Source organism: Phycodurus eques, chromosome 8 (assembly GCF_024500275.1).
Source record: "Phycodurus eques isolate BA_2022a chromosome 8, UOR_Pequ_1.1, whole genome shotgun sequence".
In the NCBI taxonomy this organism is placed as follows: domain Eukaryota; kingdom Metazoa; phylum Chordata; class Actinopteri; order Syngnathiformes; family Syngnathidae; genus Phycodurus; species Phycodurus eques.
In genome coordinates this window covers 3,533,155-3,811,442 of record NC_084532.1, presented here as the reverse complement: position 1 = coordinate 3,811,442, position 278,288 = coordinate 3,533,155, and the positions used below count along the sequence as shown (strand labels likewise).

The 278,288-nt window shown below is 42.8% G+C and overlaps 3 protein-coding genes across 3 annotated transcripts; 1 reads left to right on the top strand and 2 right to left on the bottom strand.

Annotated features, from left to right (window-relative positions):
* Positions 1-88,137: 88,137 nt before the first annotated feature.
* Positions 88,138-117,423, top strand: igfbp3 (insulin-like growth factor binding protein 3). The gene is made up of 4 exons (XM_061684517.1): positions 88,138-88,709; positions 96,799-97,049; positions 99,923-100,042; positions 114,421-117,423. Exons 1-4 carry the CDS (start codon positions 88,346-88,348, stop codon positions 114,544-114,546), a joined length of 861 nt encoding a protein of 286 aa, XP_061540501.1. The 5' UTR covers positions 88,138-88,345; the 3' UTR covers positions 114,547-117,423.
* A 430-nt stretch (positions 117,424-117,853) lies between these two features.
* LOC133406651 (insulin-like growth factor-binding protein 1) lies at positions 117,854-120,476 on the bottom strand. The gene is made up of 4 exons (XM_061684396.1): positions 119,924-120,476; positions 119,656-119,825; positions 119,319-119,447; positions 117,854-119,027 (listed from the first exon to the last, which is right to left on the bottom strand). The coding sequence occupies exons 1-4, from the start codon at positions 120,471-120,473 to the stop codon at positions 118,917-118,919; spliced, it is 960 nt and encodes a 319-aa protein (XP_061540380.1). The 5' UTR covers positions 120,474-120,476; the 3' UTR covers positions 117,854-118,916.
* Positions 120,477-139,629: 19,153 nt separating this feature from the next.
* On the bottom strand, positions 139,630-240,047 carry adcy1a (adenylate cyclase 1a). The gene is given in 21 exon segments (XM_061683629.1): positions 139,630-143,738; positions 147,405-147,529; positions 158,097-158,211; positions 158,594-158,692; positions 160,238-160,384; positions 168,365-168,481; positions 174,902-175,028; positions 185,869-186,143; positions 186,474-186,563; positions 188,521-188,605; positions 188,722-188,819; positions 192,329-192,400; positions 192,402-192,524; positions 198,003-198,158; positions 200,004-200,145; positions 200,907-201,065; positions 206,217-206,344; positions 214,720-214,831; positions 233,269-233,387; positions 237,395-237,544; positions 239,318-240,047. Coding segments are annotated over 21 exon segments (3,372 nt in total). The 5' UTR covers positions 239,921-240,047; the 3' UTR covers positions 139,630-143,408.
* Between the last annotated feature and the right edge of the window lie 38,241 nt (positions 240,048-278,288).

The following is a 278,288-nucleotide window of genomic DNA, read 5'->3' as shown; positions in this document are numbered from 1 at the left end:
ACGATAGCAATTTTTTGAGAACGATATATTTTCCCAAAAACGTCCACGCAAAACGATAGTTGTGCTGAAGGTTTGTTTTTAATATATAATCCCACTGATGTAATGATTTTAAAACATAATAACGAATTGTACACCTCTTACAAAATCTGCCCTGGTAATCAAATATGTAAGCACAAATGTGCCATGTTCTCACGCTTACTCAATTAAAGTAGGGCTGCATTTCACAATGAGAGCAAGTAAATAAAAAGAGAAAGTTATTCATGCTCAAATAAAGTGCTAAACTTCCTTGTTTGGCATCTTGACACAACAGTGAAGTCTCAAGGTAGCAGGGACTCATGGGCAGCTGTGGCCCAATAGTTAAGATCGTCGCCTGCCACCGTGGGGGATCTAGGTTCAAGACCCCAACTGGACCATCCGCCAAAATCCCCCTGACTCACGGCTGTGGTGTCCTTGAGCAAGACACAGACACCCAGAAATGCTCCCCTGGCGCTTCACCTGCCCCCTGCTCCAGTGTGTTCCACAAACATGTATGTGTTCACTGTGATGGGTTAAATGCAGAGAACAAATTTCGTGTGCATGCATACATGTTCATGACAATAAAAGATGTTTCTTCTTCTTCCACAAACAATTGTATATATTTTAATTCAACAAATCTTAACAACTGAACCATTTTACATGTTATGATTGTTCAAAACCTTTGTTTTGTTTCATAACGGTGTTTCACATATACTGTATGCACTATTAATAAGTGCTCCCAGTGGGAACTTCCCACTGAGAAGTACAACCCCAACTCCAATGAAGTTGGGATGTTGTGTTAAACATAAATAAAAACAAAATACAATGATTTGCAAATCATGTTCAACCTATATTTAATTGAATACACTACAAAGACAAGATATTTAATGTTCAAACTGATAAACTTTATTGTTTTTAAACAAATAATCATTCACTTAGAGGTTTATGGTTGCAACACGATCCAAAAAAAGCTGGGACAGGGTCATGTTGACCATTTTGTTACATCACCTTTTCTTTTAACAACATTCAATAAACGTTTGGGATGCAATGCAGCCCTATAGGGGGCACAAGCCAGTGCAAACTGTAGGCCGGTCCCAAGCCCGGATAAATGCAGAGGGTTGCGTCAGGAAGTGCATCTGGCTTAAAACTTTGGCAAACAAATATGAGCGTTCATCCAAAGAATTCCATACCGGATCGGTCGTGGCCCGGGTTAACAACGTCCGCCACCGGCACCGTCAACCTGCAGGGCGCCTTTGGAAATTCAGCTACTGTGGGTCGAAGTCGAAGAAGAGGTGGAAAGAGGGTTCGTTGGTAGAAAGAAGAGGAAAGCACAGAGCCAGAGAGAAATTCTGGAAGGAACTAGACGAAGTAGTTCTGAGCATCGCAGACAGAGAGAGTCGTTATTGGTGAAGATTGTAATGGACATGTTGGTGAAGGAAGTGATGGGTAAGTACGGCATCCAGGAAAGGAACTTGGAGGAACAGATGGTGGTAGACTTTGCAACAAGGATGCAAATGGCTGTAGTGAACACTTTTTTCCCAGAAGAGGCAAGAACATAGGGTGACCTACAAGAGCGGAGGTAGAAGCACGCAGGTGGATTACATCTTGTGCAGACGATGTAATCTGAAGGAGGTTACCGACTGTAAGGTAGTTGAAAGGGAGAGTGTGGCTAGACAGCATAGGATGGTGGTGTGTAAAATGACTCTGGTGGTGGGGAGGAAGATTAGGAAGACAAAGGCAGAGAAGAGAACCATGTGGTGGAAGCTGAGACAGGACAAGTGTTGTGCAATTTTTCGGGAGGAGGTGAGACAGGCTCTCGGTGGACATGAGGAGCTTCCAGAAGACTGGACCACTACAGCCAAGGGGATCAGAGAGGCAGGCAGGAGAGTATTTGGTGTATCTTCTGGCAGGAAAGGAGAGAAGGAGACTTGGTGGTGGAACCTCACAGTATAGGAAGTCATACAAGGAAAAAGGTTAGCTAAGAAGAAGTGGGACACTGAGAGGACTGAGGAGAGGTGAAAGGAATACATTGAGAGTTGACACAGGGCAACGGTAGAGGTGGCAAAGGCCAAACAAGAGGAATATGATGACATTTATGGCAGGTTTGACACGAAAGAAGGAGAAAAGGATCTATACAAGTTGGCCAGACAGAGGGACAGAGAGGGGTATGATGTTTAGCAGGTTAGGGTGATTAAGTATAGAGATTGAAATATGTTGACTGGTGCCAGTAGTGTGCTGGGCAGTTGGAAAGAATACTTTGAGGAGATGATGAATGAGGAAAATGAGAGAGAAGGAAGAGTAGAAGAGGCGTGTGGTGGACCAGGAAGTAGAAATGATTAACAAGGGGGAAGTTAGAAAGGCATTAAAGAGGATGGAAAAATGGAAAAGCAGTTGGTCCTGATGACATTCCTATGGATGTATGGAAGCATCTAGAAAAGGTGGCTGTGGAGTTTTTGACTAGCTTGTTCAACAGAATTTTAGCGGATGAGAAGATGGCTGAGAAATGGAGGAAAAGTGTGCTGGGTCCCATTTTTAAGAACAATGGTGATGTGCAGAGCTGTGGGAACTATAGAAGAATAAAGTTGGTGAGCCACACAATTAAGTTATGGGAAAGAGAAGTGGAGGATAGACTCAGGACAGAATTGAGTATTTGCAAGCAACAGTATGATTTCATGCCTAGAAAGAGTATCATAGATGCATTATTTTCCTTGAGGATGTTGATGGAAAAGTACAGCGAAGGTCAGAAGAAGCTACATTGTGTCTCTGTAGATCTAGAGAAAGCCTATGACAGAGTCCCCAGAGAGGAACTGTGGTATTGCATGCGGAGGTCTGGAGTGGCAGAGAAGTATGTTAGAATAATACAGGACATGTACGAGGGCAGCAGAACAGTGGTGAGGTGCTTTAGGTGTGACAGACGAATTTAAGGTGGAGGTGGGACTGAATCAGGGATCAGCCCTGAGCCCCTTCCTGTTTGCAGGGGTGATGGATAGGTTGAAAGATGAGGTTAGACTGGAATCCCTGTGGACCATGATGTTTGCTGATGACATTGTGACCTGCATTGAAAGCAGGAAGCAGGTGGAGGAACAGTTAGAAAGATGGAGGCATGCACTGGAAAGCAGAGGAATGAAGATTAGCCGAAGTAAAACAGAATATATATATATATATATATATATATATATATATATATATATACCAGGACAATATGATAGTACAAGAAAGAAAAAGGTCATAAAAATCTATTGTGTAGAAATACTGACCACTACTGTTGCAGGAAAGCATTGTTGGATATGCTTATATTATACGGTATATACTGTATTTTCACGCACTTGAAAGTCTTACATTTTCTCCAAAATGGACGGGCGCCTTATAATGCGACGCGCCTTATGTGTGAGTTCCAACATCTATAAATGTGATGAGCGCTCCGCTTGACTTTTTTTTTTTTTTTTTACCGCTTGACTCACTGGGAGCATTTCCAGGCAAAACAACATCGGTTTGGCTCAGGACCCCTGAAAATGTCACCAACGAAGAGACACGCTTACGAAACACAGTTTAAACTGCAAGCTATCAGTTACACGGAGGAACATGGGAATCGCGCAGCCGCGAGAGAATTCAGGATCAACGAATCCATGGTTCGCAAATAGAGGAAGCAGGAAAACGAGCTTCGCCAAGTCAAGAAGACGAAGCTGAGTTTCCGCGGAAAAAAAAGAAAAACAAAACGCGGAAACAAGGCGAGGTGGCCAGAGTTGGAAGACCAACTCGAGCAATGGATTAATGAGCAAAGAACAGACAGAGGGATAGAGATGCGACACAGGACAACGGTAGAGGCGTCTCTCCAGTCACCATTTGATAGAGTGCAATAACTCGGGGGTTGCCATCATTCCGGGAGGCTTGACGAACCGCTGGACATCCGTGTAAACAGGGCGTTCTAAGTGAAGTGACCAGCGTGGGAGCCATGGATGACAGATGGCGAACACAGCTTTACTAAAACGAGGGGGCAGCGCTGGGCGAGTTACGCCACAATTTGTTAATGGATTGTGGATGCTTGCATTTCTGAGGAGCCACACGGCAACGAGACTGACCTGGCGTGTTTGATTGAGAACTTGCCCAGCTGTTCATTTCGGAAACAGAAGATGAGGACTTTGATGGATTTGTGGATGAGGATTGATAAAAAAATAACGTGAGTACATTGTTAAATACTTCAATAAACTACAACCGAACTCAGTTTTGCTCCCGCTGCCTTTTTAAAAACATTGTTTTAGCGTGCATGCATGCTACCGTATGTTTTAAGCTAGCGTATGTTTTACCATGCCTGCGCCCAATAATATGCCTTATGTATGTGTTAAATATAACAGAAATAGACCCCGTAACTGAGACTATCCATCCATCCATCCATCCATTTTCTACCGCTTATCCGGGTCGGGTCGCGGGGGTAGTAGCTTTAGCAGGGACGCTCAGACTTCCCTCTCCCCAGCCACTTCATCCAGCTCTTCCGGGGGGATCCCGAGGTGTTCCCAGGCCAACCGAAGGACGTAGTTTCTGCAGCGTGTCCTGGGTTGTCCTCGGGGTCTCCTCCCGGTGGGACGTGCCCGGAACACCTCACCAGGGAGGCGTCGGGAGGCCTCCGAATCAGATGCCCCAGCCATCTCATCTGGCTCCTCTCGATGTGGAGGAGCAGCGACTCTACTCTGACCCACAGCTCGTGACCATAGGTGAGGGTTGGAACGAAGATCGACCGGTAAATTGAGAGCTTCGCCTTTCGGCTTAGCTCCTTCTTTACCACAACGGACCGATACAAAGTCTGCATCACTGCAGACGTTGCACCTATCCACCTGTCGATCTCCCATTCCATTCTTCCCTTACTCGTGAACAAGAACCCAAGATACTTGAACTCCTCCACTTGGGGCAGGATCTCATCCCCGACCTGGAGAGGGCACGCCACCCTTTTCCGACTGAGGACCATGGTCTCAGATTTGGAGGTGCTGATTCTCATCCCAGCCGCTTCACACTCGGCTGCGAACTGCTCCAGTGAGAGTTGGAGGTCACGGCTTCATGAAGCCAACAGAACCACTTCATCTGCAAAAAGCAGAGATGCAATACTGAGGCCACCAAACCGGACCCCCACTACGCCTTGGCTGCGCCTAGAAATTCTGTCCATAAAAGTTATGAATAGATTCGGTGACAAAGGGCAGCCTTGGCGGAGTCCAACCCTCACCCGGAACGAGCCCCACTGACTGCCGGGTATACGGACCAAACTCTGACTCCGGTCATACAGGGACCGAACAGCCCGTATCAGGGGGTTCGGTACCCCATACTCCCGAAGCACCGCCCACAGGACCACCCAAGGGACATGGTCGAACGCCTTCTCCAAGTCCACAAAACACATGTAGACTGGTTGGGCGAACTCCCATGCACCCTCGAGGACCCTGCCAAGGGTGTAGAGCTGGTCAACTGTTCCACGGCCAGGATAAAAACCACACTGCTCCTCCTGAATCTGGGATTCAACTTCCCGACGGACCCTCCTCTCCAGCACTCCTGAATAGACCTTGCCAGGGAGGCTGAGAAATGTGATCCCCCTGTAGTTGGAACACACCCTCCGGTCCCCCCCTCCCACCCCAGTCTGCCAATCCAGAGGCACTGTCCCCGATGTCCACGCGATGTTGCAGAGGCGTCTCAACCAGGACAGCCCCACAACATCCAGAGCCTTTAGGAACTCCCGGCGACTTTCATCCAACCCCGGCGCCTTGCCACCGAGGATCTTTTTAACTACCTCGGTGACCTCAAACCCAGAGATAGGAGAGCGCGCTTCAGATAATCCACACTCTGCTTCCTCATGGGAAGGTGTGTCGTTGGAATTGAGGAGGTCTTCGAAGTATTCTCCCCACCGACTCACAACGTCCCGAGTCGAGGTCAGCAGCCCCCCATCCCCACTATACACAGTGTTGGTGGCTTTCCTCTCATGAGACGCCGGATAATGGACCAGTATTTCCTCGAAGCCGTCCGGAAGTCTTTCTCCATGGCCTCCTCCCATACCCGAGTTTTTGCTTCAGCGACCACCAGAGCTGCATTCTGCTTGGCGAGCCGGTACCCATCAGCTGCCTCAGGAGTCCCACAGGCCAAAAAGGCCCAATAGGACTCCTTCTTCAGCTTGACGGCATCCCTCATCGTTGGTGTCCACCAACGGGTTCGGGGATTGCTGCCACGACAGGCACCGACCACCTTACGCCCACAGCTCCGGTCGGCCGCCTCAGCAACAGAGGCGCGGAACATGATCCACTCGGACTCGATGTCCCTCGCCTCCCCCGGAACATGAGCAAAGTTCTGTCGGAGGTGGGAGTTGAAACTCCTTCTGACAGGGGATTCTGCCAGACGTTCCCAGCAGACCCTCACAATACGTTTGGGCCTGTCACGTCGGACCGGCATCTTCCCCCACCATCGGAGCCAACTCACCACCAAATGATAATCAGTTGATAGCTCCGCCCCTCTCTTCACCTGAGTGTCAGAGACACGTGGCCGCAGGTCCGATGACACGACCACAAAGTCCATCATCGAACTGCAACCTAGGATGTCCTGGTGCCAAGTGCACGTGTGGAGACCCTTATGCTTGAACATGGTGTTCGTTATGGACAATGCGTGACGAGCACAGAAGTCCCATAACAGAACACCGCTCGGGTTCTGATTGGAGGGGGCCGTTCCTCCCAATCACGCCCTTCCAGGTCTCACTGTCATTGCCCACGTGATCATAGAAGTCCCCCAGCAGAACATGGAGTCCCCAGCGGGAGCGCTCTCCACCACCCCCTCCAAGGACTCCAAAAAGGGTGGATACTCTGAAAGGCTGTTTGGTGCATAGGCACAAACAACAGTCAGGACCCGTCCCCCCCACCCGAAGGCGGAGGGAGGCTACCCCCTCGTCCACCGGGGTGAACCCCAACGTACAGGCGCCAAGCGAAGTCCATTGTTTGTCGTCATCATTAGGGGTCTTTGAGCCGTGCTTTGTCTGGTCCTTAACCTAGGACCTGTTTGTCATGGGTGACCCTGCCAGGGGCATAAAGCCCCAGACAATTTAGCTCCTAGGATCATTGGGACACACAAACCCCTCCACTACGATAAGGTGATGGCTCAAGGAGGGGGTAACTGAGACTGCGCCTTTTAATACGGTGCGCCCTATGGTTGTGAAAATACGGTATGTGAGTTTGGTAGTAGCAGTATGTTTCCATTGGAGGAAGCTCAATGTAGAGGTCAAAGAAACAGGATCCAATTGCTGCTTTCACAGAATTTCACCTGATTCAGGTAAGCTAATCAACTAGTATTGAGCAAAAAATTATTCACAGCTGGTGAATGAGTATGATGTATCAAGTGGAGCATGACTCCAGAATTCAATTCAGACTACTCACCTCCCACTTTTTTAGGCTTTTTTTGTTTTGTTTTGTTTTGTTTTACAGTAACTCACTGTAAATGTCTAACAGTGGGTCTCGAGCTCCAGCTTTAGATGTCAGACAAGTGGAATAAAAGGGACGCTTGAACGCTACACAAAATGGCTCTAACGCAATGGGAACTTGAACACCTTTTTATGCACACACACACACACACACATCTAGCCTACGTGCTCTGAGGCACATGCTGAGAAAGTAGTGCCTTTATGGCTTGCGTCTTCATTGTATTGTCTCTGGCATAACTGACTCTCTCACACACACACACAAACACACACACACACACACACACACACACGTGCACACACACACACACACACGCGTGCACACACACTCACACACACAAAAGACCTGGGTACTTGGGTATCAGCGTCAGTCTTAATGAATCTGTCTCCAGGGGGCGGGACTGGGGCAATGTCCTACACAAAGAGCTCCCGCTGGCCCACTGAGCCAACCAGAGGCCTGCAGATTAACTTGCATTACATCAGCATCCCCACAATGCACGTAATGAGGGAGGGATTATGTGTGCGTATGCGCGTGGGTGTGTTGGCTGTCATACTATTGCATCACTAATTAAATACTCATTTGTGCTGATTCAGTCAATATTCAGCTGCATGAACATGGATGTGCTTGGTCATCCTTAAAAGCTGCACATATTGACATTTTTATATTTCCAATGTGCCCTATGCAAAGTAGTATGAAAAAATAAACCTTTAGCAATAAAGCATGCTTGTGAATATTTTCATTCAACCAGGTCATTGTATTCTCAGGGCATTGAATCTATGGGAACTGGACTGTTCTGGTTGTTTTGTCTCTAATCTGAGCAGGCTTCATCAGTTCATGCGCAAGAAAAGAAGAAGGCACACCTATAACAACTGAATAATAGTTGGTAAGGAAAAGTTGTACGTGTTTTAGTTGAAGGATGTGTTTGTTCAAAATCATACATTTGGTTAAAGTGGCGCCTGGTGAAGTTTTCACATGTACTGTAGGTAGGTAGATATGACCTGGACCTAACTGAGGCGTTTGACACTGTAGACCACAATATCTTATTGGCTCGGTTACAGCACTTTCTGCGCATAAGATATCACACTTTGTAAATTTTTTTCGGTCCTATGTGGAAGATGTGCATAATCCTTGATAGTTCTGAGTCCCGCTCTGCCCCACTCCTTTGGGGTTCCACAAGGTTACATTTTACGGCCACTTATTTTCTTTTTGTATTTGGTGGCCTTTGGTTCCATCTTGAGAAAGCAGGGAATTTCTTTCTATTGCTATGCTGATGAGAAGAAGAAAAAATGCCTTCTTACAACTGCTCTTATTATAGATCCTTTCCAAAAAAAAATTTATATCATGGAATATTATTTATTTCCATAATTGCATTAAAAAAGTAACACTTTCATAACTTTCAACTATTTATTTGTTTAGTTTTGCATAATTTGGGCTTCCAGCTCATAAAACCCACGAAATCAGGAATTAAAAAAATAGAATACTGTGAAGAAATCATTTGCTTCTCAGTTTTTGAAGAAAAAAAAGAAAGAAATTAAGGTCACATTAAATCAATCAAAATATGGTACTTTCAAAACGATAAATTAATCTTCAACACTTGGTTGGGAATCCCTTTGCTTTAATCACTCAATGTCTTGATTCTTCTCAATGGGGTTTAGATCTGGTGAGTTGACTGGCCAGTCAAACAGTGTGATGGCATGGGCATCAAACCAGTTTTTGGTGCTTCTGGCGGTATTGGTAGAGACCAGGTCGTGCTGGAAGTTGACATCTGCATCTCCATACAGATCCTCAGCAGAAGGAATCGTGAAGTCCTCTACAACATTCTGGTAGACTGTTGCGGTAACCTTGGGTTTAAGAAAGCATTGTTTACCAACACCTGCACTGGACATTGCCTTCCAAATCATGACTGACTGCGGATATTTCACACTGGACCTCAAGCAGCTTGGGTTCTGTTCTTCACCCGTCTTCCTCCAAACCCTAGGACCTTGATTACTGTATGAAAGGCACACTTTACTTTCATTGGAAAAGAGGACCTTGGACCACTGGCCAAAAGTGCAGTTGTCCTTCTCCTTGGCCCAGTTGCGACGGTTCCTAAGTTGGCTCAGGCTCAGAAGTGGCTTGACCCAAGCCGACAGTTGTAGCCCATCTCCTGAATGCGTCTGAATGCGGTGTTTTTTGAAGCTGTGACTCCCGCCTCATTCCAGTCTTTATGGATCACTGCTAGATTCTTGAATCTTCTGTTTGATAATCTGCTGAAACTCACGTTCACCTCTCTTTTGCTTGTGCATCTTCTCCTGCCACATTGTCCATCCACTAGACTTTCCATTGATATGCTTGGACACAGCACTATGTGAACAGCCAGCCTTCTTAGCTATGAATGTTTGTGGCTTACACCTTCTATGGAGGGTATCAATGATGGTCTTCTGGCCAGTTGTTAAGTCTCCAGTCTTCCCCAGACTGAACCCAACTGAGACAATTGAACCAAACTGAAGCAATTTAATGACACCTGGGGAAACCTGTGCAGGTGCTTTGTGTTTAGTAGATGATTAGTGTGTAACAGTCAGTTTAAAACATTTATGGCCTGCAAAATTTGGGCTGATTGCTTCACAGTATTGTAATTTTTTGAATTCCTTATTTTGTGGGTTTTATGAACTGGAAGCCCAAATTATGTAAAAATACACAAATAGATATTTTAAATTGTTTAAGTGGTGGGCCCTGAATCTATAATCTATGAAAGTTTAACTTTTTAAATGGAGTTATGGAAATAAATAAACATTTTATGGAAAGGGTCTGTATGTCTTAGACATCAAAGCTTGGATGGTCTTGAATTTCCATCCATCCATCCATTTTCTTTACCGCTTATCCTCACTAGGCTGCTGGAGCCTATCCGAGCTATCTTGGGGCGGCCGGCCAATCGCAGGGCACATAGAAACAAACAACCATTCGCACTCACATGCACACCTATGGGGAATTTAGAGCCCTCAATCAACGTACCATGCATGTTTTTGGGATGTAGGAGGAAACCGGAGTGCCCGGAGAAAACCCACCCAGGCAAGGGGAGAACATGCAAACTTCACACAGGCGGGGCCGGGATGTAAATCCCGGTCTCCAGGACTGTGAGGCAGATGTGCTAACCAGTCACCCACCGTGCCGGTGGTCTTGAATTTCTTAAACTTAAAAGAGAAAAAGAATCTATGATTCTGTGATGGTGTTTGGCCCCTGTGGCCCTTGTAAATGCCTCCCTATTGACTTTGGACCCTTGGTGCATGTTGTGAAGGTCTCAAACTCAGATTTTATGTTGGACAGTGGTTTTAAATTGAATTGACAAGTTGGTGTGGTAGTTAAGTCCTACTTTTTTCACCTCTGGCATTTGGCAAAGGTGAAGCATTTTGTTACAAAGCAGCATTTTGAAATAGTAATCCATGCCTTCATCCCATCTCGATTGGACTACTGTAATGCACTTTACTTTGGAGTCAACCAGTCTTCCCTCAAATGTCTCTACTCTCCACTTGGTTCAAAATGCTGCTGCTCGCCTCGTAACTGGAACACAAAAGAGGGAGCACATAACTCCTGTCCTAGCCTACCTCCACTCACTGCATGTGCACTTTATAGTCCATTTTAAGATTCTGCTGTCTTCAAATCTCTTAATGGTCTCACCCCGTCTTACCTCGCTAAGCTTCTCCATCCCTACGCCCCTTCCTGGTGCCTAAGGTCAGCCTAAAAGCTACTCCTGGATGTACTAAATTGTTATCAAAAGCTTACACTGGATAGAGCCTTTTCCATTACTGATCCTAAACTGTGGAACTACCTCCCAGTGCCCATTTGAGAAGCACCCTGCCTCAAAACCCATTTATATTCCTTAATTTTAAACACAGCTTCAGACTCTGCCTTTGTCTGAATTTATTTTAGTTTTTTTTATCTTTGTTGTCATTTTATTGTTTGTAACTATAATTTTCTAATGTTCGATTTGTGTTTTTGTAGAGCACTTTGTTTCAGCTGTGGTTGTTCTTAAAATGCTATATAATAAAATGTAGTTCAAATTCAGTTGAATTGAGTTGAGTAGTGAAAATCACCATCCAACTGTGTGGCAACAACACCTCTCTGTTTGACTATTTAAATTTAACTTCAGATTTAAACTGCAACTGGAACAACCTATGTGTAAAAAAATACCAGCTGCTCTGCGTCCATGATACTGGTCTAGCCTTCCTCGCAAAGGCTCACTGACTCAACTGAATGTAAGATGTCATCCTAGTGCAGGGTTGTGTTAGGGGGCGTGTTCGGGGTGGATGGCATGTGGACAGGAGAACAACGATGACTGAACCCTTAACCTTTTTCTGGGGAGCTTCGAGCATGCAGTCACTAGCTGGGCAAACCTTCCATGCAGAAGTGGGGGCAGACACTCACGTGGCGACTGGCTTGCTGTTAGCATTAGCATAGGTTAATGGCCCGGGGTCTTGATCTCCAGGTCAGGAGGTCAGGGAGAGACCCTGAGCCAACACCTCTTTGTAGGAATCTTCACACTGAATACAAAGAACAAATCAATGGCGTTTTTGCACAAAGTACGACAGAAAGAGCATAGGTAACTTCATTCACATACTTCAGCTTATACAACCTCCCATACACAAACATAGAAACTTATGCAAGCACCGATTATCCAATCCAGGTCGGGTTACTGTTAACTTAAACGTCTACACTTAGAAAACAGCACACCCTCTTGGAGATGCTTTTCTTTATCCCGAGTCTTGATACTGTTAATTGTCCTGTGTGACTGAGACACATGGTCCGAAGTTTGACTAATTCATCACCTGGGAACCCTTCTGCTTGCTTCCTCCACCCTTGTCAAACACCCTTTTGGGGGAACAAACCTAGCCTTGTGCAACACCCAACAATGTCAGTGACACTCTACACTGCCTCGCTGCTGCTAATTGTTCACTCACAATGCTTCCTGGTATTGTGTTCAACAATGCCAACTCTGAATAGGGGGTCTAACCTACTTGTATTGTTGCTAATTGGTTTCTTGAGAGGAGTAGAAAATAGGGAGAGAAAGGGAGAGAAGAAATGTTGGCAATGGACTGCAGTTTCATTGGAGTCGCAAGTAAATAGAGTTCACAAAAGGCTTTGTGGGGTCGAGGGCCGAGGGTCGGAGGTGAAAAAGAAGAGGTGCACCTGCACTTTCCACAGGCTGACAATGAGCTCATTCAGCTTCTTTGCCCAGCAAGATGATGGTGAACTGAGGCAGTGCCATGCGATCAGACACCTCTACGTACAGTTTACCTGGGCGTAATATAAAAGACTGTCTTTTACACCATTGATGCAAATTTGTTGAAAATTCTTTATTTACGTGAGATAAACCCCTTGAGATGTAACATCTCGTTTGCGAGGGGTTCCCATACAAAAAAAACCACAACAAATAAGGCAATCCAAAACACCACACTAAACAGAAAACAAAATAAAAATAAAACAAAATAACATGCCAAAAACAACCATTAACAACCTCAATCACAAAACAGAATGAGAAAAAAAGTCTGAACTAATTTCAGAATATTAATTCGAAAAAAGGGTATAATAATTAAAAGAAAAATGTAGTGACAATTCATTACATTATGTTTAGAAACATTGACAATCAGGTTTTAAATAATTAAAGAGGGTATTTTTTAAAGATATGGAGCGAGGAAAACAGATGAATATTAGCAGTTAGTGTGAGAATCCAGTGAGAATCTTTCTTACATATTTCTTTAGAGACAAAAAGGATTGCAAAGAGAGACTAGTCTGTGTAACTGGATTGACAAGGGAGAAAATATAGTTTAAAACAATAGGGGAAATTAAAATTAATACATTTACAAATAAACTGAAACCACTGAAATTGCTGTGTATTAGCTAAAGAAAGCCATGCAAGTGTATCATACAGTATACAACGGTGTGTAAAAAAAGAACTACCTAATATGCATCCATCCATTCATTTTCTGTACCGCTTTATCCTCACTCGGGTCGCGGGCGTGCTGGAGCCTATACCAGCTATCTTCGGGCGAGAGGCGGGGTACACCCTGAACTGGGCGCCAGCCAATCGCAGGGCACACATATAAACAAACAACCATTCGCACACACATTCACACTTAAGGGCAATTTAGAGTCCTCAATCAACCTACCATGCATGTTTTGGGGATGTGGGAGGAAACCAGAGTGTCTGGAGAAAACCCACGCAGGCACAGTTTATGGTGCAGTCTGCAAGAATATCAGCGTAGTCAATAACAGGCAGTTAAGTTTTTTTTGGACACCCAATGTAAAACAATGCCTCGAGTGAAACAAAACACCCAACGTATCTTCTCATGTATAATGCGCACCCATGTATAATACGCAAAATTGACCTTAAAATTCTGCAAAACCCTTCTGCCTATGTATAATGCATTTTTACAATGCATGATTTTGCTTCTACCCATATGATCAAAACGAAGTATTATCTGTATTTTGTTAGTTTCTTCAAAGAATTATTCTGAAGTTAACCACTTTATTTGAACACGTAATACTTTCTTTTTATTTACTTGCTCTTATTTTGAAATTCACAGCCCTAATATTTCTTAGTGAATGAGAAAACACAGTTTTGCTCATATGTTTGATTACCCAGGCAGAATTTGTTTTCTTTAAAGAAAACATAAAGGGCCAGGCGAAACACATTTAATTTAATTTTAATAGAATTCAACTTAAACTGTCAAGCATTTCAGAAAAGATGATGATTAAACAAAACATAACCAAAAGAAATTAATGATGGTTGTTGTTCAATCATCAGTCGTATTAAAAAGACAAAATTTCACAAATTCTGCCAGGGTATGTAAACTTATGAGCACAACTGTACATAAATGCAGTCATACGTACCTCTGTCATATTGGAATGAAAGTGTAGGCTGCACCTTTTTTTCATAACCTCGAGGTGGCGGTGGCATATTGGAATTAAAGTGTACAAGTTTTTCATAACCTCTTGATGGCGGCATTGATAAAATAAGAAAGTTTTTTTCCATTTTCCCCTATACCTAAGTATAATGCGCACTATTGACTTTTGACATTTTTTTTGGGGGGGGGGGGGGGCGGGGGGGGGGGGAATGCGCATTATACATGATAAATTATGGTAAACCTAATTCATATTTGGTAAAAAATATTCAACATGTGGTCTAAATGTGATACTTGACTCAATCCAAATATTTATACTTGTCAACTTCCGGTGGACAAGATAAAGCCCAGTGATTGTAAAAGATGGGCAGCAGTGCTATTGGAATAAATATTGTGTATTGTTGCCACTGGCTACCCGAGACATGGCAAGATTTTATGGCAGCAGTCTGACATTGTGCAATTGTGAAAGAGCAAATTTGTCTTGTTTTCCAGATCCGGTGAAACACTGAGCTCTTTTTTTTCCACTATTAACACCATTCTTAGTCCACCGCATGCTTTCCACCACAGAATGCAGCAATTTCATGGCATTCATCAATAGCAATGTTGAAACCACCCACCAAAGCCTGACCTCTGGCAAACAGCACTACATCCAGTTCAACCTACGCAGCTTTCCTTATAGGGGTGGGAATCAAGAACCGGTTCGGACTTAGCACTGGGTCCAATTGACCAATTCCATTTGAATTGTACACCGCCAACAATGCTGGTTCTCCTGAATGATGCTTTAATTTCTCAGCATAACATCACTTTGCGCGGTGTCGGCCGGCATGTACCTATTGACAGTATAAATTTCTAAGTCACTGAAAAATGTCACCTGTTGAAAATGTCCCAAAAGCGCATTTTCAGACTGTAATACTTTTATCTCTGAATTATCTCTGAACGAGACTGGATGTTATGACGAAGGAAGGAAAAACGCGACATGCGCTTGACAGGAAATGGGTGTTAGCTTCAAGTCGATAGCCAAAGCTAAAGCCGCTAGCTAGACCATAGAATGGCGGCGAAGAACAAGGAACAGCAACAGAAAGTGAAGCTTCATCGCCAGCCAGATGTCAAACAATTCGCGGACAACAACTCTCTGCTAATGAGAGCTTTATTCATCATAAAAGAAAACGCGCACCAACACGTGACACTTTAAGGCACTGTGTCGTTGTCGTTATGTCGTAACACTTGTCCGAATGCGGCATACGGCCGGCGTGTGTAAATAATAGAAATCGTATACCATAACGTGTTTATTTATCTCTATAGTGTAAATAACCAAAAATACATTCACATGAAAACGGTCAGTGCGACTGCTACCATTATATAGAAAATATACAGGGTGATTCAAAAAGAATGTCTGTGTGTGTTATGGTTATTGTCTTCCCCCTGTCTCGTACACACCTGCTCCTGAGAGCATCTTCCCCACCTGTGCCTCGTTTAGCATAATTACCCCATGCATTTATCCTCCTATCTCATTCTTTCTGGTTGCCAGTTCGTTGTACCTTGTTGTCACGTTCCAGCATTCCTTGTTTCCACGTCACCAACTCATAGTAAGACTAGACCCTGTTCTTATTATTGACCTTGCCTCTTTGCCTCAAGACCCTGCGACCCAGTATCGATTACCTGGGTCTCAACGAGATAACTGTGAAAAACCGGTACCCTCTTCCTCTCATCTCCACCGCCTTTGAGTTCCTGGAGGGAGCAAAGGTTTTCACCAAACTGGACTTAAGAAATGCGTATCCTCCAGTCAGGATGAGGGAGGGGGATGAATGGAAAACATCATTCAACACACCAATAGGATATTTGGTAATGCCTTTTAGACTCACTAACACGCCACCTGTTTTCCAAAACCTGGTCAATGATGTCTTGCTTGACATGTTGAATGTGTATGTTTTTGTCTCTTTGGACGATATTTTGATATTCTCCCCAGATGAGGAGACTCACATTATTCATGTCTTCTCTGCGTTGCAGAGGTTACTGCAGAATGAACTTTATGTCAAGGCTGAGAAATGTGAGTTCCACAAGGCGTCCGTTTATATTCTGGGTTTCGTGCTGGCTCAAGGGGAAGTCAAAATGGATCCTTGCAAAGTCGATGCCATGATTAATTGGCCCACTCCCATGTCACGCAAGGATGTACAAAGCTTCTTAGGGTTGGCAAATTTCTACAGAAAATGTATTAGAAATTTCAGTTGTATAGCCTCGTCTTTGCATGATCTTATCTCGCCACACAGACCCTTTGTGTGGAACCCGGTTTGTCAGTCAGCTTTACAGAAACTAAAGTAAAGCTTTACCTCCGCTCCCATCCTCACTTTGCCAGATCCCAAACAACAGTTTGTGGTAGAAGTTGATATGTCTGATGCCCGAATAGGAGCAGTGCTCTCCCATAAATGTCTCAAGGATGGTAAGTTACATCCTTGTGCCTATCTCTCTAAAAAACTGACTCCAGCCGAGAGAAATTATGACATAGGTGACCGTGAACTGCTGGCGGTCAAAGTGGCTTTGGTGGAGTGGAGGCACTGGCTCGAGGGGGCACATACTCCGTTTTTAGTATGGACAGATCACAAGAACCAAGAGTATCTTAAGTCTGTTAAAAGATTAAATGCGAGGCAGACTAGATGGGCTCTGTTCTTCACAAGATTTAATTTTGTGTTATCCTACCGACCTGGTTCTGAAAATGGTAAGCCGGATGCTTTGTCACGTATTTTCTGTGAAGAGAATTCTTTGTCCGAAACTAAGACTATTTTGCCCACGTCATGTTTTATTTCTGCTTTTGTTTGGGACGTTGAAACTGTGTTAAAACAGGCTCTGAATAACACTCTTAGCCCTGAAGATTGCCCTGAAAGCAGGCTTTATGTGGTTCCGACCTTAAGGGCAAGAGTCATCCACTGGGCTCACACTAAACGGACTCTATGTCACCCAGGCATTGCCAAAACGCAATCTGTGGTGGAACTGCGCTTTTGGTGGCCTAATGTTAGGAGGGATGTTATCAATTACGTCAATGCTTGCCACGTATGCGCTGCTAACAAGCCCTCTCGTCAACGCCCTTCTGGGGAGTTGCGTCCCTTGCTAATACCACAACGTCCTTGGTCAGTCATCTCCGTAGACTTTGTGGCGGGATTACTGGCCTCTCAAGGAAATGCCACCATTCTCACAGTTGTTGACAGGTTCTCTAAGATGGCACACTTCATTGCACTTCCGAAACTCCCCTCAGCTAAAGACAGTGCCGAGTTGATGATAAACCAGGTATTCAAGTTGCATGGTTTTCCCAAGAATGTGGTATCTGATAGGGGCCCCCCAATTCATTTCACGATTTTGGAAGGAGTTTTGCAGTCTAATAGGTGCTTCCGTCAGTCTGTCCTCTGGGTTTCATCCTGAAACCAACAGGCAAACCGAGAGGCTGAACCAGGACCTAGAGCCTGGGCTCAGATGTCTCGCTTCACAGGAACCACAATCCTGGTCTCAGAAACCGGTTTGGATCGAGTTCTCTCACAATTTTCTCCCCTCTGGAGCTACTGGCCTATCGCCTTTTCACATTGTGCATGGTTACCAACCATCTCTGATTCCTGCCATAGCCCCAGAATCCACGGTTCCAGCTGCATTGGCCTTGGTCAGATGCTGCAGGAGGACCTGGGAGCTAGCCCGCCAGATGCTGCTACGCCAAGGCCGGTCCTACAAAACCACAGCTGACCGTAGGAGGACACCGATCACGATCTACAAAGTGGGTCAGCGAGTTTGGCTCTCCACCAAGCATATTCCACTGCGGGTGGAGTCCAGGAAGCTCGCTCCCAGGTTCGTTGGGCCCTTCTCCACCACAAAGGTCATCAATCCTGTCACCATGAAGCTTAGGCTCCCAAGGTCGATGCGGGTCCACCCTGCATTTCACGTCAGCCTGCTCAAGCCCGCCTGGGAGTACCCTCTGGTCCCGCCTTCCAGGCCCCCTCCTCCCACCCATTTCGTGGATGGGGGCCCTGTCTTCACGGTGAGGGGGTTGTTGTCGTCTCGTCGAAGGGGGAGGGGGTTTCAATATCTAGTAGACTGGGAGGGCTACGGGCCTGAGGAACGTTCATGGGTGCCGTATGGGTTTATCGTGGATGACTTGCTCATTCGGGACTTCCGCATTCTTGGGCTCCAGGGCCGTCTGGGGACTGGGGGTGGTGGGGTACTGTCATGGGTGTGTGTTATGGTTGTTGTCTTCCCCCTGTCTCGTACACACCTGCCCCTGTGAGCATCAACCCCACCTGTGCCTCGTTTACCCTAATTATCCCTTGCATTTAACCTTGCATCTCATTCTTTCTGGTTGCCAGTTCTTTGTACCTTGTTGTCACGTTCCAGCATTTCTTGTTTCCACGTCACCGACTCATAGTAAGACTAGATCCTGTTCTGATTATTGACCTTGCCTCTTTGCCTCATGTTTTTTGGATACAGTTGCCTTTTCGGATTGCCTGCCTGTGTACCGACCTCTGCTCGTTTATTAAACCTCTCTTTTTTTAAACTGTCCATTTGTATTGGAGTCGTGCATTTTGGGTCCTGTCCTTTGTTCCGTTCATGACAATGAATGCGCCAAAATCAGCATGCAATTGTTCAAAAACGAAAAACAACAGAAAACTCCAGCTTGGACACATATGTTTGACAAAGCTTAAAGTTTTTATTTCATGTTTTACAAGTGCTCAATGTGGCCACCACCGGCAGCACGGACAACATCAAGCCGATATGAGAATTCTTCCCAAACGCGCCTCAGGGTGTTGCGGTCCACCGTGTTGATTGCAGCTGTTATTCGAGCTTTCATGTCATCGATATTTGCTGGAAGATGTGGAACATAAACTTTGTTTTTAACATACCCCCACAAGAAAAAGACTAAAAGCACGCTGCACCGTAACAATGGCATTTGTTTTCGCAAACTCAAGCACACAAAACGCTTTCTGCTGAGGAAGCACCAGTTTGAGTGTAAAAAAAACAAAAACGTAATTTGACAATTGAACGGCATCAGAGGAGTACGTCACCACAGGGGTAACGTTCACACCAAATCAAACTCCCCTATGAAATGACCACTGATTCAGTCCATTACAATGCTTTTAAACTTAATAAATGCGTAATGATTTTGACGTATTCTTTTTTAATCACCTTGTATTTTATATTGGGCATTATTTGTTCATGTATTTCTTGATTTCAATTCCAGCCCCTTGGGATGCATCATCTTATTTTCAAGGGAGTCCTTTCAACACATACATATAATTACTAATATAGAAATTAATAACTAAAGGTAAATCAAAATCATATTACACACACATAAACACACACACACACACACACACACTTGATGCTCCCGAAGCTGAGCTTCCTACCAACCAGCCAATATTTATACCGTACATAATGTAAATAGTAGGCGGCACGGTGACCGACTGGTTAGAGCGTCTGCCTCACAGTTCTGAGGACCGGGGTTCAATCCCCGGCCCCACCTGTGTGGAGTTTGCATGTTCTCCCTGTGCCTGAGTGGGTTTTCTCCGGGCACTCCGGTTTCCTCCCACATCCCAAAAACATGCGTGGTAGGTTAATTGACAACTCTAAATTGCCCGTAGGTGTGAATGTGAGTGCGAATGGTTGTTTGTTTGTATGTGCCCTGAGATTGGTTGGCAACCAGTTCATGGTGTACCCCGCCTCCTGCCCGATGATAGCTGGGATAGGCTCCAGCACACCCGCGACCCTAGTGAGGAGAAGTGGCTCAGAAAATGGATGGATGGCTAATGTATATAGTATACAGTGTACACAACATCAAGGCACAAGATAAAGCATTGTTGGAATGTCAGTGCTAAATAAATATTTTAATAACTGTGTAATTGATTTATTATTTGAAGCGTTTTTAATTTTATTTTAATGCCTTGATTTTAGTGAAGTTAACAGAGTCATAGCCATGAATGCAATTGTATTCATTTCTTTAAGGGTCTCACATAATACAGTATAGACACTAAGTATGAAATAGTCCCTAAAACTTAACATTATTATATAATGTATATATGGGGCCACAGACAGGGCCACCACAACTTGGCTAAGGGCCAATATTCAAAGAGGCTTAACGTCGGAACCTGCGTCATTATTTGCTCGAAAAAGTTTTGTGCAGACATCCATCCATCCATTTTCTGAGCCGCTTCTCCTCACTAGGGTCGCGGGCGTGCTGGAGCCTATCCCAGCTGTCATCGGGCAGGAGGCGGGGTACACCCTGAACTGGTTGCCAGCCAATCGCAGAGCACATAGAAACAAACAACCATTCACACTCACAGTCATGCCTACGGGCAATTTAGAGTCCCCAATTAATGCATGTTTTTGGGATGTGGGAGGAAACCGGAGTGCCCGGAGAAAACCCACGCAGGCACGGGGAGAACATGCAAACTCCACACAGGCGGGGTCCAGGGATTGAACCCGGGTCCTCAGAACTGTGAGGCTGACGCTCTAACCAGTCGGCCACCGTGCCGCCTTGTGCAGACATAATTTTGAAAAAAAATGAAATGTTTGCCTTTGGTGTAGAAGACTGTCTCCAATCCACTGCCCACATCCAAAATCTTTGAAAAAATAATAGCCAACCAAGGACCACAGTCACATTTCCACCAACTATCTGTTTGAAGAACAGCTATCTGGTTTCCACCCACTGCACAACACCAAGACAGTCCTACTTAAAATCACAAAGGACCTGTTGATAGCAACAGATTCTTGTCTCTTAACAATTCTTATCCTCCCCTGACTCAAGTGCAGCATCTTTCGTAGCAGCCTCCTCGACAGACTTGCTTCCATTCATTTTTGAGGCATCCTTCACTCCTGGTTCAAGTCACATCTCTCTGATCAGTCTCACTTTGTTCAACTAAAACCTTTCAGATCGCAGCATCCCCTAGTCATTCCAATGTTCCTCATTCCTCTGTTCGCGGCCCTCTACACCCTCACACTCGGTCAAATCAATGGGAAAGTTGGCGTCAAGTTCAACTGTTGTGTGGATGATACCAAGCTCTACACCTGCTACAAATGCATCCTATCTTTATAAAAATGTATCAGTAGCACATACTGTATCAATAACATCAAATTGTCTTCATACTGTATATCTATTTTGCATTGACTGTCAGCTGGTCATGCTACCAATATCCATTAAAAAAAAAAAAAGATACACTATACTTCCAAAAGTAAGTACAGGTGTTCCAATCACTTCCATGGCCACAGGTGTATTAAATCATGCACCTAGGCATGCAGACTGTTTTTGCAAACATTTGTGAAAGAATGGGTCGCTCTCAGGAGTTCAGTGAATTCCAGTGTGGAACTGTGATAGGATGCCATCTGTGCAACAAGTACAGTCGTGAAATTTCCTCGCTCCTAAATATTCCACAGTCGACTGTTAGTTGTATTATATGAACATGGAAGCATTTGGGAATGACAGCAACTCAGCCATGACGTGGTAGGCCACAGTAGGCCACTGCTAGACGTCAAAATGCTAATATTAAAGGTATCTGCCTGCCAGTGACAGAACACAAAATCAATCTGTATGCTGATGATATTCTTCTTTATTTATAGGAACCACAGGTCATCTCTTCAGGCAGTTTTCAATCTCATTAAAACATTTTCACAAATATCAGGTTATCAACTGGATAGAATCAACAATACTCCTAATAACAGCAAACTCATGGATTCCTGCAGATCAAATACCAGATTACCCTATTCCTATAGGAAACATTAAGTATTTAGATATCAATATTTCCTCAAATGTCACAGAGCTAACCAATCTAAATTACACACCACTTCTGGAAAAAATCTCAGATGAGATCTATCCACTCTTCAGATAAGTAAACAGGAGGGAGGCCTAGATCCTACCAACTTTAAACACTGTTATTTAGCAAACCAATCACAATACCTCATCAAATGGTTGCATCACAGTGAGGAGTGTGATTCTTGGCTAGAATTCTAACAAACAGACTGCAACAACATCAAACTACCAAACCTCCCATTGATTTCTACTAGTCTTAAATGCCATAAATGTTTCAAGAATCCAATTATCGCATCCACCTTAACGGCTTGGTGGCAAAGTTTAGAATCGACAGGATCTCAATTAACTCACAGTATGCTCTCCCCAATCTGTCATAATCCAGATTTCGAAACTATTCATATACCCCTTCATTTTAGGACATGGGAACAACATGGAATTGACCGCCTACAACAACTATTTAATAATAATGTTTTTAGGACACGTGATGAACTGTTCCAAGAATTCCAAATAACAGCCGGAAACTTTCTTCAATACAATAAATTAAAAGCAGCAATAAAAAAAAGAATACCAACACTCCAGAGCACCCTCGAACTGCTGGAGTTTGTCAAGCAAATAATGAAGCTTCTCCCGCAAAGTAAAATAAATCTCTGAAAAGTATATAAATTAATTTCATGTACTAAATCAATGCACTTACCAATCACCAAATGTCCATGTCTGCTGACCGTAGCTACTGGATACAGATTTGTTACAAAACGTTTAGAATGACAAAAAACACAAATCTACAGTTTATACAATATAAAGTGCTCCATAGAACACACTTTACTCAGTAGACTATGCATAAAATGGGCTTCTCTCCATCTAACATATCCATGCAATGCAGCAAAAATACCGCAGACACCTATTTTCATGCTATATGGGAATGTACATTAATTCAATGCTTTTGGTCTTCTGTTATACAAAAACTCGTATATTTTAAACTGCAGGATTCCACTTTCCCCAAGATTGTGCATACAAGAAAAAGTGCAAGAAAGTGCAAGATTGTGCATACTTGGCGACCTAAGCATAATTTACCTCCCTAATAAATATTCCCAAACATTACTTGTCGTGTTAGCTACCACTAAGAAAAAAATTCTATTAAACTGGAAAAACAAACAAGCTATTAACATCAATCAGTGGCTAAATCTCATCATAGAATATATTGCGTTAGAAAAAATATCAGCAGAAAGAAAAAAATAAATGACACATATACGTAGATAGCTGGTCACCTTTCCTCAACATGCTAAATCTAGACTCTTGATTCCTTTGCCTGAGTAGGATGCCATTTGACATTTGACAATAGCAAGACTATTTTCATAAGTGGAAAGTAAACAATGGAATTCTATCTTCTTTGTTGTTGAGGTTGTTGTTGTTTTATTATTCTATTTCTTTCTTTTTATTTTTTTTTATTTTCACACATTTTAGATGGGTTTGCATGGTGAAAAGACACATGCATCCATGTTGTGGGGATCTTGTCCCTGTGTTTGCTGTTCCGGAATCTGTTGTGGCCCACCGGGACAGACGCTCTAACCTCAGGGGGGCGGGGAGGGGGGTGTTCACTGATACACGGGGTAGGGCTAATGACTGCCAGACCTGGTCAGTCATAATAACAGGGGGGGGGGGGGGGGGGGGGGGGTCTCAATTACTTGCACGGTGCTCCTGAGGCCGCCCCCCCCCCCAGGCTGGATGACTGCTTGGTGTTGGGGCTGACCTCTCATGGGCCGAGGCTGCTCCTTGGGTTCCCCACCCTTATCGTTCCCTTGTCGGGTGCCCCTATCCGCCCTCCTTTCCAACAAACAAGGGACCTTCTCCCTCCCTCGGGCTGGGCAGGGACTGGCTGCATTGCGGGCCCTGCGGGTTGGGGGGGGCGTCTGGCTTTCCTGGGGGGGTGGGGTGGCGGGGCGTGTGGGGCGGTGGGTGGGGTGGAGTGTTTGTCTGGGGGGGGTGGCATTGGATCCCTGTGGCCCCCACTGGGTGGCCAGTTGTCGGGGCGTCCCGGTGGGCCCGGCGGACTGCCCTTGGTCCCTCGGTGTGGGACGTGTCCCGTCCACCGGGCTGCTCTCGAGTGGACCTCTGGGCCTGATCCCGCCGCCGCAGTGTGGTCACAGCAATTACAGGACACTTCTGTCAGTCTTTATGCATGTAAAATGGTGTCAATTCACTTCCATGTATCCGGAGGCGCACACCCCTCGGACTCTTTCAGTGGGTGTGGGGTCACGCACTTACTGTGACAAATAACACATGAATATGCAAATCCCTTGTGTCACCCCTCACTTATACTCTCGTCCTGTAGACTTTTATAATTTACATAATTATTGTCACCACACTTCAGTTGTACAGCCGGGTTCACGACCCTTGTCCTGCATGCTTCTTCTCCTGTCCTTGTCCTGTTCTATCTTGTCCTGTTCTTCCCTCACAGGGTGTAGCACTACAGCCCCATGCAACACTCATATTTAATGTTTGTTTTAGATAATGTAATGATTTACTTCTCTCATCCAGTTTACAATAAGTGCTTTGTCTTTTGTCTTTGATTCTCTCTCTCTTCTTGAAACTTTGTTCTGTTCGACTGATCAAGTCTGATTCTCAATAAACCTCAGTTATAATACCACAGCGGAAGCTTAAGAACTCCACTGTAACACAGTAAAACTGTTCCGGCATAAAAGGGATACAGATTTTCCGTTCTGCTTGATCAAACAGCCGAACAGGATGGAAAAAACAAAAAGTAGGCCTCGGGTCAGTGGATGGTGAGGCACAGAGTACGAAGAGACTGCCAGCTTTCTGCCCAAGTCAATCGCTACATACATTCAGATTAGCTCAAGAACAGTGTATAGAGCGTTTCATGGAATGGGTTTCCATGGCCAAGCAGCTGCATTCAAGCCATCACGATGTACAATGTAAAACCCCAATTCCAATGAAGTTGGGACGTTGTGTTCAACATAAATAAAAACAGAATACAGTGATTTCCAAATCATGTTCAACCTACATTTAATTGAATACACTACAAAGACAAGAGAGTTAATGTTCAAACTGATAAACTTGATTGTTTTTCCACAAATAATCATTAACCTCGAATTTTATGGTTGCAACACGTTCCAAAAAAGCTGGGACAGGTTGCAAAAAAGACAGAAAGTTGAGGAATGCTCATCAAACACCTGTTTGGAACATCCCACAGGTGAACAGGCTAATTGGGAACAGGTGGGTGCCATGATTGGGTATAAAAGGAGCTTCCTCTTTGTGAACAAGTGCATGAGAAAATAGTCAAACAATTTAAGGACAATGTTCCTCACCGTACAATTGCGAGGAATTTAGGGATTTCATCATCTACGGTCCATAATATCATCAAAAGGTTCAGAGAATCTGGGGAAATCACTGCATGTGAGCGCCAAGGCCGAAGACTTACAATGAATGCCCGTGACCTTCAATCCCTCAGGCGGCACTGCATCAAAAACCGACATCAATGTGTTAAGGATATCACCACATGGGCTCAGGAACAAACCAATGTCAGTAAATACAGTTCGGCGCTACATCCGTAACTGCAACTTTAAACTCTACTATGCAAAGAAAAAGCCATTTATCAACAACACCCAGAAATGCCGCCGGTTTCTCTGGGCCCGAGTTCATCATATAAGATGGACTGATGCAAAGTGGAAAAGTGTTCTGTGGTCTGACGAGTCCACATTTCAAATTGTTTTTGGAAATTGCGGACGTCGTGTCCTCCGGGCCAAAGAGGTAAAGAACCATCCGGACTGTTACGGACGCAAAGTTCAAAAGCCAGCATCTGTGATGGTATGGGGCTGTGTTAGTGCCAATGGCATGGGTAACTTACACATCTGTGAAGGCACCATTAATGCTGAAAGGTACATACAGGTTTTGGAGAAACATATGCTGCCATCCAAGCAACGTTTTTTTCATGGAGGCTCCTGCTTATTTCAGCAAGACAATGCCAAACCACATTCTGCACGTTACAACAGCGTGGGTTTGTAGTAAAAGAGTGCGGGTACTAGACTGGCCTGCCTGCAGTCCAGACCTGTCTCCCATTGAAAATGTGTGGCGTAATATAAAGCGTAAAATACGGACTGTTGAACAGCTGAAGCTGTACATCAAGTAAGAATGGGAAATAATTCCACCTACAAAGCTTCAACAATTAGTGTCCTCAGTTCCCAAACATTTATTGAATGTTGTTAAAAGAAAAGGTGATGTAACACAGTGGCAAACATGGCCCTGTCCCAGCTTTTTTGGAACGTGTTGCAGCCATAAAATTCTTATTAAGTTAATGAATATATGCTTAAAACAATAATGTTTATCAGCTTCAACACTATATATCTTGTCTTTTTAGTGTATTCAATTAAATATAGGTTGAACATGATTTACAAATCATTGTATTCTGTTTTTATTTATGTTTAACACAACGTCCCAACTTCATTGGAATTGGGGTTGTACATACAGTACAATGAAAAGTGTTGGCTGCAGTGGTGTAAAGCATGCTTGAGATCGACGGCGACGCGTTCTCTGGAGTGATGAATCACGCTTCTCCATCTGGCAATCTGATGGATGAGTTTGGGTTTTGCGTTTGCCAGGAAAACGATACTTCTCTGACTGCATTGTGGCAAGTGTAAAGATTGGTGGAGGCGGGGATTATGGTGTGGGGTTGACTTCAGGAGCTGGGTTTGGCCCCTTAGTTCCAGTGAAAGAGATTTTGGACAATTCCATGCTCACCAATTTCATGTGAAAAGTTTGGAGCTGGCCCTTTCCTCTTCCAACATGACTGTGAACCAGTGAACAAAGCAAGGTCTATAAAGACATGGATGACAGAGTCTGATGTGCATGAGCTTGACTGGCCTGCACAGGGTTCTGACCTCAACCCATTAAAACACTTTTGGGATGAATTAGAGCGGAGACTGAGAGCCAAGGCTTCTTGTCCAACGCTAGTGTGTGACCACACAAATGCGCTTCTGGAAGAATGGTCAAACATTCCCATAAACACACTCCTAAACCTTGTGGACAGCCTTCCTAGAAGAGTTTAAGCTGTTTCAAAGGGTGGACCGATGTCATATTGAACCCTATGGATTAAGAATGGCTGGCACGGTGACCGACTCAGGGGACCGGGGTTCAAATCCCAGCTCTGCCTTTGTGGAGTTTGCATGTTCTCCCCATGCCTGGGTTGATTTTCTCCGGGCACTCCGGTTTCCTCCCACATCCCCAAAACATGCGTGGTAGGTTGATTGAAGACTCTAAATTGCCCATAGGTGTGAATGTGAGTGTGAATGGTTGTTTATTTCTATGTGCCCTTGGCTGGCGGCCGGTGCAGGGTGTACCACGCCTCTCGCCCGAAGATAGCTGGGATAGGCTCCAGCAGCCCGCGACCCAAGTGAGGATAAGCGGTAAAGAAAATGGATGGATGGATGGATTAAGAATGGGATGTCACTTAAAATCATATGTGAGTCAAGGCAGGTGAGGTAATACCTTTGGCAATATGGTGTCGATCGATAGATAGAAACTGTATTCAAGGAATTTCAGTGTTTGATATGAAATAGTGTTCAAGCTATAATCTGCAATTTTTGGTGCCCCATACTGCTGGAATTCAACATTACAACAAAGCTGTACGTCATTTTGATATGAGTCAAACTGTCCGCGTCTCCCCCTGGCCCGGCCCCTTGCTGGTGAATATACACCAAAGTCGTGTATAATAGAGCTGTTGAAACCCATGAAGTAAATAAAATGAGGGAGAGAAACTGTCAGTAGTTAAATACCCAGCGTAATGTAGAGACACGAACATACATTTCCGGGCTCCCCTATACCACAGGTGTCAAACTGGTGGCCCGGGGGCCAGATCCAGCCCGCCACGTCATTTTATGTGTGAGACAGTGTGCATCGACTTTGTGTTTCTTGCTAAAATACCAAAATTGCAAATTGGCTTCACTTTAAAAAAATATTGAGACATTGCAAGCATTTTTTGTTACCAACCCCCCTTTTAAAATACAATTTATTCATACTGTAGTTGAACAAACAATTTTTACTGGCTTCTGATTTCAAAAGTAATTATCCATTCATTTGTATGTGTAATAATATGAGGCCATCATATTGGTTTGCAACCATAACGGCCCTCTGAGTGGAACCATAACTGTGATGTGGTCCGCGACAAAAATGAGTTTGACACCCCTGCCCTAAACCATTCAACTCACGTACATTATAAAGTAAACATATTATTGTGTTTTACAATACTTAACTATATTTATAATGTACCTGTGGATTAAAAAAAAAAAAAAAGCGAAGCCTGTGGCCAAAATGTCCACGGGTGGGATAGGTACGTACGTTTGTGTCTTTCACCGGCTGTTCAACCCGCTTCTGCCAACCATTAATCAAGCTTTTTATTTTTTAATAAATGTGATAAAGTACAACATACTGTTGGTGCAGCATCAAACGTGCGTCCACACATCCAATGGCTCAATGTGTTGCAGGGACGGAGTGGGGGGTTTAGCTTTGCAGACGTGGAAAACGATTTTCCCTTGTCGTCCTGCTCTTCTTCCTCTTTTGCCATCTTGATCAAGCTTTTTGTGTCACCTCTCCAGACCTCAGCTGTGTCACCAGCCATTGATGTCTACAGGGAGATTTAGGAAGTCGCAACAGCCAGCAGGGAGAAACTCTCCACGTCATGACAGGTGGTGAAGCGGCAGCAGCGTGACGACGCTCAAAGGTATAATCAAATAGATAAAAGTTCTCGCAAATCATATCACTGGGTCGCGAGCAAGATAACTTACACAAACTTTTAAAGAAATGAGATAAGGACCAACAAAAGCAATAAAAACAGACCAGTAAGGACGATAGGAGTGCTAGATCATGACCACGTGACTACCCACACAGCTGCTGGCAGGCAACGGCTTCTCGAAAAAGAGGTTTGCATTGATTGATAGTGCCTAACTCGGGTGTGAAAGTGTCCTTTTCAAATCTGCATTAGAAGGTGTTCAAGTCGTCAGCTAGTCCTTTATTGTTCTCCACCTGGGGGAATGATCGCTTGTCGTTGGTTTGCGATTTCAATATTTGCCAGACTGACTAAACTATTTTTGCAGCTTTTCTGCATAATATGTCTTTGCAATGTTAATTTCTTTTGTCAACTGATTTCTAGTGCGGTTGTAAAGGGCTCTGTTTCCACTTCGATAGGCGTCCTCTTTAGCCTGGCGAAGTGGCTGAAGTTGAGCAGTGAACTACAGCTTGTTATTATTTAACGTACGAAATGTCTTTGTTGTTGAATGTTGTTAAAAGAAAAGGTGATGTCATCTTCACAGAAACTAATATAGGAAGTGATACTGAAAATATACTGTCTTCATCCAGACTCCAAGTTGAAGTTTCAAAGACACTCCAACCACTCTGTGCAGTCTAAACAGCCTTGTAGTTCTATCTTTGCTGTATTGGTCCACTTCTTTACTGTTTTCACCATAGGCTTCACACATTTAAGTTTGTTCCTGAATGTTGGTATTAAGTGAATTAAGCAGTGATCGGATGAGCCCAGAGCTGCACGGGGGATAGCATGGTATGCGTCATTTAGCGTGGTATAGCAGTGGTTTGAGGGATGAATCAAGATGCTTTTCAAGTTTGTTTACTTGTTCAGTAGCAGTTAGCAGTGCGGCGTTCGTGTAAGCCTGGGGAGGAATGTGGACAGAATTCACGCGGCGAGTAGAATGGCTTACATTTCAAAAGCAGCGACTCCAAGTCCGAGCTGCAGTGTGTGTTGAGCTCCGAGACATTGGTACACCATTTTTCATTGATATGAAGCATATTCCGCAACTTTTAGTTTCCCCGATAGCTCTCTGATGCGGTCCGCTCTGTTCTGAATTCTCCTCAAACAGATGTGGGAGTTTTGCTTCTTACAAAAAAAAAACAGGCAGTCTTGTGTAAAATGTTCTGTTAGCAAGAATACATTACCTGGAACTAAATATTCTTATTAAAAATCCAATATCGTTGCTGTCAATTGAAATCGTCACATTTCCAAAATCACAACATTTTAAGAAATAAAATGTTTTTTAAAAAAAATGTAAATCTTGTTGGTGGTACCAAACTCCGCATCGTTCAATTATGATATTGGTATTAGCTGTATACTGATATTGCTATCATATACCATTGTACACCAACATCAACACATAATTTCTCTTGCCTGGCAGCTCCATCCGCATCATCCTTCAACCAATATACTCACTATTTCTCCTCTGGACGTGTCCAAAACCATCGAAGGCTGCTCTCTCTAACTTTGTCTGCAAAACATTGAACCTTGGCTGTCCCTCTGATGAGCTCAGTTCTAATTTTATCCAACCCACTCCGAGAGCGAACCTCAACATCTTCATTTCCGCCACCTCCAGCTCTGCTTCCTGTTGTCTCTTCAGTGCCACTGTCTCTAATCCGTACATCATGGCTGACCTCACCACTGTTTTATAAATTTTGCAGCAGAAACTCTTCTGTCACATAACACACCTGACACCTTCCTCCAACCGCTCCAACCTGCTTGGACCCGTTTCTTCACTTCCTGACCACACTTACCATTGCTCTGGACGGTTGACCCCAAGTATTTAAAGTCCTCCATCTTTGCTATCTCTTCACTCTGTAGCCTCACTCTTCCCCCACCGCCCCTCTCATTCATGCACATATATTCTGTTTTACTTTGGCTAAACTTCATTCCTCTGCTTTCCAGTGCATGCCTCCATATTTCTAACTGTTCCTCCACCAGCTCCCTGCTTACATTGCAGATCACAATGTCATCTGCAAACATCATGGCCCACGGGGATTCCAGTCTAACCTCATCTGTCAGCCTATCCATCACCACTGCAAACAGGAAGGGGCTCAGGCCTGATCCCGAATGCAGTCCCACCTCCACCTTAAATTCATCTGTCACACCGACAGCACACCTCACCACTGTTCTGCTGCCCTCGTACATTTCCTGTTTTACTCTAACATACTAACATACTTCTCTGCCACTCCAGACCTCCGCATACAGTACCACAGTTCCTCTCTGGGTACTCTGTCATCGGCTTTCTCTAGATCTACAAAGACACATTGTAGTGCCTTCTGACCTTCTCTGTACTTCTTCTCAAGGCAAATAATGCATCTGTGGTACTCTTTCTACGCATGAAACCATACTGTTGCTCGCAAATACTCACTTCTGTCCTGAGTCTAGCCTCCACTACTCTTTCCCATAACTTCATTGTGTGGCTCATCAACTTTATTCCTCTATAGTTCCCACAGCTCTGCACATCACCCTTGTTCTTAAAAATGGGCACCAGCACACTTTTCCTCCATTCCTTAGGCATTTTCTCACGTGCTAGAATTCTATTGAACAAGCTGGTCAAAAACTCCACAGCCACCTCTCGTAGATGCTTCCATTCCTCCACAGGAATGTCATCAGGACCAACTGCCATTCCATTTTTTATACTCTTTAATGCCTTTCTAACTTCCCCCTTACTAATCATTGCCACTTCCTGGTCCACCACACTTGCCTCTTCTACTCTCCCTTCTCTCTCATTTTCCTCATTTATCAACTCCTGGAAGTATTCTTTCCATCTGTCTAGCACACTACTTGCACCAGTCAACATATTTCCATTTACATCCATAACACCCTCAATTTCAAGTTTCAGCCTCATCACTTGATCTGATACTCTTTTTACCTCCAAGACATTCTTAGCCAACTCTTCTTTTAAAATAACCCCGACTCCATTTCTCTTCCCATCTCCACAATTTTAAAATAATTTAAACCCTGCCCCTAAACTTCTAGCCTTACTGCCTTTCCACCTGGTCTCCTGGACACACAATATAGCAACTTTTCTCCTAATCATCATTTCAACCAACTCCCGAGATTTTCCTGTCATAGTCCCAACAGTCAAAGTCTCCACATTCAGTTCTATGCTCTGTGCTTTCCTCTTCTCTTTCTGCCGAAGAACCCGCTTTACACCACTACTTCGACTTCGACCCACAGTAGCTTGAATTTCCACCGGCGCCCTGCAGGTTGACAGCGCCGATTGGCGGACGTTGTTAACCTGGGCCACGACTGATGTAATATGGAATTCTTTGGATGAACGTTCATATTTGTTTGGCAAAGTTTTAAGCCGGATGCCCTTCCTGACGCAACCCTCTGCATTTATCCGGGCTTGGGACCGGCCTACAGTTTGTACTGGGTTGTGCCCCTATCGGGCTGGATTCAATCACTAATAAAATTTAAAAAAATGCGAATTTATTACGCTATCAGTGATTAAAATGGTACAATATGTCGTTGGCACAAGCCGTCCACATCTATTCCACGCTCACAGAAAGACCCCGACCAGACATATGGCCCTTAAACACAGTAATACTATTCTTATCATATTGATACAGAGCTTTGATGATAATCTCATCCAAGGTAAGGCAACCCGGGCTGGGCATTGTGAAGAACCTCACGATTTGATGCGATTCTATTTCTTTAGGTTGCGATTCGATTCAATATCGATTCTTTTGGGTTGCAGTTCAATTTCCATCCATCCATTTTCAACACCGCTTATCCTGGTTAGGGTCGCGGGACGCTGGAGCCTATCCAAGCTGACTTCGGGCGAAAGGGGGACTACACCCTGAACTGGTCGCCAGTCAGTCGCAGGGCACATATAGACACGGACAACCACTCGCACTCACATTCACACCGTCACTAAGTGGGAACTGAACCCACGCTGCCTGCACCAAAGTCAGGCGAGTGTACCACTACACCATCAGTGACTTAGGCAGTTCAATTTGATTCGATATTGATTTAAATGCTCCGATATCAATTCATTATTGTTGATGCTATGTAAACAGAGTATGTTGAAGGTCACGTCACGTTGCATGTAAGCACATGTAAACTTAAATGTTATTTACTCTTGGAAATTGTAAAGTTTAAACAAACACTAAATAACTTATAATAGATTAAAACATTTCAATAAAAAATACAATATCTTATTTAAATAATTACATAAATAAAAACAAAAACATATAACTTAAAATCAAACAGAGGGCTCTGTACTAACTTTTCCCTTGGTAGCACTGGACCATGCATGATGTAGTCTTGGCATACTGTAGCTTCGTATGAAATAAACATGGAGAATGACTCAAGTTGCATCTGCAAAATATTTCACCGTGAATATGACGTTTGTCTGCAACAAGCAGTGGGTGACTAAACAGGCCATATTTGTTTTATATAATTTTAAAATACAAAGGAAACTTTCAAATAAAAGCAAAGCAAATAACAACAGGTATGCCTGTGTTTATATGTAGGAAAAAATAAGGCGTGCGATTTGAATATAAAACGCTCATTTGTTAACAAATGAGGAGAACTTGACTTTAGTAACGATGTAGCTGGTTTCAAAACATGCAATACATAAAATTACAACTAAATACTTTTGTTGGATTTCAGTCCGACTCGAACCCCATTGACTTAAACTTGCCACTTTTCCTTTCAAAATATTGAGAAATGAACACTGTTGCTGTCTCTCAATAGTTCAACATGCCAATGTTTATATTATTGTGGGATTCTCTAAATCATGCAATCATAAAGATTACGTTGTCAACAATTATCATTCAGGTGGAAATGTCCCACCAAACTAAAGCTTGATGAGAGATTATTTCTTTGAACAGTTATAACCCTGTTGGGCATGTACAAGGAGAGGAATCGACCAGGAGGTCACTCTTTCAGAAACTAAAATGAAACACAGTGCAACATAAATCTACAATAAATGTGGCAGTTACATAAGGTACACATTCCACAAAGTACTGGTATCATACACAAAAACGACATTTATCATAAGAATAAGGATGTTTTTATTGCCTAAAAAAATTTTAAATAAAAATCCACATTGCATTGTAGGAATCGCGCGGCTTGACGTCATGTGTGCTTATTTCCGTTAGCATTAGCAGCTAGGTTTGTGAGTGATCACACAAATAGTTACACGGTGGGCTGGCCGTGCGCTATCTGGGCTTCTTGTTCTTTACAGTCTGGTTTAGTTAGTGTAGTGTTCTCAAGATTTAGTCTTGAATGCAAATTCTCATTAGTGACAAGCTTAATATAACTTCAGAAATAAAGTGAGAAAAAGTAAGTCATCGCATATAATATATATATATATATATATATATATATATATATATATATATATATATATATATATTTATATTTATATTAGCTATACAAGTATATAATAATATTCTGTACTAATTAAATGTATAAATATTATATATATTAAAATATATTAACGGAATTACTTTGTTGTTAAAATGACTTGAAATGACTGGAAACTCCAAGTTTAGGACTTAAGACTTGACCTGGGACTTGACTCGGGACTTGAGGGCAAAGGCTTCAGACTTACTTGTGACTTGCAAAGCAATGACTTCGTCCCACCTCTGCTACCTCCTTCTACTTTTTTCTATCAAACACCAAAAGCATCAGTATGGTGTTCACCTCTGCTATTGTTGATGCAGTCCTTATAAGGATCTGCTTATTAAATGGTCTTGAAAACAAGAGCACATTAAAAGTAATCAAACATTAAGCAGGGCATTGATTCAGAACAGTCACGTTTTGAAAGATAAATAAGTACATCAAGTGTAGATAAATCGTATATCAGACAAGGCCCAATTCTAGGCCTTCCTCCTTGAGGTGGAAGTGAGACCAACTTCAGTGAATAAAGAAGAAACACTCGTGTGATTCACAAATTGAGTGGAGAGAATATGCAGCATCAGGAGGAAGCAGATTGAAAAAGGGAGGAGGGGGGTTGCACAGAGCAATCTATGGGAATGGGTGCAGGGGGATGTTATGTGGTCGTAACAGAGCCAGTACATGAGCTGCAAAAGTGAGGGAGTGGAAAAGTGAGAAAGGGAGGGAGGTGTCAGTGCTTTATAAATAGCCCATTTGGAACACCAAATCCCCCCAGCAGCACAAATCAGCTGACTGACTGTCACTTGCCAAGTAGTAGGTAGGGGTGGCGGAAGGGCAGGTCTCTCCACAAACACAGTCACCAAGCACAGAGAAGAGTGGAAGAGCTTTATCCATGCTAGCCCTTGAAATCTATAGCCAGTCTAAACATAGTCTGGCTGCACTAAGGGAAGGAGACAAGGAAGAGCAGGGTGAAAAAGAAGGGATCATCTTGCCATGCTGTCCCTTAAGTCGAAACTGGCCTTCCCCTGACTCCCTTGTGACTGTGCATTTGAATGATTTTCTACTGCAGTGTAATATAATGTACAGTAGCTGTGTAACTAAATATCAACCCTGTATGCAATATGCACTTGATGCAATGTAATAATTTACTAGTGCTGCAGGTTATGAAAGTATTGACATGTCAATACCAGACATTTATTGAAGCAAAGTGATAATGAACCTGAACATCAAAAGCAGGTTGCCTGGTGGCCGGTCAGGAAAAAAGAAAAAACTGATACAGTATAGTGTATAGTATCAGACTACCGTCTTTTGACTAAGTGCTGGCACATACCTGTACAATGTATTCTTGCTTTGGGGCCCTTTTGCATGGAGCCATTTTATTTTAAATAAGTTATTTTTCATTCATGTTTAATACATGAAAAAATAACCTTCTCTTTCAATCAAGTCACCATAAAAGTTTTTTTTTGTTTGTTTTTTATCTGATGGGTATTTATTTGAGTCCTGAGAGACTTCTATCCCTCATATGCTCCCGCATGACCCCTCCCCCTACTCCCTTCTCAGGTCTCACGTGGGCTGTTCTGCAGACTGCACAGGCACAGGTAGGAAGCAATGTTTGCCCAATTAATTAACCACAATGCTACACAAAAGGATTGCAGCACTGAAAATATTATGTGGCTACTGGACCAATGTTTCCTGAATGCACAAAAGTGCAGTCAGACATCAAGACAAGTTTATTTGTGTAGCCCTTAATCACAAAAGAGTACCAAAGGGGTTCACAATAATAAAAAAACAACAACACAAAAACGGGCAGAATTATTATTACCCTACACTACAGACAGTACATATTTTTGATAATCCTATCGCCTACTCTAGTCACGAAACACTGACGCATGTAGTCATCATGTTAAACCTAACCAACAGCAAATGTGACCAGCTAAATAAATAATTTTATTTAATTTAACGCCCGACTGGTTAGCAACCTCACAGTTCTGAGGACCGGGGTTAAAATCCCGGCCCCGCCTGTGTGGAGTTTGCATGTTCTCCCTGTGCCTGCGAGGGTTTTCTCCTCCCACATCCCAAAAACATACATGGTAGGTTAACTGAAGACTCTAAATTGTCTGTAGGTGTGAATGCACAAACATAAACCTTTTTTATTTGTATGTCAATATATTGTGAGGCGGTGTCTCTCAGCGCTGATCGTCCTCATCAACGCATGCTTCCAATCAGACTGAACATTTTGAGTAAGTTCCTTTTCAAAAGGAAGCTGAATCACATAGGCCTTGCATCTGGGCAGCTAGAGTTTTCACACATTGCCGTGAAGCACATACAATCAGGGCTAGTGTGCAGGCTGTGACAAACGCAGTCGGCATATACAGTAGTTTGGAGTGAGTGCACATTTTAATGTGTTAAGTATGTAAGCTACTGTCCATTTTCCATCTTCTGGGAGAACCAGGTGCAGCCATTTACCAGGAACAAACGACGAGCAACAACCGCAGGTCTCAGCTCATTCAACTGGAGGTGGTTGAGTTTTCAACCACTTGCATGTATCCATAATTAATGATTATCAAAAATACTTGCAGATTAATTTAAGAAAATTGAAAACAGTTGAAAACCAACAGGATGTACATACTTTACGTAATGTTACCACTGACCAGACTTATATTCTCTCTCCAGCAACGCCGTGATAGGCTTTTGCAGACTAGGTTCGCATCGATCAAAAATAATCACACCATTGTCAGCAGCATCAACTAATGCAGCCCTATGGGGGGCACAAGCCAGTGCAAACTGTAGGCCGGTCCCAAGCCCGGATAAATGCAGAGGCATCCGGCTTAAAACTTTGCCAAACAAATATGAGCGTTCATCCAAAGAATTCCATACCGGATCGGTCGTGGCCCGGGTTAACAACGTCCGCCACCGGCACAGTCACCCTCTGCAGGGCGACTTCCTGGTAAATGGCTGCACCTGGTTCTCCCAGAAGATGGAAAATGGACAGTAGCTTACATGCTTAACACATTCAAATGTGCACTCACTCCAAACTACTGTATATGCCGACTGCGTTTGTCACAGCCTGCACACAGAATCAGAATCATCTTTATTTGCCAAGTATGTCCAAAACACACAAGGAATTTGTCTCCGGTAGTTGGAGCCGCTCTAGTACAACAGACAGTCAATTTACAGAACACTTTGGGGACATAAAGACATTGACAAAAAACAATTGTGCAAAAAGATGCAGAGTCCTCTAGCACTTAGAGCAGTTCGAATGACTAATATTGCATTAGTCCGGTGCAATGACCATTGTGCAAAGGGCGCTGAGACTTCAAGGAGTGTATGCGGTTTAAAGTGACGAGTAGTGCGATCATCTGGGACAATGTTGGTTGTGCAAATGTTACAGATACTCCTCAATCAGTGTGCAAATGGAGCAGATGCTACTCTGGCATGAGTGGCCAGTATATGCAAATAGTCCAGCGTGGCGAGACAACTACAGTGAGTGCACGAGTAATACATAATTGGCCCCACAGAAATGTGACAACGAACTCAAGTCAAAAAATTGCCAGCTTGTTGTAATGGAATTATAGGTTAGGTGTTTAAGAAGTTGATCGCAAGAGGGAAGAAGCTGTTGGAATGTCTACTAGTTCTAGTTTGCGTTGATCGGTAGCGCCTACCTGAGGGAAGGAGCTGGAAGAGCTGGTGACCGGGGTGCAGACGGTCCGAGAGGATTTTGCACGCCCTTGTCTTAGTTCTGGGAGCGTGCAAGTCCTCAATGGTGGGTAGGGGGGTACCGACAATCCTTTCAGAAGTTTTGATTGTCCGTTGCAGTCGGAGTTTGTCCTTTTTTGTAGCAGCACCAAACCAGACTGTGATGGAAGAACACAGGACTGATTCGATGACCGCTGTGTAGAACTGTCTCAGCAGCTCCGGTGGCAGGCCGTGCTTTCTCAGAAGCCGCAGGAAGTACATCCTCTGCTGGGCCTTTTTGAGGACGGAGTTGATGTTGTTCGCCCACTTCAGGTCCTGAGAGATTGTAATTCCCAGGAACTTGAAGGTCTCGACGGTTGACACAAGGCAGCTGGACAACGTGAGGGGCAGCTGTGGCGAAGGATGCCTCCTGAAGTCCACGATCATCTCTACCGTCTTGAGCGTGTTCAGCTCCAGGTTGTGTCGGCCGCACCACAGCTCCAGCCGCTCCGCTTCCTGTCGATATGCAGACTTGTCACCGTCCTCGATGAGGCCGATGACAGTGGTGTCATCTGCAAACTTCAGGAGCTTGACAGTCGGGTTTGCTGAGGTGCAGTCGTTCGTGTAGAGAGAGAAGAGCAGCGGAGAGAGGACACAACCTTGGGGCGCCCCAGTGCTGATGCTGCGTGTGGATGAGGTGGCCTCCCCCAGCCTGACCTGCTGTGTCCTGGCCGTCAGAAAGCTGTAAATCCACTGGCAGATGGCAGGTGAGACGCTGAGCTGGAGAAGCTTGGTTGAAAGGAGTTCAGGGATGATGGTGTTGAACGCTGAGCTGAAGTCCACGAACAGGATCCTCGCGTAGGTCCCTGCACTGTCGAGGTGTTCTAGGATGAAGTGCAGTCCCATGTTGACTGCATCATCCGCAGACCTGTTCGCTTGGTAGGCAAACTGCAGGGGGTCCAGCAGGGGACCTGTGACACTCTTGAGGTGGTCCAGCACGAGACGTTCAAAGGACTTCATGACCACAGATGTCAAAGCGACAGGCCTGTAGTCATTCAGACCAGAGATTGCAGGTTTCTTGGGGACTGGAATGATGGTGGAGCGTTTGAAACAGGATGGAACTTCGCACATTTCCAAAGATCTGTTAAAGATCTGAGTGAAGACTGGAGCGAGCTGGTCCGCGCAGACTTTGAGGCAGGATGGGGACACATGGTCCGGTCCTGTCGCTTCGTTAATCTTCTGTTGTTTGAAGATGCGTCTCACATCCTGTTCATGGATGGATAACGCAGAAGTCAGAGGTGTGGTTGTGGTCGCGGGTGCGGCCGGGTGGGTGTGTGGAGTGAAACTGTCCTTTTCAAATCTGCAATAGAAGGTATTCAAGTCGTTGGCTAGTGTGCTATTGTTCTCAGCTTGGGGGGATCGTCGCTTGTAATTAGTCATCGATTGGAATGCACGCCAGACTGATTTTGAGTCATTCGCGCTAAACTGTTTTTCCAACTTTGCTGCATAGATCTTCTTTGCAATGTTAATTTCTTTAGTAAGCTGGTTTCCAGCTCGATTATACAGGGCCCTGTCCCCGCTCTGATATGCATCTTCCTTAGCTTGGCGAAGCTGCTTAAGTTTAGCAGTGAACCACGGCTTGTTGTTGTTGAATGTCCGAAATGATTTTGTTGGTACACAAACCTCTTCACAGAAACTGATATAAGATGTGACAGTGTCCGTCTATTCATCCAGGCCGCCAGCTGAATTTTCAAACACACTCCGGTCTGTGCAGTCTAAACAGCTTTGAAGTTCCATCTTTGCTTCATTGGTCCACTTTTTGACTGTTTTCACTGTAGGCTTCGCACATTTAAGTTCTTGCTTGTACGTCGGTATTAAGTGAATTAAGCAGTGATCAGACGAGCCCAGGGCTGCACGAGGTATAGCACGGTATGCGTTTTTTACCGTGGTGTAGCAGTGGTCTAAAGTATTATTTTCCCTGGTAGGACAGTCGATGTGCTGCTTGTATTTAGGGAGTTCGTGGTTGAGTTTAGCTTTGTTAAAGTCCCCGACAATAATGAGGGGTGAGTCAGGGTGTTTTTTTTCAATTTCGTTGACTTGTTCGGCGAGCGTTAGCAATGCGGCGTTCGTGTTAGCTTGCGGTGTAATATAGACTCCAGCCAGTATAAACGATGCAAACTCACGTGTCGAGTAAAATGGTTTACAGTTCAAAAACAGCGACTCCAAATGCGGGCTGCAGTGTGTGCTGAGCACCGTGACGTCCGTACACCATTTTTCGTTTATATGGAGGCATATCCTGCCGCCCTTCGTTTTCCGCGATGATTCCATGTCACGGACATGGACATGTTGGTGAAGGAATTAGGGGCGATGAAGAAGTGATAGGTAAGTACGGGACCCAAGAAAGGAACTTGGAGGGACAGATGGTGGTAGACTTTGCAACAAGGATGCAAATGGCTGTAGTGAACATTTTCTTCCAGAAGAGGCACGAACATAGGGTGACCTACAGGAGCGGAGGTAGAAGCACGCAGGTGGATTACATTTTGTGCAGACGATGTAATCTGACGGAGGTTACCGACTGTAAGGTTGTTGAAGGGTAGAGTGTGGCTAGACAGCATAGGATGGTGGTGTGTAAGATGACTCTGGTGATGGGGAGGAAGATTAGGAAGACAAAGGCACAGCAGAGAACCATGTGGTGGAAGCTGAGACAGGAAGAGTGTTGTGCAGCTTTTTGGGAAGAGGTGAGACAGGCTCTCAGTGGACGGGAGGAGCTTCCAGAAGACTGCAGCCAAGGTGATCAGAGAGGCAGGCAGGAGAGTGCTTGGTGTATCTCAGGAAAGGAGAGAATGAGACTTGGTGGTGGAACCGCACAGTACAGGAAATCATACAAGGAAAAAGGTTAGCTAAGAAGAAATGGGACAGAGGAGAGGTGAAAAGAATACATTGAGATGCAACACAGGGCAAAGGTAGAGGTGGCAAAAGCAAAACAAGAGGCATATGATGACATGTATGCCAGGTTGGACACTAAAGAAGGAGAAAATGATCTATACAGGTTGGACAGACAAAGGAATAGAGTTGGGAAGGATGTGCAGCAGGTTAGGGTGATTAAGGATTGAGATGGAAATATGTTGACTGGGGCCAGCAGTGTGCTAGCTAGATGGAAAGAATACTTTGAGGAGTTGATGAATGAGGAAAATGAGAGAGAAGGGAGAATAGAAGAAGCAAGTGTGGCGGACCAGGAAGTGGCAATAGGATGGAAGAGGATGGAAAATGGAAAGGCAGTCGGTCCTGATGACATTCCTGTGGAGGTATGGAAGCATCTAGGAGAGGTGGCTGTGGAGTTTTTGACCAGCTTGTTCAATAGAATTCTAACGTGTGAGAAGATGGCTAAGGAATGGAAGAAAAGTGTGCTGGGGCCCATTTTTAAGAACAAGGGTGATGTGCAGGGCTGTGGTAACTATAGAGAAATAAAGTTGATGAGCCACACAATGAAGTTATGGGAAAGAGTAGTGGAGGCTAGACTCAGGACAGAAGTGAGTATTTGCGAGCAACAGTATGGTTTCATGCCTAGAAAGAGTACCACAGATGCATTATTTGCCTTGAGGATGTTGATGGAAAAGTACAGAGAAGGTAAGAAGGAGCTACATTGTGTCTTTGTAGGTCTAGAGAAAGGCTATGACAGAGTACCCAGAGAGGAACTGTGGTACTGTATGTGGAAGTCTGGAGTGGCAGGGAGTAGGTGGAGGAACAGTTAGAAAGATGGAGGCATGCACTGGAAAGAAGAGGAATGAAGATTAGCCGATGTAAGAAAGAATATATGTGCATGAATGAGTGGGGTGGTGGGGGAAGAGTGAGGCTACAGGGAGACGAGATAGCAAGGGTGGAGGACTTTAAATACTTGGGGTCAACCGTCCAGAGCAATGGTGAGTGTGGTCAGGAAGTGAAGAAACGGGTCCAAGCAGGTTGGAGCGGGTGGGGGAAGGTGTCAGGTGTGTTATGTGACAGAAGAGTCTCTGCTAGGATGAAGGGCAAAGTTTATAAAACAGTGGTGAGGCCAGCCATGATGTACGGATTAGAGACAGTGGCACTGAAGAGACAAGAGACCAGGTTGGATAAAATTAGAAATGAGCTCATCAGAGGGACAGCCAAGGTTCGATGTTTTGGAGACAAAGTTAGAGAGAGGAGACTTTTATGGTTTGGACAAGTCCAGGGGAGAAATAGTGAGTATATTGGTAGAAGGATGATGAGGGTGGAGCTGCCAGGCAAGAGAGCTAGAGGAAGACCAAACAGAAGGTTGATGGATGTCGTGAGGGAAGACATGAGGGCAGTTGGTGTTGGAGAGGAGGATGCAGGAGATAGACTTACATGGAAAAGGATGACGCGCTGTGGCGACCCCTAAAGGGACAAGCCGAAAGGAAAATAAGATTGTCAGCAGCATCAACTCTGTTACTTATAACATTGCTAAGTATGTGGCCAACATTCTAGCACCCTTGGTTGGCAATACTACACACCCTGTCCAAAACACACTTTGTTGATAAGGTCTGAGACGTAAAGCTGGATGAAAATGAAACTATGGTTTCATTCGTTGTCACCTCTTTGTTCATGTGCATTCCAACCCAGGATACATTGGAAACTGTGAGGCAACGGCTCCTGTGTCATGGGTGTGTGTTAGGGTTGTTGTCTTCCCCCTGTCTCGTACACACCTGCTCCTGAGAGCATCTTCCCCACCTGTGCCTCGTTTACCGTAATTACCCCATGCATTTAACCTCCTGTCTCATTCCTTCTGGTCACCAGTTTGTTGTACCTTGTTGTCACGTTCCAGCATTCCTTGTTTCCACGTCACAGACTCATAGTAAGACTCGACCCTGTTCTGATTATTGACCTTGCCGCTTTGCCTCACGTTTTTTGGATACTGTTGCCTTTTTCGGATTGCCTGCCTGTGTACCGACCTCTGCTCGTTTATTAAACCTCTTTTTTTTTAACTGACCATTTGTATTGGAGTGGTGCATTTTGGGTCCTGTCCTCTGTTCCGTTCATGACAGAACGAACTGGCCATAACATGGACCCAGCAGACTCAGACCCGGTGTGCAAAGCCTTTCCAGCGCAGGGTCAACGCATCTCGAAGCAGGATGAGCAGCTTGCCGCCCTCCAACTTCATCTAAAGGGACTGTCAGAACATCAGGACACTATGATGAGACAGGTGGCCTCACAGTTTGAAGTTCTAATGAATATGGTTCAGAAGAAGTAACCAGCTGGCACAGCACCCGATGGCGCCACTGTACCATCGTTTCCATGTGAAGCAGTCACCATGCCGCCACCTGCCATATCAGCTGCTGTCTGCCCACAGCTCTCTCGACCGGAGAGGTTCTCCTGAGAGTCTGGGAATATTAAGACGTTCATCACTCAGTGCGAACTTCACTTTGAGCTGCAGGCAGCTGCCTTCCCCACCGAGTGGGCAAAAATCGCTTTTAATAATTCCCACCTGACTGGTCGTGCAGAGGCGTGGCTTACTGCTGGATGGAGCCGCAATTCCGCCGTGTGTCATTCTTGGGCTTCTTTCGTAAAGACTATGGAGCACGTTTTTCAGTATTCCACACCAGATCGTGAGGCAGATCACTCCATTGTCACCATACAACAAGGCAAGCGCAGGGTCTCAGACGATGCAAATGAGTTTCGCATTCTAGCAGCTGAGAGTCAGTGGAAAAACAAGGCACTACTCTATGCATTTTTTCAAGGACTATCCCCTGCCATCAAAGATCGTTTGCTCCCACTGGACCTGCCGACCGACTTGGACACGCTCATCGCTCTCACCATAAAGATCGACAAAAGGCTTTTGGATCGTGAGCTGGACAGAGCTGGGCAGAGGGATGCGTCACTGCGCACCTGGAGGACAAGCCTCGCCGACCAGCCAAACCAAGGCTGATCCCATGTTGCCGGTCTCAGTCCACTGGCTAGCGTCACCACGGATGAACCCATGCAACTGGGCAGGTTCCGTCTCTCCCCTGAGGAACGTCAACGCCGGCTGAGGGAAGGGCAGTGCTTCTACTGCAGTCAGTTGGGTCATTCCGTGAGCAACTGACATGTCAAGGTTGCCAGTGCCGGTAACAAGCGTACGAGAGCGGTGAGTCTAAATTTCATTAAGGAAGACCCTACCCGGGTTCTTCCAAAAGTGACACTCTGCTCTCCAGGTCAAGAGATTCATACATCTGTATTGATTGACTCCGGTTCTGACGCAAATGTACTCGACTCCCTCCTCGTTAGATGTATGCATCTTAGAACCCATCCATCCATCCATTTTCTGAGCCGCTTATCCTCACTAGGGTCGCAGGCGTGCTGGAGCCTATCCCAGCTGTCATCGGGCAGCAGGCGGGGTACACCCTGAACTGGTTGCCAGCCAATCGCAGGGCACATACAAACAGACAACCATTCACACTCAAAGTCACACCTACGGGCAATTTAGAGTCTCCAATTTATGCATGTTTTTGGGATGTGGGAGGAAACCGGAGTGCCCGGAGAAAACCCACGCAGGCACGGGGAGAACATGCAAACTCCACACAGTCAGGGCCGGGGATTGAACCCAGGTCCTCAGAACTGTGAGGCTGACGCTCTAACCAGTCTCCACCGTGCCGCCGCATCTTAGAACCTTTCCAGTAAAACGCCACCGCAACACCTATGCTGCAGATGGCAGTTTTATGAGCAAGATCACTCACCACACCCAAACACTCACATTAACATGTCCTGATTCTCACTCGGAATGCATTAGTTTTCATGTTTTTGATGCTATGAATTATGACCTTATTTTAGGGAACCCTTGGTTGAAATTACATAACCCCCATATTGACTGGTCCTCTCGGTATGTTATGTCATGGGGCAGCAATTGCACCCAGAACTGTTTCAAGCCTCCAGGTAATGTTCAGGGATATGTTTCTAATGAAATTCCGAAGACCCCATCTGGGGATCCTGACTTATCTCAAGTGCCCACCTGTTACCATGATATTAAAGACATTTTTTCCAAGTCCAGAGCCAAATCCATTCCACCCCACAGACCTTATGACTGTGCAGTTGACTTGCTGCCTGGAACCACACCTCCACAGGGGAGGTTGTTCTCTCTTTCAGGGCCGGAACACAAGGCTATGAAGGAGAATGTGGACGAAGCACTGGCAGCCGGGATCATTCGCCCATCTTTATCCCCTGCGGGAGCAGAGTTTTTCTTTGTGGACAAAAAGGACAAGACCCTGCGACCCTGTATCGATTACCGGGGTCTCAACGAGATAACAGTGAAAACCAGCTACCCTCTTTCTCTCATCTCCACCGCCTTTTAGTTCCTGGAGGGAGCCAAGGTTTTCACCAAACTGGCCAAAAGAAATGCGCATCATCTAATCAGGATGTGGCAGGGGGATGCATGGAAAACAGCATTCAACACACCAACGGGACATTATGAGTATTTGGTAATGCCTTTAGGACTCACTAACGCTGCAGCTGTTTTCCAAAACCTTGTCAATGATGTCTTGCGTGACATGTTGAATGTGTATGTTTTTGTCTATTTGGACGATATTTTGATATTCTCCTCGGATGAGGAGACTCACATTATTCATGTCCGCTCTGTGTTGCAGCGGTTACTGCAGAATGAACTTTATGTCAAGGCTGAGTAAAACAGTTTTTTTTCTGGGTTTCATGCTGGCTCAAGGTTAAGTCAAAATGGACCCTTGCAAAGTCGATGCTGTGATTAATTGGCCCACTCCCACGTCACACAAGGATGTACAAAGGTTCTTAGGGTTCGCAAATTTCTCCAGAAAATTCATTAGAAATTTCAGCCTCGCCTTTGCATGATCTTACCTCGCCAAACAGACCCTTTGTGTGGAACCCGGTTGTCAGTCAGCTTTACAGAAACTAAAATCGAGCTTTAGCTCCGCTCCCATCCTCACTTTGCCAGATCCCAAACAGCAGTTTGTGGTAGAAGCTGATGCGTCTGATGCCGGAATAGGAGCAGTGCTCTCCCAGAATCTCTCAAGGATGGTAAGTTACATCCTTGTGCTTATCTCTCTAAAAAAACTGACTCCAGCCGAGAGAAATTATGACATAGGTGACTGCTAACTGCTGCTGATAACTGCTGGCGGTCAAGGTGACTTTGCTGGAATGGAAGCACTGGCCAGAGGGGGCACAGACTCCGTTTTTAGTATGGACAGATCACAAGAACCTTGAGTATCCTAAGTCTGCTCAAAGATTAAATGCGAGGCAGGCTCGGTGGGCTCTGTTCTTCACAAGATTTAATTTTGTGCTATCCTACCGACCTGGTTCTGAAAATGGTAAGCCGGATGCGTTGTCACGTATTTTCTGCAAAGAGAATTCTTTGTCCGACCCTAAGACTATTTTGCCCAAGTCATGTTTTATTTCTGCTTTTGTCTGAGACGTTGAAACTGTGGTAAAACAGGCTCTGAATAACACTCTCAGCCCTGAAGATTGCCCAGAAAACAGGCTTTATGTGGTTCCGACCTAAAGGGGAAGAGTCATCCACTGGTCTCACACTAACCGGCATAGGCTTTTGGTGGCCTAATGTTAGGAGGGATGTTATCAATTACGTCAATGCTGGCCAGGTATGCGATGCTAACAAGTCCTCTCATCAACGCCCTTATGGGGAGTTGCGACCCCTGCCAATACCACAATGTCCTTGGTCAGACATCTCCGTAGACTTTGTGGCGGGATTACCGGCCTCTAAAGGAAATACAGTTGTTGACAGGTTCTCTAAAATGGCACACTTCATTGCACTTCCGAAAATCTCCTCAGCTAAAGACAGTGCCGAGTTGATGATAAACCATGTATTCAATTTGCATGGTTTTCCCAAGAATGTGGTATCTGATAGGGGCCTCCAATTCATTTCACGATTTTGGAAGGAGTTTTGCAGTCTAATAGGTGCTACCATCAGTCTGTCATCTGGTTTTCATCCTGAAACCAACGGACAAACTGAGAGGCTAAACCAGGACCTGGAGACTGGGCTCCGATGTCTAGCTTCACAGGAGTCACAACCTTGGTCTCAGAAACTGGTTTGGGTCGAGTTGTCTCACAATTATCTCCCCTCTGCATCCACTGGTCTATCGCCTTTTCACATTGTGCATGGTTACCAACCATCTCTGTTTCCTGCCATAGCCCCAGAATCCACGGTTCCAGCTGCATTGACCTTGGTGTGACGCTGCAGGAGGACCTGGGAGCGAGCCTGCCAGATGTGCTATGCCAAGGCCGGTCCTACAAAACCGCAGCTGACCGTAGGAGGACACCGGCCCCGAACTACAAAGTGGGTCAGCGAGTTTGGCTGTCCATCAAGCATATTCCACTCTGGGTGGAGTCCGGGTAGCTCGCTCCCAGGTTGGTAAATTGGTCCTTCGAGCCGGATGTCAACACACCCGAGGATTCCAGTTGTGGAGCCGACACCCAGTTAAGAGACCGTGGCCACGGCAATTGAATATGCTTGATCCCCATCACAAAGGTCATCAACCCTGTCACCATGAAGTTTAGGCTAAGCCCGCGCGGGAGTCCCCCTCTGGTCCCGCCGGGATTCCCCCTGTAGTCCCGCCTTCCAGGCCCCCTCCTGGATGAGGAGGGGGCCTGTTCGTGGACTTCAGCTCTGCGTTCAACACCATCATCCCCGAACTCCTCTCCTTCAAGCTTCTCCAGCTCAGCGTCTCGCCTGCCATCTGCCAGTGGATTTACAGCTTCCTGATAGGCAGGACACAGCAGGTGAGGCTGGGGGAGGCCACCTCATCTCCATGCACCACCAGCACCGGGGCGTCCCAAGGTTGTGTGCTCTCTCCGCTGCTCTTCTCTCTCCACACGAACGACTGCACCTCAAAGCACCCGGTTGTCAAACTCCTGAAGTTTGCAAACGACACCACAGTCATCGGCCTAACCAAAGACAGTGACGAATCTGCGTATCGACAGGAAGTGGAGCGGTTGAGCTGTGGAACACGCTCAAGACTGTAGAGATGATCGTGGACTTTTTCGTGGAATTTTTGGGGATGGAAATAACTTTTATCTGTCAAGTTTTGTGCACACTTTGAATCCTTGGTTTAATTTTCCCTTTGTTTTTAAAGCCAGCAAACAAGGTGTGCGCTGTCACACATTGAAATCAACTCACCGTCTGTATGGTTTTTCGTGCTTATTCTCAATTAAAAAAAACTTTTCTGTCGGGGCATTGCTTTTTGCTGGTGGCGTGTTGAAAAGTAATTGCTCTTCTTTCAATTGTCGAAGTTATTGCGTCTTCACTCACTGTCGAGTGGATAAATGTCTTCAAAGTTGTCATGAGTCGCTGCTGCTAGTTCTGAGGGCAATCTGGTAAACAGAATAAATTTGAAAGTGAAAAAAAATAGGTGGGACATTGTAGTGGTGGGGAGTATAATTTTGAGAATTACTATGCTAATGTAGAAAATGGTCTCATAATAGGGCAGCACGGTGGACAACTGGTTATCACATCTGCCTCAAATTTGTGTGGACCCGGGTTCAAATCTGGCCTTGCCTGTATGGAGTTTGCATGTTCTCCCCATGCCTACGTGGGTTTTCTCCGGGTACTCTGGTTTCCTCCCACATCCCAAAAACATGCACGGTAGGTTAATTGAAGACTCTAAATTGCCCGTAGGTGTGAATGTGTGTGCGAATGGTTGTTTGTTTCTACGTACCCTGCGATTGGCTGGCGACCAGTTCAGGGTGTACCCCGCCTCTCACCCAGAGTCAGCTGGGATAGGCTCCAGCACACCCGCAACCCTCGTGAGGATACGTAAGCGGCGCGGAAGAGGAATGAATGAATACAATAATTCACCCTTTGGAGATCCAAATTAATGAAGAACCCAGTCATGAATGTCCAACCAAAAAGTATTTCAAATAAGAAGAAAATGAGTCATAATATTGTAATAATTAATAACAATTATTAATGTGGCTTATTGGAAAGAGTGAGCGGCAGCGTTTTTGTCGCGGTGTGATAGTTGTTGCTGCTTTCGTGGGTTGCTTTGGCGTTTTGAGACCGCTGGGTTTGGTGCGTAACGGCTTGTATATCCTGCCAGTTTGATGCAAACTAGTTGTGGCGATTACCGTTGTTGACTTAATGTTGGTTTGTTCACAATCAGATTGTTGTGAAAGCAAAACAAATGATACAGAAAAAGCCGATAACAACAGTGAGAAGAGAAAGCCACTTCTTACTGAGAAGGCCCTCAAGAATAAAATTCTGTCAATTCAAAAGGAATGTAAAAGTAGAGGGGACAAAACAAATTATATTGTCAATGAAAGATCTCATGAAGGATGATAAAAATGTCTCAATTGTAAAATAACAAATTGATTAAATAATGCAAATGTTTGAAAGTGCATTGCTTGTTGCCTTTAATTCCATGAGATGAGCAAAAAAGGAAAAATTACTGTTTTTTAAAGAGTCATTCAAACATAAAAGAAGGATTCAATCAGAATGTCGAGGCCTGGTTTAAAATGACCAGCCAATGAAAATGACCAGCCAATTAAAATGACCAGCCAAAAGGCTCTGTCAGAGTCAGAGACTCATGTCACTTGAAGGTTCGAGCTGGATAAGGCCTTGCAAGGAGGTGATACGGAAAAGGCTTCAGACTTGGAAATGTGGACGGGGATGGAAGTTGGAAAAGAAGATAAAATTCATGAATATCCAGTCTCAAATCAATTATCTTTCCATGGAAAATCAGGTTCATGATGACCAAAATAAAATGGCACTACCTTATCAACATCTTCAGTTTGACTACCAGGGTACAGTTGCAGCGACTGACAGCATATCAAATCCAAGCAGCAAGTGCTCAAGATTGAAAACTTCCTCTATGGCATCTGCTCATGTCAAAGTCGAGGCTGAAATGGCGGCTTTACTTGCGAGGCAAATGGTGCTCAAAGGAAGGGGGAACAAAGAACAATTTCAGCTAGAGGGTGACATAGCTGTGTCTGTGGCAGGGGTGAATGTATTTAGATCCTCTGGGTCGAGTGTGCACAGTTACGCTTCTCAGAAACATGGCATGGAATCATACTTCGAAAGAGGCTTTAACATTCATGCACAGCCCTTTTTGCCACATGAAGATTATAAGGATGGAACAACACAGCATGGGATGGGAAAAGCATATCCATATTTGGGAGGTGCAAGACCAAGGTCACCTGTCAGAGGCAGTACCAATCATTTATCCCAGGTTCACTCAGTACTCCCAAACCTACAGACAACAGCCCCTACTGTTGCAGCAGCTGCTGTGTCTCAAATCAAAGATAAAGAAACCCGTTTGTCAAGCAACAACATCAGTCAACACAATATTGTGTCCATATTGGAAAAACAAAATGACATTCCATCAATATTAGTCATATTGGAAAAACAAAATGAAATTCCATCAATATTAGTCAATCAACAAGCAATCATCTGCAGTACCATTCTTTTAAGCAAACATTTAAACTTACCATTGAGAACAACACTAATAGCGTTTTGGACTGCCTGCGTGACCTTGAGCAGTATACCCGTGGAGAGCCACAGCAGCTTGTCAGAAGCTGTCAACGTATAATTGATGGCACAGGATATCACGCAACAAAAGCTTTCCTCCCAGAACATTTTGAAAACGAACATCAAATTGCATATATATATATATGCAATTTGTATATTGTCATGGCCACAAATAAAGTCCAAAGATGGAAAAGCTTGACAAGCATGCAGTTTGTACCTGCGTGGATGTTGTACTGCCATAAAGGATGTATACAATCTGTGTGACTTGAACAGATCAGTTAATATGCTAAATGTTATCAAGAAGCAGACTTATTAACAGTGATAATTCTAGAACTGTGGCATGTGACTTTCAAGAACAGTACAGAAAAAGACTAATGTCTGTCTTCTACTTTTATTGAAAGGCAAGTGAAGATTGCCATTGACCCTATATTTGGTGATATACAGGTGGTAGAAACATAAACAGTAACAAAGTGTGCATAAACCAACAACTAAAGGGAGTAGTTTTGCAACAACTGTTGCAACATTGGATCAAAAGTCAAATATAGAGAACAAAAAGTACAAAGATGGAGCTAAGAAGACTTGTCTCTATTGCAAAGGAGGAAGGCACAGGATGGAGTCATGTATCCTATGGGAGGAAAAGGCTCACAGTGAGAAGTTGGAATTCCTGAAAACTAATGGACTTTGCGTTGGTTGTATGTGTACTGGGCACATCAGCAAAGAGTGCAGGAAACGTCTCTCCTGTAAAATATGTGGCCTACGACACCCCAGCATGTTGCACATCCATTGAAAGGAATATAAAGCAGATGTAGAGAAAGACAAGCGTCCATTAGTCAACACGAAGGAAACAGCTCTGGTGAAGGTCAACACCAGGGATTTTACTAAGGCTGGTGACCGAGAGTTCAAACTTGCAATAGTGCCTGTGAAACTCAAATCAATCAAAGGTCAAAAGGTCGTGGAAACGTACGTCTTTTTAGACCCAGGGAGTTCTGAGTCCTTCTGCACAATGGGAGAAACTGGATCTCTCTGGAAGAAAAAAAAAGATTTTTTGTGCAGAATGGGCCAAGAGAAAGTAATTGACAGTGGCATTATATACGACTTGGAAGTTTCTGGACTGGACAGTGAAAAGTTATTCATATAACAAAAAATGCCTGTCAATAAGAGCAACATACCACGAATAAAGGACCTGGAAAAAAGGCCTCAATTAAGAAATATCATCTACCAGAAATTGATGGAGATGTGGAGATATTAATTGGCGTAAACGTGCCCAAAGCCTTGGACCTCCTGGAAGTTGTCAGGAGTGTGCATGATGGACCATATGCCACAAATGATGAGGTTTGGGTGGATTATAAATGGACCACTCTGTGATTGGAGTACTGTATATCAGTGTAGTGTTTTAGTCAACAGAATTTATGCAATTGCACTTGATGAATTATGGAATCAGCAGTTCAAGACAGACTTCCCTGAAAGCAGTAAGGATGAACAACCAGGACTGTCAAAGGAAGACCTTGGGTTTTTAGAAATGGCTGTGAAACTCAGTAATGGCCATTATAGTCTTGCTTTACCTCTAAGGGACCGAAAATTCAGCTTGCCCAACAATCGCAAGATTGCAGAACAACGCACCTGCAGCCTGAAAAGAAGGTTTGTTAAGGATGCACCATTCCACAAAGACTGCACTTCATTTACGAATAACCTAGTAACAAATGGATATGCTGAGAGAGTGCCAGACTCAGACTTGGAGCACAGTGATGGTGAGGTTTGGTGTATCCTTCATCATGGGGTATATCATCCTCAAAAAAGGAAGCTCCGTATTGTTTTTGATTGTGGTGCATCATTGCAAGACTCATCGCTCAATGCAAATCTCCTACGAGGACCTGACCTTACAAGCATGCTGGTTGGTGTCTTGAGCCGGTGCATGAAGGAGCCAATCGTCCTGATGGCTGATATTGAGGTTATGTTCAATCAGGTCCGTGTGCCAGAGGAAGATGCAGATTTTTTACCCTTTCTGTGGTGGCCCAATGGAGATAGCAGTAAGGATTTGGCAGTGTACCCAATGGTAGTCCATTTGTTTGGGGTTACATCCTCTCCAGGTTGCGCCAATTTTGCTCTCCACAGATGTGCTGAAGACAAAAAAGGGCTCTTCAGCCAACAGGTGCTTGAAACTATCATGTACGTTTTTTATGTTGATGACCTCCTCACATCTGTAGCCTCAGAACATGAAGCTGTGTCCCTATGTGGAGACTTAAAGAGCCATCTGTGCAGGGGTGGATTCCATCTAACTAAATGGATCAGCAACAGTCGTGTGCTGATAGCAATACCAGAAGAGGAAAGAGCAAAATAGGTTAAGGACTTGGACTTGGACCAGGATGTCCTACCAGTGGAGAGAGCTTTGGGAGTGCGATGGTGTATACAGCTTGATACATTTAAGTTTAGTGTGACCTTACGGAACAGACATTTCACCCAAAGAGGAATTCTGTCAACTGTCAGCTCTTTCTACAATCCTCTTTACAGCCACAAGAATCATTCAAGACCTGTGTTGGAAAATGGTAGGCTGTGATGACCCATACCATCATCTGTTGTGCAAGAAAGGAATCTGTGAAAGACCTGCAAATATTGGAAGGCTTCTGCATCAGATGATGCTTAAAGCAACCCAATTTTGGTGAAGCAACCGTGGCCCTGTTGCATCATTTTGCTGATGTAAGTGAGGAGGGCTAGTGTACTGTCACCTATCTGCGGTTACAGAATCAGCAAGGCAATACATGTAGTGCCTTCATTATGGGAAAGTCCAGGGTGCCACATCTTATACCTGTGACAATCCCACGTATGGAACTGACAGCTGCAGTGCTTGCAGCTCGAATGGACAAGCTTTGGAGGAGAGACCTGAGACTGCAACTGCAAGACTCAATTTTCTGGTCAGATAGTACTAATGTTCTGAAATATATCATGAATGAAACATAAACATTAAAAGTTTTTGTTGGAAACAGTTTCAGAAATAATGAAGATGTCTTCTTCATCTCAATCGAGGTATGTGTCTACTGCATTCAGTCCAGCTGACCTTGCCTCCAGAGGTTTGAAGGCCGAGCTCTTTTTGAAAAATAAAATTTGGCTATCTGGTCCCCCATTTCTCACACATCCAGAAGAAACTTAGCCTGTCAACCCAGAAAACTTGGGAAAGCTTCCATCTGCGGGCTCAGAGGTCAAGGTGTCTGCTGCCATTATCTCCATGGAGGAACATAATGCTCTGACATGTTGGATAAATGACAGCTCATCATGGACACGTCTCACCAGAATAATGGCTTGGATTATAAAGATGAAGAGTTTACTTCAGTCACTGCTAGTGTAGTGGTGCACTAGCCTGACTTTGGTGCGGGCAGCGTGGGATCAGTTCCCACTCAGTGACAGTGTGAATGTGAGTGCGAATGGTTGTCCGTCTCTATTTGTGCCCTGCGACTGACTGGCGACCAGTTCAGGGTGTAGTCCGCCTTTCGCCCGAAGTCAGCTGGGATAGGCTCCAGCGCCCCGCGACCCTAACCAGGATAAGCGGTGTTGACAATGGATGGATGGATGGATGGATGGAGTTTACTTCAGAGTATCAGAAAGAAAAAGAAAGTTGCTGCACTTCTTCCCAAATCTTCATCCAATTTGATTCAAAGTGATGCTCACAACAAGACGAAACATGACAAGTATTTACATGGTTTTCGATCACTGGATGAGCTCAGACAGGGTGAATTGGAAATGATCAAGTTCTGTCAAAGGAAAACGTTTCCAGAAGAATTATCCTGCCTCCAAAATGGTGAGTATGTGAAAATAAACACATAGTGTATACAAGCTCCATCCCATACCAAAGGAGGGGGTGTTGAGAGTTGGAGGATGTCTTAGTCATGCTGCCATGCCTAAAGAGTATAAACACCCAGCTATAATAGCTAAAGACCTTAACATCTCAGACATCATTATAAGGCATGTGCACCAGAAGGGTTGCCCATGGGGGCAGGAACCATGTGTTGTCAAGACTATGGCAGCGCTATTGGATCCCTGGTGCCAGCGTTGTCATAGGGAAGGTGTTGTTTGTCATCGGGTACATGGAGCAACAGGCAAACAGCAAATGGCAGACTTGCCTCTTGACAAAGTTTCAGGTAATGAACCTCCCTTCAGTTATTACTACTTTGGGCCGTTTGACATCAAACGTGGGAGGAGTCTGGTGAAAATATATGGTGTAATCTTCACGTTTGGCAGTAAGAGCAGGGCACATTGAAGTTGCTTCATCTCTGGACACCGATTCATTTATCAATGCCCTGCAACGCTTCACCGCAAGAAGGGAGAAGATCAAAGAGCTACGTTCGGACAATGGCAGTAACTTTATTGGTGCAGAGCAAGAGATAAACATGCCATTGAGCAATGGAATCTGGAAAAGATCAATGATGCCCTCTCTTTGAAAGGAATAAAATTGACGTTTAACCCTCCAACTGGATCACATCATGGCGAAGTATGGGAGAGATTAATTTGCTCAATCAAAAAAGATTTCCAATTGAACACTGAGAACTCAAAATCTGGATGAGGAAGGGCTCTTTGAAGTGGAATCAATTCTTAACAGCAGACCACTCACTAAAGAATCCAGAGACGCAAATTACCCGGAAGCCTTAACTCCCAATCACCTTCTCCTTCTCAAATCAAAGCCCAGTCTTGCACCCGGTCTGTTTTGCAAAGAGGATAGTTATTCCCGCCGGAGATGGAAACAAGTACGATACATGTCAGATTTCTTTTGGAAAAGGTGCACAAAGGAATATTTGCCACAGCTACAGGAGCGACAGAAGTGGACAAAGACCAAGAGAAACTTTGTCCCTGGGGACATAGTGCACATAGTGGATAAGTCTGCTCTGCGGAATTCCTGGGTCATTGGGAGATTCGTGGAGACATTTCCAGACAGAAAAGGACTTGTACAGCAGGTTCGTGTCAAAACCCGGACTAACACTCTCTGCAGATCTGTACCCAAGGTCTGTCTATTTCAGGAATTTGAGCAGCCTTGAAATCTGTTTTTAACACAAGTGATTTTTTTTTTTTTTTGTGTGCTTGACTTGACATGAACTCTTGCAGACTTTACATACATACGCACACCATGGGGAATGGCCACTTGGAAAAGGTTTTTATAACATTATATTATAAAACATTTTGGGTTACACATTTGTAATTATTACATAATACTATTTAGTAACTGTAATAATTAGGGGCCAGAATGTAGGTACCAGCTCTTTGGCACACACATACAGGACAGTATATATTGCTAGATATTCTATTGCATTGAAAGTATTTTCTTATGACTTGACTGGTGAATGGGAGGTGTGGGGGTGGTACGTCAGCACAGGTAAAATCAGATGTTCACTTGGTGGAAGGGTTTTTTGAACTATCAGAGGGTGAATGGGGAGAGCCTACTTTTTGCTGACCGCATTCTGACCACGATATATCATTTTGATTGGATATTGAACACACTTTGATCACTTTAAATACATTTGGAACGTACTTGGATGCATGGACTCTGTTTGCATAATCTTGTTGCTTTGGACAGCAAGTGGAGACGAAAGCTTTTAGGATGGATGATCATTGTGGACACACGTCTGACAAGGTCAAGACTCCCTGCACTCAGCATCTTGGCAACTAAAATTGTTTTTGGATAGTCGCCTACAGTTACTTTTCCAGAACTCTGGTAGCCTTGCCGCTGCAGCGACAACGGCAGGTTGTGAGAGTTGGGGTGACATGGCCAAGGAAGACACCACTTCATCTGCTGCTCAGAACATGTTCCAAGGGGTCGCCAATGTGGCAGGATAAAGGAATCACGTCATTGAGTTCAAACACATCTTTATTCCTTGACTGCCCATAAAAAATTGAGTCAACAAAACAACATTGCCCCAAAACCATGAGCACCAATAGTCCCCCACATATCCCCACTTGCCTGCCTGATGTCCTAATTTCTGCCACAATATTACTTTTTGCTTTCTTTTTTAAAATTAGGCTTGGTTTTATTTTGAAAATGACTCACAATCTACCGTGATGGGCATGGAGAGCTCCCTATCGATCATGATCGACGTGTTGGTTACCCATGCTTTAAAGCTTGAAGATTATTAATGTGATATGGTCTCTGATGTACCTTGAAATGGAGCAGAAACTGGATGAAACCAATTTTGCTTCTGAAACGAAATTATCTTTCTTCAACGGGACAACATTTTATTACTATTTTATTCGTAAATAGTTTGTGTTTTTGCATATCGAGAAAAGCTGAATATCATGCTGGTCCGACGATGTTGTGAGTCGGTGGGGAGAATACTTCGAAGACCTCTTCAATCATAAAGAAAAGGCTCTGGATGTTGTGGGGCTATCCTGGTTGACACGCCTCTGGAACGTCGCGTGGACATCGGGGACAGTGCCTGTGGATTGGCAGACTGGGGCGGTGGTCCCCCTTTTTAAGAAGGGGGACCGGAGGGTGTGTTCCAACTACAGGGGGAATCATACTCCTCACCCTCCCTGGTAAGGTCTATTAAGTGGTGCTGGAGAGGAGGGTCATGTTTCATGCATGTTTTTGGGATGTGGGAGGTAACTGGAGTGCCCGGAGAAAACCCACGCTGGCACCGGGAGAACATGCAAACTCCACACACTCAACACCCCGGTCCTCATAACTGTGAGGCTGATGCTCTAACCAGTCGGCCACCGTGCCACCTCACTAAACTTGGACAACAAAATAGAAACAGGAAGAGGCAGGTTCATTGAGCTCGCCTTGACGACACATGATGATTGAGTAACGAGTACAATAAAGAAAAAATACTTCGTACCAAAGATGCTTTCAAAATATCACTGGCCAAGTCTGAATGACTTGGCCAGTGAATGAATGGAATGCATGCACACTCATAACCTCACGCACATCCACTCTCCAAAATCAAAGCCAGCATCTGTCACACATACTGTGACTAAGTGGAATGCAATGTGAGGTAAGGACTGTGGTGTCCTGCGGCCCTGTTGTGGAATGTAATAAAATCCAGGTTGATTACATTCTTCTGTGACCTGTCATATCCCACTTTGCATTCTGCTGGCTGAGTGTTTCATCTCCAGCCACTGTTTTTCACAATGCAGGCTAGCTAGCTGTGTTGGTCTGGAGTTGTGGCAGTGACTCATCGGTGATGCTTCCTTTTGATGTCTGCACTCTGGACCTCCCAACATTTTATCTCCCACCTGCCACTTTGCTTCAAGATGAGGGTTTGTGAGAGATTTAAAAAAAAAAAAAAAACTGATGTAAACATGCAACTAATGTGCATCATCTCATGAGGCCAAGTGTCTTTCTGCTGATAAAAGTCAAACAGGGACATGCAAGTGATCCCCATCATTCTCACACAGTAACACCAACAACATAAAGATGAATCTACACCTCTGACGATGTCAGACGTGACTAATTCAAAATGGGAAAATAGTCATCTTTCATATCATTTCCTGCAAGAAGAGGCCTATTCAATAAATAATTAAAACATGCATTTTAACCCATACATATTTTAAATATTTATTGAATAGGCCTCTTCTAGCAGGAAATGATATGAAAGAGGCTAAGAAAATTTTATTATCAGTATTAATAATTAAAACCCTGGAATGAAAAAATAAATGCCTTCTAAATTTTTAAGTACTGTATATAATTTGAGGCTTCAAAAGGATGAAAAATCCATCGTCTCTGCGCTCCAACGCCCTGGGTGTATCCGCTGAACGTGCTGAAACCACAACCCCCTCAACTGTCAATCAAATATTCTCAGGGCATTGAATCAATTACAACTGGACTATTTTGGTTGTCTTACAAGACATCTTGCCTCTTATCCGAGCAGACTTCATCAGTTCATGGAAAAAGGCTAGGTGGGAAAGCACTAGCCTGAAATTTGGTGTGGAAATTTGACTCTTAATGCTTCAAGTTAGATGCAGGCCCCTTGCGTCTTGCAGAGAGGCCACTGTCCATCAACAGGAGTCGTTGGATGGAAACTCCCCCGTTAATATGCCATTCATTTGTAAAATGGGGGTGGAGCTGCCTCAAGGCCCAAACCTTATGTTTTTCTTACTTTGTGGAGGCAGAATTATTGTTTCTTTGGAATGGACGAAAGAACAGCATCGTAAGCGGGAGATGGTGGTGTCGTGACTCGTAAGCTACCTCCTCTTTTAAGGGATGGTCTTTCCAAATCTGACTGATGTCTGCGGGGTCTTTTCCAGAATAAGTCAGACCCCTATGGAGATCAGGCGTTTTTCATCACTGTAATTACAAGGCACAGAAAGTTGGTCAAAGAAATATGGCACAAAAAAGTAGAACTACAAACTTTGGATAAAATGTGAATCTATCAAACCATTGTCTCCAGCTATCTCTGCGAGACAAGCACTTTTCAATATCAAGTCACTGGGTTATAAATCAATGTTGATTAATGACATCATTACAACCTAAGACTTTTTGCTACTAAATGAAACGTGGTTAACAGAAAGTATATGCAACATAATTTTAAATGATGCAACACCAGCAAATTTTAATTTAAAAAAAAATTCAAATTTTTTAAAATTCAATTTTAATTTAAAGTGTCGAATAAGGGCAGTGATATTGCTATTATTTTTAAGTCATTTTCCATCCATCCATTTTCTGAGCCACTTCTCACTAGAGTCCCGGGCGTGCTGGAGCCTATCCCAGCTATCATCGGGCAGGAGGCGGGGTACACCCTGAACTGGTTGCCAGCCAATCGCAGGGCACATACAAACAAACAACCATTTGCACTCACATTCACACCTACGGACAATTTAGAGTCTCCAATTCATGCATGTTTTTGCGATGTGGGAGGAAAGTGGAGTGCCCGGAGAAAACCCACACAGGCACGGGGAGAACATGCAAACTCCACACAAGCGGGACCGGGGATTGAACCCTTGGTCCTCAGAACTGTGAGGCTGACGCTCTAACCAGTCGGCCACCGTGCCGCCTTTAAGTCATTTTTTCAGTGCAAATAAATTATACTGGGTGATTTGAGCTCTTGAATATCTCAGTGTTGTTGTTAAAGGTGACTCTAAGGTTATTGTTTTAATAATTTATAGACCTCCAAGAAAATGTATGGAGGATTTTTCAGAACTGCTATTTGTTATTTGTACTGACTACAACTATTTTGTCATAACGGGAGAATTTAACATTCATGTGGATAATAACATGGAAACAAATCTAAAGAACTCTCTGCTATACTTTTTAAGTTTAAGTTTATGGAGACCCTAGCTGTGCCGCAAACTATGAATGCTGAGACAGTTGATGAACTTTTGGATAATTTCAATTCCAATTCTGTCGCTTCTATTAAAACTAAGACAATCTTGAGGCGACCTACAACACGGTGGAGGAGCACAATGATGGTAAAGACCTCTAAATCAAAGCGTAGGAAAGCAGAACGTAAGGGGAGAAAAACTAAGCTCCAAATTGACTATGACCTCTACGGACAAAGTATTTGTAATTTTAACCAAGAGTTAGTCAGGGCGAGACAGAAAAACTTTTCTGAAATCATCAGTAAGAACTTCAACAATACTCCCACTCTGTTTGCTGTGGTTGACAAGATCACAACCCCCAAAGCCCCCCCACCCCCGAATCAGATAGCTCCAGAATTCCTAACAGTAGATAAATGCAATGAATTTTAGTTACCTTGTGTATGAAATGCGCTATATAAATAAATTTGCTTTGCTTTGCTTTTAAACCTTAACGTAGATGGCCTCTCTCACTCCTCTTTGAATCCATCTGTCTTCCCTGTCCAGAATATGCAGATTTTTGTCCTCAAAAGAGTGCTCTTTCTCCTGGAAGTGCAGGTAGATAGCTGAGTTTTGACCTGAGGAATTTCCCCTCCTGTGTTGTGCAATGCCTCTGCTCAGTGGTTGCTTGATTTCCCAAATGTGTGCATTCCTCACTGTAATTTACCACATCACACAGATTGCTTTTCTGGGTATGGGGTGCCCTGTCTTTGGTGTGTACCAGCCTTTGTCTCAGGCTGTTACCAGGTTTGAAGTGTATAGAATGTTGTGTCTGTTGAAAATCCTTTTGAGTTTCACAGCCAGACCTGACAATATTGTTGCGTCTGTCACTCTTTTATTGATTATCCACCTTGCTCTGAACCCTTCTGGAATTATTATAGGTGGACAAAATGACCACAAGTTTTGAGGTGCCTATACTCTTCCTCATTGGCCCCTGGAGTGGTTTGAACATTATCAACAATTGGTCTATGTGTGGGAGTTTTCTGTAAACACCTGTCGACCCTTGTTGTCTCCAATGTGTAGATCACAGTCCAAAAAAGACAATTTATTGTCTTTGACAATCTCACGTGTGAACTTGATCTTATTGTCCACTGAGTTAATATGCTCAGTGAATGCTTGCATTTCTTGGCTTTTGATTTTAACCCATGTGTCATCCACATATCTGTACCAATGAAACCCCCATCCTCAACATTTTTACAACTGAATGGAATATTAACGAGGGAGCTTCCACCCAATGACTCGTTGATGGACGTTGGCCTCTCTGACATCTTAAAGACTGTCGTTTTCCATTGCAAAGATTGTTGTCATTCATGGTGTGGGGCCTCCATCCAATTTGGGAGCATAACAAGTCAAGCCAAATTTCAGCCTAGTGCTGTTCTACGTAGCCTTAAACTTGTGTGAACTGAATAAGCCTGCTCAGATAAGAGGCTAAGATGTCTTTGAAGATGACCAGAACAGTCTAGTTGCAATGGACTCAAAGCACTGAGAATGAAATTACCTGGATAATGAGAACATTCACAGGCCTCTCGGTCAAAAACCACTACAATAGATAGCAGTATATACACACATTATGAAAACGATGGTATCTTACACAATTCTAAATCAAGATAGGAGGTTCACCTTCAAATAGTATTTTTAAATCGGACTATAATCATAAAACAAGTAGACTTTACACCGATCTGATCGGCTTGATCGGTAATGGCCGATAATTAGCATTTTATGACGATCGGCTTTAATGTCATAATTTGCCAATCCGATCAATGACATGATAAGCTCCGCAAAAGACATTTACTCCGCGTCGCCATCGTATGCAGTACATTTGAATCCAAAAGCTAGTTTAATTTTAGCCTTGTCGCAGGTCTTTTTACGTAATTTACGATCACTGGGCATTGTCAAATCAAACGCGACCGGATACACTCATTACCACATTCAGACGCAGCCGGGAGATGGGCTCCAACAGTCGGGTTCCTCAGGTCAAGCCACTTCTGAGTCTGAGCCAACATAGGAAGCGTCTCAACTGGGCCAAGGAGAAGAAGGACTGGACTGTTGGCCAGTGGTCCAAGCACCTCTTTTCCGATGAAAGTAAAGTATGCCTTTCATTTGGGAATCAAAGTCCAAGGGTTTGGAGGAAGACGGGTGAAGAACAGAACCCAAGCTGCTTGAGGTCCAGTGTAAAATATCCACAGGCAGTCATGATTTGGGGTGGAATGTCCAATGCACGTGTGTGTGTGTGTGTGTGTGTGTGTGTGTGTGTGTGTGTATACACAGTGGGTACGGAATTTATTCAGACACCCTTGAATTTTCCACCCTTTTTTATATTGCAGCCATTTGCTAAAATCGTTTCAGTTATTTTTTTTCTACATTAATGTACACACAGCACCCCATATTGACAGAAAAAAACACAATTGTTGAAATCTTTACACATTTGTTAAAAAAGAAAAACTTAAATTTCACGCAGACATAAGTATTCAGACCCTTTGCTCAGTATTTAGTAGAAGCATAATTTTGAGGTAATACAGCCATGAGTCTTTTTGGGAATGATGCAAGACGTTTTTCACACCTTGATTTGGGGATCGTCTGTCATTCCTCCTTGCAGATCCTCTCCAGTTCTGTCAGGTTGGATGGTGAACGTTGGTGGACAGCCATTTTCAGGTCTCTCCAGAGATACTCAGTTGGGTTTAAGTCAGGGCTCTGGCTGGGCCATTCAAGAACAGTCACGGAGTTGTTCGGAAGCCACTCCTTCATTATTTTAGCTGTGTGCTTAGGGTCATTGTCTTGTTGGAAGGTAGACCTTCGGCCCAGTCTGAGGTCGTGAGCACTCTGGAGAAGGTTTTCGTCCAGGATATCCCTGTACTTGATGCATTCATCTTTCCTTCGATTGCAACCAGTCGTCCTGTCCCTGCAGCTGAAAAACACCCCTACAGCATGATGCTGCCACCTCCATGCTTCACTGTTGGGACTGTATTGGACGGGTGATGAGCAGTGCCTGGTTTTCTTCACAGATACCGCTTAGAATTAAGGCCAAAAAGTTCTATCTTGGTCTCATCAGATCAGAGAATCTTATTTCTCACCATCTTGGAGTCATTCAGGTGTTTTTAGCAAACTCCATGCGGGGTTTCATGTGTCTTGCACTGAGGAGAGGCTTCCGTTGCACCACTCTGCCATAAAGCCTTGACTGGTGGAGGGCTGCAATGATGGTTGACTTTCTCGAACTTTCTCCCATCTCCCGACTGCATCTGTGGAGCCCAGCCACAGTGATCTTTGGGTTCTTCTTTACCTCTCTCACCAAGGCTCTTCTCCCCCGATTGCTCAGTTTGGCCGGACGGCCAGCTCTAGGAAGGGGTCTGATCGTCCCAAACGTCTTCCATTTCAGGATTATGAAGGCCACTGTGCTCTTAGGAACCTTAAGTGCAGCAGACATTTTTTTCTAACCTTGGCCAGATCTGTGCTTTGCCACAATTCTGTCTCTGAGCTCTTCATGGCAGTTTCTTTGACCTCATGATTCTCATTTGCTCTGACATGCACTGTGAGCTGTAAGGTCTTACATAGACAGGGGTGTGTCTTTCCTAATCAAGTCCAATCAGTATAATCAAACACAGCTGAACTCCAATGAAGGTGTAGAACCATCCTAAAGATGATCAGAAGAAATGGACAGCACCCGAGTTAAATATATGAGTGTCATAGCAAAGGATCTGAATACTTATGGCTGTGTGATATTTCAGTTTTTCGTTTTTAATAAATCAGCAAGAAATTCAACAATAAAAAAAAATTCAGTCAATATGGGGTGCTGTGTGTACTTTCATGATGGAAAAAAATTAACTTAAATGATTTTAACAAATGTTAAACCACTGTGGTGTCCTTGAGCAAGACACTGATACCCTGAAATGCTCCCTGGACGCTTCAGCTGCCCCCTGCTCCAATGTGTTCCACTAACATGTGTATGTGTTCACTGTGATGGGGTAAATGCAGAGAACAAATTTCGTGTGCATGCATGCATGCTCATGACAATAAAAGGTGATTCTTCTTCTTCTTAAAATTTAGTAGAAAGCGACGACAAACCTTTTATCAGTCTCATAATCTAAAGGTTGCTACATTTTATTAAATACGAGTGATAGATGACAGAGGCTTACTTAAACTCAAAGCACACACAAAACACAACCAAGAGTTGAATTTTATTGAATATTTAATTTAATCTAAGAGGGATACATAGGGAAACACAAAGAGGCTAACTACAGGAAGAAAATAACACTCATACTGGTGAAAGAAGAAAAAAAATGGGCGTGTAAAAAGGGAAATAGGACATCATGTGCTGCTGGGCCAAAATTATTAAGGCGCTAATCTTGTACATTCTTGCGACAGTTGCAGTGTCTCCTCACGACCGTAGATTAGCTAGTCTCTGGGAGTGGTCTTTCTGAGCACGCCTCAGGGGGCGAGGAGATAGGTTTGGTTGGTGAAAAAGATGCACAAAAATAAAACAGGTGGAAAAATTGAAAGAAGTTCACACGTTCTGTGGGAGGTTGCGAACGTTTCTCTTCCTGCCTTTTCAGAGACTCGCTATCAAAGCATACCTGATACTTTTAGTAGCAGCTGCTCTGATCGCCTAGCAGTGGCCCACGTAGACCAGGCAATTGTGGCCCGCAACCGTCACACCCACCCACACCAACCAGCTCCACAAAGGATGTGCGAATGTACGTGGCGCATTAAAAATTAGCGGGCGAAAGACATGGCGGGCCAGAGAACAGGCTGTAGTGCACGAACACCTGGCTGATTGTCCTCCCCAGCCCGACAATGCCCTGCCCAACTGATGGGTGTATGTTGCATTGAAACTGGAGGGCTGGCCAGGCAGAGAAGGGGAGCGACCGGACAGGAGACCAGCAGAGATTTTCCAGGAACCGGGCTGGCGTCCGCATCATTATGTCTTGCGCCAGCCCCCCGGGGCACCCTGAATAAGATGTGAATGTGCCCAATGTGTGAAATATGTACAGTGTGAGTAATAAAATGCAAAGAGTGCGTGAAGTGACAACAACACTGACCACCACCCAACGACCACAACAGGGTACCACACAGCCCGAGCGTGAGAGGAGCGACAACAATGAATAACACATGTTGGTCACAAATATGAAACAATCTAATAAAAAAATAAAAAACTACGCAAACTTTGCCTTCTAGTGCTGTGCGATGATGTAGTCTTTAACCACTGCTCAAACTAATTCATTACGGACTGTTAGTAACCTCAAAACAGCTTATGTCAGTACGGTTGTAAACCAAAGAACCCATGTAATATTTTACTACTTGTAGGCGATCCACCAGTATTGGGCCTATGACCCCCTTTGGTTCCAAACCCACCAGTTGAGAATTACTGGTATATATATCACACTTGTATGTGATATATATTATATATTATCTGGTTCAATAAATAAATACAATTAAAATACTTTGGTGTAAATAGATTATCTATAATCATTGTACATGTACTTAAATATGCTTGTGCTGTAACATGTTTATTTATTTATTATTATTTTTTAAAGTCTTTCATTGTCTTTGTATTCCTTTTGTATCATGCAACCATTCCAGGCAAATGCAGGATGCAGTTTTGTTCTTTTCTTCTTGGCATTGTCAATAAACCGCACAGCCAGCCTTGGATCCATGGCGGAAGTGACGTCCTCTCTACATACAGTTCAGGGGAAGGAGAATATCATTGTTTTCTTTTAGCTTCCAGTCAACTTACCTGCTGAATCAAACACAGAGATTTTTTTAGCACTTTGGCAGCAAATATCGTGGGGCAGAGCTTTAACCAGCTGCAGAGTAAACTATAGGCTATGCTGAAATGATTGACTGAGTGCATCGCTGAGCTGTGATTGAATTTACTGTACTCCAAACAGATAAATAACCATGTTTTTACGATACCGATGAGTCACACATGGCGGCTGCATGCCGTATTGTGCCACAAGTCCGTTGTGGCACAATACGGCACACAACGTATGTGTTACAGCACTGTCACATGTTATGACAGTGCTGTAAATGTAATGTCATTGTTATGGTTGGTGCACGTTGCCTTACTATTTTGATGAATAACCTTATTGTCCCCACATGATTGGACAAGCTTCACTTTGTGCTGCTGCCCTTATCCATTGGTGAAATTCTGTTATCCTGCTGCTGCTCGTATGACTCTATTCATGCAAGTGGCATTAACTTCATTATCGTTATCATTAAGTTCATTATATTCATTATTGAGGCTAACTCATGCTCGTTTATCCAGTCAGGCGTGTTCCGGTTGCAGTTTTTCCTTGCGTCATCACAAAATCCTGTCTCAGACGGGATGTTTCGGCGATAAAAGTATTTCAGTCCACAACTTAAAATACAGTTTTGGGACATTTCTTTGGGGGAAAATTTTCGGTGACCTTTTTTTTTTTTTTTTTTTTTTCGGTGGCCCGCGCAGGCCAGCGTCTATACGTAGGAGGTGGCTTGAGACAGAGGAGGTTAATGTCGGACCCTGCATATTTTGCTAGAACTGGGTCTTAGTATTTCATAACTAAATACACTTATTGTGTTATTTATAACATTATCATAATCCATCCATTTTATACACCACTTATCCTCACGAGGGTTGTGGGTGTGCTGGAGGCTACCCCTACTGACTTTGGGTGAGAGGCGGGGTGCACCTTCGAAAGATCACCAGGCAATGAAGAGGTAAATAATTAACAGACAAAGAAATTACATTGTTATAACCATTGGTGACTGAATCACAATACCCTGCCCCATCTGTAAAAAAAAAAATTTTTAGATGAATGTATATGTGAATGACTGGTTGGCACATCTGCCTCACAGTTCTGAGGACCGGGGGTTCAAATCCTGGCCCCGCCTGTGTGGAGTTTGCATGTCCTGCATGGGTTTTCTCCGGGCATTCCGGTTTCCTCCCGCATCCCAAAAACATGCAGGGTAGGTTAATTAAAGACTCTAAATTGCCCGTAGGTGTGAATGTGAGTGCGAATGCTTGTTTGTTTATATGTGCCCTGCGATTGGCTGGCGACCAGTTCAGGGTATAGTTAAAGTTTCATTTTGTGTCCTATAAGCTTGCTGGCAACAGTTATGTGACTGAATTACTTTCTGTTTCTGTAGTCTGTTTTTTCAGTCTTGTTGAGATTCTTTTGCATACCCTGCAGCTTGTTCGTCAGAAGGCAGGGCTGGATGGAGTTAAAGGCATGGAGAAGTCAAAGAACGTGATAGATAGACAGACAGACAGACGACCCAAAATGACCCAACAATAAAAACATAGCTGAAATAATATAAATAACAATACATTGCTGTTTCCCCCTTTGTTTTATTGCAAAACAATACAATCAATCAATCAACTTTTAGTAAGCAGACTTGTAGTACATTAGAAAACTCATAGAGTACAGTACACAATAAGACAAAAGGAAAGTACATGAGGGAAATCTTTCAAATTAATGACCATAATTAGGTTTAACCCTATTCCTTTACAACAAACAAGAAGAATCTAAAACTATCTAATTCAATCGAAAACATGTCACCTGCACTCTCCAGTATGCAGGTATTTACAGTATTTCACTGTCATACAATGAATTTTTAGCTAAAAAGTTACTGAATCGATTTCCAGCCACTCAATCATTCCAGATCGTATCGTTCTAAATGAACTGATGTCGTCCTTGAATCGAGGCGGCAAACACGAATCGTGAAACGAATCAAATCATTGTTAAACCAAATCGTTATACCCCTACTAGATAGATCAATATTTCAGTGCTCAAAACCTGTAATCTGGGAAATAAGTGATTGTTTTCCTTATTCCTCAACACTCGCTGACATTTCCCTCAGTGTGCTCTTGTCTTTGAGGTGAACACACACACACACCTACACACACACACACACACACAAACACACACACAGAGAGATAACCCCTATTTACACTTTGTGTGACGTTAGCGTTGAAGCTCGCCTGCCTTTTGGTGTGAATGGTCTGGATCCGGAGCACCATGTACTTTTGTGGCTGAAAGCGGCACTTTCAACTTAATGAGACATGTACTGGCTGATTCATTTACTCTAAAATATATGTTGTGGGCACAAGAGTAGTGTGTCATTAGAAATCACTTGACAGGGACATGGAACAAAAATGCCGCAGTGCTTCTTTTTAAAATTGCTCCTCTCACTTCTGCCAAGGGAGTCATTGGGAACGCAACGACAAAAACGTGAAAGGAGGAAGTAGAAAAGCAGTGAAGGGTGCAAAAACATCACAAAGAGTAGGAGTTCACCTGCTTCTTGGGGCCTTTTAAAATCCCTCAGTGATCATTCATGGCCACGAAGCATGAAGGAGGGAGAGAACCTGCTTTCTGAAAACCCAGCAGGGTGCAGCCCATGCTGGACTAATTCCTTCCTTCCTTCTTTTCTTCCTTCCTTCCTTCCTTCCTTCCTTCCTTCCTTCCTTCCTTCCTTCCTTCCTTCCTACCTACCTATCTACCTACCTACCTACCTATCCACCCACCCACCCATTTTCTGCACCGCTTATTGTCCAATCCCGATTACTATCACAGTGTTTTTATGTTGTCTTTAAGCTTTTTTTAATAGCCAGTTTTAAAGCATTTGCACTGAAACCTAAAGAAGCTTGTGTGTAGTTCAACATTTTATGAACGCCTTTGTTAACAACAGTCCTCAAAGTCAACAAGTAGAACAGGAACCCCAACATGACATTAGCATACTTACTGGGCAAATAAAATACATATAGAAAAATATAAGAACACTATTCACTCAACAATGCAATAAATGTAGAAAAATAACACTATTTTGAGTATTTTTGGAGGTCCAACATATAAAATAAACAAACTTGTGGCCCCTTGGGGACAATGACAATACCTTGAATTGTAAACATTATTATTCTCCAGTTATAATGCGATATACCATGTTCACATTATTGCTACTTTCAAATGTGCATCATATTGAATTACATCCATCCATTTTCTGAACCGCTTATCCTCACAAGGGTCACGGGCGTACTGGAGCGAGAGGCGGGGTACACCTGAACCGGTCGCCAGCTAATTGCAGCTCTTTAATAACAAAACAGCTTAACTAGTTTTACCACTTTACAAATCACCTGAGTAAGGATGATACGATTTATTGTTGTTGCTGTTGGCCTCACCGCTAGCAGTGGCTTACTGCTAATGCTGGCAACAGAGCGACAAGCTGTACTGACTGCAATTGCATTTTTATTTTATTTTTTTGCTTTCATCACTTGGGTGGTACATCTTCAAATAGATAAAATTGCGTTTTCCGTTTTTGAGGGTGCCGACATACCTTACACATCGACTAGTTAATAGCATTATTCCACGTCGCTTTGAAGACCCCACCGCACAACTGATGTCGGCTCCGTCGCTGGGGCGAGGACGGGTTCCCGCCGACTCAGCAAGCTGCGAGGACCCCAAAGTCGGCATCTTGATCTTGCTCCAAGGCAAGGCGGCGAACCAGACGAGGAGGCGCGGCTTCTGTTTACTCCCGCTACTTGAAAACGGAAGTGGAGCAGAAAATACGCACACAGCTGATCAGCTTTATTCGGAAACCCAGGCACTTTCCTGGCAGGACACGCCCTGCTTCAATATTTCTGGATTCAGGACACACATCGCTGCACTATGATTTTGCACGTGTATGTTTGTGTACATGGGTACAAACATTCACTCACCGCGTGGTGAGTAGTGCTCCGAAATTCACTTGCCAACTGGAAAATTTAATCGCATTTGGCGATTGGCGAGTGTATGCATGCATGCATACATACATACATTTACAGTCCATGTGTACGTGCATATGCCCATGTCTTTGTATGTATACATGGGCTTTGTAAAGGAAACCGCCAGGCAGTTTTTTCTTGCACTGACTGTTCAGCATCATGCCCAAACCACACCGCACATTCTCTCTGGAAAGCGCAGCATTTCTTTTAAATGTGTTTTGTACTTCATGCACTCCAGAGGTCTAATTATGCTTGGTTTGAACGCACAGACACCCCAATGTCAAAGACAGACTCTACAAATCACACAGTCATTAGTGGGAAAATATGCTTTTTCTATTCGTTTGAGGGCTTGGCAATACAGCATAAAGTCATGGCAAATTAAAGCAATAAACTATTTATTGTCTGAGGGTACAATTGGTTTCATCGCACCATATGGACAGGAATGGCAGTTACGCAAATGAATTGGCTGTAAACGCTTTTTACTTGTAAGTCAGGATATAATTAGAAACTTGTGGCTTTCCACACTAGGATAAGTGTGTGTACATTTTTGTGTGTCAGAGTGTGTGTAAAACTTGATGATACTGTGCAAGGAGGACTGTTTTTTTTCCTTTTTCTCTTTTACTCAAACACCCTTTCTTTACTTCATTAAGCTGAGAAGCCCCAGATATTTTCTGTCAGAAATAAAATTCTCATGAGGAATTTCACAGTGGGTCGTTGTAAAAGTATTTTATATGGTCAGGAAATACAAATATGATGTGTCCAATGAGTACCAAGTGAACAAGAGCAACCTGGACTTTTGATGGCACACCAAATGTCTACGCTCATTCAAGAATCGATGGCTTACATTTTAAATTGTTTAAAAGTTACAAACCTTATATTTGACTTAGCTTCAACAAAACACAATTGTTCTTAATTGACTGATCAATTGATGTGTACAGTACCTATATTTAATCATGTACTGTAATACAGTATATCACAAGTAGGACAGTAAATCCCAAGTCAGGGCTCATTTTTGGGTTAATTAAAAAGTACAAAGTACACTGGAACATCAAGTTGAATGACGCTGAGCTTGTAAAAGTCAGCAGTTCTTCCATCCATTTTCAATATCACTTATCTTCAATAGGGTGGTGGACGTCGAGTTCGGGTTTTCAAGTTGATGGGGTACAAGGCGAAACATGGGAAGCAAGGCAGGAGTGCAGGAATCTCAAAAAATGTATTTTAATTTCAAAAACCTAAAAGGCAAACAAGGATCATGGAGCAAATGCTAAATTAAAAAAGTCCAGAAATCTTAATTCAAATTAGCAAAGAAACATGGATCTCAAAATACTGACCACTAAGAAACATGACGGGATAAGGCTATGACAACTGATTACAACCAACAAACGACAATGCAGCAACACAGACTGAAAGAAAGCAGGGAACTAAATACAAACACATCGACAATACAACGAAGAACACCTGGACAAGACACGATTGGCTGGAGGGAGCTGATTGGTTGACACAAGGGAGAGGACTGACGAGAACAGGTGGAGAAAATAACCAAATGAGCGGACAAGACATGAACGTGCGACACAGGAAAACTTGACAAAAGCATAAAACAAACTAAATCTAACCAGAACCAAGTCGACAAAATCACAGAGCATGACAGTGTGTGAGCTGGAGCCTATCCCAACTGACTTTGGGGGTGAGGCAGGGTACACCCTGGACTCGTCACTTACCAATCGCAGCGCGTGTCACCCTATTATGAGACGATTTTCTACATTAGCATAGTCATTCTCAAAATTATACTCCCCACCACTACAATGTCCCATCTATTTTTTATTTTCACTTTCAAATTGATTCTGTTTGGCAAAGTCCCCTAGCAGACCGGTTTTGACCCAAGGGCCATATGTTTGACATCCCTGCTCTATACAAGAGGGGTTGAACAGACTGTTGGACGAGTCGACTTTTCTATTCCGAAATTATGTTGAGCGCTTGAGGTTGACTAATCAGAAATCATGTGCGTTTTTGGCATTAACAACATGGATGGTTTGCGGAAAGCAAGGTGAGGATGGTGGTGGGCGAGTGCTTCCAACTAGCAGTAGTGTATCAAGTGTGTGGAAATACTTTACCAGAAATGAAACGAGTAGCATGGTCATGTTCAACATATGCAAGTTAATCCTCAAACAGGATAAAAGCACAATCCATGCCCACCTGGCAACCGCTAACACTCATTCGTCAAACCGACCGTCAGTTAGTATGGTTCAGTCTTACCTGACGTGGAAAAAGCTTTTGATGCATCATGGAGAATTGTGAAGTTGTCTGAATGTGAGTGGATGACCGAGTCGATGGGTGGGGGTGAGTGCAACCATGTAGAGAGAGCTTATATTTGGAGGCAAAAGGCAAATAATACGGTCATGCAAGAAGGCCAAGGTGCACAAACTTCCTCAATGGTAGCAGTCTGGGTCTCATCCACTAAACAGCCAGAACAAGAAATTCTTGCCTATGCGCTCCTCGATACACAGAGTAATATGACCTTCATCCTAGATAAAGTGGCTCAAGAGCTCAACACAAATAAACAGAAGGCCAACCTGCGGCTATCCACAATGTCTACAAGGTCAGCAATAACATTGTGTCAAAAACTAACAAATCTACAAGTGAGAGGATATAATCTGGGGAAAAAAGGCCACCACTGTTCACAAGGGAGTTCATTCCGGCAGACAGGTCCCAGATTCCATCTTCCAATACAGCTCTGAAATGGCCTCATCGGAACAACTGGCAGACAAGATTCCCCCACCATTGGACTGTGAAGTGGGCCTTTTGATCGGCTATGATTGTTAACAAGCACTTCTCCCGAGAAATAATCTAAGTGGTTAGCAAGGCCTAACTTTCTTGTTGATGTCAACATAGCTAATGTGTTAATTACATGTGGCAGAAAAGGAATGTCAATTTTTTTTTCTTGCATTGCTACTAAGACAACGTGTGAGAAAGGGACAACGATAGCCTCTCGTTTTGTAACTGCATATGTCTACCTGCTAAGGCTATCACTCATGCTGCAAGTTATGCTGACATCTGAAGCCAAAAGGAAATAAATAATAATTAATCTTAAAAGAACTGAAATATGTGGATTACCGGACTTTCAACCTCTTTTCATAGCAAGCGACCAACGAGGTATTTCTTTGGTATCCTTTATAATGTAGTTCTTACGGCGTGAGCAATATGTGCAAGGATGAAGATGCCAAAGCAATAAAAATCTGTTCCAAAAGAACCGCCTCTGTCTGTGTTGCTGTGAAGAGAGCTACACTGATGTTTGCAGAAACTCCCACTCACTACAATGTGGTCAGACAAATAAACACAAATGCAACGTTTTACATTTTCCCCTCCACTTTCATTGATAGGTTAACAGTGGCACCTTGTTCTATTGAATACTACTTTAGTTTTAAGTTACATTACGATCACGTCTATAGTATATATAAGCAACTGGACAGTGCAAAGTTCATGATAAAAAAAGAAAACAGAAATATGGAGGTGAAAACGTCACATTGTGTGTGTGACCATCCTGTTAGATGTGTCCTGGCTCATGGCCTCATTTAAAGCTATTTTGGACATGGTCCATTATAAGACATGGTGAAGTTCATGGTGCCCGTCACAATGATTGACACTTTGATGAAAGCCCTGCCAAGAGTCTAATGTTGGAAATAACATTATACACGGTGAGAAAATGACATGCATACAATGCATGAGTCAATCTGCATCGAGCAAATGAAATGTTCATACATGTCCTGTTGTTAACAAATTTGATTTAGTTTAACTACTAACACATTTTTACCATTCCTTTTTTAAAAATTACAAACAGGATAGCTGAATGTTATGTGAGGCCATTCAATTTCTTCAAGACTGCACAATGTGTTTGCAATCTGTTTGAACATTTGGTCATAATTGAATTTAACATGCCTTGCATATCTAAAGATATCTAAATCTTCAATAGACATCAGTTGTTTCTTGTGATCTCCCTTACTAATATTTGTGTTAGTGTCTGAGCAGCCTTATAGTGGAAGCGAGGTGGAATTGATTTCATATTGATTTCTTAACCCAGATTATTTTTAATTGCTCATAGCTCCATGCCCCTCATAAATCAGGTTGTACAAAATGCCCTTCCTTCGGTCTTCTTCGAAATCCACCCCCCCCCCCCCCCCCGGACAGGACTCCCCCACAACCATCACAGCACTGCCTGAGGACCATGATTTGACTGTGCATTGTGTTGAACAAGATTAATCTGCTATTTGATGGGAAATGGGTTGTTCCCAAGGTCTTATAAGGGAAAGAGATTTAAAAGCTGTTGTGAGATGACACTGTCATGCTTCCCACTACTGACTGGAAAAGCAGTGTATTTATTTTATCTTTTACTGCCACTCCCACCACCATGCTTCACTCAGCTACTCTGCTGTGGGATACGGTGGAACCATTCATTCCTCTCACAACGCTGGCCATCTCTCTCTGAAATAATCTCAAAAGCTGTTTGTGCCAGCAATAAAATCATAGAAGAAAACAGACATTTTGTTTGCATGTAGCTTAACTAACCATAGGCTATAACCTGATTTGTGGGAATGGATTTTTTACAATCATAAGCACACAACCTTTTTATCATAAAGAATGGGAAGAACAACGCTAACATTACATACATACTGTACAGTATAATAACATTTTTTGGGGAATGAGAATTTATCGTACAAAAATATATTGGAAAAAATGGCTACACTGCCGGAACTAAAAATGAGGAAATATGTTCAGGACATGCCTCCTTCATATTTTTGCTTTGTATTTTGTGTACATGTTGGGCTTAATTTACCAATATGGTCATAAAAAAATTATTCAATGTGTTCTAAGAAACGTTATTACGTAAAAATAACTAAATAAATAAATAAATAATAGGGCTTTCAATGATAGTATTTAACTGTTCTTTTTCAAAAGTGGTATGATATGATACAGTGCCATGAAAAAGTATTGGCCCCCTTCTCAAATAATTATATTTTTGCAGTTTCTGCACTTTAATATTTAAGATCAGCAAACAAATGTAAATATCAGACAAAGATAATCCATTAAATGGTGATTTTATTTATTAAGGAAAAAACTATTAAAAGCTACCTGGCTCTGTGTGAAAAAGTAATGCCTCCCCTTGTTAAATCATGAATTAACTGTGGCCAGTCACATTTTGTGGTCCATTTTCATTGACCAGACCCAAGCCTGATTAGCTCCAGACCTATTCAATCAAGAAATCACTTAAATAGGACATGCTTGACAAAATAAAGACGGCCAAATGATCAACAAAATGCTACGATCCAAAGAAATTCAAGAACCGACATCAGTCTGGAAAGGATTACAATGCCACTTTCAAAGGTTTAGGATTCCAACGAACCATGGTGAGAGCCATTATTCTCAAATGGAGAAAACAATGGTACATTGGTGAACCTTCCCAGGAGTGGCCAACCTACAAACATTATCCCAAGAGGACAGTGACGACACATCTAGGAGGTCACAAATGAACCCAGGACAACATCTAAAGAACCGCAGACCTCCCTTGCCTCAGTTAAGGTCAGTGTTCATGACTAAACGACTTGAAATGATAAAGAAGAGAAAAAATCGCATACATGGCAAGCCTCAATGTGAAAGGCGAAAACCACTCCTGACCAAAACAACATAAAGGCTCGCCTTACTTTTGTTAAAACAAAAAAACAAACAAACAAACAAACAAAAAAACATCTGAATGAAGACTTTTGGGAGAATACTATATGGACTGACAAGACTAAAGTTGATTTTTTTTTGGAAGGTGTGTGTCTCATTACATCTGGCACAAATGTAACATCACATTTCAGAAAAAGAACGTCATAACAACAGTCAAACATTGTGGTTTTGATGTGATGCTCTGGGAGTGCTTAAGGTCCTGGACGACTTGCTGTGATTGATGGAACCATGAATTCTGCTCTTTACCAGAAAATCCTGAAGGATAATGTTCGGCCATCAGTCTTGACCTCACGCCAAACACACCAGCAAGCAACTTCGGAATGGCTTTTAAAAAAAAAAAAAGAAAAAAAAAAAAGATGGTTTTGGAGTGGCCGAGCAGGGATATCGTTTGATGTGCGTCCCTTGTCTGCGACGCACAGACATTATCAGGGTTGCATGGAACATATTAATTCTGCGTCCGTTGACGCATAGTTTAAGACTCGCCCTCTATATGTGTGTGTTGGTGAAGAGTTTTTCCACACACAGCGAATCAAAAGTATGAATCCTGTCTTGGTGCTAACCAATCAGAGGCAGAGTTGTTGGGCGGGTGATTGCTCCATACAATGGACACGGGTGTTTTTTTCTTAACTCAATAACATTTCATTGTTGTGGTAACACCCGCCGCGCTGCTGACGCCGCTGGCAAAACGGCGTTTGCTCCATAGATGCACACTACTGGGACACTTAAGGGAACGTTAATTGTTAATTACGATTGATAGCCTGCAAGCTAACGAGCTAGCGAGCTCAAGGCTAAACCTTAAAAGCTCAGTCTACCGCGGCGACATCATTAAAACATCAACGCTCAAAGTTGTGTGTGTATTCCCCACATAACACACACATACACCTGGGAAAGTTTACCGTTTATAAACCATAACCCCAGCGGCACACATTATCAATATTCAGAATCAGAATCACAATTCAGGCAGTAGTTGACTTCAGCAAACACATTTTTACTGTCGTTTGATTGATCGGTAAAGGTCACACATCACAGTACAGCAGCTCGACGACGGGCCTTTGTTTACATTTAATTAATCCTTTATTTAACCAAAAAAGCCTATTAAGAGATAAAAGCTATTTTTTAAGTCAAGAGGCAGCAGACACTATACAGTACATAACACAACAACTTTCATACAATACATGAAAATAAAGACTAAAAAATAACTGACAGGGATCTCGTTTGATGTGCGTCCCGCGTCCTAGACACACAAAAATGATGAGGGATGCAAAAAGCTTTGTGAATGTGCGTCCACTGACGCACAACATTGCTTACCTACTTATGTTTGCCAGGCTCGAATTAAGCGCTCTTTCATCGCAGTTTCCGGGTCAAAATTTCCATTTTGCGCATCAGAAAACACATTGAAAAGCAAAACTGAAAATCAGGTTTACCAAGGAGACAGTCGAGAAGACGGAAGACGACAGCGGCGTACATGACACAACGCGCTTGGGTCACCGAGGCGTGAATGCGGAAGTGAAGCATCCGATTGAGAAACGCCAAGACAGATGTTGCAAAATGCAGCACTGTGAATTGAGAAGCGAGAGAGAAAAAAGACAAATGGCGAAAGTGTGGACGCATTTCATAGTGAAATGCAAGGCTAGCATCCGTTCGGACCTTTCTCTCCGCGGAGAGAGGAGGGCATAGGATGATCATTGAGAAAAAGGAACGTGTAAAATCCAAAATATTGGACCAACCGTTGTAATATTTTCACAGGTTGAAGCTGTAGAGATGTCCACGTAAATTTTGGTAATGATTGGTGACAGTTTTGGGCCATTAAGTCAGGTATATGATTGCTTATGGGTTCATGAGGCCTGCAGAGATGTGGCACGCACTCATCTACCGTATTTGTATCATTTTGACTGATGACACCCAAATGAATTTGCGATTTTTCAGCATATTAAATTAGCGATTGAACATAATTTTGGGGTGCTAACTCTTGTTCATGTGAGATAGCTGTTGTTCTTATGACAGTGTAACGTCTTTTTTTTCTGAAAAGTTGTGATTTTGGAGGTGCGGGCATTCCATCCAACAGTTACGATACATAAAACATGGGTTAATACTGCCACATAATAGTATAGTACATTCCTTTGTCCCCACCAGCTATACAGTGTTTCCAATCATTTTTGTCCCCATAATTTTGTCATTTTAATAATCTTAACTAATCCAGCAACAATATACACCCTTTCCAAAAAAATTCTAATATCATGAAAAAGTTTCTTTATTTCCATAATTCCATTCAAAAAGTTCAACTTTCATAGATTATAGATTCGGAGCCCACAATTTAAACAATTTCAAGTATTTATTTGTTTATTTTTACATAATTTGGGGTTCCAGCTCTAAAACCCATAAAATCAGGAATTCAACAAATTTGAATACTGTGAAGAAATCACCATTTACTTATCGGTTTTTGAAGAGAAAAAAGGAAAGAAATTAGGGTCACATTAAATCTAACAAAATATGGTACTTTCAAAATGTTCAGCTTCAATACTTGGTTGGGAATCCCTTTGCTTTAATCACTGCCTCGATGCGTCGTGGCATTGAGACAATCAGCCTGTGACATTGCCTGGGAGTTATGCAAACCCAGATTTCCTTGATGCTTGCTGTCAGTTCGTCTTTGTTTTTGGATCTGGTGCCCCCCATTTTTCTCTTGATAATACCCCATAGATTCTCAATGGGGTTTAGATTAGGCGAGTTGGCTGGCCAGTCAAGCATTGTGACGTCATGGGCACCCAACCCGGTTTTGGTGCTTCTGATGGTATGGGCAGGGGCCAGGTCCTGCAGGAAGATGAAATTTTTATCTCCATACAGTTCGTCAGCAGAAGGAATCATGAAGTCCTCTCAAACATTCTGGTAACTGTTGCGGTGACCTTGGATTTAAGAAAGCACCCCAAATCATGACTGACTGGATATTTCACACTGGACCTCAAATGTGGATTGAGTTCTGCTCTGTTTTAATATAAGCCTACTTTGTGAGATGTGCGCCCTTTTTCTTGATGCCTACCTGTGGGTAAGGTACACTGTGAGTGTTAAGATCACAATCCTCTTAGGGCAGACTTACATACATGCTGAGTAATACTCTCTGATCCCATCCTTGCTGCAGAATAGAACTGCTCTCAGCATGTGTGAGAGTGCATTTGAGGAAGCTATGTCTGATGAGCAGCCTGATGTCACCTCAGCACAGCAAGCTGGGTATGTGTTGCAGCACAGGACAGGAAACTGATCCTCTTAGCAGCCTGGACTTGGCTTATACTCAGGAAAGTGTCACCTGAGTTGGTCAACCTGAGAAGCATGACCCCCCCCACCCCCCTACACACTGCTGCCTGCCTGTAGGAAGATTGCTGACCTCAGACGAGCAGTGACTGCAAGCACATAACTGCGATCTTTACTTGGTAGGTTGCTCAGTACGCCATACCTGGGCTCCAGGCAGTTCAATAGGAGGTACAGGGTGCTTCTTTGACCAATTAAAGTGAGCCTCTGCTGGGTAGGATTCAGACCTCCTGTTGAGATCTGCCAGGCAGATCTAACTACAGCCCAAACAAACTGCACAGACTTCACCACAAACACATTATTAAACATGGGCAAACCTTAAACCTCTTTGTCTCCTTTCTGCTCCCACATGCAGCTGCCCTGAATAAAAACCTGCAGCTTAGGAACATTTTTGGTCTAAATGAATAAAGTCTCCGCTCTTCCCCTTTGCCTCTTCACAAATTCCTCTGAAACAGATGTTTCTCTAACGATTTCAGGCTGACAGTGACCAAACAATTTATTACAAAAACTGATACATACGAATTGTCCCTCTGACCTCTATTACAGCAATCAATAAAGCATGTCTGTTTTTAAAAAAAAAAGACATCATGTGGCATTTAATATCTTCCAATAAAAGCAGTACTTTTATCTTTAGAATCAGGTTCTAATTACATTGGAGTACACAATCAGCTTAAAACTACACAAATAGTAAATTATAGATAGATTTGTTGAGCAGTTGCCCAAAAAAGCTTTGTGCTCCTCAACAAAGCACCCCAGTGTTGGTAGCCTTTGTGGAAAATGTGAAGAATATGAAATTATCACATTTATTTACTTCATCTCTTGCCACAAAACTTTGTGGGTAATTCTTCAGCTGTAGCTTGAGTTAGGTCTTGACAACTAATCAGAAAACCAATATTGCAGGTTTGCCAGCTTGTGCATTAGTAAAAAATGAAATGTCTGCATCATTAACTGATTTGTCCTCATGACACGCGAGACATGCCTTTGTTGTCAGCAGCTCGGCTCCACCAAGAACCAAATCACTTTTCCCACACACAGCTGGGAATGGACATTATTTATGATTTTTCACTGTGACCCACAGTCAGCATCATTCATCAAAGTTGAAACAAAGTGAGGCCCATTGTGTGAAAAAAGAAGATAAGATTGAAAGTTGTAGCCTGAAACATTCATGGTACATTATGAAAAATAAATAAATACAATTTTAAAAATATATACATACACACACACACACACACACATGCGCGCACGCACACACACACACACAAACACACACACACACACACTTGTATATATATCCCAGAAGTGTTGAAGCTGTTATCGATGCAAAGGGTGGACCGACGTCATATTGAACCCTATGGATTCGGAATGGGATGTCACTTAAGTTCATATGTGAGTCATGGCACTCTAATAGAAATATTAATATAAATTTTAGAGTGTCAGTCAAAACTGAACAATATATTTTTGCAGATGGAGAACTGTTATTATAGCTCTTGATTTGGAACTTATTGCACTAGTGATAATAATGTTCTGGCTGGCTGATGTTAAAAAGTAGAAGTATGTAAATTATTATTCCATGACTTCACTTAGTGGGGACCATTTGACAGTTCCCTCAGAACCATAGTCCTCATAAATATAAGATACATAAAGAACAGAAAGTTCATTGATCAAAAAGTACTCTGCAGAAACAAAAACACAAAAAATAGATTAGATAGAATACTATGGCACTGCTGCAGCATCAACACTGCAATTTACTTGACAGTCTTCAAAGTGACCAAAGGATAACTGCGCTGTCAACATAATTTGTGTTGTATAACATACAATCTCTATTTTTTTTTTTGATGAAGACAGAGGAAGAACATGGAGCGAGGCAAGTGGCAGCGGTATATATCATTGGTGTGAAAAAAGCAACATTTTCACTAAGAGCAAACAAATAAATCAGTCAACATCTTTCAGCTCCAAGAAACCTCAAATTACAAAGCGCATTGCGCCAGTGTTACAGTGTTGTTATCAGACTTTGTGTTTCCAAATGAATGGTTTATGGTCTAAAATGTGCAAAATTGTGGGAATGTAACAGAGAGGAATGTTGACTGGAGCACAGAAACTCAAAAGAGGAAAGTATTCCTTGAACGACAAACTGTGGAAAGTGAATTTGCAAGTGGTATTGTTGTGTCCACTATATAGCACTTATAAATATGGATCATAGCAAGGACAGATTGAGATTATATGGTCTGGTATAGCGAGATATGTGGGTTTATACAACGTGTTTTACGCCAATTGATTTTGAATTTCCAGCACACTCCTTTGCTGTGGATATGATTTGAAATTTGCAAATAATGCAACATAAACGGAATGTCATTTGATGTTTTGATTGGATTAATTTGACCAAATACCAATGGTAAAAAATATCACTGGTTAACATTGTCTCATTTCAAACTAAATGTAATGCATGTGTGAATATTGTATCCATCTGGTAGGTTTACACTGTATATTGTCTGAGGACTGGTTTTTAAGCCATCATCACCAGAAGCAAAAACAATGACACATTAGTTTGAACTCTGCCACTTGCATGACAAAATAAACTGCATTCACACCAGGGAGGCAGCATTTTGCTGAAATAGTTGAACAGGTAGATAACTCAAACCTTGGGTGAACAGGCTGACAATAAATAAGCCAAAAGTCAGAAGTTGAATATTACAGACGTAGAAAGAGTAAAGTAATAAGAAAAGTAATCTTAGCCGAAGAAATGTTATTGCTATTCCGGGAGTGTTTCCTTACACTTTGCTTGTTATTCATAATGCAGTCTCAACACCTTTTCTGCCTCTGTGGTGGAAATCACACAATGACTGATACTGATTGCTTTATTTTCTCAGTGTGTACCCAACTCTCGCGTTTGTTATTGCAGAACAGGAGGGTATGCTGGATAGAGGAGGGGGTGGTAAGGTTGGAAGGGTTGGGGGGAGCGATGCTGCGCCTGCACAATCTGAACATTCCCTTTCTAATAATTCCAACTCTTGTGGGGTCCACTGGCATGCAGGGGGGAAAGGTACAGGGGGGATGAATGCTCAGGTGATCGTTTACCAGGTCCCGTATAAGAAAACGCAGCAGGTCGAATCATATCATATTCTTCGTATAAGAAAAAACAAGAACAAAAATTGGAAAATGGAATTGAGGAAAAAACAAAACACCTCACAGAGGGAAATGCAATTAATCCGATAGATACACTGAGAAACCAAATTTAAAGGGCAAAACTTCAGTTAGACGTTATCTTATCAAAAAGGACAGATTTTCTACAACAACAGTTAAGATACACTAACTTTGAGTACAATAATAAATCGGGAAAATTCCTTGTGAATCAACTTCAGCGCAATAAAGAAAAGTCATTAATTACAGCCATTCAAGATTCAAATGGTAACTGTACACAGTCACCGCTAGAAATAAATAAAAAAATTTACAATTTTTATAGCAATTAAACGTATCTTCAAACAACCCAGATCAAAAAGAAATGTAAACTTTAATTAAGGATCTAAACATCGCTCAATTAAATACAAAAATTAAAGATAGCCTTGATGTTCCTTTAACCATCAGAGAATTACGTAACGCATTACAAATTATGCAACCGGGACGGGCGCCTGGCCCGGACGGAATCCCTGTTGAATTCATTAAACATTTTTGGCCAATCGTAGCGCCTCTATTTTTCAGAAGAGTCAATGAGATAAAGGGTAAAGGTAGAATTAGTAGCCATATGAGCACAGCTTCAATTAAGTTATTACTAAAGCCAGGTAAAGACCCCACTCTCCCGGCGAATTATTGGCCCTTATCACTGATTAATGTAGATATCAAGATTATCTCGAAAGCCCTCGCAGCGAGACTTGAAAAGGTACTCGCATCGATAATCCACTATGACCAGACAGGCTTCATTAAATGTAGAAGTTCCACAAATAATGTCAGACATCTGTTGAATTTAATAAGCATGTCACAGCATAAAAATCTAAACGCAATTATCATGTCACTTGACACAGAGAAAGCTTTCGATAAAGTTAAGTGGGCTTTCCTGTTTGCAGTACTTCGCAAATTCGGCTTTGGAGATTCAATTATATATTGGATAGCAACATTATACAATTCGATGAAAGCGACAGTCACCACAAATAGGATCACTTCACAAAGTTTTACATTACAATGGGAAACCAGACAAGGATGTCCACTCTCACTAATGCTATTTGCAATATTCATCAAACCTCTTGCTGCCGCTATACGTCAGAATGCTAATATTAAAGTTATCTGCTCACTAGTGACAGAACACAAAATCAATCTATATGCTGATGATATTCTTCTTTACTTACAGGAACCCAAGTATTCTCTTCAGGCAGTCTTCAATCTCATTAAAAAACATTTACAAATATCAGATTACTCTATTAACTGGACAAAATCAACAATACTGCCAAAAACAGCAAACCCATGCACTCATGTAGGTAAAATCCCAGAGTACCCTATTCCTATAGGAAACATTAAGTATTTAGGTATCAATATTTCGTCAAAACTCACAGAGCTAACCAATCTAAATTACACAGCACTTCTGGAAAAAATCTCATCTGATTTAAGACACTGGAATAACCTGCCTAATCATTACTGGGAAGAATAGCTACTATAAAAATGAAAACATACCTCGAATAAATTATTTATTTTCAATGATTCCATTTAAGACCACATTTAAATGAGTTCAAACCTTAGATTCTGCTGTAATATTTTTTTTATTCAAAAAATAAGAAAAATAGATTCAGTCTATCCACTCTTCAGAAAGCAAACAGGAGGGAAGCCTAAATGCTCCCAACTTTAAACACTATTATTTAGCTAACCAATTACAATACATCATCAAATGGTTGCACCACAGTGAGGAGTGTGATTCCTGGCTGGAATTGGAACAAACAGACTGCAACAACATCAAACTACCAAAACTCCCATTTATTTCTACTAGTCTTAAACGCCATAAATGTTCCAAGAATCCAATAATCGCTTCCACCTTAACGGCTTGGTGCAAAATTTCGTATCAACAGGATCTCAAATAGCTCCCAGTATGCTCTCCCCAATCTGTCATAATCCAGATTTTGACTTTACTAATATACCCCTTCCTTTTACTACATGGGAACAACATGGAATTAACCACCTACAACAACTATTTAACAATAATGTCTTTAGGAAACACGATATGAATTGTTCCAAGAATTCCAAATCTTCCTCTTCTTTTCCTTTCGGCTTGTCCCTGTAGGGGTCGCCACAGCGTGTCATCCTTTTCCATGTAAGCCTATCTCCTGCATCCTCCTCTCGAACACCAACTGCCCTCATGTCTTCCCTCATGACATCCATCAACCTTCTCTTTGGTCTTCCGATAGCTCTTTTGCCTTGCAGCTCCAGCCTCATCATCCTTCTACCAATATACTCATAATTTCTCCTCTGGACGTGTCCAAACCATCGAAGTCTGCTCTCTCTAACTTTGTCTCCAAAACATCGAACCTTGGTTGTCCCTCTGATGAGCTCATTTCTAATTTTAACCAACCTGGTCACTCCGAGAGCGAACCTCAACATCTTCATTTCCACCACCGCCAGCTCTGCTTCCTGTTGTCTCTTCAGTGAAACTATCTCTAATCCGTACATCATGGCTGGCCTCACGACTGTTTTATAAACTTTGCCCTTCAGCCTAGCAGAGACTCTTCTGTCACATAACACACCTGACACCTTCCTCCACCCGTTCCAACCTGCTTGGACCCGTGTCTTCACTTCTTGACCACACTCACCTTTGCTCTGGACGGTTGAACCCAAGTATTTAAAGTCCTCCACCCTTGCTATCTATTGTCCCTATAGCCTCACTCTTCCCCCACCACCCATCTCATTCATCCACATATATTCTGTTTTACTTCGGCTAATCTCCGTTCATCTGCTTTCCAGTGCATGCCTCCATCTTTCTAACTGTTCCTCCACCAGCTCCCTGCTTTCACTGCAGATCACAATGCCATCTGCAAACATCATAGTCCACAGGGATTCCAGTCTAACCTGACAGCCTATCCATCACCACTGCAAACAGGAAGCAAACACCTCAACTCTGTTCCGCTGCCCTCGTACATGTCCTGTATTATTCTAACATACCCTTGCATGTGAGGATTCATGATGTTGAATGTTCTTCCTCTGTCTTCATAAAAAAAAATGTAAAGTTGTGAAAATCACTTGAGAACAAATATATTAGCACTCTTGAATGCTCAAAATGTCTGACAAGTGTCTGTGTGCAAAACTCCACCTGTTTCCTTGCTCAGCGGAAGCTGTGCGGTATAAATGTTGCGTATATAAAAGGTCTGGATGTCTTTTTTCAAAAATTTTTAACCAATAACGAGTGGAAATAGGTTCGATACATTTGAGTAAACTTGTTTTGTTAAACTAGATTGTTGTAATGCTGCGGCACGGTGAACGACTGGTTAGAGTGTCTCCCTCACAGTTCTGAGGACCGGGGTTCAATCCCTGGCCCCGCCTGTGTGGAGTTTGCATGTTCTCCCCGTGCCTGCGTGGGTTTTCTCTGGGCACTCCGGTTTCCTCCCACATCCCAAAAACATGCATGGTAGGTTAATTGAAGTCTCTAAATTGCCCCTCGGTGTGAATGTGAGTGTGAATGGTTGTTTGTTTATGTGTGCCCTGCGATTGGCTGGCAACCAGTTCAGAGTGTACCCCGCCTCCTGCCCGATGATAGCTGGGATAGGCTCCAGCACTCCCGTGACCCTTGTGAGGATAAGCGGCTCAGAAAATGGATGGATGGATGCTGTAATGATTCATTGCAGAAGCCAGCTTGTGAGCCATGGAGGCAGGTCTTTGTGCAGATTAATATCCAGGGCTAGTCAGCTCTCAGTTTTATTTAATGCATCGCTCATGGCCCTTTGAAAAAGAGTTTGGGGAAGATGACATCACACAGACATTTCCTTTTGGAAAGAAAAATCTTCTTGTACAGTTCAGGGCTTGGCGTGAGCAAAGCTTGTGATGAGGATGTTTGGCGCCCGGTGACGCATTCTACCATTTTAATCATCCATCCTTTTTCCATAAGGCTTCTCTTCACTAGGGTCACGGGCGTGCTGGTGCCTGTCTGTGATGACTCTGGGCGAGAGGCGGGGTACACCCTGAACTGGTCGCCAGCCAATCGCAGGGCACACATAGACAAACAACCATTCACACTCACATTCACACGTATGGGTAATTTAGAGTCTTCAATTAACCTACAAAGCATGTGAGAGGAAAATGGAGTACCACGAGAAAACTGCAGTTTACTGAGTCACTTAGTTGTGAAACTCTTCTTTCGTGTAATATGTACTGTATGTCTATTACACTGGTCCCCTGGTGGCCAAGGCGCACGCACCAGGACGACAATATCAATGGGCATTGAAGCATGACATCATGATGCACATACTGTTTGATTCCTGTTATTTTTCATTATTACGTTATGTTTTTACAAAGTACAATACTGTACAGTGCTAATTGTCTTATTTAAAAAAAAATGTTTCGAAAATGTCTTTTTCAAATTAATTTAGTTTTAATTAGTTTTTAGAGTTGGTTTGTTAGTTTCTATTATTATTATTATTTTTAAAGGCTTCATTTTAGTTTAGTTTTGTATTAGTTTTAGTATCTGCGATTGGCTAGCGACCATTTCAAGGTGTACCCCACCTCTCACCCGAACATAGCTGGGGTAGGCTTCAGCACACCCGCAACCCTAGTGAGGATACGCGGTACGGAAGATGGATGGAGGGATAGTTTTAGTCTTAGTATGATTTTTTTTTTTATTTGGGGTATTTGTCAAGTGTGAGATATGTATATATAAAAAAAGATCACAATATGTCGTGTGTAATAAAAACTCAGCAAAAAATACCATTTTAAAAAATGATTACCTTACTAGCAGATGTACAACCATCCATAAATCAAATACAGGTAGTGTATAATAGTCCACAAAATTTAAAGTACAATAAGTGCAGTACATAGTACTGCTTCTAAGGTTAGATCAGTTGCTTCACAGCGTACAGTAAAACCATTCATGAGACACATGCTGTAGTATTTTCAAAATGTGTGTACGTTTAACTTACAAAAAATTATTTGCATGTTTTCCTTCCCTTGTTGCTAAATAGCAAACTTCTCAAGTGGACCTCCAGATTTGTGACTGTTAGACAGATAGAAAGTACGCTTTCTTTTACGTACTGTATTTCCAGTGAAAGGGCATCCAGTCTGTTTTCTTGTTGAGTCCATGATTTTTGTGACAAAGCTTTTCAAGTTTTCCTGCTGTTGCTTATTTAGTCCTGCGAAAATGTCCTGTTGTTGCAGTCGTCCAATTACCTACTGTGTCAGAGAGACACCTCCTTTTGTGGCAGGAAACAGCGGCATTTTGAGACGCTTGGCAGTTGTCTGTTTCTCTGAGTTTTCCCTAAGACAAGAATAAGCGACGTGCAAAGGCGCTAGCTAGTCGGTAGCCGTCTTAGCCGTTTCCGTTAGCAACGCATGGCAACAAAAACAGCTTGGACGTAAAAGTTAGCTTATTTGTGCTTGGTCTGGCGAGCAGTCAATACAACGGTGCTGCCCGATGATATCGTTTCTAGCGATATATAGTAAGTGAAAAAAAATTCCCAAAGGACTGATCGAACTTCCTTCCGTATCTGTGCTGTATCTATGTAGTTATCCGAAATGAATATATTTAAAATCAACACCAAAAGTTCATTTATGAAATCAATCGACAAAGACGAAAACTAATGACATTTTTGCTTTAATTATAGCTTCTTTTTGTTAGTTTTGTCAACGTAAAATGTCATTTTAGTTAACGTTTTTCAACAACAGTCTCCTTTTTACTTTATTTCATTTACGAAAATGTTTTTGCAATTTTAGTTTTAGTTAATTCGTTCATTTTCGTGTACTATAGTAACCTCGGCTGGAACAGATTATTGTCATTTCCGTTCATTTCAATGGGGAAAGATGATTTGAGATATGAGTCTTTTGAGTTACAAGCACTGTGTTATTTTTTTTATCATCTCGCCCAGGGGTGTCAAACTCATTTTTGTCACGGGCCACATTGTCGCTACAATTCCCCTCAGAGGGCCCTTATGACTTTGAAAATATATAAATGTTTCATCGCCTCATTATAAATCAGTGGAGCCCCACATACTTATGGGTTGGCACCTGGAGATTTACCTACTCAATGATTATTATTTGTTTATTTTTTTATTGAAATTATTTTTCAATTCTTTACAATTTTTTCATTTTTCTTTTTTGGCTCGGTCCACACAACAAATTGATGGATAACTCTATTTGAAAACAGAAGTCAGGGATAATTGTTTGTTCAACTACTGATCAAGTTACTTTAAAACAATGGGTTTGGCAACAAAAAATGCTTGTAATATACCTATAATATCTCCACGTTATTATTACATACAACAATTTGAAATGTTGGTCCAGATTTTAGCAAGAATCATAGAAGTTGATTCAAATAATTTGCTTTTGCGGGCCACATAAAATGGTGTGGCGGTCCAGATGTGGCCCCCAGGCCTTGAGTTTGACACCTGATCACAGCTAACTTTGGACAAAAGTCAACATTTTTGCCTAATGAGGTGCATTCTCTTTTCACATCTGTGTACTGCAGAACAGGTTGAGGAGTATCACAATGGCTGGAAAGAGAAAGTTGTTGGGGCGGCTGTCTTAACGGATGCGGCGGTCCTTCACGTCTGCGCTCTCCGTTTACATTATTCATACGGGGGAGGGAGTGACTCCTTGGCCTTTTCCCCTCCCGTATAAAACGAGAAGTTGGCGTAAAAGAAAATACAGATGGAGAAGGCCAGTCGGCTCGCAGTGTCACACAGATCCCCCTTGAGCCTCCGTGTCGTCCAGTTGTGACAATCGCAATCGACTCCATGCCCGCGCTCTGTGTGCTTTGTCTCACGGCCACATTGGCTGTGTTCGCACGGCCCGTCGCCGCCCTGGGGCCCGTCGTCCGGTGCGAACCGTGCGACGCCGTGGCGCTCCTGCAGTGCAAGCCCCTTCCCAAGGACTGCGCGGAACGGTTGAGGGAGCCGGGCTGTGGCTGCTGCGTGACGTGCGCCCTCGGCCGAGGGCAGGCGTGTGGCGTGTACACGGCGCGCTGCGGCTCCGGTTTGACCTGCCAGCACCGGCCGGGGGAGAGCCGACCCCTGCAAGCTCTGTTGGAGGGACGCGCAGTGTGCTCGAGCGCGGCGTCTAAAAAAAACAACACCATCCTGTTTACCGCGCAAAAGCAAGGTAGGAACCGGTGCGCTTCTTGCGCAACCCATGTGCTTTGCGAATACCATATTGGTGCCGTCAAGCTGCGATTTGAGCTCGTCAGCTATAGTGTCCTTCCTGTACTGGCAGTCTTTTATATGCATCCTTACTCACAGCTCCGACAGAAGACGCTTGTTTAGCACCGTGCCTTCAGTTCAGCATATTTACTGGGGAAAGAGGGCATGTTTGATGGTGGCGGGAAGGATTCGACAAATTCCACAGCCTTCCCGAAGTTTCGTGCAAAACATCAACTTGCACTGTGTGCAAACAGCACATGAATAACCCCACGTAAAATATTGCCAATTGAATTTCCACCACTACGCATGCACAGACGCACGCACAGCAGCGCTGAAGGAAGACTACAGTGTCATGTCCAACTGTAAATGGACACGACACTGCAAATTGTGTCATCACCTCTTAAATACATCGTTTGCAATTCGGCAAATCTGATGCCTTTTGGAACTACCTCAAGATAAAGTGCTCCAAACTACGGCTCGGGGGCCATTTGTGGCTCACTGTCCCATTTTTGTGGTGGCCCATGGCATGAACAAAAAATAACATTTGACAGAGCCTGCAACACTATTTGGTGTGGGTGTTGAAAAAGTGTGTGTGTGTGTGTGTGTGTAGGGGGTGGGGGGGCGGGCGTCTTTTGTGGTCATCGGCACCCCCACACCCTACCCCGTCGACAATTAATTTTTGGACAGAAATGTTTGTCTGCTCCAGCACCCCAGTTGTAGCGAATAAGTCGAAGAATGTCAAAGGGGTCCTTTGCATCCTTCAGTTTTTTTTTTTTTTTTTTTTTTCGTAGCAGCCCTCAGAGTAAAAACGTTGGACACCCCTGTTGTAGAATGTGGGTCGATTACTTTCGCAGTAAACTACATCATCCCAAATGAATTGAATCAGCTCAGATTGCACTTTTTCTTATTACATTTTGGTGCAATATTACTCCTCGTGATATTTGGTGTACATGAACACGGTGTTCACAGTGGTGAGATGGCACACGTGCTACCACTGTGTGAATACACACATTTGTGTGTTTAGGCACTGCTGACGTGAGGCCTCCAAAACTCTGTGTGCATTTCTTCTCTTCGGTTATTCGGTTTGGCTGCAGCAAATGTTTCACCCGGCAGCCAAATTGTCACGCAAACGCATACAGTACATGCATCCACCAGTGTGGATTCACACTTGCAAAACACCTCCAGCTTGCCTATTATGTGTCCCTAAATTGGTGAAAAAAAGCCTCTGCTTTTGGAGAGGAAAAAAATATCGTACTTCACAGGCCTGCAGGCCTTTGCATAATTAACACAAACACAGATGCATGCTTATTTACTGTAATCTACCTTCTCAATGCGCGTGACAAGGAGGGGAAATGATAGACGCCCTCATAAATCATATTGTAAAATAAAGTCCAGCCCACTGTTTTCTACTCCTATCGCTCCCAAATTTCAGTGCAGTTTTCTTTCACAGTAATAGGCACTCCTGACCACACTTTTGGCTGTTTACAACTGTGCCATTACATAAACAGATGGCTATGCCTTCAGTTTCCTTCAAAGGTCATCGCAACATCTCAACTTGTAATTTTTTTTTAAAGTAACATTCAACATACTGTATTGTCAGTATTTATGTAGTATATTTGGACGATTGGTCCTCTGTCTTTTGACTGTTGATGAAGACGTCATATGTTGGCATCCAATGTTGTTGACATTCTGAGTTGTTTTGCTGAGTTCTGGGCAGTCTGGGAGATTATGGAGCGCCACCGCATCATAAATTGATCAGGTGGTCAGACAGGAATGGCGGTCGCAAACTTTCACCTCTTCCATGCCCGTTAGCCACTATTACCACATTTTTGACAGACTCAAATCCCCCTCCAACTGGGATGTGTCCAACTGGGTTGGACATGGTGGGAAGTTGAGTTGCTTTTTACATTGAGGAGGAGTGCTTGCTGTCAGTCCGATGACTCCAGCCGTATTTTGTCTTGAATGATTGGAGAGCAAAGCCAGAACCAAAGACCATAAATATCGACTTCATGTTACCTTATGGCTTCTTCCGAGCACAGTGCCCTTTTCCTCAACGTTACATAAATATGGATAACACAAGCATTACCATGATAACTTTCTTCTTTTCCTTTCAGCTTGTCCCTTTAGGGGTCGCCACAGCGCGTCATCCTTTTCCATGTAAGCCTATCTCCTGCATCCTCCTCTCGAACACCAACTGCCCTCATGTCTTCCGTCATGACATCCATCAACCTTCTCTTTGGTCTTCCGCTAGCTCTTTTGCCTTGCAGCTCCATCCTCATCATCCTTCTACCAATATACTCACTATTTCTCCTCTGGACGTGTCCAAACCATCGAAGTCTGCTCTCTCTAACTTTGTCTCCAAAACATCGAACCTTGGCTGTCCCTGTGATGAGCTTTTTTAATTTTATCCAAACTGGTCACTCAGACAGCGAACCTCAACATCTTCAATTCCGCCACCTCCAGCTCTGCTTCCTGTTGTCTCTTCAGTGCCACTGTCTCTAATCCGTACATCATGGCTCGCCTCACCACTGTTTTATACACTCTGCCCTTCATCCTAGCCGAGACTCTTCTGTCACATAACACACCTGATACCTTCCTCCACCCATTCCAACCTGCTTGGGACCGTTTCTTCACTTCCTGACCACACTCACCATTGCTCTGGACTGTTAACCCCAAGTATTTAAAGTCCTCCACCCTTGCTATCTCTTCTCCCTGTAGCCTCATTCTTCCCCCACCACCCCTCTCATTCATGCACATATATTCTTTCTTACTTCAGCTAATCTTCATTCCTCTGCTTTCCAGTGCATGCCTCCATCTTTCTAACTGTTCCTCCATCTGCTCCCTGCTTTCACTGCAGATCACAATGTCATCTGCAAACATCATAGTCCACAGGGATTCCAATCTAACCTGTCAGCCTATCCATCACCATTGCAAACAGGAAGCGGCTCAGGGCTGATCCCTGATGCAGTCCCACCTTCACCTTAAATTCATCTGTCACACCGACAGCACACCTCACCACTGTTCTGCTGTCCTCGTACATGTCCTGTATTATTCAAACATACTTCTCTGCCACTCCAGACTTCTGCATGCAGTACCACTGTTACTCTCTGGGTACTCTGTCATAGGCTTTCTCTAGATCCACAAAGACACAATGTAGCGCCTTCGGACCTTCTCTGTACTTTTCCATCAACATCCTCAAGGCAAATACATCTTTAATTCTCTTTCTAGGATGAAACCATACTGTTGCTCGCAAATACTCACTTTTGTCCTTAGTCTTACCTCCACTACTCTTTCCCATAAATTCATTGTGTGGCTCATCAACTTTATTCCTCTATAGTTCTCACACTGCTGCACATCACCCTTGTTCTTAAAAATGGGCACCAGCGCACTATGCCTCCATTCCTCAGGCATTGCGTTAAACAAGCTGGTCAAAAACTCCACATCCACCTCTCCTAAATGCTTCCATATCTCCACAGGTATGTCATCAGGACCAACTGCTTTTCTATTTTTCATCTTCTTTAATTTCTTTCTAACTTCCCCCTTACTAATCATTGCCACTTCCTGGTCCACCACACTTGCCTCTTCTACTCTTCATTCGCTCTCATTTTCCTCATTCATCAACTCCTCAAAGTATTCTTTCCATCTATCCAGCACACTCCTGGCACCAGTCAACACATTTCCATCTCAATTCTTAAATCACCATAACCTGCGGCACATCTTTCCCATCTCTATCCCTGTGTCTGGCTAACCTGTATACATCGTTTTATCCTTCTTTAGTGTCCAACCTTGCATACATGTCATTATATGCTTCTTGTTGGGCCTTTGCCACCTCTACCTTTGCCCTATGTCGCATCTCAATGTATTCCTTTCGCCTCTCCTCGGTCCTCTCAGTGTCCCACTTCTTCTTAGCTAACCTATTTCCTTGTATGATTTCCTGTATTTTGAGGTGCCACCACCAAGTCTCCTTCTCTTTTCCTACTAAAAGATACACCAAATACTCTCCTGCCTTTTTCTCGGATCACCTTGGCTGTAGTGGTCCAGTCTTCTGGAGGTTCCTCCTGTCCACCAAGAGCTTGTCTTACCTCTTCACGAAAAGCTGCACAACACTCTTACAATCTCAGCTTCCACCACATGGTTCGCTGCTCTGCTTTTGTCTTCTTAATCTTCTTCCCCACCACCAGAGTCATTTTACACATAACCATCGTATGCTGTCTAGCCACACTCTCCCCTACCACTACCTTAGAGTCAGTAACCTCCTTCAGATTACATCTTCTGCACAAGATCCTGCGTGGTTCTACCTCCGCTCTTGTAGGTCACTCTATGTTCCTGCCTCTTCTGGAAAAAAGTGTCCAATACAGCCATTTCCATCCTTTTTGCAAAGTCTACCACCATCTGTCCCTCCAAGTTCCTTTCCTGGATGCCGTACTTACCCATCACTTCTTCATCACCCTATTTCCTTCACCAACATGTCCATTTCAATCTGCACCAATCACGACTCTCTCTCTGTCTGGGATGCTCAGAACTACTTCGTCTAGCTCCTTCCAGAATTTCTCTTTCACCTCTAGGTCACATCGTACCTGTGGGTCATAGCCCCTAATCACATTGTACATAAGAAGAAGAAGAAGAAAAAGAAGAATCACCTTTTATTGTCATGAACATGCATGCATGCACACGAAATCTGTTCTCTGCATTTTACCCATCACAGTGAACACATACACGTTAGTAGAACACACTGGAGCAGGGGGCAGCTGAAGCGCCCGGGGAGCATTTTGGGGTATCAGTGTCTTGATAACACCCTCAATTTCAAGTTTCAGCCTCATCACTTGATCTGAGACTCTTTTCACCTCCAAGACATTCTTAGCTAACTCTTCTTTTAAAATTATCCCTACTCAATTTCTCTTCCCATCTACACCATGGTAAAATAATTTAAACCTTGCCCCTAAACTTCTAGCCTTACTGCCTTTCCGCCTGCTCTCTCGGCCACACAATATATCAACCTTTCTCCTAATCATCATGTCAACCAACTCCCTAGATTTTCCTGTCGTAGTACCAACATTCAAAGTCCCCACATTAAATTCGAGGCTCTGTGCTTTACTCTTCTCTTCATCTTCGACCCACAGTAGCTGAATTTCCACCGGTGCCCTGCAGGTTAATGGTGCCGGGGGCCGACGTTGTTAAACCGGGCCACAACCTATGGAATTCTTTCGATGAACGCTCATATTTGTTTGGCAAAATTTTAAGCCGAATGCCCTTCCTGACGCAACCCTCTGCATTTATCCGGGCTTGGGACCGGTCTACAGTTTGCACTGGCTTGTGCCCCCCATAGGGCTGCATTTACAACATTTAAAGTAATAAGGACGTTAATTATTGAAAAAGGCGGCACGGTGACCGATTGGTTAGAGCGTCAGCCTCACAGTTCTGAGGATCCGGGTTCAATCCCCGCCTGTGTGGAGTTTGCATGTTCTCCCCGTGCTTGCGTGGGTTTTCTCCGGGCACTCCGGTTTCCTCCCACATCCCAAAAACATGCATTAATTGGAGACTCTAAGTTTCCCGTAGGTGTGAATGTGATTGCGGATGGTTGTTTGTTTGTATGTGCCCTGCGATTGGCTGGCAACCAGTTCAGGATGTACCCCGCCTCCTGCCCGATGACAGCTGGGATAGGCTCCAGCACGGCCACGACCCTAGTGAGAAGAAGCGGCTCAGAAAATGGATGGATGGATGGATTATTGCAAAAAAAAAAAAAAATCCATATTGCATTGTAGGAATCATATTGCATTGTGGGAATGCTTATTTTCGTTAGCATTAGCAGCTAGCTTCGTGAGTGATCATGCAAATAGTTTCACGGTGGGCCGGCCGTCCGCTGTCTGAGCTTCCTTTACATTAGTCTGGTTTAGTCAGTGCAGTGTTCTCAAGAATCAGTCTTGTACTGTATTTCTTTTTTTTCACTTTATTTACCAATCGATCAGCACACAGCTAGCATCTATTTGACAGGAAACATTCTTCTTCGTGTCCCTTTCTTTTTTACGTAATGTTTTTACATAGTGCCCCCAAGTGTTCCGACTGAGATACAACAGTTGGATAAAATTGTTGTCACGGTGCGATGGTATTAATTTGAACTGGACACAGAAGCAGGCAGAGGCTGAAGAAGTTTGTGGAGAATGGTTTATTGTGAAGGGAGTCGGAGGTGGATCCTGGCGGTTTGTCGAGACAGGGAGCGTGCGGGAGGCTGTGGCGTGAGCAGGTGAATGGCTTGGCAGTGTAGTGGAAGAGGTCAGCAAGGCGGGGAACACGGAAGGAGCACTGAGGACAAGAAAGAACATGGAGGTCAGAAATATTGCGAGGACTGGCCTAGCTTACGTTTAAGTTGAGAGCCTCTGTACCACTGGTGAATGTTAATGGAGTCTTGGATCTGGCAGGCTTAAATGCAGGTGATGATGAAGGCTGATTGACAACAGGTGTGCGGCTGAGTTCGTGCTGATTACTGGGGAGAGCGAGAGCGCGAGAGAGAGAGAGAGAGAGCGATTTTCGTGATCGGGAATCAACCAATAAAGCGCGGAATGAGATTGTGGGATTCCGTCTGCAGTGGGAGGTCACGGGAGGAAAGCCAAACAGTCAGACCCACCTTGTACTCAAGCGTAGGGGAGCGACGAAGGTCAGCGAGCGATTTCTTTCTCTCCGCGGACCAAGTTAAGGCCGGCCTGACGTCCTTCCCAATGGACTGAACCCTCTTTAGGTGATCCCATACCGCGGGAACAACCACCGCATGCTCCTGTTCCCTAAATAATGGAGGTTGGAAACCGTAGCAGGCCATGAACTTAGACATGCCAGTGGCGGAGCTGGTGAGGGAGTTGTGGGCGTATTCAATCCATGGGAGGAATGAGCTCCAGGAGGTGGGGTTGCGTACGGCAACGCAGCAAAAGGCAGACTCCAGGGACTGCTTTGCCCGCTCCATCTGCCCGCTGGTCTGTGGATGGTATCCGGAAGGCAAGCTGGATGCTGCGCCCACCGCTTTATAGAACTCCTTCCAAACAAGGGAGGAGAACTGAGGACCTTGGTACGAGACGATGTCGATGGTGATTACGTGGAGTTTGAAGACATGATTGTCAAGGAGGTTAGGCTGACTCTGTGACCAAATTCTCACTTTGCCAAGTGCATCTCCAAGGGCACACCCTCGCTGCGGTGACACGCCCAGCTTGGCGCAGAGCGATCTGCCAAATTGGTAAACTCAGTCCACAGTCTTGCGCTTGCTCAAAAATCAAGTTACGCTAGTTTTTAAATGCTCGAGTGTAGCTGTGCCGTCAACAAAATAGAGCCCATTGTCTTAATTCTGAAGAGGGGTGTTACATTTCCAGAATAACACTTAGGTAGTTCTGCCATCCATTTTCTGTACCGTTTATCCTTACTAGGGTCACGGGCGTGCTGGAGCCTATCCCAGACATCTTCGGACGAGAGGCGGGGTACACCCTGAACTGGTTGCCACCCAATCACAGGGCACATATAAACAAGGAACCATTTGCACTCACATTCACACCTACGGGCAATTTAGGGTCTTCAATCAACCTACCACGCATGTTTTCGGGATGTGGGAGGAAACCGGAGTGAGAAAACCCATGCAGGCACGGGGAGAACATGCAAACTCCACACAGGCGATGCCGGGATTTGAACCTTGGTCCTCAGAATTGTGAGGCAGTTGTGCTAACCAGACGTCAGATGTGCTAACCAGTCGTCACTGTGCCGCCAGAAATATTAGATTTTCAATACAATTTAGCCATGTATATAAGACCAACAAAGATGCATTTGCTGTCTTAATGGTAGTGCACTTCATGGGGGCTTGGTTCTCGTAACTGGAAACCTGTCTTGTTGTCTTATGTCCTCCTTCCTGGACCAGAAAGTGTCCAACTAACATACAGTCGGAGTGACAAACAGATTCAAGCATGCTAAATAAAATCAACATTTCATATTATATTCAAAACTTTAATTCAGTATTCTGTGATAGTATTGCACTGAGTAAAGACTGTTTCTGATAACCCATTTCTATTTTACTCATGCAGACCATGGCAGAAATCAGGTAGAGGAAGGCCATGCCAACAAGACGGCTAAAATGACCATGTTCCCTGGTTTGTCAACTGTCCAAGGAGGGCAGAGTGGAGGTGTGATGGACACCAGGCCTCTATTACACAACAAGCTGCTAAAGAAAGATCAGAACAGGAAGACACACAGCTTCAAGGTGGAGTTGGTGTCAGAGGGAGCCAATATGGATACGCAGAACTTCTCCCTGGAGAACAAAAGGGAGACTGAGTATGTAAGTCAAACCCAATGAGATGTCTCCGAAAAAAAATCTGCAAATGAAGATGCGCTGGTACTGTTAATGTTGTTTTTGAAGTAGCGAAGTAATAGTTCAAGACTTTGTTAATCTCATTTGGTAATTAATACATTTTCTCATTTGACAACACGTGGTTTGCTGCGTTTTTATTATACTATATACAAACATATTCTTGTATTGTTTTCAAAGCAATATGTCTGAAAACTTAAACTGTTTTAGCTGCAGCCTCCAATGTTATTTCCTAATCAGATTTGATTTAAGATCTAATAAATGCCTTTGATTTAAGATTTGAATATTTTTATACCAGGACTGTTTATGTTGGCGCTTGGCATTCCACTGAAATAGATGTGTATTTTCTCCATGTGCGCTGAAGGCCTGCTGCACACTGCGCGATGTGGTCGAACCCGACTGGACTGGACTGTCGAATAAAAACAACAGTTGCCGATGCACATTGAGCGATATTTATGGGCGCCCTGAACAGCGAGCCTGTATAGGCGTTTGATGCTGTATATACCGTTTGTTGTATTTTATCACATTTCTTAAACCATAAAAAGATAGATTAATAGTTAAGGAAGAAGCTGCTTTCTAAGACAGAGGACTTGGGAGAGAATAAAAGTGAGTGTGGCTATTTTAAAGGAGTCTCGCTGATTCCATACATTTGAATGTACAGTACCAAGCTCACTACAGTGGGTACGGAAATTATTCAGAACCCCTTAAATTTTTCACTCTTTGTTATATTGTAGCCATTTGCTAAACACATTTAAGTTCATTCTTTCATTAATGTACACACAGCACCCCATATTGACAGAAAAAAAACGGAATTGTTGAAATTTTTGCAGATTTATTAAGAAAGAAAACTGAAATATCACACAGCCATAAGTATTCAGACCCTTTGCTCAGTATTTAGTAGAAGCACCCTTTTGAGCTAATACAGCCATGAGTCTTTTTGGGAATGATGCAAGAAGTTTTTCCACCTTGATTTGGAGATCATCTTCCATTCCTCCTTGCAGATCCTCTCCAGTTCTGTCAGGTTGAATGGTGAACATTGGTGGACAGCCATTTTCAGGTCTCTCCAGAGATGCTCAGTTGGGTTTAAGTCACGGCTCTGGCTGGCCATTCAAGAACAGTCACAGAGTTGTTCTGAAGCCACTCCTTCGTTATTTTAGCTGTGTGCTTCGGGTAATTGTCTTATTGGAAGGTGAACCTTCGGCCCAGTCTGAGGTCCTGAGCACTCTGGAGAAGGTTTTTGTCCAGGATAGCTTCTACTTGGCCACATTCATCTTTCCTTCGATTGCAACCAGTGGTCCTGTCCCTGCTGGTGAAAAACACCCCCACAGCATGATGCTGCCACCACCATGCTTCACTGTTGGGACTGTATTGGACAGGTGGTGAGCAGTGCCTGGGTTTCTCCACACATACCGCTTAGAATTAAGGCCAAAAAGTTCTATCTTGGTCTCATCAGACCAGAGAATCTTATTTCTCACCATCTTGGAGTCCTTCAGGTGTTTTTTAGCAAACTCCATGCGGGCTTTCATGTGTCTTGCACTGAGGAGAGGCTTCCGTCGGGTCACTCTGCCATAAAGCCCCGACTGGTGGGGGGGTGCAGTGATGGTTGACTTTCTAGAACTTTCTCCCATCTCCCGACTGCATCTGTGGAGCTCAGCCACAGTGATCTTTGGGTTCTTCTTTACCTCTCTCACCAAGGCTCTTCTCCCCGATTGCTCAATTTGGCCGGAAGGTCAGCTCTAGGAAGGGTTCTGGTCGTCCCAAACGTCTTCCATTTAAGGATTATGGAGGCCACTGTGCTCTTAGGAACCTTAAGTGCAGCTGCATTTTTTTTTTGTAACCTTGGCCAGATCTGTGCCTTGCCACAATTCTGTCTCTAAGCTCTTCAGGCAGTTCCTTTGACCTCATGATTCTCCTTTCCTCTATTACGGACTGTGAGCTGTAAGGTCTTATATAGACAGGTGTGTGGCTTTCCTAATCAAGTCCAATCTGAATAATCAAACACAGTTGGACTCCAATGAAGGTCTAGAACCATCTAAAGGATGGTCAGAAGAAATGCGCAGCACCTGAATTAAATATATGCGTGTCACAGCAAAGAGTCTGAATACTTATGGCTGTGTGATTTTTTTGCCAAGGACCAATCAGAGCAAAGCTCTTTTCCATTTTTAAAGTAAGAATAATAGCGATCCAATCTTAGTAAAGCTTATTTACATATTGGCGGCACGCTGGCCGACTAGTTAGAGCATCAACCTCACAGTTCTGAGGACCAGGGTTCAATCCTCAGCCCCGCCTGTGTGGAGTTTGCATGTTCTCCCCGTGCCTGCGTGGGTTTTCTCTGGGCACTCCGGTTTCCTCCCACATCCCAAAAAACATGCATGAATTGGAGACTCTAAATTGCCCGTAGGTGTGAATGTGAGTGTGAATGGTTGTTTGTTTGTATGTGCCCTTCGATTGGCTGGCAACCAGTTCAGGGTGTACCCTACCTCCTGCCCGATGATAGTTGGGATAGGCTCCAGCACGCCCCCGACTCTAGTGAGGAGAAGCGGCCCAGAAAATGGATGGATGGATGGATTTACATATTGAATATTAATAAGAAATCTGTCCATCTCAATTGCAAAGAATTTTGGACCAACTAGAGTAGCTTGAAAAAAGGCACATGGGCATTTCCAACCCAAATTATATTGTAAACCCAATAAAAGGACACAATAATAATAAAATTATTATTATGGCATGGGACCTATAAAAAAGTGTTGGATAGACATCGACAAGTTAGGATAACGTTATAGTACAATGTTTATGAGTGTACAATACTAATGTCAGTGGGATACATTTCATTTTCTCTACAGGGCCCATGTCGACGGGAGATGGAAAGTATCCTAAATAGTCTCAAAATCAGCAATGTGCTCAACCCAAGAGGCTTCCGGATACCCAACTGTGACAGAAGAGGCTTCTATAAGAAAAGACAGGTGACTAACTCTCCCAGTTTCAACATCAATTTTCCTCCTTCTCAAAAACAAATAGACATACAAATAGACCCACCACATACCTGAACACTTCTAAAGAATCCTCACTAATTACTCTCACCCAGCCACACATGCACAATGCGCCTTTTTTGCTGCTCTGGTTGCCTTGACAGCCACATCAACACTATATTATCTGAATGACTACAACCATGTATTACTCAAGTCACTGCAGCCATCTGACTCATGCCTCACAGGAAATGAGGTCGGTCAGGTGTGTGGGAGAATGTGGGGGGTAGGGATGTAAGAATGTGGTTTGGGAGTGTGTGTGGCATGATAGCTGTGGTGGCAAGGGAATGTATGGATGGCGCTTGTTTGATGGCGGTAGTTTCGGTGTAGGGAGGTGTGGGGTTCTCTTGGTGAGGCAAAAAACAAATGGTGGTTTAGATTTTCTTGTCTGTGGTATAGACTTGGGCCACCCAAAGTCAACCCATCTGTAAGGTAGTGGCAAGAAAACAAGGACACTAAAACATGTTGGCAGAGGCCTCTTTTATACACAAATTGTACCATTTAACTCATTCACTGCCAGCCGTTTCCTGAGCAGGGAGCCCCTAGACTGCCAGGCATTTTCGAGCATTTTCACTGATTTTCCAAGCCCCACAGAATATATATATATATTCTCCTCCTCTACCGTTTGCTCAATAGTCCAGGTTTTTATTACCTTGCGCATAAAATCTAGCAAAGTTTTATCCACATCTTATTTTATTCTTCTGTTGGCAGTGAATGGGATCTTGGGAAATGTTTGTCTCTTCTCATTGTCTCTTGTACCCCGCTGGCCCGGCCCCTCCTTCTTATTCAAAGCTTTCAATTACCTTTTTTTGTCTGCACTGTGTACTGGAATGGGAGTCGAACGTCTGCTGAATGCGTAACCTGTAAGTTTTTAAAAAAAATACATACAATTACTGGAGAATACTTTTTACTGATGTGTTTTGCAAGGAGCATCATCTTTTATTCCCCGCATGATCTAAAGCGTCATTCCTGTCGGTCGCAGGAATATTTTTCTTGCCTTGGTGCAATACATTTCTATTACTGAAAGCATTTTTTATTTATTTATTTTTATTTTTTTTAATTTTGTCTTCTCTCATACCCGCCGTGATGTTTGTCTCTTCTCGTCTCTTGTACCCCGCCGGCCCGGCCCCTCCTTCTTGTTCGTATTCTCCCTCTGAGGGAGGCACCTCAAGGCATTGTTGGCCTCTACAGGGTGCCATTTCTCATTGCAGTTATCCAGAGGCTTGACAATCACACATAAACTGCACCGTTAAAAAAAGGCCATTAACGTCTTTAAACGGCATTGGCAGCGAATAGATGGATTCTTAATGACGGCTTTAGACGGCATTGGCAGGAAATAGATGGATTCTTAATTACGTCTTTGGACGGCATTGGCAGGGAATGACTTAAGTGGGCTCCCATGCTGTTTGTTTAAACAATGTATCAGTGCCGGCAAAATGCTGCCTACATCTGAATTCCTCGACTCAAACCTCGAAAGTAAAAAAATCCATTCTGTGATGCTGGTCTACCTCCAAATATTTTTCTATAGAACTGTGCATAAAATATTGCCAACATAAAACCTTTATTAACTCTACAGGCAATGTTTCGAGTTACATTTTAACATTCCTGTCACACAACGTTCACAGCTTGAAGTTGCCTGATAGACACTTAATGGACAAGAAAATGGAAGGTTTTTGCAGAATGATACATTCAGAACATGTTTTGAGTTTTGTGGTTGCGTCATCTACAGTATATGCATTGTGTGTAGATTTAGAGTATCATCACCATTGTTGGCTGCGAAATAGAAAAAAATACAGTTTGTTGTGGGCTGGCTTCTGTTGTAATTTCCATGCTAATTATTTAGCATCTGCTTGTTGAAATGTGTTTATGTATGAATTTTTTATTTAATTAATTAGATTGGTTATACTGTACTGATAAGCCAGTTGCTCGTCTAAATTGAAGTTCCAAGTCGTTGTTTCTGTTCTATTGTTTCCAGTTTTCAGTGGTACCCTTTTGTAGGGGCCCAAAAAAACTGAAAAAGAAAAACAAAACAAAATTATGGAGTGTCACATGTTGCCAGATACCGTAATGTTTCGTGTATAATGCACATTTCTGCCCCCCAAAAATTGTCAAACGTCAATAGTGCGCATTATACATAGGTATAGGGGCAAATGAAAAATACTTTCACATTTTATCAATGTATGCCGCCATCTAGAGGTTATGAAAAAGCTGTACACTTTCATTCTAGTATGCCACCGAGAGGTTATGAAAAAGGTGTAGACGACACTTTCATTCCAATATGACAGGGGTACATTTGACTGCATATATGTACAATCGTGCTCATAAATTTACATACCCAGGGAGAATTTGTGAAATATTGTTTTGTTTTTGTTTTTTAATACGACTGATGACTGAACAACAACCATCATTAATTTCTTTATGGTTATGTTTTGTTCAATGTTAATGCTTTTCTGAAATGCTTGACAGTTTAATTTAAATTCCATTAAAATAAAATTAAATGTGTTTCGCCTAGCCCTTCATGTTTTCTTAAAAGAATTGTACACATCTTACAAATCCTGCCTGGGTTATCAAACATATGAGCACAACTATGTGTTTTCTCATTTACTAAATAAAAGTAAGTAGTACTTTAGTAGTAAATAAAAAGAAAGTATTGTGTGTTCAAATAAGGTGTTTAACTTCAGAATAATTTAAAAAAAAACAGATAATACTTCATGTTTTGATCATATTGGTAGAAACAAAATCATGCATTATACATAGGTTAAAGGGTTTTCCAGAATTTTGGGGTCAACTTTGGGGGTGCGCAATATACATGGGTGCGCATCATGCATGAGAAATTACGGCATATGATGGTTTGAACTCCAAGTTTTGTTTGACTTTTGAGGCATATTCTTTTTAAGGATTTTTTTTAGTCCACTGAATTGGTATTGGAAATGGTATTCTTTGGTATTTTTAGTCTTTAAAATGCTATACAAAAGTGAGAATTTTCTTATCCCTGGTTAATACTGTGTTTGATGACCTGAGTGGAGGAGGGTATCAGGAAGGAATGACTCGACAAACTCCCAAATCCAGTTATTCTTATTTGAAGGATTTCCGTGAACAACATCCCATTCTGAAAAAAGAATGAGTCACTCCCGGAAAGCAGCATGATTGAGAGATCAACACAAGCCATAACAGACACACACATAATAAACACAAGCTCTCATAATGTAACATTGCCGTTTCCCAAAGTGTTGTTTCATTCTATTTTGTAAAATGTCTTCCCTGTCTTTTATTCAATTCTGTCAACAAATATCCACCAGGAATCTGTCAGCTCCGGTCATAGTCTATGTGTGTGTACCAGAGTGCCAACCTTTATCACCCTTTACTTATTTTAGAGAGTTGGTGGGGTGTAGAGTGTTAAACCCATCCAAGGGAATGTGTCTTCACGGTGTGTTGCAGATTTATGACCGGAAACACGATGAAAAGGAGACCGTGTGAACCGTCTAGGGTGACAATACTGTGAAAAGAAGATTGGGCAGGGGGTGGTGTGAGGGGAGATTTCTAGGAATGGTCTTTCTGAGAAAAGGGCCTAACCATGCACTGAGATTATTTAAATGTCATCTAGAAACATTTAAAATTTTTGAAATTTTATTTATGTATGTTTTTTTTAGTTTATGAGGGTTATATATACACACACACATATATACGGACTTACATACACAGTATATAGTTTATAGTAGGTGTGGAACAGTTTTTTAAAAACGTTCAAAGGTTTTGGGTCGACTTTTTTGGATCGATCCGTGTGTGTCCTGTTTGGTTCCTAAGACGTGTGACTCTTTTTATTCCTCATTTACATTTATTTAGAAGTAGTAGGCTTACGATGGTACTACTGCATTTTTACCTCGCCATCACAAGATCTCTGGTACATATACTGTAACTGACAACTTGGAATTACAACTTCCTGTAAATCGCTATGTTCATGAGTGGTTTTGCTTATCTTTGCTTCATCCGAGACTACGCAATGCTAGCATGCAGTGAGCTAGCCTTTAAAAAGTGGGAGGCATAAATACGAGCTCTTGCAATTCCGACACCGTTTACCTGATTTGGATGTTAATACTGTCAAATTACTGCGATTGGCTGGCAACCAGTTCAGGGTGTACCCCGCCTCCTGCCCGATGATAGCTGGGATAGGCTCCAGCATGCCCGCGACCCGCGTGAGGAGAAGCGGTAAAGAAAATGGATGGATGGATGGTTACTGTCAAATTAAAGCTGAAAGTCTTCAGTTTAAACACATCTTGTTTGTTTCATTTCAAATCCACTGTAGTGGTGTTTAGAGCCAAAAAGATTAGAATTGTGTCCATGTCCAGTATTTATGGACCTGACATAATAATCACTCCTCCACCCCTATAGGATATGAATTATGAAATATGTCAGTCTATATGCATCATACAGGAACTGGAGGAAGTTAGAAAGATGGAGGCATGCACTGGAAAGAAGAGGAATGAAGATTAGCCGAAGTAAAACAGAATATATGTGCATGAATGAGAGGGGTGGTGGGGGAAGAGTGAGGCTACAGGAAGAAGAGACAGCAAGGGTGGAGGATTTTAAATACTTGGGGTCAACCGTCCAGAGCAATGGTGAGTGTGGTCAGGAAGTGAAGAAACGGGTCAAAGCAGGTTGGAACGGGTGGAGGAAGGTGTCAGGTGTGTTATGTGACAGAAGAGTCTCTGCTAGGATGAAGGGCAAAGTTTATAAAACAGTAGTGAGGCCAGCCATGATGTATGGATTAGAGACAGTGGCACTGAAGAGACAACAGGAAGCAGAGCTGGAGGTGGTGGAAATGAAGATGTTGAGGTTCGCTCTCAGAGTGACCAGGTTGGATAAAATTAGAAATGAGCTCATCAGAGAGACAGCCAAGGTTCGATGTTTTGGAGACAAAGTTAGAGAGAGCAGACTTCAATGGTTTGGACACGTCCAGAGGAGAAATAGTGAGTATATTGGAAGAAGGATGATGAGGATGGAGCTGCCAGGCAAGAGAGCTCGAGGAAGACCAAAGAGAAGGTTGATGGATGTCGTGAGGGAAGACATGATGGCAGTTGGTGTTCGAGAGGAGGATGCAGGAGATAGGCTTACATGGAAAAGGATGACGCGCTGTGGCGACCCCTAACGGGACGAGCCGAAAGGAAAAGAAGAAGAAGAAGTCAGTCTATATGCATCATACAGGACTTATTTAATACATTTACGGTACTGCAGGCATATATCAGTGCTGCTAATAACATAAATATGAAGCTCATTCACATATGATTATCATCAGTTGACATTTGTTGAGCTTGTTTAGTTGAATGCAAAGCTGATATAGCTGCAAGAAGCTCCAATTATGTCAAAATAAACAAATAAATACTTGCAATGGTTTAAATTGTGGGCCCTGACTCTTTAATCTATGAAAGTTTAACTTTCTGAATGGAATTATGGAAATAAATAAACTTTTCCATGATATTAAAATTTTTTGGAAAGGGCCTGACCAGTAGGACAGTCGGAGTCGCGCTGGCCCCGTCGAACACAGGAGAGAGAAACACACTGACTAATTAAAACTGATGTTGGATGGATGGATGGATATGGATGGATGAATATATCCAAGCAAATGCAACCAGCATGCCACTGAATGATACAGTTATTGTTGTCAGTCCAGTTTTTTTTGTTTTTTTTTATCTATCGTGCTGATAGTGTTTTATATATATATATATATATATATATATATATATACACACATATACACACAGGCGGCATGGTGGACGACTGGTTAGAGCGGCTGCTTCACAGTTCTGAAGTCCGTGGTTCAATCCCCGGTCCCGCCTGTGTGGAGTTTTCATGTTCTTCCCGTGCCTGCATGGGTTTTCTCCGGGTACTCCGGTTTCCTCCCACATTCCAAAAACATGCTTGGTAGGTTAATTGAAGACTTTAAATTGCCCGTAGGTGTGAATGTGAGTACGAATGGTTGTTTGTTTATATGTGCCCTGCGATTGGATGGCGACCAGTTCAGGGTGTTTTTTATCCTCTCGCTCGAAGATAGCTGGGATAGGCTCCAGCACGCCCGCGACCCTAGTGAGGAGAGAGAAAGAGCGAGAGCGCGTGAGTAACACATGATTTATTTGATTCAAAGTTTTAATTAACTGTCAGTGTGTTTCTTATCTATGTATTGCTGGTAATTTGAGTGCCTCAGGAGACGCCTTAGCTGTGTTAGTCTACCTTGGCCAAAGAACAACCTATTTTTAGCTGCAGTTAAATGAATTGCTCCAGTATCCCAGTTGAGGCCATGCATAGCCTGTGCTGACCCATTCATTACACCCATCAGTCTCTAACTTTCTCTCTTCCTGTCTGACTTCCACACACACTTTCTCTCTAGTATTGATTTTAGGGAGCAACCATTGTGCCGGTTTGCCTTGCTTGCACTTATCTACTCTTCTTTGTTTTCGTCAGACCATTCCATTATTCTGCCCTTCCACCCACCTGGCTTTCCCTTACTTGTTTGGCCTGGAATCAGCCTGCAGAGATTTGTGAATGGGACAACAATTTCTGCGGCTCTCTGTGTACTCTTTCAAAGTTAGTGTGTGTGTGTTAAGAGGAGGAGGAAGAGGCGCGGTGGCTTGAGGATGGCAGCCAGGTGCCTGTGTATCCATATTCTTCCTTCCCTCTTCTCCCGCTGAGTCCTGCCAGGGTTGACTTATTGAGCAGTCAGATTTATTTCCCTTTTGTCAGAGGGATATGTCCAAATGTATGCAGCAACCACAATAGCTTGATAATAACTAGTCAACCTTTGAGGCTACAGTATTTTAACGCTGTCTCTCTCACATGCTCTGTTGCGTGCCCAGATTTTTAACTGAGCCCTTGTTCCCTCTCACTGGGCCATGTTGGCGGTTTGTATGGTGGGCTATCATGTAACATTCATGAGTTTAGCAACCAATAGCAACATGTCTAAGAATATAATTATACAAATACGCATTTACATTAAGTTATTTAGTTATTTAATATTCAGTGGTTCAACATTCAGTGTTGTAATGTGAAGAGGAGATGACATGTGCCTGGAAGGTGAAATAAATTGCTGAAAGCAATTTTTTCACACCACCTTGGTTTTATATGGGTAAATGTCTCCCATGCTGAAAACATCTGCAGGTTTAAAGTCCTATTTTCAAAAAGTTATGGCTGACTTAAAATAGTAAGGGCAATCCTTATTGACAGAGCAAATGCTGGTAGCCCACTGAAATACATTTCTTGCGTAATGGTAAAGACAGAAGTGCTGAACGGTAAAGATATAAACCCTGCAGATCCAAGTGCATAAATGATCCTAATTGCACATTAAACCCATTATGCTCTTGTCTTTAGACAATCATAATAATGGTAAAGACATGCAATTGTTCAGGCACTTTCACAAATGAATACATATTCATTCATTTTGTTTTCTGCTATGGTGTATTTTGTGGGAAAAACATATTAAGCAATTGTAGAAAAATCCTATACATCCAAAAATGTAACAATCATCTTCAGAAAACATATTGAAAATCATGAAACTTTATTTGGGCCACATATTGGTAAAGACATGTTGGCATTAAATCTTTGAAAAATATTACTTTAGAACAGTAGTGTCAAACTCATTTTTGTCGCGGGTCACATTGTTGGTAAGGTTTCCCTCAGAGGGCCGTTCTGACCATGAAACCATATAATTGTTTCATCGCCTGATCATAGTATTATATATACACAACAAAATGATGGATAACTAGTTTTCAAATCAGAGGTCAAAGATCATAGTTTTTTTTCAACTATTGTTCAAGTTACTGTAAAAAGAGGGTTTGGCAAAAAAAAAAAAAAAATGTTGATTATATGTGGACCCCAGGAAGATTAGCAAACTGCTACGGCACAAGCTAATGGGGATGTCGGCGGAGGCTGTTGCTTGAGACAGCCACTGATATTTTCACCAAACACCAAAAATAGTCAATATCCAAAGGAATTTAGCATATGATCGCCACCACCTGCTGAAATTGCCATCATCCAGTCATTTTGAGTTCGTGATTACGACGGTTGCGGCTGAGCTAACTAAGCTAGCTAGCTGTAAACAACAAATAATGGCGGCGTCCTTTCGAGCCGTCTTTATTTTTCGGGTTAGACTGAGAACAAGCGCATCGCCAGATTTACTTCAAACTTCACAGAAAGCAAGAATAATAATAGTGAATCAAGTCCATATAGTTTTCTATTGTCCTATAAACGTGTGCTTTCCCACGCCGAATATATGGTAAATGGACTGCCGAATAAAATTTTTGCAGTTAGACTTGCGTTGTAATCACCACGAGGAACATTTTCATCTTTGTCAAAAGTTCGAATAAACACTAGCGTAACGTCCATAAGAATCTGAAAAGTATTCCTGTAGACGTCATTACCCCTCATCAAACAAGAGATCCGTCGGCGTTCTTTTCGTCTTTGTCGTTCGCCAGTCACTGTCACTTTTTGCAGTCGGATTTGCGCGGACACAACCACGAGTTCTTCGACAATGCGTTTTCATTCAATCAACAACAAACAGAGCTTCCACAATTTGCAGTAACAGTTTGCAAGTACAGTACTTAAAATGCACGAGCGGTTCATAAGTAGGCATGTGGCTCTTTTGAAACTGATACCTGATTAGCCGACTGTCGTATCCCCACACCCGCAACCGTGAGTACTGTATAGTTCATAGAAATAAGAAGATGCTGCTCATGGAATTACGTGCACGTGTTTGGCTGATGCCGTTGTGCGGGCTTCAAATTGACCCTACGGGCTGGACGAAATTGCTGCGTGGGCCAGTTGTGTCTGCTTTGGAATGATTTATTTTTTCTTAGAAGCAATGATTACCATGTGAATGATAACTTCTGCCAATAATTCTAATAGCCATACGAAACAAAATGATTTTTGAAAGGAAATTCGGGGTGAGTATGTATTTACCGTTATCGATCAAATTACATAAAAAGGACCAATAAGCTTGCCCTGCGATTGGCTGGCAACCAGTTCAGGGTGTACTACGCCTCCTGCCCGAAGACAGCTGGGATAGGCTCCAGCACGCCCGCGACCCTAGTGAGGAGAAGCGGCTCAGAAAATGGATGGATGGATGGACCCATAAGCTTTCAGTCACTTTGCACCTTTTCCTAAAGCATGCCTGTAGCTGATACCTCTATCTATCAAAATGTATGTATTGGTCAAATGTCATTTACTGGCCATAATCATAAAAAGCAGTCATACATACACCTACAGTATATTCTCACAAGGTCAGTTATTCTAGGGCATTGCGAAACAAGTTGCGAGAACACTGCTGTTACAATGTTGAAGGCTAGCTGTGAGTAGCAATTAGAAAAGCTTAAAGATTCGAACCAGAAATCATCACAACGTGACCATTGAGTAACTGTTGAAATCATGTGGAATGTAATTAAGCAAGTTGCAAACTCAACAGGGTGCCACTTAACAGTATTTGATGATACATCAAGTGCTCCTCTTAGCTCTCTGTATTAGAATGTGTATTAATACATATGTACATGTTGTTGACTGAAGCCCTAATGAAAGGATTGCTTGAGATGACTGCTAATAGTTCACAGATGAAAGAGAGCTTGAGTGGAAATTCAAAGGTAGCCAAGCAACAGGGATGCACACACACATACTATGCTTCCTCTCCCTTCTGTCCCTCTCTTTGTTTTACAAACGCAAACTGAACGACACCCACCCACCCGGGCATATATGCACGCACACACACATTGACACACACACATTGAGGGTCATCATTAACCAAGGCAGAGGAACGCAATTTTAAGCTCATCTCGTCCGCCGGGTCAGGTCGAAAATAGGCCACAGAGTTGAGGGCACCTAGAGAGGTTATCGAGGAAGGGGGTCGGGGTTTAGGGGGAGAAGCAGAATAGAGAGTTTGAGAGAAAAGGAACAAACGCGGAAGGTGAGTGTAAACTGAGTTCACCTAAACAAAAATGCTCACCGACGTTAGTGTATGAGAATGGGGCACGTTGGGCTGCTTACTTGCCCCCAGACTGCTGCAGTAGTTGTTGGTTAGGTATTTTAATAGGGCTGTGTCTCTATAAAGATGCCTTTGATCATGCACTTAGTCTGCATGTGCATGTTGACAACACAGGAAACAGACACCTGGTCACACTCTAAAGCCCGACCGAATATGTGACTCAGTGTCGCTGCACAGCCATTTACTGTGTTTCCAAAAAGTACTGTAAAGATTGGGGGCCTGTCTACATCTGATAAAGTTTCTGAATCCCTAATACACTTTTCAAAGATTATGACATATAAAGATTATGAAATAAATCATATAGAACCAGATATCTTCCTTCATGATACGTTTTTGAAGGTGGTGCCGCTGACTCAGTTGGCTTCCAGGTGTCATGAGCTGTGCCCTGCAGTTCTTTTGTTGGGGCTTGGGTGGCGCTTTGCGCCCCTCTCGCCCTCTCTCTCTCCCTCCCTCGCTCTCTTGCCAGTAATCAGCACCACCTGTCATCAATCAGCCTTCATCACCACTTGTATAAAAGCCTAACAGATCCAAGACTCCACTGCCAGATTATTAAAGTTCTCCTGTGGTACAACGGCTCTCAAATCTGCACATAAGCTACGGCACTCTTTGCTATACCTTCCTTGTCTTCAGTGCTCCTTCAGTGTTCCCCGCCGTGCTGACCTCCTCCACCCCGCCGCCAAGCCATTGGCCTGCTCACCCCACCGCCTGCCGCACGTTCCCTGTCCCGACGACCTGCCAGTACGCCCCAGGGATCCACCATGATATCCTCTTCAATAAATCTTTCACCACAACCCTCTCAGCCTCCGCTTGCTTCTGGGTCCAGAGAAAAGTTATACTATCGTATCGTGACACCAGGATTACTTTGCCTAATGTCCCTCTGTTAATCAAAGAAGACTTTCTCTGCAGGAAACAGTCCAGACACAAGAAGGTGGTGTCACTAACCCCACATAAACATTTCAGGATGTAAGTCTCCCCTATTGAAACATGTCATCTCGAATCGGAGACTGCTGCTTATCATACTTAATAACTGCAAAGTAGGGTTGATGGGTTGGATTATATCTTATTTGTAGCCTCCGCTAATATGTAGCGCTTTGGCTGTAGTGAGGTAGGACATTTTATTAGTCTTGATCCGATTCCGTCATCATGCGGAAGAGCGGCAATTTGCCGCCACCACAGAACCCGGAAACACGATTGCCGCATCGGTTCGGATGCTGCGCTGTGTTGCACAGCAACAAATCGGTCTGCATCAGCGGTCACTGGAGGACATGATAGTGCACAGCTGGGTTGTGAGTAGTGTGGAGAGAAGGGAGAGGAAGGTCAGGCAACTATAGAAATGGTAGGTGACGCAGACGAGGCGCGTGAAAGTCATAATTGTGTTGTTTATATTGTTAATACAACAGCTGATGCGGAGGGGACTGCAAGGTGAGACAGAAACCGGTGAGGCATGTGGATGTTTAGCAGGGATATTACCGATAAGACTAGTATACCAGGTGAGAAAATAGAACAGATGTACAAAGAGTCTATGGAGAATCCTTTACCTGAGCAATGGAATTAAACCTAAGCTTGTGGTAACAGCTACAAAAGCTAATACAGGAGTAGCTACAGTCTCAGAGAGCAGTGACAGTGAAAGTAACTGTTCTGACTCCAGCATCATCTCACTGTCAGACATGCATGCCGCCTTTTCAAGGCAACCGCTAGCTAGTCGCAATGATTAGGAGCTACTTGAATCAAATCAAGTGCAAGAAAGGTATGAATTTCTATGCTCTTCCCTGATCTTTATTAACCCTAACCCTTTTTCTTTGTCACTCAACATGATACATTAAACACAAAGCAGAAACTGATTTTACCGATCAACAAATGTACAAGCTAAAGACAGTGATGTCCAAAATTCGGAAGCATGTCCAGTGGTTCACTGCCAGTGTCCTGCAGGAGGGCTATCGTCAGACTCTTGCCCAAAAAAGGGAAATTGCAAGAGATTTTTTTTTTTTTTGTAATGGCATCCTGTGTTGCTCATCTGCACGGGCTACAAGATCCGTTCCAAATCTTTGGGCAGCTGCCTGAGAATAGCTATGGTGGAAGTCGTCCACTGGGATCAGACGTGTGTGTTGAGCAGCTCGATGGTGGAAAACTACCTAATTCGAGATGTTTTGGAAGTTTCCTGCTCATTGGTTTAGAACACTGGCTTGGTTGGAGTAGATTAAGAAAAGACATTTGACTGCACTGAAACCTTATTCCTCTGGGAGACCTTGTCAAGGTTTGCGTTTAGTGCTGTTTTCATTGCTAAGATCCAGGTGTTGTACAGGGACATTGAGGGTATGTTCACTTGTGTGCTGCTTTAAGGTGTGCATAGCGGCGTACGGCAGGGTCGTGCACTCTCTGAGATGCTCTGTGCATTCTCCCAGCAACTCTTCCTTCAGAAAATCTGTTCTTGGATTTGTGGCTTGTTTTTTTTTTTTTAAAAAGAGTTTTCAAATAACAGTTGTATCTGCTTACACTGAAGAACCAGAAAGATTCTGTTGAAAAAAAATGTATTAGCCAAATCAGAGATTTATGACCAATTGATCATATTACTTTAAATTAATATATTTCCTTTTTTTATGCCATAATTGCCCCCATTAATCATTGTTTTTGTCATCAAGAACAGTCAATCATTTTTTTTTACATTTCAAAAAGGGATAAACAGATGGGCCTCAATTGTCACTAATTGTGGGCAGATATTGGCCACAAGGTTTATAGTGAGCCGGAGTTTAGCCAGGCCCAAGTAATCGTGTAATTCCCTGTGCACATCGTACTGAGTTCATAAAGTTGCCCCTCTACAAAACCTGGGTCCCCGTGGGCCATTTTAGATGACTGCTAAGGTGCATATGTGTGCTCTTGTCTTTTGTGTGTGCAAATGCATTATAGTACAGTACAGTCTTCACTATATGCAGTATATGGCATGTGTCTGGGTCTGGGAAATTGCAGGAGGCCCGGTGGGATACAATGCGGTCATATAGTTTCTTAGTGAGCATTTTATTTTGATGATAGGATGCAGTATCATTTGGATTGTGCCACAAAAATGTGGTCGGATTATGGAAGACTTGAGAAGATAATAAGTAATAAGTGTTTGTAATGTTCTTAGTGACGGCAGCAAATCTATTTCTGTGCATTCAAGTAGTGCATGCGTACTTGCTGTATATACAGCTTTTTTGCAACAACATGTTGTTTGTTGACATGTGTTTAGGGGAGCACATGGACACGCCCTCGTGCACTTCCAGGCCATAATCATTTCCAGATGATTTTGAATGTCTGCCAGAGTCCCAGAATAGCATCATTGGTTTCCCTACAACCGTACGACTGGCCTTGGCAAATATTTTAGTAACGCTGTGTTTACCTTCACACTCTTTCGCTCTTTCTCCCTCAGTGAATTTGTCATGCCTAGCCCTCAATGTCAAAAATATAGAAAGAGATTTGCATGTTGCCCATGTGGGCAAAGGCCTGAGTAATTAATGAAACAGTCCGTGTTCAGCTACATCTATGAGCGCCCCCACCCCCACCCCTGAATCTTAATCATTCAGCTAACAGTTGCATCATTCTAACTTTATGGAAAAGGTTTGGGGAAGGAAATTGATTTTTCTTCATTCATCAATACTAAACAAATCAATGAAAATGTCATCCTTTCCACCCCAAGGGTTTTGTATTTAAGGGGTATTTATTTGATTTCTTAGGAGATTTGTGCATAGACTCCCACCTTAATTTATTTGGGGTTAATCATAGGCACTTTAAATGGTGGCCGGTCTGTGACTAAGCTGACTCCCATTTAACATGAGTTTGAATGTGATTGCTTAATTCTGAACCCAGCAAAATCCCCATTTATAAGAGGGTGTGTGCACTTATGCAATCACATTATGGCAGTTGTTTATTTTTACTTCTCTATTATTTTTGTCTGAGTTCTACACGTTATAGGTTAACTAATAGTGATTTTTCTTTTTTTTAAACAATATATCTTTTTGTACATCACAAAAACCAGACTTTTGTTTATAATCACCTTCTTTATTAATAGTTGTATTATTAAGTGTGTTGATTGTGTTAACAGAAACAAAGACACAAGTTAAATATATACGACTGTTTTTTGTTGTTGTTGTTAATAGTATGAATCATTTTGGCGATGGGCACACTTTTTTGGGGCTTGAGCACCTTCCCCCAAAAATGTCTATGTATGTGCCTGTCCATAGAAGTCTGTCCTGTCTCACTGAAGACTTTCCTGTGGTCATTGATGGCATGACAAAGACTGAACTTCTACCACATCTCTATGCAGTGCCGTCCATCCAAAGGCAGAAGGCGGGGATACTGCTGGTGTGTGGACAAATACGGACAGCCCCTTCCTGGCTATGACGGCAGAGATCGGGATGAGAAACAGTGTCACAACCATGAAAGCCAATGAGAGGACAGAACTGTTTGTTCTCAAGAGAATGATCGAGCTAAAAGCTAAGAAAACTTGGAGTAGCGAGAAATATATCATCTGCACTATTTTGCTAGGGAGAGAGAGAAAGGAGGGAATTTTCCACTGACTTTTAAAGAACTTCTTTGTGACTGTGACCCCAAAAATGCAAGCGCCTCCATATCAATGTTGTCTGTCTGTGAACGTGCCACTGTGAGTCTGTCAGCTCTTGTCTTGAAGTGTGAGTGCTTGCATTACATGTATGTGTGCACAGCTGCATGTTTGTGCAAGAGGTGTGGGAGTTTGTTTTCCCAAAAAGTGTTTGTGTAAATACTATACAGTACATCATTAAGCTAAGAGCCCCCAAGTCCAGGCCCTGTACCATTCAACAATACAAAAAAAAAAAAAAATGTCTCAGGGTCCTTTTAGAAGAGAAGGATTATGGCACGGCACGGCTTTGTTTTGATATTTAGCACATTGGCCTTCATCACTGTGTCTATCTTGTAATTCATAATTCCTGTAGCAGGAAAGGAACAGATGCGAACCCTGCAGTTACAGTGCCTTACACCTGACCTTTACATGCTTCCCCCCAATGCACCCTCCAAAGTAAATCTATCTCTCGAGTATCAAATACACTCCTCAGGTTTATATGTGCGCAGCATGCACTTTCAAAACAGACAGCAGATGTAATTAGCAGCAATTATAACAGCCCAAAGCTAAAAAAAAAAATCAGTTTCTTTAAGTAAAACACCTCTGTTTACCGATAGCTCAATATTAGGGCTGTAACTAACGATTCTTTTAATAATCGATTCATCTGTCAAAGATTTTTTTCGATGAATCGGATTAAAACTTTTTTTTTTTTTTTTAATTTCAAATTGACTGAGCAGAAAATGCACACAAATAAATTATGATTCAGTTCTTGGTTTGGTGTCAGAAATGAGGTAAAAATCCTGATCTTTGTTTTGCAAAGGAAAAGCAAATGTTTGCAAATGTCTTGTTTTGATTCAACACCAAGATAATAAGTCCGCTTTCATGGAGGACTACAGAAATCAGAGAATATTTACTGTTGGGAGGCTGAAATTCCCAGGATTTGGACAATTTTAAGTCAAACAAGGTCTCTGAATGATTAATTGATTCTCAAAATAGTTGTCGATAAATCGATCAATTGTTGCACCGCGACTCAACATTTTTTTCATTGGAATAAATGAATTGCATGAAAGATAATGATTGGACTACCACGAAACATTAACAGTGGAATAGTCTGATCATTGATGGCAACAGAAGAAAAAAAAATCAATGGACAATGCACATTGCGTTTTGTTCTATATTATCTATCTAGATGCATTACTCCTTCCATTATCAGGTTTTATCATGCGCGGTCTTTCCAAAATGGTCTTCACGTCACACTGTAGTTAAAGGGTTCAGTGTGCCCTCCTGTTGTCTGTTGCCGCCACCTGTTCCAGTCCGTCCATGATCCTTCCCACCTGTCTGTCCAAGCTCACAAGCCTTTTTGTCCTCATCCTGCTTCTCGTCCTTGTCCGTCACACTTGCCCAGTGCTAAGGTCCCTTGTGTCTAAAGCCTGCCGTCCTACATGGGCCTTGTACTGTATTTGTGCCTAATCCTGTTCCCATCCTTTTCCTGTGTGTTCCGCATACATTATATGGGACTTTTTTTTTTTTTTTACACGACCCTCTTCTCTTCCTGTCAGTGAAAAGAGTAACCCGGTAGCTACAAGCACAAGCACTCAAAGCACTTTAGCTGCACCTGTGCAAAAGAAAATCGGGCCTTTATGCATCTGCGAACGTTTCCTTTCTATGTCACGTAAGGTAAATCAGAGCGATATACTGTACTGTAAGTAAGAACCCTGGGTGGGGAAGGGGTATAAAGAAGGATACACCAGGACTTCAGTGAACATAGGGAAGGTCCCTTAGAAATATTCCATTCAATGCAACCATTCATTTTGATTGTTGTTTTTGTTTCTTCGATAAAAGCTTGTATGATCGTATGCCAACAAATCTGTATAAGGTGGACACAGCACCAAATCTTCTTCCATTGACACAAGAGGCCTGATCATCTCTAAAGCGCTTCCGTCCCGGTGCTCTCCTACACCAAGAGTAAAGACTTGAAGAACAGTGGACGGGATGCCGATAAAGACTGTTACCTGGTAGCTTGGTAGCACAATCTCGGCTGTGCACTTCCTGCAACAGACAGAAAGCAGCAATTTACATCTAGCCTGTTGGTGCTATGTCCCATCTATTCAAAGCCTTGATGTAAGAGGAGGAAAATGAATTTAAAAAAAACAAAAAATGAAGCTATTTCCTCTCTTATATTTGTGTGTCTTTTTTATATGCATATATTTGTTGGCCACTTCATGTACAGTACTTAAAAATATGCATTATTTATCTAAAACAGAATTATAAGCTGATCCAAACTAGGTTTCTCGTGAATATGTCAGTGACTCAGCAATTGCACAGCGAACTCGAAACAGTCATTGTATTTTGGGGAATATAATCACTACTTAATGTTGTATTTGTAATCTGCAATTTCTTCTGTTGCTCATGATCTTTACTGCTTTTTAATTCCGGTGATTTTCTCAGAAAGTCACTTCTGCCCATGCCGCAATCTTGCCTCATAGCCAGCTTCAAACTTCTCTAAACTCACTTTTTTTTTTTTTTGACCTGTTTGCCCACTAGCCATGTTAAGAATCTCGCTGTGTGCACAGTTTTACTGTCACATCAAATCTTCCAGGTTTAGTAATTTATTTTTTTTTTGGGGTGGGGGGTTCAAACATTTCTTGATACTAAACTAGAAAGCTCACAGGTATCATATAATCCAAGAAACGACCTGGTTTGCTTTGAAATATAATTTGTATTTAATGGGTTTTTTTTTGTTGTTGTTTTTTTTAATAAAAGTGAACATATTTTAAGATGCCATTTGTAATGTTTGGTTATGTCTCCGCTGAATTTTTCTTCATTTGCACAGCATCTTAAATTCCGCAGGCAACCGAGTAACAGATCTGCTGCTGTTTTCTGTGAATGCAATCAGGCACCCCTCAGTCTCGGAATGTGTCAATAAGGATAAAGCAACGGTTCAATTTGTAAAGAATAAAAATAAATCTGTTGGTGCCAGGCTGGCTGGCAGTGGGCACAAGAGGTTGAAGCAAATTCCTGTGCCCGACCAGGGCAAACAGAGCAGGTCAAAAGGTAGCGCGCAGCTGAATGTCCTTGGCAAACTTTCTCAAATTTGATGAGGACCTCCACTTAAGATGCCCCTGATAACACGACATAGAAACACACTCAATATAGAAACTGGGGTTAAGTAATGTTTTTATTAAATATATCACCTTTTTCTTACATTACATCTCAATTACAAAAGTGAGCGAGCAGTTAGTCTCTTTGGAATAGATAAAAACAATACTCTCCAAACAGCAGCATGTAGATCAGAACAGAGGCGCCACATGTGAACCACATCATGGTTAAACTGTGGCACTCCTTCTATGTGGTCATGTGTTCTTCATCAGAGAGAACAGCAACATACAAGGTAGACGAGCAAGTATTGTTGACAGACACAAACACAATTGACAAGAGGACACATAAACACTGGAGGTAGGTAAATGTTGAAATACCCGTCTGAGTGGAGGTGCATTACTGGACACCAACCTTGTCATACTCTCTGCACCACATTGAACCATGGGGATTTAAAAAAATTGTTTTTTTTTTTCATTTATTTTATTTTTTTTCCCGAGACTATGAAATAGTTCCAATCTGACAGTTTTGCAGTCACTCAAAAGAGCTGACCGTGATTCACATCAGGTAATGACATACATTTAAATGGCAGCAATATAATAATAATAATAAAAAAAAAAGAATATAAAAAGGATATTTAAAAAAAAAAAAACAACAACAACAGCAATCATTGACTTTTGGACACTCAGTGCTTTCATTCTTGCTTGGTTTGTCACAAACTAAACCTCCAGACCACTTAAACGGTAGAGCGAGCTCAACTCAGCAATGGAGTAAGTCGGGGGCCAAGATAAATATATACATTAAACACAGAGAAAAAACAGTAACACAAAAATCATATAAATACCAATAATAATAATTACACATAACAACAACAAAAATGAACCCAACTGAAATAAATAGAGTGAAAAGTAAATGCATCAGTATTAAAATCTCCATTCAGAAAAACAAAAATAGATTATTTTCCTCTTCTCTTTGGGACATGTTTGAGAGGGAACGGGGTGATGGCAGTCCCATAATGACAGTGTACCTGATTAAAACACCACCAAAGACCAGGTCAATAAATAAACAGCTATCGAAATGGAAAATCAGTGGCTTGCTTCTTTTTCTTTGGGAGATACGCTTCTCTCTTAGGAGCACTCGGAATCTGCCGCCACATCGGTGGAACCTAAAATCCTCTTGCCGTTCCAGGAGTTGACACACCAGCATCGTCCCCTTTGGCCATCCAGAGATGATTCGCACTGCAGACAAATAGTATTATTTTTTTTTGTCACCTTTTTTTTTTTTTTTTCTTCTTTTCATATTGACAATGTTTCTTATATTGAAGCCACCTTATTTGGCTCGGTAGGAAGCCGTACGGTTTCACACCGCTCACGCTGCAAACGTGATGAATTGAATCAATTAAAAAAAAAAAAAAAAAAAAAAAAAAGCGTAGCCAAAGGAAAGTGTTGCCAAACTAATACATAATTGGACTAATTTGGTTGAACAACTCTGGTATGCGGGATCATAAACACACACATTTTGCTACCAACCTGCTTGGGTTTGTAAAGTCCACATTTGTCACAATTGGGGATGTAGAATCTGGTCAATCTGTCTCCGAGTTTTTGTTGGGATTTGGCAATCTTCTCCAAGGCTCTTTGCAGCTCAACGTGACAAGGCCCCTGTGTGGATGGAGGCAAGCGGGTTCAATAAAAAGCCTCTTCCTATTCGAGGCTGCTGAGACGGACGTCCCGCGTCCACTTGTCAAATAGTACGCGGGCTCCCCCTAGTGGCGCCCGAGCCACTGTGCCATATAGCTTCTCAAACTTTTCGCAACATAATTCCAATTGGCGAGCGGTATTTTGTAACACTAATGGGTGCTCCGCTCACCTGCTCGACGAATTTCTTGCGGATGGCGACCAGTTTTGCTTTCATGCTCTCCTGGGCGTCGGCAGCCGCCCTCGGGTCGTACGGCTTGCTCTGGCCGGGGAGGTAGTAAGTGAAGCCGGGCTCCGAGACCACGGCGGCATTCTCCATCTCAGCCTCTTGCTCGGCCTGATCTGGAGGAAGGAGGTCGCATGTCCGCGTAAAACAGAGCTGTGGCTGGAGAACAACCAAAACCCCAAAAAACAAAAAAAAAACAACAAAAAAGGCCTACCTTGTGCTTGCGACTCCGGAGTCGCTTTTGGCTCGGGGCTCTCCGTGCATATGGCTTGTCCCCGGGTGAGAGAGTGTAGCGGTCGGGGGTCCCCGGGTTTCGGAGCGCACCTCAATCCGGAGCCGCACGGCGCCGTGTGGATGCCGCACAGCTCGGCGGCCGTCAGGGCGCAGGCGGGACAGCATCCGCAGCCGGGCTCCCGCAGCACCTCGGCGCACCCGGGATCCACCGGCGCACACTGGCTCAGCCTCTCGGGAGTACACGGGGAGCATCGGATGGGTTCCGGCGCCACGAGCGGGGAGCCCAGCGTCCCCCCCGGTGCCAGCACGGAGCACACCGCCGCCACCACGACGTGCTGGACGTAAAACCTACCCAAAGGCATATTTAAGCCCGGACGCTCCGGTCTACAATTACAGCAAGATAGTGTGAATATTCGCAAGGAAGCCCAGTTGAGTGTTTCCTTTGATTTTTTTTTGGGGGGGGGAATGTCGAAGTGTGTGTTGCGCGCAGCCCTATTTATAGCCGGCTCGTGTATGTGTGTTTGACGCATCGGCGTTATGAATGATTTCCCAAAAGAAGGTGTACTGGTCGCCCGGGCTCTCATTGGCCCGTCTTCGGCTCATTTGAATACAACAGTCACGTCAACGTCGATTTTGGAACACTCCGTACTTGCACGTATTGGAGACGAGCGATGTTTGAAGTTGCAACCGGGACACACCATTTTCTCACCGAGGCGCCACATGAAACCACTTTCCTCACTTGCAAATATCCCACCACAACTTTAGGCGAGCTTTTTTTTACAATGAGTTGCAATTTCTTCACATGCAGATTTATTGTTGATTTAATCGGTTTGAGAGGGGACGTGGGGGCTTTCTGTGCGCGGATGAATGAGTCGTCTTTGTTTCGAGCTCCCCCATTCATTTTGTGCACCGCAAACTTGGGCGGGGGCGCAATACAATAATGAGGTTGCGCACGTCTACTCAAAGTGAAAAGGACACGCTGGCTCTAATTTGAGATAAGCACGAGTGCATCCGTGCAGGGGAGACAAGTGCAGCACAAATCCGGTCTTTTTGCGCGTGCCGTGAGATCGGAATTGGGCTCAAATCAAGCGAAGTCCCGTTGAAATGAGCAGTTCCTTGTTTATTAATAGCAAAGAGTTCGGTCCGGGGTCGCCCAGACCAGACGTGCCCACAGACACGTCCCTCACCGCTCGCTCTTTTGACTCCCACGGCGAATCGCGTTTCCACGACTTCCTGCACGTAACGCGCATTATCATATGAATGGGGTTTTTTTCGGAGTGACTTCTGATGCAACGAGCTCGCCCATGCAACTGCTTTATAGGATTGCATCATCTGTCAACTGCCGTCAACGGTCCTGCTCACGTGAGCACACATTTGGGTCTCCCTGGCTAAATAAAGATTGCAGGGTGCACCAAATCTCATGCGGAATGAGGGCACTTCACACCCTTTGCCACTTGGGAGTAGAGTAGATACAGGAGAAAGTATTGATCTGTCTGATGCTCTTCAATATTCATATGTGTAGGAATGACATGAATTGCAGAGATAATGCAAATCATTATTGAATAAGAAGAATCAAAGTGAGTCAGACACATTAACAGTGGACCCCCGCTATTTGAGTGTATAGGGACTGGACCGCAAACAGCAAAAAACATTTGTTTTTCTTTCTTTGCGGTCATGTGCACCCACATGACTGTGCAGTACAAAATTCTTGTTTTTGTTTTTTTTTGTGGCCTAAAATGCCCAGTAGAGTACAATGTTATTTTTAATAAATGTTTAAAAAAAAAAGCTTGAAAATTTTTGAAAGTTTCACATTTTATCCAAACTTACCATGATGGTGTGCTTGCTCATGGTGACATTGTTGACGTACAGTACTCATCATGGGCGAGTCGCTTTCACGAGCCGCGAGGAATTTGTGTGCTTCCTAGTGCCAAATCCGTTGCCCAAGGCGATCAGCTTGTCAAAAAAAGTTACTGTACCAATAATAGCAGGTTTCAGACTCCAAAGACTCATGTTTTGTAGTCCTCTTACCCATGCCAGTCTCTCTGGCTCTATGAACAAGAGACAATAGATAGAAGCATCATCACATGGACACCACATCAATGCACCACATTGAACATGGCCGCCACATATTGTATATGTATTCTGGAACTAACAGACTTGGTCAACGGCAGTTTAAGTGACAAATGGAAACTGTTTTTGGACACGTTGTTCAGTCCTGTTGGTCCATTTTATCCGATATCCGTTGTAACATTATGTCCGTTTTACCACACAAAAAAAGAGTTTGACCCCCCTGCTCTAAGAGGTGTGGCCAAGTGAGCGATGTCAGGAGCTGCAGCAGTCGATCTTGCCCTTCACAGAGCGGTTTGTTCATTGCGAGGGTTTTCATTTTGGATTTGAGTGTGTTTGTCTTGTTCAATAAATGGCTAAAAACCCATCGGCGACTGTGGCTTTGCTTCTTCTTTTTTTTTCCCACTTCACTTGATCGGCGGCATACACGAAGCTCGCATGTAACTCAGATTTTGGCTCATAACACAAAGCAAAAAAAAAAAAAAAAAATCAACCAAGCCATGGCTTTTAACTAAAAAAAAAAAAAAAAAAAGTCACTAGTTGGGTCACTTTAAGTCTAAGTACCACTACATTAGAATAAAAGAAAAACAGCAACATCTTTGTATTCCATTGCATTGCTCCACCCTGCCTCAGCGAAGAGCCACCAGTACTTAAAAGGGGTTCTGGGTTTACAACAGAGTTCCGTTCCTACAGTGGTAACGTAACCTGCATGTAAGTCAGAAGACGCAATAGTCTTTCGCTAACGTATGCTATCACAGTAGCAAAGTCATAATAAAAAAAACCACATCTATTAAAAAACACTTGTAGACCAAAAATATGAAATAATCAAATATAAAAACAGTAAGTACAGCAGTAACTTTCTTTACACCACGTGCTGTTTGTAACCTCCAAATGTCATACAACTGTGCCGCTGTAAACCAAGGACCCCTGTGTAAATGAAGTATTTCTCAGGGAAAAGATCTGGGAAAGTGTGCAGCGGGGTCGCTCACTTCTGGATTCCCAGATTTGTGCAATATCAAAGGTGTCCCAAATATGAGTGCAACATAATGTTTAAAAAAAGAAAAAAACTATTTATAAATATATATATATATATATATATATATATATATATATATATATATACCATATATATATATATATATATATATATATATATATATATATATATGGTTGATTGAAGACTAAATTGTCCTTAGGTGTGAATGTGTGCTCAAATGGTTGTTTGTTTATATGTGCCCTGGCGACCTGTTCAGGGTGGACCCCGCCTCTAGCCTGAAGATAGCTGGGATAGGCTCCGGCAAGCCCGCAACCCTTGTGAGGATAATGCTGTACAGAAAATGGATGGATATATATATATATATATATATATATATATATATATATATATATATATATATATATATAGGTACGTTATGTTGAACTCTTCTAAATTGTGTCCCTTCTTCTATCAATGTGATATATATTTGTTTCAGTCAGTCCTCAGATGACCTGTGATTTTAGGATAGCCCTCCCTCACCAGTATTGCTTTGTGGGAGTTTATGTGTTGCTGGGAGCTGGTACATGAACTAGATGATGCATGCATACATGCACGGCTACCAAACCTCAAAGTTCTTAAACAAGCTTGTGCTTGACTCACCATTTGTAAAAATTGTGTCATTTGATATGGCTTTTTTTTTTTTTTTTTTTTTTTTTTTCCAGCAAGCTGATTATAAAACAGCATTGAATTAGCATTTTCACATTTGTTGGCTTTTTTTCTCTGCTGTCAGACAAGGGGGAAAGAATAGTTTAGCAAAACGTAGTTATCTTAAGTCAAGGACAGACTGGATCCAAGCCCAACCCAAACCACAAAACCAAGCCCGTGTAACATTGCTGCAGGGTGTGCGCTGAGGAGTACGATGATAAAAAGTGTTTCCAGCTCTTCCGCATGTTACTTGCATCATGAGGAAGATAACACAACATTTGGCACTGAACACCCCGTGACTGGAATGTTTACATTTGTCAAGAGCACCTGGAAACAGTCTTGTTGTCTCAGGAGTTCCTCACATCTGAGTACATACACACACTGACACACACCTCTCAATTCAATTCACAGTGATTCAGACCTTGCCCTTTGCAGTGTGTCAAAAGGGGGGTATCGATGACGTATGAGCTCAGAAAAACAGTGTTGTTTGAACTCACACCCACAGAAAAAATGCACACCTGCATGAATACTACACAGGCCAGCTCCTTAAGATTAACGTGTGTGATGGTTCTATTCGGAATGACATGTTCATTGGGACAAATATAATTGCTGGGGGCTCATTGTACAATATGGTTAAGGATTTTCATGTGAAAGAAAATGGATGGAATATATAGATGGAATTTAAAAGGATCATAACATTCTTTCCGTGTTTCAGCATAAAGTGCTCCCGGTGGATATTCTAGAGGATTTAATCGCATTTAATCACATAAGCTCTCACAGAAGGTTGGGATATGTTCATTTCGTAACTTTATAACTTATATAACTTATATATACATATAAACTATGACCACCTTTGAAGACAAAGCATGGAAAGTTATTCGTATTTGTGACAAAACAAACAGAAACTATAATGAATGTATGTACAGTGCTTAAATCGAACAAACCTGGATGTTGCTGTAGGTTGATGCCATCCTTGAACCTTTTAGCATGTGGCTACACATGTCTTACAGTAAAATACTTCATAGTATTGGGAGCCCCAATGCTAACTCGGGAGTTGCCTGGCCATGTTCAAGAAAGGTTTCCACGGCAACAACGGAGACACTATTGTTGTCTAATTTGCAGGTGTTCACCAACTCTCCAGGGAAATCTTTCAATCATAGTTTTTTTTTCTTTTTTTACATTTTTAAAAAATATAATTTACTTTAATTTCACCCTCTATATTGTTAAAATGGAAAATAGAACAGGTCTCAGTATAGGCCAGTTAGAACTTTTAAGAAGGAAGGAAAAAAAAGTGCAATTTCTGTGCCCGAACAAGAACAGCACAGGCGATGTACACCTGGTGTAACATAACATTTTGAAATTGAAAGAGACATACGAAAATGACAAGTCTCATTCAGTAAAGTGCTACACGGCCAATTACGTAAAATGACCGCGTCGTCCTGCTTTTAATGCCTTTTGTCATTGTTTCCAATTTGTGAAATGGTAAAAGAAGAAATTAATTCATAATAAGTGATGAAAATCTCAGCGTGAATGACAATGTTGTATGTTCTGTTATTGTGCTACTATGTTTTATGGGGGAACAGGACTCTACCATTTTGGGTAGGAAAAACAGTTTCATTGATGCTAAAAGTTTGTCTCAGGATTGAACAGATTCTTGATTGGCACATATGTGACTCCTCCACAAACAAACAAACAAACAAAAAAAACACAAATGATGATCAAAACAATAACAAAGTGGGAGCTATGAAAGTGCCCGCTGTACCCTGCGTTTCACTCATCTGCACTTCTGCATGTTTGCATGGACCATTACATCATAATACAACACATCACCACATCACTGCAACCTTCCTGACTTTTTTTTTTTTTTTTTTTTTTTTTGAGGAATTATTTTGTAGTTTTTAAGGAATTGAAGTTTGAGGTGTCAAGCATGCCCAAATGTACTGTAGTACACATTGCAGAGTGTTATTGTTTCCCCTGCGCCACAAAAACCGATTCCCACTCAAGATTGTGACGCAAGCAGTCATAATGACACTAATCCCAAGAAAGTAGTTTTTTCCTTTCTCCTCACAATATTTCCTTAATCTGATAATCCATGGAGTACATATCATAAACTGAGGTCTGGGGGAGTTACGATGAATTAGAGCCATGGTCAAAATTGGTGGGCACATTTTTTCTGCCAATTTCGCAATTTTGATGTTAATGGGAAAATTGCTTAAATGAACTATAGTCTCCAGATGGCCTATATATCACTAACAAGTTCTGTTAATGTATTTTTCTTCTCACTGAAATGAAACTGACAGTCATTTCCAATCATACACTATATTGCCAAAATTATTTGCTCACCTGCTTTGGCTCAGATATGACTTTAAGTGACATCCCATTCTTAATCCATGGAGTTTGACATGACACCATTCAATCTCTACAGTTATGACATCTTAAACTCTTCTGAGAAGGTATTCCACAAGGTTTACGAGTGTGTTTATGGGAATTCTTCCAGAAGCCCATTTGTGAGATTACACACTGATGTTGGACGAGAAGGCCTGGCTCTCTCTCATTCTCCGCTCTAAGTCATCCCAAAGTGTTCCATAGGGTTGAGGTCAGGATTGTGCAGGCCAGTCGAGTTCATCCACATCAAACTCTCTCATCCATGTCTTTAGGAACCTTTATTTGTGCACTGAGGCACAGTCATGTTGCAACAGGAAGGGGCCATCTCCAAACTGTTCCCACAAAGTTGGAAATGTCCAAAATATTAGCCCCTGACCTCCAGTAAAAGGAACTCTGAATGATTCAGCATACCAGGAGATTTTGGACAGTCAAACAGTTTGGTTACAGTTACAGTTACCCCTTCCTGTTCCAACATCTCTGTGTACCAGTGAACAAAGTAAGGTCCATAAAGACGTGGATGAGAATTTGGTATGGATGAACTTGACTGTCCTACACTGAGTCCTGCCCTCTACCTGACAGAACACCTTTGGGTTGATTTCGAGTGGAGAGTGAGCCAGGCCTTCTCGTCCAACATCGGTGTGTGACCTCACAAATATGCTCCTGGATGAATGGGCAAAAATTCCCATAAACTCACTCACCTCAGCCTTGTTGAAAGCCTTCCCACAAGAGTTGAAGCTGTTATAGCGGCAAAGGGTAGACCAACTTCATATTAAACCATATGGATTTCGAATAGGATAAGGGGAGACCAACCCCAAAAACGCTTATCAGCGGGTTATCCCCGCTTATTCAAGAATTGTTTTGATTTAAATGTCTTGATGTTGTTTTTCTTTGTCAATTCAATTATAATGGGTTTCAATTATCCACAGATTTCTGCTATTCGAGGCCCGGTCCGGTCCCTATCACCCATAAATACAAGGACTCCCCTCAACACGATAAAGCAGCAGTATTTACTCATATTTTATATACTGTCAGGTGGAATCACCTCATTTCCAAAATGACAACACTTTAGGAAAATAAAGAAAACAACATCTTGCTTGAGTTTCCAAACATCGCTTTGTTCAAGTTGGCATTATACCTTATAATGCTGTCACATACCACTGCACACTCACAACAACGCATCAGCACCCCAAATTGATGTTCAATCGCAAATACAATATACTGCAAAATCACAAAATTATTATACCCTCATTGATTAAAACGGTATGAACACAGTGCCGTGCTGGCTGGTGTTTGCCAAGTTGACATGCCGTGCCCATCAAAGTCCACCACGGTCACACAACGCCACGGACCATACAAAAAGACTTAAACTTCATAAAACCAAACACCTGCGTTTCATCATATTCCCGAACTCTTTTTCAAACCATGAACAATGCAATCAATACAGCAATGACCTAACTAAACCCGTGTATATAGGCGGAAATGAATCTGCAGTCACTTACCTCCTGTGGGGTTTTTCTTTCTGCAACAAAGCATTACAGCAGTCGCTTTTAACAAAGCAAGCCCACTGAAATGTATCTAAATGTAGTATTGTCTTAAAAAAAAAAAAAACATCCAGACTTAAAAATATAATTTTATTTAATTTCACCCTCTATATTGTTATAGGCGACAATTTGCCACCAGGCTTGCTTACGCAGAACGAGGAAATAGATGGAGTGTTACAACACTTCTCAGACATTTATAGCTTTCAAGAGCGTTTATAGAATTGTTATCAAGCTATTTTCACCACTTTTAATTGGTTAATATTGTGTAAAAATAACAGACAAAGAGAGGACAGATGAATAGTATCAATTTGTGAAGCAACCAAGAACGCATCCTAGTACAATACTAATACTAGTATAGAGTTTAAAGTTGTTTTACTAGTTTTTAAATGTCTAAACAGTCTTGGGCCATCACATCTATCTGGATATGCTTTTATCATATCAACCCTCGCGGGTCTTGACATGCGGCACTGGTGGCCGACTGGTTAGAGTGTCGGCCTCACAGTTCTGAGGAGCGGGGTTCAATCCCTGACCCCGCCTGTGTGGAGTTTGCATATTCTCCCCGTGCCTGCGTGGGTTTTCTCCGGGCACTCCGGTTTCCTCCCACATCCCATTAAAACATGCATTAATTGGACACTCTAAATTGTCCGTAGGTGTGAATGTGAGTGCGAATGGTTGTTTGTTTGTATGTTCCCTGCAATTCCCTGGCAACCAGTTCGAGGTGTGCCCCGCCTCCTGCCTGAGGGTGGCTGGGATGGGCTCCAGCGGGCCCGTGACCCTTGTGAGGATAAGTGGCTCAGAAAATGGATGGGTCCTGACATCCTCTGGCACCTGCCTTTTATTCCAAAAACTAGAACAACAACGTCCGGAGAGGCTGCATTCAGCCATTGTGGCCCGTACTTCTGGAACAGCCTACCAGAGGCCATCAGGAACATAGAAACGGCTGATGCTTCTACTTGGAGGCTCAAGACTCACCTGTTTGGTTTAGTTGATATATATATATATATATATATATATATATAAGAGTTTAAGTTACCATCCATCCATTTTCAACACTGCTTATCCTGTTTAGGGTCACGGGGCCCTGGAACCTATCCCAGCTGACTTCGGGCAAAAGGCAGACTACACCCTGAACTGGTCGCCAGTCAGTCGCAGGGCACGCATAGACACGGACAAGAGTTTAAGTTACTTATTTCTTTATTTCTTTTTTTCATTTATAGTATCTTCTATTATCCTTCAGTTTTTCTCCTGTTGCAGTTGTGGGCTGTGGCACCTCTCGGTGTGGATGACTCCCACAAGTTGTCTTTCCTCACCAAGGATCCTCAATGCCTTGCCTTGTCAATATACTATTAGTCAATAGGTGCTGTGTTCGTGTGTACATGTCGGTGTTCATTATTATGTGTGGATGGGAGGTGTGGGGTTTTGTATATTTCCTGCTATTTATTGTCTATTTTTATTTCTATGATGCACTTCGGCTTAGATTTGTGCATGTTCTCCCCGTGCCTGCGTGGGTTTCCTCTGGTTCCTCCGGTTTCCTCCCACATCCCAAAAAAATACATGGTAGGTTAACTGAAGTCTCTAAATTGCCTGTAGGTATGAATGTGAGTGTGACTGATTGATTGTTTGTCTATATGTGCCCTGCGATTGGCTGGTGAGCAGTTCACGGTGTGCCCCGCCTCTCGCCCGCAGTTAGCTGGGATATCATTCACTGATTGACTGAAGGAAATGGGCTGGTCACTCTGTTGCTGACTTCGGCAGGCTGATGTGTCAATCAGGCAGGTTTTTTGCCCTAAATGTGAGCATATATGTCATCAGAAAAGAGTGATTAAAATCTCAGACATTGTTTTTAAGTCAAGAACTATGGAATAAGGGCCACTAGTATTAAAGTACAAGGTATTACAGTATTAAAGAGGTCGTCTAACATGTTAGCATGTTCCACCAAGATTCTTGTGTGTGTAGATGTTTGTAAGTGTGTGTGTTGTGTATTTGTGTACAACCCTAATTCCAATGAAGTTGCGACCTTGTGTTAAACATCAATAAAAACAGAATACAATGTTTTGCAAATCATGTTCAACCTTCATTTAATTGAATACACTACAAAGACAAGATATTTAATGTTCAAACTGATAAACATTATTGTTTTTAGCAAATAATCATTAACTTGGAATTTTATGGCTGCAACACTTTCTAAAAAAGCTGAGACAGGTGGCAAAAAAGACTGAGAAAGTTGAGGAATGCTCATCAAACACCTGTTTGGAACATCCCACAGGTGAACAGGCTAATTGGGAACAGGTGGTTGCCATGATTGGGTATAAAAGGAGCTTCCCTGAATTTCTGAGTCATTCACAAGCAAAAATGGGGTGAGGTTCACCTCTTTGTGAAGAAGTGCGTGAGAAAATAGTCGAACAGTTTAAGGACAATGTTCCTCAATGTACAATTGCAAGGAATTTGGGGATTTCATCATCTACGGTCCATAATATCATCAAAAGATTCAGAGAATCTGGAGAAATCACTGCATGTAAGCGGCAAGGCCGAAAATTAACATTGAATGCCCATGACCTTCGATCCCTCAGGTGGCACTGCATCAAAAACCACAGGAACACTTCAGAAAACCACTGTCAGTAAATGCAGTTCGGCGCTGCATCCGTAAGTGCTTTTAAGTACTTGAAACTACTATGCAAAGCAAAAGCCATTTATCAACAACACCCAGAAATTCCGCCGGCTTCTCTGAGCCCGAGCTCATCTAAGATGGACTGATGCAAAGTGGAAAAGTTTTCTGTGGTCTGACGAGTCCACATTTAAAATTGTTTTGGGAAATTGTGGATGTCGTGTCCTCAGAGACAAAGAGCAAAAGAACCATCCGGACAGTTATGGAAGTAAAGTTCAAAAGCCAGCATCTCTGATGTTATGGGGCTGTGTTAGTGCCATCATTAATGCTGAAAGGTACATACAGGTTTTGGCGGAACATATGCTGCCATCCAAGCAACGTCTTTTTCATGGACGCCCCTGCTTATTTCAGCAAGACAATGCCAAACCACATTCTGCACGTGTTACAACAGCTTGGCTTCGTTGTAAAAGAATGCGGGTACTAGACTGGCCTGCCTGCAGTCCAGACCTGTCTCCCATTGAAAATGTGTGGCGCATTATGAAGCGTAAAATACGACAATGGAGACCCCGGACTGTTGAACAGCTGAAGCTGTACATCAAGCAAGAATGGGAAAGAATTCCACCTACAAAGCTTCAACAATTAGTGTCCTCAGTTCCCAAACCTTTATTGAATGTTGTTAAAAGAAAAGGTGATGCAACACAGTGGTAACCATGACCCTGTCCCAGCTTTATTGGAATGTGTTGCAGCCATTAAATTCTAAGTTAATGATTATTTGCTAAAAACAATAAAGTTTATCAGTTTGAACATTAAATATCTTGTCTTTGTGGTGTATTCAATTAAATATAGGTTGAACATGATTTGCAAATTATTGTATTTTGTTTTTATTTATGTTTAACACAACATCCCAACTTCATTGTAATTGGGGTTGTACGTATGTGTGTGTGAGTGTTTAAACTATACATGTTTCTGAGTGTGTGATTGCACACCTTTGTGTGGGAAACCCAGGAAATCAGTGCTCCCATGTGCCAGTATCCATTGTGTTTTGCTTCCTTCACTCTGTCTTTCTCTGAGGGACTTTATGTTTAGCTGCAGTGTTTCCTTCTCTCATAGTGGCTTTAATGAGAAGTGAGAGGAAGTCCTGTGACAGAGGGTTGGATTTGGCAAATTCAGCTGGATTTCTGGAGTGGGTCAGGAAAGTTGTTAGAAGGACGGTACATCAGTACAATAAATATGTGTCCCATCCAAGTCAATAAAAGATTGCCATACAAGGTGTGTTTGAGTGATTATCTCTCAATCTGATGATTGTGGTTTGGATCACAAGCTCACCCACCGACATTTAAAAAATAAAATAACACTTATCACATACTCAATTCTTGATCAAATGAATATTCTAGTTGAAAATTCTTCTTGATTACCTACCTACATAGTATATATCAACACAAACAAAATAGCACATGAATCGTCAAAACCCTTATCTTTGACCCATTGAAGACTGGATTCAGATTCATGCAAAAACAAAAGAGGAAAGATAGACAGACTGATTTTTCTTGTGACATTAAGACATTAGTGTGTATGGCTTCCATGTGCCTGTATGCACTCTCTGCAATGTCTGAGAATATGCCAATTGAGATGACGAATGATCTCCTGTGGGTCAGGGCATGAGTCAGTTCCCGGGTAGTTGGTGGTGTGACGTTATGGTGGTGAATGCAATGATGCATGACGTGAAAGAGTTGGTTGTTTGGATTAAGGTCTGGCGAATGGGTGGGCCAGTCATCAACGCATCGATGCCTGACACTCCAGCCACATAACACGCGGCATTGTCCTGCAAGACCCACTGCAGTAGAATATCAGCTGATCATGGGTATGGGGATCTCATCAAACTGAAGCCACGTGGAGATCAATGTAACCCTCCTTGAAACTGTCTTGGGAGATGCAACAAAATCTCAGGCTCCGATGCCTATGGATCTTCCAGGATGGCACCTTTGAGGAACTGCACTACCTGCGTAACTTCTGTGGGCTGCAGATACTGCCTCATGCTAGCATGTGCGGTGATGGAACTATCGAATCAGCTAAAAAGGATGAGGACAGGGAAATTGTCCGTCCCCACAGCCTGCAAAACTATTCCTTTGCAAATTGTCTTCCCTATCTGTTCCCTATCGGTTCACAAACGTTATTGCCTGTGATGGTTGGAGTGGCTGTGTACCCTTTGTCAAACAGAGCAATAACCAAGTTTCCCAATAGTCTCGTCCAAATAGTGTTTGTGTCGAGATGACATAACAGCAACAGAAAGGAACAGTGCAAGGTTGACCTCTGCTGTGTTTATGTGGTGATGCGGTCAGTCGAGCAGTGCTGTTTTCGATTGTTTTTCACATTTCCTCGAGTCACGTTGGTCTGCTCTGCTTTGAAGGGTATGGTAAAATTGTTCTGTGTGTTTTTCTTTATGGTGTTTTGATAAGCATATCAAATTGCATCTGTAAGGACAGTCAGAAGAGGCCAAACATGCAGGAGGAGTAGGAAACACTCAGCTGTGTTCTTACACAACATAGAGTTCATTGACCCAATGTTTTTGCACTGATATGCTGGTAGGGAAAATACAACATATAGCACAGAGAACAACATGCCTGCACTTGGGAAATCCTTGATTAGAAAGCATTTACGAGGAGGATGTTTTTCTCTGCTAATCAAAAAAAGGAACGTTTGTGTTTGCCATACATATGCGAGCTCTACAAAAGTTGGTTACGAAACAATTTCTAGGAAGTACTGTATGTTTTCGATTTGCTTGTGGATTAAATTATGCAATATGTTTATCACAGGTGCTATATGCTTTACTTCAAAGCTCTCCTGCCCCCACTCTGGCTATATGATTTTTACAAAAGAGTAACAAAAACAATAACAAAATATTGTGTTTTTTTTCTTTGGACTTTGTCTTGTAATATGTTTTAATATAATACTTTTAGGGCCTTACTTTTTGTTCTAATGGTATTCAAGAAGGCGGCACGGTGGCTGACTGGTTAGAGCGTCAGCCTCACAGTTCTGAGGACCCGGGTTCAATCCCCGGCCCCGACTGTGTGGAGTTTGCATGTTCTCCCTGTGCCTGCGTGGGTTTTCTCCGGGCACTCCGGTTTCCTCCCACATCCCAAAAACATGCATAAATTGGAGACTCTAAATTGCCGTAGGTGTGACTGTGAGTGCGAATGGTTGTCTGTCTGTTTGTATGTGCCCTGCGATTGGCTGGCAATCAGTTCAGGGTGTACCCCGCCTCCTGCCCGATGACAGCTGGGATAGGCTCCAGCATGCCCGCGACCCTAGTGAGGATAAGCGGCTCAGAAAATGGATGGATGGATGGATGGATGGGTTTTCAAGAAGAATTCCAAAGATGCTTACAGTATATGTACACTATATTATATAAAAAAAAACTATTGCACTGTATTTTTTCATTTTACGATAGTGATGTTTTAAAGTGTTGTATTGGAACATAATTAATTAGAAATGTATTCCGTTAATTGTGCTGTTGGTATAAAAGGCAATTAGGAGAAAATTTGACAATTAATAATCAAAAGGTATTCGTGAAGCGTGGTGTTTGTTTTCTTTTGTATTAGAACCATGTTTCATTGTATCATCCAAATTAAACAAAGTAATACATTTATTTATCTAATCCTCAAAGATACAGAAGGCTGAACTAAGTATTTAAAACATCACCATTTTTCACACAAAATATATTTCTAAAGGTGCTATTGACATGAAAATTTCACCAGATGTTGGGAACAACCCAAGTAATCCATACATACCAAGAAAGTCGAACAAATAAGATCAGAAATTAGGTTGTGTAAAATAATGTGAAATCATACACAGAGGAGTGCAATGAATAATCAGAAGAGTTGTCCAAGAGCCAAGGACCACCTGTGGAGAGCTTCAAAAAGACCTGGAATTAGCAGGTACTGTTGTCACAAGGAAAACAGTGAGTAATGCACTCCGCCGCAATGGCCTTTTTGTACGCTCATCACACAAGACCCCATTGCTGAAACAAAAAGCATGTCAAAGCTCTTTTAAAGTTTGCTAAACAACATTTGGACAAGCCAGTTAAATACTTTGAGAATATATTCTGGTCTGATGAGAGCAAAATTGAACTGATTGGATGCCAATAATGGACACCACATTTGGAGGAGAAATGGCACTGCACATCACCCTAAAAACATCATTCCAACAGGGAAGTTCGGACGTGGGAACATGTTGGTGTGGGCCTGCTTTTCAGCAAATGGTACTTGTAAATTTCACATTATTGAAGAAAGGATGAATGGGCACATGTACCGAGAATACCGACAAAAATCTGCTGCCATCTCCGAGGATGATACAAATGAAACGAGGGTGGACATTTCAGCATCATAATGATCCAACACATACTCTCAACTGGTTTCAAAGAAAAGAAAGCTGCTAGAATGGCCCAGCCAATCACCAATCCAATCGAAATCTGAAACGCAAGGTCCATAAAAGAAGCCCACAGAACATTCAAGATTTGAAGACTGCTTTTGTAAGGAAATGGGCAAAAATCACACCAAAGCAATGCATGCGACTAGTTTCTCCGTAGAGGAGGCATCTTGAAGCTGTCATTGCAAATAAAGGTTTTTGTACAAAGTATCAAATAAATACCAGTGAGCGTGTTCAATACCTTTTCCCTGTGTCATTTAACATTATTACACATAACTTAATTTCTGATCCTTTTTTTTTTGTCTACTTTCTATGTATGTATGGATTACTCTGGTTGTTCCCATCATGTGGTGAAATTTTCATGTCAAGAGCATATTTGGAAATATATTTAATGAGAAAAAATGGTGACGTGTTAAACAGTTATTTCAGCCGCTGTATACTGTACCCCAATTTAAATACACTCATAAGTCTAATTAAAACCAATATGAGAGTGGTGTCAAAACTGCGCTTTTACAAATATGATAATGATTGATTTCCTCAGTTTTGATAGGAATGGTTGGATAAACATCCATTTAATTATATTACATAGGGAGGGCAGAACATAAGAAAAAATGCAGTATAATGCTGTGTCACTAAGAATTGTAAAACACAAATAGCCTATATGTGGCACCCCTGGCCATATTGACATTTACCTCTTTCCTACCTTGTTAAATCCATCCATCCATCCATTTTCTGAGCCGCTCATCCTCACAAGGGTCGCGGGCGTGCTGGAGCCTATCCCAGCTGTCATCGGGCAGGAGGCGGGGTACACCTGGAACTGGTTGCCAGCCAATCGCAGGGCACATACAAACAAACAACCATTCGCACTTACGGTCACACCTACGGGTAATTTAGAGTCTTCAATTAATGCATGTTTTTGGGATGTGGGAGGAAACCGGAGTGCCCGGAGAAAACCCACGCAGGCACGGGGAGAACACGCAAACTCCACACAGGCGGGGCCGGGGATTGAACCCGGGTCCTCAGAACTGTGAGGCTGACGCTCTAACCAGTCGGCCGCCGTGCCGCCCTTGTTAAATCATTTTTGATAATTATTGTGAAAAAAATATTAACATGAGCAGTGTCTTCACTGGGGTTGTGAATCGAAATCAGTTCCTTTTTGTGAACCAGTTCCATCCATCCATTTTCTGAGCCGCTTCTCCTCACTAGGGTCGCGGGCATGCTGGAGCCTATTGCAGCTATCATCGGGCAGGATGATAGCTGCAATGATGACATGATAGCTGCAATGAGGATGATGACACCCTGAACTGGTTGCCAGCCAATCGCAGGGCACATAGAAACAAACAACCATTCGCACGCACATTCACACCCATGGGCAATTTAGAGTTATCAATTAACCTATCACGCATGTTTTTGGGATGTGGGAGGAAACCGGAGTGCCCGGAGAAAACCCACGGAGGCACGGGGAGAACATGCAAACTGGCTGACGCTCTAACCAGTCGTCCACCGTGTCGCCTGAACCAGTTCCCAGTACATCAATTGTTTGGAATCGTTTGTTTGCTTTCCAGACAATTCAACGTATCAATTATCCTGCAAATGAGTGATGATGTCACATGCAAGAAGAATATTTATTAATATTTTGAACTTTTCTAACATGACGTGAAGGAAGAAGCAATCTAAATTCTGGGTATATTTCATGACAAAATATGACAAGAAGCATAAGAAGAATAGCTTATACTTGTTATTTGCAACACTTGAATTTCAACTTTTAAGTTCATCAAAGGGGGGCTTGGGGATATTTCCAATATGCAGAAGAAACATAATTTGTATTAACATATCATATCATAGAATGATATTATATACTGTATCATGACAATGAATTCAGGGAATTCTTATATCATTCCCTCAATGAGAATTGATAAAGAATCGGATCGATAAGCAATCAGAATCAGAATTGCTAAATTCTGATAAACTCCCATCCCATCTTGACATAAATGAATATTATGTACTATCAATAATGCATAATTAAAGGGTATTTGAAACAAACTGGTGGTTGTTCGCATTAATCCGTAGCCAAGAAGTAGCTGTCAGTTACAAAAATGTGGGTGACCCCTGACATCGTGAGTCTGCATTCAGTCTATTCAGTCACAGAGACATTGTGTGAAGAAAAAAACAGGGTATTGAGAAAATATGATTACTGGTACATGAAATTATGAGAACAACTTAGGTACAGCATGTACGTAATTGGAATATTGCAAGCTACAATGTTTGGACCACATTTTTATAAACATGTGACTAGCGTAAGCCCTATGATTTAGTGTAACTGAGCACTGTATTACACACATTTTATTATTATATCGAGACAATGATATAAAAGTGTAAAAACACACAAGATATGTCGTTAACATAAAATAAGCAACAGCATAAAAAGACGTAAGCACTCCATGGGCCCTTGTTTTCCCTCCCACGCTTTATGTCCAAATTCCAGCAGCAATTCCAGTAAAGGATGTTATGACACAGGAGGCGCATTGGGAAAACTGTGCGAGGGAAGGGTGGAAGTAGTAAGACTATCCTGGTCACACACACCAGCGCTCTGACATGTCTGATTCAGACTGCTGATGGCCAGCTGCTCGCTCCTCCACAGCTATAAATGAGGCCTGAAGAGCCCATTTCCACTCACATACCTCAGATTGCATTATTATTTAAATTGCTATGCCTGTGATGGATCTTCCCAGTATTTAGCAGGTTTTAAACAGTGCATACATGGGAAAACATGCACACACACGCTAAAATAATAATAAAGCATGTGATTTCTTGATTAAAAGGTCACTTTATTTACTTGCATTCCTGAACAGAAAAACTGATCAGATTTGTCATGATTTATTGTGATTAAATTTAACATAGATACACAAATCTAATGAACAAATTATGAAACATTGAATTTACTATGTGATGCATTTTTAGGCAATGGGAGCGTTCGTAGAACATCAACAATGGCATTCAGGATTTGTCTTACATCCGTAGTTATGGAAAAATAAGTCCCAAATCCGTCCACCTGGCCTGACCTAAGGCTATGTATATGATCGAAAACTTTATATAAAGGCCTACACAAAAGATTTAATGAAAGCCTACAAGTCTCTTGACGCATACAAGGATGGGTTGATCATTGAGTTTTTGTTTGGAAAATGTTCAGACAGTTAAAGCTTAAGCGAAAGGACCTTATCCTATTTGTAATTTCCTACTATGTATACAAGTTGAAATATCAACAACGGTATTTAAGTATTTAAGAATGAGATGCAAGTTATTAGCTAATGTTGTTTTTGTGCTACATATTAAAAATATCAAGATCGAATAGGAACAATATGAGATCTAAGATAAGATATTATTACATTGCAAAACAAAATCATTGAAAAGTTTATTGTTTATATCAGATATATCAGATATATCAGATATAAACTGATATCAGATATAAACTGCCAAAAGCAAAGATGATGGTTTTCAGTAGGTGTCCACTTGTCTCGCTTAATTGCTGCAATCCAAAGTTTACGACGAATTCCAGGTTTTTGGGATATGCGGTAAAAGATCTTCGGACCATTCTTATCAAATTGTCCGAATCAAAAACACAAAAGGTGTGTGTGTGTGTGTGTTTGTTTGTGTGTAGGTGTGTTTGTGTTTGATTCGTCACTTATTCATTGAAAAACACAACCTTGTTGGCTTGGCATCATGACTGATCTTATGTTGCCAGGACAACCTGTCACTCACTCAGGATGTTCAGTATGTCATTTGCACTTCCAGCTCACACACACACAGACACACTCTGATGAATGTTTGGAAGCTGGCGCTTCCTGTGACAGGACTTGGTGGGGGGGGGGGGCGGAACTTGCACTCGGCTAGACACACAAGTACACACAATCATTGTTTGGCTTTCCTTCTTTTTTTTTTTTTTTTTTTTTTTATAAAACTACAATTTGTTTAGATGTGTGTACCTCAGTGTGTTTTCTGTTAGGTTTTATGTATGCTAATTCCCGACTGTCTATTTGGGTCTTAACACGAAAGGTAGATGAGCACTTGTGGGGATTAAAAATGTTCCACATTTCCTTGACATACACAAATTCAAACACATCAGTAACAGATGTACGTACACATACAGTACATATATAAAAGGGTGCAATAATAAGTACACCTGTACATTTCTAAGTTATAGAGTTATTATTGCATTCTTTATAATTGTTATTTTTTTAAATTTCCTTTAAGATAAATATGGAAGTCAATTTAAAAAGAGGCTAATCAAACATTTTTCTTGGTCATTTATTAAATTACCTGCCATGAAATTAATAAACAAGGTAAATAATAAAACAATGATACTCTTACATTATATACCTAATTTTGCACCCCCTTGTATACCGTCGAATACATTCAACTATACAATGGAGAACTGTACAATATCTTAATGAATGTACTGCAATTAATTTGTGTTTATTTTCATCCATGCAACTCCCTTTTTACAGTAGATATTGCTGCCTCTGGTATTAGAATGTTGAAAGAAGAAGAATATTAGAAGTAATGAGGGAGCGCCAAGGTTTTCCAATATTCAGTACGCTTCTGCAGCCAGACACCAAACATAAAAAAAATGGAAGATGAAAATACTAATAGAGGGGTTATTTTCATGTACTATAAACACAAAAAAAATAGCCGGACTTTACTTCATATTTTTACATCAAGCAGTTCCTGACAATTGTAATTTGCTTGTTCAACACACCCACAAATTAAACTGGTGAAATGCACTTGTGTGGAACTGCTTAAGATAAAAATGCTAATTTTAGTCTACGTTTACACTCTCAGTGGTCATGTTTTGTAATGGTAGAAGAATGACGTTACTTCTGAAAAACACTGCTGGAATCTTTGTAATTCAGCTACTCTTTTTATCCTTTGTCATACAACTTTGTAGTTTATGTTTGGTATAGAAAGTAGAGTTCCCCCGGTGACACAATCCCCTCTTGCTTTATTTTCAAATAAACAATAGCTCAACATCATTTGAGTGCAAACACTTGTACAAAATACTGTATTGTCTTTCCAGTCACGTAAAACATCTCAATAAATACATTTTAAAGAAAAGAAGAAATAATAATATAGTTCTGAAAAAAAACTACAATGTACAATAGCGAGAAATACCTACATACAATTGCATCAAGTATGAAAATAACCAATTTACAGGGACATATTGTACATAACAACCCCCATCAACTCTAATTTATTGTATAAAAGTCATCATTTCTATCCATTTTTAGAAACATAAAGCAAGCATTTGAGCTATAATATAGTCAGTCAAAGAATTTCAATACCACAAGTAGTACAACATCATTTTACTCAGGTAATGTGTCCGTACCAACATTTTTTCCTGTTTGAGACAATACAAAAACATTGCTCAGTAACAGCTGAAAGAATAGAAATTCAGGCATTCAACAAAGAAAATGCACAGTTACTCCAGTCACACATTCATTTTGCTACAGCTTAACACAAAAAGTTTGATATGTTTATGAAAATAGGTGTGCACATTTGAAACCAATTGATCGTCAACAATAGCAGGAGAAGGTGAGAGGAACCCCCAGACTTAATGGTCATATTCTTCCGTGTGCGCCAGAGACGTCATAAAAGGCACGCAGCTGGAGACCAATATTTTTGTAGGGGGGCTGGAGATCGGTTTCGGGGTTGCTAGGACAATAAACCTCTGCCATAAACAACTGAACTGAAGCGCCCCTAAAATAGGCCTAGCAATGCCACTGGTTTGGAAACTGCTGATGTATAGAGCAGCAGGTACATCCACTTTTTTAATTGAATGACCTCCAAACATGCGTTCAGTCATAAATACAGTATTCTGATTACATTATTTGTATTCAATGTACTTCATACAGAATCAAGAAAAACATGGGCCTTTAAAGTAGCCTGTTAGATGAGCGGCGCACACATCTCAAAGGCAACGGAAGGCTACAGAAGGTCATTTCAAATTTAAAGTGTCCATTATTTTCCAAATGGATTTCTATGGCATCCACAAGTCTCATATAAACTCCATCTTCCTGCAATTACAGCCAGCCTCAGAGTTCAATGAGTCATGCCTCATTGGCATTTGCGCACACATTCGGCGCTTACGCACGGTGTGTCAGTTGTCTTTATGGCCCAGGCGTGTAATTTAAAAAAAAAAAAAAAAAAGACATGCACAAACGTGAGAATATGGCCGTTAATGTCCAACTATCCTGAAATATTGTCAAGAGGTTTGTACACCGAGCTTTTGAAGACACAGGTCAAGAAAGCACCTTACATTCAAGAGCATTGCTACCAGTATAGCACGTGCATATTATATAAAACCAATGTGTCTGCTGCTTGAATTGTGTTCAGGTTCCATCATTGCATGCATGTGATAGCCAGCGGCTTCCAAGTAGTACATGCTCCATCGGAGGAGAGTTAATTGTTACAATGTGTAGCATGCTATTCCACAAAATAATCTGAATTTTTACTCATGACGAATACATACAGGTTTTTGTGACTCCTCATAAACAGCAGTTTTAGTTGACATGTGAAAGCAGATTTTAGGTTGTAAAAATAGTAGACTATTAGAATATTTTAACAATAAATATAGTACTCAATAAATAAATACTGTATTTTCACGACCATAAGGCGCACTTAAAAGTCTGAAATTTTCTCCAAAATGGACGGGGTGGCTTATAATGCGGCGCACCTTATGTGTGCACCGAGTTCCAAAATCTGTAAATGTTGTTGTGTGTCTTTGATGAGCGGTCCGCTTGACTGACTGGGAGCATTTCCTGTCGTTTCCTCTGCTTATATAGAGGAAAGGCGGACGTGACTGAGGACAGCATGCGGACGTAAAGGCGGAAGTGTGTGCGTGACAGAGGAGGCAAAAGACACGCAGTAGGTATTTAGTTCCGGTATGTGCATCGGTTTGGCTAAGGACCCCCGAAAATGGCACCTACGACGAGACACGCTTACGAAGCACAGTTAAAACTGCAAGCTATCAGATACCCGGAGGAACATGGGAATCGAGCAACCGCGAGAGAATTCAAGATCAATTAATCCATTCCTGCTTCAGGAAAACGAGCTTCGCCAAGTCAAGAAGACGAAGCTGAGTTGAAAAACAAAACGCAGAAACAAAGCGAGGTGGCCCGAGTTGGACGACCAACTCGAGCAATGGATTAATGAGCAAAGAACAGCCGGGATAACTCGAAGCTTGCCGTCATTCCAGGAGGCTTGACGAAGGAACTCCAACCGCTGGACATTGGTGTAAACAGGGCGTTCAAAGTGAAGTTGCGAGCGGCGTGGGAGTGATGGATGACAGATGGCGAACACAGCTTTACTAAGGCTAGGAGGCAGCGCCGGGCGAGTTACGCAACAATTTGTGAATGGATTGTGGATGCAATAAAGTACAACCGAACTCAGTTTTGCTCCCGCTGCCTTTTTAAAAACATTGTTTTAATGTGCATGCATGGTACTGTATGTTTTAAGCTATCCTATGTTTTACCATGCTTCCGCCCAATAATACGGTGCGCCTTATGTATGTGTTAAATACAGAAATAGACCCCGTAACTGAGACTGCGGCTTTTATTACGGTGCGGCTTATGGTCGTGAAAATACGGTACATAGATTTTTTTTCTCCTTTTTGTTACAATTCCATTTGGAATGAGTTACACTCACATGATGCAGAACATAGGCTTTCTAAGTCATGCTTCAACTCCACAGATATACAGATTTGCGTGGTTAACTATGCACATTCTAATAGCTAAATCAAGTATCAGATCGAATGAAGGTCCAGCAGGCTATAGCATGCAAGGGTTATTATGCTGTGATAGGACACAAATTGTTTTATTGCTACACTTTGACAAGGAAGAATCTGGAAGTCAAGCATTACAGGCAAACAAACGGCAACATGACTGGATTGCAGCAGTGGGTTCATGCACTTATCTGAGCAGCTCCGTCCAAAAATTAAGTCGACCTCACTTGCCATCAGAGGTTTATGATGATGAGGCCTCAAGCGTACACTGACGCAACAATGATTAAAGGCCATGCCTTGTTGCATTTTGGCAAGTTTATAGCATAATTACACATTTGGCTCCATCTACTTTTAAATACATATGTCATTGTCAGCAATGCCCCAGTAATAAATTAATCTGCTGTGTAAGATCAATAACATCTTTAAAAGTCAACAAAGTAGCAGTAAACTCATTCTAAAAACTCGTTACTAAGGCAATAAAACTGATTTGGTTGGATACTGTGAAAAAAGGGGTCGGCTAATGTAATTAAAGGAATTTTTCATTTCTTGCAAAGACTCTTGCGTGCTACACTATTAACTGTGCATGTTGTTTGGCTGATTTTGTTTATTATAGTTGTGGCTACAGCTAGGAGTTTGCTCTGAAATCCTGGACACATCCTTGGCTTTTGACTACAGAGCAGAGAGACCAAAGCATCCTGTATCCTGTTCATGACGCCCTTGGCGTCAAACAACAAACAGGGCTCGGATGTGTTGGGAGAGTCCAGTTGAGGACACATATGATCAGTCCTGGATGCAGTCGAGGGCTAAATCCAGGCTACCCATTGGACAGCTATCAATCAGTCACACTGTGCCCTACCGACAGGAGAGGGACAACACCCTTCTCTGCTTCTTTGTGCTTTCTTGGCTCTGCCATCAGTTTTTCTCTCTTTCTTTTTTTTCTTTTTTTTACTATTTTTTTAACTATCACTATGGAGACAGTGGTTATCAAATGAGTGCCGTGGGGACAGATGGCAGGTACCTAGTGGTGCTGGTGGAAGTCGTTGGTTTTGCCATGCATGGGCTTGGGGTCCTCACTGTAGCATAGGTGGTCACTATAGGGGCTGGGCTCAACCTGGTGCACACATTCCCTTGGCCGAAGGCGCTTAAGCGCTGCTCCGAATTGCGGGGCTGCTGAAGGGGGTGAGATAGACTGCAGCTTTGCCTCCGCTCTTCCAGGAAGTAAGTGAGCATCTGGCCTTTGCCCTTTACACTGACTTGTCCCCGACAAACAAATTTATAGTGGTTTGCGATGACACGATAGACATCTTCTGTCACCTGAAAAAGAAATACAGAATAATGCTGATTTTTTTTTTATGTTGTCTTTCAAAGCCTTTACATGGTGGATCTGATAGATATGATTAAAGAGGTTATGCAAGAAATCTGATTCGATTGAGTCAAGTTAAGTTACTTTCCTTTCTAAATTGCAATTCACAACAAGTTATCTCAAGGTACTTTGAATTTGAAGCTTGTCTAGAACCACAATCCTCACACGTTAAAGAAAACCAAGTCAACACCAAATAAGCAAGCAGTATAGCTACTGAGCCAAGGCAAACTTGAGGAAAAATGTCAATTAAGAAACCTTGACTAGAACAGACTTTTTGTTGAATGGGTCACTCACAAAAATGAAACATTTTCAGTAGTGCCACACATTTTTTAATCCATCCATCCATCCATAACAGCTTCTCCTCACGCGGGTCGCGGGCGTGCTGGAGCCTATCCCAGCTATCTTCGGGCAGGAGGCGGGGTACACCCTGAACTGGTTCCCAGCCAATCGCAGGGCACACATTTTTTATACCACCACCTATTTGTCTCAGAGACCATCAAGGATGACCAGCACACAGCACACTGCCTCACAGTCAAGGTCCCAGGTTCAAATGACGGCTGCTTGGGTTTTGTAGAACAGGGAATTTGAAAATTCATGGATAACATCCATCCTTTTATTAGACCAGTCTAGAGTGTTGAGTCCACACCACCTCTCCCCCTAAATCAGCCGAAATAGGCTCCAGCTCACCTGCAACCCCAATGAGGACAAACGGGATTAAAAAATAAATAAAAATGGATCGATGGACAGGTGAGAATATAATGAAACACATAATATCTGGCCTAGAGGTCAACAGATTTAAGTCTTATGCTGACAGATTTGACAGTCAGCACTTTTAGATGACACTCCAAGTAAATCAAATTATTGCAGAAGACCCACTGAAAGATTGTATGTAAACAAATCATTATATACAGAATTTCAAACTGTTAGAATAGCACTATTTGGGCCTAATTTACGATAAAGATTTTTTGCATGCAAAAATGGGCTCAAATTTGATTGCTCATGCACTCATGCTCATGTGTGGAAGCTAATTTACTAACTGGTTGCACCCAGGATTGTGCCTGCCAAACTTGCCAAATTGCTGTGCCGTTCATTTTGCGCGTTCTGGGAGGAGTATATCGCTAGCGTCGGGCCGAAACCTTTTTACAAATTATTGGCCAAGAAAGGGTTAAAAGTGTCTCGCTCTCTTTGATGATGCAATGTTATGGCTCAACAAACTTGGTAACTTGATGGTTTTGGAGTTGGGAGGTTTCTGCCTGACGCCAGCGCTATGCACATACATTGTAGATGAATTTAGAAAATGCAATGTGATTTATCAAAGCTGGCACAATTTACGATGGCTGATGTTGTGTGTTTAAATACTGCATTTGAAAGGCAGGTGCAAACCCACATGCACAGCAGTGCTAGCGAAGTGCAGACAAAATGAGAGGCAGCGGAAAGAACTTTTCAGTTTGTGCGATAGTATAGCAAAAGATATCGCAAAATATCATCCATTGAGCATTGCAGTTTTTGAGCCTCTGAAATATACTGTATGATGGCTGAATTGGAGCCAGTCACAAGAAGGAATCATGCCATATCTCCTGACAAAACTCCTTTCAACTCTGCATTTCCTTGAGTCTGGGTCATTCAGCGCACTGTGACAACTGGTGCTGTCCTCAGGGCAGTTTTTCTGGTGTGCTGTGCCAAATTTGAAATGTAATACTACGCAGGATGCGCATATACTGCACATCCAATTCACACGCACTTGGGTGAGTTAAATCAAAACAAAACATGACTTTTATGCACTGCTGGCTTTCCCAAAAAATTCAGAGTGATAGATTTCTTTCCTGTTACCATTTCGTCTTGTCTTCTAATTCCATCACTTAAATCTTCATTTTGTGCTCTCCCAAATTTTCCATGGTGAAAGACTTTAGAGCAGGGGTGTCAAACTCATTTTTGTCACGGGCCACATCGTATTTCCACGTGGAGGGCCATTATGGCTGCAAACCCATACGAATGTATGATTGCCTCATATTATTACATATACACAAATTAATGGATAATTACTTTTGAAATCAAAAGCCAGTAAAAACTTTTAATTTAAAAGTGGGGGTGATAACAAAAAATGCTTGCAATATCTCAATATTTTTAAAAGTGGAGACAATTTAGAACTTGGTATTTTAGCAAGAAACACAAAGTTGATGCACACTCTCGCGGGCCACATAAAATGACATGGCGGGCCGGATCCAACGTAAAGTGCACAAACCTCTTTTAAATACGGCAATTTCCACCACTTTTGCCAAGAGCATGAACAATCTGTGAGTGCCCACTCTGTGGAATCTTACACTACATTCCAAATTATTATACGAATGCTATTTTTTTAATCTGATTTTCCTAAACAGTTGATGAAAATAACTACAATTTTCAAGTCATCAGCTGATAGAGTATTATTTGTATGTTTTTTAAGCAAACCTCCCAATGACCTCCCAATGAATTTTTTTTTTTTTCAAAAATAAGAAAAAAAACATGGACTGTTTCAAATTATTATGAACAACAGAATTTCAAGACATTTTATAGGTTGAATTTGTTGAATAACAGCATAAGAAAGTCATGTTTATTGAAAACAAATGCAAATGCTCTAAGTGCTAGAGGACTCTGCATCTTTTTGCACAATTGTTTTTTGTCAATGTCTTTATGTCCCCAAAGTGTTCTGTAAATTGACTGTCTGTTGTACTAGAGCGGCTCCAACTACAGGAGACAAATTCCTTGTGTGTTTTGGACATACTTGGCAAATAAAGATGATTCTGATTCTGATATATTTGGAATCTGTGAAAAAAAACCTGGAGAACAGCCACACAAGCATGGAAAAAACATGCAAACTTTAACTTTAACCCCCTTATTTGATTAACTGTGCTGAAATGTGCATAAAGATGATTTTCCTCAGAGAGTCCCAGGTGTTTAAGTGCGTGTTCTTTGGACATGCACTTTTAAGCATCCAGACACCCATCTATTATTTTTTTCACCTTTATCCTTTTCAGGGTCGCAGGTAAGCGAGAGTCCTTGACTGGTCGCCAGTCAATCACAGAGCATTCATGAATAATAATGTAATTACATTTTGTAGAATTAACAATTCACACTCACACCTATGCATAATTTAGAGTCTTCAATTACTTAAAATGCATTTATTTGGAATATGTGAGGAAACCGGAGTACCTGGAGAATAGCCACACAAGCATGGAGAGAACATGCAAATTCCACAGAAAAAGGTCCAAGCAGGGAGTCCCTTCCTTGAGAACCTCTGTCTTCGAAGCAGATGTGTTACTCTAGTGGGGAATACTCCATCCATCCATCCATTTTCTGAGCCGCTTTTCCTCACTAGGGTCGCGAGAGTGCTGGAGCCTATCCCAGCTATCAACGGGCAGGAGGCTAGGTACACCCTGAACTGGTTGCCAGCCAATCGTATCAACGGGCAGGAGGCGGGGTACACCCTGAACTGGTTGCCAGCCAATCGCAGTGGGGAATACTCCATTTACCAAAATTATAAAATGCAATGTATTTTCTGAAATAGTCACACTACTTAGAATGAAGGTGTAGGACAGGAAGAGAGTTGTTATGATATAGGGACTGTGTGCAGTACGTACCTGTATTTTCCCTTGTACTCCAGTACTGTCCATTCGGCTTGCTACATTCACTGTGTTTCCCCAGATATCATACTGAGGCCTTCTGGCCCCAATGACTCCTGCCACCACTGGACCCACATTGATTCCTGAACACAAACAAAAAAAAAACAACAATGTGTAATGAATTTCCCACTGTAAGTTCATTTTTACAGTAGACCACATTAGAATGAAAATACATTTACTAATCAAATTGTTCTAATGTGTTCTACAAAAAAATTAGTAAGAAGAAGTAGTTGTATTTTAGATTTTACACATCACCCCTCAAATTTTTGGGGGCTTGGTCGCAATTTAATTTTAGAAAGGCATCAAAGTGAATCAAATAATTATTTGATTCTCTGCTGATTTTGTAAATTTACCCACTTATAAATAATTACCGGGCTCTGATGTTTTATGGTAGCTATGTTTTAAGAGAGAGAGCTAATATCACCCAAAAACTTCAGAAAGGTCACATTAATATACCGCAATTTCTCATGCATAATCCGCACCCATGTATAATACGCACCCCCAAAGTTGATCTCAAAATTCTGGAAAAGGCTTCTACCTATGTATAATGCATTTTTACAATGCATAATTTTGCTTCTACCCATATGATCAAAACATGAAGTCTTATCTGTATTTTGTTAGTTTTTTTTTCAAAGAATTATTCTTAAGTGAAGCACTTTATTTGAAGACGGAATGCTTTTTTTATATACTAGATCATATTTTGAAATTCATAGCGCTACTTTTATTTCGTAAATTAGAAAACACACAGTTATGCTCATATGTTTGATTACCCAGGCAGAATTTGTAAGATGAGTACAATTCGTTAAAGAAAATATGAAGGGCCAGGGAAAACACATTAAATTTTAATGGGATTCAAATTAAACAGTCAAGCATTGCAGAAAAGCATTATCCTTAAACAAAACATAACCATAAAGAAATTAATGATGGTTGTTTAGTCATCAGTCATATTTAAAAAAATAATAATAATATTTCACAAATTCTGCCAGGGTATGTAAACTTATGAGCACAACTGTACATATATGCAGTCATACTTACCCCTTTCATATTGGAATGAAAGTGTAGGCTACACTTTTTTTATAACCACTAGATGGTGGTGTCATTTTGCAATGAAAGTGTACAGCTTTTTCATTACCTCTAGATGGCGGCATACATGTATAAATGTGAAATGTGGTTTTTTTTCCCATTTGCCTCTATACCTATGTATAATGCGCACTATTGACTTTTGACAATTTTTGGGGGGCAAAAATGCGCATTATACATGAGAAATTACAGGTAAATGTTTAAAATTTATTTGCATGAATAAGGTCTCTCCATTACACACTCCTTTGTTGCCTTGGCGTTATGTTTGGAGTCATTGTCAAGTATGTGGGATCCATGGGCCCCTCAATGCTAAAGAACTAATTTGCAGTCTTACCTTAATCTTCTCGAAATCATTCAGCTGTTCATGGGCAAAGAGTGAGTGAGACAGTTATTTTAAGTGAGTAAACTGAGAAAATCAGCAAGAAATTAAATAATAAACCTCCCCCGCATACTCTATGTTCTAAAAGTATATTTTCAGTTAAAAAAACAAGTCACACTTTATTACAAAGGTGTTGATTGACTATATCACAAGCGGACTCTCCTGAAGTAGGAAGGTGCTAACTGCAGAAGAGAGCAAAGACAGTACAAAGACATAATGTCAGAGCTGCCAGAAAGTCTCTTCCAGAACAATTTGGCAAAATTTGTGTGAATTTCCATGTTTTCAAATTTTGTCAAGAACATTACTATGGTACAGTTATTGGTGTATATTATTTAATAGGATCAAAATAATTCAGCATACTGTTCAATTGCACAACAAAATCATTACTCTATAATCGTAATCGTTAATAAATTATGGCTTCAATATTTGTTATTTTAATGTTTTTATTGCATCAACCTCGGCACGGTGGCCGACTGGTTAGAGCGTCAGCCCCGCCTGTGTGGAGTTTGCATGTTCTCCCCGTGCCTGGATGGGTTTTCTCCGGGCACTCCGGTTTCCTCCCACATCCCAAAAACATGCATGAATTAAAGACTCTAAATTGCCCGTAGGTTTGAATGTGAGGGCGGATGGTTGTTTGTTTGCATGTGCCCTGCGATTGGCTGACAACCAGTTCAGGGTGTACCCCGCCAACTGCCTGATGATAGCTGGGATAGGCTCCAGCACGCCGCGATCCTAGTGAGGAGAAGCGGCTCAGAAAATGGATCAAAGTATATGAGATTTCAATGTGCCATTGTCAAAACTATCTGAGTCTATGGATTAATTCGACTTTACCAATTCTGTTTTCAACCTTGGTTTAAAAAAAAACGAAAGCAAGTCTATTAAATCAGATTAATCAGATCTCAAAAGTCAATTAAAACTCAGCACTCTATTTTGCAAACAAACAAATAATTTGCTGATAGATTTAATTGCATAGTTTATGCATGGACAATAGTTTAGATTTCTAAGTTTGTGAATTTACTTGTATAGATGGCTTCTCTTTCATGCTATTGATATTATATATTTATATTTCCTATATCCACTATTGCTGCTGATATTATTGAAACCTCTAACCTGACCCCGTTCTCAGATGATGTTTCCAGTGACGTATTAATTCATTTCCGGTTCAGAGGGCGTCTTGTGAGGCCGTGAATTATTTTACATTTATATCTCCAGACGTGAATTAATTGGCTTGTTATTTTGTTGGTCAAACTTGGTTACTCTCTGCTATAACGCAGTTCCAGCCAGACCTTTATGACAAGTGTACTGTATCACCCAATCACTTATTTTGGTGTTTTTCAACTTCATGACACGATAGCTTAGCAATTAGCATCATGCTTTACCATCTTTGCCTACCCACTACTCACCCTCACGTTGTGATAACGCAAACGATATGTGTGTAGCGGACATGCTCCCCGCAACCTGAGGTGACACAGTGACTCCCCACGTGAGACTACCACATGAAGACGCCTAGTGGACCCTAAACTAATTAACATCTACCCTAGAAATCTGAACTCCCAAGCATCAAAGGCCCCCAGATGTTTTCACCAGACCATCTGTCTTTGAATAGGAACAATTGTTGGGACAAGGCGACACCCGCTGGCATTGAGAGGAACTGCAAAGCCGAACCGGGGACTCTCATTTGATGTTTAACCAAAGGAAAATTCCTGTTTTGATATTTTACGAACTCTGACGAATTATTCCAAATGTATGCCATGATGTCTGTGTCAGTGGGTCAACTTTACAAGCGCAGCTGCGAGATTTTGAGAACTGTTTGTCTTGATTTGACTCCAAGCAGCATGAAATGTGATTTGAACCATAAGCAGCTGATTTCTCCAGACTAAAGTTTAAACAGTCACTCTATATGCTTGACCTCTGAGTAAAGAGTACAAAGTTGGGGGTATTTTATATTAATATAGATTTTTAAACCCATTCTATGGGTCAAAATTGTAGACCAGGTTCAAGCTGATGGGTGTGGTCTTGCCTGGTCCTCAGTGCTTCTTCTACTTAACCCGTTCTTGGTTCTTCACTCTTGTCTTGCTATTAGCTCCTCGGCTACGGGGCGGCCTCCGTCCACCCCTCCTCTTTCTTTGTTCGGGCACACGGCTCGGTAACCGCGGGTCTTGGGGATGGAGACCCGGCTTCCCAGCCTCTGTGGATCGTCGCTGCTAAGCCTGCAGAACAGTTGCTGCTGAGCAACTAGATACGCTTCCAGTCAAATGTGAGTTTTATGAACTTGCGAGCGGATCCCTGACCCAAGGCGGGGAGAGAGACGGTCATATTCTCCCAACGAGGCGTGACGAACAACAATTTTTCATCTTCCGCAGCTTTTTGTTCTGTTTTTGTTCTGTAATGTTGTCATACATGTACAACCCTTATTCTAATGTTGCGACACTGAGTGAAATGTAAATTATAACAGAATTCAATGATTTGTAAAATCTTTTCCACTTATATTCAATTGTGTATACTACAAAGACAAGATATTTAATATTTATAAAAATGAACGTTATTGTTCTTTTGCAAAGACAGTATTCTCTCATTTGGAATGTAATGCTTGCAACATTACATGCCTGCAACACGCAACAAAAGACAAACACCTTTTTGGAACAATCCACAGGTGAACGGGTTAATTGAAAGAAGGTGAGTGTCATGATTGGGTACAGAAAGAGCACCCCCAAATGTTCACGAGCAAGGATCCCCATCCTTGCGAGTTGACCACTTTGTGAACAACCGCGTGAGCAAATAGTCCAACTGTTTAACAACAACGATTCTCAACGTACAAGTGCAAGGAATTCATGGATTTAATCATTTACGGTCCTTAATATTAAAAGATTCAGAAAATCTGGTGAAATCTCTGCACATAAGCAGCAAGGCCAAAAACCAACATTGAATGCCCGTAACCTTCAATCCCTCAGAAGGCACTGCATTAAATACTGCCATCCTTGTGTAAAGGATATTGCTATATAGGATATTGCCCAGGAACACTTCAGCAAACCATTATCAGTTCACATAGTTCGTCGCTACATCTACAAAAGCAAGTTAAAACTCTACCATGCAAAGCAAAAGCAATAGAACAACAGCACCCAGAAATGCCGCCGGCTTCCCTGGGCGCGAACTCATCTGAATATGACTGATGCAAAGTGGAAAAGTGTGCTGTGGTCTGACGAGTGCACATTTCAAATTGTTTTTGGAAATTGACGTTGTGTCCTCCGCGCCAACAAGGAAAAGGATTTAGATTGATCTCGATTGTTATCAGCGCAAAGTTCAAAAGCCAGCATCTCTGATGGTATGAGGAGTGTCTTAATGGGCATGGTATGGGTAACTTGCACATCTGTGAAGGCACAATTAATGCTGAAAGGAACATGCAGAATTTGAAGCAACATACTGTATGCTGCCATCCAAACAATGTCTTTTTCAGGGACATCCTTGCTTATTTCAGCAAGGCAATTCCAAGCCACATTATGCACATGTTAACAACAGCAGGTCTTTGTAGTAAAAGAATACGAGTACTATACTGACCTGCCAGCAGTCCCGACCTGTCTCCTATTGAAAATGTATTATGAAGCATTATGAAGTGCAAAACTACGACAATGGAGACCCTAGACTGTTGACCAACTAAAGTTGTAAATCAGGCAACAATGGGAAATAATTCCACTTACAAAGCGGCAACAATTAGTCCTCAGTTTGCAAACACTTACTGAGTGCTGTTATAAGGTAAAGAGATTTAACACAGGGGTAAATATGCCCCGTCACAGCTTTTTGGAATGTGTTGCAGGCATAAAATTCCAAACACTGTAATTTCTTGTGTATAATACATATTTTTTCCCCCCCAAAAATTTAAAAAGTCAATGGTGCGCATTATACATAGTTATAGGGGAAAATGAAAAGAAACTTTCCCATTTTATAAATGTATGCCGCCAACTAGAGGTTATGAAAAAGCTGTACACTTTCATTCCAATATACCACCGCCACCTAGAGCAGTGATTTTCAAACTGGGGGGCGCGCCCCTGAGAGGGAGCTTGGTGTTATGACGGGGGGTTGCGGGGCAACCATGAACACTTTTCATTATTAATTTACACCAAGCAGATGGACCTAATTTTATTACCGGGCAACTTAAAAACACCACCAAAAGAAGGCTGTTACAAAAAATGTAAACAATACAGGAACAAATTTTCACCGCTAGCATGAAAAAGTTTGTGAGAGGACTACCCATTAAACGCAAAGCAGATGACAAATCAACAAGTAAGCCCACCAAAGCAAAGACACGAAAATATGCTGACGCCTATCTTCATCTGAACAACAATGGGTAATGAGGAGAGACCACAGTGTGTACTGTGTCTCAAAATACTGGCCGCTGACAGCATGAAGCCCAACAAGTTGAGACGTCATTTGGAGACTTCACATCCCGAACACAAAGATAAACCCACTGATTTCTTCAGAAAAAAATTGAAAAAGTGACTGTCGTGCACAACAGAGTTTCTTTACTAAGGCAGCATCAGTGTCATCAAACGCCCAACTTGCCTCCTTCAAAGTGGCATGCAGAGTTGCTAGGTGTAAAAAGCCTCACAACATCGCTGAGGAGTTAATACTTCTCCTATTGATATGGTTGCCACCATGATCGATGAAGTTACAGCAAGTAAGTTATAGGCATTTCCTCTGTCAGACAACACTATTGCGAGGTGCATTCATGACGTCAAAAGACACAGAGGAGCAGTTTAACGACAAAATACGAGATACACGTTTTGCTCTGCAGATGGATGAAGCGACTGACTGTAACAAAGATTGTTTGCTGATAACATACGTCAGAAAGATGAAGATGATTCTGATTTATTGATAATGACGACTTGATTTTTTGCAAACATGTAACCAACAGAGCAACTGCGGACGAGGTGTTTAAAATTGCAGATACGTACCTGAAAAATGACTTTTTGCCACACTTTGTGAAGAAATGGGCTCTGATCACAAAGCAGTTTTGTTCCACAGCGACTTTTATCCCGGGTGTTTGAACTGCGGGATGAGATCCGAGTATTCTTGAAGGAGGAGGGTCATTACCCTCTTACCCACAAGTTTGGAGAAAACAACTTTGTCATGAAACTTGCATACCTCAGTGAAAAACTCTTTCGAAAACTCAATGTACTAAATATGCAGATCCAGGGTACCAACACACACCTTCCACACCTGGCAGATAAAATCACATAATTTACTAGAAAACTACAGATGTGGGAGCAGTGAGTGAAAGATGGGAATATAAATTCCTTTGAGAACCTGAAATCCTTCATCAGTGACAGCAAGCTGCAAAACACAGTGATCACATGCATCAAAAATCATATCTCTTCTCTGAAAAAACATTTCCGGAGATACTTCCCAGAGCAGGATCCAGCAAAATATGACTGGATCGCCACACCCTACTTGTGCAGTTACCTCAATCAAGACCAAATGCAGGTCAAGGCTGGACATTGAAAATGAACTTCAGGTGGCTGTCTCAACAGTTGTGTCCACGATTAGAAAAAAATCTGCAGCACAAAGCAAGCCCACACCAGCCACTGAAATGACTGCAGGAATTAAAGACGTCAAATTTTTGCAGAAAAAAATGTTTAGGTTTTTGTTTATTCTTGGTGGCTTGGTAAACTCACCAGTGTAATTTTTCAACTGTAAAAGTGACCACTGCAGTGATTATTGGAGTTTTTTGTTGTTCATGTTTTTGTTGATTCTCAAGGAATAATATTTGCAAGCTAAGCGTATGCATATTTATTGAAAAACTGTGTGTGTGTGGGGGGCTGAAAATAATTTCATTTCCAAAGGGGGGGGGGGGGGAGGTGCAAAAAAAAGTTTGGGAACCACTGACCTAGAGTTTATAAAAAAGGTGTAGCCTACACTTTCATTCTAATATGACAGGGGTACACATGACTGCATATATGTACAGTTGTGCTCATAAGTTTACATACCCTGGCAGAGTTCGTGAAATATTGTTTTTTTTTTTAAATACGACTGCTGACTGAACAACATCCATCATTAATTTCTGTTTGGTTATGTTTTGTTTGATATGATAATGCTTTTCTGAAATGCTTGACAGTTTAATATGAATGCCATTAAAATAAAATTAAATGTGTTTCGCCTGGCCCTTCATGTTTTCTTTAAAGAATTGCACCCGTCTTACAAATTCTCAACACAACTGTATGTTTTCCCATTTATTAAATAAAACTAGGGCTGTACATTTCAAAATAAGAGCAAGTAAATAAAAAGAAAGTATTACGTGATCAAATAAAGTGCTTCACTTAGAATAATTCTTTGACAAAACTAACAAAATACAGATAAATACTTCATGTTTTAATCATATGGGTAGAAGCAAAATCATGCATTGTAAAAATGCATTAAAAAAATACATGGGTGCGTATTATACTTGATTTATTACGGTACGTGAATATTTGCAAAAAACAAAAAAGAAAACAAAAAAAAAACAATGTTTATCAGTTTAAACATTGTCAACTCACGGTGGACCAATGAAATTCATTCATTCATTCATTTTCCATACCACTTATCCTCACAAGGGTCGTAGGCATGCTGGAGCCTATCCCAGCTGACTTTGGGCGAGAGGCGAGGTACATACCGAACTGGTTGCTAGCCAATCACACAGCACATATAAACAAACAACCATTCGCACTCACATTCACACCTACGGGCAATTGACAGTGTTCAATTAACATACCAGATGTGCTAATCAGTTGACCACCGTGCCGCCCCAATGAAATTGTTCACATTAAATCAAATGCACTCACATAATCATTCAGTCAGCCATTTGTGCATTATGTACTCACCCTCATCATGATGTACACAACGAAAATGCCTACGAAAGTGGCTTTCAAGTTGAAGGCGATTGTACTGGCTAGTCATGATAGGAACTAGAGCTGCTACATGGAACTTTGGGATTAATAAATCGATGATAAGACGGAGACAGCAGCGTGAAGAACTGACGAAGTGCAAAAAGATGACAAAAGCTTTCAGAGGGCAAAAAAACTAGAAAACAATCTCGAAGACTGGGTCAACACACAGAGCGCAGACGGCCGAGGAGTTTCCACTATGCATATTTGACTAAAAGGCAAAACAATCACCACCAAGAAGAAGATTTAAGATTTTATAGGTGGAGCGCTGAGATTTATGCGATATCCGCTGTGATTTATGCGATAAAAAGGTCTGTCCATCAGGGCATGGACGATTTTGTGTCGGCAACTACTTCCCGACTACAAGGAAAACATTTTAACATTTCTGCAAATTCACTCAGACGAAGATAGCTGAGTATTCCATTGGCCCACACGACATCATAAATATGGATGAGGTACCTTTGACATTTGACCTACCTCTCACTCGGACTGTCAAACGGACACGCAAATCATCTGTTATGCTGAAAACAACTAGCCAGAAAAGAACCCACTTCACTTGTGTTCTGAGCTGCAAGGCATTGGGACAAAAGCTTCCACCAATGGTCATTTTTTTTAAACGGATGACAATGAACGACTTAGGCAAAGGAATCGTCATGAAAATCAACAAGAGAGTGGGGATAGCGGAAAGCCTTATTGAAAGAAAGGCTGAGAGAGTGCTATGGCAAGAGCAAAACAAGGCATTGCTCCTTTTGGATAGGATGAGGGTCCATATAAGTAATTCAATGAAAGCAGCCATCAAAGATTCCAGCTGTGATTCCCAGGGGCACAACAAAGTATTTACAGACATTCGACATCAGTGTAAATCATGTATTTAAAGTGGCACTCCATGTTGAGTGGGAGGCTTAGATGATGAACTGTGAGAAATCAGTCACAAAAAAACTGTCTGACTGCGCAGAGCAACTTTTGCTCAAGTCTGCCAGTGGATCCTGACAGCGTTAGAGCAGTGTCAAGACATCCACTATCACCAATGAGTTTCGAAAGCCTGGACCGCTGTGTGTAGAGGAAGACGGCACAAGCTCAGAGGCGAATTTGTTTCAAGACGAAAGTGACAATGAAAGCGAGCCTGGGAAAATGTTGGATGAAGCAATTCTGGGTCTGTTCGACTGCGACACTGAAGAAGATGACTTCAGCGGTTTCAGTTCGCAGGAGGAAGAGGGTGACGATTGCGCTCAATAAATATGCACTGTCTTTTGTTCAATTTGGTTACTGTATGCCGGGTTATAGGCACTGTGTATTGTTGAATTTGTAAATTAACACGAGCACGTGTAAATATTTCATGTTTCAGTGTACACCTGTGGCTTATAGATGCGCGTGGCTTATATATGCACAAAATAAAATGGGAGGAAAAATTAAGTGGGTGCGGTTTATATTTCGGATATATATGTATGTTAATATGTATAATAATTACAGTAAGATGAACAGGATTTGCATATCATGGTATTCTATTTTTATTTACACAATGTCCCAACTTCATTGGAGTTTAAATCATTGAATAAATTAGATTGACAAACATTGACAAGACAAGGCGTCCCTGTGTGTCAAATATGAGTCCGTTCAAAATGAAAATACAAGACACATTGCAAGCTGGATTCAAACCAGAGACTCACGGTCCAACTGTATGCCTGTAGCATGGCATTAGTGTTCTACAAATGTGATTGTCACTAACAAGATGCTTATCATCTTCCTGTGTGCACGCTGCACTTTCACATTGCAACTTACAATACATTTCAGGTTTCAAAGTAAAGGACCAACAAAAGAAAACCCTCTCTACTTCCTGCTAGCTTCTGGATCTCTGGAGTTATAATTTTGGTCGAGTTGGCTTCAGCCTCCTTTTTACTTTGGCAATTATTGAATGTGTTTTTCGGCATGTTCAGGAAATCCAGTCATTTGCGAAAAATAAAAACAGCAAACAAACAAAAATGTGTTTCTGCAAAATTGGTTCACACATAACAAGGTCTCTCTTCATGGAGCCGTACAGTCTGGAAACAGGATGGCACTGTGTACACCGTACTATGCTGTGACTGAACAAGGGCTCCTGTCGCAGGCTCCCCACAGGATACTCAGCACAATGGAACCCAGAACTACAGGTCTTATTATGACGAGTTTCCTGGACGGAACGCGCTCTCTCTGATGCATTTCCTAGCAGACCTACTGGTAATTAGTGTCAATAGTGTCCAGTGCAATAGTTCAGAGTGTTTTAATGTGTGTTTCACTCACCTACTCTAAGGACAAAATCATTATAAGACTGGTAGTTAATTGCATCCAGGACGTCAAACATCTCAATAGCAAAATCTGCTACTGTGCATAGATGTGAAGTGATGGAATTCTTTGCCTGTAAAACATGATATGCACAGATATGAAACACACACAAGATTACCCCAAAAACCCCACACATAATACACAAACATTACATGCATGCTAACGAAGGATTTGGCCATTCAAAACCAGCATGATTTTGCTGTTTTGGAGATAAATATTAATATCTACAGGTTTGTGTTTTTTTTTTTTCCAAAAGACCCATTTTGGTTTGTCAGCTCTGCGGAACTTCACGAATGCAGAAGGAACTGATGTTACAGAGCCCAGTAATCCCCAACAGTGGATTTGTGGCGTGAAACGTATAAATAAAATAAATAAATATCGACAAAATAGAATAGAATGCCCTGAATAGACTTTTATGACATTTCATTATTAAATCATAGATTCATAATGTTCACCTTTAAGCCAGCTGTAGGAACGAGCCCCACCGCAGCCATGTATGTACTGCCAATAGTCTTGATTTTCTCAATATCCTGGTAGCACTCTTTATCCATCAGCTAGAAAGAGAGACAGGGGGAATAATTGGCAGCATTCTAATACAAAATATAACTCTTGCTTATGAAAATGAACAATTAACGATTTCATTTTTTATATTTTCAACCACCAAAATGGTTTTAAACTACAACAATATGATGCAAGTGGTCGGCACGGTGGACAACTGGTTAGCACATCTGCCTCACAGTTCTGGGGACCGGGGTTCAAATCCCGGCCCCGCCTGTGTGGAGCTTGCATGTTCTCCCCGTGCCTGGGTAGGTTTTCTCCGGGCACTCCGGTTTCCTCCCACATCCCAGAAACATGCGTGGTAGGTTGATTGAAGACTCTAAATTGCCAGTAGGTATGAATGTGAGTGTGAATGGTTGTTTGTCTCTATGTGCCCTGGCTGGCGACCGGTTCAGGGTGTACCCCGCCGAATAGAGCTAGGATAGGTTCCAGCAGCCAGCGACCCTGGTGATGATAAGCGGTAAAGAAAATGGATGGATGGATGGATGGATGATGGAAGTGAAGACTCATCTGGGTGGAACGGTGGACCTCACACATCGACCTCATCGACCTCACAGTTCTGAAGACCCGGGTTCACACCCGGCCTTGCCTGTGTGGAGTTTGCATGTTCTCTTGGTGCCTGTGTGGGTTTTCTCCGGGTACTCTGGTTTAGAGCTATTATACCTGTAATTTTACCTTACCTATATGCTCCTCAATTTTTTGTTATTGGGGTAAAGTGATATCACTGTAAATATACACATAATTTTTCAGCATTTGATATGGCCACATCTATCAGGGCTCTACACTAACCTTTGCACTAGTAGCACTGGTGCGACCAATTTTTAAGGAGGTAGAGGATGACCATGGTTTACTGTAGTTTTGTGTGACGATTGACAGTGACTCGAGATATCCATCCATTCTCTGAACCACTTATCCTCACTAGGGTCGCGGGTGTGCTGGCGCCTAACCCAGCTAACTGCGGGCGGGAGGTGGGGTACACCATGAACTGGTTGCCAGCCATTCACAGGGCACAAATAGACAAACAACCATTCGCACTCACATTCACACCTACGCACAATTCTTTAATTAACCTATCATGTCTGTTTTTGGAATGTGGGAAGAAACCGGAGTACACGGAGAAAACCAACGCAGGCATGGGAAGAACATGCAAACTCCACACAGGTAGGCCGAATGTGTACCCCAGTCCTCAGAACTGTGAGGCAGATGTGCTAACCAGTCATCCACTGTGGCCGCCTGACTCGAGATATGGTATGTGCAAAATATTTTACTGTGAACAAGAAGTTTGTCTGCGACAAGCAGCGGCAGACAAAACAGGTCAACATACTGTACATACAGTTCATACGCACGCACGCAAGGACAAACGTATTTTGTAAATTATCAATTCAACCATTGTTTATGAGATGCTGTGACACAGAAACTTCCATCTAAAGACAGTTTTAAGGAATAAAATGTATCCCGTAAAAGAAATTAATTGAAAATGCTTTCTTTGCAACTCTGAATTTGATTAATGACATAAATTAAAGGTAAATTAAGGCTTTCACCTCATCAAAGTCAGCAATGATCTCATTGAGCAGCCTCAGACACTCAACGCCCATGTTATTTCCATCCAACTCGATGTAGAAGTCATTGAAGTTGGCAATTGAAGCAAAGAGCACTCCAACCTGAGCATAGGACTGATAGTACAAGTCCTGATGGGGACAAGGATTAGGAGAGTGATTTTTGTGCTTGGGTTATGGTCAGACATTTAACATAGGCAAAAAACAAACAAACAAGCAAGACCAATGCCCAAATCATCTTGCAATTTTACACATTTGGTGCGTGAAAACATTACATTATAATTTTGTGACAGTCAGACATAATTTACTGTGGTTAACAAATTTATTAAACTACCACCCTGTTAGGTTAATACCAGAGCTGTCCTAAATTAACTGCATTGGTAATTTCCAATACACCAGTAGTATCTCAAAGCTCTTTAACCGAATTGATATTGAAATGCTAAATTGTAATTATTATTCCTATTCATGAATTTTTAAATGTACAGTTTTATATGAAAAACTAAAAAAAGTAAAGTACATTATTATTTCTTGATTAAAGTGCTGGTTACATGCATTGCTGAACAGAAAAGGAGAAGCTAAGCCTAGTGAGAATTCAGTTTGAAATTCTTCATTCCTTTTCAAAATGGTAAAACATCAAGCGCTCACTGAAAATAAAAGACTAGGCATAAAAGCACTTCATGGTAGTGGATGTTCTCGTCTCGTTTTTGTGACAGATGCTATAACAAAGTTAAGCTTTGTTTGTAAAGTTATGCTATACTAGTGACACAATATACACTATCACTCAAAGATTGAAGACAATCAGTTCTATGATTTTGAAGTTTTCAAATTGCCAGATATTTTTACTATAGGAAATCATTTTAAATGATATAATTTGTAACAGGCTTAAACTGTCATATCTATAAAACCTTTATAAATTCATTAACATTAAAACCTCTTTATTGACTTGTTGTTTTAAATAAAATCTTAAAGATCCCCCAAAGTCATCCAAAAAAGAGAAGAGTATTGTCTCCTTTTCTGGTTTCTGGTTTCTAAGTCGAAAGAGGAGAATTCCCAGCGACGCACATTGCACACGCTCTCATGGGCCGCAGAGAGGCGGACTCTGAACTGGCGTAATAAGCAGCTGTGATGCTGAGACAATTTCACCTCCTTTGCCTCTGTTAAAATTCGGCGGGCTATTAATTGTGCTCCTGTGGTCGCCGAACAGTGTGTACACAGCGGTTCCCATCGATTGATGGCTAACTGCACTCTATACTGGTAGAACTAGGCCAAGTTATTATGAAAAAGGAAGTGGCAATTCTGCAGAATGGCCACTGCATGTAATAAGGGCCCTTGGTGTTTATGTAGTTGGGGAGGGGACTCATGGCAGAAAATGTACACCCAAGCCTGCTTTCAGTACAGGGGTAGTTTTTAGCCCCGCCCAAAAAATCCGGACAGCTGAGATGGGGGGAAAATAGTTTTAAACTATATAGTATCTCAACAATTCAATACTACAGTATATCGGTCTTTGTCTTAACACAGGTTTTAAGCACGTTATGTATTTAGAAACAAAACACAAAATGTCATTTAAGGGTAATGACAAGTTACTGTATTGCAAAACATTTGCTTTTGGAGGCGCCGCAGTCTAAAAAAAAAATCTCTCTCTACTGTATTGGCTATCATGTCCACATACTGTCATCAGGTAAAATCAGTGCAAAGTAAGGTGGTATTATGTTTTTTAAATACATTTTCGGAAATTGTTTACATGATATCACTGAAGAGAGTAGTGAGGACTAAAGGGAATCAGTCATACTGTAGGTGTGATATTTGGGTTTTATTTCTCATCTGGACTCCACCCAGTGAGTGAAAAACATCACATTTGGGAAAAAGATTAAGCCAATAATTCATTGTTAGAATTGTGAACTCATAAAACGATATGTCAGGAAAGGATAGCCGCCAGCTGTTTGCTGACGAGTAAATGCCATTCTGAAATCCCATTCTTCCAAATGCCTTGAATGTTTTTAATTATTTTGAAGTACACAGTTGCTGTGTTCTGAATAAAGTGGGCAGTTGAACTTTAAACCAGAGGAACAAGAGGAAGCCTTTTTGGCTGAAAGTGAATATGCCTGAAACTTCCTTCCTGACTCATACTGTAGCCTCCACTACACTAATCTGAGCCAAAGGTCCTGCATTTTCTGATGATGCTGGTAATTGTGAAAGGATCAGCGTGATCTAACACTGATTATAATTTATGATTTTTATTACGCACACAAGTGGTGTCACGATATCAAAATTCTGACTTTGATACTATACTTGCATAAAGTAGCTTGATACTGGTACTGCAACGATACCACGACAAAAATCTCAAACATTAGTAAAAACAGTGGAATGAACACTGACAAAACAACTTCAGATACTTTTATTTTTTTATTAATTAAAAAAAATATCAGTAAACAAAAAATTATGTAATAATGGAATTAGCCCAATCTTAGTCATTTTTTAAATAATTACAATAATGCCTGGGTTAGGGGTAACCCGAACACTAACCCTAACCCTAAACCATCAGTGCAAAAGTGCAAGCAATCTGTGCTGGTCTCCGGTCTGGTCGCCCCCCTTCTCTGCCCTGCCAGTTCGCCAGTTTTAATGCATCATACACCCATCAGTGGTAGGAGGCCAGTGGTGGGCTGGGCAAGAAACTGGCTCAGCAACTCCGTACACCAGTTGACTAACATGCATGTGATATGGTGTTCATTCACTAATACGTTCCACAGACACGCTATAGGCTTTAATTGTTTGTGCTGGGGCCACTAATAATAAAAAGTTATGTTAGGATATCAACTCACAGGTTTTTACTGGTGTTTAGACACTATAAAAGGCATCCCACCACACACTCATCATTGTGTATGATTGCATTTTATTTGATTGATTTATTTTTTGACCCAGCTGGATTCCTCTAGATACTTTTATTTTTATTAATATTATTGTTTTATTATTTTGGTTGGGATTGAATTGGACTTAAGGTAGCAGTATTTCAGTATTGAGGTTCCATGAGTATATTGATCTGTAGTGGCACAGTACAGCATAGTATTGATGATAGACTGGGAGTCCTGGCGGAATAAGAGCCGTTTTTGTGGCTCAGAAAATGGATGGATGGATGGATGCATCACTCTTCTTTTAGATGACTAAATGGAGGCAAGCTGGCAGTCTCTCACGTGGCAATGGTTGCTGGATCTTTAGTGCACAGGTATTTTGCATGCCAGTGTATCTCTGCTCATGTAGGTTAGTCAGTTCTTCACCTGCCCCAATTGTTTTTTTTTTTCCAACTCGGGTCATTTATTTTCTTACGGGCTGGCAGTGCCCACAGCGCCATCCTCAACATCTGGGTTCACAGTTGGCCTCAATCCTGCTCCACCACTTCATGAAATCTCTGCTGGTGACAGCAGTTTGGGAATAGGTGACTCATTTAAGACACATTACCTTGTGTATTAAATGAGCTGTATTAATACATTTGCATTGCTTTTGCTTTGCTTCCAACACTGTGGACCACGAGTGAAGTCTTTGCTCCGGAAATGAAATTTGCTTGATGTCAGGTCAATCTGCATTCTGATTCTCTGCCCATCATTATCTGTCATGTTGAGGAGCATTAGGATCACAGGGAACTCATGTCACCCACTTTGTGCAAGAAGTCCTACCTTAGCTGCAACAGAGTTGCATTTACGGGATGCTGCATTACAGAAGGCATTGAGACAGTACTGTGGCAATTCAGATGAAAGTCAGGATAGAAATTCCTGCTGGGCCTTTTGACCTCTTGGCTCTATCTTGTCCATTCTTGGATGCTCTTTGGGGCAGGTTTGTGGTTTCAGCAAGTGGACAGATGTGGTAATGGGGCTGCTATTTACAAAGGTAGGTGTTCTTGCTGGAGTGCTCACCTTCTTGGAGTTCAAGGCCTATTGTGCAGGTACTTTATTGCCTCCCTCTTCTTAACAGGTTTTAGGGTCTTGAATCTCCCACAGAAGTAAAGTATTTTCTGTGCTTGGGGTCTCCACAGATGAAACAGTATGCTGGTTCACTATTGGAATTTGTCATCTTGGTTCTGGCAAGCATTGCTTGTAACTTTTTCGTCTTTATCTCCATCCCGATCCTCGTGGTTGCGTTGATTTACTTTCAAGTGTGCTGTAGTTTCCCCACACTTGAAAAAAGACTCAGTTGGATTCCGCTCAATACTTGTCTTTTGTAGAAAGGTTAGTTGGGTTTGAATTGTAGTTGAGGATGCAGTATTTAGGTGACATAAGTAGAATTACGTATAGTGCACAGGACAGTATAGTTCCTACACGGCTTTTCATGAGTCTTTGGTCAGCATTGAGCTGTTACCGTATTCTTGGCTCCATTGCACACCAGTTGTATGCCAGGTGCAGCATTTGTAAACAGTCCAAAGATGCATGAGAGCGGGTAGCTTTGGTGCTAATTGGAAAATTTCGCCCGAAAAAAACCCCCACTATAATGGGAGTATCCGGGGGTTGACCGCGCCTTCCGGCGAGGTGGCCAAGCCCGCCAGTGGGGTAGCCGAGCCCACCGGTCTGGGCCACCACGTAGCTCCGCCCCTGCTGCTGTGATTTTATAGAGCAGTAAAAAAAAATAAAAAAAATAAGTGTTGATACACTCACCATAAACTTAATTAGATATATGTGCACAATCTGATGAGATCCAACAAAAAAAGAGTTGTATTTTAAACCTCAACATTAAACCTTACATATATAAGAATGCTTCGTTTGATTTTCAGAGAGGTGTTTATTTAATAATCCAAACAGCAACTACAAACATAAAATGTTAAATGAACACCTCTTTGATAGTACCAATCAAAACTGGGCACTACGGAGTATTTGGAAAGATAGAATTTTTAATCCAGCTCTTCTATATGATTTCACAGGATTGTGCAAGTGTACTTAATGAAGTGGCCAGTAACTGTCAGCCGTATTCGGTCATAATATTACATAATGTTAATATGTCTGCTGCAGTTTTTTACCGTGCAGACCTGGGGCCTCATATACTTGCGTTGATTTCCTACTGAAACATGGCGTACGTTCAAATCCAGAAACCGTCGTGAGCACAAAAATATCCAGAAGTATGAATCCAAGGACATTTCCTTCATTCATCCCATTCAACATGGAATTGAGCGCACGTGTCCTCCCTGTCCATGCCCGTATTTAAATATGCAAAGCATAGGTTAAATTAACCCTGCACCTGCGATCCCAATCTCTACACGATCGGAAGAAATAGAAAATGAGCAAGGCAGGGGAGAAAAAAAAATGTTCTGACTGGGAAGTGGAGACACTGCTAAATGAAGTGGCGGCGCAGAAGAAAATCTTGTTTGGCACGCAAAAGAGGCGTGAATGGGACAGCGTGTGTGCGGCTGTCAATACTGTGGCGTCGGAACACAAGCTGGACTAAAAAGGAAGTGGTCTGATATAAAGGTGGATGTGTAATGGAGGACAGGTTTCCACGGCCAAAACAGGCGGAGGAACCGGCGCAGAGGGCCTCATGCTGTTCGAGGGGAGAGTAGTTGCAATCATGGGTGACACCGCTCTCTCAGGGGTGGTGGGAGCACATGTGGCTGAATATTATGAACCCCAAGGTAAATACCATGTATTTTTATTACTTTTATTATTATTTTTATTACTCACAACAAATGTGTTCATTCGCTGCGTGCTACATGTTCGGGGGATTCCTCTCCCGTCCCTGGCGTCTCTGGTGTCACAGACGCGGAGCATTCGTCCACAGTAACTGGTGTATCCGGCGCAATTATGCCTGCTGCCCGCCCGACTGGCCGCGTCCTCACCCGTGCTGTGCTGGAGTCACAACATGAGATTGTGAGGGCAATAGGCGGCATAAATGATCACCTTGATCAGTTAATAGGTGTCCTCTCAAACATAAGTGATTCATGAAATACACTGGTTAACAAGTGAATTCTGAGTCCGTACTTCTTTTCCATTGTTGAAATCAAATGTTGCCGGTCCTGAATGGCCTCACTGGTTGGATTTGTAATGAAAGGTCCATCTTTTGGCTCGTCTGGTGGGGGGGGGGGATATGCTGCTCTGGCAGTGGTATAGGGTGCGGCTGTGCCACATTGTGGAGGACGCCGCACGCCATTATAATGCTGCACACCTTGTCAGGACTGTACAGCCGCATACCCCCAGTCCTGTCCAGGCAGCGCCACCGCCCCTTCAGCATGCTGATTGTCCTCTCAACAACTGACCGAGTGTGGGACTGGCGGTCATTGTACCTCCGCTCTTGCTCAGTCTGAGGGTTGGTGAGAAGGGTCATCAGCCAGCTCTTTAAGTGGGTAGCTACGGTCGCCGGGGTTCAATTATAGGAAAAGAGTCAACTACATCTACAGTTTCCATTTATTTTACATACTACTTAGATGGATCACACACTATTGTTGCCAATGAATACAGCAGTGCACTTGGGAAAAAGTGCAGCTGATTAGGACTTTTCAGACTTTATGCACGGATGTCATACTTTACGCAGAGGGGTTATTAACTTGAGTACTTTGCACACAGAGACAATCAGGGGTTTGCTAGAAAGAAAGAAGCTATATTTAACTCGCAAAAAACAGATAGTCACTACCTTCAACCACTGACTAGTAATGATGCTGTTAATACGGGATATAATTCTGGAGGTGCACGTGCTCAATGCGCATCAGGGATCAATATTAGGATAATTACACGAATAAGTGTACTCACCAAGAAGTCCCCCATCACGCAATGTGCCAGCTTGTAGTCTGTTCCCAACCATGCTGTTACTCAATGTATGAGTCATGCGTTGAACCAGGCCACCTCGCCACAATGTTAGTTAGTTGCATTTGCACATTACATATAATCTGTACATTGATCGAATAAAATTGTTTCCTGTTTACATATACAAATTCATCAAGTGATGGTCCTTTTATAGCAATGTGTGTGCAGTCGATACCTCCGATTACATTAGGAAAACAGGCTCTCGCTTCAAATTGCGCTTTAGTTTGGGCCTGTTCAACTGCATTGCATGGGAATTGGATATACCTGGCGGACAAGTGGATAATTCCGTCCCACACGGCTGGCATGCCTCGGCTCAGGGTCGACTGGCACAGTCCTGATCGGTCTGCCAGCTCCCTCTGGAATGTCCCGGTCGCTAGGAACCCCAGCGTGGTCAGCACCTGTGTCGGCACAGGCAGCGCATTTCTTCTCGCTGTGCAGCGCTCCAAAGCCGGCCGCAGCTCTGCGCACAGTGCTCGGAGGGCTGCCCTCGGGAACCTAAATCGGCTGATGAGCCAGTTGTCATCATTTGATAATAAATCCTCTGTCTTTGAACTGACGTTCTCTCCGTATATTGCACCGTTTGCGATGTCTTCCAATAGAGAGAAAGCAGCCATTGTTGTTTTTGGTATTTTCTGCATCACTTTGTGCATGCTTTTGTAGCCACCCGTTTCATCGCAGACACGCGGGTGTGTTAATTGTTCATCAGTGCTAATTGTTCATGTCTGTCTGTTGCGCATGTATTTATTATAACAGCTCCCCAGCATCACCTTCAGATGTCGCCAAAGCACCAAAAGCTGTAGAAACGTGCGTACGCCAGCCACGAAGTTGGCGTGAGGCACCGCACATTTCCACGGTCATTTCACTCTTGATAAATCTGAACTTTGCCGTGAAAAAGAACGTACGCCACGTTTTTGTGTGGGCGCACCTTTTGTACATGAGGCCCCTGATGTGTGAGTATACGAGTACAAATGGAATACTACATTCTGTACTTATGCTGAAGTAACTGTCTGTTCATCAGTCTGTGGATACAGACCCACAGGACTGTCACATGGTGGTTGCATCCTACTTAACACGAAACCCACTTACTGTCTTTATTTTGGTGACGAGGTCAAGGCTTACCATTGTGGTTTAATTTGGTTGCTTTTTAATTTTCCATTCATCTAATGCATTGTTTGGGATACCACCAAAGGTTCTTCTTTCTCACTTCTCACTTTTTGTCCAATCACAGCATTTTTGCACATCTGTGCTTTTGTGTATCAAGCAACCTTTTGTGAGTGTAAATAAGGTGTTAACCTCTTCAGACTATTGATCCTGTCTGAACGTGTCTGTGGTTGCTCACCATGTTTCTGGGGTTCGACATGAGGAAGTGTTGAGCCACATGTGCTGGCAACAGGTTGAACAGGATCCTCTTGTTGTCCAGTTTCACTTTCTCCATGTCATCTCTCTCTTCTTCTGCCTGGGCAGTGTCAACCGTCACACAGGACACAAGTAAAGAAAAGAGGTGTGAATCCTTTTTTTCATGTCTCATTGGCTGTAACTGAATTTAGGTAGTAATTGCGTTTTAGTTTCACGAGGAGGCGATAATGAGTTACTTTTTCACATACACATTGTGAGGGTCTAAAAATGTAAATACAGTACAAATCCCACATAATTGTGCATGTGAACATGCGAACATGTGAACATGCACAATTATGTATTAAAATCATTGTATTATACCATTAGGCATTTTTATAAATGTTTTAGTTTTCTTCAACAGCAGAAAAAAAAAATAATCACCAGAAATAACTGGAAAACATTATAGCAACTCTTTTTAGCAAAAGTATTCACCCCCCACAAATGCCAGGCAAAGGGCATATATCTCATCCATCCATCCATCCATTTTCTGAGCCGCTTCTCCTCACTCGGGCCGCGGGCGTGCTGGAGCCCAACCCAGCTATCATCGGGCAGGAGGCGGGGTATACCCTGAACTGGTTGCCAACCAATCGCAGGGGCATATATCTTTAGTATCTAATAAAGGGGTGGGAAATAAAGTAAAATGTGAGTATTTGCATATGTTTATAACAATAAATTAAGTAATACATCTCACAACTTGTGGATTCTTTGAAACGTAAAATATTTCCACTAATCGGGTGTCATGTTGCAGAACATAATGGCATTACATAACCGAGCCAGAAACTTTTTCCTCCAAAAAAAGTGTTGCTGCATTCTTAGTGATAAATTACATTTCATGAATATTTCTTGGCACGGTGTCGACTGGTTAGCACATCCGCCAGTTCTGAGGACCGGGGTTCAAATCCCAGCCCTGCCTGTGTGGAGTTTTCATGTTCTCCCCGTGCCTGTGTGGGTTTTCTCCGGGTACCCCGGTTTCCTCCCACATCCCCAAAACATGCATGGTAGGTTAATTGAAGACTCTAAATTGCCCATAGGTGTGAATGTGAATGCGAATGGTTGTTTGTTTCTATGTGCCCTGTGATTGGCTGGGGACCGGTCCAGGGTGTACCCCGCCTCCCTCCCAAAGATAGCTGGGATAGACTTCAGCATGCCCGCAACCCTAGTGAGGATAAGCGGTACAGATAGATAGATGATGGATAGATGGATGAATATTTCTTACTTGTGCCATTAGACATGAAATAGGATGAAAGTTTCATATTAGTGACCAAAATGATTACATTGTACACAAACCGCAAGTCCAATGAAGTTGGGTCATTGTGTAAAATATAAATGAAAACAATAATTTTCATATCCTTTTTAACATATATTCAATTGAATACACCACAATGACTAAATATTTAATGTTCAAACTGATAAACTTTATTGTATTTTTGAAAATATTCACTCATTTTGAATTTTATGCCTTCAACAGCGTTCCCAAAAAGGTGCCATATAGGTGCCACGGCTGGTTCCTTTTTTTTTTCTCTCTTCCTAGAGTCGCAGCCAGCGATAAAGCACTGTGCAAGGCCAGCATGACTGGAACGGATGGTTCCATTTTTCTTTCCAGCCCCGCCGGCCCGCAACTCTTGCAGTGCCGGCGAAAGTTGCAATCAATCGTCACCACATTTTATGGGGACATCTCTACTTACAGTATGTCCACTTCAAACTCTGAAAATATCAGAACAATCGCCCCAATATTTTGGATTTTATGGATGTAAAACATATTCCTTTTTCTCTTGTGAGCGTCTTTGGAGTGGAAATGCTTAGCGTCCATAAAATATAGAATATCGGGCCAACTGTTCTGATATTTTCAGTGGTGTAAGTGGGTATAAATAGAGATGTCCACATACATTTTGGTGATGATTGATGATAGTTTAGTGACATCGAGCGATGTTGAGCTTTTGGCCGGGAGACCCCCCGTCGTCCCATGTAAGGACAGCCAGGCAAAGTCCACGTCTGTCACACAATGCCAGCTACAGAAACGGCTTTGTCATCTATAGGCACCGTTTTCAAAAATCTCTGAGGCATTTGTGCTACTATCAATACAAAATTGAGCTGACAAAACCCGTTTATATATGCATTCATGAATCTGCAAGCACTTCCTCATGTAGGATGACTTGGCTGGCGTGGAAAACGCTGCTTCTTCTTTTCCTTTCGGCTTGTCCCTCGAGGGGTCGCCACAGCGCGTCATCCTTTTCCATGTAAGCCTATCTCCTGCATTCTACTCTCGAACACCAATTGCCCTCATGTCTTCCCACACGACATCTATCCACTTTCTCTTTGGTCTTCCTCTAGTTCACGTCTGGCAGCTCCAGTCGCATTATCCTTCTATCAATATACTCACTCTCCCTCCTCTGGACGTGTCCAAACCATTGAAGTCTGCTCTCTCTAACTTTGTCTCCAAAACATCTAACCTTGGCCGTCCCTCTGATGAGCTCATTTCTAATTCTATCCAACCTGGTCACTCCGAGAGAGAACCTCAACATCTTCATTTCCGCCACCTCCAGCTCTGGTTCCTGTTGTCTCTTCAGTGCCACTGTCTCTAATCCAATCACGGCTGGCCTCACCACTGTCTTATAAACTTTGCCCTTCATCCTCTCTTTGGTCTTCCTCTAGCTCTCTTGCCTGGCAGCTCCATCCTCATCATCCTTCAACCAATATACTCACTATTTCTCCTCTGGACGTGTCCAAAACATCAAACCTGGGCTGTCCCTCTGATGAGCTCATTTCTAATTTTATCCAACCTGGTCACTCCGAGAGAGAACCTCAACATCTTCATTTCCGCCACCTCCAGCTCTGGTTCCTGTTGTCTCTTCAGTGCCACTGTCTCTAATCCAATCACGGCTGGCCTCACCACTGTCTTATAAACTTTGCCCTTCATCCTCTCTTTGGTCTTCCTCTAGCTCTCTTGCCTGGCAGCTCCATCCTCATCATCCTTCAACCAATATACTCACTATTTCTCCTCTGGACGTGTCCAAAACATCAAACCTGGGCTGTCCCTCTGATGAGCTCATTTCTAATTTTATCCAACCTGGTCACTCCGAGAGCGAACTTCAACATCTTCATTTCCGCCACCTCCAGGTTTGCCTCCTGTTGTCTCTTGAGTGCCACTGTCTCTAATCCATACATTATGACTGGCCTCACCACTGTTTTATAAACTTTCCCCTTCATCCTAGCAGAGACTCTTCTGTCACATAACACACCTGACACCTTCCTCCACCCGTTCCAACCTGCTTGGACCCATTTCTTCACTTCCTGACCACACTCACCATTGCTCTGGACGGTTGACCCCAAGTATTTAAAGTCCTCCACCCTTGCTATCTCTTCTCCCTGTAGCCTCACTCTTCCCCCACCACCCCTCTCATGCACATATATTCTGTCTTACTTCGGCTGATCTTCATTCCTCTTCTTTCCAGTGCATGCATCCATCTTTCTAACTGTTCCTCCAGCTGCTCCCTGCTTTCACTGCAGATCACAATGTCATCTGCCAACATCATGGTCCACGGGGATTCCAGTCTAACCTCATCTGTCAGCATATCCATCACCACTGCAAACAGGAAGGGGCTCAGGGCTGATCCCTGAAGCAGTCCCTCCTCCACCTTAAATTCGTCTGTCACACCTACAGCACACCTCACCACTGTTCTGCTGCCTTCGTACATGTCCTGTGTTATTCTAACATACTTCTCTGCCACTCCAGACTTCCGCATGCAGTACCACAGTTCCTCTCTGGGTACTCTGTCATAGCCTTTCTCTATATCTGAAAAAGGGATCTACTATTTCCCATAACTTCATTGTGTGGCTCATCAACTTTATTCCTCTATAGTTCCCACAGCTCTGCACATCATCCTTGTTCTTAAAAATTGGCACCAGCACACTCACTTTTCCTCCATTCCTCAGGCATCTTCTCATGCGCTAAAATTCTATTGAAGAAGCTGGTCAAAAACTCCACAGCCACCTCTCCTGGATGCTTCCATACCTCCACAGGAATGTCATCAGGACCAACTGCCTTTCCATTTTTCATCCTCTTAAATGCCTTTCTAACTTCTCCCTTACTAATCAGTGCCACTTCCTGGTCCACCACACTTGCCTCTTCTATTCTCCCTTCTCCCTCTTTTTCGTCATTCATCAACTCCTCGAAGTATTCTTTCCATCTAGCTAGCACACTGCTGGCACCAGTCAACATATTTCCATCTCTATCCTTAATCACCCTAACCTGCTGCACATCCTTCTCATCTCTATCCCTCTGTCTGGCCAACCTGTATAGACACTTTTCTCCTTCTTTAGTGTCTAACCTGCCATACATGTCATCATATGCCTCTTGTTTGGCCTTTGCCACCTTTGCCCTGTGTCGCATCTCAATGTATTCCTTTCGCCTCTCCTCTCAGTGTCCCACTTCTTCTTAGCTAACCTTTTTCCTAGTATGATTTCCTTTACTGTGAGGTTCCACCACCAAGTCTCCTTCTCTCCTTTCCTGCCAGAAGATACACCAACTACTCTCGTGTCTGCCTCTCCGATCACCTTGGCTGCAGTGCTCCAGTCTTCTGGAAGCTCCTCCCATCCACCGAGAGCCTGTCTCAGCTTCCACCACATGGTTCTCTGCTCTGCCTTTGTCTTCCTAATCTTCCTCCCCACCACCAGAGTCATCTTACACACCACCATCCTATGCTGTATAGCCACACTCTCCCCTACCACTACCTTACAGTCGGTAACCTTCTTCAGATTACATCGTCTGCACAAGATGTAATCCATCTGCTTGCTTCTCCCTCCGCTCTTGTAGGTAACCCTATGTTCCTGCCTTTTCTGGAGAAAAGTGTTCACTACAGTCATTTGCATCCTTTCTGCAAAGTCTACCACCATCTGTTCCTCCAAGTTCCTTTCCTGGATGCTGTACTGACCCATCACTTCTTCATTACCCCTATTTCCTTCACCAACATGTCTATTACTATCTGCACCAATCACGACTCTCTCTCTGTCTGGGATGCTCAGAACTACTTCGTCTAGCTCCTTCCAGAATTTATCTTTCACCTCTAAGTCACATCCTACCTGTGGGGCATAGCCACTAATCACATTATACATAACACCCTCAATTTCAAGTTTCAGCCTCATCACTCGATCTGATACTCTTTTCACCTCCAAGACATTCTTAGCCAACTCTTCTTTTAAAATAACCCCGACTCCATTTCTCTTCCCATCTACACCATGGTAAAATAATTTAACCCCCCCCCCCCAAACTTCTAGCCTTACTGCCTTTCCACCTGGTCTCCTGGACACACAATATAGCAACCTTTCTCCTAATCATCATGTCAACCAACTCCCGAGATTTTCCTGTCATAGTCCCAACATTCAAAGTCCCCACATTCATTTCTAGCCTCTGTGTTTTCCTTTTCTCTTTCTGCCGAAGAACCCGCTTTCCACCTCTTCTTCGACTTTGACCCACAGTCGCTAAATTTCCAACGGCGCCCTGCAGGTTGACAGCACCGGTGGCGGACGTTGTTAACCCGGGCCACGACCGATTCGGTATGGAATTCTTTGGATGAACGCTCATATTTGTTTGGCAAAGTTTTAAGCCCCGGATGTGCTTCCTGACGCAACCCTCTGCATTTATCCGGGCTTGGGACCGGCCTACAGTTTGCACTGGCTTGTGCCCCCCCATAGGGCTGCATTGATGTGGAAAACGCTTAGCGTCCATAAAATAAAAAATATAGATTTTTCTGATATTTTCAGAGGTGTAAGTGGGTTTAAATAGAGATGCCCACATAGATTTTTGTGACGATTGATCCCAGTTTTGAGACATTTAGCAAGGCAATACTTTTGGCCAGGATACCCTGTTAAGACAGCCAGTGGTGCCCATCAAAGTCCGCATCTATCACATAATGTCACCATGCACCATACAGAAACGCCTTTGTCAGCTATAGGAACTTTTTTCAAACATCTTAGAAGTATTTGTGTTGCAATCAATACATAATTGTGCTGAAAAAAACTATTTATATAGGTGGAAATTAATCTGCAAGAATCACCTCATGTGGCATGATGTGGCTATAATTTTTCCTCAAGGAGGCATTTCAACAAATGATACTTTTTTTAACGTCTTCCAACATCCAACTTTCACCATCACTATTTTAATTTGTTTTTGTCTAAAAAAGACATCCAGACTTTCAATATAGGCATACATTGCACTGCAGAGAAAACATAATAGTCCAATGAGGAAATGGCATCGGCTCCTGCTCGTTACATGTCAGGCTGTGACAGGCTGACATGTCCAAAATGTGGGGGGGCCAAAATCGGTCTGAAAATTAACGACTTCATCAGAAGACGAGCTAAAAAAAATACTACTGAGTGTATTTTGGGGGGAATGTTTTTTGCAGACATCATTTATAAGTCCAGAACTATGGAATAAGTGCCAATATTCACATCATTAGCTCGGTCCTTTAACAGACATTCATACCTGAGATGCCCACAGGTAGTCAAGTCGCAGCTTTAGGTCGAGCTGTCTTGAGTGGAGAGCAAGAGCTCCAGAGAACAGCAAGACAGCCAACACAGGATCATATCCCTGAGTGTGTAGAAACCCACCACTGAAATGACAAAGTAGAACATAAGATTTTCATAAAATATGGATCTAATCTGCTGGAGGTAAAATGCATAAAGTGTTTTATGATGTAGAACACTATATGATTAAACATCTACAGTATAAAATAAAACAAATTGTGTCTAAAGTCTAAAGTTTCCTCCGCAGGGTGTCCGGGCTCTCCCTTAGAGATAGGGTGAGAAGCTCGGTCATCCGGGAGGATCTCAGAGTAGAGCCGTTACTCCTTCACATCGAGAGGCGCCAGATGAGGTGGCTGGGGCATCTGATTCGGATGCCTCCCGGACGCCTCCCTGGTGAGGTGTTCCGGGCACGTCCCACCGGGAGGAGACCCCGGGGACGACCCAGGACAGGCTGGAGAGACTACATCCTTCGGCTGGCCTGGGCAACGCCTCGGGATCCCCTCGGGAGAGATGGATGAAGTGGCTGGGGAAAGGGAAGTCTGGGCGTGCCTGCTGAAGCTACTGCCCCCGCGACCCGACCTCGGATAAGCGGTAGAAGATGGATGGTGTCTAAAGTCACACAAAATTTCAGCGGTTGGTGATTCGTGGTCATGCATGACATCAGACAAGCTTGAGTCATACTTCAGCAAAACTTAGAAGAGTAGCTGAAGTGAGCATTTAAAGGGTGAATTCAACACATCTGCTTTGCTGTTTTTGTGCATTTTTTTTTTCTTTTTCGATGCCACAGAAAAGTGATAATGACTACAGAACTGGAAAGGAAAAGTTAAATGTAGGGAAGTTTTACAGTCATCTCTGTCCTGGCAGCTTTGTACAATAACAATAACAATAGGTCATAAATAAATAAAAAACAAATACACAATGACTTTAATTGTTTTTAAGTTTTTAAAGACAGAAATGAATTAGTGTGGCATCAAGAATGACAAACTATGTGATGGAGGAAGATGAATCATCTTTCGCAATACTCCAACTATACTTAAATTCCACCAATGCTACGTGTCCATCACATGTCAAAGGGTCAGTGGTTTTATTTTATTTTTTCTTATTTAGTTATATTACACAAAAGTTAACGCCCCTTTACAATAACATTCAAATAGTACTTTAAACTTTGATTGTACAGTTAATAAAGGTTTTATGATAGCACCAGTCGACAGGAGAATAAATTGACCAAAATATTATTTCAACTTTTTCTTTTTTATCATCGAAATGCATACAAAACAGAGGTAGGATATGATGTTATGATCACTGATGTTCCACTATACAAACCTTTATTGAAATATAATTAGAGTTTAACTACTACTTTATTTACAACTACCACAATGTATTTATATAAAGAATAAAAAAGCAAAGAACTATAGATGACATGTTTCCTACATTCAAAAAAAAATCCATCTTTGGCTGAACATGATTTTATCCTAGTAGCCTAAGTCCATGTAAAATAAATAACTAAATAAATAAAATAAAAATCATGTAAATTCAATCTGTTTTCACCACATTATTTGAAAAAAAAATACTTTGGTAGGCACAAATGATCTTAACACTTTTATTCAGTCACTCTCTCTTGCATTTAATTAACATGTTTGTCCTTATGTTGGCTAGTCAAATTAAATTTAATATTTTTTTTACATTTTCCAAATGTGTTCGTAATAGAAAATTCAAGAAGATGCTAACTCCACACAGGAAGGCCATTTTGAATCAGATTTGTGCCAAAAAGATGCACACAAAACTTTTTAAATTGTAAAAATAATGATGACTTTTTGCGTTTCTTTTTTTTCTGCTTACGTTTTTTTTGCTTACGTTTCAAGTGTTTTTTTCACTTAAGTTTCAGTTTTTTTCACTAAAGTTTCAGTTTTTTTCGATTATGTTTCAGGTTTTTTCGCTTGCAGTTTCAGTTTTACTTTTCAGTTTTTTTCGCTGACTTTTGGGACAAACCTCTTGGATGGGTGGGCTTTATGAGGAATTAGTCTTCATTGGCTAATTTGTTTTGAGTGACAGCTAATGCCCCCGGGTGTAACTTCTTTTTTTCCGCGTCACACTGAGGAGTAGAGCCAACATTAAGAATGCAAGATTCAATTTATATATTATTATATATTTATAAGTATCTATCGTATATGTTGTCAATGCTGTACTAGGAAGAAGTGATGTTGTAACATTATTCTAGGAACATGTTAGAAGTGCACAACCACAGTTTATCAACAATTTAGCATCTAAATACCGTTAGCTATATTGCTAACGTTAGCTACCATTCTGACTCGTGACTGACTGTTTACTAGATGGCCAGTGGCCACATTTCTTTATCATCTTATGAATCATCATATAATACATGATCATGATGATTATATTACCAAATAAAATGTAACACTTACAACCAGTACGGCTTAAAGACGGAATTAGCATAAAAGGGAAGCACAAAGCCCAAATAACTTTCCAGCAAGAGCCTGATTATATACAATATCTACTTCTAAAGTTAGCCAGATTTTCTGTTGCCAAAAAGAAAATAAGTACAGATAAAGACAGTTTTCCTTTCTACAATCTTAGGGTTTATTTCAATATTAAGTTTGTATTTATAGCAAATGTTTTCCCCTGTGAAATAATATAGTTTTGAAGGAACACCAGCATTAGGATATATGTATGTATACAGTGGGTCCGGAAGGTTTTCAGACCCCCTTAAATTTTTCACTCTTTGTTATTGTCAAGACAAAACGTGGAACACACGCACACACACACACACACACACACACATGACAGTACTGGCCATAACATGGACCCAGCAGACTCAGACCCAGTGCGCAAAGCCCTTCAAGCGCAGGGTCAACACCTCTCGAAGCAGGATGAGCAGCTTGCTGCCCTCCACCTTCATCTAGAGGGACTGTCAAGGCATCAGGACAATATGATGAGACAGGTGGCCTCACAGTTTGAACTTCTTATGAAAATTATCCAAGAAAAGAAACCAACGGCCAAACCGAGAGGCTGAACCAGGACCTGGAGACGGGGCTCCGATGTCTCGCTTCACAGGATCCGCGATCCTGGTCTCAGAAATTGGTTTGGGTCGAATTCTCCCACAATTCCCTCCCCTCTGCATCCACTGGTCTATCGCCTTTTCACGTTGTGCATGGTTACCAACCATCTCTGTTTCCTGCCATAGCCCCTGAGTCCACAGTTCCAGCGGCATTAACCTTGGTGAGACGCTGCAGGAGGACCTGGGAGCGAGCCCGACAGATGCTGCTGCGCCAGGGACGGTCCTACAAAGCCGCTGCTGACCGTCGGAGGACACCGGCCCCGAACTACAAAGTGGGTCAGCGAGTTTGGCTCTCGACCAAACATATTCCACTCCGGGTGGAGTCCAAGAAGCTCGCTCCCAGGTTCGTTGGGCCCTTCCCCATCACAAAGATCATCAACCCTGTCACCGTGAAGCTGAGTCTCCCAAGGTCGATGCGGGTCCACCCTGCTTTTCATGTCAGCCTACTCAAACCAGCCCGGGAGTCCCCTCTGGTCCCGCCTTCCAGGCCCCCTCCTCCCCCCCGGTTTGTGGATGGGGGCCCGGTCTTAGCTGTGAAGCGGCTGTTGTCGTCTCGTCGGAGGGGGAGGGGGTTTCAATATCTGGTGGACTGGGAGGGCTATGGGCCTGAGGAACGTTCATGGGTACCGTCTGCGTTTATCATGGATGATTCGCTCATTCGGGACTTCCACGTTGCGCATCCAGGGGCCCCAGGGCCGTCTGGGGCCGGCCGTTAAGGGGGGGGTACTGTCATGTGTGTGTGTGTGTGTGTGTGTGTGCGTGTGTTCCACGTTTTGTCTTCCTCTCTCTCGTTTCTCACACACCTGCTCCTGTGAGCATCTTCACCACCTGTGCCTCGTTCATACCTAATTACCGCTTGTATTTAACCTCGTGTCTCATTCCCACTCGTTGCCAGTTCGTTGTACCTTGTCGTCACGTTCCAGCATTCCTTGTCACAGACTCACAGTAAGACTTTGACCCTGTTCCGATTATCGACCTTGCCTCTTTGCCTCATGTTCTTGGATACTGTTGCCCTTCTTGGATTGCCTGCCCGTGTACCGACCTATGCCCGTCTATTAAACCTCTCTTTTTGGAAACTGTCCATTTGTTTTGGAGTCTTGCATTTTTGGGTCCTAGCCTCTGTTCCGTTCATGACAGAACGAACTGGCAACGAGTGGGAATGAGACACGAGGTTAAATACAAGCGGTAATTAGGTATGAACGAGGCACAGGTGGTGAAGATGCTCACAGGAGCAGGTGTGTGAGAAACGAGAGAGAGGAAGACAAAACGTGGAACACACGCACACACACACACACACACACACATGACAGTTATATTGCAGCCATTTGTTAAAATCCATCCATCCATTTTCTGAGCCGCTTCTCCTCACTACGGTCGCGGGCGTGCCTGGAGCCTATCCCAGGTGTCATCGGGCAGGAGGCGAGGGTACACCCTGAACTGGTTGCCAGCCAATCGCAGGGCACATAGAAACAAACAACTATTCGCACTCACAGTCATGCCTACGGGTAATTTAGAGCTCACAGTGCATGTCAGAGCAAATGAGAATCATTAGGTCAAAGGAACTGCCTGAAGAGCTCAGACATAGAATTGTGGCAATGCACAGATCTGGCCAAGGTTACAAAAGAAATTAGGTTCCTAAGAGCACAGTGGCCTCCATAATCCTTAAATGTAAGACGTTTGGGACGACCAGAAAGCTTCCTAGAGCTGGCCGTCTGGCCAAACCAAGCAATTGGGGGAGAAGAGCCTTGGAGAGAGAGGTAAAGAAGAACCCAAAGATCACTGTGGCTGAGCACCAGATATGCAGTCGGGAGATGGGATAAAGTTCTAGAAAGTCAACCATCACTGCTGCCCTCCACCAGTCAAGGCTTTATGGCAGAGTGCACGACACATGAAAGACCGCATGGAGTTTTCTAAAAACACGTGAAGGACTCCAAGATGGTGAGAAATAAGATTATGTGATCTGATGAGATCAATATAGAAATTGTTGGCCTTAATTCTAAGCGGCATGTGTGGAGAAAACCAGGCACTGGTGGTGGTGGCAGCATCATGCTGTGGGGGTGTTCTCAGCTGCAGGGACAGGACGACTGGTTGCAATCGAAGGAAATATGAATGCGGCCAAGTACAGGGATATCCTGGACGAAAACCTTCTCCAGAGTGCTCAGAACCTCAGCAGGTTCACCTTCAAACAAGACAATCACCCTAAGCACACAGCTAAAATACCGAAGGAGTGGCTTCAGAACAACTCCATGACTGTTCTTGAATGGCCCACCCAGAGCCCTGACTTAAACCCAATTGAGCATCTCTGAAAAGACCTGAAAATGGCTGCCCACCAACGTTCACCATCCAACCTGGCAGAACTGGAGAGGATCTGCAAGGAGGAATGGCAGACAATCCCCAAATCCAGGTGTGAAAAACTTGTGTCATCATTCCCAAAAAGACTCATGGCTGCATTAGCTCAAAAGGGTGCTTCTACTAAATACAGAGCAAAGGGTCTGAATACTTATGGCTGTGTGATATTTCAGGTTTTTTTTCTTTAATAAATCTTCAACAATTTCAACAATTCATTTTTTTCTCCTGTCAATATGGAGTGCTGTGTGTACATTAATGTGGAAAAAACGAACTTAAATGATTTTACCAAATGGCTGCAATATAAAAAAGAGTGAAAAATTTAAGGGCGTCTAAATACTTTCCGTACCCACTGTATATGTGTGTATGTGTAATTGTTTTTGTAAATGATTACTATTAGAGGGCGGCACGACTGGTTAGCATGTCTGCCTCACAGTTCTGAGGATCGGGGTTCAAATCCCGGCCCCCTCCTGTGTGGATTTTTCATGTTCTTCCCGTGCCTGTGTGGGTTTTCTCTGGGTAGTCCGGTTTCCTCCCACATCCCAAAAACATGCATGGTAGGTTGATTGAAGACTCTAAATTGCCCGTAGGTGTGAATGTGGGTGCGAATGGTTGTTTGTTTATACTATGAGTGAACTGCAATTGGCTGGCGACTAGTTCAGGATGTACCCCGCTTCTCGGCCAAAGATAGCTGGGATAGGCTCCAGCACGCCCGCAAACCGAGTGAGGATAAGCGGTAAAGAAGATGGATGGATTGATGGATTACTATTAGAAACATTAAGAGTAGTATGCCGTGGTGAAATGGCAAAGAGATAAGAAGGTATTAAAAATGGATAATTCCCAAGCCTACACTGTAGTCGCTTTCAACTTCCGTCTTGGGCTAGCTTCCAGTGCAGTCTTCCCGAGTCGGCTTCTTCTGCTGTTAGAATGAGCAAACAGTCCACTATGTGTCCACAAAATTCATAGTGAACGGTCCCGACTTCAAGCCTCGGTTTGTTTGAACAGTTTTCATTGTTCTAATCTAATTAACCTTACTGTCTTTCAGCCAACGGAGCAACTTCTCCAGGATCACAGCCCTGATGCCGACCCAGATGATGGGCTGGTGGTGTCAGACATGCATGCCCATTCCCCCTTTCGAACCGTAACTTTCATGTCCCTCATGCATTCATAAATCCGATCACATCCACCTTGTCTGAACAGGAAATCTACATTCAGACGCTCAATCTTATGCTAAGACTGAGTGAAGTGAAAATGAAACGTGAAAATTGTAGACTTGGAAAATGTGATTTTTGTTTTTGTTTTGAGGCAATTGTGTACATGATCCAGTATTATGTTTCAAGTAGTATAAACTTTCAGGATTTTCTTTCAAGGAAGGTTTGGTCAAAGCAGACAGTTAGCCTACAAGTTTGTCTGTCTGCATTTAGAAGATGCATGCTGCTGTTCCTGTTCAGTCAACCACTTTATCAGTCCAGGGACATTGAATGCATCTTCATCCTCAGCTGTTCCATGTGAATAAATTCTAAATTAAGACTGTAGGACACAAAAACAAAGAGATGTGATATTACTTGACGGTAGGTTGATGGAGGTCTTAGTTGACTAATGAAAACTGTTCAAACAAACCGAGGCTTGAAGCCGGGACCATTCACTCTGAATTTATTGGACACATAGTGGACTGTTTGCTAATTCTCACAGCAGAGGAAGCCGATTGGGGAAGACTACACTGGAAGCTAGCCCAAGACGGAGGTTGGAGGAGACTACAGTGTAGGCTTGGGAATTATCCATTTTTAATACCTTCTTATCTGTTTGCCATTTTACCAAGGCATACTACTCTTAATGTTTCTAATAGTAATATAGTAGTAGTTCCATAATAGTAGTTCCCTTTTATGCTAATTCCGTCTTTAAGCCAAACTGGTAAGTGTTGAATTTTATTGAGTAATGTAATAATCATAAGATGATAAAGAAATGTGGCCAGTGGCCATATAGCAAACAGTCAGTCACGAGTTAGTATGGTAGTTAACGTTAGCAATATAGCTAACAGTATTTAGCTGCTAAATTGTTGATAAACTGTGGCTGTGCACTGCTAACATTTTAATCACATAATGTTACAATATCACTTCTTCGTAGTACACCATTGACAACATATACGATAAGACACACTTCCTTAAGGTGATCGAAAATGTAATCTTGCATACTTAACGTTGGCTGTGCTGCTCAGTGTGACGAGAAAAAAAGAAATCACATCCAGGGGATGTGATTAGCTGTCACACAAAACAAATTTGCCAATGAGGACGCATTCCTCATAAAGTCCACCCGCCCGAGAGGTTTGTGCCAAAAGTCAGCAAAAAAAAAAAAAACAGTCAGCGAAAAAAAAGAAACGCAAACACAAAAGTCGTCATCACTTTTGCGATTTAAAAAGATTTGTGTGAATCCTTTTGGTACAAATCTGATTCCATAAATTGAACTAGTTCATAGTTCCTTTTTTCCCCAATACTGCATGTTGCTGAGGGGCTTTTACCCTCAAAATACTGGCATATCATTTTCTCATTGTTGTCACCCATTCAGTCAACACAAATAGCCAGCTGCAGCTTTCACCCTACAATCAAAAACATGAGGAAAAATGTGTTACTTGAAGGGCATTTTTTTTAAAATGAGGAATTACAGCAAAGACTGGACTTTTGTCCTTAATGAACAAATAAAAACATGCGACACAGTGTGACAGAAACGATGGCGAAAAGACATGGATAACTTAGCATTACTAACAGCTCTGGCTGACTATATTAACAAAATACTTTATCTTATCGAGTCTTACATTGCAAAAATAAAATTCTATATTATGACAGTGTGAGCGTACAGTATTTTAACTAAAGCATTTTGAAACAAATACAAATTTTCCTAACAAAGAACATAATCTCCCCCATTTACAGAGTGTTGCCTGAACCCACCTCGCCCATGTAAAAATGAATGGTGGCTGCACAGAATCGGTTGCCAAACACGGCGTTTATCGCCCGACATATGAAGGCTCATATACAGTATAGTGTGTTCAGGCAGGATTAGTCCTGGAAGGCCCCCAAAAATACCTGGCACTCTTGAAAGAAAATAAACTTTCGTTCAAAAACCATTCACAGACGCCCGAACGAGCAAGTTCTCAATCACGTTCATCAGGCAGAAATTAACTAAGTTCAATTCACGTTTGCCCAAAATATGAACTTGTTCATTAACCTTCATTCATTGAAGTTATTCAGGTTCAACACTGTCAATTATTAGGTAAATGGAGGTCCACCAAAATCATGTTTTCTCATTGTTTCACGCAAGGTAATACTTTTTTCAGATTACGTTGTTGGGAAATCCCTCTACCACCTCGTTTTTTAAATCTTCAATTCGGTTGAGATTTTCTGTGGTTCAGACAAACATAAAAACGTTCCTCGATTTCAGGGTCAAAAATCACATGTTCGTAGGATTTGTATACAAGAGAAAACTATATATCCATGATTCACTATTATTATTCTTGGTTTCTGTAAAGTTTAAAGTAATTCAGATGATGTGCTTGCTCTCAGTTTGACCCAGAAAATTAGATGCCTCGAGGGGACGCCGCCACTGAAAAATAGTATTTTTATATTTCACATTTCAACTAAAAAGAGTCAAGGTTTCGGTCACAAATTTCCCAATGATTTACATTAATGTCTGGGCCAGAAATTTGGGCCGAACTGCGACATAAGGTGGCATAAAATCCTTAATGCTTATCTGATTCTTACAACCCCAATTCCAATGAAGTTGGGACGTTGTGTTAAACATAAATAAAAATAGAATACAATGATTTGTAAATCATGTTCAACTTATATTTAACTGAATAATAATAATCAAATAATGATCAAATAATCATTAACTTCGAATTTTATGGCTGAGACACATTCCAAAAAAGCTGGGACAGGGTCATGGTTACCACTGTGTTACATCACCTTTTCTTTTAATAACATTCAATAAACATTCGGGAACTGAGGACACTAATTGTTGAAGCTTTGTAGGTGGAATTATTTCCCATTCTTGCTTGATGTACAGCTTCAGCTGTTCAATAGTCCAGGGTCTCCATTGTCGTATTTTATGCTTCATAATGCGCCACGCATTTTCAATGGGAGACAGGTCTGGACTGCAGGCAGGCCAGTCTAGTACCCGCACTCTTTTACTACGAAGCCACGCTGTTGTAACACATGCAGAATGTGGTTTGGCATTGTCTTGCTGAAATAAGCAGGGACGTACATGAAAAAGACGTTGCTTGGATGGCAGCATATGTTTCTCCAAAACCTGTATGTACCTTTCAGGATTCATGGTGCCGTCACAGATGTGTAAGTTACCCATGCCATTGGCACTAACACAGCCCCATACCATCACAGATGCTGGCTTTTTAACTTTGCGTCCATAACAGTCCGGATAGTTCTTTTCCTCTTTGGCCCGGAGAACACAACGTCCACAATTTCCCAAAACAATTTGAAATGTGGACTCATCAGACCACAGAACACTTTTCCACTTTGCATCAGTCCATCTTAGATGAGCTTGGGCCCAGAGAAGCTTTACTGGGTGTTGTTGCTAAATGGCTTTGGCTTTGCATAGTAGAGTTTCAAGTTGCACTTACGGATGTAGCGCCGAACTGTACGTTGAGGAACATTGTCCTTAAACAAGTCGACTATTTTCTCACGCACTTGTTCACACAGAGGTGAACCTCACCCCATCTTTGCTTGTAAATGACTGAGCAGGTAAGCTCCTTTTATACCCAATCATGACACCCACCTGTTCCCAATTAGCCTGTTCACCTGTGGGATGTTCCACACAGGTGTTTGAGGAGCATTCCTCAACTTTCTCAGTCTTTTTTGCCACCTGTCGCAGCTTTTTTGGAACGTGTTGCAGCCATAAAATTCTAAGTTAAGGATTATTTGCTAAAAACAATAAAGTTTATCAAGTTTACCATAAAATTAATGATGATAAAATTAATGATTATTTGTCAAAAACAATAAAATTTATCAGTTTGAACAATAAATATCTTGTCTTTCTCGTGTATTCAATTAAATATAGGTTGAACATGATTTGCAAATCATTGTATTCTGTTTTTATGTATGTTTAACACAACGTCCCAACTTCATTGGAATTGGGGTGTACAAACTAGGCCTGATTTTATTTGTGTATCACTCCTCTATCTAATGATATCGCCTTGTCTGATATACAGGTATTTTGACACTTTTTAGTAAAATACCAACAGTAAGTTAAGTCATTTGCTATTGCATAAGCATTACTAACGTAAATTAGAGCACAAAAGGTGGTTACAGCCCACAAACCACTAACGATCACCTGTGAGCTAACTAGATCACCAGGTATTGTCCCACTCCCACCTACCCCCCAGTCGTTACTCTGCTGATAGTGAGTCTTGGCAGGTGAACTTTTCTTAACTACAGTACAATACAATTGAACAAAATATAGGTTTCTAGAAGTAATTTAAACAGTGATAATTGTCTTACCCGACAGCTTGACGATACCCACTGGTCTCCATTATGACTGTGTAGGTGACAGACAGAAGGAGAAGCAGGAGGATCTTTGGGAGTGAAGACACTCTGAGGTAGGGAACAATGGTGAGTGTACCAGCTAAACAGGACAACAGCGCATACGCCATGTTTGGACCAGCTCTATCTGCAGCTGTGCTGTTAGGTGGTTCTACACCAAACATGTCTGCAGGAGAATGCTGCACAGAGTTGTTGGATCTGATTATAACCCGACCCCATGGAATAAATCCCACCTATAAAAATGAAAGAGAAAAATCAGAGACAACAGAATAATAGATACTGGAAAGCTCAAATTCTCAAGAATGTTCACCAGTGTTTACAATTTATAATATTTATGTTGATATAATGCATAATTAGTTAAAAAAAAAGGTTGCTTGGAAGTCTTCCTTTGTTAATGGCCCATTGTTTTTCTTCCCCCTTTTTTTAGACTTGAAAGCTTGAAAACTTAATACATTAGTCATACAAAACGTTTTGTAGAATATGATGAAGCGATTATTTCTATTAAAGGAAAACTGAACTGATGTTTTACCTCTGTATCAAGTCAAGGGGAATTTAGGACTTACCATGCAGGCCTGTGCAACAGAATAAGAGAGCAAAACAAGGAAGACACACACAACTGTTCGTATCTGGATGGTGAGGCAGCCCGGTTGGCACTTGACAGCAAAAGAAAGAAAAGGTTCAATGAGAAGAATGTAGACAAATCAAAACCAGAGAGTGGTGTTGACATGACTGTGTTATGTGGTATATTTGTTACAGTGTGTGCAAATCTAAGAGCAGATATTCTCAAGGGAGAGTAATTAACAATGACTTAATTGATCAGTGTTATTCTAAAATGAGATAGTTTAGAGCAGACCCATTGAGGCTTCATGAACAACACGAGCCCAATTTAATCTTCATCATTTCAATAAAGGTTGAGATATACAGTGTTCCCTCGCCACTTCGCGCTTCACGTTTTGCGGCTTCAGTGCTTCGCAGGTTTTTACAAAAGATTCATCAAAAAAATAAAAAAATAAACATGAAAAAATACAGCCATATCAACAGCCATATTGCGGAAAGACGCGTTGTTTCATGTTGATGCACGATAGAGAAGGCTTCCCTGTCAAACAAAGAGATGAGTTGACTCGGAGGCTTTGTACATGCCTGTACTGTACTGTACATGCCACGGGCACTCAGGCGCGTGATTGGTTCCTGGCGCGACATCGACCAATGAGAGCACGAGTGGATTTATCCCGTGAGCTGACTGGCTGCGCATCATCGCAGCCTCACCCAGCATCTTCCCTTGTTGTGTCTCGCCAGTCTCGTCCACGCTATTGACTGTCTCGCATACTGTATATTGGTGTTGTGTTCGTGATAACTTTTTTTTTATTAGTTAAGCCCATACAATGCCGCCGAAGCGCTGTGCCCCTGCAAAAGCTTCCTCCGGGGCGCCCAAGAGGAAGAAGAAGATGATGACCATCAGCAAAAAACTGTGAAACTTTTAAATATGATCAAAGAGGGCAGACGTTATGCATCTGTGGCACGCCATTATGGCGTGAATGAATCTACAGTGCGGTACATCAAGAATGAGGAAGAAAACATCTGCAAAACTGCATCAATAAGGAATCGAAACGTGTGGTAACTCCGCGTAATAAGAGACGGGTTTATATCCTTGTACAGGGGAATTTTGAAGCAAAAGAAAAAACAAAGACAACAACTACCCATCACCATGTTTTTATCCAAGGTAAAACCCCAGCTACACCATTAGCGCCTCCAGCAGAGTCTCCGAGTGAACCTAAAGCCTCTACGAGTCAAGTAAGAGCGTCTCTTCCGCCACCAACACAAGCCTCTTCGCCTGTCTCAGAAGGCAATGTTGATGAATGTTAATTACTGTATAAGGTTTTATAATTAAAGATTTAAGTAAATACGTGTACTGTTGTAATCTTTGTCTCAAATATGTAAAGTATAAATACTGTTTCCATATTTTAAACATTCTGGTACCCACATACACAAAAAGTCCAGGGGGGGGGGGGGGGGGGGCAAATCCTACTTTGCGGTTTTTCACCTTTCACGGGGGGTTCTGGTCCCCATTGACTGCGAAAAACGAGGGATCACTATATAAGTTCATGTTCAGTTTTGATTGATACTTATCAAATAGTTGTTTCTACAAACAAACTGGGTAGGATCCACACGTTGCTTTTCTTTCTCTCCTTTTCTCAACTTTCATCGTAAAATACAATGGCATCACATTGCTCTCAATCGTTCTCTCTACTCTTAACATGACATTCTATCTGTTTAGCAGGTGCGTCTTCTTTGTCTTCTTTACATAATCTGCACATCAATGTCTAACATGAAACACCGCTGCCATCTAGAGACAGAATAATTCTATGCACATTTATCTTGATACAATCCATGTTTTATACTCTTTTTAACTTCATATTACTATATTTATTGAACTTCCAATAACCATATGAATTAATATTAACTTACTATACATTGACTGTATCAATTAACGAAAAGATACAACATACTGCAAACTGCCACAAAAACGACTGTTTAAATTAAGACCTTTCTGAGAGTTTTAAGAAAAAGAGGGAGGGGGCAATATGATGGAAGCTTATAAGAAGTTCCTACCTGAACACTCGTAATATGCAGGTACATGACACAGGCCACATGAAAACAGACACATAACACCAACAAAAGCAGTACCAGCATTCCCCTGTGAGAGAAAGAGCAACATTGGAGTGAGAAGAAAAAGTTATTTTTCCACTAAATGCAGTGCAACAGATGCATTTTTGATTGTACTGTTAACAAAGTATCAAGTAAGAAACGTACTGTGGGATCATTAACAGATAGATAAGGCCAAAAAATGCAGCCAGGATCAGAGAGACGACCACTGCGCCGATGAAATGATCATCACACATCTGGTTATACTGAGAAAAGGACAGAAGGAGAGACACGATTCATTCATCCATCTTTTTCAGTCCATGTACAAGTATGTCCAAAGTGGATACGTATGTATTTGTTGGCCATTTTTCACCAATAGTTATTAAAACAAATCTGCTCAAGAATTTTAAAGCACTTTTTTTCATGAATCCCAAATTCACAACAGATTGAGTCATTTAAAGATATATATGCATAGGAGTTTTCCATTCCATTCTTTTGGAATTGTCAGAATGAATTTTTGTCAGAATGTGACGTCTCTGTTTCAACCAATCAGCGTTCGAGCAGCGCTGTAAACAATCCAACATTTAGAAGGTGGATGGATTACAGCAGTTGGGGTGTATGGTGAGATGGATCGAGTCATTTCAATTCTTTAATTTTCTCCAAACACTGCGCCTTACTCCTGACATTTTGTTTGTCACAATATTGTTAGGTGAGCTGTTGACATCCAGGAATAGAGTATTTGTGTTTGGCGATGTGTCTGCTGCATGCGGCACATACATGGGTTCGCTACACTAATTGACATTGAATTTGGCGGCTTGCTGATGAAATGCTGTCTCCACAAATAAAAATACAAACAATCTTCTAATTTCCTTCATGACTGCTCACTTTTTTTCAACACACTCGAGGCCTGGTCGCAACCACTATCATGGTAACAAAAGCCGTGCTCTGCATTGGCTCAGCAGTCGAGGGAGCAGGCTGAGGAGTGACTCGTTTTCCTGAGACTGAACTGCACTCTAAAAACAGGCTGAAATCAGCAAGGCTTAAATAAGGGTGTCCATTTTAAAAGTTGGAAACTGTTTTAAATCATGAAAAAATACACAATATGTCGCCTTTAAAAGCCTTTTGTACTGTCGTTTTTTTTTTACATAGCTGCCATTCACGTAGCTGGCAGGGGCTCGATTCTAGAACTGGGCAGACTCTTCTACTTTTCTTTTCATCTTGTCCAGTTTAGGATCGCCACAGCATGTCATAATTTTCCATGTAAGCCGACCTCCTGGATCCTCCTCTCTAACACCAACTGCCCTCATGTCTTCCCTCACTACATCTATCAGCCTTCTCTTTGGTCTTCCTCTAGTTCACATCTGGCAGCTCCAGTCTCATTATCATTCTATCAATATACTCACTCTCCCTCCTCTTGATGTGTCCAAACCGTTGAAGTCTGCTCACTCTAATTTTGTCTCCAAAACATCTAACCTTGGCCGTCCCTCTGATGAGCTCATTTCTAATTCTATCCAACCTGGTCACTCCGAGAGAGAACCTCAACATCTTCATTTCCGCCACCTCCAGCTCTGGTTCCTGTTGTCTCTTCAGTGCCACTGTCTCTAATCCAATCATGGCTGGCCTCACCACTGTCTTATAAACTTTGCCCTTCATCCTAGCAGAGACTCTTCTGTCACATACCACACTTGACACCTTCCTCCACCCGTTCCAACATGCTTTGACCTGTTTCTTTACTTCCTTTCCACACTCACCAGTTGCTCTGAACTGATGACCCCAAGTATTTGAAGTCCTCCACCCTTGCTATCTCTTCTCCCTGGAGCCTCACTCTTCCCCATCCGCCCCTCTCATTCATGCAAATATATTCTTACTTCGGCTAATTCCTCACCTTTCCAGTGCATGCCTCCATCTTTCTAACTGTTCCTCAACATGCTCCCTGCTTTCACTGCAGATCACAATGTCATCTACGAAAATCATGGTGCACGTGGATTCCAGTCTAACCTAATCAGCCTATCCATCACCACTTCAAACAGGAATGGGCCCGGGGGTGATCCTTGATGCTGACCCACCACCACCTTAAATTCCTCTGTCACACCTAAAGCACACCTCACCACTGTTCTGCTGCCCTCATACACGTCCTGTACTATTCAAACACAGAATACACACCAGACTTCCGCATGCAGTACCACAGTTCCTCTCTAGGTACTCTGTCATCGGCTTTCTCTTGATCTACAAAGACACAATGTAACTCCTTCTGACCTTCTCTGTACTTCTCCATCAACATCCTCAAGGCAAATAATGCATCTTTGGTACTCTTTCTAGGCATGAAACCATACTGTTGCTCGCAAATATTTACTTCTGTCCTGAGTCTAAACTTCACTACTCTTTCCCATAATTTCATCGTGTGGCTCATCAACTTTATTCCTCTATTGTTCTCACAGCTGAGCACATTACCCTTGTTCTTAAAAATGGGCACCAGCACACATTTCCTCCATTCCTCAGGCATCTTCTCTCCCGCTAGAATTCTGTTGAACAACCTGGTAAAAAAAAACACCACAGCCACCTCGCCGAGATGCTTCCATACCTCCACAGGAATGTCATCAGCACCAACTGCCTTTCTATTTTTCATCCTCTTTAGTGCCTTTCTAACATCCCCCTTAACAATCATTGCTACTTCCTGGTCCACCACAATTGCCTCTTCTACTTGTCCTTCTCTCTCATTTTCCTCATTCATCAACTCCTCACAGTATTTTTTTCCATCTACCCAGCACACTACTGGCACCAGACAACTGCTTCTACTGCCGCTCTTGTAGGTGACCCTATGTTGCTGCCTCTTCTGGAAGAAAGTGTTCACGATAGCCATTTCCCTCATTTTTGCAAAGTTTACCGCTATCTGTGCCTCCAAGTTCCTTTCCTGGATGCCAAATGTATCCATCACTTCTTCATCACCCCTGTTTCCTTCAGGAACATTTCCATTACAATCTGCACCAATCATGACTCTCTCTCTGCCTGGGATGCTCAAAACTACTTCGTCCTCCTTCCAAAATTTCTCTTTCACCTCTCGGTCACATCCTTCCTGTGGGCATAGCCACAAAAGCAACTGGGCAGACTATAATGAGGATTTCAAAAGACTGCTGTGTGTACTGTATGTATGCAAGAACATGTCTGTCTTGTGTCTTTTTTAGCATTGGCATTCAGAGTCCATAGTCTTGTTCCTCTTCTTGAAGTTGTTTGTGTTGGCAGAGGTAATAATTAAGATTATTCTAAATGCATCCTCATTATTCAATCCTGCAAAACTAATAGAAAGTTGCTTTGTAGTAAATACAGAATGTCCTCAAACAACGTGTCATGCTAATAACAATAATTTCCAGTTACATTTTATTCATGTTTTTAACCCCAAAATAAACCCTGTTCTGTCTCATTTATTGCTCTATGGGCTCTACCCACGCACACAATAGGAGAAAGATCACGTGTGCTGCTGAGACGTTATCAAATCATTATCTACAACCCCTCCTGAGAGGGTGGGTGAATTACTCAAACACACGTATGTACTCACACACAAAGACATAATCTACAAGCGTGGGTGCAACGGATAAAAGGGAAAAAAAATAGAGCTGTGTTGGGTGTGTATGTGACATTTTTAAAAAATAGCAGTGTTCAGTCACAAAGCAAGTCATCCTACTGGACATAGAATGGGGAAAGTACAGTATATGGTCACTGCATTCTGTATGGTTAAGTTTTTTTTCTCTGCATACTCAGTGGGTGTGGGTGGTCTTACCCTGCGCTCCCTGTCCCTGTTCCTAAAGAACAAGGTAATGTAATTGAGATCTGATGTCCCTGACTCAGTCTGTCCGAGCTTCGATGAGGCGTCCAATGTAGCGATTGACTCGTGTTCCTGGTGAGTGCTGGATGGTGGCTGCTGAGAAAGATGTCCGATTCCTTAACTTCTCAGATGCAGTCCTTAAGGCTCGCCGCTGTCACATATCACACAAATTTACAATCTCACTAATGCAGTGGTCTTGCGACTAATATAAAAAACAACATTGCTGAACATATTAATCTTTTTCTGTTATACCTGTAGGGAATCTGACCCAGTTTCCTAAACCTCTTGATAAGCGACATTTTTCCAAGCCGCCCTGCTGTGAGACGGCCACTAAGAGGACGACTCGCGTATGTCAAGTGGACCCTAAATTAATTAGCAGGTCCCCTCGAAATCTTGGTTTACAGTCATCAAAGAGAACTTTTCTTCGTTTTTTAACTGACAGCAGCCAAAAGGTTGGGGATCCTCTCTCTGAGGAGTACCAAGCTGGGAAAGATCGACTTAATATTCAAACATGCCCCCAAGGCGCCACCCACTGGCATTTGAGAGTACTTCAACCCATGGACTTCCATTCAGGATTGTTTTTAACTGAAGATAAAATGTCCGTTTTGAGATTTCACGAACTCTGCAGAAATATTCCAAATGTATGCCTTGATGTCTGTGTCAGTGTGTCAACTTTACAGGTGCAGCTGTAAGACTTTAAGAACTGTTTGTCTTGATTTGAAGCCCAAACATCATGAAATGTGATTGAACCATAAACAGTTGATTTGCCAAGATTAAAATTTAAAGAACCATTCTATATCCTCCCCTCCTTGAGCCGTCACCTTGTCGTGGTGGAGGGGTTTGTGTGTCCCAGTGATCCTAGGAGCTAAGTTGTCTGGGGCTTTATGCCCCTGGCAGGGTCACCCATGACAAACAGGTCCTAGGTGAGGGACCAGACAAAGCACGGCTCAAAGACCCCTAATGATGACGACAAACAATGGACTTCATTTTCCCTTGCCCGGACGCGGGTCACCGGGGCCCCCCACTGGAGCCAGGCCTGGTGGTGGGGCTCGAAGGCGAGCGCCTGGTGGCCGGGCCTGCACCCATGGGGCCCGGCCGGGCACAGCCCAAAAGGGTAACGTGGGTCCCCCTTCTCATGGGCTCACCATCTGTGGGAGGGGCCATAGGGGTCGGATGCAGTGTGAGCTGGGCGGTGGCCGAAGGCGGGGACCTTGGCGATCCGATCCCCGGCTACAGAAGCTGGCTCTAGGGACGTGGAATGTCACCTCTCTGGCAGAGAAGGAGCCCGAGCTGGTGTGTGAGGTCGAGAAGTTCTGACTAGATATAGTCGGACTCGCCTCCACACACAGCTTGGGCTCTGGTACCAGTCCTCTCGAGAGGGGTTGGACTCTCTTCCACTCTGGAGTTGCCCACGGTGAGAGGCGCCGAGCAGGTGTGGGTATACTTATTGCCCCTCGGCTTGGCGCCTGTACATTGGGGTTCACCCCGGTGGACGAGAGGGTAGCCTCCCTCCGCCTTCGGGTGGGGGGACGGGTCCTGACTGTTGTTTGTGCCTATGCACCAAACAGCAGTTCAGAGTACCCACCCTTTTTGGAGTCCTTGGAGGGGGTGCTGGAGAGTGCTCCCGCTGGGGACTCCATTGTTCTGTTGGGGGACTTCAATGCTCACATGGGCAATGACAGTGAGACCTGGAAGGGCGTGATTGGGAGGAACGGCCCCCCCCCCCGATCAGAACCCGAGCGGTGTTCTGTTATTGGACTTCTGTGCTTGTCACGGATTGTCCATAACGAGCGGTGTTCTGTTATTGGACTTCTGTGCTCGTCACGGATTGTCCATAACGAACACCATGTTCAAGCATAAGGGTGTCCACACGTGCACTTGGCACCAGGACAGGTCGCAGTTCGATGATCGACTTTGTGGTCGTGTCATCGGACTTGTAGCCGCATGTCTTGGACACTCGGGTGAAGAGAGGGGCGCAGCTGTCAACTGATCACCACCTGGTGGTGTGTTGGCTCCGATGGTGGGGGAAGATGCCGGTCCGACGTGGCAGGCCCAAACGTATTATGAGGGTCTGCTGGGAACGTCTGGCAGAATCCCCTGTCAGAAGGAGTTTCAACTTCCAAGCGGAATGGAGCTCTGGTGGTCGCTGAGTTCGGTGAGGCCATGGAGAAAGACTTCCGGACGGCTTCGAGGAAATTCTGGTCCACCATCCGACGTCTCAGGAGAGGAAAGCAGTGCACCACCAACACTGTGTATAGTGGGATGGGGCGCTGCTGACCTCGACTCGGGACGTTGTGAGTCGGTGGGGAGAATACTTCGAAGACCTCCTCAATTCCACCGACACACCTTCCCATGAGGAAGCAGAGTGTGGGTTCTCTGAGACAGGCTCTCCTATCTCTGGGTTTGAGGTCACCGAGGTAGTTAAAAAGCTCCTCGGTGGCAGGGCTCCGGGGGTGGATGAGATTCGCCCGCCGTTCCGAAAGGCTCTGGATGTTGTGGGGCTGTCCTGGTTGACACACCTCTGCAACATCGCGTGGACATGGGGACAGTGCCTCTGGATTGGCAGACTGGGGTGGTGGTCCCCCTTTTTAAGAAGTGTGTTCCAACTACAGGGGGATCACACTGCTCAGCCTCCCTGGTAAGGTCTATTCAGGGGTGCTGGAGAGGAGGGTTCGTCGGGAAGTCAAATCTCAGATTCAGGAGGAGCAGTGGGGTTTTCGTCCTGGCCGTGGAACAGTGGACCAGCTCTACACCCTCGGCAGGGTCCTCGAGGGTGCATGGGAGTTCGCCCAGCCAGTCTACATGTGTTTTGTGGACTTGGAGAAGGCGTTCGACCGTGTCCCTCGGGGAGTCCTGTGGAGGGTGCTTCGGGAGTATGGGGTACCGAACCCCCTGATACGGGCTGTTCAGTCCCTGTACGACCGGAGTCAGAGTTTGGTCCGCATATCCGGCAGTAAGTCGGACTCGTTCCCGGTGAGGGTTGGACTCCGCCAAGGCTGCCCTTTGTCGCCGATTCTGTTCATAACTTTTATGGACAGAATTTCTAGGCGCAGCCAAGGCGTAGAGGGGGTCCGGTTTGGTGGCCTCAGTATTGCATCTCTGCTTTTTGCTGATGATGTGGTTCTGTTGGCTTCATCAAGCCGTGAGCTCCAACTCTCACTGGAGCAGTTCGCAGCCAAGTGTGAAGCGGCTGGGATGAGAATCAGCACCTTCAAATCAGAGACCATGGTCCTCAGTCGGAAAAGGGTGGCATGCCCTCTCCAGGTCGGGGACGAGATCCTGCACCAAGTGGAGGAGTTCAAGTATCTTCGGGTCTTGTTCACGAGTGAGGGAAGAATGGAACGGGAAATCGACAGGCGGATCAGTGCAGCGTCTCCAGTGATGCGGACTTTGTATCAGTCCGTTGTGGTAACGAAGGAGCTAAGCCGAAAGGCGAAGCTCTCAATTTACCGGTCGATCTTCGTTCCTACCCTCACCTATGGTCATGAGCTGTGGGTCGTGACCGAAAGAACGCGATCCCGGATACAAGCGGCCGAAATGAGTTTCCTCCGCAGGGTGTCCAGGCTCTCCCTTAGAGATAGGGTGAGAAGCTCGGTCATCCGGGAGGATCTCAGAGTAGAGCCGCTGCTCCTCCGCATTGAGAGGAGCCAGATGAGGTGGCTGGGGCATCTGATTCGGATGCCTCCCGGACGTCTCCGTGGTGAGGTGTTCCAGGCACGTCCCACCGGGAGGAGACCCCGGGGACGACCCAGGACACGCTGGAGAGACTACGTCCTTCGGCTGGCCTGGGAACGCCTCGGGATCCCCCTGGAAGAGCTGGATGAAGTGGCTGGGGAGAGGGAAGTCTGGGCGTCCCTGCTAAAGCTACTGCCCCCGCGACCTGACCCGGACAAGTGGTAGAAAATGGATGGATGGATGGATGGATTCTATATGCTTGATCTATGAGTGAGAGTACAAGGTTGGGAGTATTTTACATTAAGATATGATTTTTACACCACTTTTTTGGCAAAATTGTAGACGAGGTTCAAGTTGATGGGTGTGGTCTTCCACCAGTCTCCTCCGTCCTCTTGGACATGCCTTCAGGGTATTTAACCTCTGACTCCCGCCTCTCCCGCTCTCTTGGCTTGATTTTTCCTCTGGCTTGCTTTGGGTGACCTCGCCGCCCCACCACCCTCCCCTTTAATTTGTTCAGACGTGGCTCGGCAAACGTGAGCCTTGGGGATGGAGAGGCGGCTTCCTAGCCTCTGTGGATCACCGCTGCTGAGCATCCACAACAGTTGTTGCGGAGGTACCAGATACGCTCCCAGCCAAAAGTGTGTTCTCTGAACTTACTAGTGGATCCCGAAAACCGGCAAGAGAGACGGTCACATCCTCCCAACGAAGCGTGACGAACAACAAAAAAATTTCTTCTTTCACCTCTTTTGTTTATGTTTTATTTTTCTCCACATTCTTCTACTACTAAATCTGCTTCGTTTTCCTCCTGAGATGTCCGGAGAAAGACTATCCCCACTGACCAACTGATCTACGGTCGTGAGTACCGCACAACAAGCGTTGCTAGAATGTACAATATTAGTGCCTAATAATTTCGGGTAAATAACTAGCTTCACACAAAATCCCAACTTTGCTCTCTCTCTCTCTCGCTCTCGTTCGGACTGAACGCATTAAACGCTCACGTTTTCAACTTTAGTCCAGCAACGCGGTGTTCTAGTTCCCTTTTCGTGCGCCTATCTTTCTTTCTTTCACCATTATTAGTGTTATTTTCTTACTGTAGTTAGACTCTGTGTGTTCCCTATAGTTCCCTTGAAGATGTCATTTAATATTCCATAAAATTCCACTCCTTGTTGGAGTGGAATCTTTTGTTGGAGTGGAATTTTTGAGATTAATAAGGAAACCTCTGTCATCTAGAACTCGTATTACATAAAATGTAGCAAGCTTTAGATTATGAAACTGATAAAAGGTTTGTTGTCACTTTTCCCTAAATTTTATACATATAAAAAGTGACGTGGTGCCCTCTCCGAAACAAAATAGCTTGATTTATAACGTTAAGCCTCAAATCACGCTAAACCAGAAGCAACGCTGGTTCGACAAATTTATTTCTGAAATAAATTACGTTTTATCCAAATGCGCTAAATACCTATGTATGCAAACTGGATTTCCCTCCCTGAAACCAACTTCCTTATAATAGAAAACTAAATTCACTGCTGAGAAAGACAAATAAAAAGAAACAGGCAAACATGTATGTAACAGTATGGAGAAACAGGAACTGACAGTAAAAAAAAAAAAAAAAAAAAAAAAATCTGCTGCCAAATTCTCTACACACTCATGCAAGGTATTTATCAAGGATTAACAAAGGTTGGCAGCAAATCAGGATTGAGCCGAGGCAAATTGTATCATGTCATGACTCGACTTGTGACAGACCATGTCTGGCCGTAAAGTGAAGTACAGTAGCAATAGAACTGAACGATAGAATGAGGTCAATTCCTGATGAGACTTGATATACAAGGAAGACTCTGAGAAGGTACCGTTTTAATTTGAGTCGACAAGGCATAGAAATTTGCTTTTACGTTTCCTCTACATATTTTTGAGAAAACAAACCATTACCTGTTATTTTAAAACACATGCTACTCACCTTGTCATCATCCTCACAGGTCATGACATTTGAGAAGGGGATCTCCGCCTTGAACATCTTTCTGCAGTGCATTAGTTGCACAAGCAGGTAGCATACAGTCTTGAACTTCATCCTCTTGGCTGGTTTGATGTCAGACAAAATTAAACCAGGAAAGATCTGCAAAAGTAAAATCTAGTTAGAGATGTTTAAAATGCCACAAAATCTCACTTAAGTTCCCACATGCTAGGCACTGTCACTTCACATGCCAACTCTCATTATATTCTTAAATCTTTCAGTAGTAAATATTTTGTGAGTTTTCACATTAACTGGAGACTCTAAAATTCCCCGTAGGTGTGACTGTGAGGGCGAACGGTTGTTTGTTTGTATGTGCCCTGCGATTGGCTGGCAACCAGTTCAGGGTGTACCCCGCCTCCTGGCCGATGACAGCTGGGATAGGCTCCAGCACGCCCGCGACCCTAGTGAGTAGAAGCCGCTCAGAAAATGGATGGATGGATTCAAATCACTCTTGTGAATGACTTGGGTGCCGGCATGCCTACAGTAATATAATACAATGTGAATATCCATCCATCCATTTTCTGAGCCGCTTCTGCTCACTCGGGTCGCGGGCGTGCTGGAGCCAATCCCAGCTGTCATCGGGCAGGAGGTGGGGTGCACCCTGAACTGGTTGCCAGCCAATCGCAGGGCACACACAAACAAACAACCATTCGCACTCACATTCACACCTACGGGCAATTTAGAGTCTCCAATTCATGCATGTTTTTGGGATGTGGGAGAATTCAATTAGCATGTGGGAGGATTCAATTAGCATATTTGACTTCCAAAAATTATGATGGAACACAAGTAAACATTCAGTATACAGTAGAAGAAAATTCAGAACCTGTAAATCCAGTACTATGTTATTATATCTTGCTAACAAGGAGTTTTTTTTTTTTTATTATTGTAACCATGGTAATACTGTTTTTTACTATAACATATGACACATATGAAGGTCACATATTGCTAGTTTTTGCATCTTGTTTCAATATATTTTTAGATACTGTCAAAAGTCAGAATTGTGCGAGCTTCATACATGTAAAATAATGGACTAAATCCCAATACAACCACCTTCATCATAAAAGATTAATTCTGCAGCAATGGATAAGGATGACAGGTGGGATAAGAATGTCATGAGTCATGCCCCGCAGTTCCCCCTATGGAGCTTGGGATGCGCCTTGCGCCTTGTCTCGCTCTCTCCTCCTCCTCTCTCTCTCCCCAGCAATCAGCATCACCTGGGCTGCGCACCTGTCTTCAAGCATTACTCATTACAGCCTGCATTTAAAGCCTGTCAAGTCCTGGAGCCTTCGCTTGAGTATTGACACTTGTCTGTGACTCACCAGCCAACTCTTGTACTTCCAGGTTTTGTGGTATGAAAGTAACTATCCTATGACCCCCATCTGTACTCACCCGATTGTGTTCTTCACCGTCTCTAGTGTTTCTTCCATGCCTTCCTTGTCTCACTGACTACACCAGCCACGCTGCCAAGCTAACCCACCTGCTCCCGTTCCCGCTTTGTGCTCGCTCCTTGTTCTCGACGGTCCACTACCTCGCCTTTGATATCCTTAACCTGAGCCAACCTGCAATAAGCCATTCTAAATCTACTCCCTCCACCTCAGTCTGCTCTTGGGTCCAATCCAACTCACATCCGAATTCGCACCATGACAAAGAAAATGTAAGCCACCGACAGTATGTAGGTGGCTTCATCCATGCACAGAAATCTGTTGTAGTTTTAGTATAAACTATGTTCACTATGACTGAGCAATTTTAAAATCCATCAATATGCATGTACTGTGCACATGTACACTTGGAGTGAGATAGTAATGTGTGTGCCAGCTTAACACACGGCCTCCCCTCTGCGCCAGAGGATTAACTATTACACCACGGACAGATGTTCCTGTCCTATGTTCCTATGTGCTGGCAAGAGAAAAAGAGAAAATGTGGGGGGAAAAAAGGAGTTAACTGTACTTTCCGTCTGTGTGATGGCACAATGAAAAACGTCTCTATGTGATGTTTCTGAAGGAAGACGTGTCTCTTGTGGCCAAAGCCAGGTTCCACCTCGTAGTCACCATTCAAACACTCCAGGGTGGTCCTTGTTATGTGAACCTTTCTGAGAGCACAAGCAGGGGAAAAGATAAAATAGGACTCTTAATAAGAATATTGTTTTTATAGCCCATCTGCTAAATAACCATTTCACAGTGAAGTTTATTGAGCCTGACCTCACATATAAAATCATATAAATATCAAAGTTGTTGTTGTTTTTAAATATTCATTATACTGTAGAAACTATTCTCATATGTGAACTTTAGGGGTGCTCTGCAGCTCTGTCTTCAATCAGGATATGAATACAACGACCATTGATGCACAAAATTTGAAAAAAAAAAATTTCTTGAAAACGTGGATGTTTGCAAGCAAAAAAAATATGTTAGTACATGTATTTTAGTCTTTCACACTTCTGAAGACCTCAACCCGATAGATATACAGTAATGTCACTTTGAAAATCAAAATCAATAATGATAATAATCAGTTAGGCTATTGCAGTCTTTGTCCATGTGGAACATAATCATCATAGGATAAAGTTGGCTGTTGTGAAGAAGCCTTGGTCACTTGTTGGAACTGTCTGTATCACTGAATGAAATATTAATATGTTTATAGCTGATTTGAGGTGTATCTGTACCATTAGCTCTGAGCTGCAGATGTCCCTGAAGCAAGCATTACCTTCTATGGCCCCAGTCATTTTCAGTTGCTTGTTGAAAAATCTGCTTTCAGAAACATAAGGTGTACTGGAGGCATGCTATGTACTGTCTCTGAGTATGTCTGCATTTGCTCTATGGTTGTCTTGTTTTAGTGGTAGTGGCACTGAGTACTGACCCAGGCAGTCCTCCAGCCTCCATCACATTCGCTAAAGTGACATCATTTGACCAGACGTCATACTGCCATTTCCTGAGGCCCAGCACGCCGCACAGCACCCGTCCTGTGTGTAGGCCAACACGCATATTCAAGTCCACCTCTGTTGCCTCTACCACTGACCTATGACAAAAATGATTGTGTTGAGAGGGACAGAAGACATAATTCTACTTTTGTAGTTATGTTCCTGATATTTATCCTTGTTAACCATTTGAAATGTTTGAAATAAACATTATGTAAGAGAATCAGTATTATTTTTGTTTTACTCTTGCAGTTGGCACTGAGGTTCCTCTAGGGGGTCAGAAGCTTCGACTCTGGGAAGATCTCTAACAGCAGCAATAGGCGGTTGCCCAGTTTTCAGGCCAGTACTTTGCACTAGATAAGAAGCAGATTCATTTTTAATGGCCCCAAAGTGCCTTGTCTGTTATGAACAAAACTGCTGTTTGAGATCTGGCAAAGTGAGGAAGGGAGCGGAGGTAAAGCTCGACTTAAGTTTCTGAAAAGCTGCCTGACAAAGCGGGTTCCATACGAAAGGTCTGTGTGGCGAGGTAAGATCATGCAAAGGCGAGGCTAAAGAACTGAAATTTCTAATGAACTTTCTGTAGAAATTAGCGCACCCTAAGAACCTTTGTACATCTTTGCATGACATGGGAGTGGGCCAATTAGTCACGGCATCAACTTTGCAAGGGTCAATTTTGATTTCACCTGGAGCCAGCACGAACCCCAGAAAAGAAACGGACGCCTTGTGGAGCTCACATTTCTCAGCCTTGACATATAGTCCATTCTGCAGTTACTGCTGCAACACAGAGCAGACATGAATGATGTGAGTCTCCTCATCCGGGGAGAATACACATTCAACATGTCACGCAGAACTATCATTGACAAAGTTCTGGAACACAGCTGGAGCGTTAGTCAGTCCAAAAGGCATCACCAAATACTCCCGTTGTGATGTAAAAAAGTAATGTCCCGTTGGTGTGTTGAATGTTGTTTTCCATTCATCCCCCTCCCTTTTCCTGACTAGATGATATGCATTTCTTAAGTCTCATTTGGTGAAAACCTTGGCTCCCTCCAGTTACTCAAAGGCGGTGGAGATGAGACGAAGAGGGTACCTGTTTTTCACCTTTATGTCGTTGAGACCACGGTAATCGATACAGGGTGTCAGTCTTGTCCTTGGAAAAAACGTCTTTAATGTCATGGTAACAGGTGGGCACTTGAGATAAGTCAGGATCCCCAGATAGGGTCTGTGGATTGTCATTTGAAACATAGCCCTGAACATCACATGGAGGCTTGAAAGAGTTCTGGGCGCAATTGCTGCCAGATGACCAGTCAATGTGGGGGTTATGTAATTTCAACCATGGGTTCCCTAAAATAAGGTCATGATTCATGGCGTCAAAAACATGAAAACTAACTACGTTCCGAGTGAGAATAAGGAAATGTCAATGTGAGTGTTTGTGTGCGTGAGTGATCTTGCCCGTAAAACTGCCATCTGCAGTATAGGTGTTGCGGTGGCGTTTTATTTGAAAGGTTCTAAGGTGCATACGTCTAACGAGGAGGAAATTGAGTAAGTTTGCGTCAGAACCAGAGTCAATTAATACAGGTGTATGAATTTCTTGATCAGGAGCGCATAGGTTAACTTTAGGAGGAACCCAGGTAGGGTCTTCCTTAATGAAATTCAGACTCGCCTCACCCATGCCTTTGTTACCGGCACCGGCAACCTTGTCGTGAAAGTTGCTCACGGAATGACCCAAGTAGAAGTACCGCCCTTCCCACAGCCGGCGTTGACGTTCGTCAGGGGAGAGACGGAACCTGCCCAGTTGCATGGGTTCATCTGTGGTGACGCTAGCTAGTGTATTGACATCGGAAACAGGGAATCTTCCTTGGTTGGGCTGGTCACCGAGGCTCATCCTCCAAATGCGTGGTGATGCAGCCCTCCGCCGAACTCCATCCAGCTCGCGATCCAAAAGCCTCTTGTCGATTTTTACAGCGAGAGCGATGAGAGTATCCAAGTCAGTCGGCAGGTCTAGCGGGACCAAATGATCCTTGACGGCGGGGGATAGTCCTTGAAAAAATGCATTGAGCAGTGCCCTATTATTCCACTGACTCTCACCTGCTAGAAAGCGAAACTCAATCGCTTAATCTGACACCCTGTGCTTGCCTTGGTGTAACCTGACAAGGGAGCGAGCTGCCTAACGATGTGGTGTGGAAACTGAAAAATGTGCTCTATAGTCTTTACAAAAAAAGCCCACGAATGACACGCGGCAGAATTGCGGCTCCATTCAGCAGTAGCCCACGCCTCCGCACAACCAGTCAGGTGGGAAATGACGAAAGCGATTTTTGCCCGCTCGGTGGGGAAGGTAGCTGCCTGCAGCTCAAAGTGGAGTTCGCACTGATTGATGAACGGCTTAATGTTCCCATAATCTCCAGAGCACCTCTCCGGTCGAGAGAGCTGTGGGCAGACAGCAGCGCAGGTGGCAGGTGGCTGCATTGTAACTGCTTCACATGGAAATGTTGGTACCGTGGCGGTATCGGGTGTTGTGCCAACTGGTTCCTTCTTTTGAATCATTTTCATAAGAACTTCAAAGTGTGAGGCCACCTGTCTCATCATATTGTCCTGATGTTCTGATAGTCCCTCTAGATGAAGGTGGAGGGCAGCAAGCTGCCCATCCTGCTTCGAGAGGCGTTGACCCTGCACTTGAAGGGCTTTGCGCACCGGGTCTGAGTCTGCTGGGTCCATGTAATGGCCAGTTCGTTCTGTCATGTACGGAACAGAGGATAAGACCCAAAAATGCACGACTCCAAAATGAATGGGCAGTTTAAAAAAAGAGAGATTTAATATACGGGCAGAGGTCAGTACACAGGCAGGCAATCCAAAAAAAGCAACAGTATCCAGAAACGTGAGGCAAAAAGGCGAGGTCGATAATCTGAACACGGTCTAGTCTTACTGTGAGTCTTTGACGTGGTAACAAGGAATGCTGGAACGCGACGACAAGGTACAACGAACTGGCGACGAGAAAGAATGACACACGAGGTTAAATGCAAGGGGTAATTAGGGTGAACGAGGCACAGGTGGTTAAGACGGTCTCAGGAGCAGGTGTGTATGGAACAGGGGGAAGACAAAAACCGGAACACACACCCATGACTTTGTCTCCTCTCTTGAAGATGGTGACAAGCAGGGGAATCCCTGAGTTCAGCAAGGATTTCCTCCTTATTCTAATGTTTCCACAGAGGCAAGGGAGTTTTGGCCTGCCTTGCATGAGGATTTCTCTAGGGATCCCATCTGGTCTAGAGGCCTTGTTATTGCCCAGTTTCCTGATGGCATCCAGGAGCTCATTTTTGGTGGGAGCCGCTCCCAAATACTCCATGATAGGTCGCTCAACAATTCGATTGATGGTTTCTAGCTGTGTTGTTTCAGTTCAGAAGCTTTTGGAACATTTATTGCCATCTGGAACTGATGTCAGTTTAATCTTTCAGCAGAAATTGTCAGAAATTGTCCATCTTTGGAGTGGAGGAGCTTGAGACCGCCATACATGGCTTTGGTGGCATTGAATAAACCCTGACGTCACCTTAGTCAGTACGCCTCTGTATTTCTTCTCCACCACCTCTACTTTGCTATGGAGTGGGCCTGCCATTTTTCTCTCCTGTTAATGTCATTCCACCAAGACCAAAAGGATATCCTTTTGGGATTGAGAAGTTATTTGAATTCACTGTCATTATCGTTGACACAGTCTTGGTGTTTGTTGGTCTTGTAGTCAATAGTGTCCCGGCTGGCTTCAAGTAGGATAGTTGCTTATCACCAGTGCATAGGATAGTTTGAGGTGGCATTTCCAACACCATCTTTACATAAAGTGTCGTTTCAGAGTTTGCGATCCATGCCAACCCTCTCATTGAAATCCCTAAATAGGAGAATCCTGTCTTTCTTCAGGATTTTTAAAAAAAAATAAATGATAAATGCACGCATCCCTGGAGGTCGGCACTCATTTACATGTATTACCTCAGTGCCACAGTTATCCAAGTAACGGCGTGGCAATCAAAGGAACCATAACTGATTAAATAAGCCATTCGCAGTTTCCCTGTACAAGCCGTGTGTACATAGACTTGCATGGCAAGGCCGGCCAGCGGAGGCCCTCAAACAGCGGGTCACGAGTGCCATTCGATCGTGGGTGTGTGTGTGAGTGTGTGTGTGGGTGTGCGTGAGAGTTAAGCCGGGGTAATGCCACGCTCTCTCATGCCCGTTCAGGGTGCCTTCTGCTTGGCCTCCATTCTGACAAAGCCCGCTGTCAAAAATAAATAAATGAATAAATAAAGAACCAGCGCCGATCACCGTACAAGCCAGCCTAAGTGTTCGTCCAACCCCCTCACATCCAACACTTCCAGCCTGGAGCTGGGACATCCAGTATGGAGCAGAGACTTCCAGCGCGTAGCTGTGACTTCCAGCCTGGAGCTGGGTCTTCCAGCTTGAAGCGGGACATCCAGTATGGAGCCGGCACTTCCAACCTGGAGCTGGGACATCCAGTCCTGAGGCGCCAGGACATTCAGCATGGAGCTGGGACATCCAGCATGGAGCTGGGACAACAAGGCAGAAGCCAAGACTTCTCGCCTGGTACCGCACGGTGGCGCGCAGAACTCGGCCACCCGTGATGGACCCACCGCCACAAGCAGGGCGGGTGTTTTGGAATATGCAGCGTCCGATTCACTGTCCGACCCGTCATTTGTGTGTCGATCTGCCTTTTCAAACAGTTTTCAAACAGCCCATGCAACTTCAAGAGCAGGGGAGGGAGGGATGAAATCTGCATGTCTTACTTTTTTTAGGCTTTTTGTGTTTTTGGGGCCCCTTTTGCCACAAAAACCCAAGATACCTAGATTAGAAGTATCTCAACAATTGAGGATTACAAATTATCATATGTATCTAAATTAGTCCTCTAAAATCTGTGGAAGCAGATTTAAAAAGCTCTTAACAATCACTGCACATACGGTAAACGAGAGACATGAAAATGAGCCACAATGTCGGTTATCATCATAGGAGTAATCCGCTATTCTTACAGTATCATTATTAAATAATTCTATTTTGTAGAATTCTTAAATAATTAATTTAATGAATAATGACAAGTTAGAAGTATGACCTGTGACCTTCGTGAGCATAAGCAGTACAGAAAATTATTCAATGGGTGGTTGAATGGATGGATGTACGGATCGATAGAGATAGAGGTATGATCTGAAATATTTTATGAAGAGAGTAGAGGGCGTAAGGGGAGCATACATGTTTGTGTGACTCACGCTATGGTGTCAATCATGTCAAGGCCCATCTCTACACAGCAGTGGGCATGGTCAGCCTTTGGTTGGGTCAACCCTGACACACAGTAATAACAGTCCCCCAGGATCTTTATTCTCCTGCAGTGATTCTCCTATTGACATAGAGAAATGACATCAATAATTAAAATTTTCAGGTCCCATAAACTAAATAATGTGTGTGTGTGTGGGGGGGGGGGAGTAAAATTATCTGAAGAAAAACGTAACGTAACGTCTAACAGATGAGGTGAGACTGGAATCCCTGTGGACCATGATGTTTCCAGATGACATTGTGATCTGCAGTGAAAGCAGGGAGCAGCTGGAGGAACAGTTAGAAAGATGGAGGCATGCACTGGAAAGAAGATGAATGAAGATTTGCCGAAGTAAAACAGAATATATGTGCATGAATGAGAGGGGTGGTGGGGGAAGAGTCAGGCTACAGGGAGAAGAGATAGCAAGGGTGGAGGACTTTAAATACTTGGGGTCAACCATCCAGAGCAATGGTGAGTGTGGTCAGGAAGTGAAGAAACGGGTCCAAGCAGGTTGAAACGGGTGGAGGAAGGTCTCAGGTGTGTTATGTGACATCTCTGCTAGGATGAAGGGCAAAGTTTATAAAACAATGGTGAGGCCAGCCATGATGTACGGATTAGAGACAGTGGCACTGAAGAGACAACAGGAAGCAGAGTTGGCGGAAATTAAGATGTTGAGGTTTGCCCTCGCAGTGACCAGGTTGGATAAAATTAGAAATGAGCTCATCAGAGGGACAGCCAAAGTTCGATGTTTTGGAGACAAAGTTAGAGAGAGCAGATTTCAATGGTTTGGATACGTGCAGAGGAGAAATAGCGAGTATATTGGTAGAAGGATGATGAGGATGGAGGTGCCAGGCAAGAGAGCTAGAGGAAGACCAAAGAGAAGGGTGATGGATGTCGTGAGGGAAGACATTATGGCAGTTGGTGTTCGAGAGGAGGATGCAGGAGATAGGCTTACATGGAAAAGAATGATGCGCTGTGGCGACCCCTAACGGGACAAGCCGAAAGGAAAAGAAGAAGACAGTGCAAAGTTATTGTCAATAAATAAAAATGTTATGTTCGAAAATGTTCGAAAAGTTTTTAATTTTCTCCAAACTTACCACGCTGGTGTGCTTGGTCATGGTGATATTATTGGCGTACAGTACTCATCATAGGCAAGTCACTTTCCTGAGTCGCAAGGAATTAATGTGTTTCCTAGTTCCAAACCCCTGCCATTCTGAGATGAGATAAATAGATAAAATAGCAGGTTCCAGATTTCAGAGAGTTGTGTTTTGTATTTCACAGTTAACACCGCCGCCATGCCGCTCTCTCTCTGCACAGCACTCTATGCACAATAGACAATAGATATAACCATCATCACCGCTCACGGACCTTGTGAATCGGAAGCTAATTCAGGGTGGGGGCGATTGTAATTGAGTTGGATGCTAATTGTCTGTGCGTGGGAGTAGACGCTAATCATCGATGGGTTGGGAGGGTGCACTGTGTCTAGGTCGACCCCCCAACCGAGGGGGGAGCAAGGCCCAGTACCAAATTCTCCGCCGACCGGCCAGTGTTTGGGGACCACTGGAGTACTGAACCCCTTGATACGGGCTGTTTAGTCCCTGTACGACAAGTGCCAGATCTTGGTCTGTATTGCAGGCAGAAAGTCAGATTTGTTTCCAGTGAGGGTTGGATTATCCCAAGGCTGCTCTTTGTCACTGATTCTGGGTTGGGATGAGTATCAGCACCTCCAAATCTGAGGCCATTGTCTCAGTCAGAAAAAGTTGGTGTGCCCTTTCTGGCTCATGAATGAGATCCTTCCCCAAGTGGAGGAGTTCCATTACCTTGGGATCTTGTTAACGAGTGATGGAAAAATGGAGCAGATATCAATAGGCAAATTGGTGCAGCGTCTGCAGTGATGTGGACTCTGCAGTGGTCTGTCGTGGTGAAGATGGAGCTGAGCTGGAAGGTGAAGCTCTCAATTTACTGGTCGTTCTATATTCCGACCCTCAACTACGGTCACAAGATGTGAGTTGTGACCGAAAGCAAAAGATCACAGATACAAGCGGCTAAAATTACTTTCCTCCATAGAGTGTGCAGGGCTCTCCCTTAGAGATAGGGTGAGAAGCTCCATCATCTGGGAGGAGCTCAGAGGAGAGTCACTGCTCTTCTGCAACAAGAGGAGCCAGATGAGGTGGCTCTGGCATCTGGTTAAGATGTCTTGTGAATGTCTCCCTGTTGCTGTGTCCCAGGCTCATCCCACCAGGAGGAGGATAAAAGACTGTGTCTCTTGCCTGGCCTGGTAATGCTTCTGGATTCCCCTGGGAGAGCTGGACGAAGTGGCTGGGGAAAAGGGAAGTTTGGGATTTCCTGCTTAGACTGCTGCCCCCGGAACCTGACCCATAGTAAGCAGAAGAAGACCAATGGCTAGATGGATGGTGTGTTTGCTGGAGCTCCCAATATATTCTAGTCCAAGAAGATAGAAGATGCAAACAAGGGAGGCAATGAAAAAAAAAGAGGAAACTCGACAGTTTGTTACATTCCTAAAATCATGTGTCAAACCTGATGGAGGCAGTGTTGGTGTATATATGATTTCAAATCAAACAGTCTCACTGCTCATGTGACTGCTGAGTGGGTGCAAAAGTAACTTGAGTCAGAAAAAAATTGATATTCTCTGATTTCCAATCCTGATCTTCCTGATCTCAATGCTATAGAGCAAGACAAGATAAGTTAAATGAAGGCGGCTGCAGTGAAGGCTTTGCAAAGAACCATCAGGGACGAGACTCGGATTCTGGTGAAGTCCATTGGGTCCAGACTTCAGGCAGTATTTTATTGTTGAAGCTTTTCAGTTTTAAATTATTGTCAGTGACTGTTTTTCTCAATGTCTTTATGTCTCAAAAGTATTCAAGTCAATTGAGTTTCTGTTGTTGTACTAGAGCGGCTCCAACTACCAGAGACAAATTTCGTGTGTTTTTGACATACTTGAAATAAAGATGATTCTGATTCTAATATTTACATTGATGTCATTTTAGCACAATACTGTTGAGCCATTGAATGGCTGCATTACCCAAAATATTTAATGTTTTTATGAAAGTATTAACCTTTCAATTCATTTTGGTGGTGTAGGCAGCACAGTGGGGTAATGGTTAGCATGTCTACCTCATAGTTGACGGGGCTTTCTGTGTGTAGTTTGCACAAACTCTGGTTTCCTCCGACATTCCAAATACATGACATGACCCAAGAGAGGACAAGTGGTACAGAAAATGGATAATGTATGGATGGAGAGAGAGATGGAGGGATGGATGTGGTAAGTCAATATCACTATGAAGTCCCTTTGGTGATCTCATCAGAATCATTCAGTCATCATGGAAATACAGTTGAATAATTAAACACTGAGGTCTTATTATAAGTCGCCAAACATAGAAGTACAATGATAAGTCTCTTAAGTGTACAAACTCCATTTCCAATTAAGTTGGAGCGTTAAACTGTAAATTAAAAACAGAATGCAATGATTTACAAATCATTTTCAACCTACTGTAAATTCAATTGAATACATTACAAAGACATGATATTTAATGTTCAAACTGATGAACATTTTTCTTCCTTTGAAAATATTCTCTGATGCCTGCAACACGTTCCAAAAAAGCTGGGACAGGGGCAACAAAAGACTGGAAAAGTTGAGGAATGCTCAAAGAACACCTGTATGGAACATTCCACAGGTGAACAGGTTAATGTGCAACAGGTGAGTGTCATAAATTGGTATAAAAAGAGTATCCCCAAAAGGCTCAGTTGTTCACAACCAAGGCTGGGTTCACACTTTGAAACAACTGCATGAGCAAAACAGTTTAAGAACAATGTTTGTCAATGTAAAATTGAAAGGAATTTAGGGATTTCGTCATCTAAAGTCCATAATATCATCAAGATTCAGAGAACCTAGAGAAATCTCTGTGTGTAACCGGTACGCCCGAAAACCAACATTGAATGCCTGTGACCTTTGATCCCTCAGTTGGCACTGTATTAAAACTGTCATCATTGTGTAAGGACATGGTCACGTGGGCTCAGGCACATTTCATAAAACCAGTCGGGTAACACAGTTTGTCGCTACATCTACAAATGCAAGTTAAAACTCCACCACGCAAAGAGAAAGCCATACATCAACAACACGCAGAAACTCTGCCTGCTTCTCTTGGCCCAATTCTATCTAAGATGGACGGTGGTCTGATGAGTCCACATTTCATATTGTTTTTGGAAATAATGGACGTTGTGTCGCCTGGGCAACCTGTTATGGTATAGGGGTGTGTTAGTGCCCATGGCATGGGTAACTTTCACATCTGTGAAGGCACCATGAATGCTGACGGAACATACAGGTTTTGGAAAAACACATCCTGCCATCCAAGCAATCCCTGCTTATTTTAGCAAGACAATGCCAAGCCACATTCTGCACGTGTTACAAAAGTATGGCTTTGGAGTAAAATAATGTGAGAACTAGACTGGCCTATCAGCAGTCCAGACCCGTCTCCCATTGAAAATGTGTGCCGCATTATGAAGTGCAAAATACGACAACGGAGACCCCAGACTGTTGAGCAACTGAAGTTGTACATTAAGCAACAACGGGAAAGAATCCACCTACAAAGCTTCAACAATTAGCGTCGTTAGTTTCCAAATGCTTATTGAGTGTTTTTAAAAGGAATGGTGACATGGAAAGGAAACATGCCCCTATCCCAGCTTTTTTTGGAATGTGTTGTAGGCATTAAATTAAAAATGAGTGAGTATTCTGTTTTAATTTGCGTTTTACAAAATGTCCCAACTTGATTGGACCTGAACAATACCTATAAATGCTTTCAGTAAGATAATATTGTTTTAAGCTTTGTGACATTTTGACGAAAAGGGTCTTCATACCGGTGTGACACATCTGTTACTCAGGCAGGTTAGCAGCAGCAGTGGCCCATCCGTCTTTGAGTAAGTTTAGTTTGTTATGCAGCATCCAAGTGGCCTGACAGCTCTGACACAGGCGGTTTGAAAGTAAATGTCTCCCTTGCCAATGTGACATGCTATAAATCTTTATTAGGCTGCAGCTACACCGATACATGAAGACAATATAACCTCATCCCAATTATACCATGTAACGGATTACTGACTACTGAAGCACTGATTGCTCGCCACAAATCACCTCATGTCTTGTTCATTCTCCCCCTCTGTCTCTGCTGGTATTAAATCATGGCTTATTGCTAGGATACAGAATGAAGTCAGGGGGGATAATCCTTGTGATCATGTGACTTTTGTGCATGTGTCTGAACGTACAGACCAAGTCTAAACTGTCTGTACTGATCATGTCGCTCACAAGAGATGGAGGTCAAGAGAGTCACATATAGCATAGGAGTGGCGTAAATGGGGTGTACTCAGAATTTACTCATGTGCTCCGGTATTAAATGTATCAGCCATATACACGCCACAGCTTTGCCCAATAGCAATATACATGCAATAGATATATACCTATGTATATATACCGTTATAATAGAACTGCCTTTTATTGTGGCCAACCGATGGCACACCTGTGCAATAATCATGCTGTCTAATCAGCATCTTGATATGCCACACGTATGAGGTGGGATGGATTATCTCAACAAAGGAGAAATGCTCACTAACACAGATTTAGACAGATTTGTGAACAATATTTGAGGGAAATGGCCTTTTGTGAATGGAGAAAAGGTTTTAGATCTTGGAGTCCAGCTCACAAAACATGCGAGCAAAAACAAAAGTGTTGCATTTATATTTTTGTTCAGTGTAAATTACAATAAATTCCTGTTTTCCCCATTGTTTTACTGCAAAGAATTACAAGTACATCAGGAAAATCTTCATATTTAATGAGCATAATACCTGATTCGGCGGCACGGTGGCTGACTGGTTAGAGCGTCAGCCTCAAACTTCTGAGAACCCAGGTTCAATCCCCGGCCCCGCCTGTGTGGAGTTTGCATGTTCTCCCCGTGCCTGCGTGGGTTTTCTCCGGGCACTCCGGTTTCCTCCCACATCCCAAAAACATGCATTAATTGGAGACTCTAAATTACCCATAGGTGTGACTGAGAGTGTGAATGGTTGTTTGTTTGTATGAAAATGGATGGATGGATGAATCCCTTACAAGAACCAACAGGAATCTAAGAAATTTCACCTGTACTGCACCTACATTTTTTAGGATGATATCCATCCATCCATTTTCCAGACCGCTTATCCTCACTAGGGTCACGGGCGTGCTGGAGCCTATCACAGCTGACTCTGGGCGAAAGGCACCCCGCCTGTCGCCCAGAGTCAGCTGGGATAGGACCCTGAACAGCTGGGATAACACCCTGAACTGGTCGCCAGCCATTCACAGGGCACATATAAACAAACAACCATTCGCACTCACATTCACACCTACGGGCAGTTTAGAGTCTTCAATTAACCTACGATGCATGTTTTGGGATTCTTGGTATTGTTACTGTATATTGTCTGTCTGTATGTGTTACTACGGCATTTATGTGTAAATATTCCTTATTTGTAGGTAAATCCCTCCCGTGATCTAATGCTAATGTTAGCTAGCCCGTCAATTGGGTTTTCCATTGACTGATAGCATAAGCTAGCGATTTCTAAAAGGATGTGTGTCTTGTATTTACAACCCCAATTTGAATGAAGTTGGGACGTTGTGTTAAACATGAATAAAAACAGAATACAATGATTTCCAAATCATGTTCAAACTATATTTAATTGAATACACTACAAAGACAAGATATTTAATGTTCAAACTGATCAATTTTATTGTTTTTGACAAATAATCATTAATTTTATCATCATTAATTTTATGGTTGCAACACGTTCCAAAAAAGCTGGGACAGGTGGCAAAAAAGACTGAAAAAGTTGAGAAATGGTCATCAAACACCTGTTTGGAACATCCCACAGGTGAGCAGGCTAATTGGGAACCGGCTTCTCTGGGTCCGAGCTCATCTAAGATGGACTGATGCAAAGTGGAAAAGTGTTCTGTGGTCCGATGAGTCCACATTTCAAATGTTTTTTTTTCATCTGTGAAGGCACCCTGAATGCTGACGGAACATACAGGTTTTGGAGAAACATATGCTGCCATCCAAGCAACGCCTTTTTCATGGACCCCCCTTTTTATTTCAGCAAGACAATCCCAAACCACATTCTGCACGTGTTACAACAGCGTGGCTTCGTAGTAAAAGAGTGTGGGTACTAGACTGGCCTGCCTGCAATCCAGACCTATTTCCCATTGAAAAGGTGTGGCGCATTATGAAGCGTAAAATACGACAACGGAGACCCCGGACTGTTGAACAGCTAAAGCTGTACATCAAGCAAGAATGGGAAAGAATTCCGCATACAAAACTTCAACAATTAGTGTCCTCGGTTCCCAAATTTTTATTGAATGTTGTTAAAAGAAAAGGTGATGTAACACAGTGGTAAACATGACGATGTCCCAGCTTTTATGGAACGTGTTGCAGCCATAAAATTCTAAGTTAATGATTATTTGCTTAAAACAATAAAGTTTATCAGTTTGAACATTACATATCTTGTCTTTGTTGTTTATTCAATTAAATATATGTTGAACGGGATTTGTAAATAATTGCACTTCTGCTTTTATTTATGTTCAACACAACATCCCAACTTCATTGGAATTGGGGTTGTAAATATTCAATGTGAGTAATTATTTTTGTTGTGCATTTAGTTTTTCATCTCATTTAGTTTTTTCATCTCCCCTTCGTTTATTTCAGGAAGCCCTTCCAAGCTGCTGGATCTATATATTGTGCAGCATATAAAATGAGCTCCCAGTTTCAATGACGCATTTGGCTTCCTTGTTACTTTTTTTTTTTTTTTTTTTTTTAAGAAGAAGAAGCAGAACACAAACAATTCGGAGGAATTTCATTATTCAAACCATTGTAATTGTAATATGAATTCTTATAGTTTACACACTGTTGTAAAAACACGAACATAAAAGATCATTATCATCTGTTCAATAATCTATTTATCATCGGAACATTTGACCATTAACTCTATATGAACTGAAAAATATAGAAAATATGAACTTTGTATAAGGTTTTGGACTTTGTCTGTGGGAATTTTCGACTATTTATTCTGAAGAACATTCTTGAGGTCAATGGATGAGAGGATGGCCATGTCCATCACAGAAGGGGTGTATTAAGTGCTCAGTGTTCTTCCACTCTAAACTCATCCAACTATGTCCTTATTGGTCTTGGTGTGTGCACTGTGACACAGTTGTGTTGGAACAAAAAAATGGCCTTCTCTAGACAGTTTCCCCATGATTGGAAGCATAGAAATGTCCAGACTGATGTTGTGCAAACTAAGTCAAACCCCCGATTAATGAGCCATGTCTCAAAATATTTTTAAATAGTACCTGTAAATTATTTCCTTCATCTATCATATTATTGGTATGATATCACTGAATGGATTATAACAGACAAAAAAAGCCATGTACTCACTGTAGCAAGTTCATCAAACTTCCCAAAGAGCTCATTGAGCAATTTGACCAATTCTTGCGCAGTACACTGGGAAGCCAGGCTGGTGAAACCCACAATATCTGCGAACAATATGCTGTCAAGACAGAAAAAAGAGAGGTTAAAACACCAGATGAAAACCTAATTTTCTAATATTATTTTCCATCACATTTTGAACACAAAAGAGGATCGTGACATAAAATACTCAACAGGAAAAGATGTGGATGATCAGAGTGAACAAAAACTTATGTGAATGTATCACATTGCTCACTACCACTTAATCAATTACAGGTTTTAACTGAATGCTTGCTGGCTACCTGATTGAGTGAGACTGATGAAAGCTACTTAGCCCCAATTTCCTTAGAGACAGGCCAAATGGTCACAAGACAAGTCAACATGGAGCTCACACACTACTGTATGTTTGACTGTACACTGCTCTCGATGGAGTAGGAGTCGTGGCTCTAGTATTTTTTGTGAAAAGCTGGGATATTTGTGGGATACTTGTTTTGTGCTGATGGGAATCCCAAGTTTTTATTTTTTATTTTTATTTTTTACAACAATAGGTCATTGAGCTTCATAAGGCAGATGGACTCGTGAGAATACTGGTTTGTAATCTCACAAATCCTTTTTTCCAAGCTGTAGACTGATACGCATGTAAACACACAGAAAAAAAGGAGGTGAAAATGTAAACAGAAAAAGTAAAATTATCTGTCCCCAGAAGTAATATTACCAATGTTCTCCCATCTGGCTTTAACAGGGGCAATTGGCTCATGCTAATACTGCAATGTAATTCAACACGTCTGTTCCCTAAATTGACACACCCCACTTCAAATTCCAGGTTTTTCTGATTTTATCCAATGTTAATGTGACCAATAACCTGTACAAGTCATCCATCCATCCATCCATTTTCTACCGCATATCCGAGGTCGGCTCGCGGGGGCAGTAGCTTTAACAGGGACGCCCAGACTTCCCTCTCCCCAGCCACTTCATCCAGCTCTTCCGGGGGGATCCCGAGGGGTTCCCAGGCCAGCCGAAAGACAGTCTCTCCAGCGTGTCCTGGGTGGTCCCCGGGGTCTCCTCCCGGTGGGACATGCCCGGAACACCTCACCGGGGAAGGCGTCCAGGAGGCATACGAATCAGATGCCCCAGCCACCTCATCTGGCTCCTCTCGATGTGAAGGAGCAGCGACTCTACTCTGAGATCCTCCCAGATGACCGAGCTTCTCACCTCATCTCTAAGGGAGAGCCCGGACACCCTGCGGAGGAAGCAGGGTGTCCGGTGTTGTTCTTTCGGTCATGACCCACAGCTCGTGACCATAGGTGAAGGTAGGAACGTAGATCGACCGGTAAATCGAGAGCTTCGCCTTTCGGCTTAGCTCCTTCTTTACCACAACGGATCGATACAAAGTCCGCATCTGTACAAGTCAATTTAAAAAAAAAAAATTCAATAACCTGGTTGCATGAATAGTCATACAATCAAGCTAATACTTTATTGCAGCACCTTGGGGTTTTATTACAGCACTCAGTCATTTTGGGTACAAGTCCATCAGCATGGCACATCTTGATGTGCCATGCTGATGTGTTTGTCACATTGCTAGGGCATCTCATGTGCACAGCCCTCTTTAGTTCACATCACAGATGTTTGATTGGATTCAAGTCTGGACTCTGGCTGGGCTATTCCCAAACCTTAATCTTCTTATGGTGAAGCTGTTCTTTTGTTGGTTTGTTTGTGTGCTTTGGAGCACACTGAAAGATGCTCCTCTTCATCTTCAACTTTCAAGCAGAAGCCTGAAGGTTTTGTGTAAACATTAACTGGTATTTGGAACTTTTCATAATTCCCACCACCTTGACAAAGGCCCCAGTTGAAGAAAAACAACTAACTACTGAGTTGATAACGCAAACTGTTGATAGCATGACACCATTTTAAGATGAAATTAACAGTATTTTATAAGTGGTATAGAATAGGAGAATACATAAATGATCATTCCTGTATTGATACATGTTTAGTTGTTTTTTGTTTGGAACATACAATGAATGCGTACAATAATTAAAATCACGTATATATATGCATGGCAGTCAAAATGTAATGAGCCAAATTTAATTTTTAACCTACTAATAATTGATTTTTTTCCCCAAAAAAATGTTCATGGTTTGTAGTTTAAATACATGTTTGAAGGTTTTTTTTCCTTTAAGTTTTTCTTCTTCCTGTCAGCTATTTTGAAAATGAAATAATTGTTGGATGCCCATCAGAAGCAGAGAGCTGTGACAGAATGTCTTGCTTTGGAAGGGGAACCACCATTAAACATTTTCAAAAGGTTGCAAAATGTGTATGTGGAAGCTGTAATAGGCTATAGCACAGTCAAAAAGTGGGTGTCCAGGATCAAAGGCGAAGAAGAAGAGTCTGCTTAGAGTGACCTCCATAACATGCAAAGGAGTGGTAGACAATCTTCAGCAGTAAATCCTGGGAATAGTGCTAGGGTCCAGACACTGATTAAGAAGAATGTAGCATCACCATTTATTACATTACCATCATGTGTCATCATTAATGACATAACCCTAACTCTATACACATTACAGTGGAACCTCGATTAAATGGACCCTGGACAGATATCAGATAAAACGGACCGTCAGGACTGAACAATGTGTCGAAAAATAGTTTCCATTTGTCACTTACAATGCCGTTGACAGAGTCTGTTAGTTTCAGAATTGGCTGCTGTTGTTTACTGCCACTGTGCCACAATGCAGGCAGAGAATGGGACTGACGTATTTCCGGGTCACAGATATACAATATAACTAGATCCATTTCCAAAAGACGTGCCTCTCGTGACTATGTGGTGGCCATGTTTAATGTGGGGCATTGACGTCGCAGGCAGGGTGATGATGGTTATACTGTAACTATTTTCTATTGTGCATATAGCGCTACGTAGAGAGAGAGAGAGAGAGCGGTATGGCTGTGGTGTTAACTCTGAAGAACACAAAAAGCAAGTCTGCAGTCTGCAACATGCTATTTTTGGTACAGTAATAGTTTCTTCTTTTTTTTGTCAAGCTTTTTTTTGTTCGCCTTTGGCAACGGATTTGGAAATAGGAAGCACACTAATTCCTAGCAGCTCATGAAAGCGACTTGCCAATGATGAGTACTGTACATCAACAATGTCACCATGACCAAGCACACCGGCGTGGTAAGTTCTGATAAAATGTGAAACTTTCAAACATTTTCAAGTTTTTTGTAATTATTTATTTAGGCCAGTGGTCTCCAGCACCCGGTACGCGAACCGGTACCGGTTCATGAAGCATTTGTTACCAGGCCGCATAGAAAGAATGACCAATTTATATAATTTCCGTTTTATATATATATATATATATATATATATATATATATATATATATATATATATATATATATATATATATATATATATATATATAATTGCAATATTAGTCGTTCGAACTGCTCTAAGTGCTAGAGGACTCTGCATCTTTTTGCACAATTGTTTTTTGTCAATGTCTTTATGTCCCCAAAGTGTTCTGTAAATTGACTGTCTGTTGTACTAGAGCGGCTCCAACTACCGGAGACAAATTCCTTGTGTGTTTTGGACATACTTGGCAAATAAAGATGATTCTGATTCTGATTCTGATTATATTGGGTTTCGCGTGTCAACTATATTTTATTTTGAAATTTGACCGGATCTTCTCCGCCACCACAGCTGTACATCTCAATTGACAAGTCAAGACTACACAGAACGTTGCAGCAGTTCCATTTCCCCTCCTAGCTGACTTGCTCATGGCGACCAAGCTCAAAGAACCAATCATCTCATAAACTGATTCAGTTCATTACGTTCACTGAAAAGATTTGTTATTTTGAACGAAACATTTGCGAACGAAACAACACTAGACTGCACTGGTCGATGATACGTGATACGTTACTAAAAATAAGGCCATACGACCTCAAATAAAAATAAAGATTTTTTTTTATTAGAAAATATGGAGGCCTACTTAAAATACAGATTTATCTCAAAAACTAACTCTCACGCACCAAGTCCGCTCTGCATAATACTGTATGTGGCGACAGGTTAGCCAACGACACGTGGAGACCAAGTACCCTGGACTAACAGATAAGCCATTGGAGTTTTTTGAAAAAAAAGATCTCAACTGAATACCCTGCTCCCATTTCCAACATCCTAGCTTTGTGAAGCGGGCTTTTCTGCTGTGACAGTTACGAAGACAAAATTACAGAGCATATTGGACAAGCCCAAGGCTCACACTGATTCTGCGTTGTGGTGAGTTGTTGTATTTAACATTAATTTTTAAGCCAGTTGTGTTCCTTTTATATATATATATATATATATATATATATATATATATACGCGTTATGCGCCCACCATAACAGCCGGTCCGTGACAAAAAAAATGCCTAGTCTAAACCGGTCCGCAGTGCAAAAATGGTTGGGGAATACTGTTTTAGGACATGAAAAAAAAACTACAAACCAATAATATTATACTGTACAGTAATATGGGTGCATATGGCCTCAAAAAAAACAAAAGTCCGTGAGATCAGACGACCCCCCCCATTGGATATTATAATCATTATTATTGCTATACTGCAATTATTGCTATACTGCAATTTTCTCCATTGTGGGACTAATAAAGGTCATTTTATCTGGATATCTTATTATTGTTTTGGGCTGCAACTGTCACCATTGCTGATTGAAAACCGTAATTTCAAATGCTTACCCAATTCTATTCCATTCTATTCTATACTGCAAGTAAGTCAAGATATGTCATTTTGTCCTATAGTGATTGTCCTTCAAGAGGAAAATCAAGCCACAATCTTCAAATATTTCTGGAGTGGTGCACAGCCGACTGTAAAGGTCTACCCGTCGCTCGATGGTCACAACCTCACAACTCATAGCTCGTGACCATAGGTGAGCGTTAAGAACAAGATCATAGATATAAGCAAAGCAAAGCAAAGTAAATTTATTTATATAGCACATTTCATACACAAGGTAACTCAATGTGCTTTACATAATTAAAAGCATTTAAAAACAAATAAAAAACAGCTTGTAAACATTTAAAACAAAGAGAATTAAACAAATAAAATAAAAGTACAATTAAAACAGCATACAGTGCAAGAAATATTTAAAAATGGAAATGCTCTAAAAAGCATGAGAAAAAAGAAGGGTTTTTAAAAGCTCTTCTTTTTTGTTTTTAAATTTAAAAAAATGTTAAAAACATTCACATTTGGAGCTGATATCACTTCTGTTGGCAACTTATTCCATTTGTGTGCAGCATAATAGCTAAATGTTGCTTCACCATGTTTGCTTTGGACTCTATGCTCCATTATTTAACCTGAGTCTGTCGATCTCAGAGCCCTACTGGGTGTATATTCCATGAGCATTTCTTTCATGTATTGAGAACCGAAACCAATTAGTGATTTATAGACCAGTAGCAGAACTTTATAATCTATTCTAACGCTGACTGGGAAAGGTTCATGTTCATGTTGTAAAGACTTCAGAATTGGTGTAATATGCTCTGACCTCTTTGTTCTGGTCAGAACCCGAGCTGGAGCATTCTGAATGAGCTGCAGCTGTTTAATGCTCTTTTTGGGAAGTCCTGTCAGAAGGCCATTACGATAGTCAAGTCTACTTGAGATAAAAGTATGGATGAGCTTCTCCTGCTCTGCTTGACACATGCAAGCCATCACTCTAGATATGTTCTTCAAATGGTAGAAGGCAGTTTAATAATTGATTTGATATGACTGTTGACCTGCGATTGGCTGGCAACCAGTTCAGGGTGTACCCCGCCTCCTGCCCGATGACAGCTGGGATAGGCTCCAGCACGTCCGCGACCCTAGTGAGGAGAAGCGGCTCAGAAAATGGATGGATGACTGTTGAATGTCAGGTCAGACTCTATCAGAACACCAAGGTTTAGGACTTGGTATTTATGTTTTAAAGAGAGTGACTCCAGGTATTTACTAACAGCAATCCTCTTGTCTTTATTGCCAAAAACAATTATCTCAGTTTTGTTGTGTTTTAATTGAAGAAAATTTTGGCTCATCCAGTTATTTATTTGTTTTAGACAGTAACACAACACCTCAATTGAACTACAATCATCTGGAGACACTGCTAGATATAACTGTGTGTCTTCTGCTAGCTATGATAATCAAAATTAAAGTTCTGAAGAATTTGACCCAAGGGTAGCATATAAAACTTGAACAGGAGGGGTCCAAGAACTGACCCTTGAGGGACCCCATAGGTCATTGCAATTCGATGAGATTGAACACTTCCAATGGTTAAAAAGTAACTTCTTTCCTCCAGGTAGGACCAGAACCATTTAAGGTCTGTATCATTTAGTCCGACCCACGTTTCCAATCTGTTCAGAAGTATATTATGATCTACCATATCAAAAACCGCACTGAGGTCCAACAAGACCAGAATTGACACCTTCCCGAGTCAGTATTCAACCTTATATCATTTACCAATTTGATAAGAGTAGATTCTGTCCTGTGATGAGTTCGGAAACCTGATTGAAATTTGTCAGAAAGTCCATTTAAGTTCAAGAAATTGTTGAGTTGATTAAAAATAACTTTCTCAACAATCTTGGCTATGAAAGGGAGATTTGAGATGGGTCTATACCTTCCTAAAATGGAAGCGTCCAGCGTTCTATTTTTCAGAAGAGGCTTAATGGCAGCTACTTTAAGAGCTTTTGGAAACTCACCTGACTGCAGTGTGCAATTGATTATTTGCTGCAAATCAGATAGCACAGACTTCGCAATAGCTTTGAAAAAGTCAGATGGTATTGAGTCAAGACAGCTTGTTGATGGTTTCAGCTGCTAAACCGTTTCCTCTGCAGTTTTTTTGGTAAACTGTATCAAATTCTGACATGGTAATAGAGTTTTTCCTGGGTGGCTTCAGATGTAGTATCATTTGATCATTTTGCTGATTTGTTCTGATATTTAACCTGATGGATTATTTTTTCCCCCACTAAAATAATAAGAAAATTCATTGCATTTATCAGCTGTTAGGAGTTCTGGAGCTATCTAACTGGGGGGTGGGGGGGTTTGTGAGCCTGTCAACCTAATTAGCAGGCAATGCTCACATAATGGTGAGAGGGTATCAGAAAATATTGGAATATGAAAACAACTGACTCTATCTACAAAAAAGTACAGTCCCACAGGTTTAAAAAGATATAAACCGTTTCCTCTGCAGTTTTTTGGTTAACTGTATCAAATTCTGACATGGAAAAAAAAATTTCATGGGTGGCTTCAGATGTAGTATCATTTGGATATTGGAATATGGCAACAACTGGCTGTATCTAAAAAAAAAGTACAGTCCCACAGTTTGAAAAATATACAGGAGTCACTGCTTCAATTTTTTTTCCGAAGAAAAACAAGCTTATCAGCAAGAAAAAATTTAAACAGAAGCGAAGCAAGCAGAGCGAGCAAAAAAGCAAAAGAGAAAGAGTCAAAGCGGCTATAATGAGTTCCGGCCGCAGGGTGTCTGGACTTAGAGATAGGGTGGGAAGCCTGGTCATTCGGGAAAGGCTCAGACTAGAGCAGTTGCTCCTCTGCATCGAGCAGAGCCAGATGAGGTGGCTCAGGAATTTGGTTAAGATCCTTCTGGAGACCTCCCTGGTGAGGTGTTCTGGGCAAATCCCACCAGGGGGAGGTTCCAGAGACAATGGGCCTCATTCAGGCACAAACCTGTGATTTATCAATATGTTCGTACTTTGCAAACAAATTTAGAACACCCTCTTCCCATGCATACGCACAAATAATGGCGCATCAGCTTTTGGAAAAAAACGTTAAACACACATATTTTACCCGAGATGCACAATGTATTGAAACACAGCCATGCAAGTTCATGTTTGGATCGCACATTAAAGCCATCGAACCGTTGCATTTATCCGAGGCTTCAGAGTTTTTGTGTCGATCAAGTAGCTTACACATACGCGCTACAAATCTCAAACAACATCTCCCGAATTTGACAGTTGACAAACGACCGTCCAAAAGATTAGAGGCACACGACATGTCACCGCTGGCTTGCTTGTGACGTAATTCCAAGTGGCATGTTTTGTAGATTTTCTGTGACTTCATCCATCCATCCATTTCCCGTACCGCTTATCCTCACTACCGCATCTATCTTCGGGTGAGAGGCGAGTACAATCTGAACTGATCGCAAGCCATTCACAGGGCACATATGAACAAACAACCATTTGCACTCACATTCACACCTACGGGCAATTTAGAGTCTTCAGTTCACCTACCATGCATGGTTTGGGGATGTGTCAGGAAACCGGAGTACCCGGAGAAAACTCACGCAGGCACGGGGAGAACATGCAAACTCCACACAGGGGAGGTCAGATTTGAACACGGGTCCTAATAACTGTGAGGCAGATGTACTAACCACCCAGCACCGTGCTGCCATTTTCTGTGTCTTCCAACGGTAATTTAATGAATTTATCAACTACAAATGCTTTTTTGATGTGCTATATGTATTCCCTACGATGCAATGTATGCAGTGTTTGCTCATTTATGGCCTTTAAATTGTTTTATAGGTTGTTTGTGCCACATTCTGTAATTTAACTTTGAAATTAATTATGAATGATTAACATGACTTTTATACGTTGTCGGTTTCTTTGTTTAGCAAGCTTTCCGATGATACTAACCTTTTGAATATCGGGTAAAGATTAAGAAAGTTATTAAAGTTCTGCATCAGCCACCTCCTGACTTCAACCTCCGCGGGAGTCTGCATTGGCTTAGATCAGGGGTGGGCAAACCTTTTTCCTTTTTGCCACATTGACTTTTAAAATTTGACAGGCGGGCCAAGCCAGGACCAGATGCTTAGATATAAAAGATAAACAAACAAACAAAAGACATTGTATTGTTAATCCTTGGATTTACTTTTAATGGGAACAGTGTTGTTTTGTTGATCACCTTTTATTGCCAGTGCATCAAAGTCTGGTGTTAGTTTTGTTGTGACAGTTCTCAGAACACATCTGAGGTGTTCATCACTCAGTTGATATCTGTAGGATGTTTTGTTGGTGTTCATCACACTAAAGGTCTGTTCACACACATAGGGAGAGCCAAACACCACCAGCATCGTCTGTGCCATCTTCTGGATTTTGGGAAATTTGTCTGCGCTTAGCGTAAGGGTAAGCATAAAAGCATACGCATAAGCATAAAACTCATCCAGTTTGAGAGTTGAACTTCTCACATTGGAGATCAATCAGTTCCATCTGCAGCTCCCGTGGCGCTGTTTCAGGGTCTTGTGTGACTGAATCTTGGATGGCAGTTTGTCATATAAAGGTGTTTTGCTGAGCCTGCAAGCTTGATTTTAACCGCTGAGCCATAGCCATCCGTTCCTGCATTGATTGGCTGCTAGCGTAATCAGCATGCTTGGTAGAAAAGTGACAGCTCATGTTCTATTCCTCTAAAACCGCAATGGTTTCTGAATAAATTAGACATACAGCCTTTGACCGGACTTCAGTGAAAAAGTATTTCGTAGTCCATTCTATATTTAACACTAACTTAGTTACCTTACTGATTACTTGATTTAAAAAGTAACTAAGTTCGAAAAAAAATACTTTTTAGAGACTTTCAGCAGCTGCCAGTGGCAGGAATATCACTTATCTACAGTCCAAGAAAAAAAAACATTATCTTAACTGTACCCATTAGTTGGTAATGTATGCCACACAAGTTACAGTTACATCAACATGAACCAATAACTTAAATATTAGGGTTAGTGTAGAATTGACATGACAACACAGTAAAGTAAGTACCTAAACATAAACAAGCACACTATTTTCAGTACACTTCTCTAAAAACTCTTAGAAAAGTATTGTAAGTCCTTCAGTGAGACAGTCCTTAACCTCCATGACCGATTTATGACCGCGAACTTCGCTATGACCCACAATGCACTTAACACGCTAGCAAAACTGTATTATTTAAGTGTAAATCAGAATCAGAATCATCTTTATTTGCCAAAAAAAAAAAAAAAAGTCACAAGAATCAAATACTTTTTACAAAGGAAAATAACAAAAATAGTGTGGTGATAGTGAAATCGTGCCTTTCTTTGCACTTTTATGGTATTGCACCATCACTGTGTATTGTAGACTCAACACTCACTTCCCAATCCCTTTCTTCCCCTTACACAGAAGTCAGCAGACTTTGTGAACAGTTAAATGCTATTGAATGGCTAAGAATGCGAGTTTTCAAATCACCAGTGACAAATCACAACTTCCTGAGAAAAATTAATGACTCAAAAGTAACTCCAGTTTCGTTACTCTCCTGAGGAAACTAATGCATTACTTTACTTGTTGCCGAAAATAGCAAAATTGGGGAGTAAAGGCCTCTTTATAGTCCCGCGGCCGACAGTGCCCGCATTGCATCACGTGACTGAAGAATTGCGCCACGCAGCACGTCTGCGTAGCTTGCCGCGCACCCGACAAAAATAGTTGCTGCGCGTCGAACGCCACGGAGATCGTCTCTCGTGATTGGTCCGTTTTAGTCACATGCTGTGATGACGTACCAGCGTGCCCATTGGTTCTACATGTCTTCTTCTACATACCATCTACGTCATCGCCTTCTCGATCAATTTTGCAGCATAGTTAAACGTATCATCTGGTCATCTAGGTCCATTTCTTCTGTCGCGGTCACCATTGTTGTTGCTTTGTTCCTTGTTACTGAAAGGAAAGTAAAAATGGCTACCGGAAATGGCAAAAAAAATGCAGAGGAAACTCCACCCTGTGGTGTCCTATCCAATACCAGCCGTAGCGACACCCACGACTTGGTGGAGAACTGCAACACACTTTCAAAACAGCACGCGTTGGTTGCGCTCGAGTATAAAGGCAAACTACGCATGGGACAGCCGCAGCGACGTCAGCGCGGTCACCGTCCGTGCGAGTATAAAGAAGCCTTAACGCGTTACCGGAATAACTGCTCAGCACTAACTGTCCAGTACTCACTGACAACCTTTCCTTTGTTTGGCCCACTCCTGGTTGAAGAAGGGCTCAGAGCCGTAGCAGAGTAAAAACAGAAGAGCCAAAGTCAAGTCAACGTATCACTGTACCTACTGCGCTACCTGGTGGAACCACTCAGCATTACAGGACAAGGTCAAATGAATGTTGTCATGAGTTGGGGGATTTTGTACCGATCTTTGGTGGGCCAAATTGAAATGGTCAATGGGCCAGATGTGGCCCGCGGGCCGGCGTTTGCCCACCACTGGAACCAACCACGGAAATTTTCCGTTTACAGGGAAATGGGGACGGGGTTTACGCATATTGGAGCGGCGTGAGCATGAGCCCGTCATTTAGAATGAATTATGATTCATTAACATACGTACATACATCCATCCATCCATTTTCTGAGCCGCTTATCCTCACATAGCGCCATTAATTATATAAGCTCAACTTGTGTGTAGTGTCCACGCATTTATTAGTGAATGAGGCCCAATCTCTCTCAGATGCCCTGAAGTGGCTGGGCTTAAGCTGCGACCCCCACAACCCGAACCCGGATAACCAGCAGATGGATGGATGGATGGATGGATGGATTGAATTTGAAACACTACATTCACTAGAAACTCCTATAAGGCTGTTTTTATATATACCCTGATATATATACCCTGATATATAATAACTTAACAGATTAATTTTTTTTCTTGAAAAAATATATTACCATAAAAACACTTGATATTCACCATGTGGGTTCAATAACTCAAAGCTCAAGGTTAAGGTCAACAGTCAGTCTTAATCAAAGCAAGGTTATCAAGTGTAAGTGTACTTTTCAAATACCGTAATTTCTCGTGTGTAATGGGCACCCATGTATATGACGCAACCCCAAAGTTAACATAAAAATTCTGGAAAACCCTTCTACTTATGTAAAATGCATTTTTACAATGCATGGTATAGCTTCTCCCCATATGATCAAAACAAAGTTTTACCTGTATTTTGTTAGTTTTTTCAAATAATTATTCTGAAGTTAAGCACTTTATTTGAACACGTAATACGTTCTTTTTATTTACTTGCTTATTTTGAAATTCACAGCCCTACTTTTATTTAGTAAATGAGAAAACACACAGGCTGGCAAGGTGAAAGACTGGTTAGCACATCTGCCACACAGTTCTGAGGACAGGGGTTCAAATCCCGGCCCCGCCTGGTTGGAGTTGGCATGTTCTCCCCGTGCCTGGGTGGGTTTTCTCCGGGCACTCTGGTTTCCTCCCACATCCCAAAATCATGTGTGGTAGGTTGATTGAAGACTCTAAATTGCCCATAGGTGTGAATGTGAGTGCGAATGGTTGTTTGTTTATATGTCCATGCAATTGGATGGCAACCTGGTTCAGGGTGTACCCCGCCTCCCGCCCGAAGATAGCTGGGATAGGCTCCAGCAGCCTGCGGCCCTAGTGAGGATAAGCGGATAAGAAAATGGATGGATGGAAAACACACAGTTGTGCTCATATGTTTGACTACCCAGGCAGAATTTGTAAGATGGGTACAATTCTATAAAGAAAACTTGAAGGACTGGGCGAAACACATTTAATTAAATTTTAATGGGATTCAAATTAAACTGTTTAGCATTTCAGAAAAGCATTATCATTAAACGCAACATAACCATAAAAAAATTAATGATGGTTGTTATTCAGTCATCAGTCGTATTTAAAAAAATATATAAATATATATTTTACAATTTATGCCAGGGTATGTAAATTTATGAGCACAACTGTACATATACTGTATGCAGTCATACATACCCGTCATATTGGAATGAAAGTGTGTGCTACACCTTTCTCATAACCTCTAGGTGGCGGTGGCATATTGGAATGAAAGTGTGCAACTTTTTCATAACATCTAGATGGCGGCATACATTTATAAAATGTGATGTTTTTTTCCATTTTCCCCTATACCTATGTATAAGGCGCACTATTGACTTTTCACCATTTTGGGGTGCATTATACACGAGAAATTATGGTACCTCTCTTACAAAATGTTTATTAGGATATTTTTGATGATGATATTAATGTGGAAAGTTTTTAATTTACCACAAGAAATTATTTCAAATGATTGATATTCATTCGGGGTGGCACGGTGGACGACAGGATGATATTCATTTGTTAAACCCTAAAATACATTAAAACAATTTTAGCAACATATCTGAAAACAATGTTTATTGCCAGGTTTTGTCATTTGGCATTCTTTGGTACTCTGTGTTGTAGAGACACTTGGCTCCTAAAATAACCGAGGTTTGATGTTTAGCCTTTTGTATGTTGTGTGAACTTGGTCTTCCTCTGAATGGTGACTGAGTTCCTATGCTTGTTTTGGCAGCACAATGTAGTTGTTTGGGAGCCTGATGTATGCAAAGCTGGGATTATGACTGCAGCTCGACAGAAAAGCTCTGCTGTGTGATTTTTCTTTGAATGCCATTGTGCTACAGGTCATGCTGTTGCGCAATGGATACTGAGAGGGAGGCTAGAAGATAGCAGGGCTGGGGGGAATGGCAGAGCAGAAGGAGCGATAAATATCTGTACAAGCCAAAGTTCTTGGGGTCACATCAAAGTAGGGCCAGATCAGGAAGATGTTGCCAGATTTTGTGTGTGTGTGTGTGTGTGCATGTGTGTGCATGCATGTGTGCTATCACACACACGTGTTTGTACCAGCTTCAAGAGGCAGAACCCTCTCTGCACAATGATCTGTGGACCTGGACCAGAGTGGTAGCAAGAGCAGAGATGTTTCTCTAGTATGATCGAGTGGGAGCTGGTGGTATTAAAAAAAAAAGACAGACATAGTAGAAAATGATTTTCTCTTCACAGGAGTGCTGTTGACATTCCACCTCGGCCTCCACTCCCACATTCACTAACTGACGCAGCTCTCTTATTCTCTTATTAGGATGTAATCAGCTCAGGGTCAGCCCAGGCTCTCACAATAATACTCTCTTCATTCCAGGCTGACGTTGGCAAATGAATAAACCGATAGAATTCATATGCATTTGACTACAAACAATTACGTTATCATTGTTCATATTCTCCTTTGCAAACTCGAAGATCCTTAAAGACATCAAACTTAAAAGGGCCAAAAAGGATGTATCAGGAAACCCTCCAATGGTTCTTCCCAATCCGTTTTTTTAAATGACAATGATAAAAACATCTGATGTGTATCACCAGATACAATGGTTACTCAATTGACTAATAATGGTCCTATTTGTAAGTTTTCAGATAAGTGTGTGTGTGTGTGTGTGTGTGTGTGTGTATGCGTGTGTACTTGTGCATGTGTGTGTGTACTCGTGCGTGTCCGTGTGCATGTGCGTGTGTGTAAAATATACTCACTATATTTACAGGTATTCTCGACTAAAGGGCCCTTTTCACATCATAGGAACTAAATGGAATGGAAATAAAGCCCATGGTAGTTTTTCAGAGGCCAAAGACGTCCCAGCTGAGGATGTAGTATTACTAAGAAGCCGAGGAATGTTTTCTTTCGGGGCAGAGTCCTGAACACTGAACATTTCTCATGGATGACTACATGACATGATACATGTGTTCACTGAAAACAAATATTTTCCTTCCGGCTTGTCCCATTAGGACATTCTGCATCCTGCTCTCTAACACCAGCCATCATTTCTTCCCTCACGACATCTATCAACCTTTTCTTAGGTCTCATCATCTTCTCACAATAGACAGTTCTTACTATCTTTCCTCTAAACTCATCCAAACCATTTTAGTCTGGTCTCTCTAACTTTGTCTCCTTGTCTGTTCCTCTGATGATCTTATTTCTAATCCTATCCAATCTGGTCACGCCAAAGAACCTCAACATTTTCATCTCCGCCACCTCCAACTCTGCTTCCTGTTGTCTCTTCATTGCCACTGTCTACAACCAGTTCAGGGTGTACCCCGAACTGGTTGCCAGCCAATCGCAGGGCACATACAAACAAATAACCATTTGCATGCACATTCACACCTACGGCCAATTTAGAGTTGTCAATTAACCTACCATGCATGTTTTTGGGATGTGGGAGGAAACCGGAGTGCCCGGAGAAAACCCATGCAGGCACGGGGAGAACATGCAAACTCCACATAGGCGGGGGCGTGGATTGAACCCAGGTCCTCAGAACTGTGAGGCAGACGCGATAACCAGTCGTTCACCCTGCCGCCTGAAAGCGTTATTATCGTCATTATTATATCTTTTCAATCATCCCACGTACTTGGTCGGCGGGGGGTAGCAAGGGGTTGGGTTAGGTGGTGGGGGTTAGAAATGAACGATGGTTGGAGGGGACATTGGTCAATGTGGTCCGAGGACATATACTGTATAAGTTGCCAGCGGTTTTTCACCAGCTCATTCTGTATTTAATAAGGGTACCTGCTAATGGTCAATGCTTCAGTCAACCACGGATTGCTGCGTCCTCTTCCACATATAGAGACATTTCCATGCGAGACTATTTGCGCCGCTTTTAAAGAGAATGAAAGAAGAGGCTTCGATTGGACAGCATTAAAGTCGTCTGTGGTGACGCAAACACTAGCGCAGATGTCCCATTTACATCGTCCCATGCGCCGGGCGTATGCCGAAATTACCGAAACTGAGTCTAATCTGCCTCCTCGGAGAGCTGCACCAGGCTCAGCGATGGTTTTGCAGTAGTCACGAAAATAAAGCCCATAGTATTTCAAGTCCTCCACCCTTACTATTGCTTCCCCATGTAGCCTCTCTCCTCCCCAACCACCCTTCTCATTCATGTACATACTGTGCCATGAAAATGAATTGGCCCCCTTCTCAAATTCTTATATTTTTGTATAGTTTTCCAACTTTAACTAAAACTTAAAATTCTGTTATTAAATGATGAAAAAGTAATTACCCCCTAAACCTAATAACTGATTGGGCCATCCCCAGCAGCAACAACTGAAATCAACCGTTTTCTATAACTGGCAATGAGTCTTTCTTATCTCAGTGGAGCTATTTTGGCCCACTCTTCCTTGCAGAATTGTTTGAATTCAGCAAAAATTGAGGGTTTTCGAGCATGAACAGCCTTTTTAAGGTCATGCCACAGCATTTCAATTGGATTCAAGTCTGGACTTTGACAAGGCTACTCCATAACCTTTTGTTTTCTTAAGCCCTTCAGAAGGTGACTTGCTGGTGTGTTTTGCTGCTGGAAAATATGTTGATTGGCGCCAGTAGTGTGCTAGATAGATGGAAAGAATACTTTGAGGAGTTGATGAATGAGCAAAATGAGAGAGAAGGGAGAGTAGAAGAGGCAAGTGTGGTGGACCAGGAAGTGGCAATGATTAGTAAGAGGGAAGTTAGAAAGGCATTTAAGAGGATGAAAAATGGAAAGGCAGTTGGTCCTGAGGACATTCCTGTGGAGGTATGGAAGCATCTAGGAGAGGTGGCTGTGGAGTTTTTGACCAGCTTGTTCAATAGAATTCTAGCGGGTGAGAAGTTGCCTGAGGAATACAGGAAAAGTGTGCTGGTGCCCACTTTTAAGAACAATGGTGGGAACTATAGAGGAATAAAGTTGATGAGCCACACAATGAAGTTATGGGAAAGATTAGTGGAGGCTAGACTCAGGACAAAAGTGAGTATTTGCAAGCAACTGTATGGTTTCATGCCGAGAAAGAGTACCACAGATGCATTATTTGCCTTGAGGATGTTGATGGAAAAGTACAGAGAAGGTCGGAAGGAGCTACATTGTCTTTGTAGATTTAGAGAAAGCCTACCAGAGAGGAACTGTGGTACTGCATGCGTAAGTCTAGAGTGACAAAGAAGTATGTTATAATAATAATAATAATAATAATAGTAATAATAATACATGTACGAGGGTAGCAGAACAGTGGTGAGGTGTGCTGTAGGTGTGACAGATGAATTTCAGGTGGAGGTGGGACTGCATCAGGGATCAACCCTGAGCCCCTTCCTGTTTTCAGTGGTGATGGATAGACTGAGAGATGAGGTTAGTCTGGAATCCCCGTGGACCATGATGTTTGCAGATGAAATTGTGATCTGCAGTGAAAGCAGGGAGCAGGTGGAGGAACAGTTAGAAAGATGGAGGCATGCACTGGAAAGGAGAGGAATTAGCCGAAGTAAGAATATATTTGCATGAATGAGAGGGGTGGTGGGGGAAGAGTGAGGCTACAGGGAGAAGAGATAGCAAGGGTGGAGGACTTTAAATACTTGGGGTCAACAGTCCAGAGAAATGGTGAGTGTGGTCAGGAAGGGAAGAAACGGGCAAGCAGGTTGGAACGGGTGGAGGAAGGTGTCAGGTGTGCTATGTGACAGAAGAGTCTCTGCTAGGATGAAGGGCAAAATCTATAAAACAGTGGTGAGGCCAGCTATGATTAGAAACAGTGGCACTGAAGAGATAACAGGAAGCAGAGCTGGAGGTGGCGGAAATGAAGATGTTGAGGTTCGCTCTCAGAGTGACCAGGTTGGATAAAATTAGAAATGAGTTCATCAGAGGGACAGCCAAGGTTCGATATTTTGGTTTTGTTTTGGTTCAATCAATCACAGCAAGTTGTCCAGGTCTCAAAGGAGAAAATCAGCCCAAGACCATCACACTACCACCACCATGTTTGACTGTTGGTATGATGTTCTTTTTCTAAAATGCTGTGCTACATTTACGCCAGATGTAAGAAGACACACACCTTCCAAAAAGCTCAACTTTCATCTCGTCAGTCCATATAATATTCTCCCAAATGTTCTGGGAATCACTCAGAAGATTTTTTTCAAAAATAGAATGAGCCTTTATGTTCTTTTTGATCAGCAGTGGTTTTGATCAGCAATAATTTGATCAGCAATAATTTGACATCCTCATTAAGAAATAATGTGTTTCGCTATTTTCGACCAGCTTTTTTGTGAAACAGTACACTTTTCATTCATCTTCCGTTCTGCTTATCCTCACTCGGGTCACGGGCTTGCCGGAGCCTTTCCCAGCTATCGCCGGGCGAGAGGCGGGGTACACCCTGAACCGGTCGCCAGCCAATCCACTTAAATATTAATAGATGATAATTATAACAATCCATTTAAACTGGAGCCTATCTCAGCTGACTTTGTGCAAGAGGCGGCCTACACTCTGGACTGGCTACCAATCAATCGCAGTGCAGATACCGTATAGACGGACAACCATTCACACTCACATTCACACCAATTGGCAATTTAGAGATTTAATCCGACTTGGATGTTTTGGGAATGTGAGTAGAAGCTGGAGAACGCGGAGAAACCCCACACAAGCACAAGGTGAACATGCAAACCCGGGCCGAGATTCTCACCCTGCAACTGTGAGGCAGGCCTGCTAACCACTCGTTCATTGTGCCAATAATAATAATTATAACAAATTATATTTTGGATCATTTCTGTAGCAATGGTTTGGTAAAAACTGCGGTAATGCTGTGCAGCCTGTGGTAAACACAAAGCACAACACATTTGCTTTGTCTGCAAACCTACTTCATTTTCTTATCTTAATTGGTCTACTTCTATTCTTGACCTTTGTATCTCAGGAGGCTACATCTGGATCAAAACACACCCAGACCACTTTATGTCCCTGGGTCCACAGTTGTCATGACACCCCATACCTGACATTGTCATGACGTTGAATGTAGATCTTGTGAAAGATCCTCTCGGGGGGCTTCAGAAAGTCCTCCTTCATCTCCATGGCAACATTCCTGGGTAGGAGACTCATTAGCAGGCGCTCCTGAGAAGGGAAGGGTTATAAATACTGTTAACATATTTTGTTGAGCAAAATCAACAACATGTATTATTTCTATGAAATTATTAAAAGTGATGTGATGAAAAACTGGGAAAAGCTCCACCAATGCGCTTATATTAAAAAATGAGACATAATTTATACAGTATATTTAATGATCTAATTACAACATCATATTATATCTGTACTGGGTAATTCTGTGTTCACAGAACATGGAGTATATGGTCAGAGTTAATTAATCACGGTTAATGTGATTAATTATTTGTATTAGGGCCTGACCAATGAATCGTCTGGCCGATTTAATCAACCGATATTTGCCATTTTCAAATGGGCAGAAATCGGCCAATTTTTACCAGATTTCTGTGGATTTTATTTTTTACACATTAACACAAGACAACATAAGACAGAGATAATGACATTCAAACAAACAAAAATACCTTTTATGTAAGTTTTCATTTATCTATATTATATATATATATACATATATCTATATTCATATATCACTCCTGTCTCCAGTCACTGACACTTTTCTGTAAGTTTTCATATATCTGTATGTGTGTGTGTATATATATATATATATATATATATATATATTCACAGAGAATGCTTGAAATAAATAATTAAAACCCCCAAAACCCCCCCAAAAAAAAAAATATATATATATATAGAGAGAGAGAGAGAGAGAGAGAGAGAGAGAGAGAGAGAGAGAGAGCGAGAGAGAGAGAGAGAGAGAGAGAGAGAGAGAGAGAGAGAGAGAGAGAGAGAGAGAGAGAGAGAGAGAGAGAGAGAGAGAGAGAGAGAGAGAGAGAGAGAGAGAGAGAGAGAGAGGCGGCACGGTGGACGACTGGTTAGAGCGTCAGCCTCACAGTTCTGAGGACCCGGGTTCAATCCCCCGGCCCCGCCTGTGTGGAGTTTGTGTGGGTTTTCTCCGGGCACTCCGCTTTCCTCCCACATCCCAAAAACATGCATTAATTGGAGACTCTAAATTGCCCGTAGGTGTGAATGTGAGTGCGAATGGTTGTTTGTTTGTATGTGCCCTGCGATTGGCTGGCAACCAGTTCAGGGTGCACCCCGCCTCCTGCCCGATGACAGCTGGGATAGGCTCCAGCACGCCCGCAACCCTAGTGAGGAGAAGCGGCTCAGAAAATGGATGGATATGTATGTGTGTGTACTTTTTTAAAATTACTCAGCCGATTAATTGCTTATCTGAATTTTATTCTGCCAAATATGTAAAAAAAAAAAAAATCCATAACTGCCCTAATTTGCATATTTCAGGATGCAAACCTCTATCAGCTCAGTCATCTAAACACAATGTCCTGTACGCAGATATCTGTAAAACTATGAATATGTTTTTTTTCTCATCCCTGCAGCAATTGTCTTCACGTTAGTTTATATTTCTTGAAATTGTCAAGAACTTCAGTCCATTCAGTACCCACATCAGCATGGTTACACTTCTGAGTTTAAATTGTTTCAGTCGTGAGACGAGAGCTTGAATCTCCAACAGCATGCAAAATAGTTGTACATTTTTAATAAACCATTATCAAGTAGCAATGAATGTTGAGAGCCAAAGCTTAAAGTACAACACTCCTGTCTCCAGTCACTGACACTAGAAAGTAAATACTAGGAAGTACAATTAAGAAATGGGAATTGTTTCTGTGTTCCTGTGTTAATATTCACATGGCAAAATTGCAATAGTTTAGTAATCCATCCCTCCATCCATCCATTTTCTTTACCGCTTCTCCTCACTCGGGTCGCGGGCTGCTGGAGCCCATCCCAGCTATCTTCGGGAGGGAGGCAGGGTACACCCTGAACCGGTCGCCAGCCAATCACAGGGCACATTGTTTAGTCATTTAAAAAACATTTGATTTATTCAGCTTTACTAATCAGCATTTGGCTTCACTGGGGGGTAATCATATAATCACTTATAAAGGAGTCAAAGGAAGCTTCATATGGAAATACTGTCAAATATTACCGGTATTATAAAATGCAACAGTCCATTACTCACTGTACTGACTTCCATCCCAAGCTGTGTTTACAGTAGATTCTACTCTCATGTGAAATTGTTTCTTTGTGATATTGGATAAGGATCCTCAAAACTGTAGTGTAATTCGAAAGATTTATGATGCTTGTTCCAGAATCCAATTCCAGAATCATTTCATAATTTGTACAAAACAGATTTTTTTTTCTCGGGCCACTTGAGAAAATAGATTTTTGCTTCTACTGCTGGATTCTGTGAAAATAGTGCAGTTTTGTTCAGAGAAACTTACATGTGCTCATCATACCACTGATGCCATTTTATTTTGGGGTTTTTAATTATTTATTTCAAGCATTCTCTGTCCAGAGCGGAATAATTATTGAGCATACATGTACAATTATTTTTTTCAAAACAAGAATTGAATTAATTTTAGATTTGCTCCAATCCACACAGGGTCAGCATATAGGACAGAGTAGGACTTGTTACGTTAAAAGACACTATATAACCTTGAGTGCCATTTTTTAGATTTAAATTTAGGTGAATGTATGTACAGTATAGTGTATGTATAATGATGACCTGTCTGGTTAGATTAGGAAAAAAATCCAATATAAATTCAAACTTGTGCAAGGAAATTCTTGTTTTTAAAAATCATTGGTGTAGGTAAAGGTGTATCTTTTTTGTCATTTCACCCAGGAAAAAGTAACAAACAAAACAATATGACATTCGTGTGCATGATGAGTATATGTAAGCTTATGACCACAACTATGTTGAACTCACTTTTATTGGGTTGCACCGTCTTAAATTAACATCCAATTTCCTTTTCACTGAGAAACCTTGACAATGGAGATGCAAAAGAACTAGCTAACCTCGACGTGCTGCTTCGTGGAAACAAAGCTGAAGAGGTGGGTCCTTCCGCAATGTCGTCTGATTAACCACACAACCCATATTGCACAACACAAATCATATCCACCGCGAAGCTTGAATGTCAAGATATCCAGCTCCGTGACAACTGAGTAAACTTGGCCGTCTGATCATGACTGTTTGCGTTGGAATTGCATTTATTTTCAACAGGTATAAGAATTCAATACCAGTCATGTACTACACAAATCATTAGGTGAATGGAAAGGTTCCAAAAACCTTCATATGATATGAGAGAATGCAAGGCTTTGTTTCATGGTTCTGAGTTCAATTTTAAAACACATGGAACACATTTTCAGGTATCAGTACAGCTTATGCATTTATCTGAAATAAAAAAAAACAAAAAAACAAGCACACATCAAAAGTACAAAACAATCATAGTGAAAGGTGTGTTTGATGGATGATATACAAATCGAAGACACCTGCTTGTGCGCCCAGCAGCCCAGTTGGGGCTGTCGGCTTTCTGTTGATAGAGCTCAATCAGTTTCTGCGTGTTTTCTTTCACCCAGATAAACTGTGACCTTTACTGGACTATGAAGGCCATGAAAGCAATCTGCTTGTGTAATTACCTGTCAGAAGGGAGCCTGTTACTGCTCAGGAAAACACAGCATGTCATCAACTCACCTCAAAAGCACAGGTACTATGGCTGTTTTTGCTTGTTTGTGTTGTGTAACATATAGTATTGTATAAAATAGACTGATAAATTCACTCTCAATAGATAGCGTGGGTGTTTTTTGAACAAATGGTGGGTGAGGATGATGGGGCACACAGCAAAGAGTGTCCTGTGTTAAAGTTGCCTGCTCCTTATTTAAAATCGTTCATGTACAGTAGGTGTGCGAGGAAGGTGTGGAATTTTCAGTGCCCAGTGCATAAGCCACAGTAATTGTTCTTTCCTTAAATAGCTGCTGTCATAGTTACTGCTTTCCTGTAGGATGTTTATTGGAATGCATTTGCACCTGACCCCTTAAAAAAAAAAAAAAAAAACAACTCAGCTGATTCTCCGATTCCGTGAACATGCGTGCAAAAGCCGAGGTGCAATCTTTGGAAGCATGGCATGATATGCACTCAGTCTGCTGTTGACGTGTTTGTGCGCACACCTCACCTGTTTCTCGTTCTCGTCCTCAAGCCGGAGCCTCTCTTCGATGCAGTTGCGGGCCTGCAGGAAGACTTTCCTCTGTGTGCGCTCAGTGAGAATTCTCACAAACACCCCCAACAGGTTGACACTGCTGAAAAGCACCGCATTGGCTGCCAACTGCAGTACATACAAAAGAGAGCAGACAGGACAAACAAAGCTGGTCGCGAGTGCACATATTCACAGTTAAAAAAAAGGGAGACTATTTCTGTTTGTTAGGGTAAAGTCTACGCAAATTTACCAGTGAATCAATCTATGTCCAAATCAAATGTGTAACAGCTATACCTTTAAGGGTACCACCCTATTGTACCCTTTTTTGTGTGTGTGTGAGAAGAGTCTGATACCTCAAATGTCCGTGTGTGTGTTTTTGCTTCACAATGTCAGACATGAAGGGCAGCAGATTACAACATGAAGTGGCTTGATGAACAAGTGCTGCATAATGAAAGAACTGGCAGACAAAGAGCATCATTGATTAAGGTTATAACTCTATTGATCCTGCAGCAGGAAACCTCGTTTGAAGGAAGAACTCTTTGGCAACCACGTTGCTTAAAAAGGCGGACAAAAGTGAAAGAGAATATTGTTCACTGCTGTATACCAAGCTGAAGAGCATGTGTGTCTTATGAACGGCGTCTGTCCTTAATAATAGTATCAGTAGTAGTAGTAGTAGTAGTAGTAGCCTTGGTATTGTTGTTGTTGTTCCCCAGTTCTGACTGTAAATCTTGACCTTATTCTCATTGCATCGATAGAATAAGCCCATTCTTGTGTACTGGTAATGGCAGGTAATTAGTTTATGGGTGAAAGTAGTAACAATACAAGTATCACAGTGATTTCAAACTGCTAAATGTTTAGCTGGTGAGTGGAATTTAATGTACAGTTCATCAAGTCTTGCTGCAACTAGATCATGGGCTGATGCTTGTCTACTTCCTGCCTACTGCCCATGTGCCTTTGAGTATGGCACACATTTCGTTTAGTTTCAACAAGGGGGATAGGGATTGGGCCTGAAAATTATTCACGGAAATCCGTGAATAACTGAAAGTTTGACGCCCATTATAATTATCATGAAAAAGAGAGAAATAGAGAGAGAGAGAGAGAGAAGCTAACTGGCCGTCTTTTGTCACATCATCCCTCTATGCTTTCATTGTTCGGGCATTAAATGGAGGCTGCACTCTTGTGTAAATATATTTACGGCTCAAAACACAGAAAATTGAGGTCGCATGATTATCATCCTCATGAATGTCGTGCAAGCCAAAACTCCCTCAAGAAATCCGTCTACCTGGAAATGGCAGCATGGTCAGCTTAATCGGCAGCATGTTGTGTCGCTTTGAGAAGTTAAAATTGTTACTGTGATATTGCTGAAGCATTGTAAACTGACTTAGCCTGGAAAGATTAATTGGTAGATTTATTCTTTTGTTTTTTTAAATGTATGTCTCATTTGAGTGAACGTTCCGTTTTTACTGGCAGCTCATCTTAGCCAGGTTGTTCATGGCGTGAAAAAAATCTTAGATTCTCCAGAGCCTAAACTTGATGAAATTTAATTAATTAAATTTAATTTAATGAAAAACAAGTCTTATCTAGATAATATCTGTAACAACATTTTTCTGTGCGAGGCGAACGAGGCTGTGTAGGACTCAGCAGGACATGACAATACTACAGCTTTTATAATGGTGGAATTTTGTGTTAAATCCCACTAGTCTCCTGTGCAGCATTAGCAAGTATACACTTTCTTGTCAAAAACCTGGAGCAGAAACATGTTTTCATCTGCTTCATGTTTATGCCTCACAGGTGGGACCCTCCAAACCAGAGGAAATGTATCTCCTGTTCCTGTCCTATTAAATGAATAATTGCAAAATGTGGCTGGTGGACGAGTGCATTGGCCGCAGGTGCAACACCCACCGGTCTCCACAGCTCCTGTGTCCTCCTGGGGATCGACGTTGAGATGATAATAAAGTGGGATGTAGCGAGCATGCCGCCGAAAAGCACAGCCAGCAGAGTCCGCACTGGCAGCAGCATGTAAGCCACCAGGGTGACCAGCATGAGCTGCCACACGCCTTGCTCGGGTGCGGGGGCGCCCGCCGGCTCCGACGCGCCCAGGGCCAGCGGGAATGGGCAGCAGAGCAGCGCGAAGGTGAAGCTGAAGAGCAGGGCGAGCTTGGCCGTTTGCTGCAGCTGCGTCACCTGCAGGTATTTGACATTAGTGACGATGAAAAGCGAGAGGAAAACCACGCAGTGCACGGGGCTGGAGCCCTTGGAGAGCGTCAGACGAGGGTTGGAGAGCAGCTCCACGAGGGACAGCGATGACGCGGCGACAATGAGCACCGCCAGCGCCTTGAGGGTGGCCGTCTGCTCCAGCTTCAGGTTGTAGTTCTGGAAGAGAGCCTCCAGCTCCTGGCTCTTGAACTCGTCCTCGCACACGATGGCGTCCAGCGGCGGCGCACCGGCCGGGCAGTGACCCTTCCTCCGCCGGGTCTTAACTCTTTGGAATGACATCTCCTCCATAATGGGGCCATTCACGAAGCGGGTATATGGCGCACAACGCTTCAACTTTCTGCTTGCACACCCACGGTCGGGATTCGCCTCCCCCCACCCCTCTTCCCCCTATACTTCATGGCTCCGTGGAAAGTGTGCGTGCGCGCCTTATCCACAGGTTGGCGATAGTTGCTGTGTCGTCACAAAAGTCAACATCTCTCTCTCTCTCTCTCTCTCTCTCTCTCTCTCTCTCTCTCTCTCGCTCGCTCACGCAGGGTTAACGGTGATTGTCTTTTATATATGGATACAGCCTACATGAGATCCATTACCACTGTCAGGAATTATTTTTAAGTTTGTATATGGCGACAATCACTGCATCCTCAGTAACCACGACTCTCTCTCTCTCTCTCTCTCTCTCTCTCTCTCTCTATCTATCTATCTATCTATCTATCTATCTACACACACGCACACAAACACACAGCTGTATGACTCAGGAGACGCAGCCTTCCTGTACTACAATAACGAAGTCGAGTGTTTGCGTGTTTGGATGAAGACGGCAGCAAGGCAGCGCCGGTGATTTCCCCTCAGCGTCTGCAGTCACAGTAGATGTACGTAGTTCCCAGCTAAAAATAGCTGCAGCTGCACCAAAGCAAGCATTGGCAAGAATTTGGTCTTTCATGTGTTTCTTCCCCCTGTACACATTTTTACATTTCTCGTGTTGCATTGATCCATTAAAAACAAACAGATGCGTTTAGGTTTGAAAAAATACCTTCCTCCCAAATAGGGAAGACGCGAGATTACCCGTAGTAATGGTTTAGGGCATGTTTTGTCCAAATTTGCATATTTTATTCTCGCACTGTGCACATGATTAGCCTCTCAGTGTCTGAATGGTACATGATTTATTGTGCAATGCAAAGTAGTAACCAGCGTATTGTGAGGTTGATAGTGGATTTTCCCAAACAAACAAAAATAATAAATGCGCTTTACCTGCTTAGCACTTTTCTACTTTCTTTTTACAAACTCCAATTCATGTCAAGCTGGGACATGGTTTAAAGTGTAACTAAAAACACAGCGCAATGATTTGCAAATCCTTTTCAACCTATATTCAATTGAATAGACTACAAAGACAAGATATGTAATGTTAAAACTGATCAACTTTGTTTTTGTTTTTGTTTTTTGCAATATACCACTGTATATGATTGCTTGGCTTGATGAGGCTTGCAAGGATGTGTCACTCACTGTAATGTTTGTATCATTTTAATTGATGACACCCTAATAAATTACCATTAAACATATTAAATTAGCGATTGAACGTTATTTTGTGGTGCTATAGTTGTTCATGTCAGAGTGCAAAGCAACAATATATGATTGGTTGAGTTCATGAGGCTTGCGAGGATATGGCACTCGTCCGCCATGTATCATTTTTATCATGACACCCTAATAAATGCAACTTTCAACCACTGCACATTGGCTGAGATGCATCCAACGGACATTCTTTTTTAGAATGAATTCTGATTCATTGACATACGCACTGTGTTGCAAAGAAAATTGGCAGGTATGAACGTGCCATGAATCTGACGGTGATTTTGTGTATATGCTCAACTTGTCCACAGAGTAAGAACGTTTCTACACATTTATTATTCAATGAGGCCCTTTGTGAAGATGTATGTCATTATCCAGTGAAACACACGGTGGCCGAGACAGGTCGCAACAATTGCAAAAAGCCACAACACAATGACATTAACCCACAATGGAAATGCACACGCCATAACACGACCAAACACCACAACACAGAGACAATAAGGTACAACTGAAGTGAGCACCAGGACTCCCTCCGACTGGATACTTCACCTGGGTTACCTGGGACTCATTGTCAATGGACCAATAGGCATCCCTTTATCTTTAATAAGGAAATCTATTAAAAGATTGTCCTAATGAAATTAAACTTGGGATTGGAACTAAATACCTCACTTTACCATACCATCAAAAATATATATATATAGAGAGAGAGAGAGAGACCTTAGATATCTATCCTTGTAATGGCTTTGATTTTGTTACGAGGGGAAAAAAGGCGGGATGTTGCACCAAGTTTTAAAGAACAAAGTTGGAAAAGTAAGCTACTTCGGAGCTATTTCGGAAAGTAACCATTTTCGGATTGCCAGCCAATTGCAGGGCACATACAAACGAACAACTATTCACACTCACATTTACACCTATGGGCAATTTAGAGTCTTCAATTAACCTACCATGCATGCTTTTGGGATGTGGGAGGAAACCGGAGTGGCTGGAGAAAACCCACGCAGGCACGGGGAGAACATGCAAACTCCACCCAGGGGGGGCCGGGGATCGAACCCCGGTCCTCAGAACTGTGAGGCAGACGCTCTACCCTGATCTCAATACTACTGAAAATCTATGCGCAGACCTGAAAAGGTATGTGCGAGCAAGGCGGCCTACAAACTTGACTCAGGTACACCAGTTCTGACAGGAGGGATGGATCAAAATTCCTGCCAACTATTGAGAAGCTTTGGGGAGACTATCCAAAACGTCTGACCCAAGTCAGACAGTTTAAAGACAATCATACCAAATCCTAATAAAATGTATGTAAACTTTGGACTTTGAAGAAAGTAATGAAAAAATGTCTTTAAAAAATAATTATATTAAAATTATTCTGGTATTCAGCAAATGGAAAAATTTTTGTTAATCTTTATTGACATAGAAAAGGAAAGTGATTTCATATAAGACAGTGAGAAAAAGAAGTGTATGTCTTTTTATCCAGTGTATGGAAACTTCTGGTTTCAACTGTATATATGTGTAGAAAATACAAAACATGTTTGCTTCTGCATAAAAAGAAGCAAATCTCCCTCAAGCAAGAATGGCAAAAGGCTGAGGGACTCATATGAGAATTCATTTTTATAACAAAATCATGTTCGGGTCAGTCTTAATTCTGATGGAAAGGATTCATAAAATGCATCGCTGCAGCAATGAAAACGCATATGTCTCAGAAACCTAGCCAATGACCTGACATTTGACACATGTGCATCAGATTGTTAAAATCTGATAAGGACAATGGACTGGCGCATCAATGAAGCAGTCAATGTGAAGCACTTTGGGAGTTGCAAGCAAAAATTCAACACGCTCACAGCCAGTTGCTTTGTGGTCAATATCTACTATCGCCCAGCATGGTTTAAATCAATAGGCTCGAGTGTCCAGATCACACCACCAAGAATGATGACAATCAAACCAACTTCATTTTATCTAGTGGGCCATCTTAGGGGATGGGAAGTTGGACCTGCATTTGAAGGACACAGGTCATCTGGTTACAAGAATCCACATGGAAAGTTTAAACAACACATACACCAGTGTTTGTCGATGCAGCACGAGCTGTGACTCAAGTTATGAAGCAAGGTTACAAACAAATGAAGATACTGTATTAAACAGTAACATTATATGATTACAATGATGCAAAAATTGTATAATGTATGAAACACCCATAAACACCATCTAAAACCACTTAAAGGGAATTGTCAAAGTACATTTAAAATTAATTACCTGAAATTATACAACCCTGATTCGAAATACGCATAATCAGAAGCTGAAGAAGTATGCCAAAGACAAATCAGACATTCTGGAGTGATAAAAGGCTGGATTTACATTGCAGGTCCAAGTGCCCAATTCCAGTTTAATGCCGATATCAGATTTTTTTTTAATTTTGTGTATTTACATGTACATTTCTTGTGGTACATCTGATATTGCTATGTTTACTTTCACACAACACATGAAACAACCCACATGCGCGGATGCCCAAATTTCCCTGTACATATAAGTGACTAAACTCAAGTGGTAATACTGTGATGGAACAAAACACATGTCGGCTCCAAAACCCCCTGTGATGAATAAAACAAATGGATGTAGGTTTTCCTTGCCTGGACGCGGGTCACCGGGGCCCCCCTCTGGAGCCAGGCATGGAGGTGAGGCTCGAAGGTGAGCGCCTGGTGGCCGGGCCTGCACCCGTTGGGCCCAGCCGGGCACAGCCCGAAAGGGTAACGTGGGTCTTCCTTCCCATGGGCTCACCACCTGTGGGAGGGGGCATAGTGGTTGGGTGCAGTGTGAGCAGGTCGATGGCTGAAGGCGGGGACCTTGGCGATCCGATCCCTGGCCACAGAAGCTGGCTCTAGGGACGTGGAATGTCACCTCTCTGGCAGGGAAGGAGCCCAAGTTGATGTGTGCGGTTGAGAAGTTCCGACTAGATATAGTCGGGTTTGCCTCCACACACAGCTTGGGCTCTGGTATGAGTCCTCTTGAGAGGGGCTGGACTCTCTTCCACTCTGGAGTTGCCCATGGTGAGAGACGCCGAGCAGGTGTGGGTATACTTATTGCCCCGCCAGCTCGGTACCTGTACATTGGGGTTCACCCCGGTGGACGAGAGGGTAACAGCAGTTCAGAGTACCCACCCTTTCTGGAGTCTTTGCAGGGGTGCTGGAGAGCGCTTGTCCTGGGAACTCCATCGTTCTGCTAGGGGACTTCAATGCTCACGTGGGCAATGACAGGGAAACCTGGAAGGGCGTGATTTGGAGGAACGCCCCCCCCCCCCCTTCCCCCCGATCAGAACCCGAGTGGTGTTCTGTTATTGGACTTCTGTGCTCATCATGGATTGTCCATAACGAACCATAACGAACACCATGTTCAAGCATAAGTTGTGTTATGTTCAAGTCCACACGTGCACTTGACACCCTAGATCTCAGTTCGATGATTGACTTTGTGGTCATGTCATCGGACTTGCGGCCTCATGTCTTGGACACTCGGGTGAAGAGAGGGGTGGAGATGTCAACTGATCACCACCTGGTGGTGAGTTGGCTCCGATGGTGGGAGTTCGCCCAACCACTCTACGTGTGTTTTGTGGATTTGGAGAAGACGTTCAACCGTATCCCCCGGGGAGTCCTGTGAGGGGTGCTTCGGGAGTATGGGGTACCGAACCCCCTGATATGGGCTGTTTGGTCCCTGTTTGACCAGTGTCAGAGTTTGATCCGCATTGCTGGCAGTAAGTCAGACTTACTTACCAGTGAGGGTTGGACTCCGCCAAGGCTGCCGGTTGTCACCGATTGTCACCGATTCTGTTCATAACCTTTCTGGACAGAATTTCTAGGCGCAGCCGAGGCGTAGAGGGGGTCCGGTTCTCCTGCATCCTCCTCTCGAACACCAACTGTCCTCATGTCTTCCCTCACGACATCCATCAAACTTCTCTTTGGTCTTCTTCTAGCTCTCTTGCCTGGCAGCTCCATCCTCATCATCCTTCAACCAATATGCTCACTCTGGACGTGTCCAAACCATCGAAGTCTGCTCTCTCTAACTTTGTCTCCAAAACATCAAACCTCGGCTGTCCCTCTGATTAGCACATTTTAAATTTTATCCAACCTGGTCACTCCGAGAGCAAACCTCAACATCTTCATTTCCGGCACCTCCAGCTCTGCTTCCTGTTGTCTCTTCAGTGCCACTGTCTCTAATCTGTACATCATGGCTGACCTTACCATTGTCTTATAAACTTTGCCCTTCATTCTAGCAGAGACTTGTCTGTCACATAACACACCTGACCTTCCTCCACCCTGTTCCAACCTGCTTGGACCCATTTCTTCACCTCCTTAACACACTCACCATTGCTCTGGACGGTTGACCCCCTAGTATTTAAAGTCCTCCATCCTTGCTATCTCTTCTCCCTGTAGCCTCACTCTTCCCCCACCACCCCTCTCATTCATGCAAATATATTCTTACTTCGGCTAATCTTCATTCCTCTACTTTCCAGTGCATGCCTCCACCTTTCTAACTCTTCTTCCACCTACTACCTGCTTTCACTGCAGATCACAACATCATCTGCAAACATCATGGTCCACGGGGATTCCAGTCTAACCTCATCTGTCAGTCTATCCATCAACGCTGCAAACAGGAAGGGGCTCAGGGTTGATCCCTGATGCAGTCCCACCTCCACCTTAAACTCCTCTGTCACACCTACAGCATACCTCACCACTGTTCTGCTGCCCTCATCCATAACACCCTCAATTTGAAGTTTCATCCTCATCACACGATGTGATACACTTTTCACCTCCAAGACATTCTTCGCTAAGTCTTCCTTTAAAACATAGGTGTCAAACTCAAGGCCAGATGCGGCCCACCACATCATTTTATGTGGCCCTCGAAAGCAAATCATGGTGGTCAACGTGATTTTTGCTAAAATCTGTACCCAAATTCCAAATTGTAATAATAATAAACAATAATATTGAGATATTGCATTTTTCTGTTACCAAACTCTTCTTCTACAGTAACTTAAACAATACTTGAACAAACGTATCCTTGTCTTCTGATTTCAAAACTAGTTATCCATCCATTTGTTGTGTAATAGTAATAATGTTTTGGTGATGATAAAAGATTTATATGGTTTCACTGTACTAATGGCCCTCTGAGGGAAATCATAACTATAATCCGGCCCGAGACAAAAAGAGTTTGACACCCTTGCTTTAAAATAACCCCAACTCAATTTTTCTTCCCATCTACACCATGGTAAAATAATTTGAACCCTGCCTCTAAACTTCTCGGCTTACTGCCTTTCCACCTGCTCTCCTGGACACAAAATGTAGCAACCTTTCTCCTTATCATCATGTCAACCAACTCCCGAGCTTTTCATAGTCCCAACATTCAAAGTCCCCACATTCAGTTCTAGGCTCTGTGCTTTCTTCTTCTCTTTCTGCCTAAGAACCCACTTTCGACTTCTCCTTCGTCTTCGACCCACAGTAGCTGAATTTCCACTGGCTCCCTGTAGGTTAACAGCACCGGTGGCAGACATGAACGCTCATATTTGTTTGGCAAAGCCGGATGCCCTTCCTAATGCAGCCCTCTGCATTTGGCACGGGCCTACAGTTTGCACTGGTTTGTGCCCCCCAAAGGGCTGCATTCGACTACTAATCTATTCATCTAATTTTAATATATCTGTATTGTATGTATAGATTACATCAAGTTTCAACTCGGCAAAGTTGTAGCAGTGGTACAGAGGCAGGGCCTGCAAGGCCATCTCTGCATGCCTAAACACTATCAGAACCATTAATCTACATTTACAACGTAAATTAAATTGTATTAGTTTATTTTCAAAAGTCTATTACACTCAATTCGTAGCCATTCTCTTTTCTGTGCAGCTTCCAGGAGTGTTTTTTTTTAATTATTATTTTTAACCAGTCACATTTAAGATTGAACACTCCTGGCGTTCGCGCAGTTTTTGAGTGACCTTGGGCTTTTTTCATCCTCTGATTGGTTAAGCTAAATATTTTTGCGATGTGCGCAATGGAGGACGAAGAGGGGAAGCTGAATGTTGGACATTATTAAAAATTCATTTTCAAGGCAGATCTTTCAAGAAAAAAAATGCATGTTGTGAGGGTACGTCGGCTGGCTGGTTTCAAACTGTAAAATTATTTATTTTGCACTTTCAGATCACCACATTTGAGCGCTACAGCTAGTTTACAGACAGGAGCAGAGAAAGGAGGTGGATTTTATCTATAAATAATCAGCATCTCTGGTGAGTACGATGTCTTTTATCTAATCCATCCATCCATCCATTGTCAACACAGCTTATCCTGGTTAGGGTTGCTGGAGCATATCCCAGCTGACTTCAGGCGAAAGGCGGACTACACCCTGAACTGGTCGCCAGTCAGTCGCAGGGCACATATAGACATGGACAACCATTCGCACTCACATTCACACCGTGCACCAAAGTCAGGCGAGTGCACCACTACACCATCAGTGACTCTTTTATCTAATGTTTATATGTTTTTGTCATTGTTATTAGATAAATATTGATTGTGTACTGCTCCAAATGATATTGTGGTGTTTGGAGTTGTTTGGAGGAAGCTAAAGGGTACCATTTCGTAATAATGGTAATCATCTGAAATATGCACAATCCCTCTCTCTCTGTCTCTCTCTTTGTAATACCAAGCATTGATAGATTGCATTTTTGTATATTTTGTAAAACGGCGACATGATAGCTGTGCTATTAAGGATTAGAATAGGCCACTGAAGTCCCCACTGAAGGACCAGGTCCCAAATGCCCCCCCCCGTCACAATATCTGTAACTGGAATTATGAATAGTCAGAATCAAATTGTAGATATCTACAAGTGGAGTTACAGATTCGTATTTACAATTCAATTACAGATATCTGTAATTCACTAGCGAAGCTTAGCGGTAAATAGTAGCCATCTGTAATGAGAAACCCCATACACATGAAGGGCAAAAGTGATGTCATTTGTCGTAGGCGAAATGACGTTGCAGATATCTGTAATTCGGTTTTGACGAGGTTAAACCGAATTCCAGAGATCTCTATTTGTCATTTCGACTAGTCACAATTCTGTTCCAGATATGTATCTTGAATGAAAATTCCGACTATTCAAAATGTTATTCCCACTAATGAGAAAGACATCACTGATATCTACAGTGTTAATTTCAGATAGTCAAACTCAACTTTTCAAACGTTAAATCCACTTGCCATACACTCCTGCCATTCATGTGTATGAGATTTGTCATGTTGTATCTACAATTCAATTGTAGATATCCATTTCGTGATTTACTGATATCTGCAATGTAATTGTACTGTAAATATATTTAACTCCTGTTTAACATACACTATATACACTTAGATACTGACTAGACATACACTGTAATTACAGTTCAAGATATCTTTAATTCGCCTCAATTCAAAATAGGCCTGTCTACACATATGTGAATTGAGGTTGTAGATATCTGTAATTGACTAGCAAAACAATTGATTGTACGTTTTATCTGTCTGTAGTATGTTTTAAATTGTACTGTGCAGTGGACCTCACAACTGGATCAACTCTCTCTGTCTCTGACTGTTTTCTTTCAAGAAACACTCTTTCGATATCTATATAAATACACGTTTCAGTTGCACCGTAGTTCACCTTTAAGTTTTGCTCAAATGAAGCATTGTTTATAATATCATAGAAAGGATATTTTCTGTTTTAACAATTTGCTCTAAGACAGACGCAGAATGCACATACATAAACAGACAGACAGAGCCCCATTTCTGTCTCCCGAAAGTAAGTGACAGCTGCAGATATTTGGACCATCCTCCCTCCAGGATGCCTGACAGTACCCTATTGCCATGGCAACCGAGGCAGAAAGACTAGCAGTTATGACTGATATGCTGCTGAGGTGTTTCCCAATCTAACACCACGGCTTGCTCTCTCTTTTTCTTTTTCAGTCTTGCTCTCCCTGTGACTCTTTTTCAGGTGCTTTGAGCTGGTGTGTGTAGCTGAGGTGTTTGTATCTGTCTTCGCTGCTGTGACACAACACCCCTGCACAGCCGGCTCATTGTTCTCACTGACATTTCTCAAAATTGAGGTTCTGACATGAAAGTAGGGCTGGTGCAGATGACAGCTTCAGAGGTGGCAGCACCACCACAAACCCATCATTAACCAGCGCAAACTCCCCATCACGGCGTGGCTAGATGAGGGTGGTTAAAGGCGGAATCTACACTCATCTCAATTATGTGATTTTTGTGCATAGAGTTGAATTCATAAAACTACTAAACTCCATTAGACCAGGTGAGCCAACAGTGTAGTTCTGATTTACCCCGACACTTTGCCCAGGCAACCACCACAAGGCCATTTCCTGTTCACAGAACCAATGCCAATGAGCTTCAGCAAATTAATGAAAAAGAACCCGCCACTTGGACAAAAGAAGCTAATGTTTACAGTATTTCTTGCATGTATGCGCAAACCTGCTTGCTGCCATTTAGATACAATTAGTCCTATGATGTTAATGTGCAAAGCAAGAAGAGACCAATCACAACACTACTCTCAATGTTGCTATTTATAAGGCCATTGAACGTTTTCTTATCTAGTATTGTCTCCACAATTGGTACTTTACTAAATTAATGCATGCTTACTGTTTGAACTGAGGCAAACATACTTTAACAAATGTTGCAATATGAGACAGGAACGCTTGTTAAGCCTTAGAAATCTGACACAATTACACAATTGCTTTCGTGTTAAAGTGAAAAAGCACAACACTAGCTGGCAGATCACATAAGAGAGAATTTGTCAATGGCACTGTATGTTAAAGTTGTGTGCGTGTGCGTGCGTGTGGTGCACGCGTGTGTGTGCGCGCGCGTCTGTGTAGCGCCTCAATTTGCAGTGTGTGTGGGAGTGTTATTGAGAGATATTTTTAATTCTGTGTGTCAGCTCCTCTCATCTCCCTCAGCAAGAGATGTTGGAGGGAAGCTGAAAAACACTTTCACAGCAATCTAAATTCATCCCATAACACACACATGCGCACCCCCACAAAAACATATGGTTTCACAACTACATATTCATATTTGATTTGACACCAGTTATGTCTTTAAAAGTTAAAAAGCATACCAGATTGCCCATGTTTTATTGTCATTATTCATTTCTCTCAAGACTGCTGATGATGGACATTTTATGTGGCTTTCACTAGTCTACATTATGAATGTTAACCTGAATGTCAGCAAGTTTACTGTATATTAATTCAAAATTTGCCTGTCAAGCACCTTTGTGCAAGAAGAAATATTGCACTTCTTATCTTGAGTCGAAATGAAAAGGAGGCTTTTAAATCTCTTGGCACTTCTAAGCCACACTGCAAGACTTCAACATATGCCAAATGGTTAACTCTAATAATTCCCTGTGGAGTTGACAATCAATTGATTTTTCTGCACCAATTTTAGTAGCATATAAAGTCACAACGGACTTTTAAGTAGGATTATGGTCATCCTGATGGACTATACAACAGGATTTTTTTCAAGTGAAAGACAAATGGATTTTATAGGAAAATCTCTCAGGAAAATCCATCGTCTCAATTTGACATGCTCATATCGCCATCTGTTCAAGGTATATACAATACTGTATATATACCAAGGACGGTCAAAAAGTAACAAGCTCAATTTCATTTTACCTACTGATAACTGACATTTTTTAAAATATATTTTTATGGTTAGTCGTTTGCACTTGTTTTAAGGTTGTTGTTTTTATTGAAGTTTTGTTTAAGCCTCTTATTGTCAACCATTTTGGAAATTATGTCATTTTTGGATGCCCGTCAGAAGCAGAGAGCTGTGATTGAACTTGTGGCAAAATGTGGCTGCAAAAGCTGCAATAGGCTCCAGCACAGTCAAAAAGTGGATGTTCAGGCTCAAAGAGAAAGAACAAAAGCCTGCTTTGAATGACATCCGTGACCAGAAAAGGAGCTTCTCAATCAAATCAAATCAAACTTTAATTATTGAGCACTTTTTTAATGCAGCCCTATGAGGGGCACAAGTCAGTGCAAACTGTAGGCCGGTCCCAAGCCCGGATAAATGCAGAGGGTTGCGTCAGGAAGGGCATCCGGCTTTAAACATTGCAAACAAATATGAGCGTTCATCCAAAGAATTCCATTCCGGATCGGTCGTGGCCCGGGTTAACAACGTCCGCCACCGGGGCCATCAACCTGCGGTGAGCCTTTGGAAATTCAGCTACTGTGGGTTGAAGTCAAAGAAGAAGAAGAGGTGGAAAGCGGGTTCTTCGGCAGAAAGAGAAGAGGAAAGCACAGAGCCTAGAACTGAATGTGGGGACTTTGAATGTTGGGACTATGACAGGAAAATCTCGGGAGTTGGTTGACATGATGATTAGGAGAAAGGTTTATTATATATTGTGTGTCCAGGAGACCAGGTGGAAAGGCAGTAAGGCTAGAGGTTTAGGGGCAGGGTATAAATTATTTTACCATCGTGGAGATGGGAAGAGAGTCTTGGAGGTGAAAAGAGTATCGGATCGAGTGATGAGGCTGAAGTTTGAAATTGAGGGTGTTATGTGTAATGTGATTAGTGGCTATGCCCCACAGGCAGGATGTGACCTAGAGGTGAAAGAGAAATTCTGGAAGGAGCTAGATGATGTAGTTCTGAGCATCCCAGACAGAGAGAGAGTCGTAATTGGTGCAGATTGTAATGGACATATTGGTGAAGGTAATAGGAGTGATGAAGAAGTGATGGGTAAGTACGGCACTCAAGAAAGGAACTTGGAGGGACAGATGGTGGTAGACTTTGCAACAAGGATGCAAATGGCTGTAGTGAACATTTTCTTCCAGAAGAGGCACGAACATAGGGTGACCTACAAGAGTCGAGGTAGAAGCACGCAGGTGGATTACATCTTGTGCAGACGATGTAATCTGAAGGAGGTTACCAACTGTAAGGCAGTGGTAGGGGAGAGTGTGGCTAGACAGCATAGGATGGTGGTGTGTAAGATGACTCTGGTGGTGGGGAGCAAGATTAGGAAGACAAAGGCAGAGAAGAGAACCATGTGGTGGAAGCTGAGACAGGACGAGTGTTGTGCAGCTTTTCGGGAAGAGGTGAGACAGGCTCTCGGTGGACGGGAGGAGCTTCCAGAAGACTGGACCACTGCAGCCAAGGTGATCAGAGAGGCAGGCAGGAGAGTACTTGGTGTATCTTCTGGCAGGAAAAAAGAGAAGGAGACTTGGTGGTGGAAACTCACAGTACAGGAAATCATACAAGGAAAAAGGTTAGCTAAGAAGTGGGACACTGAGAGGACCGAGGAGAGGCGAAAGGAATACATTGAGATGCGACACAGGGCAAAGGTAGAGGTGGCAAAGGCAAAACAAGAGGCATATGATGACATGTATGGCAGGTTGGACACTAAAGAAAGAGAAAAGGATCTATACAGGCTGGCTAGACAGAGGGATAGAGATGGGAAGGATGTGCAGCAGGTTAGGGTGATTAAGGATAGAAATGGAAATATGTTGACTGGTGCCAGCAGTGTTCTAGCTAGATGGAAAGAACACTTCGAGGAGTTGAGAATTAGGAAAATGATAGAGAAGGGAGAGTAGAAGAGGCAAGTGTGGTGGAATTGGCAATGATTAGTAAGGGGGAAGTTAGAAAGGCATTAAAGAGGATGAAAAATGGAAAGGCAGTTGGTTCAGATGACATTCCTGTGGAGGTATGGAAGCATCTCGGAGAGGTGGCTGTGGAGTTTTTGACCAGCTTGTTCAATAGAATTCTAGTGCCTGAGAAGATCCTTGAGGAATGGAGGAAAAGTGTACTGGTGCCCATTTTTAAGAACACAGGTGATGTGCAGAGTTGTGGCAACTATAGAGGAACAAAGTTGATGAGCCACACAATAAACTTATGGGAAAGAGTAGTGGAGGCTAGACTCAGGACAGAAGTGAGTATTTGTGAGCAACAGTATGGTTTCATGCCTAGAAAGAGTACCACAGATGGTACTGCATGCGGAAGTCTGGAGTGGTAGAGAAGTATGTTAGAATAATACAGGACATGTACGAGGGCAGCAGAACAGCGGTGAGGTGTGCTGTAGGTGTGACAAACTAAATTAAGGTGGACGTGGGACTGCATCAGGGATCAGCCCTGAGCCCCTTCCTTTTTGCAGTGGTGATGGATAGGCTGACAGATGAGGTTAGACTGGAATCCCCGTGGACCATGATGTTTGCATATGGCATTGTAATCTGCAGTGAAAGCAGGGAGCAGCTGGAGGAACAGTTAGAAAGATGGAGGCATGCACTGGAAAGAAGAGGAATGAAGATTAGTCGAAGTAAAACAGAATATATGTGCATGAATGAGAGGAGTGGTGGGGGAAGAGTGAGGCTACAGGGAGAAGAGATAGCAAGGGTGGAGGACTTTAAATACTTGGGGTCAATCGTCCAGAGCAATGGTGAGTGTGGTCAGGAAGTGAAGAAACGGGTCCAAGGTGGTTGGAAAGGGTGGAGGAAGGTGTCAGGTGTGTTATCAGAATCATAATCATAATCATCAGAATCATCATCATTTGCCAAGTATGTCCGAAACACACAAGGAATTTGTCTTCGGTAATTGGAGCCGCTCTAGTACAACAGACAGTCAATTTACAGAACACTTTGGAGACATAAAGACATTGACAAAAAACAATTGTGCAAAAAGATGCAGAGTCCTCTAGCACTTAGAGCAGTTCGAATGACTAATATTGCAATAGTCCGGTGCAATGACCATTGTGCAAAGGGCGCTGAGACTTCAAGGAGTGTATGCGGTTTAAAGTGACGAGTAGTGCGATCATCTGGGACAATGATGGTTGTGCAAATGTTACAGATACTCCTCAATCAGTGTGCAAATGGAGCAGATGCTACTCTGGCATGAGTGGCCAGTATATGCAAATAGTGCAGCGTGGCGAGACAACTACAGTCAGTGCACGAGTAATGTAAAATTGGCCCCACAGAAATGTGACAACGAACTCAAGTCAAAAAATTTCCAGCTTATTATAATGGAATTATAGGTTAGGTGTTTAAGAAGTTGATCGCAAGGGGGAAGAAGCTGTTGGAATGTCTACTAGTTCTAGTTTGCATTGATCGGTAGCGCCTACCTGAGGGAAGGAGCTGGACGAGCTGGTGACTGGGATGCGGAGGGTCCGAGAGGATTTTGCACGCCCTTGTCTTAGTTCTGGCAGCGTGCAAGTCCTCAAGGGTGGGTAGGGGGGTACCGACAATCCTTTCAGCAGTTTTGATTGTCCGTTGCAGTCGGAGTTTGTCCTTTTTTGTAGCAGCACCAAACCAGACTGTGATGGAAGAACACAGGACTGATTCGATGACCGCTGTGTAGAACTGTCTCAGCAGCTCTGGTGGCAGGCCGTGCTTTCTCAGAAGCCGCAGGAAGTACATCCTCTGCTGGGCCTTTTTGAGGACGGAGTTGATGTTGGTCGCCCACTTCAGGTCCTGAGAGATTGTAATTCCCAGGAACTTGAAGGTCTCGACGGTTGACACAAGGCAGCTGGACAACGTGAGGGGCAGCTGTGGCGAAGGATGCGTCCTGAAGTCCACGATCATCTCTACAGTCTTGAGCGTGTTCAGCTCCAGGTTGTGTCGGCCGCACCACAGCTCCAGTCGCTCCGCTTCCTGTGCAGACTCGTCACCGTCCTTAATGAGGCCGATGACAGTGGTGTCATCTGCAAACTTCAGGAGTTTGACAGTCAGGTTCGCTGAGGTGCAGTCGTTCGTGTAGAGAGAGAAGAGCAGCGGAGAGAGGACACAACCTTGGGGCGCCCCAGTGCTGATGCTGCGTGTGGATGAGGTGGCCGCCCCCAGCCTGACCTGCTGTGTCCTGCCCGTCAGAAAGCTGTAAATCCACTGGCAGATGGCAGGTGAGACGCTGAGCTGGAGAAGCTTGGTTGAAAGGAGTTCAGGGATGATGGTGTTGAACGCTGAGCTGAAGTCCACGAACAGGATCCTCGCGTAGGTCCCTGCACTGTCGAGGTGTTCTAGGATGAAGTGCAGTCCCATGTTGACTGCATCATCCGCAGACCTGTTCGCTTGGTAGGCAAACTGCAGGGGGTCCAGCAGGGGACCTGTGACACTCTTGAGGTGGTCCAGCACGAGACGTTCAAAGGACTTCATGACCACAGATGTCAAAGCGACAGGCCTGTAGTCATTCAGACCAGAGATTGCAGGTTTCTTGGGGACTGGGATGATGGTGGAGCGTTTGAAACAGGATGGAACTTCGCAGATTTCCAAAGATCTGTTGAAGATCTGAGTGAAGACTGGAGCGAGCTGGTCCGCGCAGACTTTGAGGCAGGATCGGGACACATGGTCCGGGCCTGCCGCTTTGTTAATCTTCTGTTGTTTGAAGATGCGTCTCACATCCTGTTCATGGATGGTTAACGCAGAAGTCAGAGGTGTGGTTGTTGTCGCGGGTGCGGCCGGGTGTGTGTGTGGTGTGAAACTGTCCTTTTCAAATCTGCATTAGAAGGTATTCAAGTCGTTGGCTAGTGTGCTATTGTTCTCAGCTTGGGGGGATCGTCGCTTGTAATTAGTCAGCGATTGGAATGCATGCCAGACTGATTTAGAGTCGTTTGCGCTAAACTGTTTTTCCAACTTTGCTGCATAGATCCTCTTTGCAATGTTAATTTCTTTAGTAAGATGGTTTCTAGCTCGATTATACAGGGCCCTGTCCCGGGTCTGATATGCGTCCTCCTTAGCTTGGCGGAGCTGCTTAAGTTTAGCAGTGAACCACGGCTTGTTGTTGAATGTGCAAAATGATTTTGTTGGTACACAAACCTCTTCACAGAAAACTGATATAGGATGACAGTGTCCGTATATTCATCCAGGCTGCCAGCTGAATTTTTAAAGACACTCCAGTCTGTGCAGTCTAAACAGCTTTGAAGTTCCATCTTGGCTTCATTGGTCCACTTTTTGACTGTTTTCACTGTAGGCTTCACACATTTCAGTTCTTGCCTGTACATCGGTATTAAGTGAATTAAGCAGTGATCAGACGAGCCCAGGGCTGCACGAGGTATAGCACGGTATGTGTTTTTTACCGTAGTGTAGCAGTGGTCTAAAGTATTATTTTCCCTGGTAGGACAGTCGAGGTGCTGCTTGTATTTAAGGAGTTCGTGGTTGAGTTTAGCTTTGTTAAAGTCCCCGAGAATAATGAGGGGTGAGTCCGGGTGTTTTTTTTTCAATTTCGTTGACTTGTTCGGCGAGCGTTAGCAATGCGGCGTTCGTGTTAGCTTGAGGCGTAATATAGACTCCAGCCAGTATGAACGATGCAAACTCACGTGGCGAGTAGAATGGTTTACAGTTTAAGAATAGCGACTCCAAATGCGGGCTGCAGTGTGTGCTGAGCACCGTGACGTCCGTACACCATTTTTCGTTGATATGGAGGCATATCCCGCCGCCCTTTGTTTTCCCCGATGATTCCATGTCGCGGTCCGCTCGATGAATGTTGAAGCCGGGAAGCATGACGGCACCATCGGGTACAGCGTTGCAAAGCCAGGTCTCCGTGAAGCACATGGCTGTGGAACGTCCGAAGTCTTTACTGGTCTTTAACAGAAGATGAAGCTCGTCCATTTTGTTGGGTAGGGAGTGTACATTCGCGAGGTGGATCGACGGGAACGCCAATCTGTGTCCTCTCTTGCGGAGTTTCACCTGAATGCCGGCTCGTTTCCCTCTTGTGGCGCCGCTTCCGTCTCCATGCGCCGAAAACCGCGGACGCCGCTCCGGTGAGTAACTCGGGGAAAAAACTGAGCGGATATTCGAAAGTTGGTGACAGAAAGTCCGGAGTAGCCTCCTTGATGGTTAGCAGGTCTCCCCTTGTGTAAGTGAGTCGTGTAAGGTCTCCAAAGACGGATGAAAAACACAAAAACAAAGACAATACTAGAGAGCGCGTTACTGAGGCGACCAGACTGGTAGGCGCCATCTTGGAGGAAGGTGTCAGCTGTGTTATGTGACAGAAGAGTCTCTGCTAGGATGAAGGGCAAAGTTTATAAAACAGTGGTGAGGCCAGCCATGATGTACGGATTAGAGACAGTGGCACTGAAGAGACAACAGGAAGCAGAGTTGGAGGTGGCAGAAATGAAGATGTTGAGTTTTGCTTTCGGAGTGACCAGGTTGGATAAAATTAGAAATGAGCTCATCAGAGGGACAGCCAAGGTTCGATGTTTTGGAGACAAAGTTAGAGAGAACAGACTTTAATGGTTTGGACACGTCCAGAGGAGAAATAGTGAGTATATTGGTAGAAGGATGATGAGGATGGAGCTGCCAGGAAAGAGAGCTAGAGGAAGACCAAAGAGAAGGTTGATGGATGTCGTGAGGGAAGACATGATGGCAGTTGGTGTTCGAGAGGAGGATGCAGGAGACAGGCTTACATGGAAAAGGATGACGCGCTGTGTCCCAAATGTGACAAGCCAAAAGGAAAAGAAGAAGAAGACATATTGAGCACTTTTCATACGATATGCATCTCAGCGGCACGGTGGAGGACTGTTTATCACATCTGCCTCACAGTTCTGGGGACCAGGGTTTAAATCCCGGCCCCACCTGTGTGGAGTTTGCATGTTCTCCCTGTGCCTGCGTGGGTTTTCTCCGGGCACTCCGCTTTCCTCCAACATCACAAAAACATGCGTGGTAGGTTGACTGAAAACTCTAAATTGCCCGTAGGTGTGAATGTGAGTGCGAATGGTTGTTTGTTTATATGTGCCCTGCAATTGGCTGGCGCCTCTCGCCCGAAGATAGCGAGGGATAGGCTCCAGCACGCCCGCGACCCTCGTGAGATTAAGTGGTTTCCGCTCCCAGTCGACTCGCTTGCCTCACGGCGGCAGCCAACCTAAAAGAATGAATCATTTCATAAACTGATTCAGTACAGTTCGTTCACTAAAAAGATTCGTTATTCTGAACGAAACAACACGAGTGTCATCATGACTCGGGAGAAGTCGGCGTTCCCCACACACGAAGAGTTTTGGTCGTAAATATTGAACACGTTCATTATTTAAGATTGTCAGCCCAGACCTGTTTGGACCCTAAAATCGGGACAAATCCAATCTTAGCACACACCTAAGGACAATCTTATTCGACCTGCTTGGTCGGGAAGGGTCAAAACTGGCATAAAAACAGGCCGATTGTCTTTATGTTTGTACCTGGCCTAAGTAAAGGCACATTAATTCCTACATTGTTTGTTCTATCCACTTTTTCCAACTTTTCTGTGAAGTCCCAGTTTACATGCATGTAAATGAATCTTTAGTCCCTTTTGATCACAGACTTCAGCATATTTTTAGTTTAGGGTTTTGTAAATTCTAGATGAATGTGTAGATCTTCAAACCTTTACCCCCTCAAAGCATGAAGCTGAAGCCAGCATTTTGAGAAGAAATTAATCTGATCATTAAAAATTGTTTTGATCAAGATGGAAGGAGAAAAAAACTACAGTGTAAAGAACATGTTCACCGAAACCTTGATTGGTATAGACCTTGGGGCTAGTGCTACCATCATAGACACGCCCTCCAAAACAGCTGCTTTATCAACCCTGGAAGATCTGCGTCCAACAACCAATTGGTGTGTTAGTGCACTTTGCTGTGGGTATGCGCATCTACTATAATTTATCCAAGTTGTTAAGTAATCCACTCGAGTCTGTCCATACTTTGAAAAAGAAAGTCTTTAATTACTAACAAAAATATGAAACGTAAAATAAGATACAGTTAAGAAAACCGTGTGAGTCCATAGCTCAACACTTGATTTATGCTCGACACATGTATTGTATATATGATGCATGATTCCGCACATCTCATTTCCGTGTGGAATCAAGCCGACACAACTTTTGCAGCGTTTATACTATGAGCAGCTTCCCCCCGCTGTTCGCCGATATTCTCCCAGACTATGGGGGAAGAGTGGAGCGTCTATGGCATATGAACAACTTTACACAATAACAGAAGGAGCTCCACTAGGAGCTCTTGCTCCTCCGCCATGTTTTTCCATGCATTAGTAATTAAAAACATTTTAGGTGTGCAAAATTTTAGCCATGTGTACGCTGCGTGGAGGGGCGTGGTTGCTGAAATTACGTATTTTTCCACGTGGAGGCCCCGGAGACCTCGAGGATGCATCAAGCATAAACCAAGCCTAACTCAAACTGAGCTTTTTTCCACCACAGTAACAATAACAAGATGCCCCCCGATGGACAGAAAATGCAATTACATACATAAAGGGTTGACCCTAGCCAATGTGCCGCCTGAGGCAAAACAAAAATTCATTTGCGATTTAAATATGTTTAAAAAATAATTAGATTTTTTTAACAGTCTTTAATTTATAAAATAACAACACCCAAATTTAAAATAATTTAAGTACTATAAAATATAACAATTGTCATGGTCTGTGTTTTGGTTTGGGTTCTGTTTGCTTTTGTTTCGTGTTTTCCTGTGTCCCATGTTTTTTGTATCCTGTGCGCTCATTTAGTTATTGTGTCCGCCTGTTCTCATCAACCTACCTTGTGTCGACCAATCAGCTCCCTCCAGCCGCTACTCGTCTCATCAATTTGTGTGTATTTAGTTCCCTGGTTTATTTCAGTCCTTGTCAGTTCATAGTCAATGTCACATGTCCTCAATTCCACCGACACATCAACCCATGAGGAAGCAGAGTCCGGGGTCTCTGTGGCGGTCTCTCCTGTCTCTGGGGTTGAGGTCACCAAGGTGGTTAAAAAGCTCCACATTGGCAAGGCCCCAGGGTGGATTGAGATCTGCCCGAAGTTCCTGAAGGCTCTGGATGTTGTAGGGCTGTCCTGGTTGCCACGCCTCTGGAACATCACATGGACATCAGGGACAGTGCCTATGGATTGTCAGACCGGGGTGGTGGTCCATGTTTTTAAGAAGGGGGGACAGAGGGTGTGTTCCAACTATAGGACGATCATACTCCTCAGCATCCCTGGTAAGGTTTATTCATGGGTTCTATAAAGGAGGGTTCGTCATGAAGTCGAATGTCTTGGAACTGGAAAAGGCGTTCGACCGTGTCCCTCGGAGAGTCCTGGGCAGGGTGCTGCAGGAGTATGGGGTGCCGCTCGGACGTCTTTCCACACTGCCTGGATTCTTCGGAGATGATCTTTGACGGTGGGGACTGCTACTGCCTGCTCCAGTTCTTCGAATAATGGTGCTTGTTAACCATAGCAAGCCATGAATGGGGACATACTGGTGGAACTGTATGGACATACTAGTGGAACTGGTGAGGGAGTTGTGGGCATACTCAATCCGCGGGAGGAATGAGCTCTAGGAGGAGGGGTTGTGTGCAGCAACACAACGGAGGGGTGATTCTAGGGATTGGTTTGCCCGCTTCGTCTGGCTGTTGGTCTGTGGATGATATCCTGACGACAAGCTGGCTGCTGCTCCCACCACTTTACAGAATTCCTTCCATACCAGGGATGAGAACTGAGGACCTCTGTCAGAGACAATATCGATGGGAATACCGTGGAGTCCAAAGACATGCTGGACAAGGAGGTTAGCAGTTTCGAAGGCGGATGGTATTTTGGGGAGGGGTACGTAATGGACAGATTTGGAAAAGCGATCGACAATAGTGAGAAGGATAGAGTTACCATCAGAAGGAGGTAGACCGGTAACAAAGTCCAGAGCGATATGGAACCAAGGGCGGCTAGGGATAGGTAATGGACGCAGCAGCCCAGCTAGGGTCAGGTGTGAAGACTTCCCTCGGGCACAGACGGAGCAGGCTTGGACGAACTCCCGGGTGTCTTGAACTAGGCTGGACCACCAGAAATGCTGCCGGATGAACTGAATGATGCGGGTGATGCCGGTATGCCAGGTGAGTTTGGAGTTGTGAGCCCACTGGAGAACCTCAGAGCGTGCGGAATCCGGTACGAACAGGCCGGATTGGATGTCCGGTCTTGGGATCCAGGTGAGTCTTTTGAGCCGTCATAACCACCTGTTAAATTTTCCAAGTGGCTGCTCCAACGAAAGCACAAGGAAGGAAGGATGGGTTCTGGTTGTTCTGGACTGGAGGGGGGTGAGAAAATTCGAGATAGGGCATCTTGTTTGCTGTTTCGGGATCCAGGACGGAAGGAGAGGCTGAAATTAAACCTTCTCAAGAAGAGGGCTCAGCTTGTGGCACAGTCATATGGGCGGTGGGGGGGTAAAGAAATTGCCAGGTCTTTACTGAAAACAGGGGAGAGGTCATGATATTCTTCAGGGACTTGGGAGAGGGCAACGGGCATGGCAGATGGTGGTGGGTTTCCAGATGGTGGTATCGCAGAACGCAGGTAGTGTGAGTGGCAGTGTGGGCTCGGAGTGGGAGGGTTTTTGCGCAAGCGAACCCCCTTCTCTCGTGTTCGCTCTCGCAGTCTGTTATCCAGATGGATGGAAAGGCTGATGAGATCCTCGAGAGAGGAGGGCTCGTCCCGGACCGCTAGCTCATCCTAGAGCTGCTCGGAAAGGCCATTAGAAAAAAATCCCCCTAAGTGCCACGTCATCCCACATTCATCCGCTAATATCCGGAACGCAATGGAATGTTCCGCTGCTGATTTTGCGCCCTCCGTGAGCGTGAGGAGACGACGGGTGGGTTCTTTGCCCCGAACGGGGTGATCAATCACTTTATGGAGTTCGTTGGAAAAGGAATCGAATGAGTGGAGTACCGGGGAGGAGTTTTGCCATAAGGAAATGGAACCATTTTGCTGCGGAGGAGGTTAGTGACATAAGCTACTTTGGATTGTTTGGTGGGATAACTGCATGGTTGAAGGCTGAAAACAAGGGAGCAATTGTGTAAAAACTGGCTACATGCACCCAGGTCCCCGGAGTAGGGCTCGGGCAGAGGGATATGAGGTTCTTTGTACGGGAGGAGCGGCACGGTGGTGAGTGGTTAGAGCGTCAGCCTCACAGTTCTGAGGACCGGGGTTCTATCCCCGGCCACACCTGTGTGGAGTTTGCATGTTCTCCCCGTGCCTGCGTGGGTTTTCTCCGGGCACTCCGGTTTCCTCCCACATCCCAAAAACATGCATAAATTGGAGACTCTAAATTGCCCGTAGGTGTGAATGTGAGTGCGAATGGTTGTTTGTTTGTATGTAGCTTGCGATTGGCTGGCAATCAGTTCAGGGTGTACCCCACCTCCTGCTCGATGATAGCTGGGATAGGCTCCAGCACGCCCGCGACCCTAGTGAGGAGAAGCGGCTCAAAAAATGGATGGATGGATGTACAGGAGGCGGGGTGGCTCTGAGCCTGCGGGCTCGGAAGGCGTACTTATAGGTGAAAGTTTGGATAGCATCGTAGAGGAAATGAGGGATACTTGTTGTGTGAGGGAGTGCAGAGATTCCATGAGTTTTTGGAGAGTCTTTTCTTGTCTTCCCATGTGGGCTCCTTGGAGAGTGTGTGTTCATCAGTGCCTCCGGAGTTGCTGGGTCCATAATGACCAAAGTATTCTGTCACGTATGGGGTGTAGCTGGACCCAAGAACAGGCGGAGACAGATGTAAAATGATGAACAGTTTATTGAGGAAAGGTTATGGAGGTGGTCCTGGGTGCATTGGCAGGCGGTGGCGTGGACAGGTGGCAGGCAGCGGGGAGGACAGGCGGATGGCTTGGTGGCAGGAGTGATGTGGATCAGGAACACGGGAACACTGAGAACAAGGAAACAGAGGAGTCAAAGAAGGGAACAAAGAACCATGGGCCATGGTACCGCTGGAAATAACTGCAATACTTTGGCGAGGATTTCCTGGAACAGGCAGGCTTATATACTGGTGGTGATGAGGCTAATTGGAGACAGGTGCTGAAAACAGAGACAGGAGGGGGGAGAGAGAGAGAGGACGCAAAGCTCCCTCCAGGCTCCTATAATAGAACTGCAGGGCAGTATATGACTTTGTGCTTCACAATGATAGAAAGACCCCACATAGAAGGATCCAAATGTGACGTCACTATGAAGGCTTGCATAGCTGCCTACCTATAGAAATTTGTCCAAATTTGTCTGAATTTCCATATTTTCAAAATTTTGTCAAGAACATTACTGCGGGACAGTTATTGCAGTATGTTATGTAATATGATGAAAATAATTCTGCATACTGTTCAATCGCACAACATAATCATTACTCGAAAATCTTAATTGTTAATAAATTATGGCTTCAATATTTGTTGTTTTTATTCGATCAACCTGTAATGGTGGACACAGTTGTAGCCTGAATCAAAGTAAATGAGATTTTGACGGACCGTGATAAAAAAAAATATCTGTCTATGGATTAATTCACATTTATCAATTCTGTTTTCAACCTTGGTAAGACAGACCTATGTGACAAGTGTACTGTATCACACAATCACTTATTTCAGTGTTTTGCGACGTCATGACACGATAGTTTAGCAATTAGCATCTTGCTTTTCCGTCTTTTCCTACCCACTCCTCTTCCTCCCTTCGAGACGATGTAAATGATAAGCGTAAGAAACACTGTAAGAAGTGTTTATTCGTTAGCATGGAAGATTAGTGACTTAAAATACGTTGACACCGGACCCAAAGAGAACATCCGGGATTGGGGGACAGGCGTAATAAAATAGCGTGCCCACAAGCAGCTTTTTTTTGGTCTATTTTTTCAACAATATGGTGTTTATTTCATCTAATTCATTGATGAAATTTGCGTCACAGTGGCCGGACATAGGCGGCACGGTGGCCGACTGGTTAGAGCGTCCTGCCTCACAGTTCTGAGGTCTGGGGTTCAATCCCCGGCCCCGCCTGTGTGGAGTTTGCATGGTCTCCCCGTGCCTGCGTGGGTTTTCTCCGGGCACTCCGGTTTCCTCCCACATCCCAAAAACATGCTTAGTAGGTTAATTGACAACTCTAAATTGCCCGTAGGTGTGAATGTGAGTGCAAATGGTTTGATTATATGTGCCCTGCAATTGGCTGGCTACCAGTTCAGGGTGTACCCCGCCTCCTGCCTGATGATAGCTGGGATAGGCTCCAGCACGCCCGCGACCCTAGTGAGGAGAAGCGGCTCAGAAAATGGATGGTTGGATGGATGGCCGGACACAACGCCGTCCTTGCCGCTAATGTTGGAAGCCGGCTTTTCCCCCCCAATACCCTGAACATTCGGTGTTACAGCTGTAACGAGTCAGCATTCAGTGATTTCCGTCCATCCATCCATCCATTTTCTACCGCTTATCCGGGTCAGGTCGCGGGGGCAGTAGGTTTAGCAGGGATGCCCAGACTTCTCTCTCCCAGCCACGTCCTTCGGCTGGCCTGGGAACGCCTGTAGTCTCTCCAGCGTGTCCTGGCAGGTCCCCGGGGTCTCCTCCCGGTGGGACATGCCCGGAACACCTCACCAGGGAGGCGTCCGGGAGGGATTCGAATCTGATGCCCCAGCCACCTCATCTGTCTCCTCTCGATGTGGAGGAGCAGCAACTCTACTCTGAGATCCTCCCGGATGACCGAGCTTCTCACCCTATCTCGAAGGGAGAGCCCAGACACCCTGCGGAGGAAACTCATTTCGGCCGCATGTATCCGGGATCTTGTTCTTTCGGTCACGACCCACAGCTTGTGACCATAGGTGAGGGTAGGAACGTAGATCGACCGGTGAATTGAGAGCTTCGCCTTTCGGCTTAGCTCCTTCTTTACCTCAACGGACCGAAGTCCGCATCACTGCAGACGCTGCTCCGACCCGCCTGTCGATCTCCCGTTCCATTCTTCCCTCACTCGTGAACAAGACCCCAAGATACTTGAACTCCTCCACTTGGTGCAGGATCTCATCCCCGACCTGGAGAGGGCATGCCACCCTTTTCTGACTGAGGACCATGGCCTCAGATTTGGAGGTGCTGATTCTCATCCCAGCCACTTCACACTCCTCACTGCTCCAGTGAGAGTTGGAGGTCACAGCTTGATGAAGCCAACAGAACCACATCATCTGCAAAAAGCAGAGATGCAATACTGAGGCCACCAAACCGGACCCTCTCTACGCCTCGGTTATGAACAGAATTCCAACCCTCACTGGGAACGAGTCTGACTTACTGCCGGATATGCGGACCAAACTCTGACTCCGGTTGTATCAGGGGGTTCGGTACCCCATACTCCCGAAGCACCCTCCACAGGACTCCCCGAGGGACACGGTCGAACGCCTTCTCCAAGTCCACAAAACACATGTAGACTGGTTGGGCGAACTCCCATGCACCCTTGAGGACCCTGCCGAGAGTGTAGAGCTGGTCCACTGTTCCACGGCCAGGACGAAAACCACACTGCTCCTCCTGAATTTGAGATTCTACTTCCCGACGGACCCTCCTCTCCAGTACCACTGAATAGACCTTACCAGGTAGGCTGAGGAGTGTGATCCCCCTGTAGTTGGAACACACCCTCCGGTCCCCATTCTTAAAAAGGGGGACCACCACCCCAGCCTGCCAATCCAGAGGCACTGTCCCTGATGTCCACGTGATGCTGCAGAGGCGTGTCAACCAGGACAGCCCCACAACATCCAGAGCCTTTAGGAACTCCAGGCGAATCTCATCCACCCCCGGGGCCCTGCCACGAGGAGCTTTTTAACTACCTCAATGACCTCAAACCCAGATATAGGAGAGCCTGCCTCAGAGAACCCACACTGTGGTTCTTCATGGGAAGGTGTGTCGGTGGAATTGAGGAGGTCTTCTAAGTATCTCCAGGTGGTGATCAGTTGACAGCTCCGCCCCTCTCTTCACCCGAGTGTCCAAGACATGCGGCCGCAGGTCCGATGACACGACCACAAAGTCGATCATCGAACTGCGACCTAGGGTGTCCTGGTGCCAAGTGCACGTGAGGACACCCTTATGCTTGAACATGGTGTTCGTTATGGACAATCCGTGACGAGCACAGAAGTCCAATAACAGAACACAGCTCGGGTTCTGATCGGGGGGGGGGGCCGTTCCTCCCAATCACGCCCTTCCAGGTCTCACTGTCATTGCCCACCAGCAGGACAATGGAGTCCCCAGTGGGAGCGCTCTCCAGCACCCCCTCCAAGGACTCCATAAAGGGTGGGTACTCTGAACTGCTGTTTGGTGCATCGGCACAAACAACAGTAAGTACCCGTCCCCCCACCCGAAGGCGGAGGGAGGCTACCCTCTCATCCACCGGGGTGAACCCCAATGTACAGGCGCCAAGTATACCCACACCTGCTTGGGGCCTCTCACCGTGGGCAACTCTAGAGTGGAAGAGAGTCCAACCCCTCTTGAGAGGACTGTTACCAGAGCCCAAGCTGTGTGTGGAGGCGAGTCCAACTATATCTAGTCGGAACTTCTCGACCTCACACACCAGCTCGGGCTCCTTCCCTGCCAGAGAGGTGACATTCCACGTCCCGAGAGCCAGCTTCTGTAGCCGGGGATCGGATCGCCAAGGTCCCCGCCTTCGGCCACCGCCCAGCTCACACTGCACCCGACCCCTATGGCCCCTCCCACAGGTGGTGAGCCCATGGGAAGGGGGACTCTTTCGTGCTGTGCCCGGCCGGGCCCATGGCGCTCGCCTTCGAGCCCCACCACCAGGCCTTGCTCCAGTGGGGGGCCCCGGTAACCCGCGTCCGGGCAAGGGAAAACGAAGTCCATTGTTTGTCGTCATCATTAGGGGTCTTTGAGCCGTGCTTTGTCTGGTCCCTCACCTAGGACCTGTTTGTCATGGGTGACCCTGCCAAGGGCATAAAGCCCCAGACAACTTAGCTCCTAGGATCACTGGTACACACAAACCCCTCCACCACGACAAAGTGACGGCTCAAGGAGGGGAGTGATTTCCGTAACAAAGGAATTTACATATGGGTTTGATACACAACTTAAAACATGATTTGTAACAAATTACATAATTTTTAGGTGCGTAAAACTGTTGGAAGACATATACATATATATGACAAATCTCATATCTGCATTTCTTTGTGTCTGGGTCATTTGATTCAACGCACTGTGACAAAAAGGGCTGGCCTCTCCCAGTGCAGTGTTTTGGGTGTGCTGTTCCAAGTTAACTTTTATGGAGAGAATTTCTCGGCGCAGCCGAGGCATAGAGGGGGTCCGGTTTGATGCCCTCAGTATTGCATCTCTGCTTTTTGCAGATGATGTGGTTCTGTTGGCTTCATCAAGCCGTGATTCGCCAACTCTCACTGGAGCAGTTCGCAGCCGAGTGTGAAGCGGCTTGCATGAGAATCAGCACCTCCAAATCTGAGACCATGGTTCTCAGTCGGAAAAGGGTGGAGTGCCCTCTCCGGGTCGGGGATGAGATCCTGCCCCAAGTGGAGGAGTTCAAGTATCTTGGGGTCTTGTTCATGAGTGAGGGATGAATGGAACAGGAGATCAACAGGCGGATCAGTGCAGTGTCTGCAGTGATGCGGACCGTTGTAGTGAAGAATGAGCTAAACCATTAGCACTATCTAAGGCGCAAAACCCTCTTAAATGTGCCAGTCTCCACCACTTTTACACTTAAATTCTAAAACTGATACAATATGGCCCTCCAAAGTCGCAGTAAAGTAGCAGTTTACTGCTTTTTTTCATCCAATAAACAAACACACACACACACACACACGATAACTCAAAGGTAGAGCAGCTGTTGCCCTCACATCTGATTATGCTATTGACACTTGCCAGGAAGCACAAGTGGAAGCGTGCCTGTTCTGAGTGTAAAATACAGGCTGTTCCATCACATTAAGTAACATAACGAGTTTACAGCATCACTAGTTTCCTGCATGAAACAAAACTGACAGGCGCCCGCAATTGAGCTTTGTGATGCACAACCAGCCTGTTTCTGTGCAAGATAGTTAATGAATTAATGCCTATTTGCCTTGTGTCTGAGTTTCTCAAAAGTCCTAGGGTCTTCGATACAACGGGGGATTAGCATTTATACAATGAGCTAAACGTTAGCAGCTCCCTGAATCTGCCACATCTCGGCTGAAGGGAGCAAGCTGACCTCCACATAAAGAACACGTACGCTTGGAGAAGGGATTGGAAAAACAAGGAACAGAGTTGAGGGGAAAAAACACTGGAAATGGGGGTGAAATATACAGTATACCACTCACCAAAAGTTAGGGATAAGCTGTTCAATTTTTTTGTGAAATTTCCGGACGAACCTAAAATGCACAATAACTTTTACAGGTGAACTTAATTTGAATTTTAAATGCAAAATTAAATTGAAAAAAACATTAGTAGAGTATTATATGGACTGACAAGAAGAAAGTTGAGCTTTTTGGAAGGTGTCTGTCTCGTTACATCTGACGTAAATTTAGCACAGCATTTCAGAACAAGAACATAATACCAACAGTCAAACATGGTGGTGGTAGTGTGATGGTCTTGGACTGCTTTTGTCCTTCAGGACCTGGACAACTTGCTGTGATTAATGGAACCATGAATTCTGCTCCTGAAGGAGAATGTTGAGCCATCAGTTTGTGACCTCAAGCTGAAACACACTTGGGTTATGCAGCAGGATAACGATCCAAAACACACCAGCAACTCAACTTCTGGATGGCTTGAAAACAAAATGAAGGTTTTGGAGTGGCCTAGTCTAAGTCCAGACTTGAATCCGATTTAAATGGAGTGGTATGACCTTAAAAAGGCCGTTAATGCCGAAAACCCTCAATCTTTGCTGAATTCCAATAATTTTTCAAGGAAGAGTGGGCCAAAATACCTTCACAGAGATGTGAAAGACTCATCACCAGTTATAGAAAACGCTTGATTTCAGTTGTACATGAAGCATGTGTTATTTTACATATAGATGCTTGCATGTTCTCTTCGTACCTGCATGGGTTTTCTCCAGGTACTGCGGTTTCCGCCCACATCCCAAAAACATGCATGGTCAGTTAATTGGACACTAAATTGTCTGTAGGTGTGAATGTGAGTACGAAATGTTCATTTGTCCTGCGATTGGCTGGTGACCAGTTCAGGGTGTACCCTGTCTCTTGCCCAGACTCAGCTGGGATAGGCTCCAGCAAAATGGAAAATAGATGGATGGATGGATGTGTATCATCCATCCATCCATCCATTTTCCCTACCGTTTATCCTCATGAGGGTCGCAGGCATGCTGGAGCCTACCCCAGCTGACTCTGGGCGAGAGGCGGGGTACACCCTAAACCAGTCGCTAGCCCAATTCATGTTCTTTATTGTTCTTCGCGTTTGTAGAAGCGGGTCCTAGGGTGACAATGGTTAAGAACCACTGTTCTCCACCATCAGTGCCCAAAGTGCTTTACAGAGGCTCCCATTTACCAAATCACACACACATGCAGACACCAATGGCTGGCTGGTGCCATGCAAGGCACTGCTAGTCCCACTCGGAGCAATTTAGGTTATAGTATCATGCTTCGGGACACTTCAACAGCGGGCAGTCAGATTCGTACCACCGACCCTTCTGTCACTGGACAACTCTAACTGAGCCAAAGCAGCCCCAACTATGCCAATTTTTTTTGTGAACAGTGTAAATGAATTAGGTTTTGAGTTTCTAAATCAACAGGTTAATTAAGAAGTTAGGATAAAAACACACATTGGTTAATGTGGCTTAATCTACAAAAAAAAAAAAAAAAAAGGACCAAACTTGGAAACAATATAATAGGACTGCGAGAATAAAGCCAGAGAATTACAAGTAAGAATTCATCATTTTCGGAGAATAAAGTCTAAACATGACAAAAATAGTCTCAAAAAACAAAAATAATAATATAAGTATTCCAATAAAAAACTCAAGTATGAAATGAAATAGCGGCGGCACGTTGGACGACTGGTTAGCACATCTGCCTCACAGTTCTGAGGACTGGGGTTCAAATCCCAGTACCGCCTGTGTGGAGTTTGCATGTTCTCCCCGTGCCTGTGTGGGGTTTCTCCGGGCACTCCGGTTTCCTCCCACATCCCAAAAACATGCATGAATTGGAGACTCTAAATTGCCCGTAGGCATGACTGTGAGTGCGAATGGTTGTTTGTTCCTATGTGCCCAGCGATTAGCTGGCGACCAGTTCAGGGTGTCCCCCGCCTCCATGCCCGATGACAGCTGGGATAGGCTCCAGCACGCCCGCGACCCTAGTGAGGAGAAGCGCCTCAGAAAATGGATGGATGGATGGATATATATATGTGTGCGTGTGTGTGTGTGTGTGTGTATATATATATACATACATGTTGATGCGGAAATTTTGTTCAGATAACTTAATTCTCAAAAGGCTATTACTGTATGTGTATCTGTTGGACATTTACCAAATGTTAATTATTTAATCTGAGTTTCTTTTTTTAACCTGTCCTGTTCAGCTGCATGGCCATGCAGAATAGTGGATCTGTACGCCTTTTGCGCTGGAAAACTGTTTGCTGTGCAACAGGGGAGTTAAAATACTCCTTCTGTTTATTGTATTTTATTGAATTATTCTGATGTTTATTGAATATGCAACTGGTGAGAAAAGGGTTTTAGGGGACAAAGAGAGGGACAGTACGGACGATGGGAATAGGGGTGCGAACCACAGCAGAACTATAGTTAAAATCTAGTAGATATTTGACTACAAGTAACGTGACAAAATCAAGTCACATTCTAATTTGTAGAATTAACAGGAGTTTCTTAAGACTACTGATGTGGACTACACGGGGTAAATTAATACATAACAACTGATCCAACATAACACAATAGAGATTAATTTCAGTGTAGTGATTCATCCTCGAGTGCAATTTTAAAAATGGGTATAATGTAGTAAAAGTACCAAGTCGACTTTGCCTTTGTTCTTTGCCAACTCTGTGATAATTTTTCTGCACAAAAGAGCTTTCCCAAAAACCCCGAACACGCTTGAAAGTGCCAGTCACTTCATAGCTCCTTTGCGCCTATATTCTTTAACTCTATCTGGCGAGCTATTTTTCATAAAATCTCTCAATCGGTCCACTCCATCCCCTGCTTTAAGGATGTATGCTGATCAATACATCTTTGAATTCTTGAACTGGAGAACCGAGAGAAACAAGGCGATGAGGGCATTCAATCTAAAGAGGGGGCTCGAAATGTAAACAGTAAACCGTAGCACGCAGAGAAGCTTAACGGGGCTATAAATAGAGTGATGTAGCAAGAGGCAACAGAGTGATAGAATGAGAACGCTTTGCTTACGGTCAGGCATTAGTGCCTTCCCTGGAGGATTTTCACTCCAAAAACCTAATCTGGGGTGATTGGGGAAGAGCACCAGCTCCACTTTCTTAATTCTGTTAAAACCTGCCCGGTGTGTGCGTGTATTTGTGTGTGCGTGTGTGTGCGGGTGTGTGTCTTTATACCCCGATTAAGCATAAAGATGAGGCTTTGGCTTTGTGTTTGGCTGGCCATAATTGAAAGATACTTACTCCAATGTATACACACATTCCCTCTGACACGGGGGAAACACAAGCACTGTGTGCCTCATTACCAGCTTCACTGGATATAAAAAGTCGACACGCCCCTGTTCAAGTATCAGGGTTTTGTGATATGAAAAAATTAGACCACGATAAATATTTGAAAACTTTTACCACCATAAATGTGACCACCTGTACACCTAAACTGGAAAAAAAAAATCCTTGAGGTAAAGTGGAAAAAAACCAACAACAGATAATGTGATTGGCACAAGTATGCACACCCTCTTATATCTGGTGATGTGGATGTGTTCAGTAACATTCAAACTCATGTTAAATGGGAGTCAGCATCAGCGGTCATATATATATATATATATATATATATATACATACACACATACACACTATATTGCCAGAAGTATTCCCTAACCTGCCTTGACTCTCAGATATGAATTTAACTGACATCCCATTCCTTATCCATTCACTTTAATATGACATCGGTCCACCCTCTGCAGTTATAAGAGCTTAAAATCTTTTGGAAAGGTTATCCACAAGGTTTAGGAGTGTGTTAATGGAAATGTATGACCATTTTTCCAGAAGCGCATTTGTGAAGTTACACACTGATGTTGGATGAGAAGGCCTGGCTCTCAGTCTCCGCTTCAATTCATCCAAAAGTCTTCGATTCGGTAGAGGTCAGGATTGTGCAGGTTAGTCAAGTTCATCCACATCAAACTTTCTCATCCATGTCTTTATGAGCTTTGATTTGTGCACTGATGCACAGTCATGTTGGAACGGGAAGGGGCCATCTCCAAACTGTTCCCACAAAGTTGGAAATGTCCAAAATATTAGCTCCTGAACTCCAGTGAAAGGAAATCTGTGCACCAGTGCTCAAAGCAAGGTCCATCAAGACATGGATGAGAATTTGGTATGGATGAGCTTGACTGGCCTGCACAGAGTCTTGCCTTCAACCTGATAAAACACCTTTGGGTTGATTTCGAGTGGACAGTGAGGCAGTCCTTCTCATCCAACATCAATGTGTGACCTCACAAATATGATCCTGGAATAATGGGCAAAAAAATCCCATCCACTTACTCCTAAACCTTGTTGAAAGGCTTCCCACAAGACCTGAAGCTGTTACAGCTGCAAAGAATAGACCAATGATATGGGATATCACTTAAAATAATGTGAGTCAAGGCAGGTGAGCAAATACAGACCCTTTCAAAAACCAGGTTTTGGTGCTTCTGGCATTACGGGCAGGGGCCAGGTCCTGCTGCAAGATAAAATCTGCATCTCCATACAGATCCTCAGCAGAACGAATCTTGAAGTCCTCAAAAACATTCTGGTAGACTGTTGCGGTGACCTTGGATTTAAGAAAGCAGAGTTTACCATCACCTGCACTGGACACCCCACATCATGACTGATTGTGGATATTTCACGCTGGACCTCAAGCAGCTTGAGTTCTGCTCTTCCCCAGTCTTCCTCCAAACCCTTGGACCTTGATTCCCGAATGAAAGGCACACTTTACTTTCGTCGGAAAAGAGGACCTTGGACCACTGGCCAACAGTCCAGTTCTTCTTCTCCTTGGCCCAGTTGAGACGCATCCTACGTTGGCTCAGGCTCAGAAGTGGCTTGACCCGAGGAAACCGATAGTTGTGACTCCCGCCTCATTCCACTCTTTCTGGATCTCTGCTAGATTCTTGAATCTTCTCTGTTTGATAATCTGCTGAAGTCCACGGTCAACTCTTTTGTTGGTGCCTCTTCTCCTGCCACATTTTGTTCTTCCACTAGACTTTTCATTGCTATGCTTGGACACAGCACTCTGTGAACAGCCAGTCTTCTTTGCTATGAACTTTTGTGGCTTACCCATCCTATGGAGGGTATCTGTGATGGTCTTCTGGCCAGTTGTCAAGTCTGCAGTCCCCATACTTCCCCATAGTGAACCGAACTGAGACAATTGAACCAAACTGAAGCAATTTACTTACACCTGGGGAAACCTGTGCAGGTGCTTTGAGTTTAGTACAAGTAGATGATTAGTGTGTGACAGTCAGTTTAAAACATTTATGGCCTGCCAAATTTGGGCTCCTTTCTTCACAGTATTCATCCATCCATCCATTGTCTTTACCACTTCTCCTCACTAGGGTCGCGGGCTCCTGGAGCCTATCCCAGCTATCTTTGGGTGGGAGGCAGAGTATACCCTGAACTGGTCGCCAGCCAATCGCAGGGCACATAGAAACAAACAACCATTCACACTCACATTCACACCTACGAACAATTTAGAGTTGTCAATCAACCTAGCATGCATGATTTGGGGATGTGGGAGGAAACTTCATAGTGCCCGGAGAAAACCCACCCAGGCACGGGGAGAACATGCAAACTGCACTGGCGGGGCCGGGATTAAAAAATGAACAAATAAATACTTTAAATTGTTTAAATTGTAGCCCCCGAATCTATAATCTATGAAAGTTTAACTTTTGTAATGGAATTACGGAATTAAATACACTTTTCCATGATATTAAAATTTGTTGGAAAGGCTCTGCACGTTTGACTATATATATATATATTTGACTATATATATGACACTATATATATATATATATATATATATATATATATATATATATATATATATATATATATATATATATATATATATATATATATATATATATATATATATATATATATATATATATATATATATATATATATATATATATATATATATATATATATATATATATATAGTCATGGACATGCTTCCACAACCTGAGGTGCAACAGTAACTCCCCCACAGCTCGATTAACTGCATTCTTCCAAGTCGCCCTGCTATGCAAGACGGCCACCACGGAGGACCGGCGTATGTCAAGTGGACCCTAAAGTAATTAGCAGGTTCCCTTGAAATCTTGGTTTACAGTCATCAAAGTCCTTTTCTTCGTTTGAACTAACAGAGCAACCAAAAGGTGGGGAGATCCTCTCCCGAACAGGAACAATTCCTGCGACACGCACTGGCGTTTGAGAATTACTGCAATGTGGACTGAATGGTTTCGTTGACTGAAGATAAAATGTCTTTTTTTGATATCTCACAAACTCTGATGTATGGGAATTAAATAGATGTTCTTGTTTTCTTTTCAGATCAATTATTTTGTTTAAAATTTGAAAGCCCTACAAAAATGGCTGGACGTCTTACCCTACAGCAGCCATGCCCAAAGTCCGGCCCGCGGGCCAAATCCGGCCCGTGTCCAAATTTCCTCCGGCCCGAAGCATCATGTCATAAAATCAATAATATGTGGCCCGCCAGCACAGTTTACCACAGTAAACAATACAGACATACAAAAACAAAAAAGCCATTTTATATTTCACCAGAGGGTGGCAGTAGACCTGTGGCCGCACTCTCGTTGTGTGAACCCTTTGTGAACTTTTACCCCTGTGGTATGTTTTGAGCCCATTTCTAAAATGGCAACTGAAACTAAAAAGAGGAAAGTTGACAACGAGGGCCGCAGTGTCCAGGACAAGTGGATTTCTTCACTGACATGCGAAACAACTGTGTCCGCCTAATTTGCCAAGAGGCTGTGGCTGTTTTCAAAGAATTGAATTACCAGACGAAACATGCTAATTACGACAAGCTACCGGTGAACAAACGCGCTGAAAAACTGAAGCCACTGGAAGCTGTTTTGATAGCACAGCAGCGCTTTTTCACAAGAGCCCGTGATTCAAATGAAAATTCTACAAAGGCGAGCTACAAGTCTCAGTGAATTGATTTTTTGTGATGATCAAACCACAGTTTTGTCAAATTTCTGTCATCTGATTTGACTATACTATATTATACATTATAATAATAGTATAATCACTATACTAGCTGCATCGTCACTATACTATTCTTTGTCAAAATGCACTGGGATGTGATTTGTTAAAACAAAATCAATAAATACATGTTTCTAAAAAATTTCAGTCAACTTTTATAAAATAGTTAATTTGTATTTAATTTATTATTATTTTAACCTTTAAATATCCTGGTAATGCAATTGAAAACTGATTCTCATTTGCAATATCAACCTAGCTGGTTGATATTGCAAAGTGATATAGTTACATATTTACATGTTAATTTACAATGTTAATGGTTCGAGGAATGTCAGGCCGAATGGTCGGCCCCCATACATTTTCATCTGACCAAATCTGACCCTCTTTGTAAAACGTTTGGACACCCCTGCCCTACAGGAACGTGCCCAGCTAGTGGAGGAGCTTTAAAGGAAGACATGCTCAAGTTGACGCTAAGACGATCAAGAATTGTCACGCAAAACTCACCGCTACAGGATCTGTAGGGATAGGGAGTTACTTTTCAATCACCATGTATATATGTATATTATATATATATTTATATGTGTGTGTGTATGTATGTGTGTGTATATATATATATATATATATATATATATATATATATATATATATATATATATATATATATATATATATGGCCCCCTTCTCAGATTCTTATATTGTTGCATAGTTTTCCCACTTTGTTTAAGATCATCAATCAAATGTAAATAGACAAATATAACCCAGGTGAACTTAAAATGTTGTTTCTAAATTGTGATTTCATTGATTAAGGAAAAAAAAGAGAGAACCCCCAAGAGAACAGCAATGACTCATCCAGGATGCCACAAAGGAACTCAGGACAACTTCTAAAGAACTGCAGGCCTCCCGTGCCTCAGTTAAGGTCAGTGTTCATGACACAACAATAAGGAAGAGACTTGGCAAAAATGGCATTCATGACAGAGGTCCAAGGTGAAAATCACTGCGGACCAAAAAGAACAAAGTCAGTCAAACATGGTAGGTGGTAGGTGGTCTTGGGCTGCGTTATTCCTTCAGGACCTGGACGACTTGCTGTGATTGATGGAACTCTGAATTCTACCCTTTCACAAAAAAATCCTTAAAGCGAATTTTCAGCCATCCATTTGTGACCTCAAGCTGAAGCGCACTTGAATGGCTTGAAAACACAAAATGAAGGCTTTGGTGTGCCCTAATCAGTCCAGACTTGAATCCGATTGAAACTCAGTGGCATGAGCTTAAGCAGGCCGTTCATGATCAAAAACCCTCCATTTTTGCTGAATTAAAACAATTCTGCAAGGAAGAGTGGGCCCAAATATCTCCACATTGATGTGAAACACTCATTGCCAGTTCTAGAAAACGCTTGATTTCAGTTGTTGCTGCTGAGGATGGCCCAACCACTTTAGGAGGCCATTACTTTTTCACACAGGGCCAGGTAACTTTAAATTGTTTTTATTTTTCCTTAATAAAGGAAATCATTTAAAAACAGCGTTTTAAGTTCACTTGGTTCATATTTGTCTGATATTTACATTTGTTTGATGATCTTAAAGTAGGGAAACTGCAAAAATATACAAATTTGAGAAGGGGGCCAATACTTTTTCACAACACTGTATATACAATAGAAAATAGGAATTGACTTAAGATTTTTAAAACAAGATCTTATATCTTGCTGAAAACAATGGTAATATGTGTAATATATTAATATACTGTGTAATATTTCAGTTTTTCATTTTTAATAAATACATTCTTTTTTAATACATCTGCAAAAATTTCAATAATTCTGTTTTTTTCTGTCAATATGGGGTGCTGTGTGTACATTAATCAGGAAAAAAATGAACTTAAATGATTTTAGCAAATGGCTGCAATATAACAAAGAGTGAAATATTTAAGGGGGTGTGAATACTTTTTCGACCCATTGTGTGTGTGTGTATATATGACATTTAAGATATCTAGCCGAGTAAAACTCATTGTTTGCTGATGATACTAATACATTTTATCCTTGTGATAATTATAATTGAACTCATAAACTAAATAATGAATTAACTAAATTGAAAACATGGATGGAAAGTAATAAATTCTCATTAAATGTAAATAAGACTAAGGTAGTGATGTTTGGTATCAATAAAGGAAATTTAGTAATAATATTTTTTTTAATTAATAAACATGGATGGTGTTATAATAGAAAGAGTATCAAAAATCGCATTTTTAGGACTAACTATTGATAGCAAATTAAACTGGAAGCCACACATTGGGCACATACAGACTCCAGAAGTACAGTATTTAAATCATAAACAAAGCAAAACAGGTCTTGGATTATAATATATACTCTATGGATACTTTATTGTACACTGGTATTGCCATAGTTGTCATATGGTATTGAAGTTTGGCGTAAACAATTACAAATGTGTTCTTCATCCACACATCAAATTACAAAAAACGTGGCGTTAGAACCATACACGAGGTTGGATTTTAATCACACAAATACATTATTTCTGCAGTCAAGAATATTGTATTAAAACGTTTTGATTTAGTAAATTTTTATCCCGCATTGTTTGTTTTATTTTGTATTTTTTTTAGGGATTAGTATATTTATTCTTACAGGAATGTATGTATTTATGGAAAATCATTTTGTTTGTATATATAATTGTTTGTATACATAATAATACTGTGTGTATCAAATAATTTAAGTGTGTAATATACTATAATTAATAATCACCAGATTATTAAGTAAAAAGGAAACATTACTGAAAATGTTCAGCATGTGAGCAATTTGGGAATTTATGAACAATTATGTACCGTATAAGGGCTATATGGGGTGAGAGCATCTAGGTTTTACTTAACACTCGTTTTTTAATGTGAATTTTCTTTTCAAGCTACTTATTGTTTTTTCCCATCATTTGTTGCACTAGTACTATTATTTATTTTCTTTCTGTTTTTTTTTTTTTTTTTTTTTTTAATGGCACATTGAAATAAACAGACTCAACTCAATAATTGTTTGGGCATAAAAAGGCATACAGAGCCACCATACTGCATGACCAAGCAGCCAAAGAGGATAGG

Coding starts and splice junctions, on each gene's coding strand:
- LOC133406651 (XM_061684396.1), bottom strand. CDS start 120,473: ATGCGTCAAACACACATACACGAGCCGGCTATAAATAGGGCTGCGCGC. Junction 119,826..119,923: donor TCCGGAGTCGCAAGCACAAG/GTAGGCCTTTTT, acceptor TCCTTCCTCCAG/ATCAGGCCGAGCAAGAGGCT. Junction 119,028..119,318: donor GACTTTACAAACCCAAGCAG/GTTGGTAGCAAA, acceptor ATTTGTCTGCAG/TGCGAATCATCTCTGGATGG.
- igfbp3 (XM_061684517.1), top strand. CDS start 88,346: ATGCCCGCGCTCTGTGTGCTTTGTCTCACGGCCACATTGGCTGTGTTC. Junction 88,710..96,798: donor GTTTACCGCGCAAAAGCAAG/GTAGGAACCGGT, acceptor TTACTCATGCAG/ACCATGGCAGAAATCAGGTA. Junction 97,050..99,922: donor ACAAAAGGGAGACTGAGTAT/GTAAGTCAAACC, acceptor TTTTCTCTACAG/GGCCCATGTCGACGGGAGAT.